Here is a 240,506-nt window from a genome sequence, read left to right on the forward strand (position 1 = left end):
TGATTGATAATGAATATTGGCATCCACTAATTAAGCCACTAATTATTATTCATAACAGTATTAAATTTTTTAACCATGTTTTTTTTGTGAATTTTTTTTTACCATATTATTACTGTGAGATATTTATCTATACATATATGATAGGAAAAAAAACCTTGTGATTAAAAAATAATAATAATAGGAATTACAGTAAAAAAAAAGTGAATAATTAATTTTTAAAAAATAACTATGTTTATATATATATATAATATTTAAAATTTGTAAAAAAAAATTCAAAACATATAAGTTATATGTTAAATTTCTAATAAATTATTTATATTGTGATACAAAATTATTTATGTACTGACCGCATTTCGCACCCGGGCTCTCAGCCCGGGTTGACATTATAAGGGTCATCCCGGGCACGCGTTGAACAACGTCAGCCTGGAATCCGGACAGACCACGCCCGAGCCCGGAGATCTCGTCCCAGGCCAAAACCGTTCTCCAATTATACCATATTATGTCACAACGTGATCATATCATATTATATGATATCGTATCATATCATATCTTATCTCAGGCCCAAGACAATCCTAATTCACACAAAGGTATGTGCATTATATATACGAGACTCATACTTATACAAACCCTAACTTTGGCATCAGAGTCTCTTTTGCATGTACCTCCCCCATCTTGGAGCACCAACACATCAAGCAAAGGAGGCTCACTGATCTTACTGGGCAGACCATCCCTACGGCCAAATTCCGGTAAGAACAATTTATAAATAGTATTTTAGTATGTGTAATGCATAAATATATTTATTATATATAATTAAAATTTATAATAAATTATATATAGATTATATTTAAAATATTGATATTTAATTTATAAATAATTATGATAAATAAAAATTGAATTAGATAAAAAAAGTTTAAATTTTTTTTTACAAATCCTCTCGTTGAAAAAAATTTATAAAAACACCATCACATAAGATAGTTCAAATATATAAGAGACACAAATATTTTTAACATGAAAAATCTTTCAATATAAGGTTAAAAATAAAAAATTATTCATACCAAAGAAAAATTCCACTATGATTAAAAAAAAAAAGGTACAAGAGAGCATAGTTTTAAAAATCGGACCGGTCATCAAACCGGTTAAGGTACTGGGTCAGTGGGTTAAAGGTTGAACCGGTGGGTCACTAGTTGAACCACATGACTCGATTATTATTATTTTTTTAAAAAAATATTCATGTTAAATATATTTTATACTTATAAATTTTAATAAATTCATATCTTATCTTAAATTTCAATTTTTCTATTTTATTTAAAAATATTTTTATTTTTATTTTGTAAAAAAATATATTAAAAAATTACATGTTAAACTGTATATTAATACAAATTAAAAATATAAATAATATGTACATATATAATATGCTTGCAATTGATATCACAAAATAATATATGTAATATCTACATAGATATTATATTATTAAATATATAATTTAAAATTAATAATATACTATAAAAAGTTATTTAAGTTGTATATATTACAAACAAATACATTAGAACAAGTAGTCATTGTTATATTTAATAAGACTCTTTGCTCTTCCATTAAGAGATTCAATTTTCATTATTATTTTTGTGGTTTATGGTTCCTTAAAAAAAAAAAGTGTGGTTGAACCGGTTTGATCCACTGGTTCACCGGTTAAACCAGAAAATTAACCGGTTTTATCCGGTTTGAAATAGGTCGACTGCATAACTGATCTAACTTAAGATTCGGACCGGCTGGACCACCGATTCCTGGTCCAACCGGCCGGTTCGATCCGATTTTTAAAACACTGCAAGAGTCTCCAAAGAGTACACCAAAAATAATGATTATAATCAATCAAAGTAAAATCAATCACAATTACTTACAATTAAAAAAATAAGATGAATAGTCTAAAAATAAAGTTGTTACTTTCTCTCACTCGAGACTTCCTTTTAATGATTTAGTCTTTGAATACGAAACATCACGTTATATAAATATGCAGTCTAAAATTAGTCTGAGCCAATAATGAACGAATTTCTAGTAATAAATGCTATCACATGGATATGTTACCTAAATAAGGAAACTTTTTCTCTTCTCTTTTCTATGTATCTTGCTATTATTTTCATTTAAAATGAGTCACTCTCTTTATCTTAAACTGACCTATCCACTTGGTTAAGTGAGACACAATAAACTTACACATCTTAGATTTTTAGGTTCGTTCCTGGAGTATCCACCGCCGACAGCAGTGACTAATCTCCTCGTTACGTTGGAGACACCTCAAAGGGTGGGATAGCTGACCCCAAGATTTAACGCGGCTGCATACACAAGGCAGAATTCGAACCCCTGACCTTGCTTAAGCGTGGATCAACCCCTACCGCTGAACCACACGCTTGGGGTTACACATTTTAGATTTGTTGTCTGCATAGAAAAGAAATCCAAAATCTAATAATATTTAGTTTAATATATACAATCTGAATGGGTTCAATAGCCATCTTATGGAGCCCTAGGCAAGGAGACCCCTTGCATCATTCTTGCCGCAGGTGCCCTCTCTCAACTATTTTAGAAAGAATGAATTATTAATCTCTTCTTCAAAGTATAAGTAATTCATAAAGTAATAATCTTTGAAGTACCGATAATCATCACTTTAGTTCTTAAGTTGATGTATTTTAGTAAAATTTAGGAACCAATTTAAAGAGTTTTTTAATATTTGGAGAACTACTTAACACAATTTCTGATTTTTCATGGACTACTTAAGTAGTTCTTTTAAGAGGCAATTTATTTTAAGGATGAAATTGATAATTTACTCATTTTAGAAAGCTTTCACAGATGGAGATTTATTGGGGGGGCCCTTCTGGCCCAACTCTTTTCCACCTTCCATATGAAAATATTATATATTTTTATTCATCTCACTTGGGTCAAAGGATTAACTTAGCAAAGTCTAGATTAATCTTTGCCAAATATATTCCACTGCTACTAAAAGAGAGAATTATTATTAGTATCTTTGTAATAGAGTCTTGGGACAATGTTGGTAAATTACCTTGGCCCCCCAACAGAGAGGGGCAGATCTAGAAACAACACTCTTAAGTGGATCAAGGATAGGTTACTAGCCAAACTAGAAGGCTTATGCAGAAGAGGAAACTGTAAATCAAGGTTGTCTTTCAAAGTGATTCCCTCTTGTGCAATACCTTTGTAAATTCCTCTGTAGCTAGGTTCAGGTGGAGGAATAAGGGTAGGGAAGGATGATTGCACTAGAAGAGTTAGGAGATCTTGTCCTTTAGTGAAAAAAGGAGGGGTAGGATTCAAGGATTTTGTATATATAAACACCACTCATCTAGCAAAGTAGGCTTGGTGGGCTTAGAGTGACCCAAATTCATTATAGGTGTAGGTCCCAAACTGTGTACACTATATTCCTAAATTTTAGAATCCAAGAGAACTAGAGGTGCTTCATGTGTTTCATAGAGTGTTCTTCAAGGCTAGGAGTTTGTTAAGTAGGGCCATTGATTGGACCATAATAAATGGGAGTAAGGTAAATATTGCTACTAAGGATACATGAATAAGGGCCATTTGACCCCATTCTAAGTTTGGGTTATTTAGTTAAGAGAAGCTATCATGTTGTTAAACAATCATGTGGAATGAGAGGATAGATGTCCTCCACTTCACAGGGTACCCCAGAGGGAATCTGTGAGGCTATTTGAAAAGCAAAGGTTCATATAATATAAGATTAGGCCTTTCCTATGGAAGTTCTGCCATAATGCTATTTTGGTCGTACCAAACATTTTTGCTAAGAAGCTGGTTGTCTATCTAGGTTGTGTCCCATTTGGAGCCAAGAGACAAATGAGTGTACTATATTTTTTCTGTCCCCTGACCTAACCAGTTTGGTTTGTGACAAGAATACAATGCTACCTTACAATGGATTATATGTCAAAGATTAATCAGGCAGACTCTATATGTCCTTTATTTTGTGGTATATTCGGAAAGCAAGAAACAAATTGATCTATAACAAATCAACACAATACTCCTAATCCTACCATTACCTCGCATTTAATCTTAGCAATCATTAAAACGATATGAAGTCAATGAAAATGTTATTGTTACTGAAAAACAAATATTATGTTGGCGATAATTGATAAATAAAACAGTTATTAAAGTTTGAGTTACATGTCACGGTATGAGGTTTTCCCCCCTTATAATTTTAATACGAAAACTCATATCTCAAGAGGTTGCATTGATTACCAACAAAGATGAGTTCAGTTGATACGAAAACAATTCATATCTCATAAATTGGTGAGTTAGATTTCTCGTTACTGGTGTGAGGACCATATTAGTAAGTAATTTTGTAACTGCTCTTTGAACCTTAGGATTTACAGACTTTGGTGACTCCTGAAACCCATTAGCCTAAAACTTTTTCTCAATAAAAGAGGTTGCACTGATTCAAAGGACACAAGAATGTTTTACAATAATAAAGAATATGTTATAATCATTGAATGAATTTCGTATATTGGATCTCACTGAAATTGTTTAAATTTCTTTGATGAAACTAATGTAAACTGTATCTAGTAATAAAAAATAGGTAGAAAACAGCCCGTTGCTAGTATTTGCTCTTCCTATAGTGCTGTGTAGTTTATATTTAGAGAACTAAATTAAACATTGAACCTGTGGTGGAAGAAGTTGATATGTTGACTGTGCTATAACAGTGGAACCAAGAGCTACCTAGATGATACTGTCATACTCTACTATAATTGTGCACAACAGATAATTCTCTCTTAATGTACTTCTCCTTTAAAACAAAAAAAAATCTTGTCATTTAATTATGGAAGCAAGGTGAAAAAATTTGAAACAGACAAATAAAGGTAAAAAAAATGGTAGTAACAATGATCGGGTAAAAGATAAGACTCATTTAAAATTGAAACAAGCTAAAAAAAGCATACTCTATACGTAGCTTGTATTAAATTAATATTATGGAGCTTAAAGCTGAAAATTGATAGAGACTACTACATACTGGGTGGTTCTGTTTCCCCTTCCTTTCTCACATTGTCACACGTCATAAGATACTATACATCGATCTAGTCTATAATTATTAGATGACACGAAGTTGGTGAATGTCTCTCTCAATTTCCTACACCACGATTTAATAATTTAGACCCTTCTTTCAGAGTTCTGGTAATAAAAGTCACGTAAGTTTAAAGATTTATAAATACTTGTCATTTCTCAATTGGACTGACAAGCAAGTATATGAGTTAAATCAAGTTTATACCTCATTAATGAGAAATTCTTAACTCATAGCTTTGGACAAACAAATAATTCACCTAAACTCTTAAATGAAATTGCAAAACGTTCTTTTTTGTTTTACATCTTTGTGGTCTGTGTTAGTTATATCAGTAATATTATTTTCCAACTTATGCAAAGGTTATTCAATATTTCTATGGACCTTGATTTCCCTTAATACAATATAATTCATATGGGGGGAAAATAGCACTAAAAACAGGGAAAAAAGTCATTCGCACATCAAAGATTTAGAGCAACGATGATATTTTATACATTCCTGTTTTCTTACAACTCCTTTTCTACCTCTTTTTTCTTAGTATCCTTTAATTCTTTTCACTCATCACAATTCTTATTTGTCTCCCTTCTCTTCTTTTCTCCCACCACATCCAAAGGTGGATATACCTCACAGAATCTTTATTCACTAGACAGTATGGGAGAGTTGGACTTGTTCACAGGGAAAGCGAGAGGAAAAAAAAAAAACTAACAGAAAATCACACTCACTGAAGAAAAGAAAAACACTTCTATCCTTCAAAATGCTATCTGGCTTTACAATTATGATTCACATCCACCATTATGTTTGTATGGATGCTTAAAAATACAAATCAGACTCCATGAATTTGATATAACAGGAGAAAATTGAAATCAGCAATGTTTGCCACAACCAACTTGATTCATTGTTTCCATTGTAAATGGCTAAACAATTCTCTTATACCCCAAGCATGAACACAATCCCCATTCCTAAGCAGCCACTTACTTCAAACAAACCCCACTATACACCCCAAATGTGAAAGAACTAACACTAGTACACACTACCACCGAAAAGACTCCTTTTTATAGTGATTCAAGGAAACCAGTTTTTGAGAGCACAGCATTCCTCACTTTGCTAAGATCCCTCCCTTTGAGGGTCCTCCCAGCACCTTCTAGAACAGAAAATGAGGATATCTGACTCCTTGCAAGCCTTCTGGCAATAAACTCATGTGGAGGAAGCTTTGAATCATACTCATCATTCTCATCTCCACCACCCTCGTCACTATCCCCACCATAGTTGGCAGCAGCATCACCATCATCTTCACCATCATAATCATCAAACCTTGAAGCACTATTCTTGGGGGGGTTAATCATATAAATCTTAGACCAATCAGGAACGTTGACAGGTGCTGATTGCTGAAGAACCTTGGCTTCATTAGAGGAACTAGCACTGCTGTTGCTACTGCTGGTGGCTCTCGGGATCATTCTGGCTGCACTAGGCCTAGCAGGAACATGAAGAGAAGAGGATTGATCCTTTTCTTTGAACTTTCGAACCCCAGAAGAAGAATAATCACTTCTGTTCTTGAGAACATCCCAAACCTCTTCTTCATCAAAATCTCCATCTCTCAAGGATTTCCATATCCCACTGTGCTGTCTTCCTAGACTATATTTATCTCCCATTACTAATATCACTTCCTGCATAGTCCACACAACACAAATCTGAAGAAACATATCTCAAGTAATTGAACCAGAATTTTAAGTGGTTTAAGCAAGAAACAGAAAGAAAAAAAATAAAGAAGCAAAAACAAGGGAATCAGAGGAGGTGATTATAATATAAAGTAAAATAAAAATAATTGATATTTGGTATTTTATAAAGGGAAAAAAGGAAGCACCTTTTGTTTGTTGTTGTGGTGGAATGAGGGAACTTAATATGTTGATTCTAAGGTGGATTCCTGGAATATGGAAAGAAGAAAGAGGTTGAATTTGAGTATGTGTGATTGATGGAGCGAGTAAAAATAAAGGTTGCAGAGTAACGAGGGATTATATGATATGATATGGAGTATGGAGAAGAAGGAGAGAAAGAGAGAGGAAAGAATGAGACAGTGTTTTGTTGTCCACTGAATGATGGATGGATGTCTACGTATTTAACTCTGTCACCTCACTCACAGGAACAGGATGCATTCACATTCACAACGTACATGCCAATTACTTTTTCTTATTTCGAACAACCTTTTTCCCTCATTTCAACCCATTAATACCATTTCTTTTTCTTCTCATGTGATATTGGACTAGATTAAGTGTTTCTAATTTTCTATAAAAAAATATGTTTTTTTTATTAATATTTTTGAAGTGACAGATAGAATCTAATAATGCTGATGGTGCTCTGAAGATTAATTTTTTGTTAGTATTCAGATTAATTTTGATTGTCAACTTTTGCATAAATTTGTTATTGATAGTAGACTTTAATTATTAAAATATTATATGGAAAAAGCAAAAAAAGTTTTTCTTAAAAATATTAAATTTTTTAAAATAAACACATAAAATATATTACTTGTTTACTCTTTTTTTTTTTTAATTTCACGACTTTTATTTTTGTCTTAGATTATTAAAAATATTTTATTTTGATCTAAATACATACATTTTTTCTTTTAGTCTCTATTCAATTTTTTTTAGAAAAAATAAAAGTATAAACAAATAGACTATTATTAATAGTTTAAAGGATTAATGATATAATATTATTATTATAAAGTATTTTTATATTATTTTCTTCATCTCATAATGTATAGATTGAGAATAATAATAAATGTATAATTTTTAATACAATTTTACTCAAATAGTTCCCTCTTTCAATATATGTTTTATTTTTTATTTTTGTTGTTGAATAATTTATAAAGAGATAAATTTTTAAAAAATAATCAATATTATATTAAAAAATAAAAATATCATTTATTTTAATACATTTTATAAATGTTAAAACTGAATTATCTGATAGATGGAGTAACAAATTCAATACATAATAATTTGCACCGAATTTAATGATAGGAACTTATATTTTGTCAAATTTTTTTTCTAAAAAGGGAACTTGGATAGAACACAATTCGATTTTTTTTAAAAAAAAAAAAACATTAAATAGACTTTTTATTATCTAAAAATGGAGAAAATTAGCTTAAAAATAAAGCCAACTAAAGTAATTTTTTAAATAAAATTATACACTTTAGTCTCGCTAATTCAAAATCAGTCGATTCGGAATAAAGAAACAAAATTTATAACTTTAGGTATTTTTAATCTAAAAAACATAACTTTAAATTTAAAGTAACTTAATTTTTTTATAAGAATAAAAACATGATAAAATTTTGTATTATAAAATACAGATAAAAGCCAATTTGACTTTGCATTAATATTAAATTTTTATATTATTTATTAAATATAAAAATAATTAATTATAATGATATTATTAAATCTCATAACCATCGATTCAATGTATGTAATATATGAATAGTTTTTTTTATAATAAAAATATTGTTCAAAGATTATTATTATACAAAAATAATTATTAAATGACTTAAATATATTTTTAGTCTTGATAAAATACATGGTATTTGTAAATTTTTTAATTTATTTTTTCATTCTTTTAAAATTGATAAAATTTAATTTAGTCCTTGTAAAATATTTATGGTTCTTATAAACTCATTTTAATTTTGATCCCTATAAAATATTTTTATTTTTATTTTTATTTTTATCCCTTTAAAATATAATTTTTTTTTTATCTTTAACAATGTTTTAAGTAAATAAATAAAGTTTATTTTAAAGACTTATAAAAAAAATTTAGAAATGTTATACACTAACATGTTATCACTAATAGTTATATGTAACATCACAAATGGTCAACTAACCTTTTAATAAACAAATAAATAGGTAAAAATAATTATATAATAACATGAACTAAAAATAATAATTATAAGTTTTACAGGAAATAAAATCAAAATTTATTTATTTGGCAGAGATTAAAATTACATTTAAACTTTATTAAAAATTTAACACAATTTTTGATAAATAAAATACATTGTACATTAGTATTAAAAGTTATATATTATTAATAGAATATAATATTTAATTAATTTAACTGATACATATAAATATTATAATACATTAATTAGATGCATAGTTTTTCATGATAAGCATATTAAAAAAACATTAAAAAATTATTATAAAAATGAATTATTACAACTTCAATATCTAAAAAATATACTATATATATAATTCTATTATTATTATTTATAACAATAAATTAAATTTTTAAACATATTATATTGTAGACCTATTAAATATTAGACTTATTTGCATTTTTTTCACCAATATTTCATAATTTTATGATTTTTGCCACTCAACTTTCAATATTATATATTTTTTCATCAAACTTTCAAATTTTCACATTTTATTATTTTGTTAGCTTGTGTTGTATTATTTATTATAATTATTTGGAAAAATATAATTTTGTAAGCATATTAATCATATAAATAAAATTAAACCACGAATTTGTTTTAACTTAACTACTAACTTCAAATATGAGCGTTAGAATGTCACTGTGTTGAATAATTGTAGTGAGATATCTGTTACCTATAACATTCCTCTTAATTCAAACAAGACGGTCTCTTGTAAAGGATTTCTAAATATTTACAATAAAATATTATTAAAATTAAGTTCACATTAAAATTAGATATTATTTATTTAAAAAATAAAAACATTACAAAAATAATACATAAAAAAAATTTAAACTTAAGTCTTCATACTTTTTCTATCCAACCCCTCTGCCCAACAATGTAACACATAATTAACTTAAATAACACTATTGTGTATTACATTTATTAATTATAATATATTTTCAAAATATACGAGTTTTCATGTTAATTAATAGATTTACAAACTTATTAATATAAAAAAGTAATTATTACAAATTTACCCAAAAATATCTGCTATTTTTTTTTGTTTGCATTATTATTTATAATAAATTAAATTTAATATATCAATTTTTTAATTATATTCTAACCTCAAGCGTGTGGTTCAGCAGTAGAGGTTGATCCACGCTTAAGCAAGGTTAGGAGTTCAAATTCTGTCTTGTGTATGCAGCCGCGTTAAATCTTGGGGATACAACTATCCAACCTTTGAGGTGCCTCCAAAGTAGCGACGATTAGTCACTGTTATTGAGAGTGGATACTCCAGGGACGAACCAGAAAGAAGAACTATATTCTCATTATAAAAGTTGATAATTATATTTATGTTGTTAACTTACCGAAAAATATATTATTCATATTTGCAATAAATTATTTTAATAAATTATAAACTCATAAAACATTTTTTTCTTAACTTTATGATATTTTAAACTTTATTTTTTCCATATTTATACAAACTCACCCACGAATATTGTACTTATAATATTGTAAAAGGGACACTATTATTGAATCTCATGAAGTAAGGAATCTTTGCCCTTTTAATACATGCCCACCACTCAGGGCTCGTTATCTTCTCCATTATATCTTCCATGAACATAGTGTGCATCACTGCATCACATTTTATTATTGTGGAGCATTGAGAATTAACTCTGGTAAATAATGGTCGCCAGAGGAAAATGATACTTGTAACCTGTATATTTAGATTAAAATTCTCACATTCAATAATTAAACATGTTTTTTAGTTCTTAAATTTTTTTTAGTTCTTAAATTTTTATTGATGTTTACTTTTAATTATTTACTAATTTTTATTAATTTTTGTCATAAAATTTTACAGATTTTTACTTTTTATCTTGGGTTGTTCCTCTTCTTAATATTTTTATTTTTAGTGTCAATTTTTTTTATTAATAGTAAACAAAAATTAATGACCAAAATTAAAATAAATTTTGTTCAAAGATTAAAAATAAAAATTTATAAATTAAAAAAAATATTTTTTTTAAAGTTGAATGTAAATTGGTGGTACAACTATTTCCTTTGAATGGGCGGCTAACAGATAAAGATCAGCTAAACAGACAAAAGAGTTAAAGTTTTCAACACAAGAATACAAATTCTAGGAATTTGTGTAAAAAATAAAATACGATGCACACATTACACACTTTTATTTTTTCTTTCTTCCTCATCTTGTTCATTCTTTAACTTGTTTTTATTCTGGGTAAGGGCACATGCACATCATGGGAATGATGATTCACACACAACAATGCTTATGATTCGACTAAGAAGGAGGATATGCATCTGTTTTATACCAGTACATTTTTAGTGTATTATAGGAGTATTTTAAAATATAATTTATGAGTTAAAAATCAATACTAATAAATATTTTATTTTATTCAATAAAAATGAATTATGGTTTTCGATAAAGTATTTTGAATTTAAAATTAAAGTTTAAATTACTATGGGACTATAGTAATTTTAAAATTCATTTTTAAAATAATGATATATATAAGTTTATATAGAATATTTAAATTTAAATGAAATTAAATGCAAGTAAATAGTATTTGAAAAAAAAAAAAAGAATTCATTAAAAAAGTCACATAACTTAATAAAAAAATATTTTAAAATTGTTCTCAAAATAAAGTACAAATTTTATAGTACAAATATAAACTTTTATTTTCTTAAGATTCTATGTCAATTAGAAATGAAATTATATATTAACGTATATAAATGAGAAACTATCTCTATCTTATAAATTAATTTATAAAATTAAGCTAGACTCATAACATATTATAAAAAATGAAATTAAAATTTATTTATTAATTATTGCTAAATACATCATATCACCGGCTATTAAATCACTTGTAGATATTTAATTTTATAAATTTTACGTTTGAGGTATTTAGTCTTCGACATAAAGATAATATATTGGAGAACAATTTCTACCTTATAAACTAATTTTGTGAAGTTGAATTATATACTAATAATCTTTTTTTTTTATTTTTTAATTTGATTGAACATTTTTAATTCAACTCTTTCATCTAATCATTTTTTCTCCTTCTTCACAACAACTACATGAGATTTTATAAAAAGATTAGAACTCATTTGCACTCTATAAAATAAAAAAGTAAAAATCCTATAAGGAGAAAGAAAATTAGCATACGGAAATCTCTGTTCTGCTGGCACAAAATTTATAGTCTTTATCTGAAAAAAGGATGTGTAAATTGAAACCAAAGGAAATGGTTGGTGGAAGTTTCTGGTGTTGAAGAACAGGTGGACGTGGCCCACATGCGCCATTGCCAAGCCAAGCCACCATTAATTCAACCTATGAATAAAGAAAACAAAAAAATTTCAGAGGGAATTCTTAGTGTCTTAGCTTAATCAACATTCTCTAATCACTCCCAAGATTTAGTGGGAATCTTGTGTAAAGAATCTGCAGAGATTTCCACCGTTGGAGCAGAATCTTCTAGTCAAAACCTAAGCATTAAGTGGCGGCTGTAAAGTGACATCAGTAATGTGGATAACAGTTAACTGGTTTTGGTACAAGTCTAATCATAATTAATATTTTTTTTTTTGTTAATTATTTCACATGTATATGTATGATCCCAATTCATAAATCCTAAGTTTTTGAATATGTATTTAGCATCATTGTAATTGAAACTGACGGCAGTACTCTAGATCAAACCTAAACAGGAAATTAAACTAAAAAAAATGAATAACTTGGACCAAAATATATGTGTATGTGGCCTAACCCTCATCCCTTTCTTTCCTGCAAAAGTTTTAGTGTGAATGGCATGATGTTAGATATTATTGTATTACGTGCAATTGTGTCTTATACTATGGAATATATATACAAGTGAGAGAGTTGCATGTGTTTTGTATGTTTAGGTGGGATATATGGTGGTGGAGGGGTTGTATCTGAAGAATGAAATATACGATGGTGAATAAATGCGTAGATAACACTCAACTCCATGCATGCCAATTTTGTAATGTTAACCAAAACAAAAGTGTAGTTTACGCAGCTGACAAACCAAATATAATGTAGGCCAAACTACGTGAATCAGAAGCCTTCAGTTAGAAATCTAGCTAATGCTTTCAAACTCATGCTAATTATGTAATATACATGCATGCACCGTCAAATATATACAAACAAACATTTATCATCAATTTCATTAATTCTTCAATACTTATTTGAATTGGATAATACCCTGTCAAACTATTTTCTGTGAACCATAATATATACCAATTATTTGAAATATGAGGAGATTAAATACAAAAGATAATCCTATATGAATGAACTATTATATAATTAACTACAAATTTATACTGCGTCTTAACTCAGTATTCAACATGAGACTTCCCATTTACTATTCACTTCAATACTATCTATATATTACATTCTACGATAAACATAACGAGCTATTTACACATTTTGATATGTTACAAATGTGGGATATATAAGACAAAAAGGGAAGAAAAGTCAAATTTCTTCTACATGAGCAAAGCATTTATGTATCATTTCTGAACTGAGCATTATTATTTTTTCATTGTTTAAGAGAAAATTAGTTGACAGGTTACATCCCATATGTCCATGCCCTAACTAGCATTAATATTATAGAAAATTACGATGAAATAAATTTCAGGCATGAACCTTTCCTTTCTACTTAGCCTTATGTTCGAAGGGAGGGATCATTCTTCTTTTTTACTTTTCTTCGCTATCTGGGGAATCTCTAGATTTCATTTATATATATTTTGACGTGGGGAATCTCCAGATCATAATAATACATGAACAAAACTTGTAGCTTAAAATGCACAATCAATCATAAGCCTGCGGGGCCTAGTACCACAAAAACAAAGTACAATTCTATTACAAAACCAATCATAGCTAACTTCAAAATAAATAAAGAAAAGAACCCATTAGTGTGGGCCTATTGATGAAGAGTTTTAATTACATGTACGTATAAAGTTCTATATTCTAACTTTATTCTATCATTGTAAAAAAAAAAAAAAAAAAAAAACATTTTGATAGAAAACTATTTAGATGGGGAAGGTTGAGCAGAAGAGGCAGTTGATAATTTAGGGCCTTTAGCCTTGGGCCAAATCAAATTGGATCATCTCTTGTCCAACTATGAAAATAATCAGATGCGAAGAAAGGATGAAGAGTGTTAAATGTAGGTACCCTTTCTATGAGATATAAATAAACTTGTTTGTGTCGGAGTGATCACTATGAAATGATAAAATTTTACCCACTCCAATTCATCCACGGAAAAGTGAGTAAATTTTTTTAAAAATATTAATCTTGTCCTACAAATGAATAATTAAATTAGTTGATCCATTTTTCATTTTTATTTTTAATTAATTTTTTATATTTTCAAGAGAAGTTATTGATAAATAAAAATAATCTTGTACCACGCTATACTTTTTTAATAATAAATTTAAAAATTATATTTTATTTATTCAAAAGCATTTATTTATTATATGTTTTAATGTACTATAATTTATATATTAAAAATATTTATTTATTATAAATTTTAGTTATATAAAATAAAATTTTATGATGCTTCTTACACAAATTCAAATTTAAAAGTTAAATGATAAAATAAATCTTTTAATAAATAAAAATTAAAAGAATTTTTTTAATAAAATAAAAGACCAAAAATAAATTTTAGCCTCTAGATATTAATTGGTTTTTTAATGAGATATTATTTGAGTTTCATAGCTTTTATATAAGTAAATTTAATAAAATAAGTATCACATCTTATATTAGTAAAAAAAAATCAAAATTTTGTCCTAACATCGAAAATAATACTGTAACTGTTTAAAAAGAACAAAATTAACTTACATTTAAAATTTTAAAATAGAAATCATTTTTTAAAAACAGTAATAATAATTTTTTGAGATAAAATAAAAAAAATACATATATACTTTAGTCTTAAATTTTTTTTTATCTAAAATGTTATTTTATAATAAAATATATAAAACATATGTAATAATTCTTTTAGTTTAAAATAATTAATGATTGCGCGATAAGTGGAATATGTACAATTTACCTAAAAATTAAACTAATAAGTTTGATTAGCCACTAAAAAAACTTTGGTTAGGCATAAGCTTCAATAAAAATAATTCAGAAAATTAAATAATCTGGCTATAGGTTTTAACTTGATTTCTTTGGAGAAACACAAAACTCACTCTTGAAATCAAATTCACTATTAAATAATTACAAATAAAAAAAAATTCACTCTTAAATCATAAAAAAACTATTAATTATTTGTGATTTTATTATTTATAAAATAAAATACCTTTTTATTTTCTTTTACGTAAAAATCTTTAAAGAAAATTAATTACACCTACATTTTTTTTCTTTCGTAAGTGTATTAAAATTTCGATTTAAATTAATTTAACTAAATTGGAAGATAAATAAAAAATGAATGAAGATGGTTTCTAAAATGAACTCAAGCACTACAAAAATGATTGGATCTATTATATTTATATGAATAAAAAAGATAATTGTATTTTTATTTTCCGAGATATATATTTTGTTTAGAAGAAGAAATTAAGGTAAGAAATGAAAGGGAAGAGAGAAAGCAGAGTGTGTCACTGTTCCCCAATTTAGTGTGAAGCTTTTGGAAACAAACAACGATGCCTTCTGCTCAAGATCCATTCTACGTTGTCAAGGAGGAGATTCAAGAATCTGTAACTTTTTCACTTTTCACCAAATTACCTACGTTTCCTTTTCAGAATATCAAGTTTAATTTATTTTTTTTTCTTTTCAAAAATCATGCGTTGCACTTAAATTTTCTGCACGATTTCTCTGCTACTCCTATCATTGGATCCGGGATTTTACGTGATTCATTTTCTCAATTTTGATTTTTGAGCTAAATTTAATAATTGGGATGTTTTTTTTTATGCTAATATCCTATGTAATTGATCTGAGTATGCCATTTTGTATGCAAATGTGGGATTTCGAAGGAAACCCTATTGCGATCTTAAACTGTCGAATCTGTAGTTGAAGCAGAAATACTGGAAGTTGGGATTTGTTAGTGGCTATATGATTTTTGTTGTGATTTGTCGTTGGCTGATAAATTTTTCATTTTCTGGTAAGATTGATAAGTTGCAATCTGCTTTTCACCAATGGGAAAACACTGCTGAGGCTGGCGAGCGATCACGTCTTTCGAAAGAAGTTGTTGCTAGTTGTGAAAGCATTGAATGGCAGGTATGTCAATCGTAATTGCTGAACCAGTGACAAGCTGGTTGGCCTATAAATTTTTTGGTTTAAATGAATTTTATTCATTCTTCCGACTGCCATCATTTGTGGGAATTGGGATTTGGATATTATTAGGTACATGTTGGAGGTATGTTTGGATTGTAGTCCTTTCTAGGTCAGAGGGAGGGAGTAGCCTTTGGGAAACTGTTTTGCGGTAGGAAGAAAAATGAGGAATTTGCACTTAACTGTCCAAAATCCTTCTAACATATGCTGCTATATTTCAAATACATATTCTTCTTTCATAAAAGGAAAAGATTCATTCACTCTGTGATGAGTGATTATTGTGAGGATACAAAATCTTTGTAAGTTTCAGCTAAATATCATTGTTAAATTAAAATCTTAATATAAGAGCTCATTAATAAGTAGTAATATGATTTCGTCCCTTCTCTCTGGGTGTGTGAAGGAGGAGTGTAAAAATGGAGGAAGGTGGAAATGTTTTGATTTTCACTCTTTGTTGGTTTTTAGAGTCAGAGAGTGGAAAACAGATAGAAAGTTACTTCCAACTCCACAATCAAAACCCATTGTCTAGCCTCTATTCGTCTCACATCTTAGACTATGTTTTCTTCTTCTGCGTTACAACCTATTCAAACCGCTGAAATATGATTTTTTTGATAGAAAGGTGGATGAATTGGACAAAGCAATTTCTGTAGCCTCTCGAGATCCTTCTTGGTATGGCATTGATGAAGTGGAGCTTGAAAGCCGGAGGAGGTGGACCAGTGATGCTCGCACCCAGGTATCTATAACATGCTGATCTTGATTAAGAGTTAGGAGAATGCAGTCAAATTGTTTTCTCTATCTAATGGCCAATTGTTTATTTAGTATTTTTTTTATTTATTGGAACACATTAGATTCCCTTCTCTCTCCTTTTTCCCCCCCTTTATATGTATGGTGCTCGTGAATGATTATAGTATATTATTAGGTGAGCACAACAAAGAAAGCAGCGGCAGCTGGGGGCTCAAATATAACAAACAATGCTACTCTAAATGGGATGCACAGGGAATTAATGAGGCTTCCTAATTCTTACCAAGCTGCATCTGACCAATATGCTGCCCGGGATAATGATGATTTTATAGAATCAGAATCAGATAGGCAGATGCTTCTTATGAAGTACTTCTTTCCCCTCTCTCTCTTTTACATGGCATTGAGTTAAATATTTGTCTCATTGACAGTCACTTTTGTGCATACAAGGTGGAAAAAATATTTTTGGTAATTAGTTTGACCTCCTAAGTTGATTGAATTATATTGTCAACTCCTCCCCTATGCTTTCTGAGACATAGATGGGCTCCCCTGTTTGAAATTGTGGACACATGAACATACGTTTCTCTACTAATTATAAATTTCTGTTTTTTTTTTTATATCATCTTTGCTAGTTATTTGAGTGTTGTTTGGGTCTACTATTACTATTATTCTATTAAATAAAAAAATCATAACTAAAACGATGGATTCCCTTTTTTGTTTCTGAGGATGAATAATAGGGGAGAGTAAAGACTGTGGCTATGGCAGGTAGCCTTAACATAGATACAGGCTGAAAATACAGTGCTCAAGAGTTCAGGGAAAACAACTAACATCTGGTTTCTGTTATATTTTTGACTTTAAATTTTATCTGCTGGTGCTGATAGGAAACAAGATGAGGAGTTGGACGAGCTTAGTTTAAGTGTGCAAAGAATTGGAGGTGTTGGACTTACTATTCATGAAGAGCTCCTATCACAGGTAGATTTGACATTTGAGAAGTTTTCTCTTCTGTGATCTTACTATTTTGCTTAATGGTAGAGCCTTGTTGCTGCCTTGTGAGTCGGCCGACACTGGTTCAAATCCAGGAAACAGTGTCTCCCTTTTTGGGGTTAAGACTGCATATTTCTATCTCTCAAACCTCACTTGATGGGAGCCTCATGCACTGGGCTGACCTTTTAGGATTACTATTTTGTTTCAAAAGTAGAAAACAGGCAACATTGGTGAATGTGTTTCGTTTGAGTATCTTGTCTTCAACAGAAGCTGTGTTCTCATGCTTGATTTTGTTTCTGTGATTAATTTCATCCTAATATTGTCAAAGCCTTGATGTTTCAGGAAAAGATTATTGATGAACTGGGTAATGAGATGGAAAGTACATCTAATCGTCTAGATTTCGTCCAAGTGAGTTTCTGCTTCTAGTTTTCGTTATCTCATTAAAATGTTTATGATCTAGCTGACTGACTAATTGTTGTCCTAATTAGTAATAATTTAAGGGGGAGTGGAGACATTTTGAATATTTAATGTTAAATCTGAAGCGTGACTTATTGTTTATGATATCAGAAAAAAGTGGCAATGGTCATGAAGAAAGCTAGCGCAAAGGGCCAGATCATGATGATATTGGGTTTGCTGGCGCTGTTCATTTTCCTCTTTATCTTGGTATTCTTCACCTAGTCGTTGAGACCAACGCACCCCGTCAATGTTCTGCTTGTACATGAAAAAAGACTAAAGCTTCTGTGAAGATACAAGATTAATGGGATGACATTCAATGACTAAAAGTCAAAGGAAGGCCTAGTTGGTTTGTCGAAGGCGGTAGAAAATTTTGATTATGATGAAAAGCAAACTGTTGTACTTGAAAATATAACGAGAGGATTTTGTTTCTGAACAAGATGGATCACAAATGTGATTTAAATTAGTTGTGCTCGTTTTTAAGATGATTTTTCCTGCATATAGTGTTTTGTGTCATCTTTTTCATTTTATAACGACAGCGTGGTATTTTAAATTCTTACTTTAAGGACTGTAATATTCAAAAACAACCCATTATTTAGCATGTGATCTATGCACAAAACAACCCCTTATTTACCTGCTCACTCCTAGCTAGTGGCATGATGATCTTGCCAGATGTCAGATGCTGATTTGGACAAGTTGGCACACTGGAATAATGAGGGACGTTATTACAGGTTATCTAATTTGACGAGATTTTTCATGATTTTGCGGTTAAATTTTTATGCAATTAATAAAATGAAAAAAGGGAAGGCTGTTGTGTACTTGTGTTATATAAACCTCCTTCATTTGGTTATTCACTATTTAGAAGGCTGTTGTGTTGGTCATTGTGTCTGTTACTGGTCTCACAAGGAAGAAAGTTCAAGCATAACAACTTATAGCGTAAGAATAATATTGAGGAATCAACTGTATAGAAGTTAGAAAGAAGATGAGGTCTGCTCACATGTACAAAAAAATCTAGAAATATCACACTGATCAATAATTTCCTTTGCAATATGGTTAATTAGACTGGAATAATTTTCTTGTCCTTTTGTGAAAGGATTTAATCTGAAAGAAATACTTTTGTCCCAACTTTTCTTTTGATCTCCTAGAGACAAATATAATAAAATAATGCAAATTGAGAAGGCCATTAAAAAAAGGAACAGAATCTCCAAAGCAATTTGAGTCTAAATTCTTCTTTCCTTCGTTCTCTGCCACAACTACAACCACACAAATTATCCAACATTTGGATGCCTTAAATTATAACCGGTTATCAATCCCATGGAGAATAAGATACTTCATCCACCCAAAAGCTCCTTATATTCTGCTATTAACCACCTTTAGTATTATTGCAATTTGCAAAAGATTCTCACATTTAACATTTTTTTATTGCTAGGCATGGGTATTAGTATGTAACATCTATAATCATATTAGTAATATATACAAGTATTTATGGTTAACATTGTCTAAATTACTTTTATACCATCAAAAGTTGTTTTGCATGCATGAGGTAGGAACTTTACTGCAACTAATATTCTTATGCAGTCACACACACACCCACTTACCTGCTACTATATATACCTCACCGCTGCCTATTCTTCTCAATCCGCTTTTGCTTTGTTTGCAAGCCTTCCTTTCTCTCAGGTTCGTCTTTCCTTCAACACATGACATCTTCCTAGCTCATGTTTATTTCCTACTTGGTCTGAAAACTTTTGTTAATAAAATTTAATATTTCAAGTTTGATACACAAGAAAGACATTTTAATCTTTAATTTTCTGGTATATGCATGATGTGAAGGGAAGAGGTGCTTGGTTTTTAACGTTAATCAAAGACTAAAAGTTAAGACCCTTAAGATTTATTGTTGTTTGCTATATATTGGCATGCATGAACATGAAGTTATGGTGATGTACATTTTTGTTACTGTGATTAAATTATTTCTGCATTAGGTGGTGGTGATTTGTGTAGATAATTAAATCAAAGTACATATATGGTTGAAGTGGGTATTCAGATCCCTGCAAGAACTTTCGACCCTTTTGCTGAGGCTAAAGAATCTGATGGCCCTGGGGCAAAAGAGTATGTGCATATCCGCATACAACAGAGAAATGGAAAGAAGAGTCTAACCACAGTGCAGGGGCTGAGGAAGGAGTTCAGCTACGAAAAGATTCTCAAAGATCTCAAGAAAGAGTTCTGCTGCAATGGAAATGTTGTGCATGACAAGGAGCTTGGCAAGATTATCCAACTCCAAGGTGATCAACGCAAAAACGTTTCTCACTTCCTCATTCAAGCTGGCCTCGTTAGGAAGGACCAGATCAAGATCCATGGTTTCTGATCAACTACCTAGTACCACGTTTCAAGCAGTATGACACTTTAAATTCGCTATGTATTCACCACGTGACATTTTTAATTTAATAAAATGTTATACCTCATTTTATAATAACATAACTTTATTATCTTATACAGACTTAAAACACTAAAGTTTCATCTCATTCTGAAATTTTGCTTCTTTTTCATTTTTATTTGACATGGGACTCTTTTCAAAAATAATATAATGTTGTCTTGTCTCTCTTAATTAAACAAAAATAACAATATTACATCATTTTTAAACATAAAAGACCAAAATAATTTTTTTTAAAAAATATATAATTAAACCAATTAAATAAAAAATAAATCAAAAGAATAAATTAACTTTAAATATTTGATATCAAAGATCAAATAAATACACAAAATTATTTAAACTTAATATATATATATATATATATATAATGAAAAACATCACCTGTTACACGTTATTTCCCAATTTAAATTGTTTTTTTTTCTTATAAACTATGTTGTCCGAGTGAATTATAAAAGGGAGGGGGCGGCAAATTTTATTTCGAAAATAAATAAAAGTGAATTTAATTATCCTTTTCATTCATATAATTTTATAACCTTTACATGTTAGTTTCTATAGTTAAAAAATTCTATTTTAGTTCCTATACATATTATTTTTGTTCTCTTTTTTAATTTTATCTATTTTTTTATAAATATTAAAAATAAAATTTTATATAATTATGGAAACTAAAATAAAAAATATATATAATTAAAAAAAGTAAAAGGGAAAGTATATGCGACTGTAGAAACTAAAAGAAAAAAGTATTATGTATAGAAACTAAAATGAAAATTTTTTTTATAAAAATTAAGGATATGTTTGGAAAAACTGTGAAAATTAAATTATTTTAATAATCAATTATATGAATAATTGATTATTATTATTATTATTATAATCAATTTTAAAAATCAAGAATTCAAGATGTTTAATATTGTTTAGATAAAGAAAAAAAACAGTTTATTAACTTTAAATTTTTAGCTTCACAAAAATAACTTATTTAAAAAAAAACTACTTACAAATTTAAGCAATTATCCCAAATACAAAATAAAAGATAAATTTATAAAAATATGAAGAAAAAAAGGTAACTAAACCATAAAAGTGTAATGCTAATCAAATAATTTCATCCCTACTTTCAAGGACCATATAAAATACACATATCTATATATATATATATATAAGCATTCTATTCTATATAATCTAAATCATTAAATTTGATACAAATTTGGTTCGTTGCAATCAAAATAAACATAAAAAAGATCATCTGCTCATTACCAATCAAGTTTTTAAAAAATATTAGTTCTGGTGTTCCACAGAAATACTTCTTGATAATGAACTTAAAAACTAAATAAACATGCCTAGAAGAGAACTATATTAGACAACAAAGTTGAAACAACAAGAATGTGTTGCATGGCCTGGGGGAATGCCTTGATATCTAATGGATGATCAGAGCTTGACAAGTGCAAAACAAAGCTGAGAAGAGACTCTAAAGGACCATAGCTGCATCGTATCATCGACCTTGAAATTATTGTGATGAAGAATCTGGTTCCATCCGGTGGCCAAGTTATAGACACTACTTCTCATCATATCCCACTTCTTGAAGAGCAAGTTGTACTCTCTCAATGAAGGATCCAACACCAACACAGGAATGCTGGGAACCGTCTTGTTTTCCTCTTCACGCACATCCAAGAAAGACTCTTCTGTTTCGGTCAGAAACTTGTCGACCAACTTTTTCGGTGGAATAGAAAACCGGGCATTGTTTAGACTAATGTCTGACTTAAAAAGTTCCTTCTGCATCACAAACTTCTCACACCCATTCAGTTCCTTTATCTTCTCTTTGAACATCCTTGGCAACTCACGAGGTTGGCTTTCGCTTTTCTCACGTTTCTTGTTTCTCAAGCAATCCTCCTCGTAACGACTAAACATGCACACTGCATCCAATAGATAATCAAACTTTGAATTTTCCATCATTATCATCACTTTTCAACTTCTTTTTGCGACTCTTCTCACTCATTTCCTTCGATGACCCTTCATCCGTAGAAAGAAATGAAAAAAATTCTGGATTCAGAAGCTGTTTGCCTTCTGCAAATATGTCACGAACCACACTCCTCAAATCTTCTTCATTCTCGTGTTCTCTCTTTCTCTTTCGCTGCATTGTTTCGGAGTATGGTTTCTTCTTCTCCGCCTTCAGATTTTATACACACATTATAGCACCTGCGCCACTAAAATTCAAGTGCGCGCCAAAGTTCTATAAATTTACTTTCTAATCGTATCAATAGATGATATAATGGAAATATATTGTGGATAATATAATAAAGATACTAATAATGATATCAAGTAGATGATATAATGGAAATATATTCTAGATGATATAATAAAGATATTAGTTATTATCAGAGATGAAAATATATAATACTATAAACTAGGAAAAAAACTTATTTAAAAAGATTGGATTTAAATTTATAAAAAAAATGTTAAATCTGACAATCTATTTATCTATATGATATGAAAAAAAAATTATATATTATATTATATTATTAATAATATAATTAAATAAATAAATTTATAATATAAAAATCTAATTAGAAATAATTTTTTATATTTTCTCTTGAACATTTTATATTTCATATTCATGTCAAATCAAAAGATCAAAAATATATGCTTAAACAGTTATATCTTTGAATGCTCTTTTTAGAAATTTATCATTATAGTTACTTATTTAGAATTTTTTAAATGGAATGTAGAAAATATTTAGAAATTTTTTTAGATAAGATTATCTTTTTTCATATACTTTGTGCATTTTAAATTTTAATAATAATAATAATAATAATAATAATATATTTTTATCACGTAAATTATAAAAAAATTAAAAAAAAACTTATACATGTATTTAAAATTATATTTATTGAATTATTCAAAATTATTGTTATTTTAAATATTGTTAATGTAGAATAAACTTTTAAATAGTTTAATAAGGGAGAACAAGTTTTTAAAAAGGTTAAAAAAGCATATATAGACAATGGACACACGAATTTATTCTTGCAAATTATATTTTTATCCAATATATATATAGTCCAATTAAATCTTGTGTAAAGTTGATAGATAATCTTCTTTAAATGTAAGTTTGTTTGAGAGCTTAAATTTCGGATAAGGTTTTCTTCTCCAGCATCGAATTTGGCGCTTCCAGACCGTTGCCTGTGATGAAATACATGTATAATTAGAATTAGAAATAGGGCTATATATCAATTCGTGATACAGTAATAAATGTGTTATTTGGTGTAGGAAGAAATGGAATTTATGATGTTTGATCCTTTCTTATTATTAAAAACGGATCAAAAGATTAATATAGAAGGTATATATATTGAAAGCAATTTAGGTTGACAATGTAAAATAGGAGAAAAAAGATTATTTCTTCCCCAATTGAGGTTATGAAACTATAGGAACCTTTACTTTTTAGTACCAGTGATATGCTAACCTAAGAAATTGATCTAAACCACAAGTCTTACTTGTTCCAAAATCACCTCACTCACTTTCTTGGTTTTGGCTCTTTTAGCAATGTAATTCACAACTCTCTTGAATGAAAATTGCTCACATGCTTTGGGTTCCATTAGCCCATTGTTTGTCCTTTAGTAATACTTCACATACATTTTATTTCATACCTCTTACATTCAATTATAAATTTATAAATAGAGAGGATCTGTTGACATTACAGCAAGTTTATAACATAACAAATATAGTAACTTTAATATTTGGTGACAATCAATATTATTAATTAATAGATTATTTGATTGATTTAACTTTCTACTTTAATTATTTGTGGAAATTTTTAATAAAATTAATACATTTTACAATTTTTTATAACTAGTATTTTTGCTTATGCAATGTGCATGACAATTTTTTTTATTTGATTATATAGCTACAATTTAAAATATATAAATTCTTTTGAAATATATAAGTTATACTATAACTAAAATTAGTAATAAATAAAAAAGATTCATCATATAAATTATGATAAATAATTTATATTATGATACAAACTTATTTTTAGATATTGATATTTTTTTTTAAAATTGAAATTCTATTTAAATATCAAAATGAAAAATGATAGAAAGAGATAAAAATTAAGAAAAATTCCTTAAAGTATTCTCATAAAAAAATGATCTATATAGAAATAATCCTATTTAAAATAATTATTCTAATTCATATTTATTTTCTCTTTTTACGATTTACATAACAAATAAAATGTGGGTTTGATCTCTTTTCTCTAAGAGTTCAGCATTTTTTTTAAAGTTGAGAATCAAATTCAACAATATAAAAATTAAAAAAAAACTTTGATCATGTTTTAGTCAAAGAATAAGAACTTAAAAACACGTGTTCCTATAAATTGTCAATTTAATTTAAACCAAATCTGTGAATGTACAGTTTCATTGGTGAAACTAGTATATATATGCATACAATCAAGAAAATAAAATCCTTGTTTGTTTCCTCCATATCCTTATTTTCAAAATTATATTTTATTATTTAGTGTATTGTTAAGTTTGTTAGTGTTGATTTCGAGAGAAGAAAAAAAAAACACTGTTAGTTTTAGATTAATTTGAAATTATTCTTGTTCTTCATCTTTTTCTTTTAGGCTAAAAACTTATTTTGGTCTCTTATAATAATTGTTTGTTTTAATTTAGTCCCACTTTTATTTTTTGTTTCAATTTGGTCCCAAATAAATTAATTGGTTTCAATTTGGTCCAAATAAATTAATTGTTTCACTTCCGTCTAAATTATTTAAACGGAGTTAACTATTGGCCACGTGGATGCCACGTAGATGCATAGGTGGATGCCACGTGGATGATAAATTTTTTTGAAAACACCTGGACCCAGAACGGGCCGTTCTAGTTTCAGAACGGGCCGTTCTAGTTCCACATTGCTAAACATAAACGATCAATGATTATAGTTTATGGTTGTGAATCATGGAAGGAAAAGACCCAAGGTACAAAGTATTTCAAACACTGAATTTGGTAATATTGTCAATGGAAATTAATAACTTCAATTGCTAAACAGTTAGGCTATACAGTGTATTATTAAGGACAATGCAATGTATCACTAAAGATAATGGTAGCAAATTTTATTTCATTTCAAACTGGAGTGAACCACTTACTACCAAAATGAAACTATACAGTAAAAGATGAAATGACATGGTATTTTTCCTTGAAGTCATTAACGATGTACCCCAACAACAGCAACCTGTTCTTGAAGAGGTAGAACCTGAATTAAAGGAAGAAGATACACAGGACTAACATTTCACCACACAATCATATGCAGGGACAGATCTAAGTTAATTATAGTGGGGGCACTTGCCCCCTTTAAAAAAAATTTCATTCTTTTTTTATATATAAAATATTAATAATTTTATAAAATATATATTATTAATTATATTTTAATTATGTTGTTATATCTAATATAGTAAATATATTAATATTTTTATATATTTTATTTTATTATGTTTATCCTATTAATTTTTATCATTTTATTTCTCTAATTTTAAATAAGTTGCAAAAAATTATAAAGTGACACTTAAATATTTATTCAGACAGGAAGAGAAAAAGAAAAAGTTATTACTCTATTTATAAGATAATTGTATTTTATAAAAATAAGTAATTTTAAAATTTTTACCATAAAAAAAATATTTTTTAAAATTATTATATTTTTTAATAAAATTAATAAAGAATATTCTATTCTCAGTTTTGGAACGGGCCCAGAACGGCCCGTTCTGATGTACTGGTGGTGTGTTAGTTTTGTATCTGGAACGGCCCGTTTCAGATGCAAAATTAACACACCAAGAATGCATCCAGAACGTCCCATTCTGGTTTCAAAACGGGCCGTTCTAGTTCCAGATGTTTTCACAAAATTTGGCGTCCACGTGGTATTCACGTATGCATCTACGTGGCATCCACGTGGGCAAAAGTTAACTCTGTTTAAATAATTTGGACGGAAGTCCCAAATTGAAACCAATTAATTTATTTGGGACCAAATTGAAACAAAAAATAAAAGTGAGACTAAATTGAAACAAACAATTATTATAAGGGACCAAAATAGGGTTTTAGCATTTCTTTTATTATATAACCAGTATTTTAACATGTAGTTACACATATTAAATATTTATTATATAATTAAAATTTATAATAAACTAAATATACAAATAAATCATATTTGAATATATAAATTATATTATATTTAAAATTTATGTATATATATTTTTTTAAAAAAATATTATATTTTAAATTTATGATAGATAATTTAAAATGACACAAGATTATTTTTTAATTAAGTTAAAATATTTTTTAATTATCATAATTTCATTTTCTTTACCTTTTAGTCTCTATAGTTTAAAATAAATATTTTAATTCTTATATTTATCTTTTTCAATTATTTTTAGTCTCTATAATTTAATATAGATCTTTTTAGTCTTTATACTTAATTATTTTAGACATTATTGCTAGTTTTTTTTTTGGTAATGTTGTCTCTTTTTAGTTCTTATATAGATGTTTTCAACTTTGTGTGTCTAATGTTGAATTTACTAGAGTTATCATAAATTGAATCTTTCGATGTTTTGTATCTCTTTTATATCCTCACAAAATTGAAAATCTTTGTCACATCAACACATAAGAGACAACATTCAAAAATATTAACAATAGTGTCTATAAAGATTACAAAATTGCAAGTATAAAGACTAAAAAATCTATCTTAAACTATAAGAACTAAAAGGTAAAATAAGTGAAATTATAAGAGCTAAAAAAGTGTTTTAATCTTTTAATTATTGATCATTTATTTTAAAATAGTAAAATTTAATTTAGAAATAATTGTAATAAATATAAATTAAAATAAACAAGAAGTTATAAAAATCCCTTAAAAAAACCTGTTGTCAAGAAAAAAACTACTAAAAACACTTTCATTTAAAAAAAGACTCCTAAAAATGTTCTTATACGAGAAAGCTCATTTTTTTTCTTTGCTACATAAAAAGTTTAGATTAAAATAAGATATAACCATATGCAACTCCGGAATCAATCATCAAACTCTTTGAAGATTTTTCATGGTATTATAGATCGTTTACTCCATCCACATAGTAAGTTGCAAAGGAAGAATTTTATATATTTATATTTAAAAAATCAATTTTAATAAAAAATATAAATAAAATAAAATTTATTTAACCATATCTAACTAACAAAAAAAAACTTATTTAATCCTAAATACTTTAAATTAGATTAGATATGATTGGATTTAAATTTAATTTCAACATTTTAAATGATAAATGTAAAATAATGGATAAGATACCAACAATGATTAGCACAAGTAGTAGTTACTTTGTCTTTTAACAAGTTATTCAGATTTTGATTCCTAATTTGATATTAAACAAACTATGTTAGAAAAATATACACTTTGTATTGTGTCCATTTATGATCCTCAAACAAGATTAGTTATTATTTTTTATGATAAATATTTCGTGTGGTTGTCATTCATTAGATATGTAACTAACTTCTAACTATATTGTCACCCTAGTTTGCTTCAAGCAGAAAATGATGGATTAGAAACGGCCTTTAATTCTTGGCTTAACCTCTAAACCATTTATTGGTTCTCATAATTCTGAGCCAGCAACAATAATATTTCATCAGTGACCTTAACAAATGATACTAGATGAGGATTTTTCAATTTAACAAACTGTATAATCTATCTTTGAGTATCACCTTTCCTAGGAGAGTCCTTTTTTTTTATTAGATTCCATGCTAAATTACATGTGGACTCAATAATAGACTTTAAAGTGAAAAAGAAACCAAAAAGGGTAATAAGAGTTGACAAAAAGTAAACAGAGCATGTATCTCAAACAAATCTAAACTATAAGCCTTACAAGCCTATAATGTATATGAACTTTTGGAAACTTTCCTCTGAAGTGGGGGACACACTCAATCTAGCCATATTAGAATAGTTTGCCTTGTTGTTGGGTTCCACTCCTCATCATTGTACAAAACTCTTCATAGTTGATTCTACCATCCTGAGAAACCACATATTGAGTGTTAACTATGGAACTAGAATACAAACATCATGTAGCATGCTAAAAGAAAATAGGCTTACATTATCTGTATCAACTTCAGATATAATTTCCCTGATTGTGGCCTCGTCACCCATACCATAATCCTTCATGGCTGTTTCCAGCTCATCTCTTGTGATGTACCTGAGATGGAATCAAAGAAAAGCCAGGGTACATGTGTCATTACTCTTGAAATTCTAAAGAGATATTTATTAAATAATGATTTGCTAATGAATGTGCCTTTTTGGTGTAGGAAGAAATAGGATTTATGGTATATGATCCTTGTTTACTATTAAAAAATTAATGATACGCATGAAACTTAACCAAATAGTCAAAAGATTAATATGGAAGGCTTAGACTTCAAAATTGAAAGAAATGATTGAGGTTGAGAATGCATACTAAGGAAAAACATTACTTCCACAACGTGACATATTTGAGAAGAAATGTTAGTTCATGATAAATGGACTTACCCGCTGCTATCTTTATCAAAATATTGGAAGGCCTTGTAAAGATGCTCATCTCTTTCTAACTTGTGTCTATGCATTGTAGCAGTGATGAATTCTATGTAGTCAATTGTGCCATTTCCATCGACATCAGCCTAAATTTAAGCAAAGGAATGTCAGCTTGAAAGAATATAGAAAAACAATGGAGGACAAATATTGTGAATTCAATAATAGCTTACGGCATCCATAAGCTGCCGCACTTCAGCTTCGGTAAGCCTTGAGCCAAGTCTTTGCAACCCTGCCCTCAGTTCCTCATAGGTGATTGTACCACTATTGTCAGTGTCCATATTTGTGAACATTGCCTTCAAACCCTGGATCTCTTCTTCAGAAAGATTTTCAGCAATGACCTAAAAGATTATTCAAAATCCACTCAGTTTATTTTTAATTCAGTAAAAATAAGCATAAAAGAGCATCGCAGTCTCTTCATGCAGCTTGTGACTGAACTAACCTTGAGGGCTAGTTTTTTTAGTTTATTCATCGCTCTGAATTGCTTCATTCTGGAAAGCACTGCACTGTCTATTGGCTTGTCAGAAGCATTTCCGCCTTCTTTAAGCCATGGATGCTCTGATTATTCAAACAATAAGGGATTCAATAAGTAGAGAAATTACAATTCAACCGAGAAAATTCTTAATGATGCTGCAATCAAGCTATCACTCAGCAGTAATAGCAACGGGAAACAGGTATGAATCACTTCATCAAGCCACAGACACACTGTTACTGGCTTCGCACAAGTTCAATAATATTTCTTTTTCTATCAAATATACAAATATCCTGTAAATAAACAATTGACATCTTTAAAGGATACATAATAGTTGATAACAGAGGAAACAGTATAATTGTGAAAATATCGTCTCTAAAAAGTCCTAAGCCTCAACAACAAACATGTTCACATGCAACATTGGTTGTCGAATGTAATCTATACAGAATTGAAACAACTTTGATAAACTCACCTATATGCGTATAAGTTTTTAAGCCCTAAATTCATGTTTTACATGAAAAACTATTAGTATTAACTATAACATTCTTTGGGTTCCTGACAGAACATCGACAAGTATATATAGAAAAAAATATTTAAACCCCTCTTGTAATTTATCTTCTCAACCTCACCCGGGTACACATAAAAGAACCAAGTGGGAAAGACAGTCAAACTATCAAACAATCTACAAATATAGTTTAATATACTTCAATGAGGAGAAAATACGGTAAAAGTTACCTACCTAAAACCTCAGCAGGAGTAACACGTTTCTTTGGATCCTTTATAAGCATCTTGCGAACAAGGTCCTTAGCACTTTTTGAAATGCTAGGCCATGGATGACTTTCAAAATCAATATGACCTTGCAATATGGCATCAAATATTCCGTTTTCCGTCTCTACAGCACATATTTTATGAAAAAATGTCAAGTGTAAAACAAAGGTTGGAATGGGGGTGGGGGTGTGCCTAGCCTCTACTACAAGGTCATATTATGAACATATTAGAGTTTACCTGCCCAAAATGGAGGGACACCACTAAGTAGGATATACAATATGACTCCTGCACTCCATATATCTATTTCCTTCCCATAGCTACGACGTAGAACTTCTGGAGCAACATAGTAAGCACTGCCAACTATATCTCGATACACCTTTCCTGGGAAGAATTAATTAGAAAAAGTTTAGTGTATGTTCTAAATGGAAGATAATCCAACTTTTTAATCAGATAAATCTTATCGAAAGACAAGTTGCTGCCAAACATGAAAAATAGGTACATCATGCATATCATATTGTTGTGGAAAAATTATAAATGAGAGACTCTTCATGGACATGGATTATGATGGAACTAAAATAAGCAGCAGACTTTCTTTTATAATTTTTAACGGTATACCCAAGATATTAAGATTAGCCAACCATTCAAAGTTTAAGAAACTCATTAAATCAAAGAACACAATTAGTGTAACGTATGGAATAAATGAAATGATAGGATATTGACTCATAAGATGAGCAGCGTCAGTTCAATACTGCTGAATAATTGATTAGGATGGACCAAATGATGAAATGAATACTTACTTTATCAAACTTTATTTTGCTTCAGATCATGTCTAACAGGGCAAGTGGGGAACAATGCAACATATGTAAAAAAGGAAAGATAATATCCCTGTAAATACTTAGAGAGCATGCTTGTAGATTTTGGGTATAATAATGGACTGAGTTCATTTAAAGTGAAATGATGTATAAAATGAGTGAGAGTGTATTAACCGTTGATTTCAATTAAACTGCTGCTTCATAAACATAATTCACTTAAAATTAACAGTATATAAACCCTTTCTAGCCAACAGTCACTTTACAATTTCCTCTCCATACTTTTAAAAAAAAAAAATCATAAATCATAAACTCATGGCACAAACTGAGTAGCAAAAGATGCGCATCTACTAACAGTGACAAACTGCATGCATACGTATGGAGAGAAAAGAAAAACGATAAGAAACATTATAAAAATTAGTTGGCAGAAGTTTGCTCAAATCAACATCTTGAAAAAAAAAAAAAAAAAAAAATATATATATATATATATATATATATATATATCCCCTTAAACAAATTAAAATCTTCTCAAGCTTTGTAAATCTTGACAACCGGCGCCACTGATGATGAGCATTGGCAATGCACTATTAGAACTAAGAGAAGCAACAGAAAAATTATTTTCAAACTTCCATGATTTCTGCATACAATTCCAATTCCCACAGCAACAAAAAAAAAAAAAAAAAAAAAAAGTAAACAAAGTTTTGGATAGAAAATTATACAAACTTTCCCTCAAAACTATAGCAGGTTAGGTTATTCACAACTATGCTACAGTGAGTTCACATATTTTTCTTTCAGGAATCCGCAACTACCACAATTTCATAACAAAAAAACCAACGAATGGATGACAAATTTACCTTCTTCAATGAAGACAGACAAGCCAAAATCTGTGGCCTTGAGAAGCGCCTTGTCATCCTTACTGGACAGCAAGAAATTCTCTGGCTTGAGATCCCTATGCATGACACCCATAAAATGGCAGATGTGAACAACCTTAACAATCTGTCTACATATGGAAGCAGCAGCCCTTTCACTGTAGTGGCCCTTGGCAATAATCCTGTCAAAAAGTTCACCACCTGCACACAGCTCCATGACCACATGAACTGAGTGCTTATCCTCATAAGCACCTTTGAACTCCACAATGTTGGATTGTCCACTCAAGTGCTGCATGATTTGGATCTCCCTCCTCATGTCCTCTTTGTCAGCTCTGCTCACAAGCTTCCTCTTTGAAATGGACTTGCAGGCATATTGCAAGCCAGTTGAGTTGTGAGTGCAGAGATAGGTCACCCCAAATTGGCCTCTCCCCAACTCCTTCCCAAGTGTGTAGTGCTGCTTAACATCCTCAAAGGGCTTCCCAGTGATTGTGTGATGTGCATGTTTTGGGCTTCTTGGTGGGACATGAGGTGCATGTTTCTCAGGTAATTGGTAGGGGGGCTTTGATTGGTTGACATAGGGATCATGATCATGGCTCTTGTGATTGTGCACACCACCACCCCCAACAGCATGTCTATAACCAATGTGTTGTTCTTCTGGCTCTGACCCTCTTTTACTCAGACAGGATCCCATGATTGTGACACAAAAAGGTGAGAGCTTTTTTAAGTTCTCAGGTACCACCCCAGAACAATTGAAGATTCAGTCAAAGCATGAAAGAATTGAATGAGGGCAGTGGATCAGAATATGCAGGGTTATAAGAGGGAGAGGAAAGTGGAAAGAGTCTGAGTGAAATGTGAAAGAAAAAGAGGATATAGGAAGCAGCAACATGGAACCGAGTCAACTGTGGGATTTGGATTTTTGGAGTAAACAAAACTATTTACGACCAAAACAATGTTAGATACTTAGAATAGAATGAAACTTCCCTCATCAGAGTCAGCCATGCGTATCCCACACCACATTTAACTCCTCTTGCATTCACGACATGTGCCACCTAATTAATCTTAACCACTAAATTACTATTATTTATTCAGAAAAATAGGTTTTTTAATATTCGAGAAAGTTTACTATTATTATTATTAATGTGAGTGGTGAAGATTTATCTAGATAATATATACTTGTATTTAATATAAATATTATTAATATATATATATATATTTAGTTATATTATTGAAGTAAATTTACAATTCTAATAATATATTTAAAAATTTGTATCCAAATTTTATCTTTTAATTTTATACTTAATACATAACTACTAAATTTATTTATTTTTCAAGATTTTGATGCAATAAACAAAATGCATTTAAATATTAATAAGATCAAACTTAATTGGTTAAAAATTTTGAAATTTTTTTTAATCAAATTAAATTCTCATTTATAATAAAAAAATCATTTAAATGATCTTACATCTCAAAAAGAATTAGAATCTAATTTATTTTATAAATAATTTTAGAAAAGTTAAAAAAGTAAAATAAAATAATTTTTCTCATAAATTAAAATTAATTTATACATGATCAAGGAGCTTAGTTATAATTGAGGAAGCTTTAGCCTTCAATTTTTTTTAATATATATATATATACATATATATACCCATGTCCGTGAAAAGTTTGATAAACACAGAAGAAATTAACACTTACAAAAGAAAAGAAAAATAAGTATAAGCATAATAAGTGAAATGATATGAAAAAATAAATAAATAGGTAAATATTAATAAAGTGTTTAATATATAAAATTATCTATATATTATTATTCTTTTTATATATAATTAAAAATTATCTATCTTTTTAGTTGGCACTAAAAAAAATTATTATATTTTTAAAATTATTTGTTTTGTAATTACTAATTAATAAAATTGAGGATATAGATCAAGAAATTAAATTTTAATTATTTGTATAAATATATCAATTATTAGAACCCTCAATAAATGAAAAAGATGTTATATATAAATTGCTTACATATTCTGCTAAATTATATATATTCGCGAGATTAATTTGAAAAAAATAATAAAGACATACAAGAACAAATTATTTTTATTGGAAACATTTTAAATTATTGAAAAGGTGCAAATAATTTAATTTGTAATTTTTTGATGGTTGAACTTTGAAAGAGTATATAAAAGATAATCATTAGTTATCCTTTTAGCTCAATTATTATTGATATGGCATTGTAAGATTTTGTTTTTAAGATAAATCCTTTAAGACTGATTTAATAACACTCTTTATATGTTACTTCATTAATTAACTGACTTTTCATAGAATAAAATTATTGTTCTTTTACGCTTCCAAACACGATTTTCCAAAACTTTTATATCTCTTTTTTGGTATAGGTAATACGACTTGAACCCATAGATTTTATTTTTTTTTTGGGTGTCTCAATCGGATTTTTTAATTTATATATACTTTTTACAGAATTTTTTGGAAAATTTTTCTGTAATTTTGGAAAAATAATATGATTGTTTCCTTATAAGATGTTTTCTTTTTTATATATTTGGTACTCTTTTTCTTTATTGGCTACAGACTATGAAAACGTTAAATTTTTCAATAATATTGAATCTTCTTAATTATTATACCTTTGTATTTGATTGTGTTTACTTTATTTGTATGATCTTAAATATATTTGATATTTTCAAAGTATTAAATATATTTATTATTTATTTAATACACACGCGTATACGATAAAGACCACATGTGAGATAATGTGACGATGCTCACTGTGTCGTGTTTGGATAGACTTTTGCATTTTCAAAAACCCTAATAAAATATATTATCTCATATCATACTATAAGCTTCCCACGTTAGATCATTCTGTCTCATCATTTGCATCAAACCACGTGTCTGCTAAATTACAGAGTAGGTAATAAAAAAACATAGTAGAAATTTGTTAGAATTTTTCTACGTCATGTTGATCTTATTAGAAAAAGAAAAAGAAAAAGGGATGATAAAACTGTAGGAGGTGCAACCACACTACTATCATTGAATAATTATCATTTGTTGTTTTTATTGAATACTCATCATTTCTGAGTTTTAGTAACAAGAAATCAAGAATGTCTTTACTCATGAGTTTAATTAATAAAATAAATAAATATTTATAACTAAAAACTATTATATTAATAAAATTTACTAAATGGTTAAGATCCAATTCAATGTAAATATCATCGGAAATGGATCCACTTTCATTTGCTCTTACTTGGTAAATATGATTATCGATAAATAATCCTTTTAAAAATTAGTGAGCCATATAAAAAAGTAAAACTTTATAGATAAAGCATAAAGGTAATCACCATGTCTTTATTGAAGTGATACTCAATACTGGGTTTGAAAAGACGAAAGCGATTTACAATTTTCAGAATCTACAGTATATTTTTTAATTTTATATTAGATAGTTGTGAAAGTGTTATCTTTTTATTTTTTTACTTTTTATTTATAAAAAAATAAATACAACTCTGAGTTACTAAGTAAAAATTATAAAAAAAATTGTAAAATATTCTCTAACACTTTTATTACTACTATTATTTAAAATAAAAAAATCATTTAAAAAATATTTTCAGTATTTCTTTGCCTAAAAATATTATAAAGATAATTAAAAAATGAAAGTTTTTAAAAAATGTCTAAAAAATTAGTTATTATTAAAAAACTAAAAAAGAATATGAGATGTGATAATTGATATGATTTCACACTCAATACAAGTTTAGGGCAAGAAGAGAAAGAAAAAAAAAATTAAACAATCGAATACTGTAAGTAACCCATCATTTTATAAAATGATCCATTAATGATGATACTCGATAAACACTGAGATCTTACATTGCTACAATGAACATGATATAAGAAAATATATAGTTAAAAAATTATATTAAATTTTAAAAATGAAAAACTAAACTAAGTTGGAATATGATGAAGCTTACCAACAATAAAACAATATAAGTCATCATACTTACCAACAATTATCTTTTGGTAAAGAGAGAAGAGGAAGACGTTTTTTCGCTTATATTATTATTACTTTTCCTTAGTTTTCCTGCACTTATTAATCACATAAAGCCTTCAAACAGGAACACGTTTTCTACTTTCACACTCACATTCACATTCTACAACCATTTTTTGGGTAAAGAAAAGGGTTTGTGAGCTATAATTATTTACAAGGTGGTTTATTGCTTTGTTTAATTCTTCTGTGACAATAATAAAGCTAATGTTTAAGTTTTTCAAGTTACAAATTAAAGAACTTTGCTTTCAAGTCACAATTAACTTTTCTAGCCAACTAAAGCAACCTTTGTTGATATATATGTCGATTCTATTTTGTTTTATTCTTTTTTTTTTATAGAAAAATTAATCTCTTACATAAAAAAAAAATCAAAATTGTAAACTAAATAATCATTAACTTATATATATATATATATATATATATAAGTTAATGATTATTTAGTTCTCTTTCCTCTCTTTTATATATATCTAATATTTTTACATATTTTTCACTCATTTCTCTTCAACCAAATTTTTATTCTATTTTTATTCATTTTTTTTTCTTTTCATTCTATTTCTTATGTATAGGAGGTTAGTGAGCCCAATGGGTTTGGTGGGCCAAAGGTTCTCTTTACTTGGGCTTTACATAGATGACCACCTTTCTCATATATTTGGCAGTATAGGAGTTTATATTGTTTGGTCTTGTATTATGGGCCTTAGTATAAGACTTTTTGGGTTTTATGCTTATTGGGCCTAGTTTTGGGCTTCATGGGCCTTTGGACTTTTGATTGCTTTTGAGCTTAGTGAGCCCAATGGGTTTGGTGGGCCTAAGGTTCTCTTTACTTGGGCTTTACATAGATGACCACCTTTCTCATATATTTGGTAGTATAGGAGTTTATATTGTTTGGTCTTGTATTATGGGCCTTAGTATAAGACTTTTTGGGTTTTAAGCTTATTGGGCCTAGTTTTGGGCTTCATGGGCCTTTGGACTTTTAATTGCTTTTGAGCTTAGTGAGCCCAATGGGTTTGATGGGCCTAAAGTTCTCTTTACTTGGATTTTACATAGATGACCACATTTCTCATATATTTGGTAGTATAGGAGTTTATATTGTTTGGTCTTGTATAGTATATGACTTTTTGGGTTTTAAGCTTATTGGACCTAGTTTTGGGCTTCATGGGCCTTTGAGCTTTTGACTGCTTCTGAGCTTAGTGAGCCCAATGAGTTTGGTGGGCCTAAGGTTCTCTTTACTTGGTCTTTAGTATAGGAGTTTATATTGTTTGGTCTTGTATTATGGACCTAAGTATAAGACTTTTTAGGTTTTAAGCTTGTTGGGCCTAGCTTTGGGCTTCATGGGCCTTTAGACTTTTGATTGCTTTTGAGCTTAGTGAGCCTAATGGGTTTGATGGACATAAGGTTCTCTTTACTTGGACTTTACATAGATGACCACCTTTCTCATATATTTGGTAATATAAGAGTTTATATTGTTTGGTCTTGTATTATGGGCCTTAGTATAAGACTTTTTGGGTTTTAAGTTTATTAGACCTAGTTTTGGCCTTTATTCATAAGATGTTTGATGTCATTGAGGAAGGGACTTCATATCTCGCTCAATTGAAAAACTATACTTAAATTTTAAATGTGATTTAGTAGAATGAAAAAAAAAAAAAAACAAATATGTAGCCAGAACGGGTCGTTCCGAATTCAGAACGGCCCGTTCTGGTTTAAGTAATCATATGTTACTTTTAAATCTGGAACGGGCCGTTCTGAAATCAGAACGGCCCGTTCTAGTGTAGTTTATCACGTGTTTTTTTTTTCTTCTAGAACGGCCCGTTCTGTTGCATTATTCCTGTGTTATTTTTTCATCTAGAACGGGCCGTTCTGAAACCAGAACGGCCCGTTCTGAAACCAGAACGGCCCGTTCTGAAAGTGACAGCTGTTGCATCCTCGTAATACGTGTTTTTTTTAGGTAATTTAAAAAAAATATTTCAATAAAAAATTCAGAAATTTTATCCAGTGTGGGAAGGTGTACAATATATTTTCTCACTAAATCACAATCTCAACCATTCATTCTTTTTAATATTATATCTATGGTGATTTTAGATGCACCACCCATGGACCACTTGTCTCTCTGGACTATCAGAGACATCACCGAAAATTATTGGGGATGTGTAAATCAGATAAGTTACAGTTTATTAGAATAGTTGCAATTTTTTTTGTCTAGACAATTGCAAGTTTATTTGATAGAAGGGAAAAATAATTTATTTTACTAGCATATAATAATTTTTAAAATGTTGCTTCAGTAAATGTTTAAGTTGATAAGAACTTTACTTTTTAATTCATTTTTATTTTCACTATCCTATAAAAGATCCTCATTTATTTTTATAATATTTAGAAATTCCTACCACTCTCTTTCTTACTATGAGATATAATTTTTTGGAAGATAAAATCATCCAAATTATAATATTTGTATTATTTAATTTCATTTAATAAAATTTTCAAAAGATCATTATTCTAATTTTTTATATGATAAATTATTTGAAATGAATTATGATATAGAAAGTGATAATTATTTGAAAATATTCTAAATTTCACATTATAACAAAGTAATTAAACATATCCTCTATTTCCTTTTACACTTATCATATTAGTTCAACGACTCATGATAGGTGATGCAAATACATCACTGGCTTACATGTGCACTAAGAGAAAAATTAAATACCATAGTGAGACTTAGAAGAAATTGAAAACAACAAAATGGACGACCCAAAATGGATGGCCCAAAACCAATGAAGAAACTGCTTTTACTTAACATGCTTATTTTATGGGCTAATATATATACACCTCATTTTTTATTTTTTATTTTTATAAATACATCTTCTTTATTTTTAATTTTTTTTTTAAATAATCATAATTTTTTTATTTTAAAATTTTTTAATTTTACATCTCTAACTTTCAATTTACTATTTTTTCTTTTCACACACCTCCTTCATTCTCTTTTTCAGTTTTTACATGCACCATCTTGTCTTTTTCTAATTCCTCACCTATTTTAGTTGATAGTTTTAGTTTTCTCGATTTTTATATTATTTTCTTATTTTCTCACCTCTTTCACTTTTTCACATGCACCCAAATCATAGAACTAGCATGCGACAACATTATAGGTGCATGTAGCTTCCTTGACAGTTTCTATCAAATTAGACATACATTTTTTCTTCCAACACTTCCTTTTTTTTCACCCCTCCATAAACCTTAACATGAAGTTTAGTGTTATAAAAAAAAACATTTTCACTATTCTAAAGTACTATGTGGATAGTGAAATCAGTGAAAAAAAATGAAAGAGGAAGAGAAAAAAATAATATAAAACTAAAAAAATTAAAATTACCTATTAAAATAGGTGAGGGTGAAGAAAAATTAAAGAGGTGCATTTGAAAATAAGAGAAAGAAGTATGTAAAAAAAATGTTAAATTAAATGTTAGGAGTGTAAAATTAAAAAAAAAATTAAAATAATAAAAATTTAAAATATTTTAAGAATTTAATTATTATTTTTTTAAAAAGGGATGTACTTATAAAAAAAAAAAAAAGAGGTATATATATCATATCCTATTTTATGTATATATAACTTTTTGTATGGGCCATTAGAACTTAAAATTTCAACTGTATATCCAAAAGGCCCAAAACCATCTTTGAAGCAACCTACCATATCGTGTGTGTCGCGTAGAAGTTTGCTTAATGACATTGAGTTGTTTTTTTCAAAGGTATCCTCAATCGAAAATTATAAATTAATCTTTCGAAGTATAGAGATTAAGTGATATTGAAAGTTGAAACTGTGATCCAATCCTGTTAAAATTGAAATGCATTCAACCATATTAAATAACAAATTTTTTTATTTGACAATATTAAATAACAATTCTAGAACCAAATGCATTCAACCATATTAAATGAAAATACTTTTTTATTTGACAGTATTGAATAATAATTCTAGAACCAAACATTGGGCTTCAAGGAGAAGAATTTGATTACAATTTACCGTAAACATTTTTTTATATAATCATTGTATCATAAATCAACTCCCCAATTATATAATTTTAATATTTTAAAATAATTTATTAATAATTAAAATATTTATTTATATAAATTTTAAATAGAATTCATATATTTAAATATAATATTTTTATATATAATGTATTATACATTTTAGTTATATATAATAAATATTTATCCTATAAAATACACATGTGTATAAGTGTATTACTAAAGAAGAAAGGGACCACAATTGATTACTGCTCGAACTAGTTCTGCATGCCCCGAGACTCATCTCATAGCAATCACAAAATTAATTAATGAACCAAATTATAAATTAATCATCGTTATTCCTAACCTTTTTGGGCCTATAACATAGTATATAAACCATTATCTATAAGTAAAATTAGTGATATAAAATTTCATGTTTTTTTAAAATGCTTCAAATTTATAATACTTGTTTTTTTAAGTCAAATTTATAACACTTATTGCATGTGGAATTTCAGAAACATACCATGTGAAACTATATAAAACTGTAAAAAAGAAAAAAAGAATTAAAAAAATCGCCAAGCCAGTTGGCTAGATCAATTTGGATCACTTGTTCCTTATTTATTTATTTTTTAAAACAGAAGAAGAATAAGACTAGAAGCAGCATAATATATAGTTGTTTAATGGAATTTGAAATGTTCAATATTAATTTTCTTTGAACTATATGATAATATTAACACAATTAAAGGTGAGTTTTTAGGAAAAATAAATGGACAAAAGGATTGTTAACTTAAAAAAGTAAAATAAAATAAAAAACTAGTTAAAAATTTATAAATTATTAATCACTCCAATTAATTTATTGAAATAAATTATAAATTCATAAAATAAGTATTTATATCAAATGAGTTCATTTTGTTAAAAACTTAATTAAAAATCTTATAAAATTTGTAAGAATGAGATCCTTTTTACACCATGATATCTAATTAGTTAAACAACATCATCACTATTTTTTATAGTATGAATTTAATCGATCTAACTTTAATATTTGATGATATTATTAATTAGGTCAATTATACAAAATTACATATAATTTTAAAATAATTTAATAGTTTATAACTCTTTATTTTAATGTATAAAATGATATTAAAAATATATATAAATGTATATTGTTAGATAAAATATATAAAAAAATAGATATTATTTAAAATTTGACATGCATGTTCATGAGTATAATATCATTCAGTATAATGATTAAAATAATTAAATTTATGTAGCAACTAAATGCTAAAATTTAGAAATTACTTAATGAAACAGTAAATAAACGCAGGGAATATGTGATTGTATTCTTAGTTGGCAAATAATTGTTACACTGATGGAGTCAGAAGAGTACAATAGCAATACTTGAGAGAGAATCGAAGAAATATAGATGAGAGTATAGAAGAAGAAAGATGAGAAAAGAAATACAGTGCAACAATCTTCAATGCCTTCATTCTTCCCGAGAGATTTCCCTTAAAAAGGCACTATACGTGATCCAAGAGGCGAATATTCTTGCGTCGTTTTCTGTCCCCTCTGCGTGGGTGCATGATCCAAGATGGATCCTCCACGTGTCCCTCTGCCATAACCGAATTTGGCATTTTCTGCTTTCCAATCATTTGCTCTCTCAGCAGTTTCTCTTTTGTGCAATGTGGGCCTTGAGTCTCTCTTTTCTTCTCTGAGCATTGTGGGCCTGCTACAATACCTCCCCCATTAAAAACAACCTTGTCCTCAAGGTTGAAGTGAGGATAAGACTGTTTGATAGTTTCTGCATCCTCCCATGAGGCTTCCTCTGGTTGTTGACCTTCCCATTGAATGAGAACCTGAGCCACTTGTTTGCCTTTCTTTAAAAGAATTCTGTGCTGCAGTATGGAATGAGGTTGCAGCGCCATTCCTTGTTCATCTAGCAGTAAAGGAGTTGGCATTTGTGTGATCACTTCATTGCCCTTAAATGGTTTTAGTTGAGAGACATGGAAGACTGGATGTATCTTAGCACCGTCCGGCAATAACAACTTGTAAGCTACTGTACCAATTTTCTTAATAATGGAGAAAGGACCAAAATATTTCATGCTCAGCTTTTGGTTCTTCCTCAGGGCAACAGAATGTTGTCTGTAGGGTTGTAACTTGACCCACACCTTTTCTCCTACCTCAAAATTAATGTCCCTTCTATGCTTATCGGCCTGCACTTTCATATGTTGCTGAGCCTGCCCTAAATTCTCTTTTAGTGTAACGAGTAAAGCATCTCTAGTTTGGAGCAATTCCTGAACTGAGGGAATGTCATTTGGAGAAGGATAGTATCTGATAAGTGGTGGGGGTGGTCTTCCATAAACAGCTTGGAAGGGGGTCATTCCCAAACTGCTGTGATGAGCCGTATTGTACCAATACTCAGCCCAAGGCAAAAATTGCACCCATGCTTTAGGATTTTGGCTTGAAAAACATCTCAGGTACATTTCTAAGCACTTATTAAGGGCTTCAGTTTGACCATCTGACTGAGGATGGTAAGCAGTGGACATAGCAAGAGTTGTGCCTTGGAGCTTGAATAACTGTTGCCAAAATCTACTTATAAAGACTTTATCTCGGTCAGATACTATAGTCTTTGGAATGCCATGAAGCTTGACAATTGAATGCAAAAAGGCCTCAGCAACTTGTAAGCTTGAAAAATCAGTTTTCAAAGCATGAAAATGGCCATATTTAGAAAGCCTGTCAATGACCACCATGATGACAGTGTATCCTTTCACAATGGGCAAACCAGTGATAAAATCCATAGCCACATCTTCCCAAATCTGAGAAGGAATTGGCAAAGGTTGGAGTAACCCTGCTGGTTGAGTGTTAAGATGTTTAGCTTGCTGGCAAACTGAGCATTGCTGAACATAAGACTGAATGTCTTGTGTCATCTTTGGCCAGTAGAATTCCAACTTAATTCTTGCTGCTGTTCTAGCCACGCCTGAGTGACCTCCTACCATGGAATCATGGTATTCGTGAAGGATTTGCTGAATTAAGTCATGTTGTTTTGGTACAATTAGTCTTCCCTTCCAAAACAATAGTCCATCCCTTGCAGAAATGTGTGGATTGCTAGGTTGATTGTTGAGGCACTTTTGCATTTCATCATGCCAGTGAGTATCTGCAGCAATTGCATTCTTCAATTTGAGCAAGAATTGAGGAACTGATTCTGACCAAGCAAGGAAGAAGGACCTTGATAAAGCATCTGCTGCTATATTGTCTTTCCCTGGTTTGTATTCTATTTTGAAGTCAAAACCAAGGAACTTGTGTAACCAATTTTGCTGCTCAGGAGTGTGTATAGATTGGTCGGCCAAGTGTCTAAGACTCTTCTGATCAGTCTTAATAGTGAAGGGATGTCCAAGCAAATAGTGCCTGAATTTTGCTAAAGCCTCAGTTATAGCATAAAGTTCTCTAGAATAGGCTGACTGCTTTTGCATTCTAGGTGACATTTTTTTTGAAAAAAATGCTATGGGATGCTTGTTTTGGCTCAAAACAGCTCCAATACCAATCCCGGAAGCATCTGTTTCAAGTGTAAAAGGCTTAGTGAAATCAGGCAAGGCCAATACTGGTGCTGTAGTCACTGCCTTTCTCAGATCTTGAAAAGCAACAGCAGCTTTAGCAGACCAAAGGAATGCATCTTTCTTGAGTAAATCAGTGAGTGGCTCAGCTATATGTGCATAGTGCTTAATATATCGTCTGTAATAGCCAGTAATGCCAAGGAATCCTCGCAGCTGCTTGACATTCTTAGGTTCTGGCCAAGCTAAAATGGCTGTAACCTTAGCTTGATCCATGGAAACCCCTTGCTGAGTCACTGTATGGCCTAGATAGTCCACTTGAGTGGCGCCAAATACACACTTAGATAATTTGGCAAATAAAGAATGCTGCTGCAATGTCTTTAACACCTGCTCCAAATCCTGTAAATGAGCAGACCAAGTTGGACTATATATTAGAATATCATCAAAGAAAACTAATACACACTTTCTCAATAATGATTGAAAAATCTCATTCATCAAATGTTGAAAGGATGCTGGTGCATTAGTGAGGCCAAATGGCATAACTAGCCATTCATAATGTCCTTGATGAGTGCGAAATGCTGTTTTGTGTCTATCCTCTGGTTTGACTAGAATCTGGTGATATCCAGATCGCAAGTCTAACTTTGAGAAGAATTGAGCTCCATGTAACTCATCCAGCAATTCATCTACTGTAGGCATTGGAAAACTGTCCTTGATTGTGATATTGTTTAAAGCCCGATAATCAGTGCAGAATCTCCATGAGCCATCCTTTTTTTTAACTAAAAGGATTGGAGAGGAAAAGGGGCTGGTGCTGGGCTGTATGATTCCTTCTTTCAACATTTCTAGAACCATTTGCTCAATGACAGATTTCTGACTATGAGCATATCTGTAAGGCCGCACTTTGACTGGGTGTGAACCCTCCAGCAAGGGAATGGCATGGTCCCGAGATCTTTGTGGTGGCAAACCAGAAGGTTTGTGAAAGACCTGCTGATAAGTTTGAAGTAATAGTGCCAATTCAGGATCCAAATCCTTAGGGAAGTCAAGGAATTCATCTGTCTGGCATTCAGGATCCTGTAACTGCACAGTGAAACATTCAGCTATGGCATCAGTATGCTGCAAACGTCTGATATACTGATATTGTGCCTGTTGAGGCAAAGAAGATCGATCACCCTGTAGTGTGATATATTTGCCATTCATCATGAATTTGAATTGTAAGGCACTATAGTCAGCCACATGTGGACCAAGTGTTGCAAGCCAGGCTGCTCCCAAGATCACATCAGCACCTGCAACAGGTAATAAATAAACAGGACAGTGTAGCTCATGCCCTTGAACCTCAATTTTAAGATCAGGGATCAAACCCTCAGCTGTCATTGAATGGCCATTCCCTACCATCACATGGAACTGAGCAGCAGGTTGAATGGGCAAATTCAAGAAGTGAGCGACTCTAGGCTGTAAGAAATTGTCAGAACTCCCACTATCTAACAAGATGCTGACCGCATGACCTTGAATTCGCCCCTGAAATCTGATAGTGCCAAGTCCACTATTGCCCTTTAATGCATTGAAAGAGAGATGATGATCCTGCTCATTCGCATGCTCTATCAATTCAGGTTCAGAGATTGTGTTCTCAACTTGTGAGGCTTCTTCCTCCACTTGCAAAATCATGTAGTGTCTATTTGGACATCTATGTTGAGGAGTAAATTTATCATCACAAGTATAACATAGGCCTTTTTCTCTTCGAACTTGCATTTCTGCCTGTGTCATTTTCCTGACAGGGTTAGGAAAATTTGAGTGTGGATTGGTAGTGAGTTGGTAAGCCGGTTTTTGGTTTGGTGTTGGTAACAGAGGGGGTTGGGAGTTGTGTATTTTGGGGTAAGTGTATGGCTGTTGTGTGGCTATTGGTGTTTTGTAAGGGAATTTTGGTTTGGTTGGGTATTTCTCTTCAAATAATTTGGCTAAGGACACTGCTTTGAGTAAGGATAGAGGGCTTTGCGTCAGTACATCGCGTTTGATTTCTGGTTTCAAGCCACTAATAAAGCAGTCTAACAAGGCATCAGTGCTAAGACCACAGACACGGTTTGCAAGTGAAATGAATTCCATATAATACTCATTAACTGAGGCTGATTGAGTTAGTTTAAACAGTGTAGATCGTGGACATTCAAAGGGTGAAGGTCCAAATTCTAACTCTAAGGCCTTAGTAAAATGTCGCCATGACTGAAAGGGTTGCAATCTAGTGATCATTTGAAACCAAGGAACGACTTCCTTGTCCAAATGCACAGCAGCTATAGTCAATCTATGTTCATCAGGTGTGTCATAGAAATCAAAAAATTGCTCAGCCTTAAAAATCCAGGATAAAACATCAGAACCATCAAATCTAGGAAAGTCGATCTTAACATTTCTTACTTGAAATGGTTGTTTAGTCCATGGCGGTGGATCTAGGTGATTAATAGGCCCTTGTGGAGACATAGATCTGATCATCTCTTTCAGTTCTTCGAAGGAAGCATTTGTGTGTTGGTTCTGAAGGGAATGCTCTACGTCTCTCTGCTTTAGATATTCTACAGCCTCTTTCAGATCTTTGATGTCATTTTGCATATCCTTTATACGTGTGTTCTCTGCCATTGCAGAAGCAATGAAAGCACCAAAATGTAGCAACTAAATGCTAAAATTTAGAAATTACTTAATGAAACAGTAAATAAACGCAGGGAATATGTGATTGTATTCTTAGTTGGCAAATAATTGTTACACTGATGGAGTCAGAAGAGTACAATAGCAATACTTGAGAGAGAATCGAAGAAATATAGATGAGAGTATAGAAGAAGAAAGATGAGAAAAGAAATACAGTGCAACAATCTTCAATGCCTTCATTCTTCCCGAGAGATTTCCCTTAAAAAGGCACTATACGTGATCCAAGAGGCGAATATTCTTGCGTCGTTTTCTGTCCCCTCTGCGTGGGTGCATGATCCAAGATGGATCCTCCACGTGTCCCTCTGCCATAACCGAATTTGGCATTTTCTGCTTTCCAATCATTTGCTCTCTCAGCAGTTTCTCTTTTGTGCAATGTGGGCCTTGAGTCTCTCTTTTCTTCTCTGAGCATTGTGGGCCTGCTACAATTTATATCATAAAAAATATTAAAAATATAATTTCAATAGACACATTGGTGTCAAAACATCTTACCCATAATCCCAAGCGTGTGGTTCAACAGTAGGAGTTGATCCACATTTAAGCAAGATCAAGAGTTCAAATCCTAAATATTCCAAAGATGAACTAAAAAAAAATATCTTACCATATTTTAAATAACTTTATCTTACATTTATTTCGAGTTTGGCCCACTAAGGAAGATCGTGTCTTAGGATAGAAGAAGTGATTTTGGGGATTGGGTTGGGACGGGAATAAGTCAAGTTCAAGCTTTACGTCTGTCTCATGTTGTTTCATAAATATGTAAACACATATAATAATTGTATTTTAAGATATGTCAAAAAAAAATTGTAATTTACGATTTTGGAAATAGATAAAAAAATTATGAAAAAAAGTTAAAAGTGTTTTCATCCCATGTTGCCAGTTGCCATGCTCCTCTTGTGGGTATAGCTGTTTCTTGTTGATTTTCAACTTTCAATTTATAGAAATTCTTAATGTTCCTATCTCCAAATCAATGATTGGCTAATTAAGATTAAAGTCGGTAATTCTGTTCTTCTTTCTCTCTAATTTGGCAGTGAACACGTGACACTGGAAAAACGCATAGCTTTATGGTGCATAGGTGGATGGATCTGCATGCTAACATATGTTGTAAATTTGTAATTGATGAGAAAGAATTTCGTGAAGTTTCTATTAAGTACAAACATATTAGTAGACATACTAAATACTTACATATAGTTTCAAAGATAAAAAATCTATAAAGAAGATTTTTCTTTTTTTATTAGTTATTATCATATAATTTATACAATTTTTATAAAAGGGTTAAATTTATCAAAAATAATATGTACATAAAAAAAATCCTCTTTTATATATAAGTATAGATAGTATCAACAAGTTATCCAATACTGTAAAAGTTTATAGGTGAATGTTGAATTTGAAATTGAAAAGTAAATAAATATTTTAAAACAACACATAATATTTTGATTTGATTATATATTTTTTTAATTTTTTAAGTATTATAATTGTATAATTTTATTTTTTAAAGTTTTAATTAAGTAATTTTTGTCTTTTATATATTATAGTAAAACAATTTTAATTTTTAAAATTTTTAATTAAACAATTTTAATTTATCAAGTATCGTAATTATATAATTTTAGTTTTTTATTAAAAATATATTAATTTATATATATATATGTATATAATGGTTTTAAATTATATATTTGTTTTATGTATTTAATAGAAATGTAATTGTGTTTAATCTAACGATTACCAATTCACCTTTTTTTTATTGAGTTGGATAAATAAATTTACCTATCAACTTGTCTCGTCCAATTCACTAACCTGACGGGTTCAACTTGTTAATGGACCTGCTTATCAAATCATTCTTTTTGTTATACACTATTAAAAATAAATTCTTAGTGTATTTATGTTAATTTGATGTTTTTATTTTATAACATAACTTATGTTTCTAGATAATTATTCTTATTTTAATTGTAATATTTCAATTGTTTTTTTTTTTTAAAATTGGATGGGTTAAAGGTGGAATAACTTGTTAACCTACCAATTTTAACTCACTAATCCATTAAAGTAAGTTAACACTTCAATACACTATTAAATGAGATGTGTTAGATTTTTTAACTTTTTTTTATTATATATAAATCAACTTGTTTTGTCTTATTTTTTTAGTAGGTCAATCTGTCTCGCTCTATTTTAAATAGATCGATCCACTTTATCACTTCTACTATTTAAGTTAATACATATTATAATTTTTATTAATGCATAATATATATATATTTATTAATAAAAAATAATATATTATTAGTATTATAATATTACTAATAAATCAATATCAATAATATCATTAATATATTTTTAGATAAATTAATAATTTTATAAATATAAATTAGTATATGTTATTGTATTTTTACAAAAGTATAAATATATTAAATTTTATATATATATATATATATATATATATATATATATATATTACGAGAAATTTAATTAGAAATATATTAATTAAATTTTCTTTTACAAAAATCATTAAATTTTCAAAATAAAAGAGATAAAATGTATAAATACAATATTTGAAAGATTAAAATTATTTAGTTAAAATTTGATAAATCAAAATCATATAATTACAATACTTAAAAAATTAAAATTATACAATTACAACATTTAAGAAATAAAAACACATTTAAACGTAATATTTAATATAAAAAATAATACCTAAATAATTGATTTGTTCACGTTTCAAAAATGCGAACCCAATATGTAAACTAATTAACATCAAAATTCAATTATTTAATTTTGGTTCGGCCTAAACTAAAAAAAAATCCAAACAAAATTAATTAGTTCAGTTAATGGAATGTACGTATATAATATCCACTTAAATCAATGAACGCAAACTTATCAAATGAAGTCTTCGTTTGATTGATTACATTACATTCCCTGAACGTGAAACCTCATCATGGAATCCACATTTTGAATGATAGGCATAGAAGTTAAGACAAATACCACCTTACTTGAATTTGCATCCATACATTGTAATAACTAATTAATAGAAAGAGAATATATTCAATTTTATCAAACAATTTTTACCAGGAAGAGAATCCTCAATTTGATCAACCATTTTTTTTTTAAATACAGTAAAACACTAAATACAAAGACTTCTCACGAAATATATTCAAATCTAAGTAATAAAATCTCATTTTAAGTAATTAAGTGTACGACTGATATTTTTATTTAATAAAAATATATTTTTTCTCACTGAATTAGTTCTTATATAAATAAAGTTGTAAGAAATATAACTATTTTTTTTATCAAATTAATTTCTATAAAGATAAAGTGATAATTTTAATTGCGATTTTATATAAAGCCATAAATCAAATACTGTTTTTAGTTTAAAAAAAAAACATGAATATCAATATATATATTTTCATATTTATGTCTTAAGAGCAACTCTAATGGGAGTTACTTGTCCCATGAAGTAACTCAAGTCTCGGTTTCTTTCCATTTGAGGACTTTAACATGGTAACATGAGTTGTTCGAAAAAGAGAGAGAGTTGTTTCCTCAAGCAACCGTTCCTTACCAGATTTTGGTAGGGGAAGAGATCAACGGAGCGGGGGTTTGACGGTGGAGGCGTGGGATTGGACGGCAATGGTTTGACAGGGGAGACGCGGAGTTTGACGACGGAGGTGCAGGGTTTGACGGCGAGGGCGGAGCCACGCGCAGAGGCTTTATTGAAGGCCTCGAGAACCTTACCGGAACAACACCATGGCCTCCCATAGCAGCTGGCAGCGCCTCCCACCAAGCACGGCACACGAACGATGCCTACGGAGGTTGGAGAGTGAGGGAAGGAAAAAAGGAAAAATGAGAGTGAGGGAATGGAGAGTGCGGGGAGGAAAAAGAAAAAATGAGAGAGGAAGAGAGTGACTGAGAAGAAAAAAGAGACGTTGGGATTAAAAATAATAATAATAAATAAATAAATAATTCTAAAAGTTGAATTTCTTAAAGTTTCTTATCATTGAAGTAAATTTGTATTAGAGTTACTTAATGTTGACATGACACACTGGAGATCACTTTTTTCATTTTTCAATGCATGAAACAATTCAAATGAGTTGTTTCCATTAGAGATGCCTTAAGATCCTGTTTGAACACATATATTTGTGTATGTTTCACTTTCATAATTGCATACCTTCGATGATTTGTCTTTTATTTCTCATATTACACACACTAATATTATAATTAACTAAAAAGAATTCTTAAATTGTGTTTAGACGATAAAATTTAAATATTTGAGATGTTTGAAATTATAATCATTTTTATTTAAATTTTATTTATTTTATAATTAATTATGATAAAATAATTTGATTTAAATTTTTTAAATTTTAAATATTTAATTTAAAAAATGCAATTTAATTTACGTTTTATGCAAAAAAAAGGAGTATATATTTGAGAATTGTAAATTTTAACATTGTTTTTTTATCGAAAATAAATATTAGTTAAAAAATTTAAATATTTAATAATTTTAAAATTTTACAATAGATAATACTTACTAATTTAAAAATAATTATAAATATTAATAAATATTGTTAAATTTTATGTCAATAATAATAGATAAACAAGAAAAGAGAGAATAAGAAGATGAGAAAAATGACGACATATGAAAAAAGAGATAGAAAGAGAGAGAGATAGAAGAAAGAAGACATAAAAAGAGAGTAGGACAAGAGAGGAGATTGAGAAGAGGAAAAGAATACAGAAAGAAAAAAATAACAAATAAATAAAAATATACACAAAATCTCACTTATGTAAATGAGATTATTAGATGAGTGTATTATAAGTCTTATAAAATCTATTTTTCAAAAAAATTATCTATTGGAATTTTTTTTAATACCATAAAACTTTTTTAAAGTCTTAGTTGATTAATAAAATACAGTGAATTTTTTTTATTATAAATATCACTAAATTTTAACATTTAAAAAAAAAATTGATTGAATAAGGCAACACTTTTTAAATATCACATGGTACATATCTTGAGTACCACGGAATTAGTTTTTTCACCTAGTAGGCTGGTGATAAATGTTATAAAATAAAATAAAATAAAAAAAATCCTCTAATGAATACACATTATGTGTTTTGCCACGTTGGAAATATTTTTGGGGTCCCAGTAATTGTGCCAAACTATGGGCTATTGCTCCGGTGCCCTCTTATTTGAAGGGGTTTTGGTGCCCCTCAGTACAAAAGTTGGGTTTTTAAGGGCAATAAGGTAAATTGATAGCCTTCGGACAATTTATCAATTTATCTTATTGCCCCTAAAAACCCAACTTTTATACTGAGGGGCACCAAAACCCCTTCAAATAAGAGGGCACCGCAACAATCCCCCAAACTATGGTGCAACTTGTATTATACCAGCACTTGTGTTGAATCATATCAATTAATTGGGTCTTTGAACTGACGCAACGCAATCAACCTCATTCAAAATGATAGGGACCAACCAAAAGCCATTTATGCCTTTCCTTGTGCTAAACACTAAATATATACCCTTTCAAGTCCAAACAAAATTCCCATTTCTTTTTTTAATTTCTTTCCTATATTGACAATCAAAGAATCTTGTTTTATTTCTTCACATCCCACCAAATTTTTTGTTTATCTTAAATATTTGCAAATCAAATACCATATTTTAAGCATTTTACATTTTAAGAAGGCCAAGAAAAACAATAGTAAATTAAGGTGACGTGCTCTTGGGGACTAAATATAAAAATATCTGAGTCATATCTACCCATGAGTTAATGCAATTAAGTCCCTCGTTATTTATGAACTATATATCAGCCCACAGATGCAATGTAACCAGGAACCACTTTTCCAGCACCTTGTTTTAGTTAGTTCCCTGTTTTTCTCTGCCCTAGTTGTTTGAAACCAAACTACCTATCATAACTCTGAATATCTAAACTTTCCTTTATTGCAAGCAAATTCAACTACAAGCAGTAGGATAGCCAATCCAACCACCACCTCAGTTAACCTTTTTTATCATATGCTCTTCAACTGTTTATAGGTTTAACTGAAGACAACAGAAATACCAATATCAATTCACCCAATGGTTTGTGGTCTCTTTTCACCAATGAGAACTCGATACAACCCCACTGAACCACCACTTGATTTAACTCGTCATATATATGTATCACATTCTATATCATTTCTTTTCTTATTCAAAATTAAATAGTGATTATAGCATCATTTAGCTTTAGGTAACCAACAAAGTTACCCCCAAAGCCAAACATTAGAAAACAAAAGAAAAATGTTAACAGATATCTCTAAGCACTAATTATGGAATTATAAAGTTTTTATTCAAATTGTAACAACTTATTCTCATGTAATTTTAATATAGTTTTCAGACTAATATCTGTTAATATGATCACTATTTTTCCCACGTTTTTTATTCATTAAACTCAAAGATCTTATTTAAAAAAATTAAGTTTAATACTACACCAATCAATGACTTTTGTTGGTAAGTGTCGATTCTTTAATTATATTCCATGTCAACAAGACCCAAAAACAAAAAACAAGAAAAATAGGTGGAAATTGAACAAACATATGACATCTTGTCTCTTCAGCTATTTTCCCTTGCGTGTGCTCTTTTTTTCTCTCAATATTGGTTGGTGCGACGCAGAAATATCCCTATAAGCCTAAGTAAGCTTGTTTAGACTTTAGACTTTATTTTCATGTCCACAGTATTTTGTCTAATCTAATTAGGCAAACCCAAAACGCAGGGGAATAGTTCACATTTCAAAACTTCAGTGCTCTCACCAGTATCATTCTTTTATTAATTAGCCATTGCATGAGCACTTTCTATCTATACTTGTACATCACAAGGGGCATACACGTAATCAACCATTCATGACTCATCAATACCATGTTACTTCAATTCTCAAAATCCATATTTACATATAAAAAACCCCATCTCACTTTTTACATGACTTGTGTGGTATAAAAACCAATGTGTTTTAATGTATTTACTTTAAATCATTATATCGTATAAAAAGTGGTATTGGGAAGTCGAAGTATTTTTTTTTTTTTTTTTTTTTTTTTATGTGCACATATCAGCACTGTATGGGTCCATGACTCTAATTAACGTGGCTTCCCTCAGCCTATAAATGCAAGTCTATCAGCATCATTTCCAAGCAAAATACATTTTAGAGCATTCTTATCCTCTCAATTTGAAATGTCTATTACCAACACTTCTCTCACTATGACCAACTGGTTTTCTGGAATGACAAAAACAGTAACAAGGTGTAAGCAACTTTTCTCTCTGTTTGCCGTTATTGGCGGTTCTGTAGCTGAGCTATTCATGAAAGCTATGGATAGAGTTCTTTTTGCTGCATTCACTTGCATTCTGGCACTAGGTAAATTCATGCATCTCCTTCCTCTTTGTTGTTACCATTCTCATGAATTTGGCTTTGTCCTGAGAAATCACTAGTTCTCTAAACATTGCTATTGTTATACAATGTTATGCATCTCATAAGGCTTGTAAAAAACCTGGCTTCATGTCCCAAAGTTACTCTAACTTGTGGTAAACAGATTAAGAGTTTGTTTAGATATGAATTTATAAGTGTTTTTGAGTGTTTCTTTATTAATTTTTTTATTTTTATTTTCAAATGTGTTTCTAACTTATATTTCAAGAGAAAGGAGGAAAAAAGAAGAAAAGTGTGAGGAAATAAGATAAAATAGTGTTTGTCATTAACCTTTAATATGTGATGAACTTTGACATATGAGCAATGTTTGGTGTTGGTGCAGGAGGGTCAATAGTAGGATCAATTGCAGGAGGCATCAAAGGGCAGACCACAGAAGCTGGTTTTCTTGATGGAGCTGGCAAAGGAGCAATAACAGGAGCCATTGCATCCTTGGAATTGATCAATTTTGCTTCTCTTGATGAGCCATTGTCCAAGGTAATGTTTCTAGTTCCATACCCTGGCAATAGAAAGTTAAATGCTTCATTACTTTTCCAAGGCCCTATTATCTCACTAGTAGCTGGTAGCTACAACCTTACTACCGGTCCCTACCCTAGTCCAAGGGCAATGTGTTGTTCTCACTCACCTTTTAAGTTTTGGTGTGGAACTGCAGGTTGCCCTGTTGAGAAGTTTACTAAATGGGAAAGTCTTTATGGAATGGATATGTCCAGCTGTTGCACAACTCTACCAGTTGCATGCAACTGTAAGTATGAAACTATGAATATATACATTTATCTTTAATGTTATGTCCTTACATAATGTCTTCATTTGGTAAGAGGATTAGCAGGACTAGGAGGAAGGTGTTTTGGTAATTATTATGAACATGTAAAAGTTAAGTAAATGTGTAATTAGTGGTGTGTGGACCATAGCTTGCAATTAGAATTGTAACCACAGTTGGTGAAAGTGAAACTCATTGGTTTCAGATTAGCACGCTGGAAACAATTTTCGAAGAAGTATCAGATATTTATGATATCAGGGGACTCAGAGGGATACCCCAGAATGTAATTATGAAGCTTCCTTTTCAGCCATTCAACTCTAACAAAATGTTGAAATCATACAATACGTCTTGCTGCTCAATTTGCTACCAGGTGAGAAACATTCACTGTTTTCAACATCAATACAATAATTTATTATTATTTCTGATGCTTTATAATAATTATTTTAGGTTGATTTACATACAGTGAAAAAAGTAATAAAATTTTCTATTTTTTACAAAATGATTTTGATATTTTTTATTATACCTTTTTTCATTAATAAAGTGACAATTAATATTTTCTTAAGACTTAAAAGTTGCTTAATGATAAAACTTAAGAACACTTCTTTAGGTCTGTTTGGTATTATTTTTTGATCAAAATTTAAATTTTACCTCGTTAATATGTATTTATATTTAATATAGATCTTGGTAATATATATTTATACATATTATCAACGTAAAATTTTAATTTGAATTGAAGTGGGACACCAATAAATTAATCTCATAGAACTAAACTAACCATATCTTCTTTACATTTTGATTTGCAGGATTTTGAGGATGGAGAATTGGTGAGGATACTTCCAAAATGTAGCCACCATTTTCATTTAGAATGCATAGACAAGTGGCTTGTCCAACAAGGATCATGCCCAATGTGCAGAACTTATGTTCCAGACCACATTCGTAATTAATGGTTTTTTTTTTGTTGTAAAGTAGGTTGAGCATGTTGATGACAAAAGAGAAAGTAGGTTGAGCTTCTGTCATGTATTAAATTTGTATATAATCTATTCGAGTTAGTGTCAAATTAGCGCACGTTAATAATGATTATTTTATTTTTTATAAAGTAGTTAATTACTCAGCTTATCACGTTAATGTTTTAAAATAATTTATATAGTAAAATCTAAAAAGATACCATATATACAAGTCTATCCTAAACAGTTTTAGATATGTTTTGTATCGGTAGGAGTTGATCCACGCTTAAGCAAGGTCAGAGGTTCGAATCCTGCCTTGTGTATGCAGCCGCGTTAAATCTTGGGACCAGCTATCCCATCCTTTGAGGTGCCTCCCTCGTAGCGAGAAAATTAGTCACTGCTGTCGGCGGTGGATACTCCAGGGACGAACCAAAAAAAAAAAAGATCTATTTTGTATGACTGTATGAGAATGGATCTTCTCATGTATTAGCAGGGACAAATCCAGCCATCTACAGAAGGGAGCCAATTTTTTTTTTAATTATTTAAATATATTTAATAAATAGTATTTTTTTTATAAAAATATTTACTAATTTTATATATAAAATTAAAAATAATATTATATTCAATGATTAAAAGAAATATGTTTTAATTTGTTAAAAAATATTTTGCTAAAATTTCTACATATTATAATTTATACTAACCTTTTCTCTTTCAAACTTTTAAAAATTCTTTAATTTCACAAAATAATTAAATTATATTAAAGAGCATGAGGGGGAAGGTCACGCCCCCAAGTTGTCCACCTAATGGTGTCCTCGAGCATGGGTTGGTGACTAGAGTCCCATAGTCGAAGGAACACCCCAAAAATATTATTTAGTTTATATAATATAAAAAAATAAAAAAAATTATATAATTAAATTATATAAATCCTAAACCTTAAATCCTTTGAGAAAATAAATTAATTACAAAAAAATTATCCAAACAAAGGTCATTCATGCGTCCACCCTTCAATCCTTCCATGTTTATTAGCTTATAAATTTTGAGTAAATCATTATTTTGGTTTTTAAGTATTATTTTTCTTTTAAATAGTTCTTAAAATATTGAAATCATTTCATTTGTTATTTTAAAAACTATTTAAAAAAGATATAAATACTTTAAAAGCAAAATGTCTTAACCTATGTTCGTATCACGTAACCTGCGATAAAAGAGCCAGTTCACAAACTAAGATTACAAAATATATAAATATAAATTAACTTAAAAAATAACAATTTAAACAATTGTAACTTCTTTTTTTTTTAATTATGCTCAAAATTCTTTCCAAAACTGAGATAGTTGGACAAAATTCTTATGTATGACCCCTGTTAACATCTTTGTAATTCATGTAGATAAAAAATAAATAAAAATACACCAATCGATTCATGCACTTGATTAATAGTGCAGTAACTTTTTAACTATATTAAATTTTAACATTGACATATAATTAAATACTGCATAGAACTTATTTTTACAATTGTGTTATCATATCTTCAAAAATAAATAAATAAATAAATAAATAAATATATATATATATATATATATTGTTTTGCATTTATACTAATTTTTTGTAATTATATCGAGGAAAAAATCTGCCCCTCTTTTTTTTTTTTTTTTTTACAAATATCTACCCCTCTTTTAAGAAACATAATTTCCCATTTATTCTACATAATTTCACTGGAGGTTTTATCTTTCTTTCATTAAATGTAAAAACAATAAATCTCATTATCGTATACTAAGTTTAAATGTAATTTTATTTTAGTTATTTCAATTTTTTATTATTTAAAATTTTCATAAAGTTAATTTTGTTAAATGGTCTTTATTATTATTTAATGATTATGTGACATTACTATTTGTACTCACGTTATCATTTGACAATAACAAAATTTGGTCGATATATCTACTTAAAAAAATTCTTTGATATTAGAAATTTATCTAATGCAAAATTGATCCAAGCTTTTTTGGTGTCCTAAACGAAATGAAAAAAATAATGTATTCATAAATATTTAAATATTATTTATGAATCCAACTCTCAAATTATAAGTGTAAATATACGAATAGTTAAACATAGTTGTATGAGAAATGACTAAATGTGTGGTATATTTGTATGAGATTATGAGTTATTGTTATAAACCATTTATACAACAAAAAATGGATTAATTATTGTGACACATTATAATGAAGTTCACGACGGAGAGACAGAAATTCATAATTTGATTTTAAGATTTCATTGAAGTAAAATGGTCCATGTTTTAAAAAAACAAAAAATAAATAAATAAAAAAAATCAAATAGATTTGAAATAAAGGAAAAAAAATAAAATAACTCTTATTTATTATTTTACGTTAACACTTATGAAAGTTCACACTAAAAAAAAATAATAACATATCATATTTTTTTCTTTTCATGTAATATTATTATCGATTTATTTTTTTAAAATCATTGGTAAACTTTTGTCGACTAGTGGAAAATTGATTATTAATTAATTGTCCATAATTATTTTAATTTCTCTAATATATTTTTAATAATTTAATTATATAATTTTTTATATTATATAAGAAATAATATTATTTGTGCTTTTTGACAATGAGACCTTGGACAATCATCCCATTAGGTCATACTTAAGGCTATCTCTGCTCTAGTAACCCTAAGTTCAGTAAATAAAATTTTGAGCCAAACTAAACACCACTAAGTTTTGATTAATCACTAAATGGATTGTGATACATGATCTAAGTGTTATTAACTTCTTACTCAATAGTTTTGATCTTCTATCTATCATGTTTACTCATGAGAAATAATAACAATTTTTTTCAAACATTTAAAAATATTAAAAAAATCAAAATAATTGTTTATCTTGTGCATTATGCAACTAAAATACTAATGATCTTATTTGCGATGACGCTGAGTTTTTAATTTTTAATATTTAAATTTTTCTACGTTCCATTCGAATATTTGAAAATATTTATGATCTTGTTTTTTTTATTTTTTTTGAAAGGGACAAATTGAGTTTATTTCATTAATAATAATAGAGGCAATATAAGGTGAAATTAAATTAAAATAATGGGTACTAGCGTATGATCTTGTCGTCCTAACTAAAAAATAGATAACATGATTTACTTGTCTCTTAATGAACCTAACCTTAAAATTTTGGTGAATGGTAAGTAGTGACCGACCTTTGTAAATGAGAAGATTATGTTCAAAAACTTACGATCTTGTTTGAATTATAATTATAATTAAAATAGTTTTATATTATCGTCCAATTATAGATAATCATTTATGTAAATTTGTTAATTTTTACATAAACACTTTATAAATTATATTAATTGAAAAATTTTCCTTGTTTATAATGTAAATTTTTTACACCGACGAATATCTTTTTGTCCATAATAAATTTCATATAACCATAGCATAATTATGACTTATGAAATAAAGGGATGACTCGTTTTTTTTTCCCAACACCGATGACAACATCAATATGGGCCGAGAGCCAAGAGAGCCCAGCCCACGACCTCTGCGAGCCCAGCCATTTGAAGGAACAAAAATGGGAAAAAGTGTTTGAAACAAGGGTAGTTCTGGAAGAGTGAAATGAAGATTGCAGAGACCCCAAAAACAAAGACAAGGTTGTGTTGAAGGATTGAAGAGTGTGAGAGAGAAGCAGAGTGAGAGACCTAGAAATGGCATCGTGGTGCAGTGCTCGGTGCTTCCATATTCCGGCGATGGATGCCGGCGCTTTCCGCAGCCGCGCCTCATTGGCCGCCGGCGTAGGGTGCTTGTCGGTGGCCGGCACCTCCTTCTGGCGCTCCTCCTCCTCACCGAAGCGCTCTTTGCCGTTCACATGCTTGAGCATTTCTTCCGATACTCGTAAAATTTCCTCTCAATATTTCACCTTTTTTATTTTAATTTTTTGGTTGTAATGGTGACCTTTATTGTTAATATTTTGTAATGACAAAGTTAATTGAATGATTGTAGGTATTAAGGAAAGTGTTCAAACCGAAGGGGCACCAGCGGCTTTGGGACCGTATTCTCAAGCAATCAAATCCAACAACCTTCTTTTTGTGTCTGGTGTTCTTGGCCTTGTTCCCGAGGTTTGTTGTCTTCAACTCCTTTTCCAATTTACGTTTGCATTTATGATGTGATTGTTGATGATGTTTGTGTGTGTTTTGCTCTTCAATGCAGACGGGGAAGTTCGTATCTGATAATGTTGAAGATCAAACTGAACAGGTACATTGAGAGCTTAGCAATTGGAACATTGCAACTGCTTTCTTGCATTTCTCATGGCTTGCTGCATAGGAGCTTCACTTTGTTGTGGTTCCTATGCTCATGTCATGGATTATGCTCATTTTGTCTCGGTAATGTATGATAGTTGCGTGGTTCTATGACTTGGTTTCCTGTTATAGTGTTCTTGCACTTGACTTGACTTGTGCTTTCTAGAGAGGCTCGCTCCCAATGTCCAGTAGTTTGGTGGAATTTAAGTTTTAGAGTTTGTTTGGATAGACTTCTCTAAAAACACTTGGGGCCTGTTTGGGTAAATTTCTTCGTAAGCACTTTTAGGAGAGAAAAATAGGAAGAGAAAATGAAATGATTTTTTTCTTAAGTTAAAATTAACTTGTGCATAAGTTATTTTGTAGAAACTCTATCCAATTTACTTTTCCAAAATCATATATTCCTATTTTTAACTCTTGCATAAGCCAATTTTATATCATGGAGAAGTTTATTTCATTTTTCATTTTTCCTTCCTATGTTTCTCTCCTAAAAGTACTTCTAGGAAATTATCCAAACAGGTACTTATTGAGAAAAACTTATGAAGGAAAAAATAAAATTAGTTCCTCTATAAGCTAATTTGTAGAAACTTTCTAATATTAGTTTTTCTAAAAACTTATTTTTAATTTATACTTAAGCTAATTTTAATTTATAAAGAATTTATTTTTATTTTTCTCTCTATATTTTCTTCCTATAAGTGCTTTTAGAGAAATTTATTCAAACAGACAATAATATTGGGGTATTTCCGATCTACTCTTGTGTAAAGGTTCTTAATGATTCAAAATAAAGGCCAAAAATGAGAAAGCTTACCACCTAAACATGTGAGACTGGGTTATCATACTTGCATATACATGGTTATCAATCTCAAGTGATAACTCGTGATAACTATTGAGTTTACGAGATTGGTCAGTCCCACCTGTACAACCCGGAAGTAAACTCGTTTTTGAGCAATCTCGCCCAATCTCGAGCAATCTCGTCCCCTTTGTTGCTAAAATTAAAAATTGGTATTTTTTTTAGTTTTTTATTTGTTATTTTAAGAATTTGTGTTTTGTGTGAAATTTTGTATAATTTGCTACTAAATATTGCTACTTTAATATTGTAATTTGCTATTTTATTTTAATATGGAATTGAAATGTTGAGTTATTATGTAATTTATAAGCATTATAACATATTATTATATTAAGTAAACTCTAATGAGTTTATGATTCGAGTTTATGAGGTCTTAATGAGATAACATAAACTCTTGAGATCGACAACCTTGTGCATATATATTTTTAAGGAAAATAACTGATTTCTATCTTTTGAGGAAAAATAGGAAACAACTTTTTAGTGGTCTAGAGATGCTAGTGAATCCAACTAACTTGAGACCATGGATGTTTGAAAGCAGATTTTGCACTTGGGTGGGGGGGCTTGAAATTTAGCTGTCAAGGAGTTAACTTTGGCAATTTCCAATGAAATGATGGTGCCATGGACGATATTCTTTTATGCATGTCTTTTTTGTTTTTTCCCTGCAGAAGCTGAGAATTGATATATGATCTATTTTCCCTTAAGGCTTACCTTCTTTGAATGACATTGTTGTATTGTATGCTTGTAAATCCTTCTCTCTCTTCCCTGAAGCACATGATGGTAAGTGGTAACATTTTATCGATGATGCAAGGCCCTTATTGATTTTGTTTCTGATAATTGAGATGATTACCCATTGTAGCTTCTCAAAAACATGGGGGAAATCCTTAAAGCTGGTGGTGCCAGCTACTCATCAGTTGTCAAGACAACAATTATGTACGAATTTCTCACTCTTCCATAGTTGGGATTTATTGTGTTTCAGCAAGATTACTAGTTTTTGCGCTTTTATTTCCTGCAGGTTGGCTGACTTGAAGGACTTTAAGAAGGTCAATGAGATATATGCAAAATGTGAGTTCTGTGGTAGTGATAGAAATAATTAGCCATCCATTTCATATAGCAGTTCATGAAAGTTCTGTAATGACAAACTGGTTAACTGTGCTAATTACTAATGAATTTCACTTCTGATGATTTATATTGTGCTGTAAGAATTGATTGATCCTTCTGCATTTGTGGGGCAAGCTGTTAGCGTGTAGGTAACATTCATGTACCATGGCTGACCACTAACCAGCTTTTAGCTTTAAAAAACCTTCATGTTTTTTTTATGTTTGAAGTCTTGAATATTCATCTGTTAGCTTGTCATAGGTGATGGGTGATAGGTAATAGGTTATGTTTTCATATTTAATACTAGTATATGCTAAGGGTGCTTACTAGATTGATGCAAGAGAGTCCTATAGTTCCATGCTGAAAATTAAGGTATTATTTATTTCTCACCAATGCCTTTAATTACTTAAATATAATTTTAATTTACCTGCATTCCAATGGTTTCAGACTTCCCTTCACCGTTCCCTGCTCGTTCAACTTATCAAGTAGCTGCCTTGCCATTGGATGCCAAGATCGAAATTGAGTGCATAGCGACTCTATAAGCAGCATCAATTGTAATAGTATATTCGACTCCTTCAAGCAGCAGGTTAATAACGCAGGAAGGGACATTTCTTAGAAATGGAGTTTTACTTTGTTTTGTTCTTTGAATAATAGTGCTCTTGTGACATTTACCCTAGTATTCTGACGAGGTTTCTAATCCTCGGATTCTCTCGAAGATTATGCGGCCATCAAGAGTTTAAGAAGCTTAGTCAGTGAAAATGTTCTTGTTTGTAGCTATTGTGACATTTTATTACGTAAGACGGACCATGAATGAAGTCAAATTTGCTTTTATGGAATAAGATCATTTTTAATATAATTCTTTTGCTCAGACTCACATATTTTTTTTTTTCTAAGGATTATTTTTGGATGTTTCATTGAGAAGTTGCAGTTGTCAATTTTGATGATGAGAAAGTACAAGCAAGGTAAAAGTGAAATTTTATGTAGGCGACAGTCTGAGTAGAATTGTATAATATTCGAATAATAAGCGATTTAATAGAATTGAAAAGGTGAATAATTTAATTATGTTAGATTCTTTGAGCATTGTAATGTTTTCATTGCACTTCAAGAGCCCAAAACAACATTAGTTGGTAAGCCCTTGTAAAATATAATATGTATGCCTACGGGGTGTAAATAGGTTGAACTATTTGTGGACCATCATTCAGCCTCAATTGATTCAATGTTTATTCAAACTTGTTTATTTAACTAAATAAATTCATTTATATTTGAGATTGAAGTCAATAATTCAAATTAGTGAATTTAGATTTTACAAGTTCAATACTAGTGGTTTGTTAATAGTTCAATTATATATACATGCACATATATAACTCTTTCAATATATCATATTTATCTTTACTTTTAAATTGTATTTCAATGTTTTTTATAAAGAAATTATAAATGGTTTTAAAAAATTTATTACAATATAGATTTTAAAAAAAAATATTGAAATTCAATTTGAAAATAAAGATGAAATTGATAAATAGATATATAAAAAAAAACTAAGCATGTTTTTGCTATAGAAAAAATTCTAAAAATATTTTTATTAGAAAATAAATCTCATAAATATTCTCCTTCTCTTCTAAAATAATTATAGAGTAGATGAACTTTATTTCCTAACTACAAGTTAATTATGTGTGTAAATAGGTATAGGTAACTTATAAATTTAAACTCACTCAAATCGATCCAATAAGTTTCGATAATTTTTTTTTATCATGTCAGACCTGATTTCAGTCAATCAAAATCCAACATTGTATTTTTTGGTTAATAACATTGTAACAACAAATATATTTATTTTAAATTTTATTTTATATTAATATTGTTGATAACAAATGTAACATATTAATAAAATTATTTTAGAATTTAGTTTGTATTGTTATTTATTTTATAAATTAATAATATTGTATTTGTAACAGGATATCAAACAATTTATATTTATTATAAAATATTTAAATTTTTATAAAAATAAATAAATTTAATTATATTGATACAATTGAATCAATTTAATATAACTCGTTTTAGATTGGATTGAAATTGGTTAAACTTAAAAATAAAAAAATACAAACTCAACTCAACCTAACCCATAAATTTTTTATTGAGGTGTGTAATGAATTTATTCAAATATGATTTAATGAGACTCGTTTACACTCCTAAAGTTAACATATTATATATTGATTATGATTCATTAATAATTTGTTTTTCCGATTCAATATTTCTTAATTTTTGCGCAGTTATGATTTTGTTTTAATAATTTCCTTAATTTCTAGTGTCAACAACTCTCGCTTCCTTCACAAAGGTTATGAATACAATCGTGAGATATTTATTATCTGTAACTTGTTTTCATTGATATAGGTGAAAAAATAAATGTAGCTTTTGTAAAATGAAATGAGAACTTTTATAAATTAATTTAATTTATAAAAAAAAAAGAACTTATTTCAGTTTACAAAATAGAACATAACAAAGAGAGAATTCAAAGTTGAAAGATTCAATAATTAAAACTAAGGACAAACATTTGCTACTTTGCATCCTCAAAGGCTCAGATTGAATTTTTTTGCAACAAAGGCTTGGATTCTTACGTGCAGGGAAGGATTGAGACTTTAGGTTATATACATTATACACGAATATCTATTCTATTCTATTCTATTCTATTCGGATCAATGTGCTTCTTTTTCCGCTTTTTCAAGAATAAAGGTAAAACGCATCTTAACTTTTATTCCACAACACATTAATACTTGATCCTTAAGTATCAGATATATTTATGCATAACTTATCATTCATTTTTTAATCAACCATTATGATTTGTTCTCTAAAGTGCACATTTTACTTTGAAAAATTTAAATTTGTCAACTTATTTTTTAATAATTTTTTAAATAAATACTTCTAATTAAGAGTTGAAAAAATTGAATCAACTTTCTTCTGTGAGTTGACATCGATTTATGTATTTCAAGTTTTAAAGGAGATATATAAAAGATTTTATAATAACGTGCATTTTAACATGTAAAAAATATTTTATCTTATTATTTTCTCGTTAAAATTTTTTAAAGTTTTCAGTTTTTAAGTTCTTAGTTTAAAATCTATTTGATTAAACTTTTATAAAAACATTTTTAATAAAGAAAACTAGAAAGAAAAAATTAAATAAATTATTTTATAATACGCATCGTAAATTATTATTTTATAATAAGCATCGCAAAACTTATAAGCATCGTTAATTAGGTAATATTTCTTTAAATTTACTTTTTTTTATATAAAATACATATGAAGAAATTAAAATGATAATTCTTACAACTACTTATTAATTATTTAAATTTGTTTTAAAAAGGTCTATATATTAAATAGTTGTATTTTTAATTCAATAATCCCCATTTTAATTTATGAATATTTGTCTAGTATATGGTAGTTTCCTTGTTTCATCTAACCAGTCTCAATTTACTGGTGAGACTTCAAAATTTTGTTCCATCCCAAAAAAAAAACTTCAAAATTTTGTCATTTTGAATAAATTTTAACTAACACTTTTTCTTTATTATAATGACTGTAATTTTAAATTTTTGTATATTTATTAAAGATAATAATAATGTTAGAATATAAACAAATCTCACATCAATAAAATAAAAAATAAAAAAAATTTATAAAATACAAGTATATTTCAATGAAAGAGAGGTCTTTTGAATAATTATCCAAAAATAAAATAAAATCATGAAGACTTAATCTAAATTGAACAATATCTGTTGAATCTTATAAATATAACTCTTATTAAATATCTTTTCAGATAAATATTATAAAAATAATCCCATAAAAAATTAAAAAAAAAATATATATATAATTTTATAAAATAATTCGTTTGATTAATAAATATATTATTTTATTTATAAAAATTAAATATATTATAAAGAAATAATTTATAATTAAAATGAAAATATAATTCAGATATTTTTCAAATATTAAATTATAGTAATTAACTTGTTATAAAAGGAGTAATAAAAAATTGAATATGAATTTATGTCAATGTACAGGACCATTAAACTCATGCGTTAAACTAAAAAAATATTAATAACCTAAAAAATGAATAATTTTAAAATTAAATAAGTTTGTTTTGAGAAAAAAAAAAAAAAGAATAATGAAAATATTAAAGGAGTTAATAGTTAGAATTATAGGGAAGAGAAAATAAAAAAGAAAGATGGTGAATTGGCGATGGCATGGATGGAGGAAAAGGACGGTGGCATCTGAAAACGGTAGTTACCTTACCTCACCTCACCTCTCAATCTCAACAACCTAATTCCTATTCTTTCTTTCTTCTCTCCCTCAGTATTCTTCCTATTTCTCTTTCTTCTTCTTCTCTCCTTCCACCTTCCATTCTTATATTAATTAATCAATTCTAGGTTTTCTATTTTTCGAGTTCGCATTTTTTTTATTTTAGATTTTGAGTATTGTTTGTGTGCGATTGATTTTCAGGCTGGTAGGTGTGTGCAATCTTCATCATGGAAGGTGTTATTCTGAGAAGAGTTATTCCGTCGGATAACAGTTGCCTCTTCAATGCGGTTGGGTAAGCAAACCAATGGAAATAATGCAACCGCTTTTTTTTTTTTTTTATGCTGTGGTGGTGCTACTTGTTTGTATACATGATTCCGCTTGTGATGTTCGTTCTTATTTTTATCGATTCAGATATGTTATGGATCATGACAAACACAAAGCGGCTGAGTTGAGACAGGTCATTTTTCTCTCAAATATGCAGAGTGCGTCTTATCATCCAACTGTTTCATTTCATTTCATTTCCATTCATGTTTTTGTCAAGTTCGGCCGCTTCATTTCTCGCCCGTTGAATTTTTTTGTCTCATTTTTTGTTTTGTTTTGTTTTGTTTGGATAAGCATGCTTTTTGCCTCACAAAATATCAAAATATTTCGTGATTCTGTTTTAGTTCCCTTTAATACGTTTTTAGTCCCTACATTTTAACATAAAACCACATCACTTTTGGTAAGTGTAGCAACTAAAAATCTATTAATTTTTTTATTAGAACTAATAGCAAATTTTTGAGATATTTGGAAGAACCAAAAACATTTTACCGCCTTAATTTTATTTATTTATTTATTTTTTCTGGTAATCATATACAGTTTGCTAGTGTGCAGAGCTATGCAATTCTATTGCGATATTCAGCATTCGAGCTTAATTGAATTTACTTTAGCTTGGTCATCACTCTGCTTGTTTCAATTTGAAATAGGTTCTGAAACCAAAACTCAAAAAGTTAACGCAAAAGTTCTGTATTCTCGTTTTCGGACAAATGTTCCTTGTAGGCATTTTATAAGAACTTGGTAATAAGAGCTTTTGAAAAACTGACAGTTGGCTTTCCAATCATTAACATAGTCGCAACAAATGCAAAGGATGAGTGAGATACAATGGCATTTAGTTATTGTTTATCTGCTTTGTACATGAAAAATATTTCAGATTCATCTATGAAATTTCCAGCATTTTTATTTTACAAAAATTTGACTTTGAATATTATGTAAGGCTCAGCACATATTTTTCACTGGCTCTTGTTTTCAATTCCTGAAGTAGGACTTGAGTAACTTCTCTGGTAGATCTCCATATTTTGTCATCATTTCATCATACATTCATAGGTCCCTATATTATGGTCCATCAAGTTCCATGCTGTGCCACTCAATGCTTTCCGTCAAATTACTTGCAACTAAAACCTTGTCACTGCTAAATCTTGACTTTTAGATATGAAATTACATAGTCTATCATTTAAGAATTACCAGTGAAGTGGAATTTTTATTCCCTTGTATTGCCTAATATCTTTATATTCTAAGCATGTTATGTTATTGACATTATTTCTTACATATTTTGACTTAATATTTTTGTGCTATTTGACATGCTAAAGGTTATAGCCGCAACAGTAGCAAGTGATCCAGAGAAATACAGTGAAGCGTTTCTTGGGAAGCCAAATGCAGAGTATTGTAATTGGATTCTTGACTCGGAGAAGTGGGGAGGTTAGTTGGCTTATGTTTTCCTAATCAATGTTTTTTTTTTTTTTTTTAAATATAAAAGAATAATGGAGATATTGGCCATTTTTACTCTGCAATTTTGAACTGCTACTTTTGGTGGCCAATGTATGAGTGTAAAACCTCAAGTGTGGAGAATTCATTTTTATTTGGAACTTGGAAGGTAATGAAACTTGCTCTCAGTGAGGTTGATTTAACATCTATAGTTTTAACTTCTTTGTCTTTTAAGAAACTTTGCTAACATAAATATATTACAAAGTATATAAGAGTAAAATAGATTATTTTCCTGAAACATTAAGAGGCATAAAAATTTAATTAAATTTTTGAAGAAAAAAAATAAACATCTTGATGACTAGACAATCTTCTGCTACAATTGGAAATTGTTTAAATTTCAGTTTTGTTTCTAAAAGTAGGCTCCTGATTTAAATTTTGTGGGTATGGATTCTGTAGTTGTTGAGTTTGACATGGGTTTCAAAGGGTATCTCAAACTCTCGTAGCAGCAAATTTAACAATAAAGCAATGTTATTTTGTTACTTTGATGTGCTAATTAATCTCTATGTTCCTTTGTGAAGGTGCAATTGAACTTTCGATATTAGCAGATTATTATGGACGTGAAATTGCAGCATATGATATCCAGACAACCCGATGTGATTTGTATGGTCAGGTAAGCCACTTGTATGCATTCTATATGGCATATTATATGCTTCCTAGTTTTGCAATCTCTTATGACTGAACTTTTCTATTCTCATTTTGGGTGAATACTTTTGACAGGGAAGTAACTATTCTGAAAGAGTAATATTGATTTACGATGGTCTCCACTATGATGCATTAGTGGTGAGTAATTTTATATGCTATAAATTATTAATCTTCCATTCCTTCTCTTTCATGCATTGTTTTGTGTCAATTGGGAGGTGAATTGTGAGATTTCAAGTATATGGTATTTATTTTTATCTACTACACATGAAACAATAAAAAAAATACAAATTAAGGTTCATATGTATTTTTACATTTTCATGTTGCCTGATCTTTAATCACACCTTGCATAAGTCAGATGTCTCCCTTTGAGGAAGCTCCTGAGGAGTTCGATCAGACCATATTTGCTGTACAGAAAAACAGAAGCATTGGACCTATTGAGGGGCTTGCTCTAAATTTTGTGAAGGACCAGCAGAGGTAATTTGCAATTCCTCTTTAACCTTAAATAAAGAGAGACAAGATTAGCATACTTAGAACGATTGAATTTCATTAATCTTCATATTTGGATTCTCTATATTTATCAGATTTGTTGTGAATATGCGTAAAAGTTTTTTCTTGGACATGCATGTTTTCACTTTCAGAGGACTTGGGATGCATTTGGAATTGGATTACAGAAATATTTTCTACTTTCAGTAATAATTTCAAAAATATCACCCCAATTCTTTATTTATGTGCAAATATTTACAAACAAAAAATAAAGTGAAAACAATGTGACATTTTGTAATTATCTGTGTAAATAGAAGACATTTTTGCAAATCCAATGCACCTTTATTTTTTTAATTTAGAACAAGAGCAAAGTAGTGAATGTGCTGCCGAACATTAGAACTGTATATACATAGACTGATGAGTTGAAAAGCTGAAAATTGCCAATTTCTATTGTCAAATCACGCGGGTGAAATCATGCACATTTTTTAAGTGAAAGTGCAAAGTTTGACTACGGGTGTGTTTGAAAACCAATTGAGTTCAATTTAACTGGAATTGAAAAAAAAATTATACTCACAAACTTTTACTTTTTCTACATTTGAACGTAGGTTTTTCTATTGAATGTGGTTTTAAACTGATATTTAAACATGCATTATGTGTCTGTCGGTGGGAACATATATTTTGACCCTGCGATAGTAGAAAGGGAAGTTATTTTGTTTTATCTTGCGTGATCTGATTCTTTTTTAATCTTCTCAATTTTATTTGGACATAGTTTTGAGTATCCTCTCGTAATGATTTCTGCTACACAATATCCTTGCAATTTATGCAATATGCCCATGCTAATATCATGGCTACACTTTCTCAGGAAACGGAGTTACACCGACACTTCCAACTTCACTCTGCGCTGTGGGGTGTGCCAAATTGGAGTAGTTGGTCAAAAGGTGATTCCGCAGTATCTGATGCTTTGCTTTATGTTAGATGTGCTACTTGCCCACCTTAACCTAATCTCTTCTTTGTTATGATTCTGAGTTCTGGTTTTTGTGTGAACATTTCAGGAGGCGGTGGAGCATGCACAAGCTACTGGTCATGTTAACTTCCAAGAGTATAGATGATACTCTCTTATTTGAATGAGACTAAGTTTTATGTGTATTTTCCGTTGATTTGAACGAGCATCATTGGTGAATGGAAGTTGCTTTGTTGCAGACCTTCAACGTCTTTTTAATTTTACTCAAAGTGACTAAACTGAACAATTTCTGCATGAGAAGAATTGTTGTGCCAACTTGTGCTGTAATAATAGTTCCTTCCCTTGCTCTCCTTCCTTAATGATTCTGATCATAAGAAATCCACCTCCACCGGCACACTAGACAGTGAAACTAATTCGTAACCATTTTTTCCCAGTAAAGATTTTTGTCAAATATAATTTACTTGTTATTTGTTAATTTGAATTAATGAAATAAAATATTAAATAATTTTTAATTTTTTTAAAAAAATTTGTATATTTAATCTGTATATTAAGAATTTTAAATTTAATAATTAGATTGTTGAGATTTAATATAGTTCATAAATTATTGAGTAAGTAAACATATTTTTTTCTCATATATATATATATATATATATTATTCCCTTTAATGATAGTATATAGTGCCTCGCAAAAGAAATTTACAAATATTTGTTCTAGCCGTAAAGCTCGTTTGTTGAATCATGAATTTCAAATTTTTTTTATACTGGGAGAAAATATGAATTTTTTATTAATAAAAGAATGAAAAATGAATTTGTGAGTTCATTGTATATCTTTTTTAAACGGAAGGTACCAATATCTACGGATTTTTAGAGTACAGGTTATCTGTAAGGATTTTTTTTAGTTCGTAAAAATTAATTTCCTTATTTTGTCTTCACTGATTTTGTTAATACATCAGATTGTCTTCACTGATTATTAGTATTATATACAAGCAATAGCAGAAAAGAGTTAAGATTTAACAATAACCAAACTTAATAAATAAGGGTAATTTTTATTTTTATTTTTACTTACTTGAGACTTTTTCTTATTATCTTTCTCTCTAAAACAAGAAGAAAGAATATTTGAGTGCGTCTTACCATTTGATTTCTTTCCCTTTTTAATCTCATGCTGACATGCTCCCAAAACTTATAATAAAAGGTATAATTTTGGTAATCGTCTCCTGTGGTTAGCCTATTCAGAGATACAAATTCACACTTCACTAAATACTTTCTTCCAAAAGTAATTTTTCTATTTTTTTTTCAAAAAAAAAAAAAGAAGTAACTTTTCTATCTTTCTACGATGTCTTGTTCGATAACAAAAGCAAATATTTTATGATCTTCATCCTTGATGCACTTCACTTTATCCAAATCTCGACTTTTCACTCTCTAATTTTAGCAAAGCCTGTTTGCTGTAAATAAAAATAAAAATTAGCAAAGCTTGTAGAGTGTAGATAGTTTTATTTCCACTTTTGGTGCCAATCGCCTATGGCTTGGCATAATTTACCAAAAGCTTTTATTCTGCCTAATTACCCTTTGCTGCTTCTCTTGACTACCTTATTTGCTAATTTTCAGCATTTTTATAACCTAAGCATCGTGCTTTAATTTTTTTTTTCTTTTTAACCTTAACTTTATGTTGTGCACTTACATTCCATCCCTAACATGTTTTATCCTCAAGTGCCCAACCTCTTGATTTTTTAAATGTCTTTTTTCTATTTTTCTAATCTTTTCTCACATCTTTCCGTACTTATCATTTGTTCTTGTGTGTCTCTTGTATTTTTTTTTTTATAAGATAATTGTATCTCATGTGAGAAATATTTGATGTACAAAGAGACTAATAAATAAATAATTAAATAGTTAGAGACTAAATCATAAATAGATTTAATGAAGTAATTTTAAGAATAATTATAATTTGATGGAAATAACGATCTTTAATAGTTACAAATATCTACTGATGTGAAACAAGGTTCATACTCATAACAGAATTTATTCTCTGAAATCATAAAAAGAGTAGAAAAAAGAGTTAAAGAGAGTGAAACTTTGGTCCTCTTCTCAAGAAGATCAAAATACTTTAAGGATCAAAGAAAATTTTCATTATAAAAAAAATACATAATATTTTTTATTATTATATGAGTATTATGAATTTCAAAGATCCTTTTAATTTTTTATAATTGATGTATTAGAAAATTTATAAAACTTACATCCTCCACTTGATCCTTGAAATCCTATCATGACTTTTTCTATTTACTCTTTTCCTAACTCTTACACATCCATGACTACGAGACAGTGTTGGGTACTCAAACAATCCTCAAGCATCACTTTGCAGTTCATGCAAAGTTTTCTGTATAATTTCCTTAAAAAAATCAATTCAAGAACTAGCCACACTACTTTTGTAGGGGATAAGATGTCCCTCCCTCTTCCTAAAACAAGTACAGGTTAAATTAGTTTACCCTCTCTTTTTTCTTCTCCTTGGTCATAACTCATAACCCCTAAGTGAGCCTCATATCCTCTAGATGACTTCCCAACATGACAATTTAGATCTCATCTTAGGAAAGTCTTCCTCAAATGGTGTTCCTTAGGCCAAAACTTCTAAATACTCTCAACATTTTATTTTGTGGTGCTCTTCTAACTCTATTGAGATGCATAACCACAAATCACAGTGAGAGTTTCCCTTTTCACTGCAAGCTTTAAAGCTTTGATCTTATCTCTTAATCTTTGTAACATTCACAACATTTCTCTTGATCATTTTTTTTTAAAAGGTTTCATACCCATACCTTTATGGCGATTCCTTGCGTGCCCTTTGTGAGTAGAGGGTTTTGGTGCCTTCTGTACGGACAGCGAATCAGGTGATGCCACGTTTCCTTTACTCCATGTCATCCAGCGTGTTGAAAGTTTGACTAGAAATTGGGTAATTGGATCTAATCCGCCCCTGCACCATGATCCAACAAACCAACCCGGGTCCCTAGAATCATTTTGAAAATTTGGATTCTAGGGGATCAATTCCGACGAGGAAAATGTCATGTCCTTATAAATTGAATTGGGAGAATGGGTATCAAAGCACACCACCCTCAACGCTGACAACGCCGGCGGCAGCCTCATCCTCCGCGCCTCCACCTCCGGCGGCGGCGACGCCAGCCTCAACACCACCGACATGATCGAGGTCCTCCACGAAAAACCGGGAACCTTAAACGCCTCATTATTCGTGTCGGAACCAAAATACGATTACTTATACTGCGGGTCGTCGCTGTTCGGGGACCTGAACCCGTAGCGCGTGAGGGAGTGGATAGCGTACCACGTGCGGTTCTTCGGGTTAAGTCGCACTTCATGATACACGACGCGGGTGGGGTCCACGTGGAGGTGCTGGAGGTGCTGAGGCCGTGGATGGAGCTGGGGTACGTGACGCTGCAGGACATTAGGGAGCAGGAGAGATTCGATGGGTACTACCACAACCAGTTCATGGTGGTCAATGTGGTCCCTAGAATCATTTTGAAAATTTGGATTCTAGGGGATCAATTCCGACAAGGAAAATGTCATGTCCTTATAAATGGAAAAATTTTGGGACCTGGGTTGGTTTGCTGGATCATGGTGCAGGGGCGGATCAGATCCAATTACCCAATTTCTGGTCAAACTTTCAACACGCTGGATGACATGGAGTAAAGGAACACGTGGCATCACCTGATTCGCTGTCCGTACAGAAGGCACCAAAACCCTCTACTCACAAAGGGCACGCAAGGAATCGCCTACCTTTATTTCTTTTAAATTTTTAACCACGTTTCAATTTTGAAAATTTTAATTATGTACACATGTCTGTCAACATTTTTATAGTAATAATGATTTAATCCATTGAATAGACTCATGTTAATTAGTCGTTTATATTACAAGAAGATAAAAACAACACATTTCAATATCACGGGTGGTGATGATGGACAAGCCAATCAATTTTAAAAAGAAATTACAAGATAGTGATATTGATGTATCATGTCAACTGAACACTACTTCTTACTATACTATATAACAATAGAAAGATTGTTATATATTCACACACAAAAAAAATAAAATAGAAAGATTGTCATCTCTTTTGTGTATGTATTGAGATGGAGAGGGTGACGTATTGTGTGCGTGTGCGTTCTTTTAAAGCTGATGAGGCAATACATATGCCACATGAACGTCATCATTTATACGAACTAATGAAAATATTATATTGCTCGACATAATAAATCTTTAATACCTTATGGAATTTCTTTTAATTGTCATATTATTTATCATTCAATAGATGTCCAATAAATTTCAATACAAAATTTATCAATTGCTAATAATCGTAATAGAAAATTACTTTATTGAACTATATAAAAGCATTATTCAAATACGGCTATATAAGTAATTTTGCAGAAGTTTTATTTATTTAACAAAACTCATTAAAAAAAATCATTCAAAAGACCATTCAGTCAATTTTTGCCTGAATTAATGTATAATTTGGATTTAAATTTAGAAGTTTTATGTGAGTAGATTACCTGTAAGTACTTTAGAAGTGTTCATTGCATTTAAAGGGTTGTCCTAACTTGACCCAATTGAATAAAAGTATCTCTGCAATCTTGAATGTTTTGTTAAAAATATATATATTTGCAATCTTTCATCTTTTGTTAAAATAAATCAGATATGACATTTGAAGCTCTTTATATTTTTATATATCAAATAACCGACACAAATTTCTAAATTATTCTACATTATTTGTCATTTTGAAAGAGTGTACATGTAATAGTTATTTTATTTTGAATCTTATCGTTTGATACATCATTTTAGTAAAATAAAATGAAAAGGTAATTGTATCATCCGGACCGAAAGTCAATTAGAATATATATAAAATATAAATATAAGAGAAAAAAAAACCATATATTTTTTAAATATAAGTAAATTTTAACTAATTTTACTCTATTTAATGTTACACCTTTAAAATATTCATTTATTTAATTGAGATTGTATTTCATTGTTTCTTTTTATTTTTGACATCAAATTTTAAGGAATTATAGTTTTGAAAAAAAATTTATTTAAATGAAATTAATAAAATTAAATGATTTAGCTAAGTTTTCTTAATTAACATGAATGTGTTTTTTTTTCACTTATATTCAATATTATTGTATTATATTGGTTACCTGCTTAGTCAAAATAAAGGTCTAATAATTTGACTTTAAAATTATAAATATTTATTATGATTAAGGTCAAATGTAATTATGTAAGAATTTTTTAACTTCAAATAATAGGAGATTTTCATACACTCAAATACAAGTATATAACTTCTCCCTAAAATCAAGGGACAATAAATTACACTTTGTTTTTAGTGTTCTAAACATTTGCAATTGCTAGACTGTACCAGGTGTTTTCCATACCCAAGCATTGATACAATATGATAAACTTATTTTTTAAATTAAAGAGTAGTTAATTAGCTTTTTAATTTTTGTACGCAACCCTAAAATGTGGAAATAGTAATTTATTGTTATAATAAGAATATTATTGGGTTGAAAGCAGGAAGTAGTGCCGGCAGACTAAAAGACATAGACATTTGTGGTAGGAGCAGTGTGAAGTGATTGATGGAGTCGAATAAATTTGAATGTTATTCTATCCACAAATTTGAATATTATTCTCATGATTGATCAACCACCAAATTTTGATAGTGACGAAGGACAGATTCAGTTGCCCCATAATTTTTTGAATGTCACCCTATATTCTATACTAATAGCCATATCCTTACCTACTCCATCCAAGCTTAGCATCAAAGTTACAACATTACATGAATACAAATAATCTTATTATGTAGGCTTAAGCTTATCAGTTTGTTCATAATCCACCCCCCATATATAAACATACAATATTTTAGTCTAAAATAAGGAGTTATGTTACATAATCTCATATCTAGCAAAGTTAACGAAATTAAGATTTGAGAAGGAAAAAAGAGAGAGTCTGTGAATGTAAGTTTGTATTTACAAAAGAAGCAAAAAGGGGTTACATTACATTAAGATTCCCCTAGAACTAGAAGTACAGAAAAGAAGAGGTTGTGTGAACCAATAATGGACTATTCATTGGATCCCTCTGGAATGCTGTGTAAAGCAGGCCTCCATGGACGTTGGAGGGAGTGGTTCATGAAATGGGCCAAAACTTGTTCCACTCTCAACTCCTTCACCTCCACTTTACTAATCAACTCCTCCAACTCTCTCTTCCTCATCTTTATCTTCACTACTCTCCTTTTCTTAACACCCTTCAACTCATCGTGCTCACTCATTCCTACTTCATGCCTTAAGCAATTCCCCATTTTAATTTCTGCCTTTGCTTCTGAAGTGGCTCATATAAATAGCAACACAAACCTCTCTGCCACATAACATGCACACGTGCCATCCATGCTTTGACTCAAAGAGAGGATGATGTTATTATTTTATTGGAAAATGCCTTAAGCTTTTATATACATGTTACGAGACAAACCTAGTTGTTTGCCATTTTTATATATATAAATTATAGAGTTATTATTTAATTATAGACAAAACTTTCATATTATTTTGATCAAATGTTGGTAGGTTTTAGGTGTGAAAAGGGTATCCCTGGAATCTGAGGACATGTTTCAAAGTAAAGTAGCCATGTCAGGTGTGAACACAGATTAGGGAAAGGAATCTTTGAGTGAAGATGCTGTTTGGCTACCTTTCTTTCACGTGGGGTTCCTTTTTCGTTGACCCAAACACACTTTTTCATTATCATAATTAACCCTAATTATATATGAAGCTTGTATATACTCCATACACGACTCTAGTGGTGGAAAAATAATCAATAAACAATTATTGAACAACGCATTTGATTTAAATGAAATGGTCAATCAGTAACTATTACAATTCGAAATCGTGCTATGCAATTTCGCTTTAACTCTAACTCTCTTAAAAGTAAAAAAGTTGACTACTTGCTAAAATTCGTTTTTATTCATATTTTATAAGAGGCTGGCACGTTGAAATGGCAACGAAAAGAATCTTATAGCTACCTAGTTTCATATTTGTTCTTCTACCAGCTCAAGGAAAAGAATATTTGAGATGAATTCGAGAATGATTTTATGCAAAGTCAAGTTTTTGGTGGTGTATGTAGACAATTAATGGCTTTCATGTTTAAATCAATATTTGCATGAATAGATAAAGTATATCAAATTAGAAGAAAAAAATTGTTTAATTGGACTTTTTAGACTTACTTTACTTATAGCAATGTTGTGGAGTAAATATAGGATCCAGAAAAAATTGTTAAGGGAAAAAAATTAAATGCATGAATCAATAATGATTTGTAATTAAAATTATTTTTATAATATACTAAGAGTTAATTACCTACAACCAATCATATCTTTTAATAGTGTCATATCAGTTGTTTATTTAATAAAATAAAAATAAAATAAAATAATTTAAAAGATATGTTTAGTTGTCAAAAAATTTTACACTAACAACATATGAATGATTAACTCATATACTAATTCATATAATCTCTGCCCCTATTTATTGACAATGTAATTTATACATGTCATTTTAGATTTCGGCATGTGAAATAGTATTATTTCACCACTAAACGATGATAGAAAGTAGTGTTTAAAAAATACAAAAGAATTTTAATAATCAACACATGAGGCGCGAAGGCAATTGAATGATTCTTTTCTTGGGATGATCCCATGAAATACGTGCAGCCATATATTTGAGCCTTTATGAATGCAAATTAATATATTTTATGGGCCGTTTGGTTCTTATATTATTATGAGTTTAATCGTTAAACCAATCAAAAATTATAATTTGTATATTTTATAAATAATTCTTATAAAAATTAAAACATTTATCAGTTTATTGATATTTGTAATTAAATGACTGTGTAAATTACACGTCGGTGAATCACTATTTAACTATTATTATATTGTCAAATATGCCTTAATTTTCAACTTGTCTAATGTTGACCATTACCTTTCTTGGACTTCTAAGTAGTAGTTGAGCTAAAATATTGTTTTTACATGGCTTACATGGCTTTCAATCGCAGGATTAAATTCAGAATGAATGTCATATTAATTAAATTAATCAAAAGAAAAACATTGGTTTCTAGTAATTAACTTTCCTTGATTATGTATTAATTAAAAATGAACGTGTATAGTATGTAGCAGATATTATATTTTACTGCGCTATTCCAAGCACGGTCTTATTTAGGACTTGTAAAGCACAAAAGGTTCAAGTTGAATCTTTCAACTTTCAACATTTAGGATTAAGTTTAGAGGAATCAAAATCAAAGTATTAGATGGGGTGATGTTTTAAGCATATGACTGAAAGGAGATATGAAATAAAAGTTTAAAACTATCATTAACATCTGAGTGTGATACATCTTGGTCTCTCCAGCATGCCGTAGATTTTTATTTTTTTTAAATTAAAATGATGGTTTTTAATAAATAAATAAGAATTCCCCTCAAAAAAAATAAATAAATAAATAAATAAGAATTGTTTCTTAAAAAAAAAATATTTTTTCTTAAAAAACAATTTAGAGAAACACATGAAAAAGTATAAAGTTACTTTATGTTACTAAAAAAAGTGCTTCCATTTTTATTTTTTTTTAAACTTATACAAACAAGCCTAATAATGTTTCGGTGTCTACCATGTTTAAATGATTAAAAAAAAAAAAAAAAGGAAGAAGCTATTTTTCTTTCTTTTTTCTACTTTAAAATAACAAAATGTCCTCACTCAAAAATTTGAGTTGTCGACACCTCATAATTAAAATTTTAAATCACAGAGAAATATTATATCTAGTTATCAAGTAGGTCATTTGTTGACTCTATATCATCAAGTGGACCTCTATCTTTTTCTCTAAAAAAAATAATCACAAAATGTTAAAAAAATAATAATATAAAAAAATAGTTTGCCGACACCTTATACTTACTACCTCTTTCTTTTTTTTTTCTTTTTTTTCTTTTTTATCCCTTAATGTTGGAGATTTATTGTGTTCAGTCATCAAATGGTCAAGACCTAAATAAAACTTTTGTCATTTTATTATTATTTTTTAATCATTTTATTTGGTTCAGCCCAGTGAGCATGAGGTTACACTTATTTCTTAAGCTAATGGGCTTACTCATGGGCCAATTTTACAAGTTTGTGTAGGGTGATGATCTATATACTTTCTTCTTCTTCTTTTTTTTTTTTTTTATAAGTACACCTCCTTAATTTTTTTAAAAAAATTATAAAATAGTTATAGTTTTTAATTTTTTAATTTTACACCTTTAACTTTTAATTTTCTATTTTCTTTCTTTTTTTCACACACTTTTTTTCATTTTCAGTTTTCACATACATTATCTTGTCTTCTTTTAATTTCTCACCTATTTTAGTAGGTAGTTTTAACTCTATCAATTTTTATATTATTTTATTTTTTTCTCACCTTTTTCACTTTTTCATATGTACCCATATCATAGAACTAGTGCGTGACAATATTGTAGGTATGTGTAACTTTTTCGACATTTTTTTTACCGAACTAGACACATTTTTTTTCTTTCTAAAACTTCCTCTTCTTTTAACTCTTGAAAAATCTTAATATTAAGTTTAATGTTATGAAAAAAATATTTTTACTATTCTAGAACAGATAGTGAAATTAGTGTTTTAGAAAGATCTTGCTATTGTATTTTTTTTCATACTTTCGAAAAGCACTTTCTAGACCAATATGTAAAAAAACATAATCAACATTGTCGAGAAAGTCGCACACACTCCTATAATATTGTTGAAAACTAGTTATACGTTTTGCATATGTAAAAACTAAAAGTGGTGAGAGAGGAGATAGTAATAATGTAAAACTAAAAAAATTAAAACTACCTACCAAAATATGTGGGGTAAAGGAAAGGTAAGGAGGTACATGTAAAAATTAAAATTAGGAGGAAAAATGTGTGAAAAAAATTACTAAATTAAATTTTGTGAATGTAAAATTAAAAAATTAAAAATTAAAAATATTTTAGAAATTTAATTATTTTTTTTTTAAAGGAGGTATACTTATAGAAAAAAAAATGTATATATGATGAACCATTTGTGTATAATGCTATGAGCCTTGGAACACTTCAAATCCAATCCAATCTTATCAGAGAGCGACCCACTTCAATAGTTTATCATTGAATATCTTGTGTAAAAAACTAAAAAATAAAAAACAGGTTTGATTATCTATATATTACTGGTAACCTCCGGATCTATCTCTTCACATCATAAATAAATAAGTAAATCCAATTTTTAGTTCTTTTTTATGCTTCAAAATTTTAATAAGGGAAAATAGTGTTTCGGCCTAAGGTAAAAAGAACCTTTAAAATTAAAAATAAATATTGTTTATTTATTTAATTTTATTTATATATATTTTTTTATTTTTTACTTATTTATTTTTATTTTATTAAAAATACATAATATCTCGCTTATTTTTCTTCAATCAAATAATTAAATTTTCATTCTATTTCTTAAATATTTTCACTTACTCATTTCTCCTTTTTATATTTTTCTCTACACAATTTCTCATATTTCTTTCCTCTCAATTAAAAACCATCATTTCTTTATACATTTTTTTAATTGAAAAATTAGGATATGAACGATATTAGGTGACGTGTCACTCTTAGATGCACTAACTTTTGTACTATTCTAGAAGTTACATTCGAGGCAAACACTACACGCAAGGAGGTTCAATGTGATTTCGGTGTATAAAATGACGTTCCCATCCTTTTCTATAATGAGTTGTACCACGTTGGCGAGGGGCTTTTCAGTCTTTTTATTTGTTGATGCCAATACTCACTCTTTTTGCAGTGATTGATTCCTCATCTTCTTTCTCAATCCTTAACCACTCTCTCTTCTGCTCTCGCTCTCACTTGGGTAAGTGTGTTCTTTCTCATTTCTCAATTCAATTTTTCCCCTTTCTCTCTTCCCTATCAGGAAAAGGGAATTGTGGGTTCTTTTTATTTCTGTTCAATTTTTCTTTTTAGTGTTAAAATTGCTATCTTTATTATTAATGTGTGGAGATTGATTCGAGTAATTTGTTGAAGGGCTGAAGATGAGAATTTGTGGAGCAGGTATGGGTTGATATTGGATTTCATTTTATTTATTTGGTGGCCTTACTTTATTTCCTTCATGTCTCTACACCCAATTCTATTGACAATTTGGTTCATGTGATTGTGAATTTGGTCTTATATTTTGTGATTCTGTTGCAATTCCCAATTCATGTGAAACATTGGAGCAAGGAGGTTGCACATTAGGCCAGCTGTCTGCATGAGAAAATATATATTTTGTTTATTAGCACAATCTTTGACCCAACACGGCTAACCATTTGTTGGAAATTCTATGAAATAAGATGCTTTATAATATACTATTAGCACAAATCCTAGGAAACTGGGAACAAGGTAAATATAAGATGGTATTTTTGTAATTATATGTAAGAATTAAAAATAAAAGCAGAAAATATTTTTTCAAGTCAAAGTATCCTTGGTCAGGGTTTTCTCTTTTCATTTTTATATAAATTTGTGCTCTCACATTACAAGCATGTATCATGGATGGATGATATGTATGTGATTCATCATTCATGTTTATCTAGTTCTGTACAATAATTATTCTATTACTTTACATGATTCTTGATCAGTGTAAAACTTATTTCATTATCAATATACAAGTGCCATGTACTTAATATAATGTAGCACCATATGGTCGAGTGATTCAAAGAAACAAAATCAAATTTTAAGCCTCCAATTATTTGTTCAAATTTTTAACTAAAGTTGTCTTGGCATCCTGATTTGGTGGATCTTTTGTGTTCTTTCATATGTACAAGAGCATTTTGAAATTTATTATTTCTCCTTGAAAAGGACTCTCATGTTACTCAAATGCTTAGCAGCAACCAGCAGCAGCTACATCACCACATCCAATTCCCTTCTAGTGTTCATTAACTCTTCTCTGTCCAGTCCTGCCAAAACCAAATTCCTGCCCTCAGTTTCTAGATTCACTGTCAAGCGTTCTTGCTTCTTTTCTGAAACCCATCCGCGCATTGCTGTCAACAAGCCCTCCATGAACCTGTTGAACAGACTTGGGTTTGGCAGTGCAAGGGCACCGGAGAACATGGATTCATCCATTCCTCAGAGTCCGGATGATGACATACCGGCACCAGGCCAGCAGTTTGCCCAGTTTGGTGCTGGCTGTTTTTGGGGTGTTGAGTTGGTCTTCCAGAGGGTGCCTGGGGTGACCAAGACAGAAGTTGGGTACACACAGGGGCTTGTGCATAATCCAACCTATGAGGATGTGTGTTCAGGGACCTCAAATCACTCAGAAGTTGTGAGGATCCAATATGATCCTAAAAACTGTAGCTACGAGTCTCTGCTTGATGTGTTCTGGGCTAGACATGATCCTACCACTTTGAATAGACAGGTATATGTAAAGCTTTTGGTTTGTGTAATCAACTATATCATGTTAAATTGAGGTAGTCTGGTTTCTAAATTGATATTTCTGTACTTAGCTGATCTGAATAATAAGTCTGGACTTTGTGTATTGTCAATGTAAATGATTTTTGTTTCTTTTGGGTGTCTGTAGAATTGTTTAATGATGCATTGCTTCTGAAGTTAAACATCTTGTTAATACTTTTCTGATTCCATGATTGATTTGTCTATAGTAAAGTAAATTAGAAGTATTGGTTCTCTGTGTTGATAATCTAGTCAGGTCTTGTTTTGTAAATTGTATTAATATGACCTTATGTTGAATTTTGGCTCAAATCAAATTCCAGGGGTGTCTTGGTAGTAGTTATTTAGACTGTTTTGACCCTTATGTTTGCACTTGTTTTCAAAAGAACCTGCAATGTGCCCCTGCTCCTATGACCATCATAGATCCAATATCTTGATCGATTGGTTTAAAAAATATAATGGATGAGTTATTAGCCATCCATTATATTTCTGTCTTGTCCCTTGTTTCTTTTGTTCTCCCCTTTCAATATGCATACTTTTCTTTCTTGAATTCACTCTTTTAGTCCAAATCCATGCATACATGAACTTTTGAAAAGATGGTGACTAGTTATGAGATGCAGCTGCTCATGCACGCATTGCACATTCTACAGCTTAAACGCTTTCCTTACAGTTTGATATTGTTGTGTGGCAGGGAAATGATGTGGGAACGCAGTACAGATCTGGAATATACTACTACACGCCAGAGCAAGAGAAGGTGGCAAAGGAGTCATTGGAACAGCAGCAGAAGCAGTTGAACAGGAAGATTGTTACTGAGATCCTTCCTGCCAAGAAGTTCTACAGGGCAGAGGAGTACCATCAACAGTACCTTGAGAAAGGGGGCAGATTTGGTTTCAAGCAATCTGCTGCTAAGGGATGCAATGATCCAATTAGGTGCTATGGTTAATTTTCAATCAGAGATCAATGTGGCCGGTTCCTTAGATGTTGAAAGTCGATAATTTTGTTAGTAAGCATTTGTTAATATATCAACAAAGCTTGTGCACACTGTATTTGAGGTTGAACATGGATATAGCCGTAAATTCAGTTATAGGGTTGTATATTATCTTTTATATATAATATAATCTTGATTTGAAGTATTATCTCCACGACTTTTAATTTGTGTTCGGTTAGGGGAATGGAAGGTTGGAGAAGAGAGGGATTTTTATAAATAAAAATAAATTGTTTGAACCAAAATTTTGCAGGTGTCAAAATCATTCCCCAAAAATTGGACAGAGTTGAGGGAGTGAACTAAGAAGAAATATTAGTGATTTTTTTCACACACTATAAATTTTTGTGAATTTTATTAATCAGTAGAAGGACTTATTAAATAAGAAGCTAGATCTGTAAAATTTGTGATTTTTAATTAATTTGAGAAAAAATTGAGTGTTAGGAAGAAAATATTAAAGAGTATTGCTAGTAATTTATCTTAGACTAAATTACCTTTTAGCTTAATAGTTCTATTTGGTCATTTTAAATAATTTTCTTTTCTACTGTAATCTCTCTTCAAGCTATAGAAACTAAAAGGTATCCTTTCAGACTTAGTTCTAATATGAGATTAAATTCTTTAAGCTATAAAAAACTATATTTTGTTTCTTCCAACGAAGTAGTTTAACTTTTTTATTGTCGAATTTTATTTCTATGAAACATTATAACGTAATCTTATGAAAAAGAAAGGTAAAGTTGATTGGGGAGGGAGGTTAGGGGATGTGGATAAGAATTAATCAAATATTGTACGAAATGTGTCTTTTTCTTGTTGTTAGTAGGGCTTTCTACTCTTGGAAACGAACAGGGTAGGTATTAAAATTGACCTTACCATTTACAATCTATTAAAAAAGAAAGAGAGAATGTGTTTTCAGAATTTCCTCGTCTTTGTAGCTATTATTTCAGGCTTGTTATAGTGATAACGATGGGATAAAGAAAAAAATTATGTCCATATCATAGAATTTTTTTGTTATAATAAATAGTGGTAAGGTTGGTATCAATTGTCTGGTATAGTGATATAATACAACTCTTTTTAGGATAAAGTTTATAATTTTATAAGTGTTGGTTGTGCAAGTTATTATAATATATCGAGATTTTATAATTAAAGAATAATTCACACAACACCTATAAAACAGATTTTGATCTTATGTTATCATATATATCTTGAATGCTAGATGAAGTTGATTGAAACACTGCACAAATTTTTCTTAATAGGTTGAATTTCTCAAAAGGACTGTTAGTCTGTTATTGCTGGTTATTTTTTGTTTTTTTTTATTTGGTACAACTCTTTAATTAATTTATATATTTGTATTCTTATATTATATTCCTTTTTTTTTCTCTCTATTATAAGAAAAAAAAATACATTTTTTATTTATAAATATAAGTAAATTTTAATTATTCTTGTCTTATTTAATAATATTTTTCTAAAATATCATAGTTACACTGTTTTTTTTTATAATATTTATTACAATGATAATTTAGAAAGAACATTATAAAATTAGTAAAATTGAATATAAATAACTAAGTTTTTTAATATGCATAAAATCAGTTTTTTTTTTTTACTTATAACAGTGAACAGAGGAAATATAATTGAATATTTATTCTTAAAAATTAAATAATTTCTATGCTTATCTGTCTTCTCACCTAGTTATGCATGGTATTTAAAACTTGTATTCATTCACATGAATATCTATTTTTTATCAAATGTTTTGAATTTATATTTTTATAAATATTGGTATGATACGTTATATGGTTGTTAGTTAACTAGTTGATTTGCTTTAGAAGTTGGAAAGGAAATTGTTAATGGTATAGCAGTGAATTAAAACGTGTTCTATTTATAAACCACAAGTAATATTTTTTTTAGTAGAAATAATCATGTTCGTGCAGAATAAAATTATATAGATGACAAAATTTTCTTTTCAATATAATTGTATATTTAAGATTTGAATTCAAAATTATTTCAAATAAAATAACTTTATATGAATTGATCTAGTTTGTTTTGTATGATAATAGGTTGTGTCTTTGTTAGGAAGAAAAGAAAAGAAAAGAAAGGAAAAGGAATGGAAAACAGTAAAGGAGAGGGGAAGAGAGAGAGAAAAATTTTTTTTTTTTGAAAAAAATTGAATAAAAAGAAAACATACTTTAATAAATTTTATTCTGAACAAAAAATGTAACTATCGGTAATTATTTTTTCTTATGGAATCATAATATTTATATAATAAATTCTTAAAATACATTTTTATAAGATTTATTTATTTATTTTTCTCTGACATTCGCTTTTTGCCATGAGTTTTTTTTTTCTTCCTTATCTTTCTTTTAAGGAAATGATTATTTGAGCGTCTATAGCACCTGACATGTACATATATATATTCTATTATTTCAGCAATGCTGATTATGGACAACAAGTCCCCACTCAACGTGGCCACTTGTCATTTCCAATTTTCCATGCATCAAGACAACTTTCTCCACTACTCAATATCAACTCCTATTTTCTCATTCTATTTTTCGTAACAATGTAAATTAATTATACATATTATATAATAAAAGAAAAATATTAAATTTTAATAGACGTTCACTACTTCACTTAATAGTTTCGTTAAGACTATTTGAATTTAAATAGATATTAACTTTTGTAAGACCCAATATAACTCTTTTCTAGTGATATGAAAAGTTCCAAATATTATACAACAAAGTTATTTAGATTGTGTGTAATAACTAACAAGTTTGTGTAATAAACAACAAACAATATTATGGATGGTGATGAGGCCAAAAAATAAATAACAAAAGAAAAAACTTGACATATATGAGTGGAAAAGCTTCACTATACACAATTTCCATTGGAAAAAAAAAAAAAATTTGGAGGCATGACTATATATAATGGTCCACACGTGCGACGAGACAAGTAGAAGTTGGCAGATCCTTTGAATGTAACCCTTTTTGAGGGTAGCTGTGTATTGTTGGCACCTTGGCTTTGCATGCATGCTATGAAATTGGAACACATCATCATGATTCATGGCATGGATTCTATTAACTGATTCTTGAGAATTTTAATAAGCTACATACATATCAAAAGATATATCTATTCATTTTTTAATGTATTTATTTATTCTCTAACCATCTAACATTTATAATAAAAAAATATATAATAAATACTTTAAAAAATTAAAATATTAATTATTATCTTAATTTTTGTACATAACCTTAAAAACAATAAAAAAAAAAAAAAAATTGGAATGAGTATTATATGAGTACTAGTTGAGAGTTGAGATAGGGTTGGGTGGCGTAATTAAAATAAGTGACAATTTGCAGAGGCCATGTGAGACCACATTTTAATATGGAGTGCACGTTTTGTATTTATCGACGTGGCAGTTTCTGCGTGGGCCACGTGGAGCCTCCCTCGGATGCCTTTGGAGGTTCAAGTATGGAAGCAACAAATAGACGAGACAGTGACCGCACAATTTCCACGACACACTACATTTATTTTTATATTTTTATAGTTATACAAGTAGAAAAATAAATAATAAAAATACCTATGTATTTTATTTAAATAAAAAGTGAGAAGAGAAATTATAATAAAAGATGTGATTAGTTATATTAAAAAATATAAAATTATCTAATTAAAATGTGCACGTAAAAAAAAAAATATCTTTATTAATAGCATAGACTATTGATACTAAATATTCATAAATTCTCTTAATGTATTATGCTATCATTTTTCTTTGTTTAAGTTAACCGCGGCATAGAAAATTGTACTTCTCCTTTTCTGAAACATGAGCAACTACTATCATTATTTCTTATATTATGTTTGAAATAAATAATTTAAGAAAGAGAAAAATGGAACCACTTAGGTAGAATAGAAGAGATTGTGTAATTTTTACTTGTTCGATTCAAAAATAATAATAATAAAAGAGAAGTTGTCAAATTTGGTGATCCCACCATATAAAAGACCTTCTTTATTTGTTATGATTTGAAAATAAATTTGGAGCATCTATTTTTTTTTTAGGAAAACTTTTTTTTAGTTTTTAAATCATAATAACTTTAGGGTTTAGGGTTTGTGTAAAAAAAATGAAATAAAATATACTTTTAATTAGTATAAAATATCACGTACATAAAAATCAAAACAATTTTAAGAATTTTTTTTCTATAAATTTATTTTAACGAATTTCCTTAACTTTTATTTATTTTAATCTATTACCTTTATTTCTAAATTGAATATCGATATTTTTTTTTAGAAAAAATAGCACTAGTTAAAAACAGTTTTATATTATAATATAATTTGTTTACATAAATATGAAATATAATTTCTAAATATAAGGAATAAAATGTTAAAGTCGTATAAATATAAAGGTCAAGATGTAACAATAGTAAAAATAAAAAAAAAGGAACTAAAAGGTATAACTTATCATATATTAGGTCAGTGACATGTTATCTACAAACTAACCACACATTGATTATTATTTTTTAAATGGAAATAACTAAAAGACAATTGAAAATGTTTTCATAAAAACTAAAACAAATGTTTTTGAGAAGTAGAAAATGAAAGGTTAATTTTGTGCTGAGATGGTAATGCGTGATACAAGTACAAGTTTTAATATTTTTGAGTTTTGTATCCTATATTTATCCTTCTTTTCATATTTGTTGAATATATAATTTGTGTTTTGTTGAATATATAATTTGTGTTTTAATTCCATTCTTACTTGACATTGAGTATACTTGTATTCACTCAAAACTTAATTAAATAATTTTAAAAAAGAAATATTAAAAAAAATCCAACTAAGAGTATTAATTATAAGATTATGTTAATTAAGTTTTATCTAACATAAATTTAAAATAAAATAAAAATAACGTAAATTTTAAGTAAATTTTAAGAAAATAAATTAAATTTCTATAAATTGAGAGCAGGGATGGGAAAGGAACAAGTATGAGATAATGAATATATACTCATTTTTATCTTCATACTTAATTCAATATATTTGGTATTAGCTGTAATCATACATATATACAGTTAAATTGAATATTTTTCATCAAAATTGAGATATATTATCAACAAGTACAAAATTATTCATCCTCCCTAATTTTGTGCAACTATAAGAATCAAATTAGTAATTAGTTTTTTAAAAAGTCATAGAAGAAGGATAAAATATAGCAAACTACCCAAACTTTTAAAATTAATAAGGCTATTTAACTTTCATGCATTCAATTAAATGTAATTAATTAGTTTAACTAAACGTTTTTAACACACAATGAATATTTGAATGGTGATTAATTATTAATTCTGATACTTGGTTGATCAATATTGAGTAGGCATCAAACACAATATCAAAATGTTACAATCACTCATACACATTATTCAACTACTTGAATTAAACTCCCTTAGTTATTATTATCTATGTCATGTAATTTGTTACTCAATTATTTTTGTTCCTGTGTTAGGAAACACACTTCAATTATCCTTGTTGTAGCGGGTCGGATCTTGGGTCTCGGTCTTCTCGTTCCTATCCGGGTAGTCCGATGTGAGGGGTGTGCCTGCAAAGACACTTCAACGCTCAAGTAAGTGCTCGGCGTAATAAATGCGGTAGTTGAAAATTAAAAACATACCTCGTTGGGGTCCTATTTATAGTAGTTCTTATTGGGCCGCGATTAGGAACTGAGCCCCGGAAAATTAGGGGACTAATCCTATGCATTATGCTAATTAATCTCTCCGTAACCATCTTGACGAGGGTGACAAACTCGGCCGACCCCGCCAATATGTTTCCCCCCTCTGGGAGTGGTCGGCGGGTTCGGGGTAATCGGAATATGTGTTTGTGGGTTCGGGTATTCGGGTATTCGGCCTAAGTTACGGTCTCGGGTATTCGGACAGGTCGGCTACCATACGGTATAATTTTGAATACAAAAATGAACAAAATGTACTTAAATTGTGCATATAGTGTATTTAAATATATCTACATGTATTTGCAAATGCATATAAATTACAAAAAATATATATATATTTAAAGTGTATTTAAAATTTGAGCTTATTGATAATAGAAATATAAATTAACTTGTAAATATGACCCGTTAAAAAAATGATTTTACAAAAATTTTAAAATTAATTTTGAGTCAACAACTAGTTAATTAAGATTTCAATATAAATCAATGTATTTTATGTTAGTTATGAAATTTTGAGCATTAACTAATATTGTAGTCGGTGTAAAAGAAAAACCAATGTTGTAGTCTATGTACTGCACGATAATTTTTTTTAAACATACATATGATTTTTTTATATAATAAAAATTACAATAAATAAATATTATTGTAACACTGCTCTCAAGTGAACTATGATGGCCTCTAACATGAAGTTTAATTAACACTGAATGAAAAAATATATTAGATTTTTGTTTTAAACAAAATTTATAATTTGTTGTTCTTCAAAAATCTTAGAGAAAAAATTTGACTCCTCTTCTTTTCTTCCTTCTATGTTCCTTAGGAGCACAAGACTCGTAGTTGGAAATACTAAAGTTGAGGCTTGAGTTGAGAATTAGAAAGTTGATAATGGTGTGGGACTTGGAAGCTCGGAATTTTCTCTTTTTCTCCTTTCTCCTCATCCTTATATTGCTTGAAGTTTGAGGTAGGAGAGGTTAGGACAATTTGGTTTATCAATTTGATGAATGATGTGTTGCCATTTTCATCAAATGCGAGCATGTACTAAACTGAAATTGAATTGAATGGTGTGTGAGATGAGGTTTTGGAGTTTCAACAATGGGGTTGATTTTGGTGAATGATGCAAACTTAGTTGCATGTGTTGTTTTCTCGAGGGTTTTGGGTCATACTAGATGTGTGTGGATTGTTAGATTCTTTGCATGCTTTGGATTTTCTATATTTCAAGTGTTTGAGATGATTTTTGTGATCTGCACAACGCAATAATCACAATCACATCGGGTGCATCATCATGGCATCAAACACAAGCCCAACCAGAAACCTATGTCTCAGTCATGTTAGGCGCACGATCGATGACACTTAACATGATGAGAGAAACTTGTCTCGGAATGAAATGACGTCAAGTGTGATTTGAATAGTGTCAAGCATAAAAGCCTTGTGAAGTATTTTACTTGGTTACGCTAAGCCCCAATTGGATGGTGTTGAACATGATCAAGTTTGAGGGTCCTTGTTTGAACAATGTTGGGTGCCACTGAGGTGATGTTGAGCGAATAGTTATGTAGAGAATCTTTGTCTAAAATGAGGTCGGATGTGGGTTTTTGACACGTTGGGCATGAGGTCCTAGGGGATCTTCACCCTGGTTATCTTGGGTGCAGTTTGGATGACTCCGAGTGAGAGTAAGGTAGAGAACTCCCTGCCTCATTAGAGTCAAGTACAATATATGTTGCACTAGACACGAGATTTTGAATGATGAAGGGTGTTTTGGTGAACTTGTGTGATGAACATGAGTAGATTACTTAATTATATTGCATGTTGTATGATGTTGGGTGACCTAGGTATGTTGATTAGACATGAAATATATAGATGGTTGTACAATGTTGGATGATCAATGTGTGTTGATTGGATGGTGTTGGATTGTGGTGAACATGTTTATGTTGTATATTAGTATGTTGTTGTGATCTTTATATACATTGATTAGATGTAATGTATATGGGATGATGTATGCATGAGGTGTGGATGCTATGAATGTGGTATGCCATTAAAGCATGATGGCTAACTTGGTACTTGAGGACATGAACATGTTTTGAAAATTAAAGATCCCATATCGGAAATATTGGAGTGGTGTTCAGGTAGGCCACTATTGGAAAACCCTCATTGAGTATGTGTGTTTGTTGTAGTGAATTTTTAGGTGTTGATATCTTTTCAAAGCCCTTAGTTAGTGGTTGAGTAAGATAAGAGGTCGAGTGTTACAACTCTTAACCAAGTACCTAGAGAAATTACGTGGTTCCTTTAGGATAATCAGTAGGCGAACTTCATATGTGACCTGATGATCCATGTCCAAGGTTGTGGTAAGCCTATATCCAACTGTACTATTTCTAACGGTAGAATCGAACTTTTCTAGTGTAAGTGATAATACCTGAGAAATTAGACGAGGGATTGATATCCCATTTTGCTATGATTGGACCGACGCTTCGGGTGTAAAAATGATTGGGTCAGTCTGATAAGTTAAAAATCACTTAAACAACTCATGTTGTTAGGAAATCTCTATAAATGAATACGTGATGACACATTAGTCAATATGTTGCATATGATGGGTGTTTATGTGTGTTCATATGCATTGTTGATGTCTTGTGTGTTCATATATGGTTTTGGTGTGATGTTGTATATTATACGATTGTTTTCCATATGTACATGTTTTCGAACTCTAACTTATCCTTTATGTTTTCATATGATGGTTTTGATTGTGATGATCATACGTTGTATGAAAACAGATCAAGTTAAGCTAGAAGGGTTGTTACAAGTAGGTGCTGCGATCTTTTATGGATAACAATGCTACTACGTGTAGCTTGTATAGTTGTACTCAGTCGACATTAGAACATAAGATTATTTGAAATTACTTTATACATGTATATATTTTGTTTATATTAGTTTGACTGTTTTACTTATACATTTAGGGGGTGTATTGGATTAGGATTTTAAAGGACTTTTTTAGTTAAAAAAAATCTTGCGGATTTTAAAAGACTTTGCAGGATTTTCATGACTTTTAAGATTTTGCAGGATTCTATAAGACTTAAAATCAGGATTTTAATGGATTCTGCAAGACTTTTAAATCAGGATTTTAATGGATTCTGTGGGATTTTGTGGATTTTGTAGAATTTTTGTGGAGTTTTGACATTTGATAAGATTTAAAAAAAAAAATTCATACATTCAAATTTAAAAAGAGTCAAAGACAAAAATAATAATAAAAAAATAATGTCTAGATAAATAATAATAATAATAATAATAATTGTCCATAATATCCTATCCTCTTTTTATAACATCTACTATCAATTGTAACAATTCATCGGAATCCTTCTTATTCCAAGCTTCATATTTTTTTCTCTTTTCCTTTTCCTTTATTATTTCCTTGTAAATCTCCCATTTGAATTACTAAAACAATATATGTTGAAAACTAGTTATATAAATAATTATGGATAAGAGACAAAATCAATAAAATTATATTATTATCTTTAGAAGCACACCAAATCATACAAGATCAAATATATCTTGGCTATCCCAATAGATCAAATACCTCAACCATTAAAAAAAAAACATGCAAAAACAGAAATATAGAAACATAAGATAATTTTTTATATAAAAAAAATCAGTATATTTGATACTGGGAAAATATTTAGATATATAATTTTTTTTTATATAAACAAAAGTATTTAGATATATATATATATATATATATATATATATATATATATATATATAATTTTAGTTATATATTATATGATAATTTTTAACGATATTTATAAATGTAAATTATTCTAACAAATATTTTAACAATATTTCCTTTTTTTTTTAAAAATAAGCTAATGAAGGCATAAATCCTAAACCCTAAAAAATTAGATACTACAATGTCTTATGTTAATTTTCTTTTTTTTTAAATATAAAAAAAATCCTAATTTTACAATATAAAAATAAAAAGAAAAATTCATAGTAAAAAAAATAAAATAACTGTTGAGTCATAAAATGAGGAAGGATAAGAGTAACAAATTAAGGGAAGGAGAGAGATCGCAATTTTTATGCTGAGAGGGTTCTTCTCCTAATTAAGATCCATTTTCATCTCATTCTACTCACAGAAACCCTAACAAATTCATCTTATATATATATATATATATATATATTGTAGAGATTATGATATCAATTTCATCTTTCACCTTTTTCTTTTCTTGACGTGTGTTATAAAAAAAATTATCACTTGAAAGTTAAATTTTCAATCGTTTTTTTGTGTTATATAAAGGAACAAATTCAACTACATAGAATAAAATAAAGCAAGTCAATTAAAGAGAACTAACAGAAAAATATAACAAGTCAATGACATTATCATTTACATATCAGAGTTTCACAAAATAGGGGAATGAGATGAGAACAGTACTACAATATTATATATGAACAATGAATAATAGTGTAGTATTATTAGTAGAGAAAAAAATGGAGAAGATAGGAGCATAGAAAAAAAATATGAAAAATTCACTTGAAAATTCTTGAAACACTTGAAAAGTCACTTCAAACAATCCTTCAAAATCCGATGGGTTTGGATGTGATTGTTTTATGAATCTGGTATTTATAGATAACACTAGAAAGTCCTTCAAAATCCCTCTCATACAACAATCCTTTAAAATATTTATATTTTTGAATACCAATTGATTGTTTTTAAGTTGTAAAAAATCTCAAATGAATACCAGTGAATTTTAATGGACTCTTTAAAAAATCTTGAAAATCCAGATTGAATACCACTGGATTGTTTTTAAGTGACATAAAATCCTGATCGAATACCAATGGACTTTTTTACTCAAAAAAAGTCTTTTAAAATCCTACGAAATCCTAAACCAATACACCCCCCTTATGCTATTTATATGTGTGTATCATGTTCCTTCCTCAATCCGGTATATTTTAGTAGTATGATTTTTGTCGCTAACATTGATTTCATTGAGTGTAGGAATAATGACAGATTGTTATAATTATTGTTGATATAAATTATATTTAATTTTTGTTGTTAAAAATTATTAAAAAAAATTATAAATTATCAATATTTTCATTGTAGCTACATTTTTTTAAAAAATCAAACTAATGTGATTGCTAATTTACAATTTCTAATTTTATAAACTAGTATGATGTGATCCTTCAGATGAGACCAAAATAAAAGTTTATTCAAATTAAAATATTTTAATTGGATGTTCAATTAAAGATCGTTAAAAAATATGAGGAACATAGTTTGCAGCAATTGTTCAAAATAAAAGTAACTAGTATTTTAATATTTACAGTATATGAAATAATTATTTTAAAATAATAAAATTTTATGATAAATAAATATATTTATTATATAAATTATATTTTAAATTTTTGATAAAGAATTTTATATTAAAATATTTTTTAAACATTTTAATTTAATTTAAAATAAAATAATAATTTTTCATAAATAAGAATTTGAGAAAAAAATTAAAAGCGCTATAATTGAAGAAAAATTCATTCTATATATTAAATGCAAATGACTATTAGGTGATAGCATTTTTAGAAGACATTATTTGATTAGAGAGTTTTTAATTTTTTTTAAACCTGTTATTTAATTAATTTCATTTATTTATCACATGTATTTATGAATTAAATTTTAGTATCTTTGAAATAAATTATTAATATTTTAAAATAATTTTATATTATAATATAAATTATTTATCTAAAATTTAAAATATAATTTTTTATTCATTGAAATTACAATGATAAGACAAGATTAAAATTTAAGATTCTTATGCACTTTACCCCAACTCACAACATTAGGTTGATTATAGTGATATTTTTATGTTTAAAAATACATATTGATTTAGATATAAGTTTGGTTTAAATATGTTTATATTCCTTACAAAATTAACAAGTTTTAATTTTAGTTTTAGATTTTGTAATTTTTTTTTCATTCCTTTAAAATTTCAAATTATTATTTTTAATAATTTTTATTATGTAATTATTTGTAACTATTTATTAGTTTAAGGTTTATTGATTATCTCAAATATTACTCACAATGTGATATTATGTTAGTGTATTATACATCTAAATTTTTTTTATAAATTTTTAAAATAAATATTATTTATTTATCTTAAAATCATGTTTAGGATTCAAAATTTATGATTTTAAATTTTAAAAGATGAAAATCAAAGGGATCAAAACTAAATTTTTTATTCATTTTATAAGAAATAAAAATATTTTATAAAGATAAAAAATAACGTTAACGAATTTTTTAAGGATTTTTTTTTCATTATCAAACTTAAAACTCACTTATTTTACAAGTATTAACAACATATTTAAACATATATTAAATATAATATTTATTTGTATATATAATGTATTATAAATTTTAATTATATATAATAAAATTATATATTAAAATACTAGTATCTAAAAATGCTCTTATTTTTCTAAAAAAATAGTTTTTATTATTTCGTTAAATAAGTGTTTTTATTAAAGACTGGTCGTTCAAAATATTATCAATAATTAAATGTAGTTAATTATTTCAATCAATTATAACCTGTATATAATTAGTAATTACTGACCATTAATTGCTCACTTTAATATGCAACTTGTTAATTAATTATTCTAAATATCAAATGAATAAGTTATGTTTAATAATATATTTAAAAATTGCATATTTACAAATATTTGTAAATACATTTAAAATAGAATGAAAAGTATTTATTTTAAAAATTATTTAAAATTTTATTCTATTGATAATGAAAATATGAATTAATATATATTCATTTAAAACTTTTAGTTTTAAAAATTAATTTTAATTGATGAAAAAGTTAATTATGATTTTAATATATACTTATATATACGTTTACTGATAATTATTAATTTTTGAGTATTAAAGAAAAAATTTAAAAATAAAAATATCTGACTGATTAGTAAATCAAAATGTACTATTTTGCATTTTGATTGATTTTAAAATTTCTTATTGAAAAATCAATTAAAAATCTCAAAACAAGAGATGTAATTAAGGATCGCAATGGGGCCCGTGGGGCGGGAAATAGTAAACCCGTCCCTATCTCACTGAATGAAAATTGGTTTCATACTCATCTCATATTCGCGCGGGTATCTATTAAGCGGGTATCCATGAATTTCTTAAATACTCACGGATATTCATAGATATTTATAAAATTTATAAGAAATTAAAAAAATTATATTACAAATAATTTTAAGTTTATATTTTAATGTCATTGAAATATTAAAAATAAAAATTCAATGTTAATTTTGAACTTGTATTTAACGTTAATTTTGTTGAAATAATAATAAAAATGAAGATAATCAATAACTTAAAATACATCAATCTCACAAGTAAATTAAAGTCTCATCATAAAGCTACAAAAATTCAATCTCAGAATTTCAAATGAAAGTAAACAGCTTAAAATACATAAATCTTATTGGTCCAATCAAAGCTAGAAAACTAATCAAATTACATCCAACATAATTTAATAACATGTTTAACACATGTCGGTAACTTCATCAACCTCACTTTTATAAGAAAATAAGATGAGAGAGTGTAGTTGTAGGATTATGTGGTACAAGAATAATTAAGATATTTAAGAAATAATATTAAATGGGTATCCGTGAGTATGAATATCATCATATCTGCCCTCGCCTCATTTATAAACAGGTAAAAAATTATCCGTCCTTATTATCTGTGGGTACTCAATTAGCCTATTTATTTATTATCCGTAGTAAATTTTATCCCCAGATACATGCGGGTGCGGGTACTTTTGCTAGATGTAATTTATAACGAATTGATCATACCCAAATTAAAGATAATATATATGATAATTTATTTTTTATGCAATTAAGACAATTAAATGCGAAAAATATTTGAAAACGATCAGATAAACGAAAAATGATAATTGATTGAAAATGTAAAGTCATCGAAAATTAAAAATAATTAAATTTCATTATTGAAATTTAATTAGTATTTTCTGAACCGAATCTAAAATATGATTTGCAATTTTATATATAAAAAATGTATGAAAAAAGTATTTAGAAGGGCATTTTGTTTAAAATGAATAGTAATAAAATCCCCCACGATGCCTTCAATTCAAATCACAACGTCTCAGCTAACAAACTTTGTAGCTTATAAACGAGGTAGGACCAAACGACATCGTATAGTGGAATCATCATGATAGATACGTTGACCGTATAAGGCTACGGCAAAGACGTAGACGGTACACGTCTTGCGTATCTGTATTTGTATTATCACTGTGTTCGTCCTTTTCTCAGCAAAATCTCTGAAACACCGAAACTCTCTCTTCCTCTCTCTCTCTCTTCTGTACTTTCCTCGTGTTCTCACTCTCTCTCTCTCTTACACTTCGCGAACTCACTTCCATCACTCCAACAACACACAGATTCTATCTCTCTTTTTTTTCTCTCTCTCTCTCTCTCTGTTTGCGCCATTCATTCTCGCGCAAGGGAAGTGAGTGAGTAAGTAACTCTCTTGTGTGTTGTGTTGTATCTAAATGGCCGAGACTCGCCGGAGACGATGAAGTTTTCCGGCAACGGGAGTTTTCCGGCGGACATTGCTTCCAAGGCCGCTGTGAACCCTTCGCCGGACTCAGATCTTCAACCGGTGAAGCCCTTTCAGCGGCGGAAACCGAGAACTCCGGGGACCCGGTTGAGGAGACACGGAGGCAAACGGAGCAGACCGGAGACTCCTCTGTTGAAATGGAAGATCCATGAAGATCCACTCGAAGAGGACCAGAAGTCCTCTGTCGCTGGGTCCCGCCGGAAAACGTGCCGGAGCGCTAAGAAGCAAACGGAGGCCGCCGTGTCGGCACGGAGACTCGCAGCCGGGCTGTGGCGGTTGCATCTGCCGGAGACGGCAACCGGTGATGGCCGGAAGGGGTTGGAACATAAGGTAACAGCTTCAGTTGCTTTTAAACTTTGAGTTTGGACCTAATTCAACCACAAAAATTAGTCCTTGAAAAAGAGAGTTGTTGCTCATTTATATACACTGTTTCGGTCATGTATCTGGCCAATGTGGGATCTCCAACGTTTACCCTTTTTTCTTTTTACTCTCTTGTTTGAGATCCTTTGTTTTTCTTCGTTTTCGTTTGGGCGTTGTTGCATCTTGCATGTGTTTGCGATTTCTAATTTAAATGCGATTTTGTAGCTATATGCTTCTAGGTTACTTTCTCTACTGTATTGTAGGCCATCCCTCGTGGAGAAAAAAGAATTATAGTTTATTGTTGGGGTTTATTTCTGTGTGCTGATTTTGAATCGTGGGTTTTCAGATTTTATCCTTATTTCCTTATCATTATCATGCAGTTTCCGGTTTTGGTGTTGAGAGTTATGGATTAGCCTTTCTGTGAAAGCAAAAAAAACTGTCTTTTGAAGCTTTTAATGTTTTTGTTTTTTAGTCTGCTCGTGAGTGATGTAGTTCTGGCGGAAACCTAATTATTAGTTATTGTCATGATTGGAGAAATGGGTTGAGTAATGAGTAGGGTTTGTCTGTATAAGTAGTTGTTGATTTTCTACGCGTTCGTTTTAGATTTCTTCGCTGAACGCAAACACATGTTCAGAGGTAGGAAGAATCAGTTTCTTGCATTAAGTATTGTTTTATGCTTGTTAAGTAAGTTGGGACTTTAGTTGGGTCTTCCTTATATATGAGATTCTGTTCTTATCTGTGCATTCCAGTGGCATTAGAGAATTGGTTAATCTTCCATGCGCTTTGATTTTGTCATCATTCGTTGATCACGGTAGTTAGTTTACAACATTAATTTGATAGGTTTCCATTTTTTACTTATTACTGATTGTGATGTCTCTTATCTACAGCATGGAAATGGTCACGTTGGCCTCCAGTTCCTGGGTCATCCAAATGGCATGACCCATGATTCTGATACGAAGAAGAATCTATCTCAAAGTCCCCGTTCCATATTTCGGACAAAGAATGGACACTTCTGTGAGGTATGATTTTTCTTATTACTTCGGTATAATGTAACCATTTGAAGTTTTACATTTCTTCAGTCTTTGTAATTGAAGATTATTGAGTGAAAGTCATATAGTTATAACTGCATCACGTTCTGCATGATGATCTCATTGCTGGTGACATTAATCATTACAGTGACTAACTATAACCATAGCAATGAATTGTTTATGATTTCATATTGTGGAATTCTTTAGTCATGTATCAAAGTGCTGCTCTTGCAAACACACATGCATCATGTAGGTTGACATCACCCCCATGGGATGCCCAACTTAAACTTTGAAACTAATAAATAGAAATGTTATAGAAAAATGGTTTATTGGACAGTACCTTGGGAATTAACTAATAATACTGATCATTGCATTGATCCATGCTATTGCTATGTATAAAAATATAGAGCTGTATACAAATAGCTTGGACACAACATTTTTCATGTAAATCTACATTAAAATTAGCTTTTACAATGTCTGGATGAGCAAATAGTTTTAAAAAATGTTCTGTTTTTACTCACCAAAAGTAAAAGAGCAAGCAATTGAAGTGCTAATTTTGAACCTACTTTATGCTATTCAGCCTGAACCTTTCAAGTATCCCAACACTGAAATGGAGGGTGCAACAAAATGGGATCCTTTATGTTCAAAAACATCTGATGAGGCGCAGCATATCTACAGCCACCTGAAACTTCTTGACCAAAAGGCAAGTGCTGTATCTGTTGTATCTGCTCTCGGAGCTGAACTAGAGCAGGCTCGAGCACGAATTCAGGAGCTTGAGTCCGAACATCACTCCTCCAAAAAGAAGCTTGAGCATTTCCTGAAGAAAGTCGGTGAGGAGAGGGCTCAATGGAGAACTAGAGAGCATGAGAAAATCCGTGCTTACATTGATGACATTAAAGCAGAGTTGAATCGAGAAAGGAAAAATCGGCAGAGGATTGAAGTTGTCAATTCGAGGTTGGTAAATGAGTTGGCAGATGCCAAACTCTCTGCAAAGCGCTACATGCAGGATTATGAGAAGGAAAGGAAGGCCAGAGGATTGATTGAGGAAGTGTGTGATGAGCTTGCCAGGGAAATTGGAGAAGACAAGGCTGAAGTTGAGGCAATGAAGAGGGAATCTATGAAACTCAGGGAAGAAGTGGATGAAGAGAGGAAGATGTTACAACTGGCAGAAGTATGGCGTGAAGAACGTGTTCAGATGAAGTTGATAGATGCAAAAGTTGCTCTTGAAGAGAAGTATTCGCAGATGAATAAACTTGTTATAGATTTGGAAAGTTTTATAAGGTCAAAAAGTGCAGAACCAAACACAATGGAGATGAGAGAGGCGCAGTTACTTCAACAGGCTGCAGCTGCAATGAACATTCAAGACATCAAGGGATTTTCATATGAACCCCCAAATTCCAACGACATTTTTGCCATTTTTGAAGATGCAAATTTTGGTGAAGCAAATGAGAGGGAGATTGAACCATGTGTTTCTCACAGTCCAGCTAGTCATGCCTCGAATATTCACATGGTGAGTCCTGAAGCCAATGTAATGACCAAGAACGGCATTCAGAGGAGCTCTGATGTATTTATGGATGACAACGGGGATATAGAAGGAGATGAAAGTGGATGGGAAACTGTGAGCCATGTTGAGGATCAAGGCTCAAGTTATTCACCAGAAGGGAGTGCACAATCCTTGAACAGGAATCATAGAGAGAGTAATGTCTCAGGGAGAAGTGTACTTGAATGGGAAGAAACTGGAGGTGAGGAGACACCAATAACTGAAATTAGTGAAGTGTGCTCTATACCAACTAAGCAATCAAAGAAGGTATCATCCATAACTAGGCTTTGGAGGTCACACCCAAATAATGGTGATAATTACAAGATAATCTCTGTGGAGGGAATGGATGGTAGACTTTCAAATGGAAGGTTGTCTAATGGGGTGATCAACATGTCTCCTGATCATGGATCAGGTAAAGGGGGGCTGAGCCCCCAAGACCTTCTATACCAGTTGAGTCCTGAGTCAGGAACTCCGCATGCCGCACATCGAGGTAAGAAAGGATGCATTCCTCGAACCGTGCAGAAGAATAGTTTGAAAGCCAGACTCTTGGAGGCTAGAATGGAAAGCCAGAAGGTTCAGTTGCGCCATGTTCTTAAGCAGAAGATTTAGTCATGAGCATAGATAGGCATAGCACAGATTGCATGCACACCTGTATAATTCATAAATGAGTAGTGAGAAGCAGTTTATTTTAGATTGTCAAGGTACATATATGCTGCTAATGCAAAATCTGCTCAAGTGATGAGGGGCTATGAATATATATGTGCACATTTTCTGCCTCATACCGGTTCTTATTTCAGTTCTTCATTATCATTCGTATTAAGCGTTAAGCAGAAAATCTTTTCATTCCGTTGTACCGAGTACTTAAAACCCTGGGATACCTTGGGAAATAGCTCGCTTTGTAATCTTTCATTTGGTGGGGTTTTGGGAAAATTATGAGAAGCATGTTGCTGGTTTTTGTACTTGTATCAATTCTAGTGAGGGGATAAATGTGAAAGGTAAAATGATGGTCATAAAGTATAGATGATGGCTCTATCTACTCCAGATTTTGATTTTCTATCATTGAGGATGTCCCCGTAGGATTCGTTGTAGGTTGTATTTTAGGTGACAATGATGATTTTTGATTCCGGGACAGAAAAATATAACCTCATACTTATTCTGGGACCTATTCCTCTTTCTGTTCGTCTCCTTTATTGTTCATTTTGATAAATAGTGTTGCTTAATCATCTAGTGAAAATTATTGAAATAGAGATTATTAGCGTTTTGCCTGATTAAAATTATTGATATAAGTTCTGGCATGAGAGGAAGAAGCTTGAGGTGATGATTGACTACATGGCAATCTAATCCGTTCTCTTGGGTACCTGTCCGAATTTGTCCCAATTTGGACGGGAAAAACCTGTGTTTATCAGGTTTGAATTTTTCCCGATTGATAAAATCGGAGGCGGGGGCGGGGACGAGGATGTTAATATCTGCCCTGTTCTCGACATCGTACCCGTCCCCACCCTGCATAATAATATAATTAAAAATTATTTATATATATATATATATATATAAATTAGAAATATTTATATATAAAAATTTATATTATTTTATTTTTCTTTTATTTTTTTTAAATTTGTTCATATTTATTTTAAAAAAAAATAAAGGTAGGGCGGGGAAATTTAAATCCTGCCAGCCCGTTGCCATGCCTAGACTTGAGGAATGTTTTGACAATTTTTTTATCAAGGGGAGTGTATTGAGGAATGTCACTTAAAAACAATTCAGTGATATTCAATAAGGATTTTCAGGATTATTTTAAGAATCCAATAAAATTCATTGGTATTCCTTTGAGATTTTTTACAACTTAAAAATAATTCATTGGTATTCAAAAATATAAGGATTTTAAAGGATTGTTGTGTGAGACGGATTTTGAAGGACTTTTTAGTGTTATCTATAAATACCAAATTCATAAAACAATATCATTCAAACCCATCGGATTTTGAAGGATTGTTTGAAGTGATTTTTCAAGTGCTTCAAGAATTTTCAAGTGAGTTTTTCATCTTTTTTTTTTCTATGCTTCTCTCTTCTCCATTTTTTCTTTGCTAATAATATTGCACTATTGTTCATTGCTCATATATAATATTGTAGTTCTATTCTCATTTCATTCCCCTATTTTGTGAAACTCCAATATGTAAATGATAGTATCATTGACTTGCTCTATTTTTCTGTTCGTTCTCTTTAATTGACTGTTCTATTTTATTCTATTTAGTTGAATTTGTTCTTTTATATAACACAAAAAAATACTAGAAATTTTAACTTTTAAGTGATAATTTTTTTTATAATACACGTCAAGAAAAGGAAAATGTGAAAGATGAAATTGATATCATGATCTTGACAATATATATATATATATATAAGATGAATTTGAGATAGAGTTTTTGTGAGTAGAATGAGATGAAAATGGATCTTAGTTGGGGGAAGAACCCTCTCAGGATAAAAACTACGATCTCTCTCCTTCCTTGTTACTCTTATCTCTCCTCCTTTTATGACTCAACAATTATTATTTTTTTTTACTATGAATTTTTTTATTATTTTTATATTGTAAAATTAAGATTTTTTATATTTAAAAAAAAATTAACATAAGATATTGTAGTATCTAATTTTTTAGGGTTTACGGTTTATGCCTTCATTAGTTTATTTTTTATGGACTTAAAGTGGTTCAAGGTAAATGTTTATTCTTTAAATAATAATAATAATTATAATTATAATTATAATTTATTATTATTATTATTATTATACTAATATTATATATATTGCATATGTAATTAGGTAAATATTTTTTGGTGGATTGTGGATTTCCTAATCGACGCCAATTTTTAGCTCCATTTCGAGGTGTAAGATATCATCTACAAGATTTTGCAGGTCAGGGTAATGACCCTGAAAATGAGAAAAAATTGTTCAATCTTCGTCATGCGTCTTTAAGGAATGTGATCGAGAGAATATTTGGTATTTTTAAATCAAGATTCACAATTTTTAAGTCAGCACCTCCATTTTTATTTAAGACAGAAGTAGAACTTGTACTAGTATGTGCAGCACTACATAACTTTCTACGTAAGAATGTCGTTCTGATGAATTTTCAATTGAAGCGGTGGATGAACCTTCATCTTCAACATTACCAATTAATGAAGATCACACTTTTGAGCCTATTATTCAAACCCAGGAGCAAGAGCGAGAAGACGCTAATGCTTTGAGGACTAGTATAGCCATGGATATGTGGGTGAATGTTATTTAATATGATAGGCTATTATGGAGAATTATTATTATTATTATTATTATTATTATTATTTATCTAGACATTGTTATTATTTTTTTTATTTTTTTTGTTTTTGACTCTTTCTAAATTTGAATATGAATATTTTTTTGAAATTTTATCAAATGTCAAAAATCTATGAAAATTCTACAAAATTCACAAAATCCCACAGAATCCATTAAAATCCTGATTTAAAAGTCTTGCAGAATCTATTAAAATCCTGATTTTAAGTCTTGTAGAATCCTGTAAAATCTTAAAAGTCATGAAAATCCTGCAAAGTCTTTTAAAATTGGCAGGATTTTTTTTAATTAAAAAAGTCTTTTAAAATCCTAATCCAATACACCTTTGTAAGTAACACGAGAATAAAAACTCCCTATCTTTAGCATAAACTAATAAAAATATTTTGTGGATGTTAATTTGTGAATAAATGAGAATGGAACCATTTCACCTTTTTAGTTTTTACGTGATAATAAATCTTCTTCATGATAACTGATCGTAAATTTTTTTTTCCATGGTAATTGTAATTGATGGTAAATATTATTTTTGGGAAGGCTGAATATTAACTTTAACGAATACTTCGGTGATTTGAACATAATTTATAATTTTGTTATTTGTGCATCAAATATTAGATAAAATTAAAATTTATTATAGTTTATCTTAAGTTGGTTTCACATAGTATTTTTTTGGTTTGTCCCTGGAGTATCCACCACCGACAGCAATGACTAATTTCCTCGTTACATTTGAGGCACCTCAAAAAGTGGGATAGCTAGCCCCAAGATTTAACGCGGCTACATACACAAGACAGGATTCGAACCTAACATATGTGAATCACTAAATAAATAAATAAATAAAAAGTAAGTGTGTTAGGAGTTAGGAGAGAAAAGAAAGAGATGAGATGAGATAGGAGATAGGTGTGGAGAGAATCTTCCCCGTCACACTTGATCTCATTCTCCACCCGCCAACCGGAATTTCAATTCCCTCCATTTTTCCCAAATTCAAATTTCCTAACCCTTATATACCTCCCAACTCAAATCCCTTTTTCTCTCTCTCTCTCTTCAATGGCGAACTCCGAATTACCCTCATTTTCCCTAGGTCTCGACACTCCCCCGAATTCCCCAATCAATCCACCTCCGTCTCCCTCCCTACACGTCTCCGACTCCGATTCCGATTCCGATCCCGAATTCCGACCCGACCCGCCTCGCTCTATTCTCAAACGCCTCCGCCGCGGTCCCCCGCCTCCGCCGCCCTCCTTCCTCGGCGCTGACGACGACGACATCGAGGACTTCTCCTCGCAGGAAGATCCCCATCAAGGTAAGGTTAGCCTAAACATCTTTTATCTCTCTCTTCTCTGCATCTCAAACAATAATAATATTTTCTCTATTTTGCTTCTTAATCGCTTTTTTACATTTTTCTGTTGTGATATTATCAGTGCATGCACCGGCGTGGAATCGTTCCGTGTGCAGTACCTCCAAAGTGTCCTTGAATGGTTGCGGGGCTTTGAGTTCAACCCCTCGCGACTCTAGGGAGAGAAAAAGAAAGGAACCTTCCGATGACGTTCCGTGTTCTTCTAGGTTAGAGACTGGGAAGAGTGGCTTGATGTTTCCCAAGCTAACCGCTAGTCCTCTCCGAAGGTTTCAATTGCTCGATTCCGATTCTGATGATTCAGATCTTGATGTTGGAGTTGGTGGTGCTGATGGGGTTAGCCCTAACAATCATTTACAACAAAGTAAGAAAACATCTTTTGCTGTGGACGGAGACCAGGATCTGTGGAAGGATTTTTCACCGATGAACAATGTTTCTGTGCCCACGCCGGTGTTCAATGAGTTGTGTGATGAGTACTTCAGTTCTGCCAAGTGCAAGGAAGTGGAGGGTGACGTGAGGTATCCTGGGGTTACTTCTAGCTGCCAGATGGATCAGCAACAATGGGAATCGACCGACCCTGTTCATCCGGCTCATCGTTATTTTTTCCATGAGGATGCGAGAATTCGGCAGTTAGTTTGCACTCGCCTGCGGAATTTTAAACCACTGGGTGTTGGCAATAGAGTGAATCAGCAAACTAATGTCTCACACATTGATTACATGTATGTTGTAGCTTGTGTTTGTTTTCTTTAATCTTTTGGTAATGGTTTAAAAGAAAGTGGTCGTTGTTTTTTTATTACATATATTTTATTTGTTTTGATTTCAGGGGACAATTTGGCAATGGAGGAGCTTCAAACATGCAGGGAGTTCAAAGTGGTTTTGTTAACAGCTCTACAAGGGGAAGAAACAGAGCAAGTAATTTGAGTGTTGAGGGATCTTTTAATGCTTCTGGAGGCTGGGTAGATCCCAAAATTCTTTCTCCATTTAGCAATGGGGAATCTTCCAGAAGGAAAGCAGCAACGAGAACTAGCACCAAGAATAGTGTCTCAAAAGGTAAAAATAAAGCAAAGAAATCGGATACTGCAAACCTTTCATGTGCTCCTGCGGGATGGGTGGAACCCAAGAGCTGCACCAGTTTGCCAAAGGATGCAGGCAAAAGGCGTGTTCAAGCAAGTGGTCAATCTGCTGGTCATTGGTATACATCACCAGAAGGAAGAAAGGTATGAGAAAAAATCTTAAAAATTGCAAGTTTGATGTCATTACCTTGTTAAATTTATTTGCTTTTCTCAAGTTTAAATTTAGATGCTGGTCATAAGAAGTTACATGAACTATTTTGTTATATGGCTTAAAATTGAAACGCAAAGAAATTCATACAGTATGTTACTTAAGATTTATATAGATGCAATGAAATTCAAATGATCAAATTACATATTGCCTTTATTTTTTGGAGAAAATATTGTCCTATGATAACACTAGATTGTGGATACTTAATTTCCCATTGTTTTTGGCAACAAGATTAGTTATGTTATTGTAATTGGTATTTGATATTAGTCATGTTACAAACATGTTTCTTACTCTCAATTTTTTCTGCCTAGTGCCTTTATATTAATTTTGTAGCATGCTATATCATTGTATTCCATGTTGTTCTAGGCACAGGAATAACTGAATTGGAAACATCAGTGCTTTAAATCTCATGATAGCCATTAAAGATTTAAGGTTGTTATTGCAATGTGGAAACTTTCTTGTAGTTTTGAATCTCATTGATCCAACAAATTGCAATTTAAGGCCTCTTTGAGTATCTTATCACCTTTGTTTGGTTTTAAAATTAGTTTCTAAAATAATTCCACATTACTTGGTAATCAATTTTTTTCATCTAAAAGTTATAAAGTTTTGAGATTGTTTCCAGAAGAAGTATTTTAAAAGCCAAAAACATATTGAAGATGTGTTCTCATCTTTTCTTGTTCAAGATCTTCCTTGATTCAACATTTTACTTTGTACCTTGCACCACTTTTCATCGGTTGTCTTGGCAACCCTGTTTGTATTTTGAAAACTAAACATTTTTTGAAAATAAAGATCAAACACCTATATTCTCTGAATTTATGTCTTTCAGCCATGAACATAGAATAGTGATATTGCCAATGCTGTTGTTATTTACTCATGCTATACTTGTCTCGAATCTCCTGTTATTCTCTGAATTATATCTTCTGGTCTACTGAACATAGAATAGCAAAATACTGCAGGAATTTTTGCTCGTCTAATTTTTGGTGTTGAATCTTCTTTTAGTGGTTAGAGACTAAAACATATTTTTGTAGGTTTTGGTCACTAATTTTTCTCAATTTTGTTTTGATCCCTATATTTTAAAGGTTTGGTTGAGTCTACGTAGTATTAAAATCACTTGGAATTCATCTTTAGTGTTGGGACCAAAATCAAAAACTTGATGGAAGCCAGGGACATATCCACTTAGAACATTGTGGCTTGTGGGGCAGCATCTCCCACATGTTGCCCCCATAAATTTATAGATACTAGTTTAAGTATTGCCTTCACATCTTTAAATTTGTGGATTCATCACTGCGGCAGGGACCAATTCCTAGTGAATTTGAAATTATAGAAACTTGATCAAACTTTTAAACCATTCTCCAACAAACCTTTTTGTCATATTGTATCAATCGTTCAGAACCTGATCCTTTATCTTCGCACTTCAGGTTTATGTCAACAAAAGTGGGCAAGAGTTGACAGGCCGGGGTGCTTATAGACAATATCGGAAGGTACATCTACTTGCATACCATTCTGATGTTTTGTTGTCCTTTTTGTTTGGATGTAGCACTGAATGCCTTTGATGCTTACAGGAAAGTGGAGCAGGATTCAAGAAATCAAAAAAGAAAACAGGTGCCAAGAAGACAAATGCCAAGAAGAGAAACTGAACGCTTGATGGCAAGACATTTATTCCCCGCTTGGTCCACATGCCCTAATTTACTTGTGGATCTTAGGATTAGCCAATACCCCTATAGGTTCATTTCTGTTAAATTGCCCTAGATTTCCGGTATCATGTTTTGGATGTGGACAAGAAGCTAGCAATGCAAATGCAATCCCGCATGCAGCATCACATGAGGAAACTGAATTAAGGCCTTGTTGCTTAGTGAAGTTTAGATGCTAAAAAATCCTGGAAAGTAGATATTGTGTGACGTGAGCTTAAGCAAGTGGTTCTGTACAGTGCACACGGTGGGCCACCATGAAAATGATGCTTTAGATAATGATTCTTTACTTTTTTATTAGGATTTCACAATAATGCTTCGATTCAGTCTTGATTCTCCACTTGTTCTGTTAATTATGGTCGAGCTTGTTGCTTTGTTAATTATGCATCATTGTCTTCTGGGATTTGTAGATGTAAGATAACAATGGAACTATAGGAATGATGAAAACAAATTTTGAGTGCATGTAAGACATCAAGAGGACCCTTTTTTTTTTTCCTATATCTTGAGTTGAGGAAGCGGTGTTTCGCCTGATTTGTTTGGGCTTTTTGGTGGCTGTTTATTTTGTTTTTTGGCTTCATTTTTTGCTGTTTATTACAAAACATGTATACCAAGTACTGGAAATTGCAGATGTAAATATAAATTGGGACAAATGAAATATTTGTGTGGAAAGAGATGTTAAAACAAACTAGAATCCATGAGCTAACTTGGCTCATCACGGTTTCAAGTTGGGGGATGAGTTGAAAATTTTCAATCCACTGTTATTTTGGTGCAATTGCAATTTGGGTGAGTCAAATGAGTTCAGCTTGACCCTGTTTTTTATTTATTAGAATTAAAAAAATAAGAATACTTAATATTACAATATAAGAAAATGAAGGCACCAAAAAGTGATTATATAACTGTTTTTAGAGTTGTTAGACAGACAACATATGACTAATTTTAGTGCTAATAAAAATCATTAATTTTTTTCAATCTTTTATTTTTTGAAAGTTTGGTGACCTAACTCACCAAATCTACTAGTCTATGGTGTAAGGATGGTAAAAGAATCACACTTGCGGGTATTCATGTATAAAGTTTGTAATGGATAATTAATATATACTTAAATGGGTATTTATAAATAATTTAAATAAATATATCTATATTAGTTAATAAATGGAAATAAAGATGAATATCAAGATATCAATCTTGCGGATACATATTATAATAAAGTTATTAAATATTTCTTATATATAAAAAACGTGCTAATATGATATTACTTTAATTTCTTTTATCTATATTTGGGAGATTGAAATATTATAGTTTTTTAATTTTTATTTTAGATTTAAGGAATTGAATTATTTTAGTATATAGAATTTGTTAAACTTATATTAAATATTTTTATTTAATTTAGTTTTTAAATTGAAGAATTTTGATTAATAAAATTGTATATGATATTTGAATAATTTAAGTTAAACTATTATTTCTAAAAAAAATTATTAGAATATATAAAAATCATTACTAAAATATATTTTAAAAATTGTTTATATGATTTTAAAATTTTTTTTTAATAAACATTCATAATACTTATGAATACCTGTAAATATTGAAAAAAACTTATAAGTATCTACATGAATATAAAAACGAATATTTATCTAGTAATATAGGTAATGGATAGTTATTACCTATACTTCATTGACATCTCTACTCGAATAGATCAAACTAGATTGAAATTTTCATTACTCATCTAAAGGTGAGTACGGTTAGACTAATTCCCTCTTAAGCTCAACCCATGAGTCGGCTTATGTTACTTCAATACCTCTATATGCAACCTTAAATTAGAACATGAGATTAGCGTACATGAAACAGATTCAAAAATTAGGAATTTTTCCTCAAAAGTTAAAAGATTAAATTTTTAATAAAACCGGATAACATTGCATTTGTTAATAATAAATAACGTAAAAGCGTGCTGTTTAGTTAAAGACTTAAAGTCTCCAATCTTTATGATGGGAAACGTTAGCTTGATCAAACACTTGCCAACTGCCATTTCCTGATGCAAAATGCAAACCTAAGTGCCCCTAATAATACCACATGTACATCTTACAAAAAAATAAACCACTATTCATACATATTTACTCCATCGTACATAATCAATTCAAAGGGTTAGATAAAAATCATTGGACGCCTTTAGTAGAACGTGGGGTCACAAATAAAATAATAAAAGCAAATTCAACAGGTAATTTCCCTGTATTTATATTTATCTCTTTCTACTCCCCAGACGGGGAAAAAATGTTATATAAAAAAAGTGCACATTTGTCAGAAGCTATTGACTAATAAAAATTTAGGTCTTCAGTTCATGGTATCATCACATCATTGTCTTCATTGTTCATTAGAAGTATTCTGCTCGTCTTCTGGAATTGTTGAACGCTTGGATTTCAATATCTGTTGGCATGCTCTGAAATTCATCAAAATAGAACTTTCATTAGCTTTGAGATAAAACCAATGGATATAATAACAATCTGAGCTCAATTGGAGCAAATGAACGATGATTTACTCCAGCAGGTGTATAATTCAGACCCAACTCATAGTGCCCTGCAATTATGCACCTCTGAAAAGGAAAACAGAAAGGGAAATCATACAAGTTTAAATCCTGTGTCTTGCTCTTGATATCACTTGACAATAATACTGGATCAAAGTTCTTAGGGTAAAGATCTTGTTGCTGCGTCATCTCTCTTAGCCACTGCTCTGCTTTATTGCACTCATCGATTATCTGAATAAAGAAGGTTCAGTTAAAAACTGATACTAAGGGCCACATTTATATTTTTATTCTCCTATTTATTATTGTACCAGTTCTTTTTCTTGGGGTGGGAGAGAATCTGCAGACATTCGATACTCTACAATGCAACTTAACAAATCCCTTGTAGCTTGTGGTCTGTCTGCTGTGTCTTTATACCGAAACTCAATTGGATCCACCAGCTACAGAAGATGGAGAATGTAAACAATAAGTATGATGTGGGAAACTTGGAGATTACAGAAACAAAAGTAACCTGTTTTAGATCTTCCAGTTTTGCAGAATAAGCATGCACAGTTTCATCATCACCATCATCATAAAGCCATTCCTCGGTCTCTTTCAGGGTCCTAGATATCTCATCCCTCTCATTTTTACTTGAAAACCTCTCGTATGTGCTGAAGAGCTATCCGCACATGCAAATAAATTTAATTGCGAGTCCATCATGAAAAATAGAGCATACACGTGAAGACTGCCTTTTTATAAAATCAATGGTAAGAAAAGACATAAAGAAAAAGATTTTAATTTCATATTCTATACAGATTTGATTACAAGTATAGCAGCAGAGCTTCCACAGTTTCACAAAGTTTTGGCTTGCATTACTCATGAGTCGTGACAGAAATCATTATTCAGTGACAATGCAACAGATTTTTCTCATTTGATATATTTACATGGAAAAAGTAAAAGCTCTAGTTTTTTACGGAGCACCTTATAGTAATGATATGAAATAAAGAAGAAACAATACCATCCATTGGACAATTATCAATTGAACGTGTATACCTTATTCCTCGTTTCATAAATATAAGACTCCAATGAATTCCTTGTGTCTTTGGTTAGCTCCATTGTTGTGTCCTGATGGGCCAACTGGAGTTCTTTTTCTTGGGCTTCCAAGATCTCAGGCTTGGTCATTCCACCATAGATGTTCTCAGTCACTGGTACATGAAGCCTTCCGTTAGCTTTATCTTTTCTTGTACCATCAGCCTGTAACAAGGCATGATAGTAACACTTTTATTTACTCAAAACACCAACATGAATCATATCTGCAATCAAAACAATCTCCACAACATAAAAATGCACAGATACATAACAGAGATTATAAAAAAAATCATGATAGACTTGATGCGGAATTTAGTATTGAAATTCAAGAGTAATCACATAATAAAATTTAGCCATATATTTTTGGCTTAAATAAACTTGTCTCTAAAAATATCGCCATTTATGGTTTTAATCCTTATAAAAAAAAAATCAATTTTAGTCCCCGATGTTTTGAAAACTGAGTTTGTAGTCCCTCAATAGTCCCTCTTCAAGGACCCAAAAGATAAGTTTTAGTGAAGTTTAGGGACTAAAGATGAATAAAATTTTAATAAGGACTAAAGCCAGAAATGGTGATGTTTTTAGGGACTAAGAACATATTTTAGCCTATATTTTCATGTTTACAAGACAATTTGCTAGAAATCTCTAATTAATATATGAGATCCTCCGGTAAAAAAGGTGTGTAGGGGGGGTGGGGGGAGAGAGAGATAGAATAACAAGAGTACTTACAGAATGATTTGGAGATTCACACTTATTATTGATATTATCTTCAGTGACATTTTCAATTGTCTCAGAAACAGGTTCAACATTCATTGCTTCAGAGTTTGAATGATAAACACCTGTTGTAACTGAATCATCCACATGATCGTCAACTAACTGAAAAACACAAAAAAGTCGATGTGCATAGCAACATCTCTCAGAAAACTAATAACACAACACGAACAGATAAAAGTGAGGCTTCTTACTTACAGTAGATGATTCAATACTGATAATGCCATGCAAATTTAGTTGAACTTTAATTCTTGCCTTACTTTCTTGGGATCCATGGAAAGGACCAATCTGAAAAGAAGTGACAATCAAATGCATAAGCATACATAACAAGGCGTAGACATGAGTATACATAACACTCATTCCATAGACTCTATTTTACTTCTACTTAAACAAAATAAAATAAAAATTGGTGGAGCAGTGGTTGAAAGCATGGTCCACTGTCCAGTCTCAAAACCATTGACTCAAGATTCATTCAAAGTAAATTTTCTCACTTGAAGACTATATCTAAACCAAACTAGACAGAAGGTGGAGTTTGGACAGTTGCTCAATCTATACGTAACTGAATCCTAGATTTGCAACTCAAAAGTGAAAGATGCTGATTGTGATCATGATTACTATATATATACATACTAATTTTTCTCTGTAGAATTAAAAAGACGAAACAGTAAAATTAAGAAGACAAGTAAGCTCATAGATACTATACCACATGCTTTTCAAGAAACATACAAAAGAAGAAGCAATAACAGAGAGGATAATAAGGAAAACGGGGGGAGTTAAACATAGAATTCTGCACAAGATTATCTGAACTCTTCACATCATAATAAAGTTCTAAAGCAAGCATACTGTGAAGCAACTGATTTTAGGAGATGTCCCTGGTGGTAATTCATCTGGATTAGCATAGAATGCTTCCAGGCGCAGCAAATTACTGCACTGAAGTGTTAGAATTTTAACACTTGGAATGGGTTGGCCTTTTGGGAAGAGTACACCATCTGATCCTGCAAAAATTGGACCTCCATCAGATGAAAGTCCAATGGAAAAAGGAATAGAATCCTGGACCTGAACAAAAACAAGAAATTAAATTAATTTTATAGAGTAATACAAACAAATGCAAAATTCTAAAAAGAAACACACGACATCTGTGAGAATTTAAAGTTAGATAAATTTCAATTTAGCTAGATAAAAGACATTTCGACAACCTAAAGATAACAACTTGGTTCGTTTAGTAATTATTACATTTCTAACCTAAGAATCTACGAATGCAAAAATATACTCTACTACATATACATAGGATAAGAATCAATGTTTTATTTCAATTTTCAAACCTCATATTCCTTGACAAGGAAAACAGGACTGAGCATGGCACACTGGAGAGCACAACCACGAGCTACACACTCACTTGCATTCAGTGTGCGTCTAAGTTCTCTCTTAAATAGAGAAGTTAATAACCTAGTTATAGCTGGAATCCGTGATCCTGAACCAACTAACTCAACAGAATTAATCTTTTCTATTGTCAAGCCTGCATCAGACACCGCTTTGTTGCAAGGAATACAAATTCTCTCCAATAACCCTGATGCCAGATTCTCAAATTCTTCCCTCTTCATAAAGCCCTTCACATCTTTTTCATCCATCAAACACTCAATGTTCAGAGCAGCCTCTGCATTTGCGCTTAAAACCTTCTTCAACTTCTCACATGCTACACGCAGCCTCCTCTGTGCCCTGGCATTAGAATGCACGTCAATGCTGTACTGTTCCTTAAATTGTGCAGCAAAATGACTAAACAGAACCTCATCGAAGTCTCTCCCCCCTAAGCTCCTGTCAAAAGCATGCGAAAGTATCTTCATTTGACCAGCCTGAAACGCTGCAACAGAGACCTGAGTATCACAATGACCTATGTCAACAAATGCAACATAAATAGGAGCTGCACTGGGAAAATCTGTTTTGTAAACTCCATAACTAAGAGCAGTTGCAGTGCAATCATGGATCAACCCCAAAGGCTTCAACCCAGCAATTGTCGCTGCGTCAAGATAAGCTTGTCTTTGCAAGTTGGTAAAGTACGATGGAACCCCAATAACGCAGTCAGAAACAGAGGTCCTCATATCTTTTTTGGCTATAGTCTTCAAGTGAGCAAAGAGCATTGCCACTATTTGGACCGGGGTAAATGCATGAGTCTCGTTCAAGTATTTCAAGTGAATCAAAATGCCACCATCTGGGCCTTCTGAAGTATCAACAGAGAGCATTCTTAAGTCATTCTGAACATCAGGGTCCGAAAAGCTCCGGCCTATTAGTCTCTTCACTTGAGATATGGTGGACTTGGGTTGCATCATGGCAGAAGCAGCACCAGCTGACCCTAAAAACCTTTGCTTTTCTCCAAAGCAAACCACAGCAGGGTTTTCACGTTTGGATTCATCATTCAACAAAACATCAACCCCACGTTGTTTCGCTGCAGCAATCACACAGTTCTCATTCCCAATATCAATTCCCACTCCACTCATTTCAATTCACTGGGTTGTGTCCTTGCCCCCAAACTACAAACAACTAATTTAATCCAATTCACCCCTTGTACTTCACCAACAACCTAAAAGTCAAAAACTTCACCAGATTCTACAAACAAAGCTGGCAGACAAACATAAACTTCAGAGTTAACACAGGGCTATTACTACAGAAGAAAAAAAGTTGGAAACAAACACGTCAAAATGAAAACTTTCGTGCGGTATCATGTAATTGTGTCAACACGAATGATATAATGTAACAAAAATATGTTTTGGATAAAAAGAAAAGTCTTGAAACTGAAGAAATGCTATCAATGTAACAAGAAAACCCGATAGAAAGAAGAAAAATAAAATTGAGATAAGGCACAATGAATAGTGAGAGAAGAATGAAAGAGACCTGATTTGGTGAAGAGGGTTTGGAGGGAAAGATGAATGGTGGAATGTTGGCGACTGCATAACTACTTTGTGATGGCAGAGAGACAAAATCGCCACTTCACTCGCTCAATCCATAATACGAATCAAACATGGGTTATCATCAATGAACAAATTTGACAATAATCAATTTATATGGGGTTAATTATGTAAAATTATTTATATTATTGTTGATATGTTCTTTTATCCATATGAATAGTAGCAAAATTTGAACTTAATATAATCAAGATACTACTCAAACTCATTTTACCGTTATATGACTTTAGTGGTATTATTGTTAATGTTTTCAAAAACTATCAAATTTTTAATTTTTATTTTTTGAAGTAACACAATTTCAATGTTAATGACGATATTTCACTTATCATCTTTATATAAAAAAAAATCACTTATTATTTATGAAATCTTTCATTTTTTATGGACACGAATTACTATAAAGATAAAAGAGAAGGAAGGAGAAAAAAGAAACAAGAAAATAGTATAATTCAGGAATTAGTATAGAACACCAACTAACATAACATCTTAATAAGTTAATTTGTTGAAATTAGGATTTGTCTCACTTATGCAATACGGGAGGGTGTTTTTATAACAAAAACTCACAGTAACCTCTATCCTAACAATTACTTATTTTTAATATCACTTGAATGTTAAGATACATAATGCCCACTTATGCCAAAACGCCTTATGCAATGTGTGCGTTTCTTTGCATGACTTGAGACCAATATTCATGTTATATAATATAACATTTTGTTGTGATTTATTTTTTATTTAGTTTTATCAATTAAATGAGTATATGTTAAGATGTTGTTTTTAATGTTTTTAAAACTTTAAAAGTTTAGAAATTCTTATGAATTTAGTTTTTTAAAGTTATTTTGTGTTGAGATCAAAGTTTAGTATATATGTTTTTTTAATATTTGAATTTCATATATTCATATCTTAAAAAAATTTAGAGAGATAAATTCTAAAGCCAAAGGAGATCTTTAATCCTTCTAATTTCATAAGAGTGCTTTGATCCTCCTGAAAGCTTAATTAAGTTATTAAATTGAGATTCAAAGCTTGGGAGTTAAGAATTCAAAGTTTGAGTTGTCACATGACAAAAGCTCGAAGGGTCTTATTCTTTGTCATTCTTACTCCTCTTCCTCTTTTCCTAAAGATTTGAGGTAGATGAAGCTTGTAAATTAATCTTTACTATGTTGCATGTGTTGATCATTGTCATTTGTGGCTTTGATTGTTGAAATTGAGAATTTTAATCTTGGATGTTCTTGTTGAGGTTTTCTTGTTTAAAAAGTAGAATTTACGAGTTTAGATCTTCTTACTGATGCATGTTGTTCCTTTTGATGAATTTGGGTTGTTCATGTTGGTTATGTGTTGAATTAAGAGTTGCATGTTGGAATGAAGATGGATTCTGGTGATTTGTGAGTAGAGGGAGATTTGGGAGAACCTAAATCGAGATTCCTCCTAGTGTAGAAATCACTATTGCACTGGACATAACATCATGGCATCAGGCATGGGTGAGTCAGAGGCTCTCTACCTCACTTTCATTAAGCATCGAATGATTGACGTTAAACATAAGTGAGTTAGAGGCTCTTGCATTATTTTAGTCAAGCATGAGTGAGTCAGACTCTCTACCTCATTTTTATCGGACATGAGATAAGTAGGGTCAAGAGTGAGTGAACTAGAGGCTCTATACTTCAAGTGTGGGATAAGTGGCGTTAGGTGTGGGAGAGCCAAAGACTTTCTGTCTCATTTACGTTGAGCATGAAACTAGTAGTCGGACATAAGTTCTTTAGAATTTGTTCACCTTATTTGTTGTTGGGCACAAGCTTGGTCGTGCTGAGTGTGAGTGTGCTGAATGAATATGATGGTTATGAGCCCTTATATATGAATGACTAAGTTGTTTTAACGTTGAAAACATGTTGTGTTGGGTTGCATGTATATGCATGAAGAATGTTGTGTTTGTTGAATTGTAGGGGATATGCATGAGGCATATTGTTGAACTATGTTGTGAACATAGGACTAAAGAAGAATTGTTGTCTTAAAAGTTGAAATATCTCATTAAGTGGATATGTTTTGTGGTATTGCGAGAGCTCGATTATTGGAAAATCCTTCTTAAAATCATTATCTTTTGAAGTGAAGTGTTGAGTCTTCTCTAAGATTTTAGTTGATATCGTATGGAGGTTAAGTCGAGCCATACTGGTTTAAAAGTAACCAATTTGAGTAAGGTATAAAGCTAAAGAGTAAATTCCTTAACTGATTAGTGGAAATGTATGCATATATGAAAGTTAGTCAACGAATTAATTTCATATAGGCTTAGTTGATGCGTACTAATGTCATGGTAGATTCATACCCAAATTATTTTATTACTGACAAAGTTACTAGAATTTCCTAGTTTAAGTGACGAAATTCAAGAAAATGTGTTGTTTTATGGATTGATATCCAGATTTGTTGTTGATCTACCAAACCAAAAAGATCGTGATGTTAAGTTAGCTCAGTAGGGTTAAGTCACTTAAATTGTTCACCTATGTTGTAAAAAATCTTGTAGTTGAAATACATGACGACGCATAAAGTTACTATGTTATCAAGTTGTTGTGTTGTTCATATGCTAAGTTAACAAGAGGATGAGGTGTATATTTATGTTATAAGTTGAAAATTGTTTTATGTTGGTTTGTGTTGCTAAACTAGGCCTTAGGTTGTTGTGTTGTGATGATGATGAAGTTGTTTTTATAGTTAGCTAATCGCTTATATACCTTGTTGTTTTCTTATTTATGAACCCACACTTACTTTTCCTTATTGATAGACTGTGATGATCATACTATTATGAGAACAAAGCATGATTAGATTAAAGAGTTTGCTTGAGGAGTGACCATGTTGAAGATGGCTATTTTATTTTTGTTGTGTTGTTCTGATGCAATGTGTAGATAGATATGATGCAACCTAAGACATTTTATGTTATGCAATTTTTTTGTGTGTGTATGTTTATAGGATTTGGTTTTGATTTCATCGAAAGATTTTATGTTTTAAATTCTTTACTCCTTATATATATTGTTGCATAAATATCTAATAATTATTTGCATAATAATTATATTATATTATATTTATGTTTTTTTTGCTACTTAATTATTAAGTTATAAAGTGTAGTGATCTATCAGATCATTACATATAATACTTAATTTTTTTTTGTTACCATAATGAAAAGTATTTTTCAAATAAATTATGTCTCATGGTATTTTTTCTTGTCCTTGTAATATTTGTCTCGTTTGAGGGTCTGTTTGTTAAAAAATATAAAAGAATTAATTTTTTAAAAACTATCCACTTTTATTAAAAATTATAAGTTTCCAATTTGTTTGTTTTAACTTTTCAAAATTATTTTGAAAGTAAGAGAAGCTCAAAAGAATATAAAATCTAATTAAAATTGGATGCTGTGCAGAAGCCGAAAAGAATATAATTATCCACTTTTATTATAAAATTACTTTTTATATATAATAATAGAGGAGAGATCTATTTATTTTATGAGTAAGTTTACCTATAGTTACTCCGTTCAATAACTCATATTTTATATCAAATTTCAATGATCCAACCGTTGAATTTAATATTCTTAATGCATAGCTTAAATCTGCAAATTTTTAAAAAATTTGAAAATTATTTGATACTTTTTCATTAATTCAAATCAATGTATAAAATAATTTTGTGATTATTCGTCAATTTAAATTAATAAAATGAAGTATCAAATAATTTTCAAATTTTCTAAACATTTACAAATTTGATCTATGCATTAAGAACTTGAAATTCAACTGTTGAATCGTTGAAATTTGATGTAAAACATGAATTATTGAATGGAATAAGTCTATCTAGACTTATTTTTAGAGTAAACGAATTCATCCTCATAATAATAACCTCATATTATTTCATATGAAAAAAATGTTCAACAATATAAGGTTTCACATGATAAATAGAGGAGACAAGGAAATTTTTTAGAAGCTCTTACTAAGTTATGAGCTATTAAATTTGTTTATTAACAATGTGACAATAATCTAAAAATTTATTTGGATAATTTTTTTAAAAAGTGTTTGTGAGAGAAATTTTTTTAATAAATAAATAAATAATTTTTTTTATATAAACTAAAATTAACTTATATATACATAAGTTAAAAATAGTTTTTATAAAAGTTTTCTTATATAAATTTTTTCAAATACTTATTTTAAATTTATACATAAGTAGTTTTATGTTATGAAAAAAATAATTTTATTTTTTTCTAAAAATGTTTATGAAAAAAATTATTTAATAAAACCATGAGAAGTTTCTTAATGAGAGAAATTCCAAAAGAAAATTAAAGATGACTTATAAATTTCATCCACAACCTAATTACAATCTAGCTCGGAAAAAGTATTGCGATCCAATTGATAGATGTAAGCAGGCTTATGGACGGTACAACTTATAAAACACAAACTAACTCCGTTTTGTGGTTTTGACACAAATTTTGGCTAACATCCACGTAACTCACGTAAACCTAAAAGCACATTTTTTAGTCCTTGTTTGCTTCTATGGAAAGACTATTCATGTATATGGAAAGTGATGTATGAAACGTGTTTGTTTCGAGTGAAATACGAAGAAAGAAAAGCGAGGAAAAACGAGAGAGCTGTACGGAGGGTTCTTCGATAAACCATGAAGAAAAGCAGAGAAAGCCACGTTGGCAAGGATAAAAAGACGTGGTTACCCTTCTGAAAATGCAGTTGTCCATCATGTGCATAATCGATTATGCATGATTATGGGCCAGCATAATCGATTATGCATGGCACATAATCGATACCGTTCCAAACTACTAAAATAAGAGTATTTTAGTAGCTTAGAACGGGCCGTTCCCAAATTGGAACAGGTCGTTCCCAAACTGGAATGGGCCGTTCCAAACTACTAAATTGGCTTAAAAGTCCTAGTTGAGAATGCCGTTCCAAATTGGCTGTTATGGGTAAAAATGCAAATTAGAAAATATAATTATTATAATATATTTTGTTATTATTATTTATTATTATAAATATTATTATTATTATCATTATTATTAATATTTAAATAAAAATTATCTTATATTATATATATATATAATATTTAAATCATAGAAAAATATTTTTTCAATATTTTAAATATAGTCAAAATATCAATTAAATTATTAAAATAATAATATTATTTATTTGTATTATAAAACTGCTAATAATAAAATTAAAAAAGAATATTAAATTAATTTTATCATTAAATTTAAAGTAAATATTTAAATTAAATTATTTTTAAATTAAGATTTTATATTTATTTTTTTAGTTAAAATTTTTATATTTATCTTTTAATTATAATAATTATAAACTTTTTTTTAACCTAAGGGCAAAATAGTAATCTTACAAAATCATCAATTAAAAAATTTATTTTTATCTATCACATCAATCAATTTACTCACAAACTTTTACAAATTTTCTCTACACTTTTCACTCACTTTCCCTTAATCTAAACAATCTCACTTTTCACTCACTTTCTTTTCAAATCCCTCTTTTTCTGCTCCTCATTTTCCATCCTCAAATCCAAACAAAGGCTTAGTGTGAAAGGTTTGTGTACGCTCATTTTGCACGCACTATTCAATTAAACTAAAGACAAAATAGCTACAAAGTTGCTTCCAATTTGAAATGGGTCTATATCATTAATTCAGCGTAGATTTAAACCCCAAACATACATTTCATCTTATTCCATTAATCCAAAAATAATTTTTAAAAAAACTCCTAATATTTGTCCCTAAACTGAAATTAGTAATTAATGATGCTCCTAATTTTTTAATTTAAAATATTGTAATATTAATGCACTATGATTTAATAAATTTTTTTTGGCTCAACACGATTTGATAGTAAGAACAATGTGAATAACCCTCTTCCATGTAAAATCATTTTTAACCCTTAAATATATTACTAAAATAAATAGATATTGAAATTAGTTAAATCATTCTTCGGTATAAAGAATAATTCAATTAATCTCAGCATCAGTTTATTTTAATAATATATCTAAAAGTTAAAATAACCTTGAATGAGTAAGAGACTTTTTTTAATCTTTCACCTTAGAATTAACCGAAAATGTACTACAAAATTCATAGTTACTTTTTTTTTTCACCTTAGAGTTAAAAGTTTTTTTTTATTTCCTTTTCTTTTTTAATTTAGAGGAAGTGTATACCACCAAATGGTCAACAAACTCGAAACAAAAAGTGAAAGGAGTTTTAAAATTTCCGCAAACCTTTTTTCAAGCACGTGAAAAGCATAGTTTTAAACCAATTTAAGATGGTAAGTTGATAGAAACGATTAGAGTGGGTGATGGTGAATGGTCCAATTCACAATTCTAGCAATTTATAGCAAGGTATATATGACATGCAAAATTTCACAAATATAGTAAATTGCTCAATCTAAAAGAATATATCTGAATTTATCCTGGTTCTGTCACATGGAGTGTATTTTCTTTTGGTAACTTTAGTATTAGGTTCATTTTTGATGAATTTAACATTATGTTTAAAACGAGCAAACCGGGACCAAGGAATGATTGGTCAGTATTTGATTATGAATGTGTGATGATGGACACATGCATTTTCCCATCACTTTCTGGCCCACCTGAATTGACAGCTTCCAATGTGTTAATTGCATTCCTCAACAAATTTCGAACAGTACACAAGTATGTATCACCAATGACCGAAAAGTATTTTATTAAGTGAAATTTAAGGCAGTTAACTTACAATATCAAGGAAGAATATGAGAGGATGAAAATATAGATTAAAAATAATTGCTAGCTAAGCTTGTTACAAGGAATTTAGCTATATAATTTGTTAAAACCAATTTATGCATATTGCAGCAGTTAACAATACTTCCTCTAAGAAGAACCTCACACAAGCTATAGGAAGATGTGCCTCATCTAAGAATTGGATCTCTTCTGACCCTGGATTTTTTTCATGGCAGAGGCCTCTGGGTCTCTGGAAGGTGTTCAGCATATAGTTTGTGCATCATTTCAACATAGTCATCAATGTTGTCAGGCTTCCAATTTTCAGTACTTATAGGAGGAAGATACTTGACAGTGAGAGGTGCTGGTCTAACATGCAAACTTCCTTTCCTCCATGCTAAATGAGTACCTGTCAGGACCATTGGAACTATTGGAAGGCGAGATTGTAGTGCTAAATGAACAAAACCCTGCATAATAAGTGAAAGAATAATGAGATATGATATGAAGCATAACCAAAATAACTGCAGCAAATGAACAAGACTAAATACATGCATTCTCTAGATCCATCAATTTGTGGAGAACAAATTCATGCATTCTCTAGATTATGCACATCTTTCGAATATATTTTTTGTTTTTGCCAGAAATTAATCTTATTCATAATATTATAACTGTTCCTGTTTCGAAGAATTTTCGAATACAGGGTGTCATCTTTAGAATATATGGATGTTCATAAAAAGGTCTCTTCCTCTGACTAAATACATCAATGGGGCAGATGATGATGATATTCATAATCTGCGTCCAACTCAGATAATAACTAGTGAACTATATTACTCGTAGGTTATATATGCAAAGTAAAGGTAAGAAGGGCAAATCCAAATGGTTAACTAGATGGATATAATAAGTTTATAGTCCTAATTCTTATGCAATGTCACTCAAATCATAGAATGCAAAGAAAATGAAGCTAGATAATTACTTTTTTGAAAGGAAGTAGTCGTCCATTCTTAGACCTTGTACCCTCAGGAAAAATGATCAGGGACAGATTGTTTTTCACAACTGCACGTGCTGCCTGAACATTACAACTATAAATTAAAACCTTATACAAAAAAGTTATTTGAAGATGATGCAAGGAAAAGGTTCTATACCTCTTTCATGGACTCAATAGCTGCAGTTGGGTTGGATCGGTCTATACGAAGATGGTTGGCCAAAACATAAAGTTGCCCAAATAAAGGATACCATATTATCTGCATAGTTTCTGAAGCTTTGAATACAATTTTTTTACTAGAAATATTTATGTACCTAATTATGGTTTTCAATGTTTCATAGTGTATTAATGCACACCAATGCGTATATGATAATGACAAGCTGAATATCTCGAGGATGCAAGTACAGTCTTCATGGATGGGAGATGCACAAAAAAATTCATTTTCAAAGCTTTGCCAAGAACAAATACAATCCCAATTCAGCACTACCACAGAACAATGATACCAAAGAGACAAGAGTCCAACTACTAAGGTAACAAAATTTCCACAGTGCAATGTAAGATGCTACTTATCTTGACCATTTTATAATGATGCATTCAAGTGGAGAAGAGAAACATTTTTAATTTTGTAGCATACCTCCTTCTTGGCAATGCCTACAGTGCCTGTAGGAGTCAACCACATTATAAGAAATATGTCTATTGGAGATGCATGATTACTAATGTAAATGGCCCTCTCGTTATTGTACTCAGCACCTTCAATCTTTACAGGATTACCAAGAATCCACATCTACATCCAAATTTTGAGATATCAGTCATCATTTGCCCAAAAGTTTCAACACATGTAATTATGCTACTAAAAAAAAAAAAATAAATTACTGAACAAGAAACGGCCTTTTCATCCCAAATACAATAAAACTAACAATCCTTAAATAAAAAAAAATCTAAAATCTATTCAGTTCAAAAATGTGCAGCAGAACTATACACTAAAGGTAGCTTACCAGCATTCTACCTGTCACATGGCCATAAATATTTCCTTGTCTAACCCTCTCATATGGCCATGGTATAAGCACGATCATGATCAATGCCCATACGAATGTTGTTACCATCATAGACACAAAACATGTAACAATTCTGACCCAAGATACGATTGCTGAAACCCACCCATCATCATCATCTGCATAGACATCATTCCTTGGCCTTTCTCCCGATTCATCTTTCACCAAAATTCTAGGAGTTTCTTCCACACTTTGGCCAGAGCTCGTATTCAAGAAGCTCTCGAACCTTCTATTCCTCAAAAGGGCACCGCCTCCACTATTCTCCATGACAGAATCTGTGAAGACAGCAAAGCAAAAGCAGAACAACTCAGATATTCTGTTTGTTTGCCAAGGAATCCAATGAACAAAGACCACTAACAAAACCATCTATGTTGTATAGAACATAACCAAATAACTTCCGAAGAAAACCTTGGTCCAATTCACAATGGTCGATGGCCAAACAGAGCCAACTAAAAAGAGTGAAAATTTGTACAAAAAAATAAAACAGTGAAATACAATAAAACTCGATGGCTAAAACCCAAAACTTGAAATTTTCCTTCAGTTAACAAAAACCGTCAAAAGCTCCAAACTTTCACGTGAACACTCGAAATGGGCAAGTGGGAACTTCTTCTTTTTTTCTTTTATATTTTATATTAGTCAATTATGCGTTTTTTCAGGAGCTAAACAAAGTCACACAAGAAGTGCTTGAGGAAGACCCACCAAATGAGCCCTTCTTGGTTCTTACCAAGTACGTGACTTTGGCTCCGAGAAAGCTCAGGAAAATGAGTGAAAGCAGAAGAAGTCAATTATATGAGGAGGGTTGTTGGGAATTGAAGCAAACCCACAAACGAAGGCAGAGTAACGACAAGAACATAGAGAGAAAAAATGAATGGTGCATAGAAGTTAGAAGAGGAAGAGAGAGGCTGTGTTTCAGAAGAATGAGAAGTGAGATAAGATGACATGATTGAAATGAATATCAAACTACTAATAAGCAGGCCACAACTCTTGAGATGAGACGTAACATTTGGCTTCTCACTACTGCCATCTTTTAATTAATTAATACTCCTACATTCCAAACAATGTACCCAATTAGTAAATATTTTTATATTGCAATTCAATTATACATTACTAGTATTATATTTGGTACAATATATGAACTTTAAAGTTTAAACCAAAAGAAGAAAAAAAAACTTAGATCCAACCTTTACCCGACGGTTTTTTAAATGTGTAATTTTCTTAACTATAATGACTTACGTAAGGAACAACATTACTTTTTAGTATAAATATATTATGTTTCTTTTTTATTTTAATTAAAATTTATTATTTATTAAATATTTTTTATTTTTAACATTAATATTTTTCTACAAATATAGGTATTATCACTCATGCATAAGGATGGATACACTTGTAGTGCAGTAGGATCACCTGTCCCCACTATCACTTACATATATATATAATATTAAAAACACGTTATATAATAAATAAATGAAATCTAATTTTTATAAAATTTAACATATTTATTTTTATATTTTTATTAATATTAAATTATTATAAAGTAGGCTTTAAAGTTGTAGTTCTAAGTAAACATTTAAAAAATATTTATGACAGATAAATAAGTCATACTTATAATATATATTTTTAAAAAGAATTAAATTCAAACTTATTAAATTATAATATAATATAGTTTAATCTAATTTATTTTCATATTTAATTATAATTATAAACATAAAAATTTTAAAAAAAAATAATTGTGATATATATATATATATATATTTTTTAAAAGATATATAAAATTTTTAATACTATAAATATATAAATAAATATTATCCCTACTATTTAAAAATTTTGGACTCGTACACAAACATAATTAACGAGTTAAAATTATGAGCTACACAATTTTTTCAAAAATTATTTTAACTTAAAGATGGCTTTTAAGGTGAAGGTAAAAAAAGTTTCTCACCCATATAAAGTTAAAGATAAGCATTAAATATATTAGTAAAATAAATAAACGATCGAGGTGAAAGTTATTAAAATAAATCAATTGAGATGGACAACTATATTTCAATATATTTTGTTAATGGATGCTTACATAAAAATACTTTATACTATGAATTAACTCTTAAAAATTAGATGATTTATTTTTTATTTATATCGGATTGGACAAGGATACAATAGGTTAGGTTAATTGGAATTTCCATGTATTTTGTTGCATATGCTATTTTGACTTTTGAAGATTTAGGAATGAGCCACATCATTATGGTTAGGTGCTTTAAAGCCACATGTCACCCAGAATCACCTCTCTCATTTGTCTTCGCCTTATATATCACTTTCTACTTCATTCACTATGTTCTTTATGTCATCATCTATTTTTCAATGAATAAAGCACGAATAACAATGTCTTTTGATTGTTGAAGAGAAAAAAGTAAAAAAAATTACATAAAGAATGATTAAAGAAAAATTGAATATTGAAAGAAAATAAGTAGAGTAAAAGAAAGTGAACGAATAATTTTTTTAAATAAATAAAATAAAATAAAATTACTATGATAACAAACATAAAATAAAATTTTGAAAAATCAAAAAATTATTTTATGCATGCATAACTAAAAATACCACGAACCCATATCTAAATTATTTTAATTTCTTATCGTTTTGACGTTATTGTATTATTTAACAAAAATATGTTTTCATAATGGAGTAAACAAGTTATCAACATTGACAAAACAAAAAGAAGAAAAATATACCTGTGGATATTCGAGTTTATATAATATAATAGAATAATTGTCGATCTTATTTTATTTTAGTTAACAACAATCGAGTGATTCTGAGTAAATAAATAAATAAAAATTTTATGTCTAATGTCTATGTTTTGACATCAAATTTGGAAAACATGTTAGTTCAAAAGAAAAAAGTTATATTTATGACATAAGTAAAAAAAGGTTAAAATTTAATGAATATGTTTACACTAAATGTATAATATAATAATAATAATAATAATATTATTATTATTATTATTATTATTATTGTTATATATATATAAATTTTTTTTTCTTTTTCAGAAAGTATTTTTTTATCAGAATAAATATATTTATGTTTTAGGAAGTACTTCTCAAAAATATATTTTAAAAGTTGTAAATCATAGTTTCAGAATAATAATAATAATAATAATAATAATAATAATAATAATAATAATAAATATATTAATTCTAACCAATAATCGTAAAATTAATCCATCATAGTTTGGAAACGATATTTTTTAAAAAATTATGACTTTGAATCTAATGTGTAAAATATTGAAAATGAAGTAAAAAAATTAAGATTTAAAAAATATTGAAGTTTAAAATAAAAAATTTAAATAATAATAAGAATGAGGGATGTGAGTATGTTGGAGAGAAAACAAGTAAAACAGAAGAAAAAAAAAAGTATGCAGAGATGGATAAAATAGCGGAAGAAAGAAAAGTGATAATAAAAAATAATTTTTAAAGATAAATTATATTTCAAAAAGTATAAATTATAAAAATATTTAAGAACTTTTAAAAATAATAAGACAGGTCTATTAAAAAGGAAGATATATATAACATATTCATTATATTTAAGTTATCTTATTCCTTGAAGTAAAATATATTTTTATGCTCAAATTATTTTTGGAATGTTAATTTTGAATCTTTATTAACAATTTAATATTTTTAGTTTCTTTATTATATACACATATTTTGAGTTAAATTTGGTGGAATAATTTATTAACTTGTCTAATTTTGGTGGAATGGATTGAACAAATAAATTCACTAATTCATTTAGTCGAATTCGTTAATTTAGTAAGCCAATTTGTCAATCTAATTTTTTTAATATATTTTTAAAAGATAAATTTGTAGTGAATTATGTTACATCAATATTTATATTTTATAGTTTAATTTCTTATTTTAGGTAATTATTATCCTTTTATATAAATGAAAGTAGGCCTGAGCACGGGTCGGGTTCGGACGGGTTCGGGTCAAAAATATTTAGCTCAATCCAAATCGACAAAAAAAAAATAACTCATTTTCGACCGTAACAGTGTTTCGAATTTATCGGATTCGAGTTTGTCAGGTCTCGAATTAACCAGGTCGGTTTAGTCGGATTGGGTCATATTGGGCCCTATATTTATTTGTTATTTTTTTTAAAATCTAAACAATAAAAAAAAGATAACAACAATGGAGGAGAGAGGGATGGCGAAGCCATTGCGGTAGGGGACAACGCGGGAGTTGCCGCAGTTGGAGACGGTGATTTTGTCCCGCGTGATGATAGTGATGATCGCGGTGGATTCGACAGCGTCGCAGTGAGGAGTACAAAGCTCGCAGCAGCAAGTGTAAGTGTGTTCGTTTTGGCTACAGCGATGAACCTCGTCGTCCATGCGAGCTTAGGGTTTGTAGTTTCTACTAGCGTGAGTAGCGATTAGGGTTTCTAGTTTGTGAGTATAAGAGAAGGTTTCGCAGAGCAGGCGCTTAGGGTTTTTAGTTTTACTCTCGCGGTGCCAGCTTTACAAGAATAAATAACATATCTTTTAATTGTTTTGGGTCGGTCGGGTATGGATACCGACGGGTTCAAATATTTTAACTCGAATCCAACCAACATAACTCATTACAAACCGAGTCTAACAACCTGCAAAATCGGAAAAATTGAAAATAACTGACCGAACTAAGAAACTCACTGCATAAACTTTCAGTTTCGGTCAGGGCAAAATTTTCTGCTCACGCCTAAATGAAAGTATATTATTTCAATCACATTTTTACTAGTAGATTTTCACGTGTAATGTTTTTTTTAATAGAAATATATATTATTTTGTCCTTTTCATGAAAAAATACAACACTTCTAATCAATTTTACAAATGATAATAAAATATAAGTTAAAATGATAATATATATTAAAATATTTTAATTGATTTTTTTTAAATATTAGATAGAATATGTTATATTTTTTAACTCATTTCTTTTTATGGGTTAACTTTAGGTGAAGTAATCCACTTTTTCACCTTATCTCTTTAGACAAATATCAAAAAACTAAAAACTTAATATTTTATAGGATTAAAATTAAAATTAACATTATGAAATATTTAGAGTAAAAAAAATATTTTTAACCTATTGGTTATTTTGCAATTTCAGCGGATCCATTTGGGTTGTCTCCCCGCGTCATTGAATAATGGGGCCAGCCCAGTGATCAGTAGGCCCATTACGAGGTCGTCGTCGTTGGCGAATGAAGCTTTAACCGCCAACTCTCGCACTGCACTGCAACGTCGCCGCAACACACAACGAAACCTAAACCTCCCCATCTTCATCTTGAAGCTCGAGCAATGAGAAGACCGAAATCGAAGAAGTTTCGGAAGCAAGAGCGAGTCTCCGAGGAGGAAGAGATAAACCTCTTGAATTCATGGATCCAATTTCAGCCACCGGACTCCGGTTCCAACCCTATGTCGCTGCCTCCTCTCCCCAAAGACGCTCCCGTTGGTCGCCTCCACGACGACACCTACTCGCGCTACGCCGGCGCGTCGCGCTTCCACCAATTCCCGCTCTCTAAGAAGACCAAGGATGCCCTGCGAGAAGCCAAGTTCGTCGCCATGACCGACATTCAGAGAGCGTCTCTCCCCCACGCGCTCTGTGGCCGTGACATTCTCGGCGCCGCCAAAACTGGCTCCGGTAAAACCCTCGCCTTCATTATCCCTGTAAGTGCTTCACTTCGAATTAGGTTTCCTTTTTATTTTCTTTTTAACATGCAAATATATTATGATGATAATAATATAATAATGTTAATAATACGATCATAATGTTGCTAGTAAGTGAGGAAAATCAAATCAGAAACCATGAGAAATCTTCTTAAAGCCGTTACACGAGAAGAAATTAAGAACGTAAGTTAAACTGAGCTTATGGAGAAGCTAAAATAAAAGCGCTTCTACAAATAAGCTATAAGCTAATTTGAGCTTATTGGAGAAGTTATTCTTATTTTTTTCTTCTGTAGGTGCTTATGAAGAAATTTATCTGAACAAAGACATAGCTAATTTGATATTTGTGCATATTAATATTTGTGTATGGTGGTTTCTGAATGATAGGTTTTGGAGAAGTTGTATAGAGAGAGGTGGGGACCTGAGGATGGGGTTGGCAGCATCATCATATCGCCTACAAGAGAGTTGGCTGGTCAGTTATTTGATGTGTTGAAGATTGTTGGCAAAAACCATAATTTTAGTGCTGGCCTTCTCATTGGTGGCCGAAAGGACGTTGACACGGAGAAACAACGTGTTAATGAGCTCAACATATTGATCTGCACGCCCGGAAGACTGCTACAACACATGGATGAAACTCCCAATTTTGATTGTACACAGTTGAAGGTTAGGCGGTCAATATAACCTTTTTTTTTTTCTTTTTTTTTTTTCTGTGTGGAATAGATTAACCTCAATCTGGCTCTGAAATGAGAATTACGATTAAGTCATTTTGTTTTTATGTATCATGCTCTGCTTCTTTGTGGGTGTTTCTAGCTGTACTTGGGTATGTCAAGATGCCTTCCTAATTAATAAGCTTCAGAAAATTTTGGTTCTGTTTTAGATGCCAGTACCTAGGTGATTTAGTTACAGTGGTTGAAGTGGAGTATGTTTTGTTAAATTTTTATATGTTTATTATCTTCTAAAGCATAAATTATTAATTTTCTCAGCCTAAGTATGTTTTGTTTTTTGAGCAAACCAGATCTCATATATGTATTGTTTGATATTTGGTAATAAATATGGCTGATGATTTGGTGTGGACTTCCTGGATATAGGTCTTGGTACTTGATGAGGCTGATCGGATTCTAGACAGCGGGTTCAAACAGGCACTAAATGCAATCATTTCTCAACTACCAAAGCGTAGACAAACCTTGCTTTTTTCTGCCACGCAAACCAAGTCAATTCAAGATCTTGCTAGACTAAGTTTGAAGGATCCAGAGTATCTGAGTGTGCATGAAGAATCCGTGACTGCCACTCCCACTATGTTGAAGCAGATTGTGATGGTTGTTGATTTGGATCAAAAGCTAGATATGCTGTGGAGTTTCATAAAGACACATCTACAGTCAAAAACTCTTGTGTTTCTTTCAAGCTGTAAACAGGTAACTCCACTTTTCTGTCCTGTTTGAATTTCCTTTAAGGGAATCATTTGTTGTAGGCTTCTATCAATTTTACTGTCGTGCTCATACCAACTGAAAAGTTGTACCTAATGATGAGCCAAAGCATGGCTACTGGCTAGTCATAATTTTCAGGAATTTTTGTGCAGTTTGAGGGAATGTGATGTTTTAATTTAATTTGATCATTGAAACTTGAAAGTCGGTTCATTAGTTTCATATTCAATGACCAAGTAAATTATTGCATTGTTGTATGTGACTGCACATGATGTAGTCTACGCACACAGAACTTCTGTTAGGTTTTCTGTTGTGCTGATCCATGTTAGTGTAATGAAAATGTTTTTAAGGGATTTTTAGGATGAACTATTCATAATTCTTACATGTAAATAGGGAAATTATTTTGGTTTAAAAGGATTTCTGTTGATTACTTGACTGAGTTGATTCAATGTGTGTGTTTTTGGTTAAAATTACGAGTCAAGCTTGACTATCTCCCATAACATTCACATCCCTTCTTAATAGGTAAAATTTGTCTTTGAAGCATTTAAGAAACTGCGCCCTGGCATTGCATTGAAGTGCCTTCATGGGAGGATGAAACAGGAAAGAAGAATGGCAATATATTCTGAGTTTTGTGAGAAGCGCTCAGTTCTCTTCTCAACTGATGTGGCAGCAAGAGGCCTTGATTTTAATAAGGCAGTTGACTGGGTTGTTCAGGTGAGTCTCCTGCTTGTTGTTTCCTGTTTTGGAGCAAGTCATAGGGCTTCGAGGTGGGGTTTTAGAAACAAAAGGCTTGTTTTATGGTCTGAGTCTTGCTTTTCTGTTGCACATGTAGGTGGATTGTCCTGAAAATGTAGCTTCGTACATACATAGAGTTGGTCGCACTGCTCGATATAAATCTTGTGGAAACTCAGTTTTATTTCTGTTACCTTCAGAAATTCAAATGCTTGAAAAGTTAAAAGCAGCAAAGGTTCCAGTGCATTTTAGTAAGGTACGCTTGCCCTGCAAATTAATAGTATGCATGGAATTCCAATTTTCATTTGAACATCAATGTGTCAGTTTTAAATCTGGTTCACTTTAGTCTTATGCTTTTTGCTGACATATTTGTTTTCCATGCTTTGGTAATTGCTGATTATCCAGCCAAGGCAAGAACGACTGCAACCAGTTTCTAGTTTGTTGGCATCTTTACTGGCCAAATACCCAGACATGCAGCATCGGGCTCAGAGGGCGTTCATTACATATTTGAGATCCATCCATATCCAAAAGGATAAAGACATATTTGATGTTACGAAACTGCCTATTGACAAGTATTCAGCATCTTTAGGGTTACCAATGACCCCCAAAATCCGTTTTCTAAACCAGAAAATCAAATCTAAAGCTGTGTCAACAAAATCAATTTTAGTTGAACTAGGAGATTCAAACAAAGAAAATTTCGTGGAGGTTTCAGGAAAGAAGCTAGACACGGTTACTTTCAAGGATGAGGAAACCGAAAATGGTCTTCTTCAGTTGGCTGACACTGCAAATGAGGATGAAATGAAGTCATCTGAAATTGGAGAAATGATGTATGTGTTCTTACATATTTGTTTCAGTCGTACTGATAAAAAAGTTTAGACTACATCCTGATAATGCTGCATTAGTTTCTTTATACATGATTATGGAAAGGGGCTAGACAACAAGTCTTCCAATTTCATTTGAGGCAAATTGACCTTTGAAACATCTTATGATGGCTAATGAAAAAAAAAAAAATCAAACTTAGTGGTGATTATAAAATTGGATTTATTTATCATATTTCTTGGTGGGAGCCATTTATGTGGGGCTTTGAATTTATTCCTCCACTCTTGTTCTTACCAATTTGGGTTCTTTGCTATGCAGACCAGCAACTCGTGTATTGAAGAAAAAGAAGCTCAAGATTAATGTACATAGGCCAGTTGGGACTAGGGTTGTATTTGACGATGAAGGCAACACACTTCCCCCGCTAGCCAGGATAGCTGACACACAAAGTGGGAAAGAAACGATGCTGCTTGATCCAGGTATGTTCATACTTCTCATCTGCAAACTGAAGCTGTAATGGTAGTGATAATTTTGCATTGTGAAATTGTTGCTAGTACATGTGTAAGGTTATCAATTTAAGTATATTTTATTTTTTGTTTTTTAAAATTAGGAACTGTAACATGTAACATCCATGTTATGCTTTTATTAAGCATGGGTTATATTGGTGCATGACTGTAATGTGTTGATGCAGAACAAAAAGCAGAATACTATAGAAGGATGCGAGAAGATTTGAAGAAGGGTGACAAGGAAGACAAGCTTGTCGAGCGTCAGCGGCTTAGAGAAAAAAGAATAAAGCAGAAGATGAAATGGAAGGCGGAAGAAGAGGACGACGAAGATGATATTTCTGGGTCAGAAGGAGATGAACCTGAAACTGTTGATAGACGGCATAAAAAGAAGACTAAAGTATACTTTGACAGTGACAGTGACAGTGAGAGTGAGAGTGAGGAGGGTGAAAGGAAAGGGAATACAGGTATAACTACCAGCGCCGTTACTTTGGAGGATCAAGAGGCCCTGGCTTTGAAATTGTTAAATTCCATGCACTCATAGAATATTCGTAATTAAATGACATTTTTGTAACAGCAAAAGCGGGTGAAAAACAGTCTTATAGAGAAGTTTCTGGAACATTTTAATTATGATCAGTGAATTTTGCGGCCTTTAATCAGCCAAATCTCTACCAAGAAACACGGATATAGAATCATCAATTTCCTTTTTCTTTTTCTTTTACAAATGCAAAAATCTGTTTTGGAGTAAAGCACGTATTGATATCGGAAACAAGATATTATTAGTGTTACGGGGTGATATTTATAATGGTGATGCTACCATAATTTTCAATTCGATTCGATTCTATCATTATAAATAGAATAATTTAATGTTGTATAAAAAATTATGCCACTTGATCTCCTTAGCAAAATTGTAATCATTTACAGGATATTTTTTTCCTTACAATTTATATTCTTGTGTAAATAATCTAATTTATTTATTAGACCGATTTTAATGGGTATATAAGGGAAAAATCATCCACCAAAATGCTGTCTTTGTCCCCATACAAACGGTACAAATTTATGAATATCCTGTATTCTTTGTTAGCTAACCATTTGTAAGCATAAAAAATGTGAACAAAAAGCATGAAAAAGCTAAGCATTTGTAGGCAGAGGAAGACAACACAGTTAACATATATATGGTTTTTCACTTAAAAAAACTTTGTACAACTCCTACTTAAGTAGAAACCCTTGTTGTTTCTGAATTTAAGTTCAAGCTAAGAGTTACTGCTATTAAACAAACAAGAAGGTAAAGTTAATATCTAATATAATTTTATTCTTGTAATTATCTCCTTACAATTTTTTTTTATTAAAATTGTTACATTTCTATTTGTTTGTTAGGATGATATTAATAATATTTTTTTTGGTAAAGGCAGAGTGAGGTGCATTTAGAAAAAAGAAAATTTGTTTTAGAAAATAGTTTTCGAGTCAAAACATTTAAATAGTGTTCAAGTTTGATTATTGATAAAAATAATTTTTAATCAAATTTTACCGTTAAACTAACTTAAAACAAAATCTTAATACACTAATACAAAATAAAAAATTAAAAGTTGTCGATATAGATAATTTAGTAATTATATTTTTTAATTAAACACCGATTTAATTTTTATCTTGAATATTTTTCTACTGAATTTGTGTCTTGAATATGAAGTTGAAACCAGATATAATATTTTGACTTTAAGTGAATTGACTGAACGTGGTATTTGGGCAAAGACTTGGAATAAGAAAGATTAGTGTATAGTGTATAGTGTATAGTAAAATAATAGGATAACATATATTTTTGGTATGGAAGGTGAGGTGAGGTTTGTTGACTAGAAAAATGAAGAAAAAGAAGTCTCCGCCCAATGAATTCTTCTTGTTCATTTATTTTATTTGAAATTGAAGCAACAAAGAAAAGGAAGAGTCTCATGGATGCTAATTGATGAAGATGGGGGATGAAAAAGCGAAGTGGTGCTACGATGTTTTTCTGGCTTTCAGAGGGCAAGACACGCGCTACAACTTCACCGGTAATCTCTACGATGCTTTGCGGCGCGCTAGAATCAGTACTTTCATGGATGACAGTGCCTTGAAGGGTGGTGACCAAATCTCAGCCTCTCTTCTCAGAGCGCTTGAAGCGTCCAGGATTTCAATCGTTGTTCTCTCCGAAAACTATGCGTTTTCCACGTGGTGCCTTGAAGAACTTGTGAACATCGTCCGGTGTAGAAGGACCTATGCCCAAGTCGTTTTGCCAATCTTTTACGACGTGGATCCCTCCGATGTAAGGAAGCAGACAGGTAGGTTTGATGAAGCCATGGTCCGACATATACGTCGCTTCGGAGATAAATCGGAGAAGATAAAAGAGTGGAGGTCAGCTTTGACTGAAATCGCCAACTTGCGTGGATGGGATTTCCGATATGGGTATCTATGTCATTTCTTTTTTAGCCATTCATATATCTAGATTGTTCCTTGGAGATATCTCATATCTTGTATGTGTTTTTTTAAGTCAAATTTACCAATTTCTTCAATCTTTTCCCAACACTTGAGACTCAATTGACTAGTCAATGCATGAATTCTCCCATCTTAGGAAACCAGGATCCGTCAATCAAAACCTATTAACACTGCCAAAGCTTCTGTTTCGAGTTTGGGTGTACTTTTGTATTTTGTCTTTGTCATTAATTACTCAAACTTAATTTTATATATGACTACAGCATTTTTGTGTGAGTTAAAAGGGCCTGTTCTTTTTTGTAGGGACCGATATGAATATAAACTCATCCAAGACATTGTTAGATGGGTCACCAACAGTGTCCCGCTATAGCATTTTTCTGAGTTTTTGTGGAAAAGATACCCGCTACTCTTTTACAGGTTTTCTCTACAATGCTTTGTCTCGGAGTGGATTCCAAACCTTCATGAACGATGGGGACCACATTTCACAATCTAATATTGAAGTTGAAGCGATTGAAAATTCAAGGCTTTCCATCATTGTATTTTCTGAAAACTATGCACGTTCCTCCTCGTGTCTTGATGAGCTTCTGACGATCCTCGAGTGTATGAAGCTCAAAAACCAACTAGTTTGGCCTGTCTTTTACAAAGTGGAACCATCGGATTTAAGGCATCAAAGAAATAGTTGGGGTGAAGCCATGATTGAACATGAAAACATGTTGGGCAACGACTCTCAGAAGGTGCAGAAATGGAGGTTAGCTTTACTTGAAGTCGCCAACTTGAAAGGGTGGCACCACAAAACCGGGTACACTGCATAGTATTCAATTACTTATGCCTAACTTTCATGATTAATGTCTATTATATAAAAGAAATTCTGCAAAATTATTTTTTTAAAATATATAAAAGAAATTCAAAATAAGGTTTTTATAAATTTAAAATAGATCATGAGTTAAAAATAAGATTTTCAAAAAATTAATAGAGAGAAAACTTGTACAAATTAATTAGTTCCAAATACATGCATCCCCTCTTAAAGAATTTTGAACCGTTAATTTGAAATCCATTCGATAAAAAATGACTTTTTATGTTGCTAGAGACATTGAGTATAAGTATATACCGGTTAACAGTGGAGATTTTTTCGTGAAAATATGTCAAAATTATATGCTTTCATGGAAATATCTATTCCGATATGTTGTAGAATTGCATTTTATCTTTGATATTTCTTCACTGTGGTGAAGTCATCGCTAACAAATTGCACCAACAATCTTTAATTTCCGAGTTATGATTCAAGAAAGTTTGTTATAAAGGTTAAGACTTTTGGTGTATTTTGTTGTGTGGCTATTACTTTTGTGAAAAATTCTTTGATGAATTAAAAGGCCTTGTACTTTTTGTAGGTACGAATATGAATTAATTGAAAAAATTGTGGAAATGGCCACTAAAATTTAAAATGGCTTCTACTCTATGTACCGAGTCCTTGCACGAGTGTCAACTAGAAGGAAGATTTGGGGAATTTGATCTTACCCTAGAAGTTCCTTTGAAGCCAAAATTGATCTGTAAGCAGTCACTAGCTCACAAAATGACAGCGTTTGTTTTGCATGTGTGAATTTTACTCAGACATCTCAAAATTGTGACCTTTACTGAAAGAACATGAAATCGTTTAAGTCACTTTTACTTTGATTTCACAATTTTATTTCTAGATTAAGTCAGTTTCTTCATCTCTCTTTAATTACTAGATTTTGACTTCCTGATTTTACTTGCATTTTGATAATCTTTTGCTCCTGTCATTAACATCATTCTTTCTACTGTTGATTCACACATTGATTTATTTATTCTAGAACATACTCGAACGCAGAAGAGGGTAATATCTGTTTTATTTTTTACCGATAGGAAGGCATTTATTTTTCTTAGAAATTGAGAAAAAATATTGGAGAAATAATATTTTTTTTTATTTAGTAAAATTATAATGACAGAACAAAGTTCGAACTTAAGATTATATATAATATACTATTCCAACTCTTCACTACTAAAATAGTAAGATAATATTAATATTTGAAAATAAGTATAAATTATAAATGAATAGTAAATTAAGGAAATAGAGTTACTATTTTAAAAAAAGAAAATAAAAAATTATTTTTTTAATTACAGGTAATTATGTATATATTTTTAATACTCCTTACCTTAATATTTATTGACATCCAATTTAAAAGCTTTCCTCTTTTCAAATTTATTTTCTTTCTCTTATTTTAATTATAATTTTTATTACAATCTCTTTGGGCGAGAGAGCATCTCTACGTTTGATGTTAGCTTCTCTTCATAGTCGTTCCCAGTGCGCAGCCGATAGCAGAATTTAGTGTGATCCATGTTATTAATTGGAGACTCAAATTAAAGTTAAAATCTCATTAAGAATTTAAGATTGATGAGAAGAGTATAAGATGTATACATGAGAAATATAATAAGCTACCACCACTGTATTATCTTCCTAGAATAACTAATTAATGACAACAAATAACTTGTAAACTGAACAAAGCAAAGGATGGAATGAACCACAATGATAACGTAACCTGTTTGTTGCGTGGATTGCATGCAGAAGCGTCTCTATTCAGAAGCAGGTGACCTTTTACGCGCAAACGAAATCCGAAGGCTTTGCTTTGGCTTGTTGGTGTTGGATAGTGTTTGTTTTCCAATGTTTTCCTTTGGTTTTTTCAGAACACAAACATTGCCATCGCATATGTATCTTTTAGATTCTGGTGAGCACTCGGAGTCGGAGAAGCACCCAAAGATGTTTGACAGATACATAGCCATTCAGAATGGTAAATGAGAGACGCAATATACAAATATTTGCAATGCAATTAACTCAAACCATATATATTGTGAACGTAGACACGTAGACATATATCAATATTAATATTGTATGGTCAAGGTTGGCTAGCTGGCCGCCTCAAAACCTAGGAAAATATGTCTTCCTTAAATTATTGTTTATAAATTTAATTTGGGTCACGCGTTGCCTTCACTGCTTATACAAAGTTTCACATTGGTCAAATGGTTTTTTTGTATTAAAACGTGTTGGATATTAGTTGCTTATTTTTTTTAATTATATATATATATATATATATATATATATATATTTATAAAGAGAAGCGATTAAAATGTAACAAGGAAATATAAATATTAACATTATCTTAATCATGAAATTAAACCCATAACATTCTAAATTTAATTTATAAGAATAATATATTAATTGTTATATAAATAATATGATAAAAATTTGAAAAAATGTAAAAAAATTCTTAAAATTTAAATTGTTTACTTTAAAATTAGATAATTAAATAAATATTTTTAACGCAACTCGCAAAATTGTGACAAATTTTTTATTTTTTATTTATAAAAAATATTCATTCAGACTTGACTTGTTTTAAATATGTTGATCTCATCTTGGCCATTGCAAGGGCCAAGGAGGAGTCAACGAGCAACAATTTTGCATTGTACACAGTTGATCATGTTGATGGCGAATGGTGCCACCGAGGAACAAAGGAGCAGCAACAAGTACGATGTTTTTCTCAGTTTTGCAGGTATAGACAACCGCTACACCTTCACCGGTAATCTCTACAACGCCTTGCGCAGCAAGAGAATCAACACCTTTTTCAATGAAAATGGTGATACCAAAGCTCTTGAAGCAATTAAAGAATCGAGGATTTCGATCGTTGTGCTCTCCCCAAACTATGCATCCTCCTCATGGAGGCTTGATGAACTTGTGACCATCCTTGAGTGTATGAAAACCAAGGGCCAACTGGTGTGGCCCATCTATTACGAAGTGGAACCGTCGGAAGTAAGGCGTCAGAGCGGTATCTATGGCGAAGCCATGTCTGAATTTGAACAAAAATTTGGACATGAGAGTGAGATGGTGTGGAAATGGAGGAGTGCTTTGACTGAAGTCAGCAGCTTGAGTGGATGGGTTTACGAAACTGGGTATCATTCGTTACTTTTACTCATCAACTTCCATAATTATGTGCACACCTCTTCTCAATTACTTATTTTATCCGTAACCTGTTAAATGGGATGTCTGCTATTCTATTCATCATTTTTCAAAGTGACTTTCACCTCTCTGGACAAACTATTCTATAAGTTAAATTAATTTATGCATGAGTTAAAAAAAAAAAAAGATTTTAGAGAAATTAATAAATAAAAAACTCTACAAATTAACTTATAAAAAAATTTATTTCATTTTTTTTTCTCATATTTTTCTCTTCTAAAAATATTTTTTAAAAAGTTTATCTAACCAAGTTTTATGTTGAAGGTATAATTTTGATTAATAAAAACATATCCTAATGAATTAAAAGGAACTGTGCTTTATAGGTACGAATATAAATTCATCCGAAAGATTGTGCGATTAGCAGTGGAATCTTTGCCCCGATATGATGTTTTCCTGAGTTTTAGCGGAGAAGATACTCGCTACTCTTTCACAGGTTTTCTCTATAATGCCTTTAGGCGGGAGGGGTTCAATATCTTCATGGATGATGAGGGATTGGAGGGTGGCAACCAAATTTCAGAAACTCTCATGCGAGCAATTGAAATGTCAAGACTTTCAATTGTCGTCTTCTCTGAAAACTATGCATATTCCACGTGGTGTCTTGATGAACTTGCCAAGATCATCGAGTGCAAGAAGACCAAGAATCAGATGGTTTGGCCAATATTTCACTATGTGGAAAAGTCTGATGTGTGCAATCAAACAAAAAGTTATGGTGAAGCCATGGCTGCACATGAAGAAAGATTTGGAAAGGACTCTGAGAAGGTGCAAAACTGGAGGTCTGCTTTGTCTGAAATTGCCAACTTGGATGGACACCATTTCAGAGAAAATGAGTATGTAATTCTTTTAATTATTTTTAGTTGCTCAAGTTAATTCTAGTTGTTAATAATATGATATGATTCATAATTATTTAACATTTAACATATGCCTCCCTCTTGGCTAAGAAAGAGAGAAAACAGTGAATGAATGTACTTAAAAACCTTGTTTTTGTAGGTACCAATATGAATTTATCGAAAGGGTTGTGGATCTGGCCATTGCTATCGGGAATCAGTAGCATATACCAAGTCCTTGCTCGAAAGACAGCTACAAAGAAGAATGAATGAAATTAAGCAGAGTAACTACCTGATAATGATATTAGCAACTACCCTTCAATTTGTTTGTTCTCGCCAGTGTTGTTTCTACGTTCTGTTCAACTTTTAAGACCGATTGTCTTCCTTGTTAGTGCTGTTTTAATTCTTGAACTCTGATGCGTTTTCCTACATGATTTATCTTCATTATAAAGCATAAGAGGTGCTATTTAAGCATATTGGCATTATCTAAAGTTACCATGAAACAAAATTATTTTACTCTTGAAGTCAAAATAATTAGTAGGTATATTTTACAGAAAAATTTAATTAAATTTCAATGTTATGAAACCACCTAAGTTTGATAGAATTTCAAATAAATGTCAAAGATCAAAATAAACAAATTCAAAGGGTACCAACACAATCTACACTAAATCTTTATAAAAAACTTCTAAAAAAAAAATCAATATAGTACTTGAAGACTACAAAAAAAAAATAAATAATAATAATAATAATTAATAAAAAAAATACAATGAATAATGAAGCTTAAAAGCAAAAATATATACATAGATGAGATGCAATAATTAAATAATAAAACTCAAAAGAATTAAACTTAAAATAGTCCTCTAAAGATTGAAACTTTAAAACTCATATCATCATCTTATATAAGTTGAGTATCATGAATATCAAGTACATATCTAAATATTATCTAAACAACAAAAAGTAAATATTTACTTTGAATATGTATGAAACCTATACTTCAAGTTCAATAAATAAAAAGAGTTTAACAGTGACATGACCCAATTAAAATATATAATTGGTTGTCAGTATAAATTTTTTTTACACTGACAGTATATAAGTGATTAACTCAAATAAAAATTATCTTACAAAAAAATATATATAAAAATTGGGATTAATGCTATTTTCTCTCACATTTCAATTCTCATTTTGAGTTAAATGACAATGCGACATCAATAACTTCAACTCATACCACAATTTGTCAAATTCTCAAGGGTTAAGAGTTTGAACAATTTGATTCTCAAAGATCAATCCATTGCATAAAAACTTCTCTAACAAATATCTTGTTCTAAAAGAAATTAGAGCACATATTCCTTTATCATTTAATATAAAGAAATAAGCTTATTACTAGGAGTTGAAGATTTAATTTTTATGCGTACAATATATATGCATATATGAAAAATTTACTAACTTTGAGAATAAATTCATTTAAACTTCATTCAATAATTCATATTTACATCAAATTTTAATAATTAAATTATCAAATTAAAATTTTTTAATACATAAATCAAGTCTACAAATTTTTAAAATAATTAAAAATTATTTAATATTACATTTTTTAAATTCAAATTAATATATAAAATACTTATATAATTATCTATTAATTTAAAATAATAAAATAAAATATCAAATAGTTTCAACATTTTTAATTTTGATCCATGCAACATATTAAAAAACTCAATTTTAAAAAATTATGAAATGATAAAGCTTAAAATTGAACAAGAGATACAATAAGAAATAGAAGACTCGTAGCAATAAAAATAAGATACTATTAGAAGAACCTCTGATTAAATTCCTCTGGGGAACGTAGCATTGTGTTTTAAATGATGGTGAGAGTTTAAAGATTACACGGGAAAAATGGAACTTTCACCTTTATCAGAATAAATAAATGATAATTTTCCTTAATTAACCCACATTTTACACTGGCATATCTCTAGCTCTTTGCTCATACATCATAGGTATTGCCGAAGGCTTTCCCCACTGAGAGACTCCATTTCCTGCAGAATTTCCTGAGCAAGAGATTTAACTGAAAGCTCCACATCCTCCAGCAGTTCACCAAGGAAGGGGATCGTTTCAGCCAGTAGCACTAGATATTCTTCTTTCAACTTCTCCAATAAATATTTTACAATTCTGAGGCCCAATATTTTAGCTCGCAACTTTTCACTCCGTGTCTGCATCAAAACCTGCAAAACAAGGCAGAAAGATATTCAGTTGCTTATGAATTTAATACAACAGCTATCGGTGACATAGTGAGATGAATTACTAGCATATGCTATGCAGGATACAAAATAATTCTAGAGCTCTTCAGATTACCGAATACCCAAAACAAGAAATACAAGCGGCTCCAATATTCTTTCGACACATAAATGACGCATGGATGACTACAAAGGAACAAAGTTAATGTATGATGCACAGATATGATATATGCATACGTGTACATATCCAGATATATCAAAATTCCTCATCGTATTGGCGCATTCATGCACACAAACTAATGGGCTAATAGGGAGAATAGTAGAATCAGTCATTTAACATTGCAAAGTAATAGTGGTGCCTGAATACACTGGATCATATGCATTTTTCACCAAAATGAAAAACAAGATAGTAAAGCCAGAATTTTACTCGTATGTCAGTATCAAAAGTAGAAATCATAAAATTAACCTCATGGTTCAAAGGTTTCCACAAAAGGTCAGATCCAGCTGTCACTGCCATTTGACCAATGCACACAACCAGTAGGTCATCAACTTCCTTCACACTAGGTATATTTATGCTGTCATCCAGCAAAGCTGGTGGATCTATGACAAGTTGTGAAACAATAGGTCTTAACAACATCTGCAGCAAGCATAATATTACAGTCAATAAGAGAATATAGCAAACAAGAATATTACTGAAGGAAGCTGAAAAATTAAGTAATATTTTACTCCTAAATGGGAATAAGAGAAAAAGGAATGAAGAAAACAAGCAAAGCATTTTTAATCTGGAATGGAAAAATTCCAAATTAATCAATATTTAAAAATAAGTTGAATGAGCCAATAACTCAACTATATGGAAAAAAAAAAAAAAAAAAAAGAGGTCTTCCTGGAGAATTTCATGAAAAGTTCAAAACTACCCCAAATCATGAAAAAAATAGTGATGCATTGCAGATACAGCCATACAATTATTCTAAAATTATATAAGATACTACTATACGTAAGATACACACATATATGGACAAAACTTCTGCAAATCTAATAAATAAATATATATATATATATATATAAAATTACAATTCTGCAAATCTAAATTAAAAGATACTTCATGGACATTACTAGAAACAGAAATTATAAATAACTATCATCATAAATCACACCCCATTTTCTACAAATAGGAAGAGTATCAATTTCATTTCTTTCTTGAGATTATCCATAAAGAGGATATCATGAAGTATTCAAGAGTATCAATATCAGATACATATATACTAAGCAAATCAAAGAAAACGTGTTTGATATTATGTAAAGAAGTCACTTGCCTGGAAATTTGTGGAATCAAGAAACTTCAAGCTCCCTGTGTCATGGAGAAAACACTTGTGTAAGGATGACAAGACTAGGGCCCTGAGATGCCAGCACTTGATAGACACACTGCCTGGTTCTTTTAGAATACCATCGTCCAGAATCCTGGCCTTCTTTTTCCGACTCACACTAGACACTTTCACATCTCCACCATCACTAAGATGATGAACACAACTACCAAGCAAGTGTTTGAAGTAAGGAACAAACAATGACCTACAAATAAGGATATAGCAAGATCTTAAAGGACTGTCCTTTAACCATTAATTTGAGAAAACAAAACAAGGTAACATCATAATAGACAGATTATAAACTTATTTCATTGCTGTATACAAAAATAATTAAGGAAATTACATTGAAAATTAATCATCAATTTAATACTGTGACAAAATTGATAAAGGTATCTACCGTCTCAAGTCTCAACTGCCACAAGTGGTTGACATATATTTACAGCTGTTCAATACACAATTTTCATATCTACACAATACATTAATATACATAATTTAATGCAAACCATAGTAGTCAATCCCGGATAGCGGAGCGGAGCGGTCCACCCTAAAACTGGGATAGCGGGATGACGCGGAGCGGTATAACCGCTATTTTAATATTAATTTATATATATTAAATAATTAATAATATATATATAAAAGCTAAAAATAACAAAAAATAACTCTAAATTCATGTATTAAACATTTTTAATAATTAAAAATTCATAGTGAAGTAAACAAAATAAAAAAATTAAGAAAACAAAATATTTAAGGTCTTATATTAAATTTTTTATTACTTAAAATATTATCTGAATTAATAATAAAGAGAAGTTATTTTAAAAAAAAAATAGTGAAGTAAAAGGCCCTTAATCAAATTAAAAGATAAAATAAAACTTGGCCTATTTGGCCCATTTGGCCTAAGCCTAATTATTTTTCCACCTAGAGACTCAAGCAGCCGTCACCACTCCTCTTAGAAGAAGACAAGACTGTAGATACCGGAGAAGACTGAGCCACCATCGGAGAAGACAGCGCCGCTGTCGGAGAAGACAGCCGCTGTCGGAGAAGACAGCGCCACTGTCGGAGAAGACAGCACAGCTGTCGGAGAAGACAGACCGACGAAGATCCGCCAGAAAAAGAAGTGAAGTTTCGTCGCCCACCCGCGATCGCGCCGCCGCTTTCGCGGCCGCTCCGACCGCTCCTTCAAAACGCTCCGCAACAAACTTTTTGAAGCAGCACAAAGCCGCTCCGCTCCGATGCGCCGCGATTGCGGCCGCGACAACCGCTATTGACTACTATGATGCAAACAAAAAGTCAAACTCTTCTTCCAAGAATAAAATACAATATACCTAAAATATTCAACATAACATGAAGTGTTGGTTTACTAAGAACTCAAAGCATGCTTATTTCAAAGACCGTTTTCTAAAAAGAACAATAACAAGGTAATCAACTTGGTATAATATAAACAGACTTACCGATGGTTCTCTGCAAGCTTATTTATCATGCCATAGAAAGATATGGCCCTATCTATGCTTCCGGTAGACGCATTTTCATCAACTTCAGATTCTGCCCACTCAATACTCTTTATGAGAAGTGGCTTGAACATGCTCTCAGTAAGTTTTAGGGTCAGAATAGTCATCGAGTTAAGCACACCATTTTCGACTACATCAATTTTTTGAACTGAAGGAGGACTTTGACGGCGCAGATCAAGAGCAATCAAACAAAGATCAAATATCTTTCCATGGAATGCTAGAATAGATGATCTGTCCATTGTACCAATTATGGTTTCCAACATATCAAACACAACTGTTAAGCTTTTATCCCCAGCCTCAATGGCAGCCGGGTATAATTTTAACAACGGTGGAAGGGCAAGTCGAACCTGTAAAAAAATAAAGTGTTTGGTAAAGAAAACATGCGTATTCATTACACACCAGTCACACAATGCTACATAATAACAAGCCTTACAGGAATTTTTTCAGCAAGAAGCTTTCGTACTCCATGAGCTCTAGATTCCACCTTTGCATCCATTCCAGAAACATATTCAGGATGAAGCACCAGAAGCCCCATGATATTAGTGAGATATGGATTTAAAAATCCACCAAGCTTGTCCACAACTGCCTCCAAAGTGACCAGAACATAAAAATGGGATTCATTTGAGGTTGATAAAACATCATTGGTTTGGGGTTTCTCATTCAAACTAGACAATACTTGACGAGATGACTTGATCACATTGTCCATAATCTTAGGAAGTTCTGCCAGTGCTTTTGGACCTAGAACATTGATCAGGGCAGCAGTTGTTCTGAGGCAGCTAGAAGCCACAGCCAAGTTATGAGAAGCAATATATCTTGTAACAGATCCAAGGCACAGACTAAAGATGGAATTATTCGAAGGGAACCTTTCAGCCAAAACTTCTAATGCTGAAACTGCTGCAACTTTCAAGGAGGTATTTGATGAATCATCAAGTATTCGAATAATTTCTAAACACAATTTATTAAGTGATTCTGGGGAAGTTTCATTCATATTAAGCAATAGAAAACTTGTAGTTGACCTTGATCCTTTGTTGTTTTTAAGCTTTATGCTGACATTTTTATTATTTTTTGCAGCCTCACATAACAGCCCAAGAGCCTGCAGCACAAGAAATAGAAATATCAAATCACACAAATAAAAATTGGGAATTTCTATTGTGTGCTCATGGGCACATGCCGAACAAGTAATAAGTGCACTTTATTAAATGCTTTATATTACTTAAGTACTTTTCTGATAAAAACATTATGTTTGGCATCTTATCATGTGCCCATGGGCACACATCTAAAGATAAAATTTCTTTTGCCAAGATGTTTAGATGCAGAAAAAATTGTATATGTAATACAAGTGAATAAAATACAATCATCATATGAAAATAATAAATTTCCACTGTTCCTACCCACCAAATTAAGGAAAAATTAAAATCATGATGTCCGAATAGAATACTAAGAAGCATATAAAGGCACCAACAAATTATAGTCTACCCTTGTATCAACATAATGCAAGATCCTAATAGCATCTTATATATTGTAACTATTAAAAACCATACCTTTTTACCAACATTATTATCTGCATGACGGAGCAATTTAATTATGCTCTTGAAGTATACATAAGGTATCATGACTGTAGTTAGATTCTTTACAACAGCACGCATAGTTTCCTTCAACTCTTTCCTCAAAACTACAGGGAAATTCAGTTGCTTTTTTCTTGCATCTACAAGTTGCAAGAGTAAAACAACCTGCTCCATAAGCTTACCCAGTGCCCTCTGCAATATTGAATAAGTCATCACATTTAATTTGATTATGAATATGTTCATCTAAAAATAAGTGTTTATAGGTTTATTCAAAGATAGAACATTTGCTCAAATATAAGCATGTAACACTAATGCCATTGGCATCACACTAAGAAAGAAAAACAGCATATCAGGATGGAACCAGCAAAGAAAAAGCAAACAAATATGACCTACATTCTACAATGAGTATTAGGGTTCACAATGATGAAGTTTGCTCTAGCTTTATTATCAGCCCAAGATGTGTGCCTCACCAAAAAATCAATTTTTAATTGATGTGAGGGAGGCAACCTTCACCTTACAAACTAGTTTTGAAGGTTTAGTTAGGCCCAAACTCACATTCTAAGAGAACCGAATAAAGACATTAAAAGGCATATAAGTATCTAGCAATAGCATCATGTATCTGATGTGGATTTATACCTGAATGACAGCAGTATCTTCTCCTGAATCCAACTTAAAAACAAATTCTGGATCTTGCAACTTTTGCAAAGAAAATTGCATTGCAACAAACAATTCCAGAAACAGTGCCTGGTCAACATCACCATTTTCCCCCTGTTCAAGCAGCATGACTAAAGAAGGAAGCCAAGTCATACTCGAATATTGTTCACAAACTTGCACCGCAAATTTATATTCCCACTCTCCAGTATAAAATGTTAAAGCATCTGGTGTCTCAATATCAAGGAAACAGGCAGCTTTCCTTGAAACTAATGAACGAAAAAGTAGGATAAGCAACGAAGCTAAGCTTTTTCCCTCACCCAAAGTTCTGCAAATCAGCCATCATTATAAGATGAAGACCACAAACCAATGGCTAAAGTATTGATAACAGAATCATGACTTAGAGCAAAAATACCTTAATAGATATAAAACAATTGACAGCCTCCTGTGCTCAACAATTTCAGGCAATATATCCATGAAAATCTGAAGGAGAAAACTATATTAGAAGGTTAATCTGCTAAGAGACATGAAATCCCAAAATCATTTCCATGAAAAACAAACCTTCAGTAATTTCTTTACATCATCTGTCTTAGACAGCCAACAGGGAACAATTGCAGATATAAGATCTTCAAAAACATTCTTTGAATGACTGTCAATCTACAGGCACATAAAACAGAAAAATGACAACACCATAGTTACTACACTTAATTATTAGTTCTTAACAAATTGAATTATGATTTAAGATTTTTTTTCTTAAAAGTTTAGTTGCAAGAGTTAATAAGAAACTAAGCATGCACTTCTATTAGTTTTTAAATCAAATCTCAAATGGTGACTGAAAAGCATTGATTGGAGAAATGCAGAGTAAGATTTCAACTTAAAACCAATAGGCAGTAAGCATTAACTACAGTTGTCCAAAAAATACATAAACCATCCCAGTAATTGAGGTAGGCAATCTGGGACTTTCCAACACCTCCCATTCACATATGCTTGCCAACCGAGTGATGCACAAAGGAAACTCAGAAACAACAGAAATGGGTTATAGCCTTATAGGCTTTAGTGCCATGTTAGATTTCATCATAAAGCCGATTGGTATTAAGTGAGGCTGTCTGTACCCCAGTAATGGGGTAGGCAATATGGGACTTTCAACAATCAGGGAAACATAAAAAGATAAAGATATAATAAGTTAATTCAAACAAAAGAATGCCCAAGTTCAGTAGAGGGAAACCATATATTAAAAAACCTGTGTGACAGCTGCTTCTCCAATAACTGCAAGAATATCAAGTATATGCTCCAAAACTTCTCCTGGAAATACTCTAGTTACAGCAGAAAGTAGAGAAAATACATGGTTGCGGGTGGCTACAACATTGGTATTCCTGGCACACTCTATCAGTAATAAAATATTAATTTCCTTCGTCATTTTTTCCTGTCAACAATCATGAAAATAAATTTAAGAAAATAGCCAAAATGTTGAAGTAAACATCATAAAATTTCCAGCTTCACAATCAGGAAGCGTACATTTAGTGGAGCCATGCTTTTAAGAGACATAATTATATCCTCTAGGATAATCAACAGAGTCTGTTGAATATTATATAATATGGAATTATTGGCTTCAGAAGGACAGCTTAGCCTTCTTTTGGAGAAAAAGGCACCATTCACCCATTCTTCTGAAAATGCATTTCTAAGAAGTTTGAATAAGGGCTCTAAAAGTAAATGCCTGCAAGAATCAAACTGAGAGTTTAGCAAACTTAAATGTTTTAACCTTTTGTCTTGGCAGTATCCATAATGTAATGTCCAGAAGTAACCAAGTTACCTGTTTGTTATGTCCCTCTTCAGTAGCAAAACATCAAGAAGGGAACTAAGGATGTGGAGTGGATTATCTCTTCTACATATGTCATTAGGGAAATATCCTGCATCTTGATGTCCTATCAATTTTTGTTTCTTTTCCATCTTTTCATCTGCTGAACTAATCATGCAACTTTTCTGTGCAAGTATGAGTTCAAGTACGTGGCCAACAGTTGAGAAATTAATCTGCAATTCCAATACAACCACCAATTATTCTCAATTTCATTTCTGTTTTTTTTTCTTCCTTCTACGAAATAAAAACTTGGAAGAACCATCCCACTTCATTGAAAATTGAAGAGAAACATTAAAAACAAACGACAAAACCTTATTGCACTAGGTGAAGTTAGACACTGATCAAAATGGAATATATATTTCTTTTTCAAAATACTATTAATTAACCAAATAGATATTATGTTTATTTTTCAAATTTTAAATATAATTAAAAACATTTGAATGCATTCAACCACATGCATACTGACAAATAGGCATTCCGTAACACGCAAACAAAAAATATTTCCAGAATAGCAAGGCTGCTATAGTTATGTTCTACTTAGCATGAGTTTCTGCTGGTTAGTTTTACAGGAATTGGAGAAAAGAAAACAAATTACAATATTTGCAATCCATAGTGCAATCTATGATGCACGGAGACGGCATGGGACTATCATGGACACCAACATTGTTCTGGAGCGGAACACCACGGACACGACAGCGGATCGCATCCACACAAATCAAACATGTCTTAGTCGTGGACTCAGGCACAACCGAACACCCTGGCACACACAACCCAACTCTCCATTGCACGGATTCAAGTTTTTTTTTAAAAAGAAAAAATCTTAGTAAAAATAGAAACAAGGGAAGATTCGGGATTTTAAAAAGAAAAAGAAAGAAAAAATCTTGATAAAAACAAAAAAAACAAGGAAGATAATAGTTCTCATGCCTCTCCTCACGTAACAGAACCAGAGTCCTTCATATCAATATATAATACATAATATATATGACCCGTCCACATATCCTATATTTTTTTATTTTGCCGTGTCCGAATCCATGCTACATAGAATGCAATTGGCTGAAGCAATTATCTGCCCCTCAGCTTACTTTGGGATTGCACAAGTGCTAACAACACATTCCTTTTAACATACTTTCTGCTATTGGTTAAATTTTATTTTAAAAAATATATATATATACAATCATGAGTAACTTTCATTAAATAAGTGGAACCCACAAAACTGAGTGATTTAAAACAAATGTTGGTCAATAGTAAAGTGTGTTTCAAATAGTGTTGCTAGCCTTTCTTTTAGGAGGCATTTGGTATGCAAGAAGTTTTTAGTTTCACAAGAATCTGAAGTTGGAAATATTAGTTTCTCTTATTTGATTTATTATTTTAAAGTTAGCATTCCTATGAAACATTGTTTATTGGGAATGTTTTTACATAGGTTTCCCACAAAATCATTTCATAAGGGAGATGAGAACCTAACTTTCCTGAGTAACGAAAAGTTTTACTGCAATAAAAATATCACATTATTTTTATTTGTTAATTTAATACTGTAAAAATCTTTGATTCCCAAGTATCATTAATATTCCAAAGAACATTCATGATCAACCAAACATGTTTTAATCATACCCAAGGAATTATCATTCCTGAGCATGAAAAAACTTCTCAAATTTATATAACACATGTATAAATGCTGAATTTTTTATTTTAAAACAAGTTGTTAATAAAAAATGATCAGAAAACAGAATTTGAAGCCAAACACCCAGCTGATAATGATCAAACATCTGCTTCACAGTTAAGTCTGCTATCAAATAAAAAGAAAGGAAGGAACAGAACAGAACAGGGACACAGACGGAAGAGAGAATGGAAGATAGGACAAGAGGAGGATTGTCAAGGTCAGCAGGCATGCCAGAAACTCACAATATGATCAGGAAGGGACAAAAATACTGCCAAAGGAGGAGTGGTCGTGGTTTGTCCATACTCAGATCATGAAGCTAAAACTAGGGGGTTTCATTTTTATTAACTACTGTAAGGAGGTAAAATAACCCCAAAAAATACCCTAAACAATTCTGTTAAAAGGATAAGAACCCAAATGTCCGGATTGATTAATACCAAAATATTATGTTCTTTGAAAGTAACCACTAAAGAAATCCCACAAACCAGAAAGATACATAAAAAAAGGAACACTAACTGAGACAACACATGGTTAATAAAATTTGACAAAGTAAGAAACTCACATCTATGCGCATTAATGCCTCTTTAGTTGCACGTTGTACATCACCATTATCATTACGCCACAAAAACACAAGCTCACAAAATAAATTATCCTGAAAAGTACAAGAATAAAGTAACAGTTTAGGTCAAAATAAAGGCTACATTGGTGATAATTTTCTTCATCTACACAATGAACCAAATCATCGCAAACATTTTAAAGCATTACTTATCAATTATCATGAATGACAATAACAAACTATGGAAATAAATAGATATACTGCCAATAAGACCTTCACTTCATCCTTCAACCCCATGTAGAATTGACTGTTAAGTTTGTTCAAGACAGTGATACAAGGCTCTATATAGGCAGGGCCATCCACAGTAATGGCATCCAACTGAAAGGTTATGACAAGTCAGTGAATTCAAAATAACAGGACATGACATAGGAAAAATATACATTTTAGTATCTTACCCGCAAAACTTTCAGTAAAATATGTTGAAAATCATTTCCACCAGAGGGAGATGACATAACGCAGGTCTACACAAGATGAGGAACGAGGTCACACCAAACCTCAATAAAAATCCTATAAGCTAAAACTAAATACTATATGCATACCTCCAGCAAAAGGCACATTATCTGAGTTTCAGTACTTGACAAATTTGGACAAGACTTATTGAGCTCATCATAGTATTGCTCCAGAAAAGAGGACAACAATGGCCCAACTTCAGGAACATGCATAAGGGCATTCCCAATTCCTTTGAACAAAGATAAAATCAAAAGCTGCCAGGGACATCAATAAATATGTTACTTTATACTCTTGGCATTGCATAAAAACCCACACATAACACTGTTAATCTGGAACAGAACACCTTGATCTAGATCACTATCTCCACAAATAAATTATAAATAGCAACATAGAAGATAGTGAAGAGTGAAGACGCCAAACCTTCCCGTAGTTAGAGAATTTAAGAGCAGACCCCAAAATGAAGCTATGAATTTTTAGCTTTGTAGGCTGGTCAAACCTGAAAAGATGTGTTTGGAAACTATGTGATGTAAAGAATATCGGAAACTAGTAAAAACAAAGTGATATGGAACATTCTTAAAAATAAATAAAAATAAAAACAACCATCAAGCTGGAGAAAGCTACAAGATGACATTCACAAGTATCAGACCCAATCACAACAGAATATTATTAAGCCTATTTTATCCCTACAATCCATCTCAATGACACAAAACGACAGCTTAAATTCCCTACAAACTGTAACAGCTTAAACTCAAGAAGAAGAAAATTGAGACAAGAGAAGATAAGCAATCATTCTAGAACAACCATGGCAAAAGAAATAAGTGTTAGCTAAAAACAGCCCTCATGCGAAAACCCATATTAATAAAAGTGATGCCATTGAAAACAAGAATTGTCATATTAATATTATAAATACCTGTTTTCTACATCTTGAGGTACCAAGATGTTTTTAGTCTTTTCACAGGATGAGCTCAAAGTGGATGCAAACAATGAAGGAAGAAATTTCTTGTCGGACAATATGAGTGTTTTTTGCTGATCCATCAACAGCAAAAGCTCACCCACAAAATGGATCCACGTTGCATTGCTCCCTGTTCTTACCAGTTTAGAAACTTATAACGTGACAATGTAAAATTAATTATGCATTAAGGGCTGGATCAAAGTATTCTAACAATAAAATACCATTTTTCTTGCCAGAACGCTCAACATGACACCACAATGTACGTAAAGAATCGATACATTTCATGGCAGCAACCCTTATAGTCTGGAAGAAAATTCAAAGATGCAAAGAAATCATGAGCCAATGCCATTTCCTCAGAAATGAATAAAACAGCAAAAACATGAATAGAAATAACATAGGATATCAACAAGAATTATAAATTGGCAGTGTGCAAAAAAGGAGAAAAGAAGTACACCAGGTCAAAGCTAACAGAGTCTTACCTGATTATCCCCTGCCAAAGGAACAAGAACAGAAGGAAACTCAGCTAAAAGTTCAATCTGCAATCTATCTGGAGACAGGCTACAAAGAAATGCAAAGCATTGAAGACTTTCAACCTGGACTGCAGCAGGAACACCTGCAGAATGAAAGATTAAACAAAAATATCAATCCAATTGGAATTTGTTCTGACTTCTGAATCAAAGACCAGCAGAATTGGAAATATCAATTAAAACACCATGATTTCAACAGATGGACGAAACACTAACTCTGTTGTGCTTATATGTAGAAAAAGAGAATAATATAAATTTTATAAACTATTTTACTAAAAACAAAAATTTATTGCAATTCTTGGTTTAGGTACAAAAACCTTACAACTACAATACTTAGCTATACTAGACATAGCTAGGTTCGATGCAAATTAGGAAGTAGTGTTATCTATAAATTGTTTTGGCATTGATTATATTTGCACTACTGTTGAATATATATAGTCCACACAAACAGTAATTTCAAAGTGGAAGGAACACTGCATTGTCCAACTAAAATATGAGAAAATCAAACAAAAGGAACAAGTGTAGCACCTTCCTCCGTGAAAAACTTGGATAAGAGGCGAGGAGGTGATATTCTGCACTGTGCTACTAAGTAATGGAGGTGTTCACGGAATGCATGCTTCAATTTTGAGGAAGCAAAAAATACAAACAAATCCCTTATCTTGCTGACCCACTTATCATCATCATGCTGCATTTTAAAAAAGGTGCATCCATCCAACCAATGTTGAACAGTGAGAGTCTAACAGCAACAAATTCCAAGAAAGAAAGAAGATTCACAAGACAAAATTGATTACAGGATTATAAATAGTAAAGGAATTACTAACCAGCAAAATGTCAGAAGGTAGTACTGATATTAGTAAAGCTAGCAGCCTCCAAAATATGCAAATCATAACCCTCACATGTAGCGATCTTAGATTGGCATACAAAAGATGATTAAAGAATGCACTGCAATCCCAGTCTAACACTTCAGAATTGAACTGCAAAACAATCCCAATCACAGCAGTTACAACAGAAATAAAAAAATTAGTTACTCATCACAAAAAAGAAGACAAACAAAAGCAGCACCCATATGCTAGTAAATCCTTTGTACCTCTTCCAATAAGACATCACCAGCAGTCACTGAAGTTTCCCACTCGGCCTTTAGAATAGGAAATACATGTTCAAATAGTGCACAAATGTCTTCATCTGTAATCAAAAGTAAGAAGTCAATATTGGCCGTTTCTTAATCCCAACTTTTGAATTTTTTGACAAAGAAATCTAATAGAGAAAGAGGAGAGTACACATAGGGGAAGGATAAGATATACTTCAAACATTCATTACTGACTTATTTGTTCAAACATCATTTTTCGGTCATTAAACGACGTAAGATATTTAAGTAAACATGTAACACACTATTTCTGAAAAAATGGAATTGAAAAAGATTAGGAGAAAACAGACCTTTTGGTTTTATCAAAAGAGACTGCAAGAGAACAAAACAGAAGATTGTTTTTGACAACTCCAAATCACTGCAACTTTCAACAAACCAAGCAACATGATCTTCAGGATGGACCATGAAATTCTCAGCCAAGTTATTGATAGTCTTCAAGTTAATTGAAGATAAACTTCCAGGTATTGTTGTCTGCAATTTTACCTCAAGAGTCAGTAAAGTGAAAGGTGATTCATGATTTCATCTGACATAAACATATTCATGAGTGGTTGTGATTAACAACTGAGATATCTGATGAAACCAAATGTCTATGAGAAAACCCCCACTTCAAGCACTGGTAGTAACATAATGTTCAGGCACTAGACATGTTCCTATTGGGTTATTCTCACAATACCCCTAAAACTAATATTGGTTATAAAAAATGTGCATTTCAATTTTCAATATCTTGCTTTTCCAAATGCAACAGGACCACATGCTTAATTCATATCATCAGTTCACCTTGGCAAATCCTATATAGGATCTTGAGTTTGACAAACTTGCCTTTTTGAGCAACATAACTAAGTTTCATCATATTGCAAGTGTACATTAAATATAAATATATAGAAAAAAAAATCTAAAGTAGATATTTACCCCTTCTCCAAAGGAAGACACAGCAATATTCCGATAAAATGGCCAGTTTATTTTGTTTACCAGTGCCAGGGCCTTTAAATTCAAACTCTGTGTCTGCACATGGCAAAATAAGTGGTTATTTGATAATCACCGAGACAAGGGAAAATCTAAAAGCTACAAAATAAAAGACACTAGATAAAAGATATGTTAAATTTTCTATCCAGAAAACAAATATTAAATCTGAAGTTAGGCACAACCTGTGGTAGAACAAGGAGTAACGGAAAAATCATAGCAGCAACATTCTTCAAGTAATCAGTATCATTGAAGTAGGAGATGGCATTCTTTAGACAAGCAACAGCAACTTCAGTAGTTAGACTGTGATTATCGGCTGAACCTACAAGAAGAGAATGGGGGCATATAAATAATAAATCATACATGCAGTAGATAAAGAATACAATTTACATATTTCATTCAATTCTGCCCACTCTTGGTCTAGATGCATCATCCTTGAATGAATCATTACTAAGGAACCAAGTAAAGATCATTTGGTTAAAGAATATCTAATACAAACATCTCTAGGAAGGTAGGAAACTGGAATAAGTTTTCTCGCCGGGAAGGTAGGAAACTGCTAGCTGTAATTCTGTGAGGTCAAATATACTCCAGTAACAGCAGTACAGCAACATTATATACTTTCCAGTTTCCACAGCACATGTTTTGGGGAGCTAGAGCTCATCCTACCCTCACTAAGTTCACTTTTTCCCCCCATTTTAACTAAGGTATAAACCCAATTAAAGTTTTCTTTATAACTGACTGCACATTCTAAGATGGGTTTCACAACCCTAGTCACCCGTCAGTACTAATTAAAAGCAGATTATCTCAGAAAAATTCAAGGGGAAGTGTTGTATGGATTGAAGGCTATATCTGTCTGGGTCAACATAAATAAATACAACAATGAACAAGCAGACAACATTTAAAATGAAATGGAAAATATAAGCTCAATGGAACAAATCAATCCCATAATAGACAAAAGACATAAGCATAAGCACATGTTGAACCATTGGAAAAACATCAAGGAAACTTGGACATCTATAAGTCAACGCCTATATTCTCTGCACATAACTCCACCACCGCTTAACAGTCATCAATCACCATCAAACAGGAATACAAACAAACTCCTTTTCCCATCATATGAATAAGTCACAATGCAATGCCCTGTAGTTCTTCAATATTACACAGAAATGATATAAATGAATTTCTACCAAATTCTTTTTAATATACCACAATTACCTGATAGCAGTTTGCCAGTGCATCTTCTCAGCACATTCTGTAGTGCAACAAGAAGCTTAGAAGAATCTATTACATTTGGCAAGCCATCAACAAGTAAAGCTGCTTGAACAACTGTTAGATCTTTATCATCAAGCAGTCTTAATATGGCCTCTTGGATGCTTATAAGATTCTGATCAACAAGATGTGTTTTGGGGTTAGTCAAAAGTTGTAGACTTTGAATATGGAAAAGCAGTATTAACACACCCTAGTAAGAACTTTGACAATAATATATATAGATCCCTAACTCAACATGGAATCAACTCATAATTTCATATAAAAATAACATAAACCATGAAATTACACATACATAAGAGGATCAGTTTACACTATTCTTACATCATTATAAAATATAAAATCCAACAATTGAACTGTACTTAAATATAATGAAAAATATTTTTCAAATTTTGTAGAAAAATGAACAATAAGAAGAAAATCAAATGTTTTTATTTTTAAATAACATTAATTTTGATGCATATCAATGAGGTATCAAATAATTTTGGATTAAACAAAAATTTGGTAAATATGATTTATATGATTGGAAAATTTAATCCAAAAGCAGGTTTGAGATGAAAGTTATCCAGTAAGAAGTCATTGAATGGTGTGAAAGATAAAAGTTATCCATCCTTTTGTGTGTGTGCGCGCATGTGTATACAACATAAACCACATAGAGCAAAAACTTAAAACTTTTGCCACTCAAAGAGAAACATCAAGGATGTTCTTCAACCATTGTCAAAAACAAAAAATACAAATTAATTAACATACAGCTTTGGGAGGACAGGTATATAAAGGAAATAAACCACATCAAGTGAAAGCAATCAACTTTTTCCAACCAAAAGGAGCAACATCAAGGATGTTTCAACCAATGTAATAAGCGAAAAATACAAATTAATGCAAGCATAAGGTTTTGGGAGGACAGGAGAAGATTAGCAAAGCATATATACCTCTGAACCAACCACATTGGTTTTCAGGATGTCAGAAGAATTTAATTCAAGCAGCGTAGCACGTCGAACTTCAGCCTATACAATATCAAATAAGAATTGTGAAGCTCTTACAACAAACAAATATTTGATCCCAATTGAACAGGAGAATACAAACTCTTAGAATTACATACACCTAATATTCAACAGTAGGTCAATAATCAATAGTTCAATACCTTTGGATGATACAGGCCTAACCAAACTTTAGAATCTGAGGTACCAAGTGACGAGTCCAAATTCCCATCCAACATCTTACATAAAACCTTATATGATGAATCATCATTCTTAGAACGCGTTTTGTTATCCTGTTCAAAATGTTCAAGGTTCAAACCATTGTAGACAATGTAACAATGCATGACAACAACAAAAAGAAAATTCATCAGCATACCTGAAGAAAATGATGAACTGCACCACGTAGTTCAGAAGGGTACTTTGTATTAACAATAATCAGAACCTTTTTTGCCCACCCAGCTAATCAACATTTGACAAACCAAAATTATGACAATAATAAATGAGCTAGGCAACAACTGAAAACTGACATGTATATATGTATTTAAAAAGATAAAGTCATATGGAGCTAAATGAATAAAAACAAAAGCCATGATAAGAAAAACAGACAAAATTATTCAGTGGCACAACTTGACAATAATAATCTACCACAGAATTGTCAGAAATCAATGAAACTCTTTAACATGTACACTAATTATTGAAGAGATAATCTGCACATATGATACAAATAGATCATATATCATGAACCATTTACTCAGATGCAATTTGAAGACAACACTCCAATTTTGTTTCTTTAAAGATGTTCCATGCTCAAACATGGCCAAAATATAGTTAGTATCAAAAAGGATTGTTGGAAGCATTAATGTATTGGACAGTAATATATGCAATTTCCGGTCCTCCGATGTATCTTCCCCGTAAATCTATTATAGTGTTATTTAAAGGTGAAAAGGAATTGACAGGTCAAAAGAGTATACAGATTCTTAACAAATAAAACTTCCCTTGAAGTCTTGAAGGCATATTTTAGACCTCAACTTCCAATTCCAATTTCCTTTACAAGTTACAATACAGGATTAAACTGTTAGAGAAAGGATTAAGATTCCTTGAAAATAAGGCATCTTAACAAGTGTGATTTGAGAGCAGCTTGGCTCTTCATTGAGGGTTAATTTACATACTGAAGAAATGGAGTGCTGTTACCATTTAGTATAATTCAATGCTTTTGTTCTGGTGTTTCAATTCTTACAACTTATACAAACTGAGCAAATATTTTATTGCTTAGGTAATATTGAAACCGAAAACAAATCCGTGCAAAGTTGAATACTTTTAATATCATGCATCTATTGCATTTGCATGTTTGGAAAGTACTGCATGGGAAAAACTAATTTCGCAATAAGTTGCCAAGAAAAAACTTCTGTGCCTCCAAAATAAACTAAGACAAACACGAAGTAAGATCAAAATTCATGGTGAAAATAATTGCCCAATAACCTAAAATGCCTCCATGGTCATTTGTTTTTAGATTATCACAAGTGTTCAAACAATTTTTTACAGAATCTTTTAGAAGTGATTTCTAAATCACCAAATGGGATTTTCATTTAATATATTTTCAATTGAAATTCATTGACTCAGTCTCGGTATGAATTATTATTAGCTTGACATTATGAAGTAGATCAGGATATATAACTTGGGGTACAACAGTTATGCTATAACTATAAGAACTAAGTGACCAGCTTTCTACAATTCAGAATCATAATACACACCTGACATGGAAGTTGAGTCATCAACTTTTTGTGATAATTTCACACATGTTGAAAGGATCTTAGTGACCACATGATAAACAATATTATTTATGGGCACTTTTTCTACCAAGGATAGCAAAGTCCGCTGACAGTTTTCATCAGAAGAACTGCAAATGTGTTACAATCAGCACAAAATATAACCTATAAAATATGACTTAAAGAATATCTCCTGAAAAACAATCATAGAATGCACACCTGCAGTCAATCAAGGAGTCGAAAAGCACACGGAGAAACTTTTCAATATTAAACTCCTTAGATAATTCCAATAAAAGCCCTGCCAAGTCCCTATATGAAAAGGAACTTAATAAAATATAAATATAAATACAGAAATAATAAAGGTCAAAGACTGATTGTGTATAAGTTGAGTAGTTTGAGGCAGCCTACCTTATTTCCTTTAAAATCTCCAAGGCCTTTGTGGGGAGTATTTCAACATTTTGAGACTAAGAAAAATCCAACAGAACAAATTAAAATAAAAATGGATATATACCTATATTTAAACTCTACACAAGCTACTCCACACAAATGCACACATGATTACACAAGTACCTGAACAAGACTGATTAAGGTAATAAGGGACAATCTAAACCAGTGGAGATCTGTCATCTCTTCGGCCTCCCCATGAGCAACTTCAGCAACTGAACGTATCAAACTATTCAAAAGTTTGGGAGCTAACGCAGTTTTGTTTCCGAGCAAACCAATGATCATCAAAGAACCAGCCTGTGTATAAAAGGACAATTTGACAAAAATTGCATAGGAAGGTGCCAAGAAACATAGCTCAAATACACAATAAGTGTGTGTGTGTGTGTGTATTGTTAGAATATGTGAATATTTTATCATATCTTTGAGTATCTTAGATTATGTTATAGGATCAGTTTCCCTATATTATCATTATCTCTTAGGTTTGACATATGATCAATATAAATAAGGGTTGATGCTTTAGATTTCATGAATATAATATCACATTGTAATTCATCATAATACTCGGTAGCATATCATTTAAAATCATACAATGTCTCCCTATACTTAAAACCCCATAATTTCAACAAAAAAATAAACATAGCAATTAGTAACAGTGAATGATATTTTTTAACAAGATTCTGGCCAACTTATACCACGTAAAAAATACTGCATTACCATTCCTATTTGTGATGAACAATATTACACTAATGGATATAGCAGAGCAAATGAGCAAATTCTATTCTTGGAAAGCAATTCAATTTTCCTACTAATGAAATGGTAATCATAATACAATGTGATGCCCGACTATAATCAGTTTTAAATTTTAGTTAATGCATAGAAATAATTTCCTTGGAAACTAACCTTGTGATCTGAAGCTCCCTGCACGCCTGGCTGAAGACCGGACACCACAAAAGGAAGTATTCTCTTTACAAGATCATCATTAACAGTCACAACAGTGCCCAAAACTTCAACAAAAACAGCAGTACAAAATCCAATTACAAGCCGGGAAGGTTGAGACTTTTTTGACGGAGATGCCTGTAACCAAATGCTTAACTATGATTATTTGATTCCACTGAACAACTTCCAAATTCATAACTAAACACAGAATAATCACTCACATAGTTGCATAGAGCATCTAATATGCCCTTATCACGGATGCACTGCTGCACTATGACCATTCTAGGCGGCGGTGCACCAGACACTTTCACACCATCAAGAAACGCCCATTTAGTATTCCTTTACATAAATTAAGAGAAACATCAGAAGCCCACTCCAACCAGTAGTCTAACTCACAACCAAACCAAAAACATATAATCATATCTTTCTAACCTTGTATCAAGTATTTGTACTATCCGAACAAATGCATGCGTGTCGTGGTACGGCAAAGCACACAAAATCAAATCCTCGTTGTTGTATACATGAATCCTGAAACTCAACAAACCACATCAAAAACCAAACAAGGATAAAAGAAGCTGAGGCAAAATGAGAGCACCCCTAAGAAGACAATTCGCAACACATTGCTCAAACAAACGTGAATAATCAAAACCAAATAGACTGCTCACTCACTTGTGCCTACGTATCAAGTACTCAAGCGTTTTAAGAGCAGCGGGAATAAGAAAATATCCAGAAAGCAGTTTTAAGTACGAAGCAATGGAGACATTGAGTTGATTGTTTTGTTCTATTCCCATCAACTCTCTATCTAACTCTTTACTCCTGTGGCTAAACAAATCCTTCTTATATTTCATGAACCGCTCATCCGTGCCGATAAGAACCTCAAAGCCTGAAATAGTGCCAAAAAAAAAATCAATACAAGGTAACAACGCACTTCATATACTCCATTCGGGTCACCAATAATACACTGTAAAACTTAAGTTGGCTAATTGGATTGCTAAGTTGCACTGACTTTATTGAATGAAGAGATGCAGAGAGAATGATATGTGAGTTGAGAAGAGATTGACCTTGAAGAGCGATGCTGAAAATAGCTTCGATGTCTATGTCAGCAGCTTCTTTGGGATCGAACAGGATAGAAGGGCGAGTGAATGGCCTCTTGAGAGGCTCGGAGTCGATTTTTACGGAGGATCTGACAGCTTCTAATTGCGAAGCTATGGAGGTCGCCATTGTTATTTGCTTGCTGTTCTTCTGCAGCTTCTGCTTCTTCTCTCGAGAAGAACTCAAAACAGGGAGGGAGTTTATGGCTTTCGCGCTGCGCTCGGGGTTTAGGGTTTTGTGTTTCTAACAGCCAATGTCTCCCTCTTAAACGACGCCGTTCCTGTCTTTGATAAGGGTTAATGATATGACATAAGGGTGGACAACGACCCGCAACCCGATCCAAACCCGATAAACCGAATTGAAAAAAAAATTATATTTAGATGAGTTTTTGGCTTGAGTGAGTTGAAAATGCGAGTTCTGACGGATAACTCTAGGCGGATTTGGATTGAAAATTTTGAACTCATCGAAAATTTAACTCGCCTGCATCACATACGCTTGAGGCCCAAATTTTTTTTTTACAAAATCTAAACTGATATTTTTTTTCTATTTTTAATAAAAACTTATGAATATTGATAAATATTGTTGGAATATTTTTATTTTTAATGGTTTAGTTCAAAAAAAAATTTTTAAAGAATTTAATAGTTAGACCAACAAAAATTATAAATTTAAAATTAATTTAAATACAATTTTCGCTTAATTTTATGAGCCTGATTTAATTTTCACAATCTTTATCCATTCAATTTTTAATTTTAAAATTATTAAACAATATAATTAAACATTTAATATGACAATAAAATATTTTTGGTTCAATTTGACTAAACTCGTCCTCTAAAACTCACAATCTGACATCACTCTTTCAACTATGGATTTCAATCAAAAAATTATATAATGCAAGTTTGTTCGAATTGGAGTTTTTAGACCTGATATCCACCTATAATATGAGAGACTTATCTTGTTTAATTGAGATTTAAATAAAAATAAATAATTTCATTTTTTATTTGTTCTTCTATTTATAAAATTTATTTAATTAAATTACAATATTTTATTTTAAAAATAATGAAAATCAATTATGCAATTAATCCCCTATACTTGTTTGACTAGAGAAAAAATAAAAACAACAAATGCAAGGGTAAAAATTTTGAAATTCTATTTCTTTTATCAATAGTAATTTTTTTGAGATTTAAGTTAAACATCAGCGATAAAATTGTCCTTTAATAATATTAAGATTCAAATTCCATATTATTAATTAAAATTTCCCACGATAAGGTTGTTGAAAATAATTATTATAAAAATAATTTAACACACATATAAAATAGTTTTATACCATTATTCAATTATATACCTATATCAATACTAATATTAATAAAGTAGTAATAATAAAAGAATATTTTGCTAAATAGACAAACGTTACATGACAATATGACATTACCGTATTCATTTTTTCACCTAAAATTTATTAATTTTTCAGTTTTCAAATCATAAAATTAAGATATGTTTTTTTATATTTAATTACTTTAATAATTAAGATTGTAACAGACAAAATTTACCGCGATCGAGCTTTTAATATGAATCATCACGATCCATGAAATTTACAACGAAAAAAAGTAAATTAATTTTGATTTTATTTATGAAAATGCTAAAATATATATTTGTTTCCCATTAGTGTGACTAAACTTAGTTTTCATCGATCTCTTTTTTTAGTTACTTTTTTGTTTTTATTAATTTTCAAACATTTTAAAATATTTCTTGTTACTAGGGTAAAAAAGAGAGATATTAAGTATCCCTCAACATAAGTAAGATAAAATAAAAGAAGAGAAGAAGTTTAATAAAAAAAAAATTACTATTTAAAAGATAAAATGTCATATGTATAAAGTTAATAATTTTCATATGTAACTAAAAATATCTCCAATGAAAATTGCTTATAAACAATCCCTATATACTGTAAATATATTATAAATAAGTAAAGACGTTTAAAATAAGCTCTTTTATTAAATATTATGAAAAATAAATTATAGATTACTTAGCAATAAAGTTACGGTAGTTAGATATATTACATCAAATATTACTTGAAGTTTTCGCAGATAAAAATGTATTTTAGTGTTAGGAAAATTATGAAAGTGCCGGTTTTTGGACGAAACGAATTAAAATAGTTGACGCAACAAGATATTTGGTGACGTCATTGGGATGATAAAAAGAATGAAAGAAAGATTGAAGAAGAAGTACATTGTTGTCTCAAGCAAGCAGTTACTGTTATTAGACCTCACGTTCACATATCATATGGAACTCAAACTGCTTCTGATTCTAAAGCTACTTTTTGCAGCTTTGGCCGCTGAATCTGAATACGTTCGCCCTCTGCCTCGTAAAACCTTAACCATCCCATGGGATTCAATCTCCAAGTCCCACTCCTCCTACCCTCAACAGGTCAACCTCTCTTTCATTCCTTATATTCATATTCATCACCCTCTTTCATGTTTTCAGATTTGTGTTATTTTATTTCCTATCTCATCCATCTTATACTACTTGATTGGATTATGGTGTTCAGTTGGGAGGCTTCATTTTTTTTTTTTTTAATGTAGGGTTATATCTCCAAAATTATTCTCTATTTCATGATACACTAAAAGTTATTTTATTGGATTTGTTTGGAAATAAATACTAAATCAGTTCAACCAAGTCTTTTAGTCTGATGATTGGAAGGTCTGTTCTCGGACATAAGGAATTAACCTGATGCCCTTATCCATGTTAAAATAGTAGAAGCCCCACAAATGTAAATTAGTCAACTTTGGGACAATGAATAGGGACCATGTTCTTGAAAGAAAAAAAAATACTAAAAGAGTTATTTATTCATTTATGGTGATTATTAAATTTCAGTTCTTTGATGCCAAATGTATGTCCAGGTTCGCATTTCTTTGGCAGGAGAGAAGCACATGAGAGTTACTTGGATAACTGATGATAAGCGTTCACCTTCATATGTAGAATATGGAACATTACCCGGGAGATATGATTCAATAGCTGAAGGAGAGTACACCTCTTATAATTATCTGCTGTATAGCTCAGGAATGATACACCATGCTGTAATTGGTCCTTTGGAAGACAACACTGTGTACTTTTACCGGTGTGCTGGGAAAGGTCCTGAGTTTCAGCTCAAAACCCCTCCGGCTCAATTTCCTATTACTTTTGCTGTGGCTGGGGATCTAGGTCAAACTGGTTGGACTAAATCCACATTGGATCACATTGATCAATGTAAATATGATATTTACCTGCTTCCAGGGGACCTTTCATATGCTGATTGTATGCAGCATCTGTGGGACAATTTTGGGAGACTAGTGGAGCCACTTGCTAGTGCAAGACCATGGATGGTGACAGAGGGAAACCATGAAGAGGAGAACATACCGTTGTTAACGGATGAGTTTGTATCATATAATTCCAGATGGAAAATGCCATTTGAGGAAAGTGGATCAACTTCAAATCTTTATTATTCTTTTGAAGTTGCAGGTGTTCACGTTGTCATGCTTGGCTCCTATGCGGATTATGATGTGTACTCTGAACAGTATAGATGGCTAAAGGTTAGTTGATTTCCCCTATTGATCAAGAGCTAGAACTTGATTGAATTTTAGAAGAGTTTTTGAGAATTTGTTTGCTGAAAATAATAAGTTTTTTTAGTAGAGATTGTCAAAAACACTTTATTTTCGGTGGACAAGTTACGCTCCTACTATGCTTGGATAAGTGTAATGGGGTCCATGACAATGGAAAAGTATACAAGCATGCTTGTTATTTTTGTTATTTGTCTTTTTTACACTATCATTTTAGAAAGAAAACTACTTTGAAGTTGGACCGATTTTTTTGCTGCTACTTAACCTTTGCTCATCCCTCGTATGCAGGCAGATCTGCTAAAGGTGGATAGGAAAAGGACACCTTGGCTGCTTGTGTTATTTCATGTGCCATGGTATAATAGTAACAAGGCTCATCAAGGTGCAGGGGATGATATGATGGCAGCTATGGAGCCGTTGCTTTATGCTGCCAGTGTTGATTTAGTTATCGCTGGCCATGTTCATGCTTATGAACGTTCGGTACACCTTTGTTGTTTAGCATTTTTATTTTCTTTGTAAGCACCATTTAATGGAAACTAGGTTTTAATACTCTCTCTGATTTCCAGAAACGTGTGTATCATGGAAGATTGGATTCTTGTGGTGCCGTCCATATAACTATTGGCGATGGAGGAAACAGGGAAGGCTTAGCTCATAGGTGAGTTTCACAGCAAGAAACATCATTCCACGGAAATCATTTGTTATGTGAAAAAAAGCTATATTGAGGTTTATCAGCTTGCATGCAGCCTGAGATTTGTTTTTCTTTCATTGTTGCCAGAAGTATCCTTACATCATTGTTTGTTAGCAGGTATATAAACCCACAGCCAACATGGTCAGAATTCCGTGAAGCCAGTTTTGGTCATGGTGAGCTGAAGATTGTAAACTCCACTCATGCTTTCTGGAGTTGGCACAGGAATGATGATGATGAGTCAGTGAAAGCTGATGATATCTGGATAACCTCTTTGGTTAGCTCAGGATGCATTGATCAGAAGACACATGAACTCAGAAGTACACTTATGACACCCTAAAAGTTTAGGTCTGCTACCGTCATTCCTTAACTACGTGGCTTAGCAAAACTGCAGAAGTTCTGTAAATATAGACAATGAGACAATTTCTTAGTTTAGTACATGTATCGCTACTAGTAGCCGAGTTAGTAAACTCAGGTATTTCAGTACATAGATGCTGGTTGTGATGGTATATTGAAATATTCTAAGGACATCGTCTAGTCAATAAATGGAGTACAAGGCTAGTTGTCTCTTTGCAATTGATGATGTTGCTTGCTTTTCTGAACCTGCAAGATTGGTTTCTAACTTCTATATAGGAAAACTAAAACTTGGTTACATAATAATGTAATAAACAGTGACAAACGTGTATATTTTATATTCCTGGCTGGCATTTTAGATTTTAGATATGATTCTAGAGCCACACAAAGAATAAAGCCATGATGAATCGATGATTAGTAGGATGAACGACGATTTGATTAACAAAATGCCTTAAATCTGAAATCATTGTTTTCTGATACCAGGGTAAATGGAACATGATAGAATGTAAACCAGCAATCCAAGAACAGAACTGTAAGGACCGCAGAATGGATAATTGAAAATGTATGGGACTAAAACTGATTTATCCAATATGCATCAACACATGGAAATCCCGTAAATAGAACCTAATTAAATTTATGCCATCATAGTGATTTGATAAAGACATGTAGACAAACTGAGTTCTAACAACAGATCTGTATCTGGTGAATTTAGGCAGGTAAAATCTTTCCTCTTCCTTCTTTCTTTTAGATTTTGTTTCTCAATGTTCTTTTGTTAACAATAAACTCCACTTTACATCATCACCACCAAGTAGCTGAATAGCTTTGGGATTGTCTGTTTCTGCTGAGGTTAGTGTAATCATATGTCTCTTGGCTTGATGTTGAGACCAGTAAACATGAGCTGCCATGATTCTGTCAAAAGCTCTTGGGGAACAGACTCTCCATACTTTCCCGAGGATTGACTCTAGCAGTGTGCAATGAGCATAATGTCCTTCGTTTATCGAGTGCAAACATATAGGTCACTTCATGTAGCAGTAGTAACATTACAAACTGCAAAAATCTCTTGATTCTGAAGATATCATAAAGTGCATCGACCAATCTTAATAATAGCATTGATTGTGCTAAAACATCATTACAACTCCCAAATCCCACCCTTTTAATAGTAGCATAGTCCAATCAGTAACTGATTGCTTTATCTCAGACTACTCCTGTCCTTGTTTAGCAGATGTGGCACAATAATAATCTGTAATCTTTCAATAAACTCATTAGCCATATGCAGATAATCCAGTGTGACTACCATGATGTGTTTTGCTTGCAGGGAAAGGATGCAAGGGCGAAAAACTCTTAAGAAATTTCGTGGTTCACAATTTCTTGCAAACAGTTTCTATTTGGGTTGAAGCAACTTCTTCAAACTGTTTGCTCAGTCTCTCCTCTTTACAGCGTCTCTGATCTCCAACCATGGATTCAAAAGTATCCAAGAGACCATCCAAACCCTCACGATTCTCCCCAACTGCCTTCAAGGCAAATACAATGCTCTCAATGGTGGACAGATAACCAGCCCTCGGCTGATGTCTCACATCACTATATAAGCTCATCTCATTCACTTCCAACTTCACATGGGGCAAAATGTTCAACCAAGGATTCTCACTATAAATCCTTTTTGCCTTGGCCCATGTTCCATCCAGAACAATCAAGTTCTTCACCTCAAAACCAATAGCATCCAGGTCATTAATATTAACAGCCTTATCGGAGGGAAATAACAGTACTGATCCAGGAGGAACCTCAAGCTCAAATTCTTCACATTCTTCTTCCAAGTCTACGCCACTATTCAGTTGCTTCCTTTGGAACTTCTTCACCAAAAACCCTTTTGAGAGTGCTTCACGAGCTTCGGGGTAAGCCAAAATCTTGTCAAAGCTTAATTTGGGGGATTGACATTGTGCTTGTGTCATCCAAATGTGAGAAAGAGAGCTAATGGTACCATATTTGCCAATGGCAACACTAATAGCAAGCCCTTCATTATCTTCATCTAGACCTCTAGTTAAATCACAATTTGGACGAATTGCATTTTTCTCAACTTCATCGTTCATCACTGCACCATCACTAGTACCCACTTGATTCACAACTTCAGCGTGAGAAGGAGAATTCAGAACATCTCCAAGTTCACATTTTCCAGCACTATCAGAATCAATCAAGCTATAATTTTTCTCATGAAACAATTTCTGGGTATCACCAATTTCCCGTGACTGACGAGAAAACAACCCATCTGACACGTTTCCGGCATGACCCGAATGGGAATTCGGATCCAACAACCGAATCAGGAAGCGGGCTTGGAAATTAACATCGGAAACAGTTGCAACGGTGAGATTCTTGAGGCCCAATATAGCGATTCTGGTAGAATTGAGCGGGTGCTTACGCTCTAGGGCGTGGTGCAGAATGGTGACGTGCACGGAATTTTGGATACCTGGTGTGAGGATTCGAGAGCAGAGACAGGTTCGGGTGGGTTTGGAACAAGATGGGCAAATGGGTCTTTTTGATTGGCCTTGCGTTGTCGACATCCAAATCTTCAAGGGCTTGTGACCGCGGGAAGAAGGTTTGAACTTGAACCAGGTGTTGCTTTGAATTCGGCTCCCAACGAAAGCCATTTTTGTTATGCTTGACAAAACCCTAAAACCGTTTCAACAACAAGGATTTCTATTTTTTTTTTAATTACTCTCTTGTGTGACTTTTACCTTTTTAATTCTTACAATTATAAATATTTTATTTTAGTTATTACACATACAATTTCTGTTTTTAATTTTGATAATTATATACACTTTACTTTTTAGTTTTACAAAAATAAATGACTGAAATTAAAAGACACAAAAAATAGTATATATAAAATTAAAATAAAATATTTTTAAATATAAGATGAAACTACATAAATGATGATGGTAATTTTAAAAAAAATTTATATATTTGATGAATAACAACTATTTGTATAAAAAATAAAAAATAAAAAATAAACATTTTTTATATTAAAAGTGGTTACGAGTTCAAGTATTATAGTTATAACCAATTTTTTTTTTATTAAAAGTGGTCAATTATTTTTTTTCAAAAATTTGATATTAACAAAGTTAATTAATACTTTGCACTTACAACATGATAATAAAAAAAATGGTCTTGGACCTCATTGATGCAAGAGAACTGAGTAAGAAATAAAAAAGTGAAGATTGTTTGTGGCAAAGAAATTTGTCAAGTGGTGAGTAAGAAGATATAAGTGTCACATTTTTTTATTTCTATGCGGAAAAATATTGTTAGAAGTGTTGTTGTCGATGCATTTTGTGATAGGAAAAATAACTAGAAAGTATACATTAATTGTTTTTTTTTCAATCCCAAAATTGTCACAAATCATTTATATATAAATTTTTTGAGCATATTTTAACCGTTTTAAAGTAGTTATAAAGTGTGAATTGATTAGAAAATAAATACAATTGCACGATAATGAGGATTTGCTTCTAAAAAATATAAGTATTTTTTTTTTTATCTCTATTTCTCTTCATCCTATTTTTCACTCTCTTTTTTTGTGCTAACAAGCACATCCTTAGTTTTCTTTCGATTCTCCAAATTTAAAAGTATTTCTTAAATTTTCTGATTTGAAATTTGTTTATTAAAGTTTGACATTGTGACTATTTTAACATGGTACAATGTGATTTCTAATAGTTTTTAAAGTACAACTGGTGATGATTTTAAACTTTCAAAATTTAGACCTAGACCGACAAGTGTTGCATTAAAATAAGTTTTGTGATTTTTCTAAAGCCTGGAAATCCACTAAAGGATGTCACTTTTTTTTTTTCCTCATCACACTGGTCTCATTTTATCTTTTAACTAATGGGTGTTTGTGAGATGAATTAGAATGGGTTTATCTATGTCCATGCATGACTCGATTTTTTTTAATAGGATTTTTGTTTTCTTTTTAATATGGTTGTATTTAAAGTAGAAGAAATATATATATATATATATATAAGGATTTAAACGATATTGGTGTAATTTTTATTAAGTATTATATTATTTAATAATTTTATATTAAATGTAAATTTTATAAATTTAACCGTTAAATTGAAAGTTCTTTACTCGTAGATTATATGTACAAATTTTTATATTAATCAAAGATGATTTGATATTTCATTTTTATAAAATAAATTTGACATAATATATACATTTTAAAATATAATAAAATATGAACACTTTGATTATCTTCAAGTTCTTCAATTTTAATAGATTTTTATATAAACATATAAAATGATATGAAGTTATAATTCAATGGTTAAATTTACAAAGTTGACATTTAATATAAAGTTATTGAACGATGTATAATGTTTAGTAAAAGTTACACCGATATCATTTGAATCTTCCTCATATTTATATATATATATATATATATATATATATATATATATATAAGTCAATATTTGTTAACACTAGATATAAGTCTAAAAACTTACATCAAATTTTATACTATTGACAACTTTTTGAATAATATAAATTAAACCAATCCAACCGTTGAATTATATGATATTATACTCTATATCATATATATCAAATTTAACATGGTTAATTTTTTTTTTATATATGTTATTGTTATCTAAAATTGATATTTACATATTTTAATGTTAGAATAAAATAATGTTACAAATTACTATTTTTTTTTACAATCATAATTTAATGTATACAATCTCAAATATAATAACGATTCAGTTAAATTTATATTATATAGAAAATTTATTAAAGATGTAAAATTTACTATAAAATTTTATACATGATGTTAACGAATGTCTCTATATATATGACATAAATATTTATAACCAAATAATAAAATATGATCATTAATCTTTTAATAGAAACATATTTAAAATCATCATGTTACTATTGTAACAATAAATATGAGCGATTTTGAATAGTTAATCACATGTGTTATATATATATATATATATATATATATATATATATATATATATATATATATATATATATATATATATATATATATATATATATATATATAAATAAGGGTTTGAGAGTTAAAACAGTCATTATAAAATGTACACGAAAAAATATCATTTTTATTAATTAAAGTGTGAGAAGTTTAGAAACTGCAAAACGATATCAAATAAATATATGAGAGAAAATAAATAAATAAATAAATTTAGAGATAATTATAAAAGTAAATTAATACAAATTTTATATACACAAAAAAAGTAATTTTTATTAATAATATAGTTGTAGAAATATATATTTTTTAAAATATCATAATATTAACAAAAGTATTTATTAACTTTGTTAAAAATTAAGATGTAACGACTCGCCTGGCCGTCACACAGCAATAACACAGCACCACGCAGATAAGAGCATGCATATATATAAGCAGCTAAAATATATACACAAGGTCTAGCCTGGGGCTTAAAATCAATATACAAAATACAGTCCAATTGCTACACTAAGTAGCTAAAACAACAAAATATCAAATCTACATCCACTGCATCTGTCAACTACAAAACTTCCTCTACACACCAGCCTATCCCTGCTCTACTCCCATACATAGTATGATCATTGCAGTTCAAACCACATGGAAACAACAAAGGGTAAGCTAGTGAAAAGAATCAACTTATACACATATAATTACAAGAATTATAATCAACTACAACTATCAGCATATCATCTAGTTCAACAACATCAGCATACAATACATCACAACATATATCTCACATCATTCAGCAATAACAGCAGTAAACAAATAATGTGTCGTCACGCATATCAGCTCAGAGATCTCCTACAACAGCTCAGCCTTACGGCCTACAATAGCTCAGCCTTTCAGCCTACAACAGCTCATACGGCCTACAATAGCTCAGCCTTACGGCTTACAACAGCTCAGCCTTACGGCCTATAATAGCTCAGCCTTACGGCCTACAACAGCTCAGCCTTACGGCCTACAACAGTTCAGTCTTATGGTCTACAACAATTTATACCAGCATGTAGCACAACACAGTATAACAGCAATAACAACATACAGCACAACTCAACATTATATAGCACAGCTTAAACATCATAATTCAGCATACAATTCAGCTCGGCTTAACAACATTAATCAGCATATAAAAACATTCGGCACACAACAACATATAATAGCTTATATCGACATATAACAACATATATCAGCATATGAACAAAGATCACATCCATGCCCGGCACACTCATGGTCGCGCTCGGCGTGACCCAACCAGAGAGCACCAAAGGCTCCAACATGCCCGGTGCAATTCCAATTGTGCCCGGTGTGCTAGGAGGCAGAGACTCCAAAGAATCTCACACGCCCCGCGTGCCAAACCCGCGCTCGGCGCAAGGAAGGCAGAGACCTCCCCAAGGTCTCACGCCCGACGCAATACAATTGTGCTTGGCGCCACCCCTGGCAGAGACTCCTAAGGAGTCTCCATGCCCGGCGAGACGTAGTCATGCCCGGCGCCACACCAGAACCCCAACAAAGTGAGTCATTGACTGATAACGCGCCGGGCGTGGTCCAACCACGCCCGGCGTGGGACATCCAGGGGCATCCATCCTCCAGCTCGCCCGGCGCACACCACTTGCGCCTGGCGGGCTCGACCATTGGATCCCTCTGATGGTCACGCGTCCGACGCCAAGAACTGCGCCCGGTGTGCTACCACGTAACAACTTTCCAAGTTCAAAAATTTTCATCAAAACCTACAAAGATCAACAGCCCAAGGACATGCAAACCAACCAAAATGCCACATTTTCATCAAACAACCCAAAAGCCAACTCATATTCAGCATGCAACCATCAAACAAGAAAAACTCCAAATTTCACCCAAAATCCCGAAACCCCGAAAACGATTTTCCTTCAATCTCAGCCAACAATCATCCAATATCAGTCCACCAATGAGTTTCTAAACTCATTTCCACACAGAATCCAACAAAACCTAGCTTTCCTTACCTCGATGTGAAGATTCCGAGCTCCGGAAAGAAAAAAGGAGAAGAAGATGAGATGGCTCCGGTTCAGCTAGCTCCGCCTAATCTTTGATCAGCACCTTCAACCACAAGGTCACTACAAGGAAAGACTAAGAAATCAAAAGTGAGGATGGGGCCAAGAGAGTAATAGTAAAAATGTGAAAGAGTAACAATTGAGAGGAAGAGAAGAGAGGAACGGGTTTCATATAATCTCTTTTCAGAGTTTAACTACATTAAGATTAAATATTACTAAAAATATTAATTTGCTCATTCTTATTTCGCTCCTTTCTAAATCATCCGAATGAACCGAGCCTTAACAATTATTTTGAGTACCCGTACTTGAAAAGTGACAAAATAATACATTTTAAAAAATGGAGGATTATTGACATATTCTTTATTGTATTTTTTTAATACAAATTCCCCTAATTGCTAAACTTATTGTAACAAAAAAATATTATCATTTATAATTCATTAACATATTTACTTAAAATTTATTATTTTAAGAACAATTTTTTTTAAAAATATAAAAAAAATAAGAAATATCGGAGTAGAAAAGAAGTTACTATTACATTAAAATTATAGTTTTTTTATTTATATTTTATAAGAATGTAATACATCTACCTCTCACAAAATGAATACCAATAAATATACGAAAAATATAAATTTTCCTAATAACTAAGAATGTCTGATAATAACTTTTCTAAATTTTATATCAAACGTGGGAATGCGTCATTTTAAAATTTACTTCTTCATGAATAATTTTACAAACTTAAAAAAAAAAACGCAATATATATTTTTTTACAGAAAAAATAAACACAAGCTTAAGAACTGATAATTTCAAAATGATTATTTATCCGTTTTACCATGTCAACATAATCTATTTCAGCTAATAATTTACTATTCAATAATCGTGTGGAAACTGGCCGAATTAACCTACCTCTAAAGCAATTGGCTTGAGTGTTGACGATGACCATTGACCGACCAATAAGAACAATTCCAAAAATATATATTAAAGCAGGGGTAAATGCGGAATATAAAGTAAATGCCTGTGGGAAGTACGAACGAGTAAATTCAAAATTAATCTTCTTTAAATCGAATATTTTAGTCAAATTTTCCAAAATCGCAAAGTCAATCTCTAATTTTATTAAAATAGTCAATTATAAATACATTCATTATATCATCGGTCAGTAATGATTAATTTAAAAATATATTTAGAATAATTTTAATTAATTAATAAAATAATTTACGCCTCTCTTTAAACTCTAAAAACATTTATTATTAAAATAATATAGTTATAGACTTATAGTTATAGCTATGCACTGAAAGAATCATTCGACGCTCTGTCTCTCTCTCTGAGTTTGAAATTAGCGATTGAATTTGGGCGGAAAAGGTGAGAGAAAATGCACGATTTCTGCTTCACGATTCCGTACGGATTGATGTTAGTGGGTGGTGGACTGTTCGGATACATAAAGAAAGGAAGCATAGCCTCTCTCGGCGGAGGAGTGGCTTCCGGTTTGCTTCTCATCGTCGCCGGTTATCTCAGCCTCAACGCTTTCGGAAAGCGCAAGAACTCTTACCTCGCTCTCATCCTCGAGACCGGTATCCTTTCTTTTCCTTCCTTCCTTCGATCTCAATTCTCAAACCAGATTTCATCTTTTCCCTCTCCTACTCATGGATGTCCATACATATAAATATATTGGATTCCTTTCATATTCTCTCAACTCTGAAATGTTGGATTTGGATTGAACGAATTCACTCTCTCTCTCTGAGGATGTCGTGATGATATTTGGATGAATAATTCCATGTTTTCCTAAACAATCAGCCTCATGATTGCGTAAAGAGACACTTGTATTACTTATCGGGAAGAAGTTGAGTCGGTAAAACGAATCAAGTTCATGTCGTAAGTTAAAACTGACTTATGGAAAAGTTGAATGAGAGTGATTTATTTTACCCTCTAGATTCATTTTATTCTTGTGTTTCTATAAGTGTTTGTCGAGAAGTTTATCTGAACTAGATCTAAGTGCTTTTTCAGAGGTTTATCCAAGATATTAAACGACGGGGCTTTTTCATTTGCTACTTTCTATTTTAAGTGATTAACAGGATTTGTTAGGTTAGGTGTTAAGTGTTAGAGGGAGGGAAAGTGATACGTTGATGTGTTGTTTGTTATAGTCAAATAGTTGTGAAAAGAGGGTGTCTGGACAATATTGAATGGAAAGGGCGCATCAATGAATGCATGTTGCCTGATCAAGATATGACTGGTGCTGCATGGTTTTCTAGTTTCCATTGCGTATCAGACTTGGATCTTGCCCCAGACAGTGTTGTCTTTCGTACAGTTTATGCGATGGAACATGGTTCTTTCGATAACTCGAACTGTTTGCAGTAGCATAGCCCAGGTTTTATAGAATAGAAAGATAATTATAAAATATCAAAGGAGGGGGAAGTATTTGTAGCAAATATGACTCCATTGGAAGTAAAATTTTATAATAAGATCTTTTGGATTTAAATGCTTACAAGTATAACACGCTTATTACAATGAAAGTGTATATTCATCAAGAAAGAAGATTTGCTGAGAAATATGTTCATTTATGGTAGAGTTGAGCATGTGCTTTAAGGAGTGCCCCTATTGTTCGAAAAGACCCAATTAATAGTTTAAGATAAATGTGTCTCGACGAACATGCAAAAAAAATAAAATAATACAGATAATAGCTGAATTTATAAAATCCCAATTCTCAAGTCTCCACCTTTGAAGAATGGTGACAATGGCAGTCTTTTTAAGATGGATAGTTTGCATGTGACATAATTGTTTAGGAAAGAAGAATTATTTGCTCATGTTTAAGGGCTGATGACTTTTAGTGAATGGTAAAGTATTATTTGGGCAGACATTTATGATTTACGATCAATATATAAGATCAATGGATAACCCTGTATTAGTATCAGGAATGTACGTTTGTTACTTTGTATTCATCTGACAAGCTATGTTCACTGAATTAATTATGGTCCATATTAGCGGAAGTAATTTTCTCTCTCTCTCTCTTTTTTTCTTCTAATTTGAATACTGTAAAACAGTTTGTGCAGCCGTACTAACTTGGGTCATGGGACAGCGATATTTGGAAACATCCAAGATTATGCCTGCTGGTCTTGTTGCAGGAATCAGGTAATCAAAGGACTGATCAGAAGTTCCGAAACTTGTATTCTAAACAGTTTTATTCTGAGAGTTGTAAGAACTAAATTTAAACTTCAAATTGTTGGATAAGTTGTTAATTTTTAGATTATAAATCCATGAACATATCTTTTCTGAAAACTGAAAAGTAATGCATCCATGAAAATAAATTTGTCCTTTAAACGTTTTAAAAAATCAAAAGGCGTCACCATTCCCATTTATTTTGAGAATAAACGAAATATTTTTGTGTGCTTATCCCGAACTCTTTTTGTGCAAGTTGTTCTAAAATTTGTTTTAACTCCCCATTACTTGGTCTATGTTTTGTCCAATTGCTCCGCATCTTTGACCAAGCACTATTACAATTGACTGATTTTTCTTGTTTGTTGATCTTAATGGTGTCTACACTTAGTATATACATTTGTAGGCATTTATTAAAGTTAGTGTGTCTGTTATTTCTGAAGTGCTGCTTATGGGTGTGTATTTCCCTAGTAGAGCAATGTATGTTGTTTGTATCTGAAGACATTTTTCTGTATTTTTCTTGCAGTGCTCTCATGACTCTGTTTTATCTCTACAAACTAGCAAATGGTGGCAATCATCTCCCCACCAAGGCCGAGTGATGATAAAATGATATATTTTATATTTGCTTACTATAATGCAGATATGTTGGTTGACCTGCATGCCTTGGATGGCTGAATATATCATTGTACTTTTAGTGATTTCAGAGTTTGGAGCAAAAAAATAGTTGTTGTCGTCGTTGTCTTTATACATGTAGGATAATTGTGCCAGTATCACTCTCTAAGCAGTTATTTTTATTCCTCCTCTCCTTCTTCTCCTAGCATACCTTACTACTGAGGTTGCCTAAATGCAAAACTGGCTCTTATTTGTTGCATACTCTACAAACTCGATGGGAATTACAATTGAAATGTGTTAAGACTTATTATTTGACTGATCATCAAACTTTCATTTCTTGCCTTGTTGGTGTGAGTCTACCTGAAATCGGAAATAAATCGTCAACAACTATTTGGTTCTGACATGGAATTAAATTATTAATTGACTTATTGGCTTATTGCATTAGCCAACACTTGGTGTGCTTATCTAACCATGAAACTTTTAATGAAAAAATTCTTTAAAATATAGTTTGCTTGTAATGCCCTCTAAGAGCATCTGCAATGCAACTCCCATTGCAGATGCTCTAAGGATTAGAAAATAATTCAGACAATAATTATTTATTTTGTTGCGACTTCATCCCAATTACTGGTATTTACAAATTATTTTGTGAAGAAAATATTAACAAATATTAAAACAGTTAAGTACTGTTGCCTTTTCTGGTCAGTTGTGTAACAAATGAAAACACTAGTAGTTTACAAAGACTAGTAAGACTTCATTTCTCAGGATTTTTTCACTCCGTTTGGACGTGAGGAATAAACAAATTTAGTTGTTTGATTTAAGAAAAATAGGTAAAAAAATAAATAAAAGAAAAATAATATTATAGAGTTGTTTTGTTCTGAATAGAAAGAGAGGAAAGACATTATAAAATGAGCTACATGAAATGTCTTGCTAATCCAATGTAATCGATTATGACATTTATCATAATTGATTATATTGACACCATTAATTGATTGAAAAAGTATCATAATCCATTACAACAATTCATTCAACATTATGGACAAAATCATAAGTGACCAAACAAAAGATTTGTTTATTGATTATGCTCTTTATAAGATACAAGAGTGAGATGGATATTGAGACACAAATTACCGGTGTGGAGGTACCAAAGTCATGAACAATTATTTAAAATAAAAATAAATTTTCACACATAATTACAAAGAAATAAGGGATTTATGATACCTATATACTTTTTATTTCTCTTTTCACCATTTTACTCCAATCAAACAATCACACACATTTTCATACATCTATTTTCATCTTTTCTTCTCTATTTCTCATATATTTCTCTTTTCTAAACACTATTATATTACTCTTTGATACTAAGAAATTATTAAATAAATATTTAAAATGTCGAATAAACCTGAAAACTTAACTATTTATTATATTTTTATCCTTGAATACATATAAATATTATTACTTTAGTCTCATATTATTTTGAGTTTTAAGCTAATATAATCGTGAATATGCACTTTTAGGGATGTATTTAATAATTTCTTAGTGTTAGAAATAATATGACAATAATTATAAATTTAAGGAACAATTTGGGTGTTATTCCATTTGTATACATGTGTATTTTATTTCTAGAATAAACAACCAAAGGTCCACTATAAACTAAGCTCTAAAGAAGCAAAATATGAAAACTATCTCATAATTAGTGTTACTTGAATCTGAATGAAGTCAGATTAATTGAAATAGAAATTAAACTTCAGTTCGATTTATTCCACCTAAGAATCTTTTCTCCAAAAAAATAAATATCACTTTAATTTTATTATAGTATCAATTATTTTATTTTTTTCTCCTGTTATAATGTTTTTCAAAAAATTATTTTATTATGTGGTTTATAATAAAGAAATTTAATAAAAAATATTTTTGCAAAATTATTGTTTTTTCAACAATTTATTAGTTATTTTAGTTTGAGTAAAATAATTTAAGACAATACTTATTGTATAAGATGAATATTACTGAACAAATAATTTTTCTCATTTTTTTTTATAAATTAATTGATTTTACTGATTTTTTTTTTATATAAAAAAATGGTTACCGCTAGCTTGCAAAAGATGCCGGCCAGTGGCTTTTTCATGGCGGTGCCTGCTTTTGTGGATCCAATTTTTTTTTTCCTTTTCTTCTTTTGGTTTCTGTGCTTATTTATCTATACTACAAGAAATTTAAGTATTTATTTTTAAATGAGGTATTTTTATATTTATTTTATTATACAGTCAAATTTTTATATTGTGACAGATGGCTTATAAATTTTTATATTGAATAATGTTAATGTATTCTCTTCAATGTGTTATTTAACTAAAAAATTATTTTAATTATTAATAATAATATTTTTTTTAAGTATAATGAGATGTTTGTAAATTATTATCAAAATAAAATTTAGTAATTAAAATATTTTTAATTGTTGAAATACTTATTTTATGTTTTTGTCATCAATTTATCTATCTATCTATCCATTCATTTATTTATGTATTTATAGATATATAAATAGATAGAATTATTAACCATTCCTTTTTTTTTTCTTTTTTTCTTTTTTCACAATTTTCAGCCTCGCAATTTCTTCTCCCATTACTAGCGTGTTTGATTTAGATTTAAAAACGTAATTTTTCATTCTCTCTCCACGTTTACAAGACAATTTACGTGGAAGTTATAATTTTTTGCTTTCTATAAACGTGAATTTTCACGTCCAAAAGCTAAAGTAAACACGCAAATAATAATTGCTGCTCTTTCGGGTGAGTGTTTGTTTCTAAAAAGTGTTATTTAGTACAAATCATTTTCTTACGATTTTTCACGAAAAGATGTTTTAATTAACAAAATGATAGTGATGATGAATCATGGTAGAGGTTTGGATTAATGGATAAGAGAGATAAAATTAAAACACCAAACACATTTTGTTAAGAAATTCAGTTTTTTTATTATTTTTGAAAATGAGATGCTCCTCTTCATGTTTCAACCTGGCTGCTGTCCTGTGGATTCATCTCAAAGGCATTTTTCACCTCCAGATTCCCATCTCCTTTGTTTCCTTTCTCCAAATAATAATAATAAAACTATTATAATCAGTCAACACTGCAAGATTATTTATGTAAACATTATATTCTAAGCTAACATCAAAGACATCATTGGGCTCAAATTAGTTTGCCCATACTTTTCAGGAGCCAACCCTGCTGTTTTTGTTTGATTCTATTTCACATCACATCTCGATACTAATAATTTTTAAATCCTATCTTATATGTGGTCCTTTTCTATAACATCATTGGGAAATAATATTTCATAATGATCTCTGTGCTTCAAAAGAGATTAATCTCCTTATATCCTGTTCTCAGTTGTAAGATTAGTGAAGGTAATAGAAACCCTCCTTAATAAATATGCCTTATATGCCATATCTTTTGCACAAATCTTACACCTAACTATTAGGTGACAGCAATTTGATATATATATATATATATATATATATATATATATATATATATATATATATATATATATATGACATAATTTAATAGTAACTCGTGCCTTAATTTTTTTACAGAATCTGTTCCTCTTTGCAACAAATGAGACCAATAACATACGGCATACCCTCTTCTCTCTAAGATAACACATGCTATGAGTGCTTAGTAAATTTGCTTTTGGGAGCCAATTAAAGAGAAATTGCGACAAAATAATGTCACACCTTATTTATGTCAAAACATTATTATATTATAATGCAATTTTAGTAAGAAATTTTTTTAGAAATAATATCTTAAATACATATTAATAAGATCTGTATTAAATATAAATATATATTATTAAAATAAAATTCTTATTCTAATTAAAAAACAATACCAACTATAATTTAAAAAAATTCTACTTAAGTTTGTTCTTTTTCTTAATATACATGGCCGCTTTTATCAAGAGTTTTCATTTGTACACTCCGATTAGACGTCAAAGCAAAGGACAAGCCTTCTTACAAAAGCCCCACATAAATACTCTCCCAAGTCATAAGAGCATTGCAATCTTGGAAAGCTGCAAAAAGAAATCTTGAAACATGAGTCTACTTCTCTTAAGTTTACTCTTGCTCATCCCAATCCTTCTTCTGCTAAGAAGAAAAAGAAAACCATCCAAAAGGGTCCCTCCAGGTTCACTTGGAATACCTATTATTGGTCAAAGCCTTGGCCTTCTTAGAGCCATGCGTGCCAACACAGCAGAAAAATGGGTTCAAGAAAGAATCAACAAGTATGGTCCCATTTCAAAGCTAAGCCTCTTTGGAAAACCAACAGTTTTGATCTATGGACAGGCTGCGAATAAGTTTATATTCTCCGGTGGTGGCAACACAATTGTTAACCAGCAAACACAGTCCGTCAAAATGATCCTTGGTGACCGGAACTTGCTGGAACTGTGTGGTGAAGATCACAGCCGAGTCAGAGGTGCACTTGTCTCATTCTTGAAACCAGAATCATTGAAGCAATATGTCGGGAAAATGGATGAAGAAGTTAGGAGGCACCTTGAGATGCATTGGCAGGGGGAACAGCAGATCAAGGTATGTACTACGTTGTTACAAGTTACAACTTAATATCAGTTAGATTAAACTGTAGTCTGATCTGTCATATGGAGATTAGATAGGACTATGATGGTCTCGGAACATGTTCCCAAGTCTATGTTGTTAGATTTGCTTCCAAGTCTCTTATGCCCCTTTCCATATGTCAAGAAATTACATGTTCTGAGAGTAGTCTTAACCCCGACAGTAGTCTAATCTGTCATATGGAGATTAGTTATAGATTAGACTACTATTCTAAACCCCACCAGTAGTCTAATCTGTTATATGGGGATTAGTTAGGACTATGACTCTTAACCCCAACAGTGGTACAATCTGTCATACGGAGATTAGTTAAAAATTAGACTATGGTTTTTAACCTCAACAGTAATCTAATCTATTATAATATGGAGATTAGCTAAGATTAAGGATGACAAAAATACCCGCAATCGCGAGTATTTGTGGGTAAAATTCGCTAAGGATAATAAATGAGTAGGCTAATTAGGTACTCACAGATAATGGAGATAGATAATTTTTTACCGTTTATAAACGGGGCGGGGTAGGTATAATGATATTCATACCCGCGGGTACCCGTTTAATAACATTTCTTAAATATCTTAATTATCCTTGTACCACATAACCTTAAAACTACACTCTCTCATCTTATTTTTTTTCCATAGTCGCACAGTCCACACATTAGTCATAAAACATTATGAGATTGAATTATTGTAACTTTGTGATATTAGACTTTCACTTACTTGTGAGATTGATGTATTTTAAGTTATTAATTATCTTGCTTTTTATTATTATTATTTTAATAGAATTAACGTTAATTACAAGTTTAAAATTAACATTAAGTTTTTATTTTTAATATTTCAATGATATTAAATATAAATTTAAAATTATTTATAATATAATTTTTTTTAATTTCTTAAAAAATTTATAAATATCTATGGATATCTACGGATATTCAAGAAATTCATGGATACTCACTTAACAAATACCCGCATGAGTATGAGACGGATATGGGGCCAATTTTCATCAAGCGAGGTGGGGACGAGTTTACTATTACTCGCTCTCATGGGCAGTGACGGATCCAGAAATTTTAAGTAGTGGGGCAAAATTTAAATACATAAATTTGATAAAATATAAAATAAAATTTCTATAAAGACAAATACATATAATAATTATTCTCTACGAGTTTTCATAGTTTGAAAACATTGAATGATTTGCTCATTTTCAATACTATAAAAAACCTCTCTCTATATAATTTAACTATTCAAACAAGAAGGAGTAGAGATGGAAGAAATTTTTTTTTTTTTTTTTTTCCAATTTCACTCTTCTATACTTTAAAATATGTTAGAGGTAGAGAGAAACCTGAAAACATTAAAAGAATTGAAAAAAGTAAAAATAAAATAAAAAATATATAAAATATCTAAAAAGATATAAAATATTCAAAAAGAGATTAATAACAACTTATGATTTTTTTTTTACTTAAAATACATACATTATTAATTTATAATTTTTTTTATCTTTATTTAAAATTTAAATGCATAACAATTTTTTATTTTTTCTAAAACATGTAATTTGTTGTTAATTTTTATAACATATCAAAATATTTTTTTTAAATCTTCCTTCTCACACAAAAGATAACTACAATAAGACTCAATTCATTTTTAATTTTGTAACTTTTTTAATTTTTAATTTTTTTTCTGGTTTTAGATTTTAAATAAAGTTAATATAATATATATATTATTAAAAAAAAATTGAAAAGTTAGTGGGGGCAACTGCCCCTACAATCCAACACGTACACTTGTCACTATCCATGGGACTCCATTACCATCCCTAGCCAGCCTATAAGATGTAATAATTTCTCGTTATTTGTAAAGTTGAAATAAGAGACTTGGAAAGCAAATCCTACCAAAATGCAAACCAAATAACACGTTGGATTGTAACCTTTAACTTGTAACAACATATATACTTTTTTTGGGGGGTTAAGAAAAAACAAATCAATGTTGGAAAAAAAATAATGTGTCGCTATTTATTTTTTGTTTTTCTTGTAGGTATTGCCCCTGATGAAGACTCTCACTTTCAACATAATTTGCTCTCTTCTGTTTGGTCTTGAGCGTGGAAAACAAAGAGATCAATTTCTGGATTCCTTCCAAGCCATGATAGAAGGAATGTGGTCCGTCCCAATTAATGTGCCATTCACACGCTACAACCGTAGCCTTAGAGCAAGTGCAAGAATCCAGAACTTGTTGAAGGAGATTGTGCACAAGAAGAAGACTGAACTCAAGCAAAATGGGGCATCTGCCGACCAAGACTTGATCAGTTGCTTGTTAGGCATGGTTGATGAAGATGGAAAACAAGTTATAACTGATATGGAAATCATTCACAATGTTTCGCTTGTCATGGTTGCTGGACATGACACCTCATCTGTTCTAATCACTTTCATCATCAGACTCTTAGCCAATGAACCTGCTATTTGTGCAGCAGTTCTTCAAGGTATGCATTAATAAAGTGTGTATAGGAACTAGAGCTGTCAAAGTGGGTAATGTGGTCCGATCTGACCTAACCCACCACGGATTGGACAATAGGTGGGCCAATCCGGCCCAACTCATCTTTAAGTGAATTTAAAAAAAAACTAACCTGACTTGGTTTATCATGAGTCGGTGAATTTAACAGATTAATTCACTTAAATTAAAATAAAAATAAAAACAAAACAAAAAATATTGAACTTTATAAAAAATATATATTATAATCTTATATGCTAGGATAAATAAAATGTCAAAAAAGAATTAGATATCATCTATAACCAACTTAATCAACTTATAAAATCAAAGTTTTTATATAAAATATTGACAAATAATATCAAATTGACACTAATTATCATAATTCACAATTAGTCCGTAAAAAATTTAGTCAATGGTATAAATGTAAAATCACATAAATTAACATTTGAAAACATAAAAAGTAAAATAAAAAAATAAAAAATATAATAGGTTAGTCAACCCGTGAACCAATCAAATGAACCAAAATTTTCTACTCCAACCCGACTCAAACTCGTGTTGGGTTGGATTGACTCATGAATTTGAGTCCACTTTGACAACTCTAGTGTGATAGTACAAGAGAAGCAAATATTTGTTTTTCCATAGTACTTACTCTTTTGACAATTATCATTTTTAATTTAACACTTTCCTATTTAAATCAGAATAAATACTAAATAGTATATGCACCACGTATGAAGGATTCTTATCTTGTTATCTAATCATACACAATTATATGGAAAGTTTGTGAACTTTTCCAATATTATTAGATCATGAACTTTTTAGAAATTTTTAATTAAGTTCCTAAACTAAAAAAATTGTAATTAGATCCTTTATCTTTTTATATTTTTGTAATTTAGTCCTTGTAGTTAAAAATTCGTCTACAATATGTGAAATTTTACACAATACTTTTAATATCTAAATATGTGGATAACCATATTAGATTATTATTTTGTGTAATCATCCATATGTATCGAGAATATTTTGTGAAATTTCATAGATTGTAAACAAATTTTTAATCTCAAAAACTAAATTAGGAATTTTAAATAAGTTAAAATAGGAAGAAAAAAGAGAAGACATACATGGCAGATGTCATGATTTTAAGGCAAAGAAATGTATATATTTGGTTATGTGGCTGCAGAACAGGAAGAGATAACAAAAAGCAAGCCCTCAGGAGAGGCGCTGACATGGGAAGACCTTTCAAAGATGAAGTACACCTGGAAAGTAGCAATGGAAACTCTTCGGATGTTTCCTCCTATTTTTGGTGGCTTCAGAAAAGCTGCAACAGATATTGAATATGATGGATACCTCATACCCAAAGGATGGCAGGTAAGTGAAACTCTAGTGTCTGACATTGGTGAACTCTTTCCATTCAATCATGTTACTGATCAAAACCTCTCTACATGTGTTACAGATCTTCTGGGTTACAGCAATGACCCACATGGACAAAAGTATTTTCCCTGAGCCATCAAAATTTGAACCCAGTAGATTTGAAAACCAAGCATCTGCCCCACCCTACTGCTTCATTCCATTTGGAGGTGGAACAAGAATATGTCCAGGGTATGAGTTTGCCAGGCTTGAAACTCTTGTTGCAATTCATTACCTTGTGACTCGGTTCAGCTGGAAGCTATGTTCGGACAATTTCTTCAGTAGGGATCCAATGCCAGTACCCACTCAAGGGCTACCAGTTCAAATTTGGCCAAGGAGACTCTCTTAATGGTTATTTCAATAACTGCTCGTCTTTTAATACAATGTACCAAATATTGCTCAATATTAGATAAACGTATGATTATGTTAGCTAATTTTGTGTTCAAACATTAAAATAACTTATATAATCACAAACTTACAAGGAGAACCACGCACCTATTTGCTTCCCTAAAAATCATGACGGAAACAAATTTCCCAACACTGTTGATAAACTCTTTTGCACAAGTTCTCTAACTTGAAAGCCAGAATAAAGGAGGTGAAGAGCGCACCTCTGGATTAATTACTTGATTACTATGAACACACGATATCAAACAAAAGTTACCTAAGTAAATTACGTAACTATTTACCTAAGTGAAAGTTGTTTTGGAATATCAAGGTTTTAATTCACTATCTTAATAATTTTGCATACTCCCGCACTTGATAGAATTTTAAACTATTTCATTTTTAAATGAAAAATATCCTCAAAGTTAAAATTGCTCCGATCATGTTGTAAGCGAATATTCAATCCCAATTTTTTAAAAATAAACTTATGTAGTGACATGTGATTATGCAAGTGTCACAAACAACCATGTGTAATTCTCTTGCAACGACCAATATATATATATATATATATATAGATAAATAGATAGATAGAGAGAGAGAGAAAGACAGAGAAAATAGAAAAGTTACCGATACCATATTCCGAGTTACATGTATATATGGATCTGAAAACTGATATATTTGTATTGTACCATATTCCGAGTTACATGTATATATGGATCTGAAAACTGATATATTTGTATTGTGCTGCAAGTTGATCTATAAGCAAATGAATATGTTCTGCAAATGGGTAACCGGGTAACACACTAACAAGCTTTACGATAGAGTGCTGAATTGGAGTAAACAACGAAATTGCTACTTTCCCTATTCAGTAGAATTTTAAAGTTCTCAATTCGAAGTTGTCAAACTCATTTTAGGAGAAAAAAATGCAGAGTAAAGACTTGTAAATGTCGATGATTTTACACATGATACATATTCAAGTAAATTTTGCATGAAGTACATATATTCAAGTCCCATATATTTACACTACATTTAATCTAGCTACAGAATAATCAAAATACATGAATGTCTAATATAAGTTATAAGAATATATACACAATATCGAATTTTTTAGAATCATGGATACAAATAATAATTCATTTGGCATCTCCTAAGCAATCCAAATCTAGAAGACCAAATATTCAGGTGACGCTACCTGCCCTAGGATTGGAGAAAAAAATTGAAGACGGCTAGCAATTCTTGGGTCTGAAGTACTTTGTAGGAAGAGATGGACATCTTTCATTCATATGAGCGTATGGTTGCATGGTGTTGTATCCAGGTAATTCCATTCTATACTTGCCTTTAATTTGACAATAAGGAAGCTTCACCGTGTCTCCATCGTTGCACCATTTTGGCAAGCGACTAGAATTATTCTCAAAAAAATTGAGAATGTAAGCATCTTTTATCTGCATTTATTGCACAAAGAATAAGCCCATATGCGCCTGGTCAAGAAACTAAGCAATAAAATGTTTTAACTTATAAAATCACTAAAACAATATATACGGTGAATTGATATCAATCCTTCTCATCAACCTGATTTCACTTTGTAAATTTACTCGTATAGTGTTTGGGTTGGTTGGAGAGGAGAAGGATTTATATAAAAATCCTTTGTTTGGTTCAGAAATTTGGAGTCAAAATCCATCTCCCCCCATTTTTATTTGGAATATAGGCAAAATGCTTAAAGTTTGTCCACTGTGCTAAATATTGTCCTTAGTTCAAATATTTGAGCCTAATGGTTTTATTAATCCACAGCAAGGATGTAAAAGTAAATTTATTTTTCCCCCTCCTCTCATTTGAACCAAAATAGATGGTCATTAGTCAATGCCGTATTCATATTTCCTGCTTAATATATGGGAAAAAAAAAACTATTGGCTGATTTCACTGAATGAGAAAAAAAAAAAAAACCCAGGAAGATGCTAGAAACCAAACTTCCCAGCAAACTCACCGTAAACTCTGTCACTTGAACAGAACTAGCAATTGGATCAAACAGTCCTGCCTCCTTGTACATCTCAAGTATAAAAGCAATGCAAGAAGTTGACTTCCCATCACTGTACACCCAGTCATCCTGTTCAGGAATTGTCAGCAGTTCATCAAAAGATGATCCACGCTTTTCAACTTCTACTAAAACTTCTGGAAGGTCAAGTCCCTGTAGAAACACAAAAAGACAACATGGTTCTCGTATTTTCAATAATATAGGGAAATTCCATATCATCACAAAATAGTTATAACAGATACTCAGATAGAGATGTCTAGTCTGTCATATGTCATATATTAAGGGCCCTAAAATACCTTTAATTCATATATGTAAACAAATGCCAATTGCTTATTGTTTACTGATCAATGCAATAGATCATATCAAAGCATCATATGAGATATGACTTATTCTAGACAATTGAAGACATTGATTCAATTTACTATCATTCACCAAAAGTGTTTAGTATCAAATAAGAATGTATATCATGATCTTACTTTCAAGGTGAGAATGATAGACATCCATTCAACAACTTGAGGGGCAGGTTGTAATCCCACATTGATGCCATTGTTATATATTTGTAACATGTGAATTATTAGCTTGGCTGTGTGTATTATTTAAATTTCTAGTTTGTGCATTTAGGCGATTTCAGCATTAATGTGATTTAGCTCAAGTTTAGCTTATATATGTATATATATATCTAACTATTGAACAAATACTGATCAAGAAATTAAATTATCATTTATATTATTTCAAGTGAGTGTGTGTGTTGGAGCAAGAAACATTATTGCAGCATACTTTAGTTCCAAGTCGTTTGTTCAAAGCTTCATTCCACATATTTGCTGCATATTCAGGTTGGATTTGACTCCAAATTGTCATAACACAAGCAACCTGCAAAGCAACAAAATAAATACTCAAAAGATATTCATAAACATTAAGCTATGCAGCATGTGGTTAAAACATACAAATAACAGAACAGGCAGAAGATACAACACAGTCAATAACTGGTACCACATTTTATGAACTTAATCATCACTTTAAAAAAAAAAAAAAAAAAAAGAGTGAATGAATGTTATCTTCAATAGCAATGGTCTTCTTGGGTGGCAGAAATACAATTATACATAAAGCTAGAAGAGATGAAAGTACAATAATCAAACAAACTTTTATACTATTCATACAATGGTTTATTTTATTCTCTGTGAAATAATTCACAGAATTGTTAGGAAAGGTAGGTAAAAAATGCTCAAGCTTGGCATGACAGTAAAAAAACTAAAGATAGTTGAATATAATATTAACAAAGATGAATTGAAATTTAAGCAGAACAATTGATTAAATTAATACCACGTTAGCATCCAAAGGAGGCGGATAATTTCCATTTAAAGTGTCTATCCAACTGAAGATCATGTTATGGTAACCATATGGTTTTCCTGCCATGCTCAGTGCATACTCCCATGCAGCAGTCTCATTAAACCTGGCACGCAAATCAGGGTGCATTGGAAGCAGTGCAATATGGGGATTGGAATCATCTTTATTCAGTTCAAAGTCCCACCACTCTTCCCATGGTATCAAAGCAATCACATCTTCTCCCTGCAAACAAAAGGTGAGGAAGGAAATAAAATGCTAGCGACTTGACTCCAAATGCTGCTGCAGAGTTGACAAACCACTATACTTTTACCAACATTGCTCAATCAAACTACCATGATGAATTATTTGTCATAAACCAAAATCTAAGTATGTTAACATGATAAATAATACGCACTAATTTCCAATCACAATTTCAAACTGAAACTGAACATAATCTTGCCACTCTGATGATGACATGGTTAACTTAAGGAACTTAAAAAAAACTCTTGATAAATTATATCAAAACCTAAAAATAGAATAGGATTCTAGAAATGTTAATTTTTTAAGGAAGAAAAATATAAAATATTAATGAAATTATCAAGAAATGACAATGAAACATGGTAGTTAAATTGAGATTCAAATTGTCATGGAAGGCTATTTTCCAAATCATGAATTGAGCCACATTGTGATTTATATGATTCATGGTTAATAATAAAACATAGTTAATACAACTAACAAAGAAAAGTAGGAGACAAGAAGAATGAGTCACTCTCCTTTTTGGGAGGGGAACGAAGAGTAAAAGAATGAGTAGAAAACATAAAAAGGAGACAATGGATCACCCTGGGTCTGATTGGAGGGAGATAATCAGCCTATTCCCTCTATTTTTCACTAATTTTTTGAAGGAAAAAAAATAAAATTCAGGGTTCCTCAGAACTGGGTCATGCATTACCCAACAGACTTTGATGTGCAGCCCACAGCCCACTTACACTAAAACACCAAAATCGCATGGTTCATGTGCAACAAGTTATTCCTATGTGATTCCTGTGATTCACAATGTGATTCAAGCACCAAACTGATTCACTCAAGGATTTGCATCACCAACCACTCAAATCAAATCAGATGATACCGATAACAATGCTATGAAATATAATACATCTTGCAGTGACCAAATAGGTATAATGCAAATTAAATATTTTACCTTTTCATTTTCATGTCCTGACTCTCCAACCCAAAGGTTCCCATCGGAGTCCCTTAGGCAAACAGCAGTGTGACCAGCATAAGCTCCACTAACCCACTTCTCTAGAGTCTCAAAAGCACCCCACCGACCTCGAATTTTTGAAACGGCAAGGAAATCTCCAGAATGAATGTCATCAGCACTGACATTTGTAACCCAAGGCTGAGGGCGTACTTCAAAAGAAGCTCCCATATGTTTCTCCAAAAATTTAATATTGGAGTTTTCGCCCCATCCAGTATTTGTAAACAGGGGGAAGACCTCCCAAAGTGCTTGAAGGGTTCCCAACATCCCAGCTTGCAAGAGGAAAATTGATAACCCATGGTTTTTTACCTGATTGCAAAGAGTGTAAGGATCTCTAAAACAAAAATGTTTTTTCAAGTTTCAACAAATACACCACTTAGTGACAGTCTACAGAAGAAAGATGGTCACTTACATACTCATACTCGGCTTTCCCTTCCCATGCATTGATCTCAAGTGTATGCTCCCGGGCCAGGAAATAATAATCCCATGTTACACGATAAGGGGTGGCAAAAATATAAAGATCCATGCATGTCCAACTGTGAGCATTGCTAACCTAGATCAACCACAGAGATGTTAAACAATCAGTTTCCACTGAATCCCAAATCCATACTACACACACAGAGAGGGAGAAAAAAAGATACAAAATACTGAGTGACATTAAATCCACTTTTCTCAATCTCCTCTAATGTAATACAAGCTAGGCAACCACCAAAGGCAGATTTTTTAACCTTTCAAAGACGACATAACGTCCATCCAAAATCCACCAAACTACAACTCAATCACATAACATAATCTATGCATTTTTTTTTGGTTTCTACCAAGGATTTCCTACAACCAATAGTGAAACTAATTCCTTTCGAGACATCGAAGTGGGTTTGTTTCTGGTAAAAAAGTTTTTTCCATTCACATGACCAGAAATCGAACTGAGATAACATGTTTAAAAACCTAATTATCTATGAACTATGTTGGACCCTGTTGGTATCCATGCATTCAAATATTCAGAACACAGTCTTAATCACACCTACTCCCTAAGCAATTTGTTTTAAAAGTAACAAACTAGGGAATATCTCATGAATATGATCAATTTCCGTCAACCACTCAGTAGGAATAATTCTTAGGTCTTACACCATCTTTCAAACTCACAGTTTCATGAAACAAACTCTACTTAGCCCCTCACAAAAGAAGTGACCTAGATTTCTAATACTCGAAATTGACACAGAATTAAAAAAAAGAAAAAAAGAGAAGACCTTTATGTGAAGGGTTCCGCCACCAAATTCAGTGCCGCTCTTATTGTGAAGCACCATCCAGGCTTTGTTCTCGTAGAAACACGCACCCTTCCACTGGAGATTGTCGTCGGGGGAAGAGGCGGCGCCGACGAAGACGGGGAGAAGATCCACCGCGCTGTGGAGGCGGTTGAGGATGGGCCACGACACCTGTCTCGGAAGCAGAGGAAGCACGTCTCGCGGCTTAAACGCCGATTTCATGGCCCAAACTTGGTGAAGGCCCGTTACCGACACTGAAAGTAGGAGCAAGAGGCACGCTATGTTCGCCATGGCAGGTGCACGATGGAACAACCCAAGCTCAAGATAGGAACTAACTCTTCTCGCTGTTTGGGTTTGGACTTTGGACAGTCAAACATGCATCCTTTGCTCCTCACACCATTTTGTTTGCCATACAACTTTTCAAAATGATTGCAAAATTTCCATCTTTATCTTTTATGCAATAAATATAAGGTTAAAATCTTGTTTTGGTCCCTTATAATTTTTTTTTGTTTTAATTTAGTTCCTTATTAATTTTTAGTCTCAATTTGGTCCCAAATTAATTAATTGGTTTTAATTTAGTCCTAAATTAATTAATTGATTTCAATGTGGGACTTTCCGTCCAAATTGCTTTAACGGTGTTAACATTTGGCCATGCATACGTGGTATCCACGTGGATGAGAATTTTTTTGAAAACACCTGGACCCAGAACGGCCCGTTCTGAAACCGGAACAGGCCGTTCTGGTTGCAAAATTAAAACACCACCAGTGAAGCAGAACGTGCCGTTCTGAAATCAGAACGGCCCGTTCCAGAACTGTGAATAAAATATTCTTTACTTAATTGTGTTTTTTATATTATAATTATGCAATTTTGATCTCTAAGGTTTTAATTGAGTAATTTCAGTCCTTAAAAGATTATAATTGTATAATTTTAGTCTCACAATTTTTAATTGAACAATTTTAATCTCTCAAATATCATAATTGTGGTATTTTAGTGTTTCTCATTAAAAATTTAATAATTTTAAAATTTTAATATATATATATAATGTTTTAAAACTATATAATTGTTTGTTTATTTAAATTAACGTATATTTTTTTTAATGTATCAAATAATATATATTTACTATTACTAAATAAATAAAATTTATATATTATTAGTATTTTAATATTACTGATAAATTAATATCAATAATATTTTTACCCTTTTTATAAATAAACTAATAATTTGATAAATATAACTTAATATATATTAATATACTTTTACAAAAATATAAATATATAAGATCAGATATATATTTCTAATTAATATACTTATATTTTTGTAAAAGTATATTAATATATAACAAGTTATATTTATCAAATTATTAGTTTATCTATAAATATATTAGTAATATTATTGATATAATATCGAAAATTATAATATACGTTAATTTGAATAGATAAATAATTATTTAATTTTAAAACATTATATATATATATATATATATTAAAATTATTAATTTTTAATGGGAGAAATAAAAATCATACTATTATGATATTTGAGGGACTAAAATTGTTCAATTAAAAATTGAAGGACCAAAATTGCGCAATTGCAATTCTTTAAGGACTAAAATTATGCAATTAAAATCTTGGAGATCACAAAACTGCACAATTGTAATACTTGAGGGATAAAAAATGCAATTAAACCAATATTCTTAATTAATTTTATTAAGAAATATAATAATTAATAAGATAAAAGGAATATCACTTTATAATTTTTTGCAACTTATTTAAGATTAAAGGAATAAAATGATAAAAATTAATAAGATAAACATAATAAAATAAAATATAAAAAAAATATTAATATATTTATTTTATTGGATATAATAACATAATTAAAATATAATTAATAATATATATTTTATAAAATTATTAATATTTTATATATAAATAAAATAAAATAAAACCGGAACGGCCCATTCTGAAACTGGAACGGGCCGTTCTGGTGCATTTTGCGTGTGTTAATTTTGCACTTGGAACGGATCATTCCGGATGCAAAATTAACACACCAAAAGTGAACCCAGAACGGCCCGTTCCGGTTTTAGAACGGGCCGTTCTGGGTCCAGGTGTTTTCAAAAAAATTCTCATCCACGTGGATGCCACGTATGCATCTACGTGGCGTCCACGTGGCCAAAAGTTAACACCGTTAAAGCAATTTGGACGGAAAGTCCTACATTGAAACCAATTAATTAATTTAGGACTAAATTGAAACCAATTAATTAATTTGGGACCAAATTGAGACCAAAAATTAATTAGGGACTAAATTGAAACAAAAAAGATTATAAGGGACCAAAATAGGGTTTTAACCTAAATATAAATAGCTGTTAATTAGTTAAAGATCAAATTTCTAAATATATAAATTCCTTGTTTAAAATTATATTAAAATTTATATTAACAATGTCTTTTTATTATTGATTGATCGTATAATTTTTTTTACACCGAAATTAAACTAATAATATTAGATTCTATGGTTTAAACATCTGAGAGTATTTATAATGTTAGATTCTTATCTAGTTCTTAAATTTAAGCTCACATTATTTATAAGAAACTTGTATCAGAACATGTTGATATGACATGTCAAATTGGTAAAATTTAAATGTCATTATTTATATAAGAGATAGTTACTCAAGAATAAAAAAATAATTTAATATTTTCTTTCTCCATTGATGCCAATAACTATAATAATTAAAATTTATTAAAAATTAAGTATGAATAATTAAAAAGTAAAGGTACTTATAAGTAATTTTCACTTAAGTAAAAATTATAAAAATATAATATAAATTACTTATGAATAACATGACAGTGTAGAATCTATTTAAAGTGAATGAAAGTTGTTTATAAATAACTTTCATTGTAGATACTCTAATAAATTTTCAACATCTGTTCAAAATTATAATAATAATTATCCTATTTACAAGGTTGTTTTAGATTGAATTAAAAGCTCGATATAATCAATGTTGTAATCAACTAGTAGTTGTTAAAAAATGAGTGGTGGTAACTAAGAAGTTGTTTGACATTTAATGGGAAAAGCATAAAATTAAAAAGTAATTGTTTGATACTTTGATGTCAATATACATGCAGATGCTGCGTTGTCACGTAGTCAGGTTTCTCTGCGTAATTCTTTTGTGGTATATAAATATAAATAATAAACAATTGGAGTAAGTAAAATATGAGGCAAAACATGTGTGTCTCTTTCTGACTGGTAATGATCATGCTCCATAGCACTACTTGACGCATGTTTTCTTTTAACTTTTTTAGGGGTTATCAAGGATTTGTTTGAGGTTTTGAGGTTTGGTATATTCCCCTTAATTATGCCATTATACTCGCTGTTGGGTAATCGTGTAAGGAACATATTTTTCTTAGCAATGTCACGACTCATGACAAGTTTCACAAGTAAACCAAAATATTCCAACAGAAAAACACGCCATCCATTCATAGGACTCCAAAAGTTGCAATTGTTTTGTTCCAAATGGAGCCACGCATGTGAATTGATGATGGCTCTGTCATGTACCACAAAATTTTCAATTAAAGAAAACAACAACTACCAGAATACAATAAGTAATAAAATATATGGCTATGATTTCAACATCAGAGTGGCGCAGCGGAAGCGTGGTGGGCCCATAACCCACAGGTCCCTGGATCGAAACCAGGCTCTGATAGAAAGAGTGGCTTCCTGATGTTACCTTTTTGTGCAGTCTTCTTCTTGTTCTAAATCACATATTAATTTCAAACCAAAATAACTTTGCTCCTTTTTTTTTTTTTTTTTTTTTTTTTTTTTTTTTTTTATCTTTAAAAGAAATTTTAATTCCATATTCTTATTTAGGTATCACTGCCAAGGGAACATGGTTTTACTTCAAAATACACATTTTTCTACCAATTAAATTCCAACAACTTTTTTTTTTTATTAGTTACATTTTTCAAATGTAAATGATTAATTGTTCTTATAGCATTTGTTAGCAAAAAAAAAAAAGATAATCAAAAGTATTTATTATATTTAGAACAAAATTTGTTTAATACTTGCTTTTAAGCAATTAAAAATATTTAGATTGTGTTTGATAAGAACACCTCAATTAGTTTATAGTTTAACAAATTAACTTATAAGGTGTAAAAAAAACAAATAAACTTACGGAAACATTAAATAACAATTGGAATTAAAATAAAGTTTATATCGTTAATTATAGTCCACACTAATATAGATTTGTTTATAATATAGATATAAATAGACGCTTTGAACTTTATTTGCATTCTAATTGGTTCTTAAAACTTATTCCTTTAACAAAAAGATACTTTGAATTCTAATTGGTCTTTAAATTATGAACACTGCTATAGTCTCCAAAAATGGAAGCTGAATCATCCTCTAAATAATATTTTATTAATATTTTTTAATAAATTTATTATAAAATAATTATTTAATTTAATATTTTATAATTTAAATTAATATTTTAATTTTCGGAATGCTTTTCGGAAGTTATTTGGGAGGATGTATCATTTTTGTTAAATTATTTATGTCAAATATCAATAATTCATAAATCTTTTGTTATTTTGTTATAATAAAAGTGTGAAATTAGTAAGAGATAATGTTGTGATTTTTTTATACATATTTAAAAATAGCATAAACTAATTTATGTTTGTCTATAATTATATTTTTTAAAACTGATTTGTTAATAAAAAGAAACTGTAGCAAACAGGTATAGTAAAATAAAATTTTGATGGTTGATGCATGCCAATCCGGCTGAGTTTGCACCGGTAGTGAAGGCCACATTACAGGACTAACTGCTCTCTCTATTTTGCTGGCTTGCTTATAGGTATGGACATCAAATCAATAATATAAATAGATATATTTAAGAAATAAGTACAAGTATTTTTCTACACATTAATATACAAGATGAGAATGAGTATAGTAGTATTCATACACCCAAGTATTTACTAAGTAAAATTATTTAAATGTTTATATATTTATCTTGCATATTTTAATATTTCAATAAAATTAATATATAAAAACTTAATTATTTTTTTGCAATATTTTTTTTAAAAGATTAAAGAAATTACAAATATGTATGAATATCTACCAATATTAACTTAATGGATACCTATACAGATATGAGACTGATTTTCATCTGACAGGTCAGGAATGGGTACTCTCATGGAGCCCATTATTTACTTAGATTTATTTTACCCAATAAATCATATATTATATCAAATTCTAACGATCTAATCATTAAATTAAGAATTTTTAATATATAAATCAAGTTTACAAAACTTTAAAAAATTTAAAAATTATTTAATACTACATTCATTAAGAATTGTCTTTTTCTTTCATTTGTTTTATATATTACATATTTTCAATCTCATCGCTTATTTTTATTTTTTTCTATTGTATTCTCACCTTTGTTAGAAATATTTATTTTCATCTTTCATCTTTTTAATAAGGAATTTGAATATAGACATCAACCCTCGTCAATATGAATGTGATTATATTTTTTAAACATGTTCATATATAAACCAGTACTCGGGTCTTTACTCTTTACTACAAAGCAATTAATTAACTAAGGTAATTCCCTCCTCTGTGCTTGTTCACCAGTGATTCTATAACATTCAGTGTATCCTAAATCTTTGAAAAAGCTATGTTTAGGTTGGACTCCAAGCTGTTCACAACAATAGAATCCTTTATACAGACCAATCAGGTATATGTGCATCACATAAACGCTGCAAATAGCAATTAATACTTGAAATTACAAATTTGCAAATAACAAATTTAAAACCGTGAACAAGTTTGTTGCCTAAGCCTAAGAGTCCCATATCAGTCAGTTAGCAAAGTAACAGAGCAAATATCAGAAATAAAAGCAACAGTGATATACTCTTTAAAGCATACCTTTCTCGGCCTTTTGGCTAAGATCAAGTGTAGTATCAGTTCTTATCAGTTTAATATCTGATATGTGGGCCAATGGCCCACACGATATTAAATTAATTTTTTTAAGGGGAGAGTCCAATCACAGTAGCTTGCTACTGGGGCTTTCATGTGTTGCCAATGTCTTGCACTATAGCATGGGCTTGCACACCCTACCAGTTCAACCTAAACTTTTTGTATTAGTGATCAGGCCTGAGTTAAGCATGATTTATAAAAATATTGTTTTTGGATAACATTAATTCAGGAACTTGAACTCAGATGTAGCAACAGCCATTCTCTCTGACAGTTTGTATTTGTTTCTCAAATAATTTTGCATAAAATTTTAAATAAATAGTCTCTTTCTAATATAAAAAAATCTTAATCTCATAAAACATAATCGTTGTTTTCTACGTTCAAATAACATAACATCTGTTGATTTGAGTTATGCAGTATATCTTGCGGAAATACTATAAATCTATCTATGTAGAGCTAATTACCTAATTTCTATAGTATTTCGAATAAATTCACTTGAAAATGGAATATATTTGAACTAATAATTAAAACAAGTGAGTGAATTGTATCTCATGAAATTTTACTCACTTTCTCTTCCACATTGGTGTGAAATTTTACTCTCTTCTCTACATGAATGAGAATATTTTAGAAAAAATAATTACAATCAGATTAAGAAGAATCTGTAAAGTCATAAGAAAACTAATAAGAAAATATCATGGGGATAATCTGCACAATGAAGTTCAATTATCTGTCTGTCATCATCCTGCAACAGATATACATTTCATATAAAACTCCATCTTCTCAATTAGTTAATATCGCGATACTTGTTGTCCAGACTGAATCCACTAGTTAGTTAAACATTTTTTTTTTTGTCACTAACACACGCATCCATTTTTTTCAAAGCTTGTTTTCTGGTTTCTTTACCAATGCATGGAACTCTCTGAACATAGGGTATGGATATGGCTCAGCAACAAAATCCATACTATAATGAGTTGTCTCTACATTAATCATCTTATATTTTATAACTTCTTAGGTAGCATATTAGCATCCTTTGGTGCTTGTAGCAGTTCCATAATTGACTACTCTCACTCACATTGTAGAATTATACTTTTATACAGACTGAAGTATATGAAGTTCATGTATCTACAAATGTAGATCTTAACACATTCAATAATAGAAACTACGTTTGGACTTTGGTTACACTTTTCACATCTTACATAAAAGAAAAAACATTTGAAAGATGATAGTATAGAACTAACATTTCAAATTGTCACTTTTGCAAACAGTAGGGTATAACAAATTTGACACCAGAGTCCCACCTTAGTCCGTCAATAAAACAACAGAACATATAACAGAAATAAAAGCCACAACACTCTGCTGGCCAAAGCATACCTTTCTCGGCCTTTTGGCTAAGATCAAGTGTAGTATCTGTTCTTATCAGTGTAATATCTGATATGTGAGCCAATGGTTCACACGATATTAAATTATTTTTTTTAGGGAGGGGGTCCAGTACAGTAGCTTGCTACTGGGACTCTCAAGTGTTGCCTATGTCTTGCACTGCAGCATAGGCTGGCACACCCAACCAATTCTAATTAAGTTTGGGCTTAAAGTATCTAGTTTATTATATGTCATATGTGTTTGATTATATGGAAGATATCTTATAATTGTAGTCATTGTAGTGAATGATATGGTCAAATAGACGCCTTACCTAATTACACAATCAGGAATATGTATTCAGGAGTGAGACTGAATATTAATTCACACAAAATAACTGTTGTTATTGACAATTTTTTCGAAGTTTGTTAACACATCACTTTCTGAAGTTTTTACTAGTCAGCCTAACAATGAGAATATTTTGTAAAAACTTTTATTCTTGATCTTAGTTTTAGATCTTATTAGATTGTTTAGTTTAAATATTTAATTTACAAATTGCACTTCATAATGAATAACAGGGATGATCAATGTGTTACAAAGTTGTAAGGCTCCTTTCTACTAGGATAGTCTTTTGGAATGAACTTTGTTCTCCCACATAAGTTGTGACAGTTGCAATCATGTGGATGTGCCTTACGCAATTTAGTTAAAGTATTAAATATTATAAATTTACACTAGTTTCATTTGTCTTTCTTTAAAAATATATAAAACTTGTGTAAATTTATAAATTATAATGATACCTAATATTGTATAAGCATAAAATTAGAAATGAACATGTTAGAGAGAAAATTAGGATAGCATATTAGTATTAAAAATGACAAAATCTTGCCTTGGGTGGTTTGGACATTGGTGAAAAGGATTTGTAAAAATTTATTTTAAAATTTGTAAACAGTTAAAGAAAAATTTAAAGATAAATGATTTGTTTATAAACAATTAGATATGATTTATCTAAGAATGTTACAAGTCCTCAACTGGATATAAATATCTAAATTTCATTTTTTTAAATACTTTTTCAGACCTATTGCCAATATTAAGTAGCAACAAAAAATTTGTATCCATTTTTCATGATATTATACATGGGTTAGATATATTATGGCGAATTCGTCAGATTTCATTGTGAAAAACACAATAGAATCTGATAAGTGAGATATGAAATCTAATAAGTAAGATTACGGGTAATTTTTGACATTGTTTGATTCGTTCAATTGACCCATCTATTAAGGAAAAGCTTAGTTGTTGTTTGTTAAACATATATATGATTAAAATTGAGTTTTTAATATTTCACTGAATATCATGGACTCCCCCAAACTTAGAACCTTGCTTGTCCTCAAGCAAAAGGTAATTAATCTAGCAGATAACAAGCAATGCAAGTGAGTCAATTTCTACATCCTAGTTTACTTGTATCTTTTTTTTGCAAGCATGAACCTCAGATGAATTTCCAATCACAATTATTGTAATAGAACATGACAAGGTGCAAACTAAGGTTTCAAAAGAGATCAAAGAGCTGAGAAGAGTAATGACTATCTGTGTATGCATCCTCACTAGGAAAATGTTTCTCTCTATGCACACTAGTGTATCAGGGTGAGTGTTTCTCTCTAGTCTACTACTCACGCCACATAATTCAACTTTGCTCTTCGTTTCCAAATGAAACCAGTGGTAAAACAAATGCAGACACTTATCACAAGGTCTTTATTAGGGCAATCTGGGTCAAGCAGGGTCAAGCGGTAGCAGTTTTATGGTTTTTCAAAGATTGAGGGTGCTATAGCTTAAGAGAGCAAATAAGATTTTACAATGATGTCCCTCTCCATACCCCATTACACATTTTTGGCACATGCCCTTTACCGGATCCAACCATTAGCCTTTTTGTTTTTGTTTTTCTCTTTTTTTTTTTTTTTTTTTTTTTTTTTTTTTATTTAGTAATGGCTGACCACATACTTTCTTCTTCCCAAATTTCCTCATCCTTCAACTCCCCCAAACTTATTTGATGTCATCATTTTTGCTCTCTTAACCAAGACAAAGGTTATGGTTAATTTTTCTTGGTTTGGGACAAGTGGAAGGTATGGTGTTTAGGCTTAGGAAGGTATGGGTCAAGTGGAAAATGGATATGGCTTTTTGGCTTAGATGGTTAACAAAATATGGAAGTGTGAATGCCTTGATCATATAAGTGCATAACATAAGCAAACCACCAGGGAAACTCAAGCAAAGTCTATCATGCAACCTAAGCGTAGTTCACTCATCAGTGTTTAGGCTCAAACCTCACCCGGCTATGCATCCACAAACTATCAAGCTCAGCTCAGTTCTATGATCAACATTGAAACCCGTATGCAACTAGTCATGAACTAAAGATCTAATGTGACTTGAAAATGTCTAAGGTACACACACCATAAACATCAAGCAAACTATAATCCAGAATCGACCACAAGCAAAACAAGTATCAACAAGATTAAAAACCATGCTAAGGCAGACTATTCACAAAAAGAACCAACAGAGTAATCACCAAAAGAGATAGATATAAAAATAGTTAAAATACTGAAAATAAAAGACAGAAAAATAAATTGCAAGAAACAAAGGCAAACTAAGGTGAGCTCCATCTGCTTCCATCTATGGGGTCTGGTCATCATCATCTTTAGGGGCTGCTCCACCATCAACGGCTCCGTCTGCATCAGCAGCTCCACTCCCCCAAACTTAGGAGCCTGGTCCCCAGGCCAACCAGTATATGCCTGAAAGTCCTAGAAACCAAGAGTGGTCGCGGAGTATAAGCATGAAAAAGAATGGTGAGCACAAAAATGTATACATAGTGATGACCAAGCGACTATAACACAATGGAGAATATCCTTAGACCAAAATTAAGCACAAAATGCATGTACATAGAAATGGACTAAGACAATGCAACACAAACAGAATACAAAGAAACATGAATGAAAAATAGTTAAATACAAGGTATCAGGAATGCTTTTGCGCCGGGCGCAAAACAGATGCGCCGGGCTTCATATCAGTAAAACTCAACGAGGTCCAAAATCTGATATCGCGCCGGGCATGCATTAAACGCGCCCGGCGTGGTGGTTCCAGAGACCAAAAATTGAGTACTAGGCCGGGCGCAAAAGAGTCACGCCCGGCGCGTAGTCACTTTAAAAGGTCAATTTGCCCAGGTTTTAAATTAGGATCAGGCCTTATTTCCACCTAGACACAGAATTGCCTCATTCCTCACATTCCAAACAAAATGTACCCTATATTTACCCATTCAAACATGATTCTAACAACTAACACATAACACAAACAACATATACCACAAAACATATAACACAAAACACAACACATAATACAAAACAACACTTATAACACAGAACAACATGCAACAAAAATCTAAAACACAGTTCAGATCTCTGGGTTGCCTCCCAGGAAACGCTTGTTTACTGTCCCGAGCCTGACGGTGACCAACTTGAAGTGCTCTACTCTCCTTCTCCTCCTGTTGCTCTTGTTCCTCCTTGCTTTGTGCTCAATCTCATGATTGCTCAACAATTGCTCAGAGGGATTGGTCAATCTTGTTCATAGTACCTAGCATACAAGAGAAAGTAGAGGACTAGAGCGCCCAGGTCAGCTTCAACAATTCATTACCAACACACAAATAAAAATAACAATAAAAACAAAGAATAAGTCACAAATAGCTACAAATACTAAATCGCCATTCTAATCCCCGGCAACGGCGCCAAAAACTTGTTGAGATTTCCGTTGAAACACTTTTGTTAATATTTGTAAATTCGTTTAATTCTATCAACGGTCTCAAACACGGCAAGTATACCGGCCGTTCAAGTAGTAAAAATATCGTATCCACAGGGATTAGAAGGTAAAATAAGCATTTATTGACTATTCGTGACTAAAAAATAATTCCAATTTCATAATTTGTCATGTGAATTCAAGGTTAAGACTATTGGAATGAAAGCTGTAAATAAATATTGTTTTGTGAGTGGAAAAGGTAAGGAATGGTATTGTGGTATTGTGAGGTTGTGGGGGTCAGATTTCACCAAACGTAACACTAATGTATCCTTAATCTCTTGTTGAATTCATTGCTTAGTCAACCCAAGAGTTTACTCAAACCTAATCCCTTAGAGAAAGAGCCTAGGTGCGGATATTGAATATCAATCCCTTGAGTACCCAATATCTACACCCGCATTACGGGCTAGGGTTTAAGACTACTAATGGGTCAAGCTCTATCCCTAGATATAATCACCGCTAGGCATATGTTTCAGAACTAGTTTCAAAGGTTATTTTCCAATACCCATGGAACCTTAAATCATGCAAAGGGTGATCAATCCAAAGCAAGCATTAAGCAAAGAAACAAACACAACAATGAATGAAACAACAAATATATATATCATTGAAAACGTAAGGATTACAATAGAGTATGTTGGCTACATCTAACCCCACAAAATGGGTGAAACCACTCAACAAAGAGGGCAAATACAAAATAGAGATGGAAGAGGAAGTGAAGAACCGAAGGAAAGATCCGCACACGGACGATCCCAAGCCCTGGGAATCCCTTCCGCAGCTCCTGGAGGCGCCCAATGTGAGAATGGGGGTTTCTCCCCCGAAAATGGCTTCAAATACGAGCTTGGGGAGTCAGATTAGGGTTTTGCGCCCGGCGCATAAGTCTTCGCGCCCGGCGCGGGGCCTTCCAGATACTCTCTGCCTTAGGACAAGCCCGGCGCAATTCACATTACGCCCGGCGCAATGGCTCCCAGAGGTGAGATACTCTGTTTTGCTCGCCTGGCGCGGATCACCTTGCGCCCGGCGCAGAACCTCTTCTCTGCTCCTTAGCTTCTTAGATTTCCAATCCTAAGAGTCTTCAACTTTCCACTCTTCCTCAATACCTGCACAAAAAATGAGGTGGATTAAGGTATTGTTAGATGAATTTGGGTTAGTTATATCTGCACACAAAATGAACCAAAAAGAGAACAATTATATTGCAATGGTTCAAAGGATGAGTGGAATTTGTTCAATAAGTCTCATCCAAAAAGAGGTAAAATTGAGACTTAACAGTAGTGACCCCTAGCCAGTAGCCACACCAACATATGCTTTTATATGATTTCTTAAAAGGTTGAGCTTCAGTATTTTATGGTGATTCAACTGAAAAAAAATTAAATACATTTATTTGTTAATAACTTTTCTTGTTTTTGTCTTATTATTTGCTTACTAAACTTATAGGTATTTAACTATTTAAGTCCATATTGACTGAACAGTGAACACCAAAACAAAGATTTTGAAGGTATAACATGACTAATTGGAAATTTGAAACCACTTGTTCAAATATATAGATGAAGGTTATGATGCCAGACATAATATAATTATGATGGTTAAGTCAATGCTTTAATTTAATGTTGTATATGGTCCCCCCTTCACACTTACTATTAACAGATACGTTGAATTTATTCATAATTGTACACAAAGACATTCAATACAGTTTGAGGCAGGTGAAGAGTCTCTAAAAAAAAAAAAGTTACCTGTTAATGAAAGACCACAAATTTCATGACATGACTTTTTGCAATTTAATTAAATTTCTCTCCAACGTTAATGTATTCCTCGTGTGGTGTATCTTTAGGCGCATTTAATGTTCTGTTTCAGTTGGTGATCTACATATCTAGAAACTTAAATTAGTGCAAGCTTTGATCACTTAGCTAAGAACAAACTGCTGAACCTATATTTGGATTCTTGTCTGTTTTAGATCCTTTAGTTTAGTTCGTCTTAAATTGGATATAGTTAGCTAGCTAATTTTTATTGCTTTTGGTTTCATCAATTCAAATCAAAGATTTGAATAAATAATTACAACTCTGTTGGAAAAGAGTAGCACAAAATGAGCTAGCAGCAGGATTTTTTTCCACACTTCTAAATGTTATGGTTGGAGTTGGATAAGTATTAGATTTCAAAAGTACCGTTTTTATTACGTTCCTTCAACGTTTGACCACTACAAAAGTAAAAAGAATTAAAAAAAAAACGTTATTTGTGATAATACCTTAAATTCAAATTATGATATGGTCATTACAATTTTGATAAATAAAAAAATAATTTATACTTTGGATATATTTTATAACATCAAGTATGATTGAACTTTTAATTTTCCCAGTAATCTTTTTTATTATTAATGTTCCTTGTCTTTGTAACAGGTACATAGAAGTCTTTTCTGTTTTTAAAAAAAACCCTTAATCTTCTCTTTAAAAAATTAGATTATCGCTATATTATTTTGCAAAATTTTTTATAATTAAATCATTTATTCAAATTTAATAAATAATAACTAAAGTTATATATTCTTATATAATCACTTTAGTTCTTCAAAAAGAAGAAAGTAGTGTCATTTTACATTTTTAAAAAATCAATTTGGTGATCATAATCTTTAGAGGATTAATATGATAACACGCTAATACGAGGGTTTTCCTCCCCGCGCCTTCTTTTTTCAACCTTCTAGTCATGTTTTTTTTTTTTAATAACAATAAATAAATGTGTATTTAATTTAAGAAAAAATATTTCTTATATTTTGTATAAATTAGGTATGTATACGTAGAAATATGTAAATGATGGAAAATTATAATAAAAAATGTGATGGTATATACTATCCGTGTGTTTGTTTTTCCATTTAATGCAGGTAAACGTGAGTTCATTTTAATCCATCAAGATTCATACTTTTCTGTTTTATTGCTTTGGAATGCACGCCATCGATTACACAAACACACACTACATATGATACTCCACCTAAGCACCATTAAAGAGTTTGGTATATTAATGAACATTTAAGTAAAAGCCAATTTTTTTTAAAAAAAATTGTCTCATTATATCATTTAAGCGAGTTTATTGTCATTCAAAAGGTTTTAAGCATCATTATATAGACCATACACAAAATTAGGTAGACGCTTAATTAAAAAGAATATAACTGAGGTAGATGAAAAGGATATAAAGTAGATATAAGGCGTCCATATAAAATAGTTGTCATAATTTATTCCTTGACGAGGTTCATAAAGGAGTGATCCTCCATTTTGGTTGGCATAATAAAGTGCAACCTAAGAGAAAACACTTTACGAAAGTCCTATATTGAGGAACTTTAGATAATGATATTAAAGATGAATGACTCCCTATCGGTCATTTTTTGATTACCATATTTGACGAAGTCGGCATTTGTTTTCCTAACTATGGCCTTTCAATAACAATGAAGCCAAAGTAACCATTTCATGTGGGAAAGGTTTTGAGAAGCCAGAACTCGATCAGGATCAATTTGGTTTCTACGAGGAATCAAAAACATCCTGAATTGATTTTAGTGCTGCATGCATTGGATCATTGGCTACATACATATATATGCATGCTGAAGGAGATAGATTTGAAAAGCATATCATATGCATGAACCTTGCAATTCTGTAAATGTGGGTTTGGTCAGGTCAAATATTTAATTAGGGTCTGTGGAAGATGAGTTTCTTTTCATGTTGCACGTCACAAGAGAAGATCAACAAGAACCCATTGGAAAGGAGCAGTAGGGCTTTCAATCATGTTAAAGCCCTGCCATCATTTGCTAACATGTGTTTTAAATCTGGTATTTTTCCAATGCTAATTTTCTCATTGTATAGATTTTAGTCCAAAGTTTTTCGATTTAATGTCTCATATCTAGAGCTTAATGTTGTTTCCCCTACCAATTGTTTTCCTCAAGTACAATCTTGTTTCTCTCAACATGAAATCCTAAGATGGAAATCTATGAAAGGTTTGTAATATCACAATAGGCTTCATCAACTTTGTTAGTGTTACAACAATTATTATGAAGCCACAACTTGTGCATCTCTTTTGGTTCCCTTCTTAGTTTAATACTTAGCTTCTTGATAACATCTTTCGAAGCAATTTCTGTCACCAAGTACACAGATTATCCATCAATGGGGTCTTCATATTAGCAGTAGATTCGAATATTTCATGTCCTTACGAGATATGAATCCTATCCTTACCAACTAAACCAACCTTAATGAGCTTCATCTTTGGTCTTTAAACTTTTATTTCTTCATCTTATCATTGTCCAAATATAGTGTCATTAACCTAAGGATCTCTTACTCTATCTCAATAGTTGTGTCTCAATTGTCAATCATTAGAGTTTGGACAATAGATTGCTAAGCTAAAGGTGCAAAGTGGTCTTATAGTGCCCTATATAGTGGATTTCAGCTTAAAACTTGAACGAATTTATCCTGTAGATATTAGCAAGAGGAGGTACATACAAGAAGAAATAGCAAAAATTGGAAAAGGGAATATTACCTCTCAGATTTTTTCTTATAACGAGCTATGTGTTGCAACTCGCAACTTTCACCCCGATAATATGATTGGTGAAGGAGGCTTTGGGAGGGTATACAAAGGACGCCTTAAAAGCTTAAATAGGGTATTATTTTAACTCGCATCTATTTGAATTTTATTCTAAGGAAGAAGTCCATTGGAGTTGATAGTAATAGTAACCTTCTAAATGCTGTGTTACTTTCATCAGGTTGTTGCTGTGAAGCAACTTAACAGGAATGGATTCCAAGGAAACAGGGAATTCCTTGTAGAGGTTTTGATTTTGAGTCTCTTGCATCACCCTAACCTTGTCAATTTGGTAGGGTATTGTGCAGATGGTGATCAAAGGATTTTGGTATATGAGTTCATGGCGAATGGTTCTTTAGAAGATCACCTTCTTGGTAAGTAAATGATTCTTAACTACACAAAGGCTATGATTGAATAAACTTGCCAGAAGCACATTTAGGAAGAAAAATGAAATATGTTTTTCCATAAGTTTATTTGTAGGAGCTTTCTCATATAACTTTTCCAAATCATTAAAAAATAAGTTTTAACTTATAGAGACACTTATTTTATTTTTTCCTCCTAGAAGTGTTTTTGAAAAGTTTATCCAAACAAGTCTAAAGACTTCTAATACAATTCATCACGGATAGAAAAAAGAGTGTGAGTAATATCCAATTTGAGTATCAAGCTTGAATAAATGAAATCATTAAACTATGAGTAGTGCCAGTGTAACCATATGAGAACATTGGATCATCATAGCTATTACGTATTAGTTACAACATAAAGCAAACTTGCATATTGATGGTTTTATTACTGTTTTCTGTTTTACCTTTGCATTTGTGTGAGAAATCAAATATGTCTGCAAGACTAGCACCATGGAAGTTCCACTTTTCAAAACATTACTCTAGTATTTTTTTTGGCTATAAGCATGTAAGTTAAATGTTATCTGACCAACAACAAAAAGAAAAATGATTTTCAGAACTACCTCCGGACAGAAAGCCTTTGGATTGGCGTACTAGAATGAACATTGCAGCAGGTGCAGCTAAAGGACTTGAATACTTGCATGAAGTTGCGAATCCGCCAGTGATATACCGGGATTTCAAAGCCTCAAACATACTACTGGATGAAAACTTCAATCCAAAACTCTCTGATTTTGGTCTTGCAAAGCTTGGTCCAACTGGTGACAAAACTCATGTATCCACCAGGGTGATGGGAACTTATGGCTACTGTGCACCTGAGTATGCCTCAACAGGTCAATTGACAACAAAATCAGATATATACAGCTTTGGAGTAGTGTTTCTCGAGTTGATCACAGGAAGAAGAGCAATTGATCAGTCTAGACCATCTGATGAGCAAAACTTAGTCACTTGGGTATGTCATGAAACTTTTAGTATGTGATTAAAATCATATCATTTCTCTGCATAGCACTTCAGGATTATAATCAAATCAAGGGTAAAATGTATTTTATGTTCCTTAAATTTTTTGTTAAAATTGCTCCTAAAATCCTATATGTTAAAAACAATGATTTTGATCCTCATATTTTTTTATAATTGGTGAATTAATATCATTCTCTTTCTAGTATCCTAAGTTGCATAAAGAGGGATGAAATTCATCGATAAAGCATTCTAAAACTAAAATTATTGTTTTAAAAGTATAGAGACTAACAGTCCAACACTACCAAAAATTGAAAGATCTAAAACACATTTTACCATGTAGGGTTTGTTTGGATAAATTTCTCCCAAAACACTTCTAAAAGGAAAAGAAAAAAACAAGAAGAAAAATTGAAATAATTCTTTCAAAAGTTAAAACTAGTTTATATATAAAGTAAAAATAAGATTTTAGAAAAGTTAATATAAGTAGACTTCTACAAATTAGCTTACACATATATTATAGAAAAGATTATTTCAATTTTCCTTTATATATTTTTTCTAAAAGTACTTCTGGAAAAAAATTATCCAATCAAACTTTATATATAATCAATATGAAAACAAGTCTTAATTAAAATTAATGTTTAGACCAGTATGCACAAATGTTGAGCAAATGACATTCATAATGTTGGTTGTTTTCAGGCACAACCACTATTAAGAGACAGAAGGAAAGTTGCAATAATGGTTGATCCATTGCTGAAAGGGAACTATCCAACAAAGGGTCTGCACCAAGCACTAGCAGTTGCAGCAATGTGCATTCAGGATGAAGCTGATATCCGACCTTTAATTAGTGACGTAGTTACAGCTCTTGAAGTTTTAGCCATGAAGCATATACAAGTTGGAAAACCACAACATCGTACAAAAGAGAGTTTTTATGAGAACGGAGAATGCAGTTGACAAAATGAATCTGAAACAGTAGAGGATTACAAAAAAGAGAAGCTACTAATCAAGTTTGAGAATCATTCTATAAAAACTTCATCATGGTGCCACTTGTTATCGTTATGAAAAGCAAAACGATTGCATATTTGTTAGTAGTTTTAGATATTGGTAAATGGTAATATGGGAATTACAAGATTGCTTGCTATCAGATTCGTATAATTGCCTACTCATTCAGTTCTCTCATCAATACAATATTCCCTCTTTTTTTCATGTGCGAGTATGTGTGGACTGTGGACCATGTAAAAATTAGATTGTTTTTTATAATCAGTTATAATTAGAATATTTTTTATTTAAATTTGTTGAGAGTTACTGTTAAGAATTTAGGGTCAGTTTGTTTTTTAAGAAATAGATATGATTTGTTTCTAAAAATATTTTTTTGTTTCCAGAATTTAGGGTCGATTAGTTACATATATAGTTCATGTTTGAGAACTAATTCAACATAAAAAAATAAATAAATAAAATTTCGTTCAACGATAAAGCAACAAAATGTTGCTTCTTGATTTTCTGTTTGAAGATGCGTAACAAGTTTTCAAATATGTACATATAAATTGTTCAAAACAAGAAAATTGATAATTTAGAGAGATAATATGACAAATTGTCAAGATGTTTAATTTTCTTTTGTCTTGTTATTTTGTGGAAATAAAATGTTAAAGTCTCTCCTTTTTAAGGCTATAAGCGAGTTTTAGACGATCAAAGAAAGTACATAAAAGTACTTTAATAAGAGCTGAGATTATCTTGTAACGTGAAAATGCAAACACACAATTAGCACCTGTGTGATACTTATTAATTACTATTTGTTTAACAAAATGACAAGTGGCTATCATAAACAATATATATTAGTGTATATGATCTTGTGTCAACAAATAATATCTCCAAATTCTTTAATTTAAATTAATATTATTCATCTACTTTAAAGTAAGATTAAATAATAATTTTAGATTTCAAAAAGATAAAAATAAAAATATTTTATATGTTCTTAAAACAAAATCAGTAATATTAATTAATTAATATTTTAAAGTATTTTTTTTTTCGTTCCTGGAGTATCTACTGCCAATAGCAGTAACTAATCTCCTCGTTATATTGGAAGCACCTCAAAAGGTGGAATAGCTGGCCCCAAGATTTAACGCGACTGCTTATACAAGGCAAGATTCAAACCCCTGACCTTACTTAAAGGTGGATTAACCCTACCGCTGAATCACACGCTTGAGGTTTATTTTAAAGTACTTAAAACATATTTAAATTAAAACTATTTATTTCCGATGCTATTTTGTTTATGTAATGTTTTATTTGCATATTTGTTAATATATTTAATTAATGAAAATTTATTATATTTTTCAATAAACTATTTCATAAACAAATAAGTTAAATAAAACTGTTATATTTTTATTGTCTCAATGTTAATAATTTGATTGAACATAAAAATGGAGGAAAAATTATAAAACTCATTTAATATTTTTTTATAGTTACATGATTAAAAATGAGTGTACTTAAACTGTAAAAAAAAAAAAATTAAAATAAGGCATCTTTATAAGACTTATTATCTAAAAATTATAAATCAAAAAGTCCGATCACTGTCAACCCCGAGACATTCTATTCTAAGAGTGGCATTGAGGCCTTCCAAACATGTAAGATTACGTGGCAACTAATATTATAAAGTAAATATATTCGTTTTTTATGATTTTATATTAATGGCCAGAATTTTTCAAATATTATGTCTCTTTATATTTTATATTTTTATTTTGATGGTTACATTCATTCGTTGTCTCTTCCTAATCTGTTGAACAGAAGTGGTGACTGAATGGAGGTGTCTGCTTTGAGGCCACCCTGCCCCTTATGCCGCCGCTGCTTCTCTTTCTCTATTTTACCTCCCCAACGGTGTTTTACCCTTCTTCCTTTCTCTCTTTTTCACTTCAAACTTCATTTTTTTCTTGTTTCTGTCCTTGCCCATGTCCTGAAAACCATAAATTTTGCATCTTTTCCAACTGGGTATTTTACTTTTTTTTTTTTTTTTTTTTTTTTAAGAAATTGATGTTCTGTATTGCATAATAAAACATGCTGACTTTTTTTTTTGGTCTTGACTTCAATGGTTCATTGTGTCTTGTTGTTATTCACTGGTTTGAAAGGTTGATTGGCATTAATGTTTAGTCAAGTCAAGTGTGATTATTTAAATTTACTTGTATTGTGATTTCTGTGACAATTTGTTGATGATAAAACCTAGTTTATTAGGGCTGCTGCCCTGGGATTAACTTTTGTTTGTAAATGCGGAAATGGATAGATAGGAATTTTTTTTTTTTAGCACACACAGTATATAGAATGGTAACACATTTCATTGATTGGAGCTTTTGTTTTCGTTTACATGGTGTGAACTACAGAAGAAAAATTCAGACAATCCAAATTTTCAACAATGGCTTCAGGAACAATAATAGCACTGTGCCTATAAATTCTGTAAAATTTGGAGCGGATTTTTCATGCTGTCTAAATGGGACATCTTTGGGGTTAAATAAATACAATGGCGTGAGGTACAACCGAAATTTTCCATGCAAGAGTCCAGTTTGCATTTCATGTATGAAAATTTCAAATGCATCAACTGGCATGTTGGAGGAAATGACAGAGGAGGAAGAGCTGAATTCTTTGCATTCACGCGAAACTCAAGTTAGGACGGTGAGTGTGACTGCTTGCAATAATGGATTTTCTGCAACCACTGCTGGAATAAAATTGTCTGGTGGTGATTATAGAGGCTGGACTATAGCAAAAGATAAGTTAACTGAAAATAAAAAGGAAATGAACGGCTTGAATAAATTTGAGAGGGAAAATGGCAGTCCTATTGCATTGAATAGAGTTGCTTCCATTGCTCAGAACCAGGTTGTTTCTACGAATGGGGATAGTATTGTTGTACTGCAGGATCGTGGTGAGCATATCTCATCTACTGTTAATTATTCTGTATTAAACAACTCAAAGGTGTTTACAGATTCTGAAACGGTGGTTCGCCAGTTTAATGGATCTTCATTGGGGACTGGTAAAGAGAAAATCACTGTAGTCAATGGTAATAATGTTTTGGATGCAACTGCAAAGGATTCAACTAATGCAACATTTGCTAAAAAGGCACGTAGTACTGACCAATCAAAGCTTCAGGATAGGCTCTGTAGTATCTATGAAGATATTCTGGTTGTTGATAATATTCCTCTTGCGGAGGAAGTGTCTAAGATGCTCACAACAAAATACCAGCATCTTGTTTATGCATGTGATACGGAGGTATACTTCTTTTGACTTTATTTACCTGTATTATAGTTATTCCTTATCACAAGTGTTTATATATCTAGATTATCTCTTCTTTCGCCCTTGCACATGTGTCTGTTTGTGTACTACTACTTTGGACATGAATTCAACTGATTTGTATATATGGTGAACACATATTATCTGCTGATTTTATTGTTTTCAAAGGTAGCCAAGATAGATGTCAAACAAGAAACTCCTGTAGATCATGGGGAGATAATATGCTTCAGCATTTATTCTAGTCCAGAAGCTGATTTTGGAGGTGGAAAGTCCTGTATCTGGGTAGATGTTCTTGATGGTGGAGGCAAAGAGATTTTAGAAAAATTTGCTGAATTTTTTAGTGACTCTTCTATCAAGAAGGTGAACTTTTCTTTCCTCTTCCCTCTCTTCTATGTTCTTAATCGTATTACTCACCTCAATATGCAGCAGCACGTCTCAAATTTTAATTCTATGGTTGCTACTGTATGACTGATACCTTAATAGTTTAGATATGTGACAATCAGCTACTATCTGGTCTGTAATTATCCTTGGGTAATCTAAAAAATTAGTGTCATATTACAGAGAGCCATATTGAATTATGTTTTTTGCTGTGTGTTCAGTGGTATATTCAATTTTGTAATGCTATGCTAAGAATAGGTTTCACTTTCAACTTGCAATCACAGTGGTGAAGTTAATGTGTACCTGATTTAGGATAGTTGTTGCATGATTTTCTTGTATAGAACAGAGAAGTTTGCATCTTATGAAAGGAGTGAACTAGCATTATTTGTTATTTTATTTTATTTGTGTAATCAATAGACATTCTTATCTTGTAGTAACATATAAACAGGCAAGAGATCTGAATAACTATGTCACTGATTAGTAAAGTATTTGTCAGTGATGTTATTCCATCAGAAATGGAAGAAAAAAAATATGTCTATCTTTTATTAAATGATATTAGCATTAAATTCCTGGGTTTGTCTATGCACTTGACCAAATATTACAAATAATTCTTGAAATAACCTAGTCACTGCTGCACTCTGTAGGTCTGGCATAATTATAGCTTTGACTGTCATGTTATAGAGAACTATGGATTCAAAGTTTCTGGATTTCATGCTGACACAATGCACATGGCACGGTTATGGGATTCTTCAAGACATTTGGATGGGGGTTATTCTCTTGAAGGACTTACAGGTGACAGAAGGGTCATGTCTAGAGCTCAGCTGAACCATGAAAAGGATTTGATTGGTAAGCTGTCAATGAAAACAATATTTAGTAAGAAAAAGGTGAAAAAAGATGGATCTGAGGGTAAAACAACTACCATTGCCCCTGTTGAAGAGCTACAGAGAGATGAGCGTATACCTTGGATATGTTATTCTGCCTTAGATGCTAGAAGCACTTTGAAGCTGTATGAGAGCCTAAAGAGCTATCTTTCAGATATGCCCTGGAAATTTGATGGTGTGCCAGTTTCTGGGAGAACCATGTATGATTTCTACAATGAATATTGGCGACCATTTGGTGAGCTTCTAGTCACGATGGAATCCGAGGGAATGCTAGTTGATCGGGCTTATCTTGAAAGCATAGAAAAGGTGGCCAAAGCAGAGCAAGAGATAGCTGCTATTAGATTCCGGAAATGGGCAAGTAGGTATTGTCCTGATGCCCAGTATATGAATGTAGGAAGTGATTTGCAGTTGCGCCAGCTGCTTTTTGGTGGCACTGTGAACAGGTGCACATTTTTAAATCTTATGTATGACATTTATTTATATCTTAATATATTGATGGTTTGCTAGTGAAACCCTGAAATATCTATGATATTCACAAGTTTAATAAATTTACAATCGGTAGGACATAACTTGATATTTTATGAACTTTACAAAAAGGTAGCCGAAGGATATAGGGGGAAGTAAAGCTTTCATTTTCACTTGTCACATTCATTATTACAGAAAGGACTCCACTCTGGCACTTCCAACTGAACGAATATTCAAAATTCCCAATGTTGATAATGTGATTGAAGATGGCAAGAAGGCTCCAAAAAAGTTTCGTGATATAAAGTTGACAACCCTAGGTTATAACCTGGAGACTGAGATGTACACAGCATCTGGTTGGCCGTCAGTTAGTGGTGATGCTTTAAAAGCTCTGGCTGGAAAAATTTCTGCTGAGTATGACTTTTTTGATGAGACTTGTAACTTGGATCTTGATGATGAAGATGGAATACCTTCTCAAAGTCAAGTTGCACCTGTAACAATTGATAAATCTGCATATGGAACAGCCTTTACAGCTTTTCCAACAGAGGAAGAAGGAAGAGAAGCTTGCCATGCAATTGCTGCTTTATGTCAAGTCTGTTCAATCAACTCTTTGATTTCTAACTTCATCCTTCCCCTGCAGGTACTTTTTTGTTGTTTTGTTTGCAATTTGAGCTTTATTGGGCTTGCTTGAAGTTGAAATATCTTTTATTTTGGGACTAGCACAACAAACTTCCATGTGATACATATTGTCCATAATAAATTAATGATATATTCTTTTCTTTTCTAAAGAGCGTTGTTTTATACAACTATTATAAAAACATTAGCCAATGAGACGCTTGATAATTCACCTGGGCAACAAACTCACAAGTCTAATTTAGTACCTCCCTTAAACTTTTAAAATACTCACTGGAGAATGGAGATGGTCAATATTTAGCTCTCCCACTGCTTGGCTATGGCTAGAGAAATTATTTCCTTATCTGACTTTAAGCTAATTTTTTGTATGCTTCCTGTGCCACCACTTATATTTTAGAACTTTCAGTAATATGTCTGTATTTTTAAACTGAAGATCTTTATATCTGCTCCATTAAATTCGTAGTTCTCTTTATCAGGGGCATAATATATCAGGAAAAGATCTACGTGTTCATTGTTCCTTAAATATCAACACAGAGACAGGACGCTTGTCAGCAAGAAGGCCAAATCTGCAGGTTATTCTGATATTCTAGATTTATTAAAATTCTCTAATGATTTTGATTTGGAATTTTCATTTTAATGGTAGATGTTGTGAACTTGAAATTTTTAAGTACCATACATTTGACCTTTAACTTTCATTTGTGTGCTTGTATGTTTAATAATTGGTGTCATACAGTTTCCTTGATGCTAAATTCTTAGTAGGTGGCTTTATCATTTTGTCTTTTGACCTAAGCTTTAGTTTCTCTTTTTAGTGGAATCTCTTCCTATTAGATATACGAGAAATGCTATTAACACTCTCTAATACACTTCTTCTAGCATTCTTTCAACTATTGCCTGAAATTTGTTGGAAATCATAAAATTGTGTAGGTCTCACTTTTTATTTAATGAGTCTCATTCATGATTTAGTTGTTTTCAATAAATTTTAGCTAATAGGAAAGAATGTGTTCTAAAGAGTATTTTTAAAGTGTCTCATTCATCCTTTCTGCTGATATCTTTCATAATTAAATTTTGGAAGTAAGGTTGAACAAAAAAAAAATCAGCATAAGGTGAAATAGATCTTTGGATCGTCCACAGTTCATACTCAAATTGATCTTGGATGAGGTAGCATTTTAAAAATATAAAACTCTTCTGTAGGTGACCGTCTATCAACTATCTCAAGCTCAAGAGTCAGTTCTTACATCTTTTCTAAATGTACTCTATTCCTTTAGTTAAAAATATCTTAAAATATGATTAAAATATGTTTTTTTGGACTAATCACAGCCTTCATATACACATTTAATCATTTGATGTCTACTTGATCTTGATACCTTCTCTGTGAATTATTACAATTATTTGGATCCTAAATTTAGACTGCACAGTGCATCTCAGTCATTTTCAATTTTTATTTTATCATTCTCATATTGGCATATTGGTATTATATGTACTATATTAATCATTGTCTTTCAAAAGGATATAGAATCTTTTTTTTTCTAATCAGCAAAAGGATAAAGAATCTGACTAGTACAATTCATGAATTAGAATCAACCTGCTTTGGAAAAAGACCGATACAAAATCCGTCAAGCATTCATTGCTGCACCTGGGAATTCTCTTATAGTTGCCGATTATGGACAGGTTAATAATATATATTGTCTATCTAACTGAGATATTTTCAAGAAATTTCATTCTGTTAACTGCCTTGTGTATTGTTACAGCTGGAACTTAGGATTCTGGCACACCTTGCAGACTGTAAGAGCATGTTGGAAGCTTTTAAAGCTGGTGGAGATTTCCATTCAAGGACTGCAATGAATATGTATCCATATATTCGTGAAGCAGTTGAGAAAAAGCAAGTGCTTCTTGAGTGGCATAAACAGCCTGGTGAAGATAAACCCCCAGTTCCTCTATTGAAGGTAAATTGTCTGCTGATAGTAGCAAATACCATTGCATTGAGATGTGCAAGTAATGGCTTTGTCTTTAGTTTTGTATTTCCTGTAGCTGATGACATCAAATATAGTAAGCACCAGAGTGTTGACAATGCATGAGGGAGGACTAATCCTTGTTCTGATTGGGCACAGTTCCATCAACTGGAAATACAATAAATATACTTTATTAAAAAAATAGAAAGACTCGTAACTTATGAAGATTCCAATAGAAATAAAGGACAGCTGCTGCACATTAGAATACTCTGTCTAGGGGGAAAGCATTGCATGTTGCAGTGTTACTAGGAGGATTGCATGTTTATGTATAGTAATAGAAGTAAACCAGAATACACCAAACAACAAAGCCTTATCCCACTATTTTTGTTTCATAATTTAGTCATTTTTCTGTTCTTGTTTCCCTTGCATTTCAGGATGCCTTTGGTTCTGAAAGAAGAAAAGCTAAAATGCTTAACTTCTCAATTGCTTATGGGAAGACTCCTGTGGGGCTTTCCAAGGATTGGAAGGTACTTTGAACTCTATTACTTATCATGAGCGGTTTACAGTTAACAAGTGCCCAGGATTTATTATTTGATTGTCCATTCTCAGGTTTCTGTGAAAGAAGCTAAGAAAACTGTTGACCTTTGGTACAATGATAGAAAAGAGGTTTTGCAATGGCAAGAGGAGCGTAAAAAGGAAGCTCATGAGTTCCATTGTGTTCACACATTGCTAGGGCGAGCACGACGGTTCCCTTTGATGGCCCAAGCTAACAAATATCAGAAAGGTCACATTGAGCGAGCTGCTATTAATACTCCCGTGCAGGTCCTCAACACTTTCTAGTAAACAAATCAATAACGTGTTTCCCTCCCTTATTTATCAAACTATTTTTATATTCTCAAGTTTAACGGTCATGTTGGTAAATTGAAAACATACTGAATTATTTACCGTGCCTAGTTTGGAACTTTTCCCTTTTAAGAACAGAACAATGAGATCATGTTTTCAGGGCCCACTTTTAAAATATCATAATCCAAAGTTTATATTGAAATTATAGTTCAAATAGAGTTGTGAATAAGAACAGATTGATTGAATTAGCCCTTACAATAGTGCAATCTTCTATTAGGCTAGTTAGTATTTAGTAATCTTCCCTATCAAGAATTAGAGGTAACTAATTGAGCCCAACTTGATGGGCCTGCCTGAACAGCTCATAAACAAGATTGGGCTGGGCTCATGAAAGTTAGGCCCATAATTATCAGGCTGATTGGGTCAGGCTAGGGCTACCAAATGTTGAGCTGACCACCTATTTTGGCCTGATATATATATATATATACAATTTTTACTTTATAAAATTTGTATAAATCTAGACAAAAAAAAAGAAAAAGAAAAGAGGCTAATTTGGCTAGGCTTGATGGCCTGGCCAGGCCAATAAATATGCAGCTATCAGAAAGTTGGCCTGGTCCAACCCGCTTTCATGCCTTGGCATGACAGACCTGAGTTGGGACTGACAGCCCAGTCATCGGCCTCCATAGACAAGAATTTCCTTTCTTGAAATCCAGTATTGGGTTAAATTTTTTCCCTACACATATATTGTGCCTGTTAGTGTTAAGATATTGTGGAGATTTATTAAGATTAATCATATATTAGCTAACCATATCATATCATGTAAATCCTTATTTTTTTATTAAAAATAAGAGTTATGTGTGCTGAAGATTGATACATAATTCTTAAATCACAACAGTTAGAAATATAATATTAAGTCATTCAAGTGTCTTTACCTAACAACTTTGGCTATGTTTGGTTCAAAGTTGGAAAAGTACTTTTGGGAATTCGAAAGCAACATCAACTTGGGGTCGGGGGGCAACATAATTAATAGCTAATTATGATTCAACTGTTACATTGACAAAAGCCACCTATGAATAGGGGAGATTGTAAGCTAATCTTAACCACTGGAGGATGACTAAAGATTTCTTAAAATAAATACACGGCTATGTCATTAAACCCCTATCATTCTTGCATGATCAAATGTTCAAGATTCACTCTTACTCTCATAATAGGCCAATGCTTTTCTGTCGAGATGCCATTACTTTGTGTCCCGTTCCCACATGCAAACATTTCTTTTTTTGGGTTTCTGATTTGTAGAATTCAACAGGGTAGTGCAGCTGATGTTGCCATGTGTGCCATGATACAAATTTCCAATAATAAGCAGTTGAAGGAGCTTGGGTGGAAGTTACTTCTACAGGTAATTTACTGCCACTATATTTTCCCTTTTTAAATTTTCTTGCTCACTTTTATTGGAGTGTGTTCAAATTACACCTGATCTCACTTGCCATATTCTACTTAAGATTGAGGTCATTTCCTAAATAATTTAAAACAATTATACAAATTAGTGACAAAATAGTTGCAAATTCTACCAAATAGTATTTCAAATCTGAATGTTTTCGCATATCTATTTCCAAACTTGCTACCTTTTTACTAAGATTCTTGGATATGACAAAGCAGGTTCATGATGAAGTCATATTGGAAGGACCAACAGAATCGGCCGAGGTTGCAAAGTCCATAGTTGTTGAGTGCATGTCCAAACCCTTCGATGGCAAGAATATTCTTAAAGTTGACCTCTCTGTTGATGCCAAGTGTGCTCAAAACTGGTATTCTGGGAAATAGGTACACTTGTACAGCACGAAAAGCCATGACTCTACTGTTTGGAGATGTTTCTTCATTCAGATAGCCTTGGCTGCGTGGTTCCTTTGGGGATTGCAATCAAAAGATGATGCTACTCTGGTGCTTCAATTTTCAAGGCAAAATTAATGCCTTAGATATTATGTTCTTGATTTCTATAGAGGTATTTTACTTCCTAGGAGCATTTCCTGTGTGGTGTTTTGGTAATACGAAAGCATAACACGTTTAACTTTGAAGGAAGAAAAAGGCCAAAACCACCGGCCTCGGCTATATACTTGTTCAATTTTGTATACCGGTTTTTCATGCCTTGCATCATGTACCGGCTTGGTTTTTTGGTTGATGCGAACTATATCGATATTGTATATAAATTATTATGAAATGAATATATCTGCATTTCTGTTGATCATGACTCTGGTTGCAAACTTATACTTCCTGTACCACATCATGCAATCATAACTGGAAGCTAGAATAACACTTAGTATGCACAAATGTTCAGTAACCAGTGACAATTTAGGTTATAAATTTTCAGTTGGAATCTCAACCAGAATTATGAATTTAAAATATTCTGTACGAATGAATTTAAGAATTGTGATCTTTTGTACGAGCAAGTGGGGTACAGGAATGGACCAAGGAGCCAATAACATTATTATATTTTGATGAAAGTTTGTCATCAGAAATAAAATCTATATTGCAAACTAAGGAATTGTCATGTTAGAACTAAGTTTGTAATTCAGCTATATTATTCTGTGAACAAGTAAACTTTCACTTACATTTCAGTTTTTTTCTCTCTCTCGTAAAGTAGGCTCTATCATTATATAATATTTATTAATTATTTGTGTTTATTAAAATGTTACGTGGCCAATTCAAATAATATCTAAAAAGAATATTTAAAAAAATGTTATTTATCTACTAAAAATAAACTTGAAAAACTAAAAATAGTGGTTTTACATTTTAGATGAATGAAAATTGAAACAAAAAATTTATAAAGACTAAAATCAAAATTTATTTATTTTATATGACCCAAACAATGATTTCAAAATTTAAAAAAAAAAATAGAGAACACAATTTTTTTTAGGCTTAATTGCAGTTTTGATCCCTCAAGTATTGCAATTGTGCAATTTTGATCCCTAAAGTTTTAATTGGGTAATTTTAGTTCTTAAAAAATTATAATTGTGCAATTTTAGTCTTTCAATTTTTAATTGAACAATTTTAGTCCCTCAAATATCATAATTGTGCAATTTTAGTCTCTCTCATTAAAAATTTAATAATTTTAATATATATACAATATTTTAAAATTATACAATTATTTATCTATTTAAGTTAACATATATTATAATTTTCATTAATATATCAAATAATATATATTTATTATTACTAAATAAATAAAATTTATATATTATTATTTTTATAATATTATTAATAAATTATAAAAATAATTTATTATTTATAAATAAATTATTATTTAATATAATAATATCAATAATATTATTAATATATTTATAGATAAACTAATAATTTGATAAATATAACTTATTATATATTACTATACTTTTACAAAAATATAAGTATATTAATTAGAAGTATACATATTTTATCTAATATATTTATATTTTTGGAAAAGTATATTAATATATACTAAGTTATATTTATCAAATTATTAATTTATCTATAAATATACTAAAAATATTATTGATATTAATTTATTAGTAATATTAAAATATTAATAATATATAAATTTTATTTATTTAGTAATAATAAATATATATTATTTTCTACATTAACAAAAATTATAATATGCATTAACTTAAATAAGTAAATAATTTTATAATTTTAAAATATTATATATATATATATTAAAATTTTAAAATTATTAAATTTTTAATAAGAAAGATTAAAATCGCACAATTATGATATTTGAGAGACTAAAATTGTTTAATTAAAAATTGAAAGACTAAAATTGTACAACTTCAATCCTTTAGAGACTAAAATTATCTAATTAAAATCTTAGGGATCAAAATTGTACAATTATAATATTTGAGGGATCAAAACTGTAATTAAGCCAATATTATTTATAAAAGTACACTCACTGACCAACAAAATTATTAAGTCAACAAAATATTTAATTTTTAATTAGTTTACAGCGTAAAAAAAATTATGCATAACCATCGAATTTATTTTTTTAACTCATTATAATAAATTAATTTAGCCAAATTTCTTGATTTAAAAAAAATTAATAATCAATACTATTTATTGAATTAAGAAAGTTGATACCGGGTAGAACAATGTCAGTTTCCACCCACTATCTATCATATGTTGTTGACCAAAGTGTTTTCTTCATACTGAATTATGAATAATTTTGGGGGGTGGAAACTAATTTTCGTAAACCTAACCTACCACAATGATGTGAATCAAATCAAAGAAGTGGATGGACACTCCATAATGAGACGCAGAGAGTGTGTCAAAAATTCTGGTTAGATATGACCGTTCTTGAAGAGCTTATGACAACACATTGCATTAAGGATACTTATTGAGATAGGAATTTTTTTTATTTAGAAAATGAGAAAAGTATGAATTAGTGGAGTGTGTAACTTGGAAGGAAGCAGGTAAGTGATAAACAGGATCATGTCGCCTTGGTCGGTTTGTAGCCACGTGATCCAACTGTGAACTCACCTTCCTTTTCTGACTTTTTGCCCTTTATCTTGGGATCTCAAACTTAGGTTTTGGATAATTTTTTCATATAATATTGAGAAAATTATATTTCTTAGAATCAATTTATATGCTACTGTTTTAAAACAAGTTGGATAAAAAAAACTACAATAACAATATGAAGCCATTAATGCATCTATCTACATTTAACTTATTGTAACAAATTATTTTAGCAGTTGTCTGTTAAATCAATAATAAAAGTCAGTGCTAGAGAGTGGCATTCCATTTTCAATTTCCAACCAGTATTTTAATTTATGTTGATGATTATGATTTGATTTCTTCATCATGAGTTGTGAATATTTGGTGGGAAAGTTAACTTTTCCACGACTATGTTTGCGAGTCAAATCAACTGCATTGGATGCCCACGCTCCAAAATAAGACACACAGATTGTGCCTCAAAGTTGGTTGGATATTAGATATTATGATTTTAATTTTCTAGAACACCATTTTCCTCAAACTCGTCGCCTCCGAACTTTCACTTTCAGTGATTTTTGAAACAAAAAGATTGCAAAAAGTTCCATATCTCTGTTGGGTCTGCCTCAAATCTGCAATTTCCATGCGTGTGGAGCCGTAAGCTTGTTCTGCGTACGATATCCAACTTTTTTCCCCCTCTATTTGATCTTGCATGTCTTCCCTTGTGGATCCAAAGTGTTGTTTCTTTCTTCTGCTGTGTAGTGTACTGCAGTAATGGGTTGTTACTTGTTAGAATTAGATTGCCACTCTTTGAAGTGAGGCAATTTGATTGAATTGGAAGTTAATGATGCCTTTTTTTTTTTTGCTTTGAAATCATTGGTTTTCTGTTTGTGTATGTATACTTGTTTAAGTTTTCAAATTTGATGATTCTTGCGTTTGATTTAGCTTGGCTTTTGGTGAAGCTGGATTCCTTTTACTTTTCTCTGGCTTCTTTTAATGTGGATAGTGTTTTGGATTTGATTCTGCTTCATCCTAACCATTGTGATTTGGTAGTGATTTTTTTGCTTTGTGGGTTACTTTTTCTTTTTTTTTCTTTTTTTTCTTTTCCTCCCCTTCTTTCCATGATAGATTATTATAGTTGAGTTGGCATTCTCATGTTCAAGTTATTATGATGTGTGTTTGTTATCCCATTGCATACAAAGAGAGAGTACCTTGCACTTGCAGTGTATGAATATCGAATACCTGTTTTGTTTTGAAATCATGATGCACAGTGATTGATGTTTCAACTTGGTGACCTGCATTTGAGAACCAATTTGAACCATCTTTTTTATTTTTCCTTACAACCAGTTTTGGTCTTTCCTCCTGGAAAACTTGTTTCCTTGTTTTGTAGCATAAAATTTCCAGAAGCCAAGTGGGGGGTTACTGTTTTTGAATTATTTCATAATTGCCGTTATGCTGTTGTTGATTTGATGTTGGTTTGGAATTAAGCTTTTGTTGGTAAATCCAGTAACTCCCCCTCCCCATCCCTCTTGCCTATTTCTTTATTTCAATCCTGAATTAGAACACACAAAACAAAAAAACCAAATAATATGCAAGAAATTTATGACTTTATATCTGAAATCACTGATGACACTAACTTGTAAGTATAACAGATAATTGGATAATTCTGCTGGGAGCATCCATCTCAAACAGTGGAATACTAATAGGAGCATGGCTCAGAGGCAGGAAGTGATAAAAGGTGGAGAAGGATCCATCAAGCTAGGCACCACTGGAACAATCAGTTCCTTAATGACAAGGGAATTGGATCACATATCTTCTGCACCAAAGAAGCAGGTACCTTCAAGAAGTAAACCTCAAACACTTCCTGTCTCAGTTCCCTGTGGCAGCACAACTCAAAAAAGACTACAACCAAGAAAATCATCAGTTGAAGCCAGTAGCAGTGGAAGCAGTAAAAACACAAACCGTAGAGGCCCTGGCAATGGCATGCCCCAGAAAACAAAAACCAATGGCAGAAATACGCAGAGAATACCCATGCTAGGTTCTGATAAATGTTCAGTGGACAGAACACCAGTGAGGGACAAAAATGATAAAAAGATACCCAACATTGTTGAAATTGTGGACATAAAATGTGGGAATGCAGATAAGGCTTGGGCTACACCCTTAGCAAGTCGTCTAAAGAAGCTTGGTTTTTCAAAGCTCTCAGAGAGCATTATCTAAACCTGAAATTTTTGTGTCAGACTTCAGGTTCCTGTAACTGAAAGCTGAGGTCCCATTTGGCCTACCACTGTCTGATACATCCACAATAGAACACATACTTGGTAAAAGCTTGCTACTTCCTCTCTTTTTCTTTGTAGTTTCTTCTACTGTAGGCACAATTGTGGTTCTAGAACATGTACTAGTGGAGGAACCCACCTCTGTGATTTGTGACTTGTTCCTTTGTGACCTGTCTTGGGAATTGGAATCGATCCTGCTGAAGTACTCAATTTCTTGCATTATGAGGGATGCAACTGTGCCTCGGGTTCCTATTTCTACTGGAGGAAATTCAGCCATGTCTTTTGTGTCATTTATGTGAAGGGCAGTGGATTTATGCATGCTTTGTTTGGTTGGTTTTGATGAGAAAGGAAAATCTTTTGAATTATGAAGGGTTGTTTGAGGGTTTGTTCTAGGGAGGAAACTTGAGAGACTCGGGCATTTTCACAAGCAAGAATGCTTCACCTTATGTAATATATCTAAAATGCATGGCATAGATCTGTGTAGTTGGGAGATTGGTTAGTCACTGCGTTCATGTGCTTGTAGTTATAACACTCTAGTTCCTAACTAACTACTGTCACCTTTTCTAGTTTCATCATGTTCCTAAGTACATGATAGGCCTTTGTTTGGAACTCTTGCTAGTGTGTGTGGAGTGGATCTAATGGGATTCATGTGAAAAGTAAAAGTAGAACGATCTCTTTCATTGGCTTTTTAAGTAAATTGGCGTTTTAGTTGGCAAGGAATAGTAGGCTAACTAAATCAGGTTAGGGGAACTGTGGATGATCATGATTTTGCTTCGGTTGGCTCTATCTGTTGTGCAATTTGGTTTCATATGGGATTCTAAAGATATGACGTTATTTACTAAATCTATATATATCAATGAATTAATCTGTTATTTTGTAACAAACCAAGAACAAACCATGCTAATAGGAAAACCAATATCTTGTTTTACTATTGTATTATTTTGTTATACTGTCATGGTTGGATTCTCTAATCCCATATATGAAAAAACATTTATTAAAAGTCAGAATTTCAAATGGATTTCGGTTCTTATAATAAATTAATACATACATTTTGACCAAGATATATTGGTTCACAAAAAAAAATGTTATCAGAGTCATGCTTTGATATATTTTAATTATTCTCTGCATTATGGAATCCATTTCTTGCCATTATTCTACTTATCTGTATAAATTCATTGCCACCCTACCTTTCTACTCAAAAGAGTTTGAGCAAGTTTGAGAAACTTGTGTCTTAATCTTTAGAAACAGCCAATGCTGTTGGGCCCGAGTCACTCACGGGTAGTTCATTTCACTTGGACTTGACCATAGATTCCATTTCATAAGGTGGAAAAACAAAAATCGTTATAACCAAAGCTAAGGAGTGTCTCATTCACGAAAAGGACTAGGTCCTTACTATTTTATCCATATTGTGCATTTTAAGAATATACCAGTTCCTTCAAAATTATACCAATATTTGTTGAGAAGATAAAAACAACTATAAATAGACGAGGCTATAGGGTTGTCAAACTGGATAACGAGAAAATGAAAGCCTAGATGAATCAAAAAAGATTTATTTAGTTTTGTTTAAAATTTAAGTAATCCAACTATATTCTTATTTCTTATAATATATGTAAGAATTTTTTATCACTGTATCATCTATCAATATCTCTATAAGTAGTGTTCTTTTTAAGTTTAAAATTTGTCTTAATTTTAAGGAGCTTCCAAGACTTAACCTATCAAAACTTTTTATTTTAATTATAAAAAAAAAAAGTTCTTGCAAAATTTTTCTTATGATTTTGGTCCATGTATAATTTTATTTTATGTTTATTTATTTTTTAGTTTTTATAAAATTGTACACTTTTGTTATTAGTCCCTCTTATAGTAGAATATAGTCATTTAATTCCTATTATTTAAGATATATCATGTTTGTTTCTAATAGATGATTGCTATATTATCGGTGAATAGTAATAGAGATTAAAATTATAAATTAAAATTTTATTGGATAAAAATCATTAAAAAAAATAGTTATAAGGACTAAAATCATAAACAAATATATTACAAGTACTAGAAAAATATTTAAGTTAAACTAAATTCAATTAAATTTAGTTTAATTTGATCTAATAGATGGATGACTAATAATTATAAGCTACATTAATTTAATATATATAATCATATCCTTTCACTCGATTCAAACCTTCTAAATCATAAGCATCAGAATCAATAAAAGCTTAAAAAAAATCAAAAACAACCATTTGTCACAATTCTGTAAGTGTAAATTTCGTGCAAGAAAATTCTCTTTCTAAATCTTGTCATAGGCACGAAGAATGCTTCCATTTACATCATCTCGTTGTCATCGTAGTAAATGGTGATATAATGCATAAAACAAAAAAAAAAAGATACATAATCACTTTATTATAGAGGAACCTAACATGGGGAAACATCTATAATTTTGTTCATGTGCAAGTATAATGTGTTCGAGTGAGGAATTATAATTGGGAAAATCCATTATGAAAAGTCATAGTTTGTGGATGAGGGAATTAGGAATTGAATAAAGTGAAATGTATTAAACCTATAACCTATATCTAGTTTCTATTCATTATACCTTATTAGGTTCAATAATTCAAACTAAATCACCTTTTTACAAGTTGGCTTTTGATCTATCCGTGATCACCTTTATAAAGTGGTTCTTAGGTCAAATCGTATTAAATTTAAAACTTTACTGCAAATTAAATTTCTTTTGTAAATTAAATAAGTTAAATTTCTTATGAGCTTGAATTCTTGAAGGCAAGGAGATATAAAATATGATTACATTATATAAAAGTATTAATGTATTTTAAATTAATTAAATAGTTCTAATTTCTTTTTTTAGTCCTTAATCTATAAGTGCACTTCTAGCGGCATGTTTAGGTAGTTCGTAAAAGTTAAGTACCATCATTTATTACAAACTGTCGTTGGAGCGTAGTGACATAGCAAAGAAAATTGTTAAAAATTAAGATAGGTAGCTTCTCCAAGATACGTTACTTGAGTCCATGTGGAGAGGTTTGATTTATTCTCCAAGAAACGTTCCTTCCACCATGTTCTCCAAAATTGCCAGTGCATATTTATTATTATAAATAATTTATCGTGCATTTATGGTATTATGTAATTTCTTAGTTTTATATTTAATTTTGTTATAATTTTTTTGTATTTATTTTTATTATGCATTTCTTTTTATTATGTAATTTTTTTTAATTTATATTTATATATTATCCATAATAATTATTTTTTTTAAAATTTATTAAAAAGTGTAGTATGAATTATCAAAAATTATATAAATATAGTATGAGCTAATAGTGTGTTTGGATGATGGATTTAAATGGAGTAATTCATTTGTTTGGATGAAGAATTTATAAAGAATTTGAAATTCAAGCATTTATGAAATTTTTTGAAATAAAAGAATTTGTCTTAATTGCGTTTTTGATCTCTCAAGTATTGCAATTGTGCAATTTTGATCCACAAAGTTTTAATTGGGTAATTTTAGTCCCTAAAAGATTGCAATTGTGCAATTTTGGTCCTTCAATTTTAATTGAACAATTTTAGTCCCTTAAATATCATAAATATGCGATTTTAGTCTTTCTCATTAAAAATTTAATAATTTTAATATATATATACAATATTTTAAAATTATATAATTATTTATCATTATCGCATATATATTCATTTTTAATAAATAAATAAAATTTATATATTATTATTTTTATAATATTACTATTAGTTTATCTATAAATATACTAAAAATATTATTAATATTAATTTATCTATAATATTAAAATACTAATAATATATAAATTTTATTTATTTAGTAATAATAAATATATATCACTTGATATATTAACAAAAAATTATAATATACGTTAACTTAAATAAGTAAACAATTGTATAATTTTAAAATATTATATATATATATATACTAAAATTACTAAATTTTAAATGAAAAAGACTAAAATCGCACAATTATAATAATTTAGGGATTAAAAATGTTCAATTAAAAATTAAGGGACTAAAATCACACAATTACAATCTTTTAGGGACTAAAATTACCCAATTAAAACTTTGGGGATCAAAATTGCACAATTACAATACACGAGGGATCAAAAACCCAATTAAGCCAAAAAATTTCAAATTCTCCAAAAAAAAGTAGGAATTTGAAATTTCTCATATTTTTTTTCTTATTTTACTTATATATTTTATCTTATCTCTTATCTTTTCATGTTTTTAATTATTGAATATTCAAAAATATTTTTAAAATTATTAAATATTATCTAATATTAATTTTTAAAATTATTTAATATTTAAAAATGAGCTAATATTTACTTTATAAAATTTAATTTAAAAATCTCAACATATAATATATTTTTAAAATCAATTTTATCATGATAGAATCAAATTATGATATCCAACTTAACAATTTAAAATTTTAAAAATTTGAATTGACTTATCCAAACAAAATATTTTAAGAATGATAAAAATTGAAATTAAAGTAATTCAAATATCAAGAATTTAAAATTCTTTGAATCTGTAAAATTCTTCATTGAAACACACCATAAGACAAATAAAACACAATCAGGTTTCATTAACTATTGAATTTATTAGTCGTAAAATAAAGGGAAGGTATAATGAATCTTACCTAAAATGTTGAATGCCATTAAAGCTAAAATAACCTTAAGAATACGATGATTACTTAAACCCATCAATCTTTTTTTCTCTGCAAATAAATCGCAAAATATTCAATTAATTTAGCTCATCTTTAAAATATTGGCATCAGGATATCAAGTATTTAATTAAAAAAAATGTCATAATTGGATATTAAAATCTTACCTAAAATGATACATGATTATCCTTAAGATTAATTTTTGTTTTTCTTGGAAGGTTCGTTGGATCCTCTACTTATAGCAACAAATTCTAATTCCGAATTCGAATAGCTTGTACAGTAATCACAAATTTTTTATACAAAGAAAAATAAAGAAGATACAAAATGATCACAAATTGTTGATAAACCCTATATAAAGATTACACGGATGATACAAAAGAAAATAAAGAAAGTGACAAATTATAAAATAAAATAACAAATTGTTAATTTGTTACCAATAAATTGTTAATTTGTCATTTTTTTTACCTTCTTTTGTATCTTTTACATGATCACTGTATTGGCTATTTGAATATAGTATTAGATTTCACTTGCTTCAAGCAGTGGACCCAATCAACATTCCAAGAAACACAAAATTAATCCGAAGGACAATCATATATCTTTAGGTAAGATTTCAATATTCAATTATACTTCTTTTTTTAATTAAATACTTGATATGTTGTTGCCAATATTTTAAAAGAGGATCAAAATTAATTGAACATCTTACGAATTTCTCCTTGAGATGTGTGATAGTATTGATTTGATAAATTTCTTCTAAGGTGAAATCTCCAAGATACAATAGGAATATAGGATATCTCAAGTAACAGAGTTACAAAATTAATAAGAAAAAAATTTAGTGGAGAGCCAAGAATAAAGAGAGAGAGAGAGAGAGCTAAAGTGAGGTGGAGGCAAAGGTCATAAATAGTGAAGGGAAAACCTCTATATATAGAGTTATGGATCTTGGATAAAGCCTAAGAAATTTAAGAAAACAATTCGGTTAAACTTATCCAAATATGATCATTGGAGGATAAAATATTTTATTTGGATAAAGTTAGACAAAATTTTAAAGAATAGGTCAACTCTTAAAAATTAATTGAAATAATTTAATATAATAAAAAATAAAAATATTTTCATATAATAAAATATTTAATTCAGATAAGGACAAATAGAATTCTGAAGACCAGACCAACTCTTAAAAATTAAAATAATTTTATATAATAAAAAATAAAAATATTTTCATATACTAAAATATTTTATCCAAATAAGACAAGACAGAATTTTGGAGCTCGAGTGAAGCCTGTAAATCGTCTGAAGGGAAAAATTTAGCTAAGCTTATTTAAATATGATTGTTGGAGAATAAAATATTTGATTCGTATAAGGTCAAACAGAATTTTGAAAATTGAGTCAACTTTTAAAAATTAATAAAATAATTTAATGTAATAAAAAATAAAATATTTTCAGATGATAAAATATTTGATTTGTATAAGGTTAGACATAATTTTAAAGACCGGATCAACTCTTAAAAATTAATTAAAATATTTTAATATAATCAAAAATAAAAATGTTTTCAAATAATAAAATATTTGATCCGAATAAGATCAAATAGAATTTTGTAGCTCCTATGAAACTCGTAAACCATCCAGAAAATTAAGAAAAGAATTAAGCTAAGATTATCCCAATATGATCATTGGAGAATAAAATATTTGATCCAAATAAGGTTAGATAGAATTTTGAAAATTGGTTTCAACTCTTAAAAATTAATTAAAATAATTTAATGTAATAAAAAAATAAAATATTTGATTTGGATAAGGTTAGACAAAAATTTTGAACACCGAATCAATTTTTTAAAATTAATTAAAATAATTTAATGTAATAAAAAATAAAAACATTTTACAAATCCTATTTTTCACACTACATAAGGGAATAAATTAACATATTTGAACTATGAGTTCACAAGGTCCATCATTCTCATGGAGATGAGTCTAACACTTATTGTTTGTCTCTTTGAAAGTGTGTAACAGCTCAATTTTCACTGGGCCTTGGACCCAATTCGTTGCCCGGAACGGGCCGTTTCAAAAGTGAAACGGGCCGTTCTGGAATAAAGAATTTGCCTAAAAACGTAGTTAAGAACAAGCTGTTCCGATTGGAGAACGGGCCGTTCTGGTTTGGAGAACGGGTCGTTCTGAAACTGGAACGGGTCGTTCTGCTGGGATTGAGAATGGGCCGTTCTGGTTTTAGAACGGGCCGTTCCAGTTGAGAAATTTACGTAGGTTTGAAGGGCCCAGAACGGGTCGTTCTGCTTTTAGAACGGGCTGTAGTGGTAGGTGAGCCAGAATTCCTATAAATAGGGGGCTTCACTTCTCATTTTTCACACACCTCTCATTCTCATTCTTTCTTCTCTTCTGTTCTCTCTTCTTTCCCTCTCCTCCTTTCTGAAGACCAAGAGGAATCTAGAGGAGGAGGTTCTACCCTAGTTTTAGTTCCGGTCCCTGTTTAAGAAAAAAGAGGAGGAGGTTCTGCCCTAGTTCCTATTTATCCAGGTACGGGAAAAAAAAGGATTATTTATATGTAGAGTTACATGAGGGAATTGGGTAGAGGAAGAGTCCTTAGGGTTATGAGTAATTTATAGTTATTTCTGTTTGGAGAATTAATTGTCTTATGTGACTTTGTATATCTTTAAGACTATGAATATATGATTTATTTGTAAAAATGATGCTCTGGAAGAGAGAACGAAATTATAGGAAAGTGTCTGTAAGTTAGGTTGTGAAAAATTAGATGATTTCTGTTTGAGGAATTGATGATCCCATTAGATTTTGTATATGTTAAGGATTATAAATATGCTAATAATTTGTAAGAATGATGATCTGGGAGAGAGAACGAAATTGTAGAAAAGTGTCTGTGAGCTAGGTTTTGGAACAATTGGGGATTTTACTGTTCATGTTAAAATTATATTAAATTGATAATTCTATTGTTTATTATATTAATTTATGAATGTTATTATATTATTTAATAAGAATTGATGATTTAAATGTGAATTACTTGAGGGATGTGTAAATCCTTAATTTGTTAGACTTATGTGTTGTGTATGTGATATGGAATTGTGTATGTGATATGGAATCGTGATATGAGATGAGATGTTGTATGGACATGATTAAGAATGTGATTGCGATGTGTTTCCTCACACTAATGACTAGGAATGGCACGGCCCCTGGGTAGGTGGTGCTACAGGGAGGGCGTGACCCTAGCATGGTGTGGGATGAGTAAGACAGTTAACACACACCACTTATGTCGATTATGGCAGCCCTGACATAGGGTTAATTGCAAGAGATTGTGTGGATTGCGATGTGATTGTGGTGCCTCACATCAATGACTAGGGATGGCACGGCCCCTGGGTAAGTGATGCTACAGGGAAGGCGTGACCCTGGCATGGTGTGGGATGAGTGAGGCAATTAACCCGTATCACTTTTGTCAGTTGTGGCGTGGCCTTGGCATAGTGTTAATTGTATGATTGGTGTGGATTGTGATGGATTGAGATATGGATGTGTAATGAGATATGTGGAATGTGAATAAGATGCGAGTGTGAATTCTTGAACTGATAACCCGTATCACTTGTGTCAGATTTAGCGAGATCTTGGTATAGTGTTAATTGTAAGATTGACTTGAATTATGGATGTGAAAATGATATTGTTAATCGTAAAATTGTGTGGATGGTGATGGATTGATAAATTATGATACATGCTTATATATATGAATTATGATGAGATTTCATTATGATGTGGTTGTATGTACTTTGCATATAGATATTTTCTTTTCTCACCGTATAAATTGTAGATGTTTTAGGTGAGGAAGATCCGGCTACGAGTAGAATGCCAACAGTTAAATTGTGGGTATGCTCTGATATTGTGACATCGAGGCAGAGGATTTAGGACATAAATTTTATATGGATTTGGAATTGTAAATATGATTTTGAAAACAATTTGTAAACTTTCAATTTTTATTTTCAATTATTATATTGGTTATTGATAAATGAATATAAAGGTTTTATGTGAACCCTTTTACCAACGTTAAAAATTTTATTCTTTAGTTTATTTATATGATTAATATTTATATATGTGTTGGGGTAGTAAGGGTGTCACAAAGTGTTAGAAACACTTTGATATATAAAAATTTAAGTTTTACGTGGACTGTTAAGTCTCAATTTTACCTCTTTTTGGATGAGACTTATTGAACAAATTCCACTCATCCTTTGAACCATTGCAATATAATTGTTCTCTTTTTGGTTCATTTTGTGTGCAGATATAACTAACCCAAATTCATCTAACAATACCTTAATCCACCTCATTTTTTGTGCAGGTATTGAGGAAGAGTGGAAAGTTGAAGACTCTTAGGATTGGAAACCTAAGAAGCTAAGGAGCAGAGAAGAGGCTCTGCGCCGGGCTCAATATAACCTGCGCTGGGCGTGACAAAAATAGAGTATTTCATCTCTGCCAGGAATTAAGCCGGGCGCAAAAGGAATTAAGCCGGGCGCAAAAGGAATTAAGCCGGGCGCAAAAGGAATTGCGCCGGGCTTGTGTTGAGACAGAGAGTGCTTGACTTCTCTGGAAGAACTTGCGCCGGGCGCGAAGAATTGTGCGCCGGGCGCGGAACCCTAATCTGATCTCCCAGGCTCGTATTTGAAGCCATTTTCGAGGGTTTCTCCCTCATTCTCACATTGGGCGCCTCCAGGAGCTGCGGAAGGGATTCCCAGGGCTTGGGATCGTCCGTGTGCGGATCTTTCCTTCGGTTCTTCACTTCCTCTTCCATCTCTATTTTGTATTTGCCCTCTTTGTTGAGTGGTTTCACCCATTTTGTGGGGTTAGATGTAACCAACGTACTCTATTGTAATCTTTACGGTTTTAATGATGTATATACATGTTGTTTTATTCGTTGTTGTGTTTGTTTCTATTCTTAATGCTTGCTTTGGATTGATCACCCTTTGCATGATTTAAGGTTCCATGGGTATTGGAAAATAACCTTTGAAACTAGTTCTGAAACATATGCCTAGTGGTGATTGTATCTAGGGATAGAGCTTGACCCATTAGTAGTCTTAAACCCTAGCCCGTAATGCGGGTGTAGATATTGGGTACTCAAGGGATTGATATTCAATATCCGCATCTAGGCTCTTTCTCTAAGGGATTAGGTTTGAGTAAACTTATGGGTTGACTAAGCAATGAATTCAACAAGAGATTAAGGATACATTAGTGTTACGTTTGGTGAAATCTGACCCCCACAACCTCACAATACCACAATACCATTCCTTACCTTTTCCACTCACAAACCATTATTTATTTATAGCTTTCATTCCAGTAGTCATGCTCTTCGATTCATATACATGACGAACTACAATTTGGAATCATTCTTTAGTCACGAATAGTCATTAAATGCTTATTTTACCTTCTAATCCCTGTGGATACGATATTTTTACTACTTGAACGGCCGGTATACTTGCCGTGTTTGAGACCGTTGATGGAATTAAACTAAATTTCAATTATAACAAAAGTACTTCAACGGAAATCTCAACATGGACCAAATAGTGTGTGACTTCTTTTAAAATAGACACACATATGCATGAGATGGGTCAAGGAATATCTATCTTTTAGTTGCTAATGCCATTAAAGTTTTCGAATTATCAACTTATGATCTTATATATTAAATATTAATCTCTATTGTACTAAAGTATTTTTAGGAGACTTTTCTTCGATAAGTGTATTTTAAGGATTTTTAATTTTTTATCTAATTTAATTTGTATTTATCATAATTATTTAAAAATTTTAACTCATCTATATTAAACACAAATCTTTATCTTATATTATAATATTTGTGTTGACTTTTCTTTAATAAGAGAGTTTTTTATTTTTTTAAAAATTATTTTATTTAATTTTTATTTATCATAATTATTTATGAATTGAATTTTAATATTTTTAAAATAAATTATCAATAAATAAAAATAAAATCAAGTAAAAAAAAAGACCAAAATAAATAAAAATAACATTGTGTTATCATATAATTTATTTAGAAAAATATAAAATATAATTTATATATTTAAAAATATTTATTTATATAAAATTTAAATATAATTTATATATTCAAAAATTATATTTATTAAAAAATATAATTTATTATTAATTTTAATGATATATAATAAATATTTTACATATGCATTACACATACTAAAATACTAATCTCATTTATTTGCAAATGCTATTAAAAATTCCGAGTTATTTTATTTTATTTTTTGAGACGTAAAGCTCCCTTGTTAACAATAACCTTTTCAAAACTTATGTTAAAAAATAATTAACTCATCGATATCTATAAAAGGTGGTTTAGTTAATTATTTTTATTTAATAATATCATAAATTTAAATTTTATTCCAAAAATATCATTTGCTCAATACTTTTAGCAAAAATAAATCATCAATTTTATCCTTCAAATATTAGTTTTTCTCCTAAATAATTTTATAAAGTTTAAACTACTAAAATTGTATAATAAATAGTAGTCCTTATTAGAAATTAAATTACACAGTTTCTCAAGTGTTGAAAAAAATTTCAAATGAATCCCTCGATATTAGTATAATGTATCAACTCGTGAACTAAATTGTTGAATATTTAATATTTAAAAATACTTATATAGTTTTATTAGTTTAAGAAATATTTAGAACAAAATTAAAGACAAAATTTATGGTTTATTCATTTCTATAGTAGCTGGAATTTGTTTTTCTACTATTAAATATCATTTTGCTCTTTGGTCTAATAACACATTTTCTTGCTTAAATTTCTCCTCATATGGGTTCTTCTTGTCTTACTTTCTACGTGTTAACTGTTGTTTCTTATAATTGTCGTTGAAGATTAATTTATTGATAGTATTTTATTTCTCGCCGATATTGTTATAATTTATCGTCTAAGATGCTACTATACCGTATGGTAGCCGACCGGGCCGAACACTTGAAAGGCCGACCGGGCCGAACCCGCAGAAACTAGTCCGATTAACCGTGCCCGCCGACCACTCGTACACGACTAAAACGTTTCAGTGTGGTCGGCCAAGCCAGCGCATCTGTCAGAACGATTACGAAAAGCTTAATTACCGTAATCTATCGGATTAACCCCTTAATTTTCCGGGGCTCAATCCTTAATCGCGGCCCAATACGAACACCTATAAATAGAGCCCCAACGAGGTACGTAGCTAGTTTTTCCAACTACCGCATTTATTACGCCGACCACTACCTTGAGCGTCGGAGTGTCTTTGCAGGCCCTCCCCCCTACACTTCGGACTATTCGGAAAAGAACAAGAAGACCGAGACCTTCGACCTGAGACCCGACTCGCTACAACAAGGATAATTGAAGTGTATATCCTAGCACAGGAACAGCTACTGTCATTGAGTTCGTTACTTAGTTTTGAGAGTTACTAAGGTCTAGCAACAGTTGTCCAAACACTTGGTTGTATTCATTGGATAGTTGGTATTTTTGCTAGTTTCATATATTTATGTCTAAGATTTTGAAATTAATTTTTTAGTATTATGGGTTAGAGTATCCCTTGTACTCCTTTTTAATATATATTTTCTTTGCCTAAAAAAATGTGACTTTGTTGTTAAAATATAATAAATATATATTTTGCATAAGAGATGAGTAAGTATCGAATTAATAAATCTCGATGGCAGTATAAAAAATTAACAATTAATGCATTTTAAATTGAGTCTTTTTTTATTTTATAATCAGACCTTAAAAATAGAGTACCTTTTTTTTTAATATGAAAGACTGGGGGAGGATTAATTTTGTAATGTACACAAAATTCAATAGCTAAGATTCATGTTGTCTCTCTTTCGATTGCAGATAATTCACACACCATTTCATATAATTTTGTTTAAATTATTCGTAATTCAATTTGGATCGATGAGATAAAATAATCATCCAATTCAATCATAAATGAATGAAGTTTTATTAGCTAGAATGAGAGTAAAGTACCATTCTAGAGATTAAATCCCTAGATCTCACCAATACATAAACCCTCTGGTGATCAAATCTCATCATAAATTACAAAATTGATTTAATCATTAATTACAAGTTTGAATAATCTTATTTTTTCTTAAAATACACATACTTTTTTTTTTTGCTACAATTATATTAAGGTTAGGGTTTATTCGATAATAAAATAGGAAAACTAATATAAATTTAGTATGTTTGTGGTTGTTTTGATTCAATTCGATTTGATTTTAAACGTGAGAACTAAAAATTGAATCAAACCAAATAAACTTAATGTGTATAATTTTATTCCTTTTATTAATTACTCATTGAATTTGCATTTTTTTTATTTAATTGTTTGGAACTCGTTCAATTGGTTCTTCCATGCCCGTAATTTTATTGACATAACCCAATGATACAGTGTGTTTAATTACTTGGCAGTGTTTGTTTCTGTTGAACAGTAATAGTTACAATGTTGAGATAACTAACAGGATGAACTAATGATACAACACCAATAGTATATAGTGCTGGATAACCTTGAAATGAGCAATATTTTTAACCAATGTAAAATCTTAAAGTGACATCATTATCTTTAAAACTAAAGAGAATTTATTTATAGATAATGTTTATGAAAAGCTAAAAGTTAAATACTATTTTTATTGACCAGATATTTATTATATATAACTAAAATTATAATAAATTATATATAAAATAAATATTATATTTAAATATATAAATTGTATTTAACATTTATATAAATAAATATTTTAGATTAAAAAATAATTTTTATTATGATACAAGATTGTTTTTAATTATTAATTTATTTTTAAAATAATAAATTTATTTTATAAATAAATATGATAAATAAAAAAATAGAATAAAAATTATAAAAATACCTACATATCCTCCTGTCAAAAAATAATCTTAAAAACGCTTATGTGTAAGATAATAATTTGTATTTAATATACAGTAACTGATTGTTAAACAATAAAAAATAATGAACAAATTCTATTTTATATTTCATGTCTAAAAATATAAAAGTATATTTATAATTTGAATTTTTAGAAGACAATAATTTTCAATTTCTATTTTATATTTACTAATATTTTAAAAAAATGTTCTTAATTTGATTTTGTTAGTACTCATTCTAAATGTATTTTATCCTACACTTGTCATGTCAACATTATGTGGTACTTATCATATCTTGTCCTAACACCCATTATATTTGACGCCTTAGTGGTTTCCTTCCACAACAATTTATGATGACATTTTATACAATTTTTCGTTAGTCAAAATCCTTCTCCGATCAAAATCCTTTGTGGATAACCCTTTCTAAGATGTTCATTCATTGTTGGGATCAATGACTATCCCCACAAACTATCACAAGACTTTTCAACATGTTTTATTCTCACTTGTACACTTTTTAGAAAACTTCTCAAAAGGTCACTCATCCCTAAATCGTTCAAAGTCAAACACGCTTAATTATAAAGTTTTTATGTGATGAACTACCAAAAAGTAGAAACATCTTGTTGGTATAAATAGTACAAATTAATTTTTTTAAATCATCATCAACTGTATAACATCACACTTGTACAAATCCTTAAATCTCTCTCATTCTAATATGTTCGAACTATTACAAGCCCACCAGCTTTCGTCTGGTTCATCCCGAACCATATCATACTATGAGAGATGACATACTCTGATACCATTTGTAACATCTCTCAGATTTGAGACCTTAGTAACTCTACTCCACAACACTTCATACGGTAATATTTCACACAATTTCTCATTGATTAGAACCTTTTACCGATTAGAATCCTCTGTCAGTTATCCTTTCTAAGGTGTTCATTC

The 240,506-nt window shown here is 30.9% G+C and overlaps 24 protein-coding genes, 3 non-coding genes and 1 pseudogene across 41 annotated transcripts; 20 read left to right on the forward strand and 8 right to left on the reverse strand.

Moving 5' to 3' along the window:
• Positions 1-5,775: 5,775 nt before the first annotated feature.
• On the reverse strand, positions 5,776-7,190 carry LOC109789006 (uncharacterized). 2 transcript variants are annotated; one of them, XM_029268787.2, is made up of 2 exons: positions 6,915-7,190; positions 5,776-6,741 (listed from the first exon to the last, which is right to left on the reverse strand). In XM_029268787.2, the coding sequence occupies exon 2, from the start codon at positions 6,721-6,723 to the stop codon at positions 6,106-6,108; it is 618 nt and encodes a 205-aa protein (XP_029124620.2). In that variant the 5' UTR covers positions 6,724-6,741; positions 6,915-7,190; the 3' UTR covers positions 5,776-6,105. The 2 variants fall into 2 exon arrangements, with proteins under 2 accessions (XP_029124620.2, XP_020203453.2); XM_020347864.3 differs by having other exon boundaries at positions 5,776-6,717; positions 6,915-7,177.
• An 8,303-nt stretch (positions 7,191-15,493) lies between these two features.
• LOC109817216 (syntaxin-61) lies at positions 15,494-18,898 on the forward strand. The gene is made up of 7 exons (XM_020382434.3): positions 15,494-15,653; positions 16,063-16,173; positions 16,844-16,957; positions 17,144-17,331; positions 17,844-17,934; positions 18,289-18,354; positions 18,514-18,898. Exons 1-7 carry the CDS (start codon positions 15,600-15,602, stop codon positions 18,622-18,624), a joined length of 735 nt encoding a protein of 244 aa, XP_020238023.1. The 5' UTR covers positions 15,494-15,599; the 3' UTR covers positions 18,625-18,898.
• A 1,031-nt stretch (positions 18,899-19,929) lies between these two features.
• Positions 19,930-20,874, forward strand: LOC109795017 (protein translation factor SUI1 homolog). The gene is made up of 2 exons (XM_020354423.3): positions 19,930-20,076; positions 20,379-20,874. The coding sequence occupies exon 2, from the start codon at positions 20,420-20,422 to the stop codon at positions 20,759-20,761; it is 342 nt and encodes a 113-aa protein (XP_020210012.1). The 5' UTR covers positions 19,930-20,076; positions 20,379-20,419; the 3' UTR covers positions 20,762-20,874.
• A 1,369-nt stretch (positions 20,875-22,243) lies between these two features.
• LOC109810649 (B3 domain-containing protein At2g32645) lies at positions 22,244-22,952 on the reverse strand. Its single transcript, XM_083063559.1, has 2 exons — positions 22,778-22,952; positions 22,244-22,728 (listed from the first exon to the last, which is right to left on the reverse strand). The coding sequence occupies exons 1-2, from the start codon at positions 22,950-22,952 to the stop codon at positions 22,244-22,246; spliced, it is 660 nt and encodes a 219-aa protein (XP_082919685.1).
• A 5,506-nt stretch (positions 22,953-28,458) lies between these two features.
• On the reverse strand, positions 28,459-33,291 carry LOC109790840 (calcium-dependent protein kinase 2). The gene is made up of 8 exons (XM_020350089.3): positions 32,284-33,291; positions 30,858-31,001; positions 30,592-30,744; positions 29,823-29,938; positions 29,554-29,721; positions 29,342-29,469; positions 28,916-29,015; positions 28,459-28,835 (listed from the first exon to the last, which is right to left on the reverse strand). Exons 1-8 carry the CDS (start codon positions 32,987-32,989, stop codon positions 28,761-28,763), a joined length of 1,590 nt encoding a protein of 529 aa, XP_020205678.1. The 5' UTR covers positions 32,990-33,291; the 3' UTR covers positions 28,459-28,760.
• A 20,356-nt stretch (positions 33,292-53,647) lies between these two features.
• LOC109795103 (NEP1-interacting protein 1) lies at positions 53,648-55,819 on the forward strand. Its single transcript, XM_020354521.3, has 5 exons — positions 53,648-53,885; positions 54,277-54,428; positions 54,604-54,693; positions 54,914-55,078; positions 55,512-55,819. Exons 1-5 carry the CDS (start codon positions 53,705-53,707, stop codon positions 55,650-55,652), a joined length of 729 nt encoding a protein of 242 aa, XP_020210110.1. The 5' UTR covers positions 53,648-53,704; the 3' UTR covers positions 55,653-55,819.
• Positions 55,820-59,255: 3,436 nt separating this feature from the next.
• On the forward strand, positions 59,256-62,740 carry LOC109795437 (endoribonuclease L-PSP family protein). The gene is made up of 6 exons (XM_020354941.3): positions 59,256-59,541; positions 59,650-59,765; positions 59,857-59,901; positions 61,646-61,719; positions 61,802-61,851; positions 62,332-62,740. Exons 1-6 carry the CDS (start codon positions 59,355-59,357, stop codon positions 62,424-62,426), a joined length of 567 nt encoding a protein of 188 aa, XP_020210530.1. The 5' UTR covers positions 59,256-59,354; the 3' UTR covers positions 62,427-62,740.
• A 3,308-nt stretch (positions 62,741-66,048) lies between these two features.
• On the forward strand, positions 66,049-70,410 carry LOC109788692 (OTU-like cysteine protease family protein). Of its 2 annotated transcripts, none has more exons than XM_020347482.2 (9): positions 66,049-66,146; positions 66,367-66,457; positions 66,577-66,622; positions 67,791-67,899; positions 68,484-68,575; positions 68,683-68,745; positions 68,963-69,081; positions 69,953-70,028; positions 70,143-70,410. In XM_020347482.2, the coding sequence occupies exons 2-9, from the start codon at positions 66,393-66,395 to the stop codon at positions 70,197-70,199; spliced, it is 627 nt and encodes a 208-aa protein (XP_020203071.1). In that variant the 5' UTR covers positions 66,049-66,146; positions 66,367-66,392; the 3' UTR covers positions 70,200-70,410. The 2 variants fall into 2 exon arrangements, with proteins under 2 accessions (XP_020203071.1, XP_020203079.1); XM_020347490.3 differs by having other exon boundaries at positions 66,101-66,219.
• A 10,408-nt stretch (positions 70,411-80,818) lies between these two features.
• On the forward strand, positions 80,819-83,652 carry LOC109790551 (peptide methionine sulfoxide reductase A1). 5 transcript variants are annotated; one of them, XM_020349739.3, is made up of 4 exons: positions 80,819-80,951; positions 81,122-81,148; positions 81,961-82,487; positions 83,208-83,652. In XM_020349739.3, exons 1-4 carry the CDS (start codon positions 80,861-80,863, stop codon positions 83,457-83,459), a joined length of 897 nt encoding a protein of 298 aa, XP_020205328.1. In that variant the 5' UTR covers positions 80,819-80,860; the 3' UTR covers positions 83,460-83,652. The 5 variants fall into 5 exon arrangements, with proteins under 5 accessions (XP_020205328.1, XP_020205330.2, XP_020205327.2 ...); XM_020349738.3 differs by having other exon boundaries at positions 80,853-80,951; positions 81,958-82,487; XM_020349745.3 differs by having other exon boundaries at positions 80,867-80,951; positions 81,098-81,148.
• A 13,801-nt stretch (positions 83,653-97,453) lies between these two features.
• On the forward strand, positions 97,454-101,868 carry LOC109789465 (uncharacterized). Its single transcript, XM_020348430.3, has 3 exons — positions 97,454-98,105; positions 99,023-99,154; positions 99,744-101,868. The coding sequence occupies exons 1-3, from the start codon at positions 97,731-97,733 to the stop codon at positions 101,310-101,312; spliced, it is 2,076 nt and encodes a 691-aa protein (XP_020204019.1). The 5' UTR covers positions 97,454-97,730; the 3' UTR covers positions 101,313-101,868.
• Positions 101,869-104,851: 2,983 nt separating this feature from the next.
• On the forward strand, positions 104,852-108,818 carry LOC109788794 (Rho GTPase-activating protein). Its single transcript, XM_020347622.3, has 5 exons — positions 104,852-105,300; positions 105,419-106,070; positions 106,175-106,568; positions 108,051-108,113; positions 108,195-108,818. Exons 1-5 carry the CDS (start codon positions 105,048-105,050, stop codon positions 108,267-108,269), a joined length of 1,437 nt encoding a protein of 478 aa, XP_020203211.1. The 5' UTR covers positions 104,852-105,047; the 3' UTR covers positions 108,270-108,818.
• Positions 108,819-110,508: 1,690 nt separating this feature from the next.
• LOC109795449 (heat shock 70 kDa protein 16) lies at positions 110,509-115,708 on the reverse strand. Of its 2 annotated transcripts, none has more exons than XM_020354953.3 (10): positions 115,552-115,708; positions 113,988-115,278; positions 113,509-113,721; positions 112,864-112,953; positions 112,624-112,770; positions 111,862-112,062; positions 111,341-111,487; positions 111,141-111,269; positions 110,933-111,063; positions 110,509-110,748 (listed from the first exon to the last, which is right to left on the reverse strand). In XM_020354953.3, exons 2-10 carry the CDS (start codon positions 115,155-115,157, stop codon positions 110,673-110,675), a joined length of 2,304 nt encoding a protein of 767 aa, XP_020210542.1. In that variant the 5' UTR covers positions 115,158-115,278; positions 115,552-115,708; the 3' UTR covers positions 110,509-110,672. The 2 variants fall into 2 exon arrangements, with proteins under 2 accessions (XP_020210542.1, XP_020210544.1); XM_020354955.3 differs by having other exon boundaries at positions 112,624-112,742; positions 112,860-112,953.
• A 6,567-nt stretch (positions 115,709-122,275) lies between these two features.
• On the reverse strand, positions 122,276-125,304 carry LOC109788553 (1-acyl-sn-glycerol-3-phosphate acyltransferase). 5 transcript variants are annotated; one of them, XM_083063788.1, is made up of 7 exons: positions 125,046-125,304; positions 124,290-124,621; positions 123,929-124,078; positions 123,650-123,702; positions 123,455-123,530; positions 123,286-123,378; positions 122,276-122,779 (listed from the first exon to the last, which is right to left on the reverse strand). In XM_083063788.1, exons 2-7 carry the CDS (start codon positions 124,611-124,613, stop codon positions 122,543-122,545), a joined length of 933 nt encoding a protein of 310 aa, XP_082919914.1. In that variant the 5' UTR covers positions 124,614-124,621; positions 125,046-125,304; the 3' UTR covers positions 122,276-122,542. The 5 variants fall into 5 exon arrangements, with proteins under 5 accessions (XP_082919914.1, XP_082919913.1, XP_082919916.1 ...); XM_083063787.1 differs by having other exon boundaries at positions 125,071-125,302; XM_083063790.1 differs by lacking the exon at positions 125,046-125,304 and adding an exon at positions 124,755-125,023.
• Positions 125,305-129,521: 4,217 nt separating this feature from the next.
• LOC109795123 (DEA(D/H)-box RNA helicase family protein) lies at positions 129,522-134,145 on the forward strand. The gene is made up of 8 exons (XM_020354544.3): positions 129,522-130,017; positions 130,402-130,677; positions 131,103-131,426; positions 131,958-132,149; positions 132,268-132,423; positions 132,573-132,994; positions 133,305-133,462; positions 133,675-134,145. The coding sequence occupies exons 1-8, from the start codon at positions 129,649-129,651 to the stop codon at positions 134,028-134,030; spliced, it is 2,253 nt and encodes a 750-aa protein (XP_020210133.1). The 5' UTR covers positions 129,522-129,648; the 3' UTR covers positions 134,031-134,145.
• Positions 134,146-135,264: 1,119 nt separating this feature from the next.
• On the forward strand, positions 135,265-137,643 carry LOC109787792 (TMV resistance protein N-like; annotated as a pseudogene). Its single transcript, XR_014429896.1, has 3 exons — positions 135,265-135,919; positions 136,250-136,745; positions 137,332-137,643. The product of XR_014429896.1 is annotated as a TMV resistance protein N-like (transcript).
• Positions 137,644-139,231: 1,588 nt separating this feature from the next.
• LOC109791740 (uncharacterized) lies at positions 139,232-141,276 on the forward strand. The gene is made up of 3 exons (XM_020351084.3): positions 139,232-139,903; positions 140,291-140,794; positions 140,955-141,276. Exons 1-3 carry the CDS (start codon positions 139,356-139,358, stop codon positions 141,013-141,015), a joined length of 1,113 nt encoding a protein of 370 aa, XP_020206673.1. The 5' UTR covers positions 139,232-139,355; the 3' UTR covers positions 141,016-141,276.
• A 1,297-nt stretch (positions 141,277-142,573) lies between these two features.
• On the reverse strand, positions 142,574-162,996 carry LOC109805082 (ARM repeat superfamily protein). 3 transcript variants are annotated; one of them, XM_020367035.3, is made up of 39 exons: positions 162,710-162,993; positions 162,318-162,531; positions 162,081-162,176; positions 161,870-161,987; positions 161,613-161,786; positions 160,839-161,009; positions 160,677-160,732; positions 160,488-160,577; positions 160,254-160,399; positions 158,879-158,961; positions 158,667-158,795; positions 158,455-158,529; positions 157,475-157,643; positions 156,445-156,581; positions 156,209-156,301; positions 155,590-155,770; positions 155,243-155,337; positions 154,977-155,129; positions 154,684-154,840; positions 154,108-154,241; positions 153,850-153,931; positions 153,587-153,758; positions 153,097-153,172; positions 152,766-152,930; positions 152,622-152,687; positions 152,440-152,544; positions 152,173-152,262; positions 149,912-150,129; positions 149,617-149,815; positions 149,342-149,524; positions 148,663-148,758; positions 148,517-148,584; positions 148,087-148,429; positions 147,427-147,642; positions 146,319-146,978; positions 145,829-146,232; positions 144,333-144,585; positions 143,486-143,656; positions 142,574-143,007 (listed from the first exon to the last, which is right to left on the reverse strand). In XM_020367035.3, exons 1-39 carry the CDS (start codon positions 162,867-162,869, stop codon positions 142,777-142,779), a joined length of 6,429 nt encoding a protein of 2,142 aa, XP_020222624.2. In that variant the 5' UTR covers positions 162,870-162,993; the 3' UTR covers positions 142,574-142,776. The 3 variants fall into 3 exon arrangements, with proteins under 3 accessions (XP_020222624.2, XP_082920659.1, XP_082920658.1); XM_083064533.1 differs by lacking the exons at positions 142,574-143,007; positions 143,486-143,656; positions 144,333-144,585 and adding an exon at positions 145,119-145,645 and having other exon boundaries at positions 162,710-162,996; XM_083064532.1 differs by lacking the exons at positions 142,574-143,007; positions 143,486-143,656; positions 144,333-144,585 and adding an exon at positions 145,119-145,648 and having other exon boundaries at positions 162,710-162,996.
• A 1,984-nt stretch (positions 162,997-164,980) lies between these two features.
• On the forward strand, positions 164,981-167,588 carry LOC109787954 (purple acid phosphatase 18). Its single transcript, XM_020346571.3, has 5 exons — positions 164,981-165,161; positions 165,635-166,303; positions 166,619-166,807; positions 166,894-166,982; positions 167,133-167,588. The coding sequence occupies exons 1-5, from the start codon at positions 165,018-165,020 to the stop codon at positions 167,350-167,352; spliced, it is 1,311 nt and encodes a 436-aa protein (XP_020202160.3). The 5' UTR covers positions 164,981-165,017; the 3' UTR covers positions 167,353-167,588.
• Positions 167,589-167,867: 279 nt separating this feature from the next.
• Positions 167,868-170,046, reverse strand: LOC109787962 (DTW domain-containing protein). Its single transcript, XM_020346582.3, has one exon. The coding sequence runs from the start codon at positions 170,003-170,005 to the stop codon at positions 168,725-168,727; it is 1,281 nt and encodes a 426-aa protein (XP_020202171.1). The 5' UTR covers positions 170,006-170,046; the 3' UTR covers positions 167,868-168,724.
• Positions 170,047-175,660: 5,614 nt separating this feature from the next.
• LOC109789559 (Transmembrane proteins 14C) lies at positions 175,661-178,452 on the forward strand. Its single transcript, XM_020348543.3, has 3 exons — positions 175,661-175,954; positions 177,422-177,509; positions 178,060-178,452. The coding sequence occupies exons 1-3, from the start codon at positions 175,756-175,758 to the stop codon at positions 178,130-178,132; spliced, it is 360 nt and encodes a 119-aa protein (XP_020204132.1). The 5' UTR covers positions 175,661-175,755; the 3' UTR covers positions 178,133-178,452.
• A 3,621-nt stretch (positions 178,453-182,073) lies between these two features.
• LOC109795037 (cytochrome P450 716B1) lies at positions 182,074-187,095 on the forward strand. The gene is made up of 4 exons (XM_020354444.3): positions 182,074-182,700; positions 184,758-185,199; positions 186,382-186,569; positions 186,655-187,095. Exons 1-4 carry the CDS (start codon positions 182,209-182,211, stop codon positions 186,955-186,957), a joined length of 1,425 nt encoding a protein of 474 aa, XP_020210033.1. The 5' UTR covers positions 182,074-182,208; the 3' UTR covers positions 186,958-187,095.
• An 832-nt stretch (positions 187,096-187,927) lies between these two features.
• LOC109793713 (inositol-1,4,5-trisphosphate 5-phosphatase) lies at positions 187,928-193,275 on the reverse strand. The gene is made up of 7 exons (XM_020353182.3): positions 192,844-193,275; positions 192,009-192,149; positions 191,540-191,905; positions 190,339-190,584; positions 189,796-189,888; positions 188,971-189,171; positions 187,928-188,431 (listed from the first exon to the last, which is right to left on the reverse strand). The coding sequence occupies exons 1-7, from the start codon at positions 193,147-193,149 to the stop codon at positions 188,216-188,218; spliced, it is 1,569 nt and encodes a 522-aa protein (XP_020208771.1). The 5' UTR covers positions 193,150-193,275; the 3' UTR covers positions 187,928-188,215.
• A 3,205-nt stretch (positions 193,276-196,480) lies between these two features.
• TRNAM-CAU (transfer RNA methionine (anticodon CAU)) lies at positions 196,481-196,552 on the forward strand. Its single transcript has one exon. It is a non-coding gene; the product is annotated as a tRNA-Met (tRNA).
• A 2,209-nt stretch (positions 196,553-198,761) lies between these two features.
• LOC114915768 (U2 spliceosomal RNA) lies at positions 198,762-198,957 on the forward strand. The gene has a single exon (XR_003803853.1). It is a non-coding gene; the product is annotated as a U2 spliceosomal RNA (small nuclear RNA).
• A 1,223-nt stretch (positions 198,958-200,180) lies between these two features.
• LOC114915767 (U2 spliceosomal RNA) lies at positions 200,181-200,375 on the forward strand. The gene has a single exon (XR_003803852.1). It is a non-coding gene; the product is annotated as a U2 spliceosomal RNA (small nuclear RNA).
• A 6,877-nt stretch (positions 200,376-207,252) lies between these two features.
• LOC109795570 (putative serine/threonine-protein kinase PBL23) lies at positions 207,253-211,085 on the forward strand. Its single transcript, XM_020355113.3, has 5 exons — positions 207,253-207,793; positions 208,434-208,615; positions 208,718-208,907; positions 209,489-209,880; positions 210,579-211,085. Exons 1-5 carry the CDS (start codon positions 207,670-207,672, stop codon positions 210,831-210,833), a joined length of 1,143 nt encoding a protein of 380 aa, XP_020210702.1. The 5' UTR covers positions 207,253-207,669; the 3' UTR covers positions 210,834-211,085.
• A 1,508-nt stretch (positions 211,086-212,593) lies between these two features.
• Positions 212,594-221,530, forward strand: LOC109815120 (DNA polymerase I A, chloroplastic/mitochondrial). The gene is made up of 12 exons (XM_020379726.3): positions 212,594-212,750; positions 213,248-214,127; positions 214,317-214,508; positions 215,171-215,850; positions 216,068-216,509; positions 216,979-217,074; positions 218,078-218,170; positions 218,251-218,445; positions 218,886-218,978; positions 219,061-219,273; positions 220,598-220,687; positions 220,948-221,530. Exons 1-12 carry the CDS (start codon positions 212,674-212,676, stop codon positions 221,107-221,109), a joined length of 3,213 nt encoding a protein of 1,070 aa, XP_020235315.1. The 5' UTR covers positions 212,594-212,673; the 3' UTR covers positions 221,110-221,530.
• A 2,432-nt stretch (positions 221,531-223,962) lies between these two features.
• Positions 223,963-226,588, forward strand: LOC109806828 (hexon). Its single transcript, XM_020369346.3, has 2 exons — positions 223,963-224,415; positions 225,396-226,588. Exon 2 carries the CDS (start codon positions 225,454-225,456, stop codon positions 225,958-225,960), a length of 507 nt encoding a protein of 168 aa, XP_020224935.1. The 5' UTR covers positions 223,963-224,415; positions 225,396-225,453; the 3' UTR covers positions 225,961-226,588.
• Positions 226,589-240,506: the final 13,918 nt, after the last annotated feature.

Source organism: Cajanus cajan, chromosome 9 (genome assembly GCF_000230855.2).
Source record: "Cajanus cajan strain Asha chromosome 9, NIPB_CcT2T_4, whole genome shotgun sequence".
Lineage (NCBI taxonomy): Eukaryota > Viridiplantae > Streptophyta > Magnoliopsida > Fabales > Fabaceae > Cajanus > Cajanus cajan.

Excerpts from the sequence above, each read along its gene's own strand:
- LOC109795037 (XM_020354444.3), top strand. The coding sequence starts at position 182,209 with ATGAGTCTACTTCTCTTAAGTTTACTCTTGCTCATCCCAATCCTTCTT. Across the intron at positions 182,701-184,757 it reads AGGGGGAACAGCAGATCAAG|GTATTGCCCCTGATGAAGAC; the intron begins GTATGTACTACG and ends TTTTTCTTGTAG. Across the intron at positions 185,200-186,381 it reads TTGTGCAGCAGTTCTTCAAG|AACAGGAAGAGATAACAAAA; the intron begins GTATGCATTAAT and ends ATGTGGCTGCAG.
- LOC109795123 (XM_020354544.3), top strand. The coding sequence starts at position 129,649 with ATGAGAAGACCGAAATCGAAGAAGTTTCGGAAGCAAGAGCGAGTCTCC. Across the intron at positions 130,678-131,102 it reads TTGATTGTACACAGTTGAAG|GTCTTGGTACTTGATGAGGC; the intron begins GTTAGGCGGTCA and ends TCCTGGATATAG. Across the intron at positions 131,427-131,957 it reads TTCTTTCAAGCTGTAAACAG|GTAAAATTTGTCTTTGAAGC; the intron begins GTAACTCCACTT and ends CCTTCTTAATAG.
- LOC109815120 (XM_020379726.3), top strand. The coding sequence starts at position 212,674 with ATGGAGGTGTCTGCTTTGAGGCCACCCTGCCCCTTATGCCGCCGCTGC. Across the intron at positions 215,851-216,067 it reads TTTGGTGGCACTGTGAACAG|AAAGGACTCCACTCTGGCAC; the intron begins GTGCACATTTTT and ends TCATTATTACAG. Across the intron at positions 216,510-216,978 it reads ACTTCATCCTTCCCCTGCAG|GGGCATAATATATCAGGAAA; the intron begins GTACTTTTTTGT and ends TCTCTTTATCAG.
- LOC109805082 (XM_020367035.3), bottom strand. The coding sequence starts at position 162,869 with ATGGCGACCTCCATAGCTTCGCAATTAGAAGCTGTCAGATCCTCCGTA. Across the intron at positions 160,578-160,676 it reads GAGATTTTAAAGGAAATAAG|GGACTTGGCAGGGCTTTTAT; the intron begins GTAGGCTGCCTC and ends CTTTTCATATAG. Across the intron at positions 153,173-153,586 it reads CCTCAAGATGTAGAAAACAG|GTTTGACCAGCCTACAAAGC; the intron begins GTATTTATAATA and ends ACATCTTTTCAG.
- LOC109795449 (XM_020354953.3), bottom strand. The coding sequence starts at position 115,157 with ATGAGTGGAGTGGGAATTGATATTGGGAATGAGAACTGTGTGATTGCT. Across the intron at positions 111,270-111,340 it reads AACTGGAAGATCTAAAACAG|CTGGTGGATCCAATTGAGTT; the intron begins GTTACTTTTGTT and ends CATCTTCTGTAG. Across the intron at positions 111,064-111,140 it reads CACCCCAAGAAAAAGAACTG|ATAATCGATGAGTGCAATAA; the intron begins GTACAATAATAA and ends TTCTTTATTCAG.
- LOC109789465 (XM_020348430.3), top strand. The coding sequence starts at position 97,731 with ATGAAGTTTTCCGGCAACGGGAGTTTTCCGGCGGACATTGCTTCCAAG. Across the intron at positions 98,106-99,022 it reads GGAAGGGGTTGGAACATAAG|CATGGAAATGGTCACGTTGG; the intron begins GTAACAGCTTCA and ends TCTTATCTACAG. Across the intron at positions 99,155-99,743 it reads AGAATGGACACTTCTGTGAG|CCTGAACCTTTCAAGTATCC; the intron begins GTATGATTTTTC and ends TATGCTATTCAG.
- LOC109806828 (XM_020369346.3), top strand. The coding sequence starts at position 225,454 with ATGGCTCAGAGGCAGGAAGTGATAAAAGGTGGAGAAGGATCCATCAAG.
- LOC109787962 (XM_020346582.3), bottom strand. The coding sequence starts at position 170,005 with ATGGCTTTCGTTGGGAGCCGAATTCAAAGCAACACCTGGTTCAAGTTC.
- LOC109795437 (XM_020354941.3), top strand. The coding sequence starts at position 59,355 with ATGGCATCGTGGTGCAGTGCTCGGTGCTTCCATATTCCGGCGATGGAT. Across the intron at positions 59,542-59,649 it reads GAGCATTTCTTCCGATACTC|GTATTAAGGAAAGTGTTCAA; the intron begins GTAAAATTTCCT and ends GAATGATTGTAG. Across the intron at positions 61,720-61,801 it reads GTTGTCAAGACAACAATTAT|GTTGGCTGACTTGAAGGACT; the intron begins GTACGAATTTCT and ends TATTTCCTGCAG.
- LOC109788692 (XM_020347482.2), top strand. The coding sequence starts at position 66,393 with ATGGAAGGTGTTATTCTGAGAAGAGTTATTCCGTCGGATAACAGTTGC. Across the intron at positions 68,746-68,962 it reads TCCACTATGATGCATTAGTG|ATGTCTCCCTTTGAGGAAGC; the intron begins GTGAGTAATTTT and ends TGCATAAGTCAG. Across the intron at positions 69,082-69,952 it reads TTTGTGAAGGACCAGCAGAG|GAAACGGAGTTACACCGACA; the intron begins GTAATTTGCAAT and ends ACACTTTCTCAG.
- LOC109795017 (XM_020354423.3), top strand. The coding sequence starts at position 20,420 with ATGGTTGAAGTGGGTATTCAGATCCCTGCAAGAACTTTCGACCCTTTT.
- LOC109788553 (XM_083063788.1), bottom strand. The coding sequence starts at position 124,613 with ATGGAGAATAGTGGAGGCGGTGCCCTTTTGAGGAATAGAAGGTTCGAG. Across the intron at positions 123,703-123,928 it reads TAGGCATTGCCAAGAAGGAG|ACTGTACTTGCATCCTCGAG; the intron begins GTATGCTACAAA and ends CCATCCATGAAG. Across the intron at positions 123,379-123,454 it reads CTATTGAGTCCATGAAAGAG|GCAGCACGTGCAGTTGTGAA; the intron begins GTATAGAACCTT and ends TGTAATGTTCAG.
- LOC109810649 (XM_083063559.1), bottom strand. The coding sequence starts at position 22,952 with ATGCAGCGAAAGAGAAAGAGAGAACACGAGAATGAAGAAGATTTGAGG. Across the intron at positions 22,729-22,777 it reads TCGCAAAAAGAAGTTGAAAA|TGTGCATGTTTAGTCGTTAC; the intron begins GTGATGATAATG and ends TATTGGATGCAG.
- LOC109793713 (XM_020353182.3), bottom strand. The coding sequence starts at position 193,149 with ATGGCGAACATAGCGTGCCTCTTGCTCCTACTTTCAGTGTCGGTAACG. Across the intron at positions 192,150-192,843 it reads GCGGAACCCTTCACATAAAG|GTTAGCAATGCTCACAGTTG; the intron begins GTCTTCTCTTTT and ends TGGTTGATCTAG. Across the intron at positions 188,432-188,970 it reads TTCAAGTGACAGAGTTTACG|ATAAAAGATGCTTACATTCT; the intron begins GTGAGTTTGCTG and ends CAATAAATGCAG.
- LOC109795570 (XM_020355113.3), top strand. The coding sequence starts at position 207,670 with ATGAGTTTCTTTTCATGTTGCACGTCACAAGAGAAGATCAACAAGAAC. Across the intron at positions 208,908-209,488 it reads TTTAGAAGATCACCTTCTTG|AACTACCTCCGGACAGAAAG; the intron begins GTAAGTAAATGA and ends AATGATTTTCAG. Across the intron at positions 209,881-210,578 it reads AGCAAAACTTAGTCACTTGG|GCACAACCACTATTAAGAGA; the intron begins GTATGTCATGAA and ends GGTTGTTTTCAG.
- LOC109817216 (XM_020382434.3), top strand. The coding sequence starts at position 15,600 with ATGCCTTCTGCTCAAGATCCATTCTACGTTGTCAAGGAGGAGATTCAA. Across the intron at positions 16,958-17,143 it reads CCAGTGATGCTCGCACCCAG|GTGAGCACAACAAAGAAAGC; the intron begins GTATCTATAACA and ends GTATATTATTAG. Across the intron at positions 17,332-17,843 it reads AGGCAGATGCTTCTTATGAA|GAAACAAGATGAGGAGTTGG; the intron begins GTACTTCTTTCC and ends TGGTGCTGATAG.
- LOC109795103 (XM_020354521.3), top strand. The coding sequence starts at position 53,705 with ATGTCTATTACCAACACTTCTCTCACTATGACCAACTGGTTTTCTGGA. Across the intron at positions 54,429-54,603 it reads TTGATGAGCCATTGTCCAAG|GTTGCCCTGTTGAGAAGTTT; the intron begins GTAATGTTTCTA and ends GTGGAACTGCAG. Across the intron at positions 54,694-54,913 it reads TCTACCAGTTGCATGCAACT|ATTAGCACGCTGGAAACAAT; the intron begins GTAAGTATGAAA and ends CATTGGTTTCAG.
- LOC109787954 (XM_020346571.3), top strand. The coding sequence starts at position 165,018 with ATGGAACTCAAACTGCTTCTGATTCTAAAGCTACTTTTTGCAGCTTTG. Across the intron at positions 166,808-166,893 it reads TTCATGCTTATGAACGTTCG|AAACGTGTGTATCATGGAAG; the intron begins GTACACCTTTGT and ends TCTGATTTCCAG. Across the intron at positions 166,983-167,132 it reads AGGGAAGGCTTAGCTCATAG|GTATATAAACCCACAGCCAA; the intron begins GTGAGTTTCACA and ends GTTTGTTAGCAG.
- LOC109790551 (XM_020349738.3), top strand. The coding sequence starts at position 80,861 with ATGCCAATACTCACTCTTTTTGCAGTGATTGATTCCTCATCTTCTTTC. Across the intron at positions 80,952-81,121 it reads CTGCTCTCGCTCTCACTTGG|GGCTGAAGATGAGAATTTGT; the intron begins GTAAGTGTGTTC and ends AATTTGTTGAAG. Across the intron at positions 82,488-83,207 it reads CTACCACTTTGAATAGACAG|GGAAATGATGTGGGAACGCA; the intron begins GTATATGTAAAG and ends GTTGTGTGGCAG.
- LOC109789559 (XM_020348543.3), top strand. The coding sequence starts at position 175,756 with ATGCACGATTTCTGCTTCACGATTCCGTACGGATTGATGTTAGTGGGT. Across the intron at positions 175,955-177,421 it reads CGCTCTCATCCTCGAGACCG|TTTGTGCAGCCGTACTAACT; the intron begins GTATCCTTTCTT and ends ACTGTAAAACAG. Across the intron at positions 177,510-178,059 it reads GGTCTTGTTGCAGGAATCAG|TGCTCTCATGACTCTGTTTT; the intron begins GTAATCAAAGGA and ends TTTTTCTTGCAG.
- LOC109791740 (XM_020351084.3), top strand. The coding sequence starts at position 139,356 with ATGTTGATCTCATCTTGGCCATTGCAAGGGCCAAGGAGGAGTCAACGA. Across the intron at positions 139,904-140,290 it reads GGATGGGTTTACGAAACTGG|GTACGAATATAAATTCATCC; the intron begins GTATCATTCGTT and ends TGTGCTTTATAG. Across the intron at positions 140,795-140,954 it reads CACCATTTCAGAGAAAATGA|GTACCAATATGAATTTATCG; the intron begins GTATGTAATTCT and ends TTGTTTTTGTAG.
- LOC109790840 (XM_020350089.3), bottom strand. The coding sequence starts at position 32,989 with ATGGGATCCTGTCTGAGTAAAAGAGGGTCAGAGCCAGAAGAACAACAC. Across the intron at positions 29,722-29,822 it reads TAAAAAAACTAGCCCTCAAG|GTCATTGCTGAAAATCTTTC; the intron begins GTTAGTTCAGTC and ends ATAATCTTTTAG. Across the intron at positions 29,016-29,341 it reads TTTGATAAAGATAGCAGCGG|GTACATCACAAGAGATGAGC; the intron begins GTAAGTCCATTT and ends ATTCCATCTCAG.
- LOC109789006 (XM_029268787.2), bottom strand. The coding sequence starts at position 6,723 with ATGCAGGAAGTGATATTAGTAATGGGAGATAAATATAGTCTAGGAAGA.
- LOC109788794 (XM_020347622.3), top strand. The coding sequence starts at position 105,048 with ATGGCGAACTCCGAATTACCCTCATTTTCCCTAGGTCTCGACACTCCC. Across the intron at positions 105,301-105,418 it reads GCAGGAAGATCCCCATCAAG|TGCATGCACCGGCGTGGAAT; the intron begins GTAAGGTTAGCC and ends TGATATTATCAG. Across the intron at positions 108,114-108,194 it reads CTTATAGACAATATCGGAAG|GAAAGTGGAGCAGGATTCAA; the intron begins GTACATCTACTT and ends TGATGCTTACAG.